Here is a 288,358-nt window from a genome sequence, read left to right on the forward strand (position 1 = left end):
TGTCCTGTGCCTAAGTGGATACCAGTGGTCACCCATTGATGCTGAGGTTTCCACCGCTGTGTTGTGCACATCTCCAATGGCTCGGTTTCATGACACTACTACCAGCTCTGTTCAGCCGACCTAGAGAGGTTCAACTTCGCAGCCTGGACAGACAGTGCAGCAAGTGCTGTGCCTTGTGCACAACAGCCCAATATAAGCCTGGCATGCTGGGACCTTGGCCTCATTCATTTTTACTCACTTATTGCACGCTCACAATGAAACTGTAAATTGATATGTTCTATTATCATGAGAGTTTGTCCTATTTTATACTTCTTTCATTGTTATCATGAATCTCTTCATGCAGAAACAGAATAAAACTTGGTTTGTATTACTTCTGATATTATGTCTGTACAATTTTACAACAGATTATAATACTATTTGTGATCTCCCCCTCCTTCCTTCTTCCATCTGTTGTCCACATTAAAAAATGCCCAGTCCAAGTAATTAATAAGCAAAGTTTTTTTATGAAGATTTGAGAGGAGCAAAGATTACAGTAAACTTTCAAGTTTTCTTAGCTTGTCATGTTGAGATGACTATAGTTCTTCTTGTCTATGGGTCTGATTCTTGAAGCTGAAAATCTAACATCAGGTCCCTGTGGTTGGTTTGAACTAAATAAATTTGAAGATTGTAGTTGCAACATTTTCTATGTAAATATATTTTTCACTGATTTTCTCACATTTTAGAATATTGTATAGTATTTTGATTTTTCAAATTAACAAAGCCAAAATTACATTTTTAGCACCTATTATACAAAAATACTTCTGATCACATCAGGGGCAAGCTTACAACTCTTACACTCTGAGGAAATAATGATATTCCAAAGGGTTTACAATTTTTCTTAACAAATGAATTCCTAATACTTTTCATTACATTATTAATTTCGATTATTATTTCATAAATGAATCCAGAAATAAACATAGTAAACAGTACAGGATTGCATGATTAATAATAAAAATTTTAAGTGTGCAAATAATTTGTAATTTCAAATGTTTCTAAACAACATAATTTTAACTGTACATTCAGAGCTAGAACTTATCAATTATAACATTGAAACTAAAATATTTTATAAAGTAATTCCTTTTCATAAATCTGAGCTGGAGATATAACATACTGTGTATAAAATTATATTAAAGTTTTCAGAAAAGCAACTGAGATAATACGGACTTGCCCAAAATTTGAATAATAATACTGGTATCGACAACTACTGTTGAGGAAAAGTAATGCTAAAGGATGATGTCCCCTTATATACTACATAATTTGAATTTGCAGCATTAATAAACAACACTCGAGGTCAGAGAGAGAGGGGACAGGAGTTGGCCACGGGATGGGAGGAAACTGACAGAGAACAAGTGGAAAGGAGGAGGTGGACACAGAGAGGGGGGAAGGTGGAGGAGAGGGACAAAGAGAGGGGAAGGTGGAGGAAATTGGACCAAGCAAAATTTTCAGTTTCGAGAAGAGATGGAAGTCTGACGGAGCCATATCAGGTGAAGAAGACGGGTGTGACAACAATTCATACCTTAGTTCGTGTAATTTTGTCACGCTGACAACACGTTTTTGATCCAGCATCAAGAGTTGCGGCACCCATCTTGCAGGTAATTTTTTTCATTTCTAATTCTTCAGTTAAAATGTGATATACCCTTTCAGATGATATCTGACAAGTGTGAGCAATTTCAAGCACTATCAATCGACAATCCTCCATGACCATTCTGTGCAGTTTTGCAATGGTTTCTGGAGTAGTGACACATCTTGGCTGACCACTGTGTGGCTCATCATCTAAGCTCTCTTGACCAAATTTAAATTCATTTGTCCACTTGGCAACAACTGAATATAAAGGAGCAGAGTCCCACAGTACATTCTGGAAATCAGCATGAATGTCCTTTGCCGTCATACTTTTCTTTACAAAGCACTTAATCACTGCTTGAATCTCGATTTTTCTCATCTTCGCAAATCACTACACAGGAACAACAACAGAGCCACATCACTGCCACAGCTCTCTTCCAAGAGCACTGACATGACACATGTTTACAGGCAACAGTCCAATGAAATACCACGTGAACAACTCATTGTGCTAACACTGACCTCTCATCGTGATTCCGAGAATTTTTCCAACCACCCTCATACCGAACTAAGCTAAACTAAACTAAACTAAACTCCATCCAAACAGGCCTTGGAAAGTCCAATGGTAGCAACTGGCCGCTGTGCCATCCTCAGCCCACAGGCATCACTGGATGCGGATATGGAGGGGCATGTGGTCAGCACACCGCTCTCCTGGCCGTATGTCAGTTTACGAGACCAAAGCCACTACTTCTAAATCAAGCACTTCTAAATCAAGTAGATCCTCAGTTTGCGTCACAAGGGATGAGTGCACCCCGCTTGAAAACAGTGCTCGGCAGACCAGCACTGAACTTTGGTAATCTGACTGGAACCAGTGTTACCACTGCAGCAAGGCCATTGGCAAACCACCCTCATACATATTTGAGATGTCCTCTCTCTCTTGTCTTACTTTTCCATTTAATCTGAGCCATAGCAACACATAGCCTGCTTCCAGCTAGTATATAACAAATTAACAAGCAAAAACACATCTAATATGAAGCCACAGATTCTAAAGGTAAGGCTATAGCAGATTTTATGGGAAAATGCTAGTATTCCGTAGAAGTATTCATAGAGAACGAAATGACAATTTGAGCAAGGGCTAACTTAAGCATTCATTTTTTTTATTATATACATAGATACAATGAAACTGTACTGTTATTAGGATCAGTTGTCTATGTTTATAGTGAAATGTTACCACAATTCTGACTTGTCTCATATGCCTCAATAAAATGATTTAGATTATACATGTCACGAGACTAATAAACCACAATCCACAAAAGGAGAAAAAAAAGGGCCTTCCACATGTAACTTATTTAGAATAGTGTCTCTACTGAAGATTTTCATGCCCATGCACCTTTTCTGTTTGTCTTACCAAGAATTTCTGTGAATGTATAAGGGAATTAGTTTAGTAGTTTAACCTCATGGTAAATAATTATCAAGCTTACTTCAGTACTATAAAAAACATGAGTTCTTAATGCGGTGCTCTGTATGTTTTATTTCATAGTGATTGTTGTTGTTGTTGTTGTTGTTGTTGTTGTTGTGGTCTTCAGTCCTGAGACTGGTTTGATGCAGCTCTTCATGTTACTCTATCCTGTGCAAGCTTCTTCATCTCCCAGTACGTACTGCAGCCTACATCCTTCTGAATCTGCTTAGCGTATTCATCTCTTGGTCTCCCTCTACGATTTTTACCCTCCACGCTGCCTTCCAATACTAAACTGGTGAACCTTAGATGCCTCAGAACATGTCCTACCAACCGATCCCTTCTTCTAGTCAAGTTGTGCCACAAACTCCTCTTCTCCCCAATCCTATTCAATACCTCCTCATTAGTTACGTGATCTACCCATCTAATCTTCAGCATTCTTCTGTAGCACCACATTTCGAAAGCTTCTATTCTCTTCTTGTCTAAACTATTTATCATCCATGTTTCACTTCCATACATGGTTACACTCCACACAAATACCTTCAGAAACGACTTCCTGACACTTAAATCTATACTCGATGTTAACAAATTTCTTTTCTTCAGAAACGCTTTCCTTGCCATTGCCAGTCTACATTTTATATCCTCTCTACTTCAACCATCATCAGTTATTTTGCTCCCCAAATAGCAAAACTCCTTTACTACTTTAAGTGTCTCATTTCCTAATCTAATTCCCTCAGCATCACCCGACTTAATTCGACTACATTCCATTATCCTCGTTTTGCTTTTGTTGATGTTCATCTTATATCCTCCCTTCAAGACACTGTCCATTCCGTTCAGCTGCTCTTCCAAGTCCTTTGCTGTCTCTGACAGAGTTACAATGTCATCGGCGAATCTCCAAGTTTTTATTTCTTCTCCATGGATTTTAATACCTACCCCGAACTTTTCTTTTGCTTCCCTTACCGCTTGCATCAATATACAGATTGAATAACATCGTGGAGAGACTACAACCCTGTATCACTCCTTTCCCAACCACTGCTTCCCTTTCATGTCCCTCGACTCATATAACTGCCATCTGGTTTCTGTACAAATTGTAAACAGCCTTTCGCTCCCTGTATTTTACCCCTGCCACCTTCAGAATCTGAAAGAGAGTATTCCAGTCAACATTGTCAAAAGCTTTCTCCAAGTCTACAAATGCTAGAAACATAGGTTTGCCTTTTCTTAATCTAGCTTCCAAGATAAGTCGTAGGGTCAGTATTGCCTCACGTGTTCCCATATTTCTACGGAATCCAAACTGATCTTCCCTGAGGTCGGCTTCTACCAGTTTTTCCATTCATCTGTAAAGAATTCGTGTTAGTATTTTGCAGGGTATTTCGCCTGTCTCATACAGTTTGCTCACCAGATGGTAGAGTTCTGTCAGGACTGGCTCTCCCAAGGCTGTCAGTAGTTCTAATGGAATGTTGTCTACTCCCGGGGCCTTGTTTCGACTTAGGTCTTTCAGTGCTCTATCAAACTCTTCACACAGTATCATATCTCCCATTTAATCTTCATCTACATCCTCTTCCCTTTCTATAACATTGCCCTCAAGTACATCACCCTTGTATAGTCCCTCCATACAGGGTGTTACAAAAAGGTACGGCCAAACTTTCGGGAAACATTCCTCACACACAAAGAAAGAAAATATGTTATGTGGACATGTGTCTGGAAACGCTTACTTTCCATGTTAGAGCTCATTTTATTACTTCTCTTCAAGTCACATTTATCATGGAATGGAAACACCCAGCAACAGAACGTACCAGCACGACTTCAAACACTTTGTCAGAGGAAATGTTCAAAATGTCCTCCGTTAGCGAGGACACATGCATCCACCCTCCATCGCATGGAATCCCTGATGCGCTGATGCAGCCCTAGAGAATGGCGTATTGTATCACAGCCGTCCACAATACGAGCACGAAGAGTCTCTACATTTGGTACCAGGGTTGCGTAGACAAGAGCTTTCAAATGCCCCCATAAATGAAAGTCAAGAGGGTTGAGTTCAGGAGAGCGTGGAGGCCATGGAATTGGTCCGCCTCTACCAATACATCGGTCACCGAATCTGTTGTTGAGAAGTGTACCAACACTTTGACTGAAATGTGCAGGAGCTCCATCGTGCATGAACCACATGTTGTGTCGTACTTGTAAAGGCACATGTTCTAGCAGCACAGTTAGAGTCTCCTGTATGAAATCATGATAATGTGCTCCATCGAGTGTAGGTGGACGACGAAACTAAAATGAGCTCTAACATGGAAATTAAGCGTTTCCAGACACAGGTCCACAGAACATATTTTCTTTCTTTGTGTGTGAGGAATGTTTCCTGAAAGTTTGGCCGTACCTTTTTGTAACACCCTGTATACTCCTTCCATCTTTCTGCTTTCCCTTCATTGCTTAGAACTGGGTTTCCATCTGAGCTCTTGATATTCATGCAAGTGGTTCTCTTTTCTCCAAAGGTCTCTTTAATTTTCCTGTAGGCAGTATCTATCTTACCCCTAGTGAGATAAGCCTCTCCATCCTTACATTTGTCCTCTAGCCATGCCTGCTTAGCCATTTTGCACTTCCTGTTGATTTCATTTTTGAGATTCTGTATTCCTTTTTGCCGGCTTCATTTACGGAATTTTTATATTTTCTCCTTTCATCAATTAAACTCGATATTTCTTCTGTCACCCAAGGATTTCTACTAGCCCTCATCTTTTTACCTACTTGATCCTCTGCTGCCTTCACTACTTCATCCCTCAAAGCTATCCATTCTTCTTCTACTGTATTTCTTTCCCCCATTCTTGTCAATTGTTCCCTTATGCTCTCCCTGAAACTCTGTACAACCTCTGGTTTAGTCACTTTATCCAGGTCCCATCTCCTTAAATTCCCACCTTTTTCCAGTTTCTTCAGTTTTAATCTACAGTTCATAACCAATAGATTGTGGTCAGAGTCCACATCTGCGCTGCTGGAAATGTCTTACAATTTAAAACCTGGTTCCTAAATCTCTGTTTTACCATTATATAATCTAATTTAAAACCAAGTCTTACCATTATATAATCTACCTGAAACCTGTCAGTATCTCCAGGCTTCTTCCATGTATACAACCTTCTTTTATGATTCTTGAACCAAGTGTTAGCCATGATTAAGTTATGCTCTGTGCAAAATTCTACTAGGCGGCTTCCTCTTTCATTTCTTACACCCAATCCATATTCACCTACTACATTTCCTTCTCTTCCTTTTCCTACTATCGAATTCCAGTCACCAATGACTATTAAATTTTCATCTCCCTTCACTATCTGAATAATTTCTTTTATCTCGTCATACATTTCTTCAGTTTCTTCATCATCCTCAGAGCTAGTTGGCATATATACTTCTACTACTGCTGTAGGCGTGGGCTTCGTGTCTATCTTGGCCACAATAATGCGTTCACTATGCTGTTTGTAGTAGCTTACCTGCATTCCTATTGTTTTATTCATTATTAAACCTACTCCTGCATTACCCCTATTTGATTTTGTATTTAAAACCCTGTATTCACCTGACCAAAAGTCTTGTTCCTCCTACCACTGAACTTCATGAATTCCCACTATATCTAACTTTAACCTATCCATTTCACTTTTTAAATGTTCTAACCTACCTGCCTGATTAAGGGATCTGACATTCCACACTCCGATCCGTAGTACGCAAGTTTTCTTTCTCCTCTTGAGTAGTCCCCGCCCGGAGATCCGAATGGGGGACTATTTTACCTCCAGAATATTTTACCCAAGAGGATGCCATCATCATTTATCCGTACAGTAAAGCTGCATGCCCTCAGGAAAAATTATGGCTGTAGTTTCCCCTTGCTTTCAGCTGTTCACAGTACCAGCACAGCAAGGTCGTTTTGGTTAGTGTTACAAGGCCAGATCAGTCAATCATCCAGACTTGCCCCTGCAACTACTGAAAAGGCTGCTGCCCCTCTTCAGGAACCATTCGTTTGTCTGTCCTCTCAACAGATACCCCACCGTCGTGGTTGCACCTACAGTACAGCTATCTGTATCGCTGAGGCACGCAAGCCTCCCCACCAACGGCAAGGTCTATGGTTCATAGTGATTATGTAACTTCAATCCTTCACTGTTAAGTGACTTAAGTTACTTTTGCAAAATACCTGGATATGATGATGAATCATTTTGCTTACATATCAATGACTTGTAATTTGTCGACACCTAATGCCTACTGGTACTATAGTGGAATATAATTTTATACTAACCTGCCTTCAGAAGTGCTGTAACAAGTCCTACAGTAAAGTTAATAGATTTGAAGGGCTTATTTCAATATTGGTACAAGTCCATTACCTCCACATTTGTGTCTATAATGCTTCTGAAATTAATGAGCCAAACAAGCAGAAAGAAAGGTTCATCTCTAGCAAGAAGCCATATACTTGAATATTTCTGGTATCTCAACTGCAGATTTGTCAGCGCTCATTTAACTTTCGGACTCTGTATCTCAATATAAACAAAAATGGACTTGTACCACTATTGAAATAAGCCCTTCATTTGGTTTTTTTGTATTCTAATATGTAATTCAGTTATACAGATCAAAGGCACCAATGTAAACATTGTCATATTCCTCCACCCCAATTTCGCAATATTCCCTGGCAATTTCACTTCAAACAGTAACCCACTCATTTCTCTCACAATTTTTTTGGAAATACTTCAAATATAATTCTGCTCTGAACAAGTTAATGCCCTTCTGTCTAAACTTATATTTTAAATTTTTAATCAATATTTTCAATGACTGGTGAAGAAGAACCCTTAAAATGATCAAATGAGGGAGTGTTGCAGTTTTACATCATTGATTCTCAAGCCATGTGCTACCAGGCAGGCAATGCTTCCCTCCATCGTCAGTGCAGTCGCCTCTCGCCAATGCAGTCACCTCAGCACTACATCCCATCACACTAATGGTCATCGAAGCTCGGTCTACAGAGACAAGCAACATTGAGTTTTTCCAGCCCACTTTTAAAAATTGTACTCCTTTAGTCCACTTATGTATTTTTTTGCAATTATTCCCCTTCCTCTGAAAATTTTAGCTTATTTAACACTTGCACTCCCCTAGTCTGCAAGTCCCCTATCAGGGCAATCTGTCTTTCCAAAGACGCATCAGATGTAAACTTTGTGCAGCTCTTATCCTGTGTAGGGGGAAGGATTGTGCAGGTGATCACCTGCTTGGAGGAATTTGGGAGCATTTAATTAATGATCTAGGATTACTAAATTTTCTTTCTCTCACACTCAGAATTGGCCTATCATCGTGTGCACCAGAACTAGCCTATATTGTGTGCCAAGAGCATTCTGCACCAGTTAGAAACTGCCAGCTAGGGACATTTTAGATGTTCCGTATATGGTGACCAGTTAGGATTGAAGGAAGGTAGTAATGTGAGGTTTTAGTGGGTGGAAGTGCAGTGTGGGTTCCAGATGGAACTCTTTCTCTGCCCATAGTTTCCAGCTTGATAACATTCAACTATCCTGCACTCCAGATTTTGGTCTGTTGTATCTTGGCTGTGATGACTCTTCCTAGTTGTTTTCCTCACATGCATCCCTTATATCCCGAGTACTGAATTTCCGTATGCTTTTTCACCTATATCATTCTCCTGTTATCATTCGAAGCTATCCTTACTAGATGCCCATACCCTCAACCTACCTTATGACCAGCACATGAATGTGTGGTGGTTTTGTAAAAGACCAAGCAGAGCCAGATGAAAAGAATTCAGCTGCACTAACTTTTGCTGCAGCTGTTCGAAACTACTTTTTCCTTATTCACAGCAGACAAGTTGGTTCTACCCAGTATTCAGATAAAGTGACAATTCTTGCCCATAAATCAATATGGAATAGATAAATTGATACTCAACATGCAGACGAGGTGTTGTCGCAGACATGCATATTGGAAAAGACTGATAAAAATATTAAAGCTTTTGGATAAAATACTTCTTCTGCAGCAGGAAACACAACAGTTCACACAAGCATAACTCACACACTGTCTCAGAGTGGCCGAGCCCTACTGCAACTGTGAGATGGCACAGCAGCTGCAGTTGCAATCGCAGTCCGGCTCCAGTGTCCTGTGTGTGTGTGTGTGTGTGTGTGTGTGTGTGTGTGTGTGTGTGTGTGTGTGAGTGTTTTCTGCTGCTGAAGGACTTTGTCTTAAAGCTTTCATATTTTAGCAGTCTTTCTCATTATGCCTGTCCGCGACAATGCCTTCCTACATGGGGAGTAGCAATCTACCCTTTCCACATTGCAGTTTTTCCATCCTGGATTTCCCATTGTTTAATTAAAGTCAATATGTTGTATTGGCAGGATAAAGCAAACTGCACTTCAGTTGGCAACTGACTGCATGCTCGAAAGAGCTCTGATATCAGTACAAGCAGTCCAAAATGCTACACATTTTTTGAATCCATTACGGTGCTTTTTTATTATTTACAGATAGTGCCTATTTAAAATTTTTGTCAAAAGTATTATGCTATTTTAGATTTCTCATTTGATGTCTTCTGTAATCTGGAACTTACACTCAGTCAATACCTATGTGGTGTTTACATTCTCGTGCCTAAGTCTGTCTGCCTGCCATGTTGAAGTTAGCTGCACAATTCATCTGAATATAAGTTCTCACTAATTCTTACTTTATTACAATTTAAGTGAATGTTAGTGTTTTTTAGTTTATCATAAAATCAGTATCACCTGTTACCATTAATCCTGCAGGAATGTCCATAAATCCATGAGAGTACCAGGGGTGGAGATCTCTTCTGAACAGCATGTGGCAAGGCATCCATAATACGCTCAATAATGTTCATGTCTGGGACATTGGTGGCCAGCAGAAGTGTTTAAACTCAGAAGAGAGTTCCTGGAGCCACTTTGTAGCAATTCTGACATGTGAGGTGTTGCACTATCCTCATGGAGTTGCCCAAGTCTGTCGGAATCCACAATGGACATGAATGGATGCAGATGATCAGGCAGGATGCTTACATACATGTCACCAATGACTATTAAATTTTCATCTCCCTTCACTATCTGAATAATTTCTTTTATCTCGTCATACATTTCTTCAGTTTCTTCATCATCTGCAGAGCTAGTTGGCATATATACTTCTACTACTGCTGTAGGCGTGGGCTTCGTGTCTATCTTGGCCACAATAATGTGTTCACTATGCTGTTTGTAGTAGCTTACCTGCATTCCTATTGTTTTATTCATTATTAAACCTACTCCTGCATTACCCCTATTTGATTTTGTATTTAAAACCCTGTATTCACCTGACCAAAAGTCTTGTTCCTCCTACCACTGAACTTCATGAATTCCCACTATATCTAACTTTAACCTATCCATTTCACTTTTTAAATGTTCTAACCTACCTGCCTGATTAAGGGATCTGACATTCCACACTCCGATCCGTAGTACGCAAGTTTTCTTTCTCCTCTTGAGTAGTCCCCGCCCGGAGATCCGAATGGGGGACTATTTTACCTCCAGAATATTTTACCCAAGAGGATGCCATCATCATTTATCCGTACAGTAAAGCTGCATGCCCTCAGTCATATCTCGACATATCAAGGGTCCCATATCATTCCAACTGCATACACACCACACCACTACAGAGCCTCCACCATTTTGAACAGTCCCCAGCTGAAATGTAGGGTTCACGGATTCATGAGGTCGATTCCACATCCGTACACATCCATCGGCTTGATACAATTTCAAACAAGATTTGTCCGACCAGTCAACATGTTTCCAGTCATCAACACTCCAATGTCGGTGTTGACATGGCCAGGCAAGGCATAAAGCTTTGTCTCTTGCAGTCATCAAGAGTACACGAACTTTGGCTCCGAAAGCCCATACTGGTAATGTTTCGTTGAATGGTTCACATGTTGACACCTGTTGATGACACACAACATTGAAATCTGCAACAATCTTGCAGAAGGGTTTCACTCTGTCATGCTGAACGAGTCTCTTCACTCATTGTTGGTCTCATTCTTGCAGGATCTCTTTCCAGCCACAGCAAAGTCAGAGATTTAATGTTTTACCCGATTCCTGATATTCGTGGTACACTCGTGAAACGGTCATATGGGAAATTACCCACTTCATCGCTACCCCAGAAATGCTGTGTTCCATCACTCGTGCACCGATTATAACACCATGTTCAAACTCACTTAAATCTTGATAACCTGCCATTTGTAGCAGCAGTAATCAATCTAACAAGACTGAACAGAAACCAAGATTTTCCAAACTGTGACATAAACTGTTCAAACAGTTGAAGTCATGCTTGAACACAGCCTTACTTGAAACAGTGAAAACTGAACTGAAATAATAGATGAATAGTTCTCCAAAAGCACAATGAGACACTTACCACAAAATGTAGTGACGGGTGCACAACTAATCATCTTTTCATGCAGATTAAGACGTGTTGATACACAGAGACAAAAATATGCCCTTTGATTTAAAGTGACTGCAGTTTCCCATACAGCTTGCACTCACAGGCGTATCAACAAAGCAAATGGTCAATCACTTTGTGTGGCAGATATTAAACATTCCAAGGAATCCCAGACACTGCAACTAGAGTACAATAAATGTGGATATTGCATAGTTTGGTTAGTGTGGGAGAAACAAGTCAGGACTGTGGGTTTGTTTTTCATTGGAGCGATTTTAGTGGAGGGGACGGGTAAAGAATCAGATGAGGCTTTCCCATAGAGTTGTAGATTGTGCAATTGAGACAAAAGAATCATGGAACAGGTATGAAAGATGTGCGTCTAGAATTAGAAATGGTGTATTTGAATCAGAAAGAATGAATGAGGCAAGAGGCATGGAAACTTGGGAAAAGGTAACAAATAATAATCAAAAGTAAAAATCTCAGAAATCACATTTCATGTTCCAGTAAGCAACCAGTTTGCCTCGTTGCCTGAAATATGGGAAAAGCCAAAATCAGTTTTGAGTAAAGTACAGCACAGAAGACTCGTAGGAACAATTTTAAGAGTAGGTTGGTAGAAAAACCAAGTAGGGGAAAGAGAAAGAGAGAGAGAGAGAGAGAGAGAGAGAGAGAGAGAGAGAGAGAGAGAGAGAGATTCAGTCCTACTGCTCCATAGCAGTCATGGGAGAAATTTAGGCAAAATGCTAAACACATAGCTAGGTGTAGAATACCAGGTCACAGTCATCATGAACCTAGCAGAAAGTTTAATCAAGTGACAGAGAATATTGGTGCTTTGTGCAATGATTTTGATGAAGAAGATAAGGTGCACATAGGAGGGGGAGTAAGAAACAGCCTGGGTATCAACTTACAGTATAGTATTAAGATGTGAGGTTTGTGAAGGTTTTGCAGTGTCTTGGTGGCTCTGGGTTCAAGCAGCTATCAGCCATGTAAACAAAGAGCTGAGTGGATTGCTACAGATTGAAATAAAATCTCATGTCTGTAATGTATCTGTTGCTGCAATTGGAAGAGGGAGATACACAAACCATGTCCTGCATTGAAATAGGAGGGTGAAGGACAAATTAGCAGAGCAGTCTGCAGCAGGTGTAAGGGAGGCCACAAGCACCCAAGACAAAATCTGTGTGACTACTGGAATCAGAGAGGCATATTTTTTTTTTTAGGTTAGAGCCAGTTTGTAGGGAGAGAGTATTGAAAGAAATTACAACAGAACAGGACCATCATATACTTCACAGTGCCCAGAAAAGTAAAATTAGTTTGTTTCATCAGACCATTAAGAAGCTGAAAAAACAAGGTAGGTGAGCTTCTGGCAGGACTAGAAGTTATGGAAATTTCTGAAGTGATAGATGTTCCGTACCTGTCTGAACACCATGGAAAAACAGGGATAGAGAAGTTATATAAAGAATTTACAGAATAGCATCACTTTCCTGTAGAGTGAATGTGGAAAAGGGAGGAGTTGCAGTATGTGTGAAATTGATTGGCAACTCCATAGAGTGCTGTGTGCACAACGACCATATGATAAATAAAATTACAATGAAGGTCAGCGTTGGCTGCAATTTTGATGATTTATTAACTGCAAAATCAATTTTCGATCACATAATGATCATCTTCAGTGCTGGAAGTTAAACATTTCATATAGCAATCAGTGAATAAGAAACAAAAGACCACAAATACACCTGGGTATAAACCAACTGTTGGTAAGAAAATACCTTTAGCATACAAATTAAAGCTTGTAGGCACTAGTGTCGGCACTAGTGTCTAGTTATTAGCAGTAACAGAAGCTATGAAATTATCACAATAACTGAAGCCACTGTTTACATTCACCTATACAGCAGACCTCAGTGTGACAGGGGCTTGGAACACCCTCTACTTGACATGTGTCATGTGAAGACTTAACATTACTTTATTTGACAAGAGATTACCACAAAATACCAAATGAGCACTTGCAAATCATTAATTGAATATTTCAAACTTAAAATTGTACATTAAAAACGCATACCAAAAAGGAAGGAGAAATGCACATCTTGCCAACATACATTGGCATGTTATTTTCAAAATAACATGCAAGAACATACATTAGCTTCTATTTTAGCCATCCCAATGCCTAGACACACATGTTCTGTTTTTTACCAATAGAGTTTATTAATTGTAGTGTTTTTAAAAAGTATTCTCCCTTTTGTTCTTCCAATTTTGGAAGTTTAGGAAGCCTATTGGAACATAGTTTTCACTGTAGTCGACATCTCTTAGGCACTGACACGAAGTGAATAGGAACCATTTTCACTTATATGTAATTATTTTTCATGTAACTTAGCAATTCCTTTGCCGTTTGAATGAGTTTTCATTAACGTGTTGTAATAAGGGTTCTGACACAGCCCATGGGTATGGCTTGTACTTTTAGCACCAGTTTTGTAATAACGTCTGTCAACTGGTGGTCAGGTTACATAACTGACTGTCATAATGGGCCTTTAACAAAATCCATGCACACTACACATTAGGCGTTTGGTTATGAAAATTTATATGTTTTCCCAGTAGACAAGAAACTTAAATACTCATCACTTACATGTGATTATTTCATGTTGTTAGTTTGTCACTACATTTTCATTGTTTTAGTAAGTAATTTCAGAAAAAAGTGTATAATCTGGTTCCAATTTGTCTACAGTATGATGTATATTTTGGGAATAATTTTTACTGTTACCTTTCGTAAGTTATGACATTTTTTCCGGATGTATGATGTATATTACTACTTATCCACACCTTGCATTTTAGATTAATTTTTATGGCCTGCTTTTGATATATGGGTATTTTCAAAGTCAGCTTTTATGTTATAAGGGGGCCCACTGCTGCTATAAGATGTGTAATAAAGTTATCTCCTTCATATGAGTATTCAAAACCATTTGCTTGACAGTTTTAATTTCTGTTGTATCAACTGTAAATGTATGTATGATGGGTTCTGACCCAGTGATTGTGCAAAGTGTATAACCAGAGTGCGATGTATTTTTTGGGAGGAGGAGGAGGAGGAGGAGATTAGTGTTTAACGTCCCGTCGACAACGAGGTCATTAGAGACGGAGCGCAAGCTCGGGCGAGGAAAGGATGGGGAAGGAAATCGGCCATGTCCTTTTAAAGGAACCATCCCGGCATTTGCCTGTAGCGATTTAGGGAAATCACGGAAAACCTAAATCAGGATGGCCGGAGACGGGATTGAACTGTCATCCTCCCGAATGCGAGTCCAGTTGTATTTTTTGGGACAAAGCTTTTATACTTTAAAGAGAATACTGTTTCCTTATACCCAAGTTCTGTTTGCATCATACGAGGAAATTTTTTCCATAAATAATAGGTGTAGTAGTGGAGGTTTCTACAAGGCTAGCATATTTCATACACTTGTGTCTCTAGCCAACATATCACTAATTCTTTGCAACAACTAATGTTACAAATTAGTTGTTATTGATGTGTGCACTAAACTGTCTCTGCATCCACAATGTGCTTTTATATCATTCTGCTTTTTAAATTACGCTGATTTTTTGTAATTAAGCCTCAGAAACAGTTATAATGTGTTAACATGTTCAAACAGGACGAATGAGATGTGTGTATCATCAAGTCATTAAATACAATAAAAAACTTTTAGTCTGCACCCTAAAAACTTTTTTTATAAAGAATACTGTGTGTCATGACATTTTGACCTGTTAAATCGTGGCATATTCTACAATCGCCACTATTTATGTATTTGATTTCTTAGTTTCAACGTAATATTTTACGTAAATTAAGAACTTTGCACCTCTGACTTCCCACGCCAGATGATGGTTACTTTGCCATAACATATTCTGTTATATTTTATGTCTGTTATTTGTATATTTTTCTTTTTTACTAGTCCTGTAATCTTACACCTTATAATTTACCTGTTGTTTTGCAAGTGCACATTTGCTATTTTGTGGTAATCCCTTGCCAAATAAAGTAATGTTAAGTCTTCATATGACATGTCACATAGAGGGCATACCAAGCCCCTGTCACACTGAGGTCTGCTGTATAGATGAATGTAAACAGTGGCTTCAGTTATTGTGATCATTTCATAGCTTCTGTTAGTGCTATTAATTAGACACCAGTGCCTATGAGCTTTAATTTGTATGCTACAGGTATGGTCTTACCAACAGTTGGTTTACACTCAGGTGTATTTGTGGTCTTTTGTTTCTTATTCACTGATCGCTACGCGAAAATGCCAATGCTCACCTTCCTTCTAATTTAGTATATGTGAAAGTTGGACACAGACTCAAAAACACTGAAACAATCACTTTGTGTGTACATCAGCATGTGCTTGTGAGTTATTATTGAAGAATACTTCCATTATGATTGTTACAGATTCCCTCTAGGGAACTTTCACCTATTTATTAGTAATCGGAATGCATTATTGAGCTACATGTCAGACAAGTAAAAGAAACAGTTTTGTTAATGGACTATCTGATCATAATGCACAATTAACGGAAATAAAGAATTTACAACTTTACAGTTCTGAAACATGTTCACACAAAGCAGTGAGGCTTATTAATGTGAACACGTCATAACATTTTAAGAATTAGTTAAAAGATATGATATGGTTATGGGTAAATAGAAAGAGATACTAAAGTAAAATTCAGTGAACTCCACAGTAAAAAAGTCATACAGTGAGTCCATAAAAAAACAGTAGGCAACAGATAAACAAAGGGATTAAAATATCATATAAGAGGAAAAGGGAAACTTATATAAAAGCCAGAGTAACTCATAACCTGATGCTACTTGTGATCTACAAAAAATACTGTATTATTTTACGGAAAGTCAATAATATGTTTAGTAATATGCACATCCTCACCGCAATACATAAAGCAGATAAGAAGATTGAAAGTATATGGAATATTGCGAAATGGGAGACAGAACTATCAGTCAGTGTACAATACACCACAACAATTAAACTAAATGACAATGTTGTAACAGATAACATGTTGCATGTATTTTTAACAATCATTTTCTAAATGTAGCAGCTTTCTAAACGTAGCAGCACTACTACTCTTAGTGCCAAGAAATGAGGAATGTCCTACCCACATCCCTCCCACAGTGTTATTCCGCGACCCACCAAACCTAAACAATATCATCGTCCATCCCTACACAACACCTGCTCCCAAAACTAGTCTCATATTCCTGTAATAGACTTAGATGCATGACTTGTCCCATACATCTTTCCACCACTATGTACTCCAGTCCAGTCACAAGCATCACCTATCCAATCAAAGGCAGAGATACCTGTGAAACCACTCACGTCATTTACAAGCTAAGCTGCAACCACTGTGCTGCATTCTACATGTGCATGACAACCATCAAGCTGTCTGTTCGCATGGATGGCCACTGACAAACTGTGGCTGAGAAACAGCTGGGCCACCCAGTAGCTCAGCACACTGCCCAACACAACATTCTTCATTTCAATTACTGCTTCACAGCCTGTGCCATCTGGATCTTTCCCACCAACATTGGCTTTTCTGAATTGTGCAGATGGGAACTCTCCTTACGATATATCCTTTATTTCCGTAACTCTCCTGCCCTCAACCTTTGTTAGCCATTGTCCTTTATCCACGCATCCCCTTCCCTGGTCCCATTCCAGCACTACGCTGCCCTCTATTCCACCTATGCACCCACAGTCTTTTTACTTCTCTCCTTTTCCACTGGCCACCCCCCTCCATCTAACCTCGTAGCTGCACCTAGCTGCCCTAACCTCTCCCTCACTCATCCCTGTGTGCTCCCATAAGGAGTACTTTACCATTCCCCAGCCCTACTCTGCTATCGCCGCCCCCCCCCCCCCTCTCCAGCCTCCTCCATCCACCTCCCCACTCCAGCCTCCTCCATCCGTCCCCCCCCCCCTCCCCCCAAAGTTTGCTTCTCTCATCACGCACTGCTGCTCGCTGTCTGGCTTTGGCAACCAGAGACTGTGGTTTTGTGTGTGTGTGTGTGTGTGTGTGTGTGTGTGTGTGTGTGTGGTCTAATTCTGATGAAGGCCTGTTTAGTCGAAAGCTTTGATCAACTGTCTTTTTATTGTGCCTTTGGGACTCAGCATCTCTGCTATATGGTAATGGTCATTGTCCTTTGCATAATATTGTCATTATTCCATCCTGTATTTTCTTTCATTGGGTCAAATGATTGAGTTGATGAAAAAAGAGAATAAATTACAAATGTCATTCCACAAAATTTTGAGGAACTACAAGTAACGCCAACACCTTTCACTGAAAATAACACAATGATAAAAATTCTAAAAAACAAAGTTCGTATGGTATTGATGAAATTTCAAACATAATTCTGAGAAGTTGATCTAACTTAGAAAGTAATCCCTTACTGTAAATGTAATGTGCCCCTGGCACAGGGAATTTTTCCAGTCAGATTAAAATATTGAATTGTTAAATCTCTTTATAGAAAATGTGACATGAAAGATTTAAATTATTATTGCACTATTTTCTTACTAACACCTTATCTGAAAAAATAATGTACTCAAGAGTAGTCTCACATTTAAATATAAACAACTTACTTACCACATCACAGTTTGGATTCTAGGAGAATTGCTCGACTGAGAATGCTATTTATACACTCACTCACAAAAATTACAAGCGTTTCTGTGATCTTCTCAAAGAATTTGATTGCATAAATCATGATACTCTCTACAAGAACTTAAGTTTTATGGAACTGATGTCTTTACTCACTACTGGTTTCTATCATACTTAAGAAACACAATGCAAAAACTTGGGTGGAATAATACAAACTATGTTGAAAGGAGAGAACATTTTGTGTGCACCCACAGTCATCATGTAGGCACCTCTTCAAGAAGTTAGGCATTTTAACTGCTCTGTCACAATACATATTCACTAATGATATTCACCATAAATAATCCATCACAATTTGAGAAGAATGGTCATGCCATATCTACATGACTCACAAAAGAATGGCCTCTATTGCCATTACTGAAACTGTCTGTGGCTCAGACAGGAGTTCAATATACGGCAACAAAAATTGTTGATAATTTTCCCAATATCAGAAAATGTCTGCTGGAAAATAAACCAATTTTTAAATCTATCCTGAAATCATCCCTCCTTGTCAACTACTTCTATTCCACAGACAAATTTTTATTTAATAACCAGTAGTAAATAAAAATATTCGAAAGTGTAATTTCGTGATTACAACGAAAACAATGTTCATTTATGTTAATGCTAATCTGGTATACATACCCTGTAAACTAATTCATTCCACAACATTTAGATAAAAGAATTAGTTGAATAAAACCACTTGATGATTTTATGAGGGTCTTAGAATAAATCATTTTCGCGTAATTGTATTTATCTATTCCATTAGCTGAATAAAACTACCAGATGGTGATTTTGTGTGTGTCTTTAAAATAAATGGCTACTGAGTTAATGAAAATGTAGGGCACTGATAGAGACTTTGGGATCTGCTAGGGCCAAGTTTTGCGCGCACGCGCGTGCGTGTGCGTGTGCGTGTGTGTGTGTGTGTGTGTGTGTGTGTGTGTGTGTGTGTGTGTGAAGACCTATATGTCCAGAGATTCGTAAGAAATATGTTTCACTGTATCAAACAATGGAAACTCCAGATAGGAACATCAACAACATAAAAAAAAACAGATTGACACTTACTGTAACGAAGACACGTCAAGTTGTAGGCATGCACAATTTACACTTATGTAAAGTTTTCAGCCACAGCCTACATCAGTAAAAGAGGGATACACACACACACACACACACACACACACACACACACACACACAAGCGCGCGCGCGAGCGAGCGACTGCCAACTCCAGCATCTCAGGCCAGAATGTGTATGTAATCCACACAAAATGTGTCTTCCCTTTGGAAAAGATATGCTGAAACATGTTTTGAGCCTCTGATGACGCAACATGGTTAGTCAAGGAAGAGGGTGACATGAATTTGAGATTGCACAGGGCAATAAGTAGGCTGTGTGGATTACACAACACTCTTACTAGGCAATAAATAATGAACAACACTATTGGAAAAGTAAGGGTTTGTATCACTGTGATGTGATGTGGATGGTCAAGAAGAGCAGAAGGGTTTTCAAAGCTGCTATGTGATAAGTAACTTAATATTAAATAATTCTACCAGAAATCATCTTATGTCATCTGTAGATGAATGGCCACCTTGATAATGGCACGCAGGATGATTTGAAACAGGCTGTGGACCAATAATAATAATAATAATAATAATAACAATGTCATGTGTGTATGTAAATTTGCACCTAGTTCTGTTAAGTTATTGCATGTCATAGGCAAGCAATCATGCAAACTAATACATAAACTATTATGAATGTTACACATGCCAACCAGTGTTTCTGAAATTACGTGTCTTCCCCTGCAATGATGACATTCAGGGTTTTCATTAACTTGTTCACTACAGGACCCAAGACTTTCATGGTTGGAGAACAAAGCACAGCACCCTAATTTATTACTTAAATCACAGAAATGTGACTGACAGTGAAAGAATACCTTCAACTTATACAGACTGCAACTTTAATACTGCTCACTTCATTATGTTTTAAGCCTATTTACCTCTATTTCACTACAACAACTGTGTTTCAGTTTCATGTATGTATTAATTTAATTTTCATATGTTGCCAACTATGTATAAATACTCTAGCTCGACAACGGATTTATTCTGCAAGGTGGCAAGTTTTCTTTCTCTTTTGTGTGTGCCTGTCAGTGACTCAACACGTGCTATTCAGTGAGTGGTCTCCTTTACACCTGGTAGGAAAAAAAAAAAAAAAAAAGTGTAGCTACGCGAGTAGGGCTAAAAATAATAATGTGCTCATTACTATTAACACTAATCATGTATACATATCCTGTAAACTGAGTCATTCCACATCATTTCGATAAAAGAATTGTTCAAATATCAATGGAACTAACAACAACCTAATTAACTAACTAAATTATTTACAACTATGAATAAAGTTATATGTTGCTCCAAAAGGTGAAATATGGTAATTTCGTGTTACTGGATTGAATTAAGAGAGCTCACTTGTTAGTAGCCATTGCTATCCATAGTTAATAACATGTTATGCATCAGTCATCATCTCATCTGAAACAAACATGGCATGACTGTTACTCTATGGGTTTTCAAAAGCAAAATTTGTAAAGTGAGTGTGTTGTATTTTGATAACTTGGGCACACCCATCAGGTGAATTACTCCTTGTTCTCACAGAGTTTCATCACTACTCCAGACTTTATTTTCTGAATAAGGTATCACCTGGGCAAGTCAAGAATTACTTGCTGCAACTTCGTTGTATTTCAATAGTGTTCTTTTACACTTGAAGACAGGATATTTGGCAAATACATATGCTGAAATCTGTGAATATAAGCTTGTTTTTAATAAGGCAAAAAGTTCTGAAGATGTAACAATGTATATGCATGCTGTCTGTATATTTGATTCACAACATAAACTGGTTATGCTCTTTGGCTTTCAAGACACTGTATTTCTATAGCTGTATGGTATATGGATTTTTTTTTCCATCTTTGCATACTATTCACAGCGTTTTTCTGCTGAAACAAATCATAAGCATCTGTGTTATGATGTTGTTCATAATGTGCAACTTCAGTGACATGTTAGAACAAGTGATGCATAAAATCCTTCATTCCATTGAAAATAGGATAGGAGAGATAAATGGCCACATCAACAAAAAGAAGTTCTAATGCAATTCACCAAAACACATCTTGGAAGTCAATAAAAGTGACTGACACAAATAATTCTTTTAATTTACATAATATATCATGATGTGTTTGTGCTTTAGGAAAAAAATACTGTTACTAAAGAATATGTTTTTGGAAATAAAGATCTGATGTCTGCTACAAAATTTTTAATACAACAGGACTAAATACAATCTATTGAGTGACTAACAGTTATGAATATTGTAAGAAAACCATGACAGATGTTTTAACAACATATACGTGTACCACAGCCAATTTCAAAATTGAGTATAAAAAGCCCAACCACTACTTTAAGTAACAATACATAAAATACAATACATAAAATTTACAGAACATGTAACACATAGACTTGAAACATCTTCAACACTCGTATAATTAAACGAACATGAACATTAGATTTTGTATAATGTTGACTGCATTTTAAATGTCATAAAATTATCATCACACTTTCATTAATAATCATCGGAGCTTGTGACTCTTCAGTCTTTAAATGTTAATGGAATGTGCTGTTAACTGCCTTGGTGAAGCATAGACAAGTAATAATATTTTAACTGCTAAACAAATTTGCATGTACTCTACTCATATGAACTAAGGTTATTTGTCTACTACATATCAAATTCTTAAATATACTGCTACATGTGACAAGGAGGGAATTATGAAAGCTGTAGTGGTAGCAACAGCAGTAGCAGTAGCAGTACTAGTTTCCCCTCAAAAATGAAAGTGGCCCAGTAATGTAAAATAAAAACATTAAAAGATATGTTATATCACAGCATACGAATTAATGATACCTTCATTGCCTACATAGCTACTATTAAGATATTAATGTCCAAGTAATTTTAAACAACTGAATCTCTCAGTCATTGCTTTGGATACTATTGCAGTACAGTACCTTCAAATTCAAGAGCCTCCACAACATACCTTACATCTGGAAGGCCTCAAACCTTGCAACTAAATGGAAAATATTTCTGTAAGTTGACATTAAATGCTGCTTAATATCTTAGTTTTTGCAATTACACATTGCAGGGACAACCTGATGGATTGATATTGGTAGTAAGTACCAAGTTGTTAACTATTTACACACGTACCTCTCAACTGAGGAGCATTTTATTCAAAACCAGATAACTGCGAAAAAGTAAATTTTTCAGGAAACATATTTTTGTAATACCATAACAAAATACTAATTTTACATTTACATAGCTTTTATAGGCACTTCTGATTGTGTGTTTGACCTTTCAAAAATTTTCTAATTTTATTTGAGAATAGAGAGACGAAGTTTCCAAGTTTTCTCGAAAGTAGATAAATGCAGAAATGGACATTAAAAGTTTTGTTAATGTACTGATTTAAATTGATTTTCTTCCATTACTTTTTTATCTTTAACATTAATTACAAAGAAAGGTATTCATTTTCCATTGAAACAGAATAATGTGCTACAATATATCACTTTAGCACCATACATTTCCATAAAGTTTTGACACGCAGAAGTGCAAAATAGCTGCAAACCTGTTGAAATACAACAAAAAATACAGATTATGATGATACTAAAATGGAAATCTATTGATCCTTTTCAACAATGTCCTTATAAAACTCATCTGCCCCTCCTGGTATGTTAAAATGCCTCGTAAGTTTTAAGACATACTTTTTCTTTTCCTTGCTGAACATGATCTTCTTTTCCAAGGTGGCTGCTTTCCTCACTTCGTGGCAGTAGTCCAGATTTCCGTACCTAACCACTACAAGAGTTCTTTTATAAGTGTCTGATATTGACAATACCTTCTTCTTAGGCTCTTCATAAGCCATCATTCACTAAGAAGTTATTTTGAAAGACTTATTAGATCATGTGGCTTTTAGTGCACTGAACTTGAGATCCCTTGCTTCCCCATCTTTATTTAATATATTGATGATGCCATGTTGTTCCAGCACCTTATAGTATACAGTCAGTGAAAGACTATCTTCCTTTTTTGTGGTAGTCTTTGTCCACTCTACCAAACACACTGTCAGCATTATAAGCTGTGACTATGAATAATGAAATGATGTACCAGCTAATTAAATTTTCTGCTTTCTTTCAGGATGGCTATTAGTGGGCACATCATTACCGTACTGTTTATTTTGACTGGTGCAGTAGCCAGAAATTAAATAAATTTAATATCAATCATTCTTTAGCTGGGACCCCTCAGGATTTCTAAGAAAATACAATAGAGCAGAGGCTATTTGGTAGCATCCTTTCGGTCGTTCTGTTTCAAGCCAAGTATAAACAGCAATCCTTTGTCTGTTCTTAGTAATTAATCATAATGCACAAAATGAATAACAAAACCCGTCTTGAATAATAACTTCACAATCGGATAGCTTCGGTATTGGCTTATTCTTCTGTATATCAAAATAGGCTTTAACCACATTTGGATTTCCCCCCTTCATTATTGCATATTAAAACAGACTTTAACCACATTTGGATTTTTCTCCTCCACTACTGCATAGAACATTTTTTGCACAGTCTGTGCATACAGTCATTTGTTATTAATTGATTCTTTTTTCCTTCTTCAAATCTTGTTGCTTTTTAGAGTGTTTTTGGATATCTCTGACATTGCCTGAAATGTTGTGTCACATCCAGGCTCAGTCTGGCCATTTTTTCCTTGTGCCATATTTTATCGAAAGAGTACTCTTCCTTTTTGCTTCTTTCTTGATGTTCCTGCTCCCTGGCAACACTGGCTTGGACTGAGCAATAATCAGGAGTATATCATTAATTTATTTCTGTTGATAGTTCTGGCAGCAAGTGCTTGCCAATAGTTTTTTTTTCCCCCCCGGAAAACTCTCTCCCACATTGTTATTCTCTCTTCAGGTCCCTCAGAAGTGAAGCATAGAGTGCGTTTATTGACTTTTGCTTTAATCAGCTGAGAGCAAATATTGAGTTTTGTAAAAATTCCTAGTTGTCAATGTCCTACAACAGCAGTGGATATCATCTTTTGACAAGATTGTTTCAACAGGTTATGCAAGCAACAAGCACCAACTGAGCTTTACGAGCTTTCAAAAAAATGCTCCTCAATTATGAAGTTTACAATATGAGTGGAAAACATAAACAATTACTTGACAGACATCTATACATACTTTTAAAAAGAGTGTTTGGCACACTACATAGTCACTTTTCTTCTGAATTTACTAGTTACTTATCTACTGTTGGAACAATGAGAAAACATCTGTATTGGATACACGTTTTATTACACTGTCTGGGACAGTCGAGCTGAAGGGCTGAAATATTGCGACCTAGCATATATAAGTAAGAAAAGGAGACAATAAAACCATAGGGAAAAAGGGGATGGGCACGGCAACAAATTGGGAACTATTTCTCAGGAATGTTGTGTGCTCAAAGTTACATACCTTGTGTCTACTCTGATGCATGACACATGATGCTCACTCTTTCAGAAGCATGGCAAAAGCGCTGTATAATTTCTCCGATCACATTATTTGTCATTTGTCCTGCAGAATACAATATACACCTGTCAAGTGTGCCATAACTGCTGAAGCAGTGTTTTGTGTTTAGATATTGCACTGATGTGTTTAGAATCTTACCTAAAAATCTAGACAGTGTGCACTTCATATCACAAATAGCTTAACTGTAATTAATGATGAAACCTGACTTGTTACTTCCAACAGAAAACTTAACTACTTGTACTACTCAACAAGAAAGTACATTTTTCCTGCCTACAACAGATGAAAGAATAGCAAGTCCAGCACAGAAACAAATAAAATGTGAACTCTAGATGTTTTCCCTTTGCAACTTAAGAATTAGGACTAAGAATTCTGTCATTCAGAAAGCCTGAGATTTATATTCAAATACGTTCATGACAGTTGGTCATTGTGCAGTACCTGTGAAATGGCCTAATCTGTTTTGTTTTTGTTAGCAGTTTCTGTATTTAATTCTATAGAGCAACATTTCTATAAACCAAAGTGCCCTGTCTAGAGCTTTCTCATCCAAGTAAGACTTTAAGCTTTGAATTACAATAAACAGTGTCATGACAATATAAATTTCTGTCAGTTTATGTACTCTAGGGCTGTTATATATGAATATTATTCAATGTGGAAGTTTGACATTTGCTAAACATGAAATACAAGTATATGATTAACGTCAAAAGATATGTGCTATTACGTTGACATATTATGTTGATAAACATTGAAGCAATTACAAGAAACATGCATAATTTCAAATTTAAACCAATCCTTTTTGGAGTGTGCCATTTTATCACAATTTTCAAGGTGTGCAGAAAATCAGTTGCAGGACATGATATACATTTTCAAAGATACATTCAGGAAATACATTAAAATGTTACAGGTGTCATGCACACTGTGCAAATGTTTTATTACCTATTGATAGTTCTGGTATTACTGCACCTGTTGCCCCTTACTAAGTAAGGCATCATACAGGGATATTACTTCATCAATATCGACATAACATCCTACCAAGTGCCTGAAAACACACACAGCAATTTCATTGAGTTAAAAATGTAAAACGAACACTGAAAATTTATAGTAACTAAATCATGAGTTTACTCATTTGTCAATAGCTAAAATATCACAGGGTAGAGTAATAAAAGTTATGTTTACGTAAACATATACTTCTCTCTCTCTCTCTCTCTCTCTCTCTCTCTCTCTCTCCCCCCCCCCTTACACACACACACACACACACACACACACACACACACACACACACACACACACACTAAAGAAAAACTCTGTGCTCCACTTAACAACAGGTTTGAACACTGAAGAGTCAGCCTGCAAACTGAAGAGTGGACAGCCCTCATGATTTGGCGATAACGTTTCTCAGAACAAATGCTAAAACTTATCAAAAGTATATGAAAACCTATTAATGGACGTTAATATAGGGTGTGCCCACACTTTGCCTTTATGACCGCTTGACCTCTGCTGGGGACATTTTCAATAGTGTCTATGTCAGTGGAGAAATGCCAGCCCATTCTTCCTCGAGATCCAAAACCAGAAGAGGTAGTGATTTTGAACACATGGATCTCAAGTGAAGGCAGTCAGTCGTCTAACTCATCCCAGAGTTCCACTATGTTCAGATCAGTGCTCTGATCAGGTCAATTCATTTCAGGAATGTTACTGTTCACAAACCATTGTCTTACAGATGCTACTTTAGGGCAGGGTAAATTGTTATGCTGATACAAACTATCATCATCTCTGAACTGTTCCTCTAGTTTATGAGTATTAAATGGCATAAAATGTGCTCGTATCATCCTGTTTTTAGCATTCTCTTAAGCACAGCACAGATTTCCAAGGACTTAATGTGATTAATCACTCAAAATCACTTGTTTCCAGTCATATACTGCCTAGCAGCATCAGTCTTTACACCAGCACAGACATTGTGCTAACTGGATTCCTGATGGCACTTATAAGTCATGAATGATTACTTCTGCTGATTTTGTGTGATTTTTTACAACCACTCAGGTTGACAGTATCTGTAGGTCACTACATTAGGTCCACCTAGCGTGTGGCTGTGATTGTTCTTTCACGTTTACACTTCACAATCACATCACCAACAGTTGATTCGGGCAGCTCTAGAAAGGTTGAAATCTACCTAATGGATTTGTTAGTCTAATGACATACAATGATTAGTCCACATTCCAAGATGCTCCATTCTTCTGATTGAATCATTCCGCTATTATATTTTCTCTTCTGACAACACAATACTCCTCACCTTCTTTTATGCAGGTGGGTAAGCCTCTCATAACATCTAGTAGTCAGTTATCCATTACACAGAGGTGTCTGGAACCTTTTTATCAGGTAGGCGAGAGTTTCTCATGTTAATTACATTAAATACTAATTTCTGTATTGATGATAGTGTTAATGCATTTAGTAAAAAATATACACTTCTTGGATGCTGCACACTGAGTTACCACTGATTTAAAACATGCTGTGAAAAGTTCTGCATAACCTCAGGAAACAATTTTTAGTTGCTTCTTGTGATATAGTGGATCAGAGTGGGGACTGGCCTGCTCACTCTTCAGTTTACAGAGAGACTGGAAACAGTATACCTTCCCCTGACCTGTGAATTGACTGACAAAGTGAGATACAGCTCATGGGCCCTTAAATTTAAGTAGAATCTGAACCAGGGGGCAACTTAAAATTTTTGACATATGTTGGTTTCAAATCCTGAACTTTTAGACTTTTCATTTCAACCTTGCACTCTGAATCACCTAGCAACCCACAATGGAATACTAAATGATATGAAAAGAGGTAGAAAAAAATCTATTTGGCTACTGAACTTCTATACTTTAGGCACTGAGCTACCAAATCTCAAACATAGAGCAGCTGTTTGCTTCTGAACAGTGACAGTAAGACACTAACACAGAACATTAAACCGAAATTTAATAGAGCCTGTTTGCACCATATTTATAAATTATCTGACTGTTATGATATTTACCCAAAAAAGTATGAAGAGAAAGAAATGTTCCTCCCTTAGCCTGATGGGAGGAAAAGCTTAGTGTTACTTATCTTGGATCATGGTATTGATGGGATTGTATTATTATCTAGTTTTACAATTAGGCTTTAAGGAATCCAGCTGCCTACACCTGCAATGGCGTCATTACTCACTTTCCTTATGAATTTGTGTAACAGAACTATAACTAATGCATCTCAATGCATGTTTATGATGCACTCTAAATTTTTCCTGTTTTTCTAAATATCTTAAAGATAAATGTAGATTTTTTTTCTATAACCCCCCCAAGAAAGCTAGAAATGCTGTTCAGTATTTAGCTTCTGGAAGCGAAGTTATTAGGACTGCGAACACAGACATAAAAGTATAAGATACTATCCTAGCCTTTGAAACTATTAGTACCTTCTACAGGAAGAAAAAGAGGGATAGTACACTGTAGTTTAAAAAGGAAAAGCAGGTCACTCAGATCCCAGGGCCAGAGAGGACCCACCTGTTAGAGACAAGTATCTCTCTTGCACACCTCTATGCAGCTACACTGCGCTGGCTGAACACACAATGCCGGGATTGCAGTTCAGCAGTTGGACTGGGGTGAGGTGTTGGTTGGGTGGGGTGGGGTAGGGTAGGGTGGCTACAGGAAGAAAGTGGCAAGAACTGAGAGGACTGGTATATGGAGGTTCATAGGGAGACAGTCAGTGTGCAGGAAAGGAATGTTGGAGGGAGTGGTGGCAAGCGTGTAGGACATGAATGAGACACATGGGCACTGGATCTGGTGAGTCATTCAGCGACGGTGATGGTGATGTGAAGGTGCCTGGAACTTTCTTTACCATACTTACATTAATATTATGAAAATCATCATATGACGGAGATGCTGACTCCCAGGCAGCAGCAGCAGTAGTAGTGCATGACGGGAGAGGCAACTGGTTGGGGGAGAGGAGAAGGCTGCGGTGGGGAGGGGGAGGAATAGCAGGAAATGGATGGGGGATGGTGAAGTGCTGCTGGGGAGCATGCAGGGACAAGGTGGAGAGAGGGTACGGCAGCTAAGTGCAGTCAGGAGGTTAGATGGTGGGCGGGGGAGAGATGGGGGAGAGCTATGTAGGGCTGGAATGGGAACAGGGAGGGCTAGATGGTTGAGGCCAGGATACATAGGATACATTGCAGTGAGAATTCCTGCCTGCATAATTCAGAAAAGCTGGTGTTGGTGGGAAGGACCATATGGCACAGGCTGAGAAGCAGTCATTGAAATGAAGAATGTCATGTTAGACGGCGTGCTCAGCAACAGGGTGGTCCAGTTGTTTGTTGGCCACAGTTTGTCGGTGGCCTTTATAATATTGTGTATCCTTTCATAAAATTGTTACATTCCATCCTGGATTTTACATTGTTACATTCTATTAGTTACCTCTAATGAAAGATTTTCTCCTCTCATGCTGTAGATCGTGTTTGACTTTCCAACCTAATATCTGAATATACCTACTTCCCCATTCTTTGATCAGTGAAGGCATGGTCGAAAAAGTAGACTGCTTCCACATGGTAATTAAGATATTTTCCTAGCTTTAAATGGACATTTTTTCCTAAGACATGTAGAACAGTGTATGTCACTTAAATCACCTACTTCCATTTCTCATAGAAACATATTTTATTATTTGCTCTATCAGCATTACTAATATGATAAAAGTGAAAAATTACCTTGAAACTTTTGTCGGATCAAAACTCGTTCGCCCGTGCAAAACTCTACGATTGTTAAAGGCAACAACATCTCCGGGCAGTAAATGAAATCGCAGTTCTGATGATTCTTGACGCATTCGATCGGAGAAAAGCTGTTGACATTTTGGGGGAAAAAATCAATAAATACACCAAAACGGAGTAGCTTTACCAAAGTTGATGGAAAACAGAAAAATTATCACTAAAAACTGACAGTGTAATCATAAGCTGAAAAATTACACCAGTCATAAAATAATAAAAATGAAACTTCCACCAATAATTTCATGAGTTTATATGATGGAACACAGAAAATAACTGAAATAGACTGAACAAGCTAACTCCATGTAACATCCAAAACTTTTCTATATTCTTATAGACTCAAAACTGAACCCAAAATACAGGAATAATACCTGCACGATGAATTAACACATTTGTAGCGTACCGGCACTGTTAGCAGAAAAAGCTGTTAATGCCTCTCACATTGTTATCACTTTCAATAAAAAGCAGGACACAAAATCAGTCGTCGCAAGAGGAACAGTAGCGATAACAGTCATAAAGCAATGGAAATGAAACTTCCTCAAAGCATACAATGAGTTTCTGTTATTATGATGATGGAGGAGAAATTGTTTTCTACAGTTCTGGAGGAAATCTTTTTTTGTCTATGATATGGAAAGCTCAGGCAGCATGGAAACAATTTGTGAGTAAAGGAAGCAATTCACCAAACAGTGGAAGTGTTGAATCATCAATAGGCACACAAGAAACAATGAAACTTTGCAAAAAAAAAAAAAAAAAAAAAAAAAAAAAAAAAAGAGTCCTGAGGTTTTACAGACGTGTTTATACTCTGGCTTGAAAAAGGATTCATCCAAAAGCTAGTGAAGTTTCGTTCTTTTATTGCGCATGACGATTATTTGGCGAGTTCTTTCCTTTACTTACAAATTATTAACTTTTATGACTGCTCTGGAACACATTGAAAACACTTCCCATTACAACATTTTGAGTTGAAAGAGCTGCATGTCTTTGAAGAAATTTAAAGCAATCATTAATTTCAAGAATACTACAGTGTTGTAAAAACCAAAATTGCTTTATCATGAAGGGCAAAAACATTTTCCAACCACTATGAAAGACATGTTTGAAAGATAAGGATCTCCAGTTTAAGCACGCAAAGAATCACAAGATTTTGATGTCCATGATATACAACTTTTTTTTTTTTGTATAAGCTGCTGTTATGGCTGCTGAAAAAAATTTAGTTACTTGCCATTCAGAAACCCAAATTTACTGACATGTTTCCTCTTCAAAATATATGCAGAAAGGTTACAAAAGTCATGCTGAACACAGCTTTTATTTAATTACCATTTAACAAAATTAACAACAGTTTAAAAGAATGTACATTAAAATTGAAGCTTCATACACAAGGTATAGCATCATATAAAAGTAATGTCATCAGAGTACAACTGAGTGAGACAATGTGATGTTACATAGAAAGAGCAGAACACTGTCACCAGGTGGCATGAATAGTACCACAAGGTAGCACTGAACATGTTCAACTGTCAAATACAGATGCAAAATTATTTAAACACAAAGCGTATCAAATAGGATGTTATACAACAAAGACCATAAAACACATTGTTACAATATATCAAAAGCAGGAAAATTATAATGAAAATGAAACCCAAATCTAAATTAAAGCATAAGGATGGGGGAGAAACCAGGAAAGCTAGATGGCACAGTATAAAATGTATCGTATTACATAACACGTACATTATGTTTTACAAAATACAGAATCTTCTTAAGCTGCATTGCTAAAACAAAGTTCAAATGGCTAAAATTAAGAATGGAAAGATGTGGGGAAAAAGAGGTGCCAATTGAAGAGTTCTTTTGTTTTTTTTTTTTTTTTTTTTTTTTTTTTTTTTTTTTTTTTTTTTTTTGTTAGACGTATTCACGAACAGTGAATAACATGACATAATAATTAATTAAAATAAATATAATTTTAGTAATAGATAACATTGATAAAAAGCATAAAGAAATGTGTGCAGCTACATTGCAGAGGTTAAAGAGTAAAATCAGTTTACATGACTAATTATATGATGCTAAAATTTGTATGAAGTTAAATTATTGTCAAAACTCTGGTTGAAATATACCATTGCAAAATGAGTGAACATTAACAAAATGACAAACAACAGAATGTGGTCCATATTGGATTTACATAGGCTGTGTATGTAATTTGTGACTGCCAATAAAGAGTGAAGATAAAAAAAGTGGGGAGGGGGAGAGGGGGAAATAAATAAGAGTGGGAGGGTTGGGGTTAGTTAAAATAAAGAAGAAGAAAAGAAAAAAGAAACAGAAAAAGCTCAAAAGGAATGTTGGTTGGTTGATTTGGGGGAGGGGACAAACTATGAGGTCATCAGTCCCATCAGGTTAGGGAAGGATGGTAAAGGATATCGGCCACGTCCAAGAGGAAGGGACAACATGGATGGGAGATAAAGAGAATGGTGGCACAAGAAAACAATTTAGTATCACACAAAAGCAGAAATTGGTCAACAAACTGTAACAAAAAGTACAGTTACATTGAACATCATATAAAAAGTGGGGGGACGGGGGAGTAACAAAGGTACAAGACTCCCATATAAAAAGGATGAAAGTATGCAGGAAAAATAAAAAGAAGGATATACAGTAGAACCTGGAAATAATCTACACGTGCAACAGGCCATCAATAACAATCAACAATCAACTGTGAGCTGACCCTGTTTAATTGTCTGTTTTAATGTCTGAAGAGAACTATTAGAATGATGAATATAAATTTCAGACTCCTCAGGAATGTCCAAATCCCATCCTTTTGAAGCAATATGCAAGAGTTCCAAGCAGCCATTAATTGAGGACAGAATGCGTCCTTCATTTTTTAAACGTGGACCAAGGGCGCTGTTGTTTTTACAAGTTGTTGTTGTGGTCTTCAGTCCAGAGACTGGTTTGATGCAGCTCTCCATGCTACTCTATCCTGTGCAAGCTCCTTCATCTCCAAGTAACTACTGCACCCTACATCCTTCTGAATCTGCTTATGTATTTATCTCTTGGTCTCCCTCTAACATTTTTACCCTCCACATTGTCCTCCAATACTAACTTGGTGATCCCTTGATGCCTCAGAACATGTCCTAACAACGGATCCCTTCTTCTAGTCAAGTTGTGCCACAGATTCCTCCTCTCCTCAATTCTATTCAGTAATCTATTCATTAGTTACGTGATGTACCCATCTAATCTTCAGCATTCTTCTGTTGCACCACATTTCAAAAGCTTCTATTCTCTTCTTGTCTAAACTATTTATCCTCCATGTTTCACATCCATACATGGCTACACTCCATACAGGTACTTTTTTTACAAGTATGTCACATAAACCACAATCAATTTTGTATATTCCAGAGTTTTTAAGTTTGTGTGTCCTGCTACCAAGGCAAAAGCATAAAAGTAACCCAATACTTTTTTTTTACACTATTTTTTACATTGGCTTAATTGAAGCTCTAGCCTATTTTTTCACAAACTGAGCAAAAGTAAGATAAGGAACTAAATTTGGTTTTCTCAATAGATGTGGTTTTCGCCTGTTAAAAAAATTTTATTTCTCATTGCACGAATAAAGTTTTCAGTATATATAATTTGGTATTGGTACTTGTTCCTGGCACAAAAAAGGAAGCAGTACCAATAATGAGATAACAAGAATCAATGCATTTTCTCAACACTAGTTCAATGTTATTTTAAGGGGAAAAATACATTTGATAAATACATAAATGCTGATGATCTTCACTGACATGAAGTGTATTTTAACTTACCTTATAGGCATGGTAAAAGGGAACAACTATGTGAGATGGTGTTTGGAGAGGTCCCATGGTTCGATTATTGTAATGTATCTCTGTAATATCGCCATCTTGATTCAAGCAAATTACTGGCCACAACTGCGAGTAACGTTTCTGAAAGAAAGATTTACAGTCTAAGCCAAATTATAAGAAATAATTTTATTTATCTGCCTTACAGTGGATGGAAAAATGTGAGTCTAAGTTGTCTGGTTACAATGTTGATGGCTGCAAAGCTTTACTCTGAGTAACAGTGCAATTGGTAAACACATAACATGAGGAATTATTAATGAGGAAAGAGCTGCAGCAACCCGCCACAGTTCAGCATTCAAATTTATTTTATTACAGTTTATTAGTGTTGGATGACTATCTACATAAGATGCACATTTATATCTACAATTCACAAGGCAAATAGAAGCCCAAATGTTGTGTAACATGGGATTCTACAAGATAACATATTGCACTTTTATTGTCTTAGGCCGATGAAAGATGTTCATGCATGTTGAGAATGTAGTCTCAGGTCGTTGTTAAATCTGTGACATCCCACAGTGCATTCTCATTTTGAATGTACAGGTGAAGTGTAAGTCACATCTGCTCCAGACATTGCCAAGATGCAACAGTGAGTAAACCCCTCCACCTACTGTGGCGGAGCATTTTCTCATTAGCTGCAGCAGCTTGATGGTGCCTTGGGGGCCAAGGAACAAAAGGGTGTGTGTGCAAGAAAGTAAATGATTTTAAAACAGTTGAAAGTTGGTTACATAAAAATAACATTGATTGAATGAATGGATTTAATAGCTGATGTCAAAGCAAGCCACATATATTTTGGAATCTGTCGCTGAGCTACGAAGTTAGATAGATCTGTTCATCAGCTACTGTAACTGAAAACTGTACATAAAATGCAGAAGAGGTGACGCTAAATGATTAATGTCAATATGGTAGCTTGGGCAGATTACAGCTCTCTTCCAGCACCGACATGTCACGACAGGGTTACAAAGTCCAACACAGCCCTGTTACGCTGCATGGTAGGCTCACAAAAGTGATTAACTACAACAGCCACCCAACTTTCTTTACAATGTAAAGTGAACATACGAGGTGGAATCCAAAATTTTCGAGACTGATGCTGCCATCTGGAAAGTAGGAGTAGTAGATCTTTGCACCGCTAGGTGGCATTAGCTGCATATCTGATGAGTAAGTGAGCGGAGTGGCATTCAGCTGGGAGAATGTGTTGCATGTCCACAGTAATTACCGTGATACTCTGTGTTTGGTGTGTAGCAATTTTACGATGGATCCGCAAACAGAACAGCGCATGTTTATCAAATTCTGCGTGAATCTTAGGAAAAGTGCTATGGAGACCCTTGCAATGACTTGATTATGACCCAGAGACAACGCAACAATCATCCCAGTGGAAGAGCCCGGACTCTCTAAGATGCAAAAGAGGGAGACAGGTGAAGACCAAAGTGAAGAGCATGATCATCATTTTCTTTGATACCAAGGGAATTTTGTATAAAGAATTCATCCCACCCAACCAAACAGTGAATTCCGCATACTACTGGGACATTTTGTGACAGTTCCACGAAAGCATGCAGCGATGATGGCCCGAATGTTGGCATCAAGGGAACTGGCTGCTGCATCATGACAACACACCCTGTCACACGTCCTTGCTCACCAGGACCTTTTTGGCAAAAAGCAACATGACAGTTGTACCCCCACCCACCATACTCACCTGATTTGGCACTTTGCGACTAGGCACTATTCCAAAACTGAAACTCAAGTTGAAAGGCCGTCAGTTTGACACTCTAGAGAGGAATCAAGAAGCATCACTGGCGGTAATAAACACCCTCAAAGAACAGGACTTCCAGTCGCAGAAGTGCTGGGACCGGTATGTACGTGTGGATGGGAACTACTTCGAGGGTGATGGTAACCATTAGTCCAAAGGTAAGGTTTCAACAGATGGCAGCACCATTCCCAACACACTGTTCACAAGGTACAACATTCATTAACCCAACACTATGGAACATCACTTGGCTCCCCGGTGCAGGAAACAAATTGAAAGAGAGTAAAGGAGATAGTAATTGCGATTTTCCAAGAAATTTTATTGAAAAAAAGAGAAGAAGGTATGACATAGCTGCGAGCAACACAATTCAATAACTAAGAAGATATGGATGGGCTCACGTATTGCTATTGGCTAAAGTGATTTGAATAATCAAGACGAGAGAAGTTTATTCAGTGCTGAAACTGAAGAAGCACCCTTTCAAACTATGAAAGAGGTCACAGTGTTCCCACACAGGCTGTACTTCGATTGGTGAAACTTACTGAAAACACACGGAGAAATATTACAGGTGACAATTGGTACTCATCAGTAGAACTTGTCAATGAATTCTTTAAAAAAAGGGCCTCACATATGTCAGCACACTGAAAAGAAATAAAAAGGAAATACCACATCAGTTTCCACCTAATAAGAAACTATGTTTGAAGACAACTGTTTATGATTTTACAGATAACATGAAACATGTTCCCTTTGTGCTCAAGAAGCCAAAAGCTGCAATTCTGATCTCTTCTATGCACCATGTAGTAAACAAAGATCCTCAATATAATATTATAAAAGGTGGTGTATACTGCCCATTCCTCAAGTTGTCGGACGAGAAGACACCTTTGGCCATTTTCTTCAGATTAGTGAATGATGCTTATGATGTGAATTCTTATGTGGTACATAAAGCTTATCAAAAGGAGAAATAAAGGTGAGATTGATCTTCATGAAGACTCTAGCAAGACATCTTGCTGAGACTCGTATGAAGCATAAACCTTCTATAGGATGCTCCCCGCAACAGTTGAGTGACACCATCACAAGAATATTTCACATACAAGATGAGCCGCAGACGCTGAAAGAACAATTTGAGGAAAAAAAAAAGAACGTGCCCTTTGCCTTCCTCGTCTGAAGAGGAAAACAACATTTCCTTGTCAAAAGTGTGGTGTCCCAATTTGTTTGGAGTGTTCAAGGAAGGTCTGTGTGAAATGCATGCAAGCTGAAAGTGACTAAAATATGATTCAGGATCTCGTAAGACTATGTAATTAGTCTGTACTTGTTCTTTCAAAAGTAAAAAGTGGCAAGATTTTGCCCTTTATTGAATTACAGAGTGGAATAGATGCTTCCAGAATGAGATTTTCACTCTGCAGCGAAGTGTGCGCTGATATGAGCTAGATATGAGCTAGATATGAGCTGATATGAGCTAGATGCTCTATTTTGAAATGATGAGCAGTAAACTCAAAGCTGAATTTGCATCCAATTTCTAATAAATGAGGTGTATTTTTCCAACTAGTTACTTTGCAAATCTGTAATATTATGTCTCTGACAATAATCACTGAGTGAGTAGAGAGCTGACTATCTACTGTTATTTTTGTAACACACAAATTAAAAACACACCACATATTTTGATTGAGTGATTAACTGAGAGAGTATGGGACCATACAGCGAGGTCATCAGAAATGCGAGTCCAAAGGGGGTTACTAAGAAAGAGTATGCTAAAAGTGAACTGATAGAGGAGTCAAATTATAAAAGAATGAACATTAAACACACACAGTATATGCATAAAAGGTGGGACCAAATCTAAAAACTGGAAAAAGGTGTGTGTGTGTGTGTGTGTGTGTGTGTGTGTGTGTGTGTGTGTGGGGAGGGGGGGGGGGGGGGAGATCACATGAAGACTGCAAAAGCAGTTCCAATCACAACCAACCCGCCCCCTGTCCCAAGACGAAAGGAGAACCTTATACTTGGAAATAAAAACCACTTGCACAGAGGAAACCGAGGACCAGGTCTACCATCCACGGATCATCTGCTAATATTAAATTTAAAGAAGCAGGAAGACTATACTTAGTACGAAGGGTCGAAAGAAGGGGACATGCCACCAATATGTGAGATATCGCCAGTCTGGTGCCATAACCACATTATGGGGTGGATCATTACGTAGGAGGAAACAATGGGTGAGCCGGGTATGGCAAATCTGTGGTCTAGGCACCATCCAAATGCGGGGGTGGGGGTTACAGGAGGAAAGACACGGAGCGCAGTCCAGTGAGTGCAGATGGAGATCCTGGCAGAGGGTAGTGAGAAGCATGCCAGCCGGCAATCTCACCCGTGGGTGGGTGTTAAGAGGGAGACATCCCTCATTGGCGAAGAGCACAGGGTATACAGGATGGTCAGAGAATTGGCTCCGTTGGACGTGTAGAGGGAAATCCCTGCTTCTGTGAGGAGACTATCATCAGGTCATCAGGATTAGAGGGAATGGCACCAGTAGCCAGAGGCACCCCACAATGATGATCAAGGAGTTTCAAAGTGGAAGGAGCTGCTGAGGCACAAACCTGACTACCATAATCGATTCTGGACAAAACCAGGGCACGGTAAAGATGTGTGGGCCAGGAGGCGGAGGGCATTAAGCTTCTGCATGCATGTAGTCTTTAGGTGACGAATGTGGGGCAGCCATGTTAGCTTGTTATCAAAAATAAGGCCCAAGAAAGGGGGACTGTGTTACAACATCAAGGAGCTCATTGCCTAAATAAAGTTCTGGATCAGGGTTGTACTGTGGGTCAATGACAAAAAATGCATAACCCACATTTTGGAGGAGGAAAACTGGAAGCCATGGGCGGTGGCCCACGTAGAGGTCCATCGGATGGCGCCTTGGAGCTGGTGCTCAGCAGACACCAAGTGGGAGCTGCACCAAAAGTAAAAATTTTCAATGTACAACACCGGGGTAACCAGAGGTCCAACAGAGGTTACAAGCCCATTTATGGCAATGAGGAAGAGCGTGACACTTAGCATAGAACCCTGTGAAATACCATTCTCCTGAATCTGAGGGGTGCTGAGTGAAATGCCAACTCCAACCCAGAAGAGCCGGTAAGATAAAAACTCATGCATAAAAATCGGAAGGGGACCACGGAAGCCCCAGTCATGGAGGGTAACTAAAATGTGATGGCAACAAGCCATGTCATTCGCCTTATGTAGGTCAAAGAACACTGCGACAAGGTGCAAACGGTGAGTAAAAGCTTGTCAGATGGTTGAGTCCAATCGGAGTAAATGGTCAGTTGGAGACGGCCCTGCCTGGAAGCCACACTGATTTGAGTACCCAACATAATCTGGAGTAGACCATCCTTTCAAGCAGTTTACAAAGCACATCTGTAAGTCTAATGGGGGGCGGTAGTTATCGAAAGACGTTGGGATTTTCCCGGGCTTAAGGACAGGAATAACTATACTGTCTCGCCTTTGTGATGGAAAAGCACCCGTGAGCCAGATGTGATTGAAGACCCTGAGGAGCTGTTGCCTCTGGGGAACGTCCAAGTGTTGAATCGTCTGACTGTGAATGGAGTCTGGCTCTGTGGCTGTGTCTCGTGAAGAGCTAAGAACCTGCACCAATTCCCATTCATTGAAAGGAGCATTGTAGGGCTCAACGTGGTGTGGGATGAATGGAGGGGGGGTCTATTCAACTCTGCGTTTCTGCTGGAGAAAGGCAGGAGGATAGGAAGCGGAAGATGATGCCATCACAAAGTGTGTCGCAAGGTGTTCTGTGAGGACCAATGGATCAGTGCACAGAGCTCCTTGGATGTCCAGAGCCTGGACAGTTGACTGTTGCTGGCGGCCCAGAATGCTACAGACCTTCAACCAAACCTGCAATACAGAGTCATATGTCCTCAGGGAGGAAACACAGCACTCCCAGCAATCCTTTTTATTCTGCTTAACAATGTAATGAGCCTTAGCACAAAGATGCTTAAAAGTGAGGATGTTTGTCTGGGAGGGGTGTCGCTTAAATAGCTGCAGCACCCATCAGTGGTCCTGGACAGTGACTGCAATGTCTTTGGTCCACCATGGTACCAGCAGATGACGAGGGGGTCCTATGGATAGCGGGACAGCAGTGCCAGCAGCATGGAAAAGAGCGGCAGAGATGCCTTGCGCGACTACATCAACAGAATTCGAGAGGGAGGTGTCAAAGTGGACAGTAGACATGTATAAAGGCCAATTGGTCCTGCAGAATGCCCAACATGGAGACCTGTCTGCCTGGCGGCAGCAGGGGAACGATAGTGTCACTGGGAAGTGGTCACTGTCACAAAGGTCATCATGGGATGACCAATGTAGGGAAGCCACGAGTGCAGGGGAGGAGATTGCGAGATCGATAGCAGAGAAGGTGCCATGAGCGGCACTGAAGTGGGTAGGGGAACCATCGTTGAGGAGACACAAATCGAAGTCCATGATAAGTTGGTCGATTAGAATACCCCGAGCCATTGATGTAACACTCCCCCACAGTGGATGGTGGGCACTGAAATCCCCAAGGAGGAGAAATGGGGGCGTTTCTTGGAGGACAAGACAGAACGCAGAATAAGAGGAGACAAGACATTGCATTTCTGGTAGGTGACAATAGCAGCCGTTGCAGTTCCACTGGATGAGCGTGTGGCGTGAGTCCAAGGCAGATATGAAGGAGCCAAGGAGGAGGTCAGCTCACTTGGTCAGTAGTTGTCACCGACAAGGATGGAATGACATCCATAAATAAAATATCAGGTTGCAGGAGGGGAGTTTGCACCTCTGGGGGCATCGGGGACGCATTTGGTTGGGATTTATGTTTCTTCTTCTTCTCTTTCTGAGGTGGAGGCGGACAGGACACAGGGGGAGTAAAGGCATCTGCAACATCAAGAACCGAAAGAGAGCGGGCGACCTTGCGGCCCACAGATGGTACGCCTCATGGTCGAGTGGTGGTAACAGTCTTCTGGCCTGAGAGAGAGGGAGACAGTTCCTGGGAGGGAGCCCAATCACTGGCAAATGCCGAAAGGGGGGCACTTCTTCAGCAAGGGTGGGGCGGGAGGGGGGGTGACTCCCTGACGGGAGGTCACACAAATGGCAGGACAGGTGGAGGGGAGAGTGTGGCGGGGCTGGGGTAAGGACGGGGGAGGAGGGGGGAGGAGGAGGAGGAGGAGGAGGAGGAGGAGGAGGAGGAGGGGGGGGAGGGGGAGGAGGGGGGAAGGGGTGGAGGGGGGAAGAGGGGGAGGGGGAGGGGGGAGGGGAGGAGGGGGAAGGGGTGGAGGGGGGAAGAGGGGGAGGGGGAGGAGGAGGGGGGAGGGGGAGGAGGGGGGAGGGGGGAAGAGGGGGAGGGGGGAAGAGGGGGAGGAGGAGGGGGGAGGAGGAGGGGGGAGGAGGAGGAGGGGGAGGGGGAGGGGGGAAGGGGCGGAGGGGGAAGGGGAGGAGGGGGGAAGGGGAGGAGGGGGGAAGGGGAGGAGGGGGGAAGGGGAGGAGGGGGAAGGGGAGGAGGGGGGAAGGGGAGGAGGGGGAAGGGGAGGAGGGGGGAAGGGGTGGAGGGGGGAAGGGGTGGAGGGGGGAAGGGGAGGAGGGGGGAAGGGGTGGAGGGGGGAAGGGGAGGAGGGGGGAAGGGGAGGAGGGGGGAAGGGGAGGAGGGGGGAAGGGGAGGAGGGGGGAAGGGGAGGAGGGGGGAATGTGAGGAGGGGGGAAGGGGAGGAGGGGGGAATGTGAGGAGGGGGGAATGTGAGGAGGGTGGAAGGTGATGAGGGGGAGGTGATGAGGGGATGGGATGAGGGGATGGGATGAGGGGGGGATGGGATGAGGGGATGAGGGGGATGGGATGAGGGGGAGGGGATGATGGGGATTGGGATGAGAGGGAGGGGATGAGGGGGAGGGGATGAGGGGGAGGGGATGAGGGGGAGGGGATGAGGGGGGACGGGATAAGGGGTGAGGGGATGAGGAAGAGGGGGAGGGGATTGAGGGGGAGGGGATGAGGGGGAGGGGATGAGGGGGAGGGGGAGGGGGATGAGTGGGTGTGTGTGTGAGGGGGAGGGGAAGAGGGGGAGGGGAAGAGGGGGAGGGGAAGAGGGGGAGGGGAAGAGGGGGAGGGGAAGAGGGGGAGGGGAAGAGGGGAAGAGGGGGAGGGGAAGAGGGGGAGGGGAAGGGGGGAAGTGGGGGAGGGGAAGAGGGGGAGGGGAAGAGGGGGAGGGGAAGAGGGTGAGGGGAAGAGGGGGAGGGGAAGAGGGGGAGGGGAAGAGGGGGAGGGGAAGAGGGGGAGGGGACGAGGCGGGGACGAGGGGGAGGGGAAGAGGGGGAGGGGAAGAGGGGGAGGGGAAGAGGGGGTGGGAGGTGAAGAAGGGGGTGGGGAGGGGAATAGGGGGACGGGAAGAGGGGGAGGTGAAGAGGGGGAGGTGAAGAGGGGGAGGGGTGGGGAAGAGGGAGAAGGGGAAGAGGGGGAGGTGGGGAAGGGGGAGGGGAAGAGAGGAAGAGGGGAAGGGGGAGGGGAGGGGGAGGAGGTGTGGGGGAGGAGGTGTGGGGGAGGAGGGCAGGGGAGAGGGGAAGGGGGGAGGGGAAGGGGGGAGGGGAGGGGGAAGAAGGGTTTGGGGGAGGGGGAGGGGAGGAGTGGAGGGGAGGAGGGGAGGGGGAGGAGGGGTGGGGGAGGAGGGGTGGGGGAGGAGGGGTGGGGGAGGAGGGGTGGGGGAGGAGGGGTGGGGAGGAGGGGTGGGGGAGGAGGGGTGGGGAGGAGGGGTGGGGGAGGCGGGGAGGGGGAGGAGGGGTGGGGGAGGAGGGGTGGGGGAGGATGGGTGGGGGAGGAGGGGAGGGGGAGGAGGGGTGGGGGAGGAGGGGTGGAGGAGGAGGGGTGGGGGAGGAGGGGTGGGGGAGGAGGGGTGGGGGAGGAGGGGTGGGGGAGGAGGGGTGCGGGAGGAGGGGAGGGGGAGGAGGGGTGGGGGAGTAGGGGAGGGGGAGGAGGGGAGGGGGGAGGGGAAGCGGAGGAGGGGAGGAGGGGATGGGGAGGCGAAGGGGAGGAGGGGAAGGGTGGAGGGGAAGGGGGTGGAGGGGAAGCGGGTGGAGGGGAAGGGGGGGTGGAGGGGAAGGGGGGGTGGAGGGGAAGGTGGAGGAGGGGAAGGGGGAGGCGGAGCAGGGGAGGCGGAGGAGGGGAGGGGAGGAGGGGAAGGGGGTGGAGGGGAAGGGGGTGTAGGGGCAGGAGGGGCAAGAGGGGGAGGAGGAGGGGGGAAGTAACAGAGGCAAAAGTTGAAGATAGTGACACCGGATGGAGTCTCTCATACTTTTGTTGAGCCTCAGTGTAAGACTGGTGATCCAGGAATTTATATTCTTGTATCTTCTTTTCTCTCTTGTAAGCTGGGCACTCGGTGAGCGGGGGAGTGGTGGTCAGCACAATTAACACACAGGCAGCAGAACACAACGGGTTCCCTCATGGACGGGTTGGCCACAGTCACCACACAAAGGGTCCACCGTACAGCAGGAAGACATATGCCCAAAATGCAAGCACCGAAAGCACCACATAGGTGGAGGGATGGATAGCTTCACATCACATGTGTAGCACATAACCTTGACCTTCTCTCGGAGGGTATCCCCCTCAAAAGCCAGGATGAAGGGGCCAGTATCGGTGCGGTTGTCTTTGTGACCCTTCTGCACACGTTGAACAAAATAAATGCCACGCCGCTCCAGATTAGCCCAGAGTTCCTCATCAGTTTGCAGGATGAGGTCCCTATGAAAACTCACTCCCTGGACCATATTCAGAGATTTGTGAGGAGTGATAGACACTGTGACGTTAGCAATACAGATCACAGGCACGAAGAGCTGCGGACTGGGTGGCAGAAGCAACTTTGATCAACAGGGAGCCCTACCGCATCTTACTAATAGACTCCACTTCACCAAACTTGTCCTTAATATTTTCCACGAAAAACACTGACTTTGTGGCGGTGAATGTGTCTCCATCCATCCTAGTACAGACGAGGTAACGGGGAAAAGGTTTCAGCCCAAAACGGCGAGCCTGGCCTTCCTCCCATGGAGTAGCCAGGGAAGGGGAGGCTGCCAAGTCATTCAAGACAGCATTTAAGGATCCTTCATCATTCGAAGAGATGGCTGTGTGTGAGAACGGCCAGATTTTTGCAGCTTAATACGATTGATGTGCCAAGCATCCGCCTGATACCACCCACTCCAACCAGAGGCTCTCCCCATTGGCGACACCCAGCCACAGCAAGGGCCGTCTGGCACAGCGGCCGTTGCTGGGAGTTCTGATGACCAAAGAACACAAGCAACCACTCCTTGGTATACAAGGGGAGGGAACAGATCAGGTATCAGTAGTACAATCCCTGTGTTGTCAGGGGGCTCAGCCATATGGGTACATAACAGCCCCACCACATGGACTGGTTACACATGCTAGTGACCTAGTAGGGTGGAAGGGAACTACAGTGGGGAAGAGAGAGGGGAACGTAGGGGGGAGAGGAATCCCCACCGTAGATTCTAGGCCCATATGGCTCACACTAAAAACTGGAAATTTTGAAGTGGAGGTCAAACATCAAGTGGGGACCAAAACACTAAGAGGGTGAAAGAACAGGCAAAAGGAAAAAAAAATTGCAACTGATACAGGACATCAGGGGAATAGCCAGGTCGACACAAAGCAGAACACTGAGAGAGGGGAAGGAGGTGGCAATGGGGAAGGAGGTGGCAATGGGGAAGGAGGTGGCAATGGGGAAGGAGCAGGGATAGGGAGGGAGGGGGCAGGGAGAAGGAAAAGCAGCTAGACAATGAAGAATGAACTGCAATAGCTCGGATCCCCGTGTGCGCCACGCATGAACTCATGAAAGAACCAGGAGCCCCTTGGGGGTGGGGGCACATATTTTGCTTTGTTTTATTTGTCTAAATGTTTAAAATTCTGCATTGTTGAAAAAATCCAAATTTGCACAAAGTAAACTTCTAAGAAGTTTAATGAATGACAAGAAGTTGTGAAAATATGTATTCATCAAAACATTGGGTTTATATAAAATAAAATAAATAAAAAGGTGGTATGAGAGATCCCACCACAGTAACTGTGTTCCTGTCAATGTCCATAGTAGTTAATGGTTAATGATATTGGTCTGTAGTTTTTTTTTACATCCATTTTTATGTCCTCCTTACACACGAGTAGAATGTCTGTGATTTTTGCAAGTTCAGGGAATACTCCATGGGAGAGGGAGGTATTCATTAGGTATGTCAGAGGCTTCATTAATCCTCTTCTGCATTCTTTTGGTACCTTACATGAAATGTCAGGAAACAGTGTGTTAAGCTAGTGTATAAAAGAAATGAGCAGTTGCTAACAACTAAATCAGTCAAAAGGATATTTCACGAAAGTACATACGGACTTTTCCCATGCCCCATGTACTTTAATGATTTAACTGAACCCCAACATCACAAGGTTGTAAGGAATGCAGATGATGCATCCTTTGTCAATTATTACCATTATTTTCTATTTTATTTATCTATTTATTCATCCTTACAATGGGACTGCGGCTTCTAGTCATCACCAGTTTCATCCAGATGCAGGGGTTGGCCAGATATGAAAGTGACAGAAGCAGGACTTCCACAAGGCCAAGCATTTAGCAGAAAAAACAGCATTTCTGGCATGGTTCAAGTGAGGCACGAGTCATTTATGTTAGCGTGGTTTTCATGCAGTGGTTGGCACGGTGGAAAGAGTGAAGAATTATAATCTGAGAGTCAAGTTGAATCCCTATTTGGGAACTTTTTTTGATTTTCAATTTTTATGTTACTTACACTGGACATAATCAAAATCTGGGAAATTTAGCAACAGCCTAACACAAAAAAAATTTTATGTGATGAAGTCCTATGTGAAGGAGGACAAATGTCTTCTCTTAACTAACTCATGGGTAGGACAAAGCAGCCCACAATCATACAATGAGATTTTACAAGATGAAGAAGGATTGCCACCATGCACTATTAAAGCGAGCCCCTACCTGCTCCTCCCACCCCCACCCCCCCCCCTTGCCCCCCACTCCTCTGCCAAATGCCCTCCACTAGTGAAACCCTGTAATGTCTGTTTTTAACATCAGATAAAGAATATGATCAAAAAGCTTCTGCTTTTATCTCATTGGGAGAGAGAAAAAAGGAGTCAAATCCCAAGGAGGCTGAATCAAAACAGATTCCATTGCACACCATCAGCTATCTTTGCCAATATTTGGCGAGATGATGCATTACGTGTGGTTTGGTGCCAAACTATCAGATGAGAAAACTTTTTATGAATGTACACCAAATTTGTTTTTCTAAATAAACTTTAAAACAATCGCATAACTGTAAAAATGTGGCATTTATAAAAGATTGTGAGAAAATTAGTGCTTCCCCTGTACAATGAACATCAACCCTGCACGTGTAAATCATCAACTGTAAAATAATAAAAGTACCTAATTTATCCTTGTGTATGCCTTACAAGCCCGCCCTCAAAATTTTTTGCAATCACAATAATGTGCTGTAGGTCACCAACTCTAGCTTTTGTCACCAACACACAGGGTGGGAGGGGGAGGGGGGGGGAAGGGTATAGTTAGTGAACACAGTTACTCAAGTAGGGGCTTGTAGTGAGCTCTAGCTGCACTATGTGACAAGATTCAAGTAGTCCTTTTCTGTAACATGAGTCTTTCATTTAATTGATTCCATCCAATCCAGATAATGATACCTGTAGGAAACCCCGAAGAATCAGGTTAAGATCAAAAGAAATGCCTCCCACAGGTGAGAGTATTAAAATCCTAATGGTAAACTGCCGAAACATTCGCAACAAAGTGTCAGAATTTGAAGTACTCCTGAAAAGCAGTGAAGCTCACATAATGCTAGGTACAGATAGCTGGTTGAAACCTGAAATTAATGGCACTGAGATTTTTGGGGAAATTTAAATGTATATTGACAAGACAGGCAAATGGGAAATGGAGGTGGTGTATTTGTTTCAGTAGACAATACACTCAAATCCACCGAGATAGAAATTGAAACGGCATGCAAGATTGTTTGGGCAAGACTCAGTTATAAAATTATAACTGGATCCTTCTATCGCTCACCAGACTCATCTCTTAATGTAACTGAAAACTTTAGAGAAAACCTCAGTTAACTTGTACATAAGTTCCCCTATCACACTGTAAACACTGGAGGAGACTTTAATCATCCAACAATTAACTGGGAAAATTACAGTTTTGTTAGTGGTGGGCATGATAGTACATTCTGTGAAACTTTACTAAATGCCTTCTCTGAAACTACGTAAAACAGATAGTTGGGAACCCCACTCATGACGGAAATACAGTATACTGGATCCAATGGTGACAAATAGAGCTGACCTCTTTGGGGATGTCCACATCAAAACTGGTATCAGTGACCATGATTCGGTTACGGTAACAATGATTACCAAAGTACAAAGGACTAAAACTGGAAGAAAGATATACATGTTTGTTCAGTTAGCTAGATAAAAAATCAGTAATGTCATATCTCAATCAGGAACTTTAAGCTTTCAGCACAGGTCAGGAGCATGTAGAGAAACTCCAGCTCAAGTTTAAAAGGATAGTTGACCATGCACTGGACAGATATGTACCCAGTAGAACAGTTCATAATGGCAGGGAACCTCCATGCTATACAGTCACTGTAAAGACATTGCTAAAGAAACAAAGATTACTGCACAATAGGTGTAAAACAAAGCATAGGGTTATACATAGAGAGATGCCGAATTATATGTGTTCGGCTGGCAAAAGAGCAATGCCTGATGCCTTCAATGACTAACATAGCACAATATTATCAAACGACATTTCACAAAAGTCCACAGAAATTGTGGTTGTATGCTGTTAGTGGCACCAAAGTTAGTTTCTAGTCATCAGTGAATGAGACATGAACTGAAATAGAGGGTAGCAACACAAAAGTCAAATGCTTAACTCCACTTTCAAATGTTCCTTTACAATGGAAAACCCAGGAGAGTGGCCCAATTTAATCCTCCTAGCACTGAAAAGATGAATGAAATAAGTATTAGTGTCAGTAGTGCTGAGAAACAGCTGAAGTCATTAAAATTGAACAAAGCTCCAAGCCCCAATGGAATCCTTGTCAGGTTCTATACTGAATTTGCATCTGAGTTAGCTCCTCTTTGAACAATAATCTATCGTAGATCCCTCGAACAAAAAACCGTGCCCAGTTCTTGGAAAAAGGTACAAGTCACATCCATTTACAAGAAGGGTAGTAGAAGTGATCCACAAAACTACTGTCCAATATCCTTAACATCAATTTGTGGCAGAATCTTAGAGCATATTCTGAGCTTAAACATAATGAGATATCTTGAACAGAATGACTTCTTCAATGTCAACCAGCACGGTTTTCTAAAGCATCGATAATGCGAAACCCAACTTGCAATTTTCTCATATGACATACTGAAAGTTTTGGATCAAGACAGTCAGTTAGATGCAATATTTCTTGATTTCCAAAAAGCATTTGACTCATTACTGCACCTACGCTTATTGCCAAAAGAACGATGATATCAGGTATCAAGTGAAACTTGTGACTGGATTGAGGACCTTTTGGTAGGGAGGACACAGCATGTTATCTTGGATGGAGGGTCATCATCAGATGTGAAAATCAATTCAGATGTGCCCCAGGGTAGTGTGTTGGAACCCTTGCTGTTCCTGTTGCATATTAATGAACTTGCATGTAATATAAATAGTAAAATTAGGTTTTTTTATTTTTTATTTTTTATTTTTATTTTTAATTTTTTTAATTTTTTAAATTTTTTTATTTTTTATTTATTTATTTATTTTAATATAATAGAGGGAAACATTCCACCAAGAGTGTCTTTCCGCCGTCCACCTAACCTTCGTAACCTGTTAGTTCATCCCTATGAAATCCCCAAACCACCTTCCCTACCCTCTGGCTCCTATCCTTGTAACCGCCCCCGGTGTAAAACCTGTCCCATGCACCCTCCCACCACCACCTACTCCAGTCCTGTAACCCGGAAGGTGTACACGATCAAAGGCAGAGCCACGTGTGAAAGCACCCACGTGATTTACCAACTGACCTGCCTACACTGTGATGCATTCTATATGGGAATGACCAGCAACAAACTGTCCATTCGCATGAATGGACACAGGCAGACAGTGTTTGTTGGTAATGAGGATCACCCTGTGGCTAAACATGCCTTGGTGCACGGCCAGCACATCTTGGCACAGTGTTACACCGTCCGGGTTATCTGGATACTTCCCACCAACACCAACCTATCCGAACTCCGGAGATGGGAACTTGCTCTTCAATATATCCTCTCTTCCCGTTACCCACCAGGCCTCAATCTCCGCTAATTTCAAGTTGCCACCACTCATACCTCACCTGTCATTCAACAACATCTTTGCCTCTGCACTTCCGCCTCGACTGACATCTCTGCCCAAACTCTTTGTCTTTAAATACGTCTGCTTGTGTCTGTATATGTGTGTGTGTGTGTGCGCGAGTGTATACCCATCCTTTTTTCCCCCCTAAGGTAAGTCTTTCCGCTCCCGGGATTGGAATGACTCCTTACCCTCTCCCTTAAAACCCACATCCTTTCGACTTTCCCTCTCCTTCCCTCTTTCCTGATGAGGCAACAGTTTGTTGCGAAAGCTTGAATTTTGTGTGTATGTTTGTGTTTGTTTGTGTGTCTATCGACCTGCCAGCCCTTTCGTTTGGTAAGTATTTATTTATTTATTTATTTATTTATTTATTTATTTATTTTTTACAGGTGATGCAGTTATCTTTAATGAAGTACTATCTTAAAGAAGCTGCATAAATATTCAGTCAGATCTTAATGAGATTTCAACATGGTGCAGACATTGGCTACTTGCTCTAAATGTTCAGAAATGTAAAACTGTGTACGTCACAAAATGAGAAAATGTAGTATCCTTTAACGATAATGTCAATGGGCTACTGTTGGAATATGCCAACTCATACAAATATGTGGGTGTAACACTTTGCAGGGATATGAAATGGAATGATCACATAAGTTCAGTTGGGGGTAAAGCAGACTGTAGACTTTGGTTTATTGGTAGAATACCGGGGAAGTGCAATCAGTCTACAAAAGAGATTGCTTACAAATCACTCGTGCAGCCTATCCTAGAATATTGTGCAAGTGTGTGGAACCTGTACCAGATAGGGCCAACAGGGGATATTGAATGTATACAGAGAAGGACAGCACCGATGCTCACAGGTTAGTGGAATCCATGAAAGGGTGTCACAGAGATACTGAAGGAACTGAAATGGCAGACTCTTAAAGACGGACATAAACTATTCCAAGAAAGTATATTAACAAAGTTTCAAGAAATGCTTTAAATGATTACTCTAGGGATATGAAGATAAGATTACAATATTTAATGCATGCATGGAGGCATCTATGCTCCATACGTGAATGGAACAGGACGAAACCCTAATTACTGGTACAATGGGACATACCCCCTACCATGCACCTCACGGTGGTTTGCTGAGTATAGATGTAGATATTTTAATTTTATCCCAAAAAATTATTCCATGAGCTACAAGGGGCAGAAAGTAATCAAAATAAGCCATTCTAGCACTATCTGAGGAGCAAACTTTAGAAACAATTCTCAGAGAAAAACATGCAGGACTGAGTCTCTAATAGAGTTTAGCTACCTGGTCTTTCCAGCTGAAGTCTTGATCAACATACATTCCTAAAAGTTATGTGCATCGTACTCTTTATAACTCATTTCTGACCAGTACCAGCTGGAGACTGTGGCTCTGATTCATTTTTCCAAACTGAATATGATTGGTTTTCTTCACATTAAGGGCCAACCTTCTGGCACTGAACCAAGAATGAAATGACTTAAGGACTTGACCAGTTGTGAATACAGATTCCTCAACATTGATCACTATTACACTAGTGTCATCTGCAACCAACAAGCTCTTAGCTGCAGATTATGAGATGTGTATGTAATATATATAAATATGGAACAGAAAGGAATCTGACACTCTACCCTATGGTACACCTATTTCGACTTCCTTTGCATCAGATACTAATCTGATTTTATGAGTAGATTGAGCTGATGCGAGTTCCACAACCTGCAATCTATTTTGCAAATATCATCAAAAGCACTTGTTTTCTATGCCTTTTATCCTCATTGGTTCCAACTTATCTAAAAAAAAATTCATGACTAACAGTACTGAAGCTTTAGAAAGATCTAAATTAACTCCTGGAACACTACTGTTGTTATCAAATTTTCTATTTCATCTGAGTAATACTCCCTGTTGCAAATCAGCTACTTGTAGATCAAGAAAAAATGACAATGCAATTCCTGATTCGCTATAATCTACGAGTAAATATAAATACTAGTCCACTTACACCTCCGTTGCATTTAGCTATACAAATAAACACAAATTTTTGGGTATCACAGTGGATGAACACCTGTCACGGAAACAGCATTTACATCATATTTGTTTTGGATTGATAAATCCACATCTTTGGTATGGTACTGAGGTCCAAGAAGGGGCCGGGAGCAGTCTTCACTGGGAAACTTTTTAAACTACAGAAAAGGGCAGTTAGAGTGGTAGCTAAGGTAAACAACACCCAGCCTTGTAGAAATTTTTCAGAAAATATAAAATAATTACCATCCACTCTTCATAAATATTGTAGGTAATCATGATTGTGAAACTAAAGGCAGAACATGGAGTTATGAACAGTGAAGTACATTACAGGAAAACTTTCAGAGAATTACAAGTAATAAAAAGGCTGCAGATCGCAGCCCACATACAATAGGGATAATTTCTTCTTCTTTTTCTTCTTCCTTTTACAGCAGACTACCACATGATTATGAAGACAGCTAATTTAAATACCTTAAAGAATAAACTGATGAACTTAATAGAGAAGTGCTGTTATTCAACAGAAGAGTTCAAAGTGTAATGTTTCCTTTTAAAACTGTTAATGTATATAAACATGAGATTGTTTCTGAAACAGGAAACTGATAATTTATCATCTCCACTATTTATATCAACGTATGTATTTATCTTTTAATAGTAAGAGAAGAAAATTAGTACAACTATACATATATGTGGACTAAAGCTTTGACAAGGCAGCAAGTTTGCCAGTTAGTAATGTGTGAGGGAGGGCTGGCAGGTACATGGTTGTCAGAGGCAGTGGGGAGCGGCCCTTGCTGAAGGTGGTGAGGAGATGTGTCTTCTTCTGTATACAAATAGGGTATAGAAAAATTATCATTAGAATTATTGAATGCTATAGAAATAACACTGAAAAAAATCACAGTCTACTGATAAATACTTTGCAGATTGATATAAAATTAGCCTGCAGTTATCAGTTCTGCTAACGCTTCTGTACACACAATTATTGGATGAAAGAAAACAATACCAGTATTGAAAGCAACCTTCAAGGCTCTTAACTCATTTTTTGTAGCGTCACTCTTCATGTGCACCTGCTGTACCTGGGCTAAAAAAAAGTAAGAGAAATAAAATTAATTTGTAAAGTAAAATTATGGCTGGTTGCTACAAATTCTTTCTCACTAGCATTCATTGCAATCACAGTATGCCAAGTGGCAAACTAAGGAGAGAGCCCTGAGATTTGGAGACTCCCAGGACCAGACCATTTTTAATTAAATCCCAAACAAGACTAAATATGTGCAGTAAATAAGAGGCAGTTTGGAATAAAAGACTCCATACATTTGGAAAACAGAAATATAGGTACTTACTTACCTATTATCAGCGATGGCAATTGCCCCTGGGTGTGGTCAGAACTGTTATAACTTTTGTAAAATGTTGCATGTAACTTAAAGACTGTAAAAATTGTAGCTGCAATACTCTACCTGAAACGTTTTCTAATACTTAACACATAGATGCACTATAAATACAGTTTAAAAATGTGTGTGTATGTGCTGCTTACCAGTGATTTATTGGCTGTGAGCACTATGGGACTTAACCGCTGAGGTCATCAGTCCCCTAGAACTTAGAACTACTTAAACCTAACTAACCAAAGGACAGCATACACATCTATGCCCAAGGCAGGATTCGAACCTGTGACCATAGCGGTCGCGCGGTTCCAGACTGTAGCGCCTAGAACCGCTCGGCCACTCCGGCCGGCCCTAGTAATTTATTAATTTTTTAACTAAAGTATTACAGTCTACAAATTACTTTTTCAAAAGCTATACGTAAGTATTATAAAGATCATTTTATTAATATGAGAATCCAACTAGATGAACAGAGAGCAGTCATCTATATTTAAGCAATGGTTTTTACCAACTGTAGACACCAATATCAACATCAGAATCACCTACACTTTATACAATGAAATGTTTTGCATCATCATTTTTTGTTTCCTCAAAGGGGTGCAGCTCACTCACTCTATGGGGGTCTTTAGCATAAAAAGTACATAACAGATCCAATCAATATATAAATTATATGATACTGGATTTCGTAAAAGGAACAATATGCCTAGTAACAGTATTATGGAAAGGATAGATTGCTACTCACCATGTCACAGATAGGCATAACAAAAAGAGAGCTATACTGTACATCAACTTTTGGCAAAAATGCCTTCTTCCAAAATAGAAAACACACAGACATTCACACAAGCACAACTCACAAGCACACAACCACTCTCTCTGGTTACTGTAACTGAACTACAGACTGCAACCAGTAAAGAACCTAGTAAAGAATAGTAACAATGGCAATCAATTTGATCCTGGGGTGACTACTTCCATCGCCTACACCTGTAGCAGCAGACAACTGGCTGTACAGACAGGAAACCAGCCCCCCCCCCCCCCACCCAATACCTTCACTGGTCACTTCCATCGGAGGCTGAACCGTCACTTGAGCAGTCTCTTGTTCTGCTCCAACAAGGCAACACTTTCCCGCCTTGCTCTCGCCAGCTCGCCTGCACATCGCCACATGGCTCACATTATCGTATCCTGTATTTTGCTGGGGTATGCGCACGCAGCAGAATTCTTAGCCCACATTCAGTGTCAGTGTTCTGACACGGTTCATTTACTAAGAGTAGTGTTACCACAATTTTTCCACACCATCTTCCTGAGTTGCGCACTCTCAAGGTTCTTCTATTGACTACGGGTGTACAACGCCTGATGCTGGACGCCTCGTTTGTTCTCCCGATATAAGTAATTGGACTAATGCGTGCATTGTAGTGTAAATAGTGCAGTGAAATGCAGTGTGCACCAGGAGCATCAGGTGAGTTTACTACTATTCCATTCCTGGCCATCTTGGCAACTCCTTTGCCGCCAAGTGCAACACTGAAGCGAGTTTTCCCACTCCACCAGATAATGCCAGACAAAAGCTATAAGCCATTCATGGTCCACTTTGTCCAGAGACACCACCCCCAAGTGTGATCCCTCCTTGATTACAAGGTATTAACTCGTGAACTTTACTGTAGTTGTTAGCTTTTAGGAATAATATCTCAGAACCAGCCCACATGGCTCTTCCAGCATGTCCCGTTTTTTTTGGTCATCTTTCATAATTAACATACTGTTTAGGCATGTATGCCGCTTAGAAGTACAGAAGGAAGTCTAAATTGTTTCATCACTGGTAACCCCCAGTAAACCAAAGCACTGGGGCTCATTACCGAAACACACTGCATTTCCTTTTTTAACATTCTTACTGGCACACCCCTACGTGGTCACAAAATCAGCTCCGTTAGGTCAGCTGGACGCATCCTGCTCACACCCATACCTACCCCTTGCCTTCGCCATCCCTGCATAAACACACTCCCTTCATGCGCACCACTGCTCCCCTCCGCACCCTTCCCTGCACCCATCCACACTCCTCCTGCAGCCAACAGCTGCACGCCTAGTCAAGCCAGTGTTACTGTGAGATGTAATAAACACTCCTTCCCACGACAACACATGGCTCACATTGTATTGCACAGTCCACAGTGTGTGTATCCTGCTTCCCCGGTCCTGCCACCTCTTTCCCCACAATACCGCTTGGCAGCACCACCCTGCATACCACGACACGCTCCCTGCACTGTTAAGTCACATTGTTGCTGCCACATGTTCCCATCCCTACAGTTGCCATGCCTAATGAGCTCTCTAGCCAGTAGCTCCCTCATTACTCCTCTCACTCCAGCACCTACGAGTACTTCGAAGGTGTCAGAACTCTGCACACACAACTGTCAGCATTACAGAACTGCTTGACTCAGCTTACCAACTGAGCAGCGCACCCAGCACAAGCTGACTCTGCAGACCCTCCCTCCAGTTGTGCTGCTGCTCACTTACCACCTTTCAACCTGCGAGACCCTTGCCTGTGGTTTGCTTCTATCGAGGCAGCTTTCACAGGTTGCTCTATTATGAGCAACTCAACAAAATTCAGGATGGTTATTGGCCACCTCAACCCGGTCACTAATGCCCAAGTCTGGGATGTTGTTTCACACCCGTCCCCCTCTGTCAGCTACACTGAACTAAAAAAATGTATCATATCCAGCTTCATGCCATTGGAGCTGCAACAGGCACATAATTTGTTATCATTTGAGCAGTGTACCAACATGTGACTGTCCCTGTTGCTGGATCACATCCAAGCATTAGCCAAACCACACATCCTTCCCTGATGGCTTGCTCCTAAACTGCTGGCTCTTGCACCTTCCTGCCCCCGTATAAGCTGCCCTGGCCTCACACGCCCACTTACCATTAGGTGACATAACGGTCTTGGCCAATTAACTGCTCAAACCCCTGAACTCCTTCCCCGCTATGGCTGTAGACAGAATGCCGGCTACCACTTTGTGGCTCTGGTCAGCTATTCACCAACCAACCCCTCCTCACCTCAAGTAACCGAGAGCACGACATCATTCGGGCCCACCTGCTGTTAACGACTCTCCACCTGGCACGCAGGGCCCCAACCTCTACAAGATTCTGACACACCTGAGCTCTGAGATGGCAGCACTTACCTCCAGCATCGTCCAACTACACCTCATGCAGCCACCACCAGGTGCTGACCGCCTTCTACACACAATTCCGACCCGGCGAAAACAGCTGTTCCTGTCGGCACAGTTCTACCTATCCCCTAACAACCACAATTAGGCACAGCTTGCTAGTACCACCAGAGGATTGAGGATTGGTGAGAAACGCAGCTCTCCATGCTCCTGGTCCCCAAACCGCGGCAAACACTGGGAGTACATGCGCTCAGCTGCTGTGCCACTTCACAGCGCCTATTCATATGGGGCTTCAATGACACTAGTTTCCTGTTGACTAAATTGTCGACACTGGCTCTCACTTATCCATATTCCAACACAGGAATCACACAGTCAATCAGTTGCAAATAACTGTTCGATACATTGCCATAGGTTTTGAAACCTCTAAGTATGTCTTCATCAGAATGAAATTTTAAGAAACCCTGTGAAATAATAAACAGAGTTAAGTTTGAGAAAATTACTAACCAAGATGACAACTGCCATGATATAGATTACTCGCAAAAGTTTTTTATTTCAGTCTTTGATCACAATATGAATTCTTTAGAAGATGACTCGTTTCAGTCTGTAATGACCATCCTCAGATCTTTTTTACACCATGTCCTAAAGTGATAAGGCCATAATGGCATCGTCAAAACATATAAATATAATCAGCATAGCACTGTCATATAGATTTAAAATAAGGTGTAGAATAGGCCGCATTGTCCACACAGTTGCAATAATGACTGTGTGGACGATGCGGCTGGAAATTAACAGATTATCAGCAAAAGTGGAATTACACAGATTAGTGCCTCTTTTTCCCAATTAACGTTCCTTGTACCTGACACTGAAAGATCTTCCAGTTTGTCCTACACAACAAACAGGACAAGTATCACAAGTGATTTTGTAAAACTCCTAAACTGTGTATAAGAACAACTGTGGACTTGAGATTGTGGATAAGATTTTTTTTTTACAAGTTACTGTTAGTGGAAAAGGTAACTTTGCATCCATATTTTTTAACTAGAAGACAATGAATTCTATAGAAAATAAGGACTAAAACTGGAATAGAAGACACATTTTTGTACTCGTTATCGTTAGAAACAGCACTGATGCCTAAAGTAATCACTTTAGCACCAGTTTTAACTTTGACGATCTTTACAACTAATGAGGGACCATAGCCATTATCAGCTGCAATAGTTTTTATTAAATTCATCTTGTCAGGTGACAATGGTACAGAAGCTGTACAATGAATGGCTGAATGAAAAAATGCTTTTTTATGGGAATGAGGATGCAGTGAACTAGAGCGCACAATCAAAGTATTAGTGGCTTTCTGAATAATGCAAAAGGAAAGTCTGTCATCAATAGCAATGCTCAGATCCAAGTAATGAAGGTGAAAGTTATAATTTTTTAATTCTTAAGTGAAGCTAATTTTTTCATGAAGACTACTAATAATTTAAAATGACTGTTCAATTCCTTCCAGGGAACTGCTGTATATGATCAGAGTGTCATCTATATACCAAGAATACACCAAAATACCCCGATCAGCAGATGAAAAATTGTTGAAGAATTTTTCTTCCAGTGAGTAAATGAAAATAATCGCGAAGATGCCGTCCGGCTGATGGTGAAAACAATATAGTTGTATTTTATTACCATTCTTAGCAAACAAATTATGTCAGTGATTTGCTCATCAAAAACACCTTTTTTAAAAGTACATAGTTTTCTTCAACAATGCCAACAGTTGTTTAAACAGGTATGTTAGTATATTTGGTATGTAATATCTGGTGAAAATAATTTATTATCTTGATCACACTGCAAATCTTTGATTTTACTGACTAGGTTTTGGCTAGTGATGACAGAATAATTAAGTACAAAAAAGACTATTTTATTTTTTTGTGAAGAAACCTTGCTAACTCATGATATGCACTATTCATACTGTTTATAATCGGACATATTTTATGGTGAATTTTATGTACTTTAAGCTGGGAGTGCAATTTTGGAGTCTGTGGATTCATATAAATAAGCTGTTTTTTATTAAACAGTATAAGCAATTATGTAGCACTATTAATGGCAAGTCTAATTTCTTTTTTTATTGTGTGGCTTGGATCCTCATCTACCTCAGACACATTATTCTCTACAAAAAATTGTAAAGTTATAGGCAAATTCATTCTGAGTAGCATGATTACAACATTACCGTTGTCAGACTTCATTATAAGGGCATTGTTTTCTTTTAGCTTGACATTAATATTTTAATCAGTTTTTTTATCAAAATCATAATGACAGGAGTTTTTAACTGCATGTTTCTCAAAAATCTGCATACATCATGAGCTAGGCATTACATTGTATTTAAGCCCTTTTTCCAAAAGGGCAGTTTCTTCTGGTGTAAAATATATTTCAGTCTTGTTCAGAATTCTGTTGAAAAATTTATGCTCAGACCTTTGGAAACTGCTAACAACAGGCTCTTTTACAGGTAAAATGCTCTTAAGATTAGCTAGTTTCTCTTGTGTCTTTTTGTAACACAATTCTTATAGATATCCATTCTGTCATTGATAAAATCCGAAAAAGCAACAATTTGAAGATTAAAATCTATGCAAAAACATTTTGGTGAGCTCAAGATACAAAACATAGGCCACTTCATTAATCTGTCCTTTTTCTTGTATTAAGCACTAATTTTGTCGGAAATAATTTTTTGAACTTAGCACTGGAAAGTTTTTTGTTCCTTCACACACAGTCTGATGTTCAGATACGATTTAACATAACTTGGCAAAAGTCCATTTTCTTTGCACTGCTTATTAAAATCAAAAGCTATGCGTGTGTTTAAAAATTATCTTCTGATGTTTTTGTGTTTTGATACAGACTTAGACACCTAGGCTGGTAGAAATCAAAGTTTTAAACTCTCAGCAACTGTATATAAGTTTCAGCAAAGATATCACACAGTCAAACGGTAGCAAGTAACCGTTTCATACATTGACCTAGGTTTTGACACCTCTAAGAATGTCTTCATCAGAATGAAATGTTAAGAAACCCTATCAAAAATACTTAGCAAATTAAGTTTGACAAAATCATTAACCAAAATGACAACTGTCATGGAATACAAAGGTTACTTACATAAAATTACATTGTGAGAAAACAATGGTCAAAGTTTTGAGCAGATATGCTCAAGTCAAAAATTAAAAACATTCAACCTTTGGCACACATTCCTTATTAGTAACAGAGCTATCAGCTCAGTGGCTTACAATGCTGCCACAAAAACAATACAAGTTGCACCGCCTATAGGAAGTGGACAGTAACATGCCGATTCGATACATAACAGAAATAATTGAATTAAACAACAGTTATAAAAACAAAATACAAAGGAAGTGAACTTAATGTACTTTTGAAAATACAAAAAAGTTGAGCAAATGAAGTATACCAGAGACATCTATTAAGCTATATAGAAATTACCATTATGTAAGACACATGATGAATATTAAAGAACATCTATACAACAGTTGCACAATTCAAAAAGTATCTGCATGAAGGTACCTTTAGTAGTAATCCTTGGTCATTACAGCCTACTGGCCGATATAGCAAATCTCTGTTTAGTTGATGCCACCCTCAAAAGTAGGACCGTCCACTGCAGTTTCCGCACTGCCACATGCTCTAATGTTTTGGACGACTTGAAGTGGTGAAGTATGTGCGCAAACTTCAACTTCTTTAACGATACAACTTACTTGAGATAGTCAGCCGACCTTCCTAGCTGGTTAGCCTGCTGTGGCAAACTCCCTTTCTCTTCTCCTCCGCAGTATATTGCTGGGAACAGGAATTTCTCAAGACTCTTTCTACTTATAAAAATAAGTAGATGTACACAGTTTCTTTTGCTTCACTTAACAACATATATTTAAACATCAAACTTTTGCAAATCTCACTCACCACATGAATAAATACTGTTAAGTAAGTCTCCTCGGGTGTCCAAATGTTAGAAACACAGATACATTTACAACAGAGTTGGCTCGCTGACCACAACTCTATTATACAGAAATCATACACCTCTCTTGCCTCTAGCGAGTTCAAATTAAAAGTTACTAAAAATCTTTTTTCAACTCAACTGTGCTTTTGTGACTAACAATAGTCACAGTTATAAAATAGCACAGAATAACACAGAAGTTCCTTGGCACTGCTGTGCACTTTCATAATGACTTCCCTGGACTGACCGACAAGTACTTGTCGGTGCCATTCGATTGCCGTGTCTACAGTCTTCTCACGATAAACTTCAGTCCTGCACATACAGACAGGTGACACACAGTAGGTAGGATTCCTTTCTCCCCACTCACATCTAAAATATTGTGTGTTTGAGATGGTGGAAGGCTGAGTGGTTCTAGGATTTATGCCGAAATTCTCAAAGCACTACATATCCCCCCACCCTCAGATTGAACACGCGTTATTTTATACAGTCATTATGTACATTAATATCACACAGAATAACAATCCACATTTCAAAAGTATACATTTTGTTTATTTTAATAATCGTGAATAACCTTTTGTTTACTATTTAGCTATTCTTTTCTCATTTTAGTTTGATAATAAAATGTGAGCATTTCACTCAAGGTTTTAGTCAGCTCTTAATATCTAGGAATCATGAAGACTATCTTTATTTTTCAATTGCAAATTTCAGGTGTTTATGACACATGAGTAATTTACTTTCTGTTCTCACCTTTTGTACTACCTTTCCTAAGTATGTACTAATTTATTATCTGTTGTAGTTTGGAGGAACCCTGGGAAACATGAAAGTGTTCCTTTTGCCACTCGTACCCTTGCATGAAACGTAATAATGCTAGTTGTGCATAGAATTCAAACTTACCAGAATAATCCCTATAAAATGTATGACTTCTGTCATGATACTGTCCCCATCTCCTAGGATCAGTACCTATACCTTGATTGTGGGTTCACCTTTGAGAGCACTTCCTCTTTCCGTTCTGGTAGGCACGCCCCTTTATGCCTGCCGGTTTTACTTAGCAAATGCCAGGTACGCCCCCCCTTAACCTTTCTAAGGAGGCCTCATGGTTCATTACCCTAGTATACATTTATATGTATACTATAATTAAGTGTTTTCTGGTAAAGCTACGAATCAATTTTACACTTCACATTCACTTTTATAATACATCATTTAATCCCTGGAGTCATCCTCTACTTCTCAACCCCTATATCCTTAGCATATGCTATGTCTACCTGTAATTCAAGTCTCACTGTCCTACTATTCATCAATTTATCAGAGTATTTGTTACACTGATTTTTCTTAAATAAGCATCACAATTAACTCCAATCTTGCTTGTGTTCTCTTTCATTACTCATGCCTCCTCCTTATAGTTTTTATATAAATAGGCGATGTAGAACCGTCATAGTGTTTGTGTACCTATTTGTCTATGTTTCCTAACGTACACATATTCTTTCCCCTACAATACCTGGCAGTTCTCACATTATGACAGGTTTCTAGTGTGTAATTTTAATGTTCGTGTATAAGTGTAATTTTGTGTGTATGCAGATGTGTGCTCGTGTAGTCTGATTCTTTGGCCTTCTTATCTGAAAATAAGATGTAGGTTATTGGAAAACACGGAAACCAAGAAGGATGTCTGCAATAGAAGTAGATGAATATGGGAAGAGGGAAAAAATAGATAGGTCCTCAAATGAGAAGTAAGAAAGGAAATAAATAGAAATTGTTGCTAAGATCGAAGAAGAGAAAGAAGATAACCCCAAAGACAGGAAACCCTTCCCACTCCCCTTCCCTAGGATCCCTACCTCGGAGGTACTTGAGTGAGATTGCAGAGGAGGTTTGGTGTTGTCTCCTACAGAACAGGCATTCGCACCTTCACCTTTGAGGTCCCCGAAGGAATTAGCAACCCTATGGAAATGGCTAATGGTGAAGAATCAGTCACACTTGTTGGTGAGGGTTGTTTGAAAGGTGTGGTGTTTGTTTTGTGTTAGTCATGACTTGCGTGTTCTCGTAAACCATGCTTTTATCCACAATACCCACTCCTTTCAAAACTGATACAAACCCTCCCATCTACATCACATCTCATAAAAGGTATAAAATATTCTATACAAAATAGAAAATTATACACTATAGTCTAACAGTCATTCAGTTTGTCACATTATATTATATTTTCCACAGACATAATATTCTTATTCCATTTATTTCATGTTTAGAGATCACTTACTTTCTTATTCTGTGATTCTCCTAAGTTGTAGTCATATCCAGTTTTCTAGGTAATAAGATTATAGGGTAGTTTAAGATTGTGGGAATAGATGACAGAATAGTTTAAGATTTGAAGGGATTTTGGTATGGAAAAACTAGTTTGGAAGAAACACTGAAAACAACTCGGGATCCGACGGTAGTCACTCTGCCCGTTAACTCAGAATGTTAATGTCCTTAGGGGATAGATGACTCCGCCTGGATCCCATGGATCTGATATTAACTTCACTTGAGCAAATGTAGACCAGTACTTTTCGTTAAATTTTGTTTGAAAGTCTCCCCACTGCAAAACAATCACCACTTCACTAGGTAACACAACATTAGGCGACAATACATTTTTTCTTACTTTGTTTTGGATAAGCTTGAATTCTTGCCACATGTCACCTATATTCTTTTGGGTACCTGAAACTTCAGAAGAAACAATAGGCGACACGCTCTGGAGGTTACTCTCGCGGCGACTTTTCAATCTATCATTTCCTCTACTTGTTCCTCGAAACTACTTACATTTATGATATCAGAGCTTGCCATCTTCTCTTTGAAGTTTCTTTCTACACTATCTACTCGTACTTGGACCCGCAAATTGCGACTGAATGACAGGCATTAATTCGCTACGCTTATCAATGCTCTCGTTCAATGTATGCCATCCCTGCTTTACAGCATTAAACTTAGCATTATATATATCCTCCAATGATCCTAACTTTTCATTAATCTCAAATTCTACACTATCACGTTTCTCCTCAATATTCAGTTTTAATCTTTTTGTCAGATCCTGAAAATGATCCTTCTGTTTTTGATTGACGTCAGTAAACATTTGATTTACGAGAACGTTTAAAGAATCAGTCAATCCCTTCTTTAAATCTAATTTCAAATTTTCTACTTTACTATTTGGGGTGTCAAATTCAGTCTTTAAAACATCCAGGCCTTCGCATCAACTTTGGCATTTAACAAACCTAGATTTGTTGTTTGACTATTCAAGGCTTCATTCTGGTTATTTAGAACTTCAATCTGAGCATTTAAACTAGAATGTATCAAACGTATTTCTTTCCTTAGAGTTTCATTCTTCGCTTTTGACTGCTGACTCTGGTTATCTAACTTAGCATTTAAAGTTTTACTTTGATCATCTAATCGAGAATTCATTACACCTAATTCTTCGCTTAGAGTTGCTTTTAATTGAGGTTTAATTAGATTTACTCACTCAGACCAGTCAGGTCCTTCGTTTGTAACTCTCCTAGCCATGACTGGTTCTGAAGTTCCCCAAACTTGTTGTTCATTATTCATATTTTTACCAGCTTTGGACCTTGTGAGTATTTAAAAATTAACTTTAAGTATAATAATTACATTAATAAAGTTCATTCAACAGTTTATACCACGTTGCATTAAAACAATAAAGTTCTGTTTTACGCTCACCCGGCGTAGAATTTGGGCTGTGTTGGTGAGCGGATGTGGAATCAGCACTGGTGAGCAGCAACTGGTACCAATGGCGTCAGTTGTTGGTTTCCACATAGGCGTTGGTGAGCAGATGTGGAAGTAGGTCACCACCGGTGAACAGCAATTGGTGCCAGCAGCGTCGGATGTTGGTTTCCACCAGATCTTCTTAGTCAACGTGATCTCGGCATATTTCTTCTTAGAGAAACACACTGGAATCTTCTTCACTATTTCTCAATCCAAATTTTTGGTCTTTTGAATACTCGAGCATGTTCCGAAGTTTCGGAGAAAATTCTTTATCGCGTTTTGTTTAGTTGCTATGGCAACATACAACATCCACTTTTCTCATTTTTGATCTTAGAATTCCTGTTTATCGAGTCTTTTTCCACTGGTCGCCAAGTTCTAACGTTTTGGCCGACTTGAAGTGGTGAAGTATGTGTGCAAACTTCACGTTCTTTAACAATACGACTTGCTTGAGATGGTCAGCTGACTTTCCTAGCTGGCTAGCCTGCTGTGACAAACTCCCTTCCTCTTTTTCTCCGAAGTATATTGCTGGGAACAGGAATTTCTCGAGACTGTTTCTACTTATAAAAATATGTAGACGTACACAATTTCTTTTGCTTCACTTAACGATGTATATTTAAACATCAAACTTTTGCAAATCTCACTCTCCACATGAATAAATACTGTTAAGAAAGTCTCCTCAGGCGTCCAAATGTTAGAAACACAGATACATTTACAACAGAGTTGGCTCGCTGACCACAACTCTATTATACAGAAATCATACACCTCTCTTGCCTCTAGCAAGTTCAAATTAAAAGTTACTAAAAATCTTTTTTCAGTTCAACTGTTCTTTCATCACTAATAATAGTCAGAGTTACAAAACAGCACTGGATAACACAGAATTTTTTTTGGTTCTGCCGTGCACTTCCATTATGACTTCCATGGACTGACCAACAAGTACTTGTCAGTGCTGTTCAGTCGCCATGTCTACAGTCTTCTCACGATAAACTTCGAACCTGCACACACAGACAGGTGACGCGCAGTAGATAGGTATTCCCCACTCACATCTAAAATATCGTGTGTTCGAGACGGTGGAAGGCTGAGTGGTTCTAGAATTTATGCCAAAATTCTCGAAGCACTACAATGCTCCAGCAGGAAACAGCTGGCAGTTTCAGGCTCCCTAAAATGTTCAGCATTACACTATGCATTACCTTGCCATTACCCCTGGCCCCTTGGTTTTCTGGGATGTCTGCCCTCCCCCTGCACAAGTGCAAAACCGCACAAAAGGAGTTTGAAGAGCTGCTCACTGCCAGCGTACTTTTCCCTTCAGAAAGTCCCTGGGCTTCAGCTCTTCACTTCCAATGAGGACGGTTCCTGGTGCCCTTACAGTGATTACCACAAACTCAATGCTCGCACCATCCCTGATTGCTATCTAGGCAACACTCCTCTGCACCTACAACGGTGCCATCCTGGGAGCTACTACCTTGAGTAAGATTGCGCTGAAGTCTACCCAAGTACCAGTCACCCTGGAGGACACTGAGAAAACTGCCATAATCACACCTTTCAGCCTGTCTGAGAGTGCATTCATGATGTTCGTCCTCTGCCATGTCGCACCAACATGGCAGCAGATTTTGGACAATATCCCATGGCACGCACTGGGTGTTTTGCCTGCCTAGATGATATACTCATCTACTCAAGACCTTACTGAACATCACTGACACCTATGCGAAATTTTTTCCTGCTTGTAAAAAGCTGGAGTGATCCTCAACAAGGCAAAATGCATTTTTGGGGCGGGCGAGGTCAAATTCCTTGACCAATTAGTCTCTGCTGCCAGCTCCCACCCCCTCCCCGTCACAGTATAGGAAGTAGTGGACTTTCCATGCCCTACTATCTTCGAAGGCCTCCAGCATTTCATTGGCACAGTCAACCTTTCTTGTCACCATCTTAAGGACACCGCCGCCAACCAAAAACCCCTTACTACAGCACGCCATGGCGATAAAAACAAAGGCAACAAGCTGGTCCCTTGGACCCAGGCCACGATCAAGAGCTTCAAAAAAACAAAATGGGACCTCACCAAAGTGGCCCTTTTGGCCCACCCCCATCCTAATGTTCCCCTCACAATTGTGGAAGACATGGGCCAGACGGGTAATGGGGCCATCCATACAACAATACATGGACAATGTCTGGAAACCACTCACTTGTTGGTAACTCCTTCCATTGCTTCTACCTCTAGCAGCAGACAGTGGGCTGCACAGACCAGAAACCAGCCCCCCCCCCCCCCCCCCCCAACACCCTCACTAGTCACTTCCACCAGAGGGAGGGCTTAGACGGCCATACTTTGTGGACACCACTCACGCCAAACCATAGCTCGAGCAGTCTCTCGTGCTGTTCCAATGCAGCAACACTGCTCTGTCATGCTATATGCAGTTTGGCTGCACAACACCACGTGGCTCCCATTGTCGTCTGCCACATTTTCCCAGGGTGTGCACGAACAGCAGAATTCTTACCCCATGTTCCGTGTCTGTGTTCTGTCGCAGTTTGTTTATTAAATGTAGTGCAACCTTCTTTTTCCGCGCCGCCTTCCCGAGCTGCATCCCCTCAAGGTGTTTCTATTAACTACAAGTGTACAAAGTCTGATGCCAGGTTTCTAGTTTATCCTCCCAGTAGAAGCAATTGGAATACTGTGTGCAGTGCAGTGTAAATAGTGCAGTGAAGTGCAGTGCATGCCAGGAGTACTACGCAAGTTTATTACTATTCCATCCCTGGCCATCTTAGCAACCCTTTTGCCACCAAGTGTGCCACTGAAGAGGGTTTTGTCACACCCACACCACCAGATGATGTCGGGCAAAAGCTGTAAGCCATTCTTGGTCCGCCCTGTCCAAATACTCAACCCACAGCAAGACCTTCCTTGATTAAGAGGTATTTTACTGTAGTTGTTAGCCTTTAGGAATAATATCTCGGAACCAGCCTGCGCGGCTCCTGCAGCATGTCCCATTATTTGTGGTCATCTTCCGTAATTAGTGCAATGCTTAGGCATGTATGCCCTGTAAGAGTACAGAAAGGAACCTACATCTTTCCTTCAGGCCTTATTGTCATAAAATTGGACTGTAACTTTTAACTTGTTAGGAGACCAACTGATAATAGAAGCCACTGTGGGACTTCCCCTTCAACTTCCACTTGAAACTCACTAGGAATACCTGTCAGAAAATGGAAAATCTAAACAGTTGGCTTGGGCATGTGCTTTAGAATACCTTGAATTTCTTTGTAACTTCGTTTCATTTTATTCTTCATAAAGCTCAATAATTACAAATACTATGTAATTAATGTAACGATTATTTCTTTGATTTTTGTAATGGAATGTTAAGAGGGTTTAAACAGTGATTGTATTATCATATATTAAGAAAAGGTCTAAAAATAAATAATGAGGTTATCATCATCTTGAAATTTTCTAATACATACTATCAGGATCTGAAATGTAAGGACTGTTTAATGTCTATAATCCTTTGCAAACTTCAATTCTTTCTTTATACTGTTTTTACAGCAAATAACACTTTGTTGTGTCACAGACTGTAGAACCATAAAGTTTAACAAACATACAATGATTTATCAAGTACAGCAGTAAAATAAAACTCTACTACGAGCCTACAGGCTACACTGAGAGGAAAAATTACCGTTAATGGATGTCTAGGTTATGATCTATTATCAATATAATATTGTGACCTTTTTTTTTGTGAAAAGAAAGCTAAGAAAAGCACGGATTAAAGAGACATCAGTCACTGGATTTTTATTGAAATATATTTCCACTCAGGAAGAACATAAGGACGGTGAAGGAGCAGCACTGTTGTTGCTGCCGATACCAACAAAAATAAATTTATTTCTGGCTTCTGTCAGTAGTGAAAATTGAATCCAAAGATATAAAAGCCTGAATCATCACCTGAACAAAATTAGAAAACTGTAAAGAGCTCTCTATGGGCTTGAAACTTAATAAAACCATTGTCAAAGATAATCAGAAGCTTGTCAATGACACTACAAAATAGAGAAACATCACCTTTAAGATACTGCACTATTTTTAACCCAGCAGAACCTTGCTTTCCTTGGACGTTACATCAGAAAGCAGATTAAATTTCCTATAACTGGTGCAATTCATGGCAAAATACAATCCAATATTGAAAGAGAACTCTTTAAAACTTGAAGAGTCTGTTAAAAGGTCAAAGGAGTGCCTCCTCATTTTTCAAAAGGGATAAAAAATGAATTTGTTTTTATTTTGGGTGAACATGTTAAGGAAAAAATTACTGCAAACATAAAAAAGGTTAAATATTATGGAATAACGTTTCACAGCACTCCCGATGAAAACAAAACTGACCAAATGAGTCAAATAATTAGATATGTCCACACAGAAGACAAGACTGTAAAAGTTAAAGAATCTTTCCTAGGATTTTCTTTTTCTTTTTTCCTTTTTCTTTTACATTGGGGAAGAGTGCACAGGATATGCCAAAAGATATTCAACAGCAGCTGGAAAAATATTGGTGGGATATTGTGTTGTGCAGAACTCAAATGTGTGGCAATGCTGCATCAATGTTGGGTTTACATGGAAGAGTACAATAAAAAATTCGAGAAGTCAATCCAAAAGCTCTGTTCGATCCCTGTGCTAAGCATTCCTTGTGGACTTCACACATTCTCATGTGTTCCCTCTAGCATCATCTGGAACTGCAGAGAAGTAATATTCGTTTTTCTTGTTTTCTGCCTATACATGGGAATCACTTTTAGATAAAAAAAGAATAAGTTTAAAACTAGTTCAGACACTCGCTGGAGTGCTTAATAGAATTCAGTTTAACATTGGTGAGCATTTTGGAAGACATGCAAGATTCATCACAGCAGACTTTATACTAGATCTGCAGCAAGCTTGACCCTTCCAGCTATATGTGATTTTAACCTTTTGACTTACATCAACTTTTGATACACAATACTGCAGGAAGTAAATTTAGTCCAACAATATCCACAGTCTCCAAAAATGACTTTGGATACACGACTTTTTAGTGATGGAACAAATTACAATTATGAGCAATGCTGTTAATTTTGGCACTAAAAAATGCAATGATATGGGCATTAACAATGTCCATTGCCTATGGAGGAAGGTAAACAAAATAATGCTGGTGAAGTAACTCATGGCACTGAGTTACTGATACAGGAAGAAATTCATCATTCTATGTCTGAATGCTTAGACCAACTTATATAAGAACTGTCACAATGATACAATATCATGAAGGAAATCACCAAAATTTCCCACATTGTTCAAATAACATTTATGCTTTAAACTTCTGATGACACACTGGCTGTAGCACTGGAGAATCCAGTAGAAATTTATGATGAGTTTGATAAGGAGCGGATGCTGCAAGATATAAAAAGGTCTTGTAAGCATCTATGTGGAACTGACACGAGTGTGGATGTTGCTGCTTGATGGAAAGCTCAAAAAATCCTTAAATTTATAATTAAATGCGACTTCAGTGAATCATTGCACTGTACATCACTTATAATCGAGTACTTCTTGACCATCTGTCTCTTAGTCACATCATGTGAGAGAAGTTTTTCTAAACTGAAACTAAAAAAAAAATTGTCTTTGGTCGAGGATGAATCATGAACAACTAGCCAATCTGTCCACTTTACCTACCAAAAGAAAAGTTACAAGTGAAATAGATTTCAATGATATTATCAATAATTTTGGTAAAATAAAGACACAAAAACATACTAAGTTTACAAATCTAACTGATATTATAATTGCACAAACTTTGTTTCCTGACATATAAAATGAAAGGTAATTTTCTTGGTCTATTCTTTATTATTTCTTTGCATTCTACCTGATGGTTGGTGTTCTAAATGCTGATTCATATTCTGAGTTTCCCACCTACAACTTACAAGTATGTATATTACATTTACTACAGAATAGAATACACACATAATAAATGCTTGAATTTTTTTGTCAGCCATTACATATATGTTTTTCATTTTTTTTACAATGTGTACATTACAAATACATCAATTTCTAAGCAGACCATGGGCCTCAGTTTTGCAGTCCTGGGCCGCCAACGAGCTTAGTCTATCACTGAGTGTGCCATAGTGCATAAGTAAACTGAGGGCACATTTGCTCTGGTAGGAACTCTGATGAATCAAGAACTTACCCCCTTGTTTTTTATTTGAAATCTGATTGGCGTTGATGTTAAAATATGAAACGCTGCAGGCTCATTGTCTTCCAGCCATTTAGCAACACGGAACCCATCAACAAAAAATGACATACCACCAGGATCACAGCCTAGTTCTTTTGGATCTGTAGCCTGAAAGTGAGACAATGGCTTGAGTAAGCTTTGATGACTCCAAAAACAGTATTCTATAATAGATAAGGCTAATGTTCAATTCATAACTATGACAAAGACAGTGAGTAACAAAAATGTGTAACTATTATTGGGGAGTCAGTGACAGCATGTTATATTTCCTTGCCACCGAATCGTTTTATGTAAATCTCACAATATTTCATCAATACAACTGCTCGACGTCTTCAGGCAATGGTAATTGCTGCTGTTACTGCTGCAAGACACAACCTATTATAATTGTGAGGTGGCTTCAAAATTTATCAGGCCAGGAGCAGGTAATACATGTGCATGGGAAGATCCACACAGTTGGAGAAAAGTGCGATCCTAGTGCCCCCTACTGGGAGCCGCAGAAAGGCCTTCTGTGCATGCACTGTGGGCAAGGACTGTGCTACTGGACATTCCTGAAGTTAAAAGCTGAATTAAATCTCAGCACTGCATTGCATCAAGTCATGAATTGGAAGTTCTAATTTTTCCTGTCTTGATTTAATGGCAGCCAGTGCTGGATTCCAGGCAGTGCTTAATTGAAAACCTACATCCCTGCTGATAAGAGTGTCCACTATATGGATATGTACAGTCTCCTTAACAACACAGTCCCAGCAAGATGACACTGGGGATAAAGTTTCTGTCTTTTCATAAAGTGTGTGATGCCCCATGTCCTGGCAATGCTCCGCTGCCACTGATTTATCAGGTTGCCCTGGGTGTCTGATACAATATTCTTGCACTGTTTGGCACGTCTACCCAATATAAGATTTTCCACATTGGAATGAGATCTTATAAATACCATGTTTCCTAAGGCCAAGGTTATCTTTGACCAAGGCCAATAAATTCCTGTTTTGCTGGTGGCCAAAAAGCACACTTGATGTCGTTCCTTTGGCAGATTCTTTCTATTCTTGAGGACATACTGCCAAAATAGGGTAAGAACACCACTGAAATGGGTGCCTCCACATCTTCATTTACATCCATGGTTTGAAGTTGCTTAGAACGGAATGCACGGCGTATCTGTCTATTGGAATAGCCGTTCTGTTGAAATACCATTCTTAAGTGTTGTAGCTCAGCAGGTAGACTGTTGGCATTTGAGACCACATGTTCTGTATGCACCAAGGAGCATAAGACACTACCCCATTGTACAGGATGATGACAACTTGTGGCCTCCAACTACAGCTTCGTAGGAGTTGGTTTGCGACAGACACTAAGTCCCACTCTACCATTAGCTTTCCTTCTGATCATGACATCCAGGAATGGTAAAATATTATCTATTTCCTCTTCTATTGTGAACTGCATGTTCAGATGAGGGAGTTCAGATGCCAGAGAAACACATGTAATGTCATTATTCTGTGAGGCCACATCACGAATGTATCGTCTACATACCACCAGAAGCAGGAAAGTTTGAGACTTGCTGATTGCAGTGCTTTTTCCTCAACATCTTCCATAAAACAGTTGGCCACCGTGGGAGACACTATCCACTTGTTCAAAATACTGGTTACTGGATAAGAAAAAAGACGAGGAAAGCGCATGTTTAAATAATTCCACTATGTCTTCCTCAAACTAGTTTCTGATAAGCTCTAACATGTCCTGATGAGGTACTTTCATAAATAAAGATACAACGTCAAAGCTAACCAAAAAATCCAACAGTTATGGCTTTTCAGGTGACCTATGAAGTCCTCTGAATTTTGGATATGGTGGTCACACTTGCCTATGAGCAGTCTCAACAGTGTAGTAAGATGTTTGGCACAGAAAATGGGTAGAAGCTCCAATGCTGCTCACTACTTGGCAAAGAGGAGTCCCATCCTTACGTATCTCTGAAAGGCCGTATAGTCTTGGGAGGGGGGGGGGGGGGAGACTGCATCATGTTGGCGTACGCTCTTAAGGACTTAGAAAGAAAATAAAACTCTTCTTAAGAAGGTCTAGTGTTTTTCTCTAGATCTTGCCCGTCAGATCCTTTCTTAGCTTACGGCACGCATGAACATCGAGCATCTACTCCATCTTGCTGTTGTATTCAGCTCATGAGAGGACGACAGTGATGTTACCCTTGTCAGCAGGTAAAATGATGAGGTCTCAAGCCTCACAGAGCCTTCCTTTCTTCTGAGCTGATGTTAAACTTTCCTGGTGGGGCTTGTGTTGAAATGTGTTGGTTGCTGCTGCTGCAAGATGTGGCTGAATGACCAGTATTTTGGACAAGGGGACGGTGTCGTCATGGGAAATCCTCTGCCTCCAATGGTGGTCAACTATTTTATGGAAGACTTTGAGGAAATAGCACTGCAGTTGGCAACTCTCAAACTTTCCTGCTTCTGGCAGTATGTACATGACACATTTGTGGTGTGCCCCCACAGAATAAATACATTACCTGTGTTTCTCCAGAATCTAACTCACTCCAGCCGAATATACAGTTCAGAATGGATGTGGAAAAAGATGGTATTTTACCATTCCTGGATGTCATAATCGAAAGAAAGTTGATGTTACAGTGGGACATAGTGTCTATTGCAGACCAACTCACATGGAGTTATATTTGGAGGCCACCAAGTTGGCATCACCATCCACAATGCAGTAGTGTCTTACGCTCTTTTGTGCATACGGAGCATGTAGTCTCAGATGCCAACAGTCTACCTCCTGAGCTACAACACCTAAGAACAGTATTCCAACAGAATGGCCATTCCGATAGATGTGCTGTGCATTCCGTTCTAAGCAAATTCAAAGCACGGATGTAAATTAAAAAGTGGAGGGCCCCATTTCAATGGCATTCTTGTCCTATTTTGGCAGTATGTCTTCAAGAATAGAAAGAATCCGCCAACGGAATGACATCAGGTGTGCTTTTTGGCCTTTGGAAACACGGTGTGTATAAGATCCCATGCCAATGTGGAAAATCTTATATTGGGTATGTGTCAAACTATGCAAGAACGTTGTGTCGAACATCATCATACACATCTAGGGCAACCTGATAAATTGGTGGTAGCTGAGCATTGCCTTGACATGGGGCATCGCATATTTTACAAAAAGACAAAAATTTTATCCCCAGCAGGTGGGGGGAATGCTCCATTTTTGGCTGTACATACTGATGACAATCTTAACTGAAAAACCATATTACTGAGCCTCTCAAACCATTAAGTTCAGCTACTTTTGCTCTTCATATAACTGCTAATCTTGGAGACAAATAAATCAAGCACCTGACGTATTCTACATATTTCCACTCAACAATGTCATACAGAATAACTTTGTGGGGTAACTCATCACTTAGAAAGAAAGTACTGATTGCACAAAAGTGAGTACTAAGAACAACATGGGGTGTCTGCCTACAGATGTCATGTAGGCACCTGTTCAAGAAGTTACACATTTTAACTGCACCATTACAATACATATTTTCATTAACAAAATTGGTCATAAATAACCAATCACGATTTGAGAAGAACAATGGCGCACATACCTACAACACTAGAGGGGACGAATGACCTTTATTAACCACTGTTAAAACCGTCATTCTCTCAGAGGGGAGTTCAATATGCAGCAATAAAAATTTTTGATCATTTGCCCAATAATACTGTATGGAAAATTTAACTAAGAAACATCACATTATCAAAGAAGTCTTTTATAGTCTACAACGAATTGTCAGCTAACGTGAAATTGTTTAAACATGTAGCTAGAGTAGAAAGTGGAAATTTGTTAAAGTATTAAAGAACTTCAAGCAGTTCATTTTTGATGAATTTTCTGTCTTTGACAGTCTGTGCCTTGGAATATCAAAACTCATTCTGCCTCTGGTGTCATTGTAGTACAGTCTCTCTAGTGTCAAAATCTGTTACATTGTTCTGAACATAGATCAGGGAGGCATAAGGATTGACAGCTGCCAATGTTTTTTACTTTAGGGAACAAATGATGATAATGTTCTTTCAGGCCAACCTTACGCATTATTTGTAGTACTTTTTTTGGTCAAATACTTGCGTGTACTGAAAACTTAGTTACACAATGAGATTTTGTCCGAATTTTCATAGCCAAACATAGGCTGGGGAATGGAAAAATGGGGTATCAAATAGAAACACTTAATCACCGGTTTGAGCGGAAATCTGAAATATTTCACATAAACAGGGTGTCAAAAAGTTCATCTCTTCAAGGCCTAGCTATTTTGGACATAAGTTGCTTTGGTGTGATATCTTTCCCAAAATGGCTTTATTTGAAACCAAGCACTAATTTCAGAACATGATGAGACCAAAAGACACCAGGAAACTGATTCTGAAAACATCTCTAGAGTAACAGCTCAGTGCAGTCACAGCTCTAGAGATGACTACTGTTTCTCCTGAAGCTCAAAAGTGCTGCTAACTGTCAGGGATCTTCTTATGCTGACTTGACTACAGAATGTCTCAAACATCACCTGTCGTGCATAATTGTAGCCAACCCCAAAGACACCTGGTAAATGTGGCAGGTCTTCCAGAAACATTGAAGGCAGAGAAGCAAGTGAGAGAAAATAAGACTGGAAAAGATCATCCAGGAGTGTGGATTACCTGAAAAGAGTAATGAGAAAACTCTTAGCACACACTGACATGTTCCCAATCGAATCTTGCTGTGCTTGCAATCACCAAACGTTTCTTCATCTTTTGGTATGACATGCAGATAACAATAGGATTCATAAGCTGTTATCAGACAAAAATATGTCTGTCAATGGTGGAAAATTATCCACAGAATGCTATCAATTATTGATCGGTTATTGCATTCCTTCCCAAGCAAAGTGCAGCAAAATGAAATCTGAAGAAGTGCCAACTGTCTTCACTTACTTGTCATTTCCAGAAAAGTGTCTTCTTGCATTATTACACATATCTATTAATATCCGAAAGTACCATACAGTAATTCAAACAAAGCAAAAAGGGTCATCTGTCAGTTCCCACAAATTGTGAAGGAAGTATTCGAGCAGCTTTCAACAATCTTATACAGATGCTAGTGTCATTGTGTTACAGAACAGTTGCCATCGAGTAACATGAAGTGGGAATTTGACAGCTGACTGCAAATAGTGCAATCTGCTTTCTGTTAACTCAAGAAGCACAATCATCTGTAGGTCAGTGTCAATCACAGCATAAATTGAAACTTCTCTGTTTTCTTATGATTTATATACTCTTAATAATAATAATAATAATAGAATACTGATTGATAATTACATATATTGTATTTCACAGTTTCTGAACAAAACCTGAAAATTAAAAAAAACTGGAAACAGTCAAACAAGATCTACTGATCCCAGTTACATTTGTTTCAATACTTTGTGTCTTGATGGGTAGTAATTATTGTTGTGTCATCTGCTGATGTAGCAAAATTTTTCCCATCCAAAAACTTGTGTAGCCCAGATAAAACACACTATCTTCTGCTAGGACTGTCAATTCATAACTCAGTTAAATTTTATAAAATTTCATGCTAACAAGTTAACATGGAGACGACACATCCACCATGTTTGCAAAAGAATGTCAAAGTGCAATGTACCTAATGTGGAAATTGAGAGATGTAGTTACTTCTGAACAACCTGTAAATATATGTCTCGTTGCTAAATGTTAAACTGATACAATAAATAAATAAATAAATAATAAATTCATGTAAGATGAACTATTCACAGTTCAATGAGGAATCCAAGCCATATAGCATTTCTGGTACGTCTCCGTACTATTGAGAGGTGTATCCCAGATTAAAGGAAAAACTGAAAATCTGTGGTCTGACCTGGATTCAGTAACATGGCCTTTTGGTTTCCAGGCATGTGCTTTACCACCAGACCACCAGGCCAGACTAAGTAAATGGGTATAGCTGTTTCATCACTGTGGTGAACTGTAGAGGGGAAACTTTGATAATGCCAATTCTTGTTGGCGAAGAATTAGGAATATTTCCAGAATGAGATTTTCACTCTGCAGCGGAGTGTGTGCTGATATGAAACTTCCAAGTTTCATTAGGAATATCATTAAACATTGGTTGAGGATTCTGAGACAAAAGCTGACGTGCAATATGTCAACAAGGGCCCACAAAAGCCTCAATAATTTTAAATGTAAGTAGGACCCCACTATTTTTCTCTGTGCAAACATGACTTGAATAGACAAACTGCCTCTTCTTGTCACAGGGAAATCAAAATGCTCAAGCTGGTTCAATGGTAAGTTTGCCACAATAGCGTTCACATCAGTTTAATATACTGTATCGAGTGTCCTATTTAGTACGAGAGTGAGAATATAACAGTGCAGCAGCAAACTGCCAACTCAGACCACCTGTGCCTAGCGCCAAACTGTTATCTGCAGTCTCTGACTAAAGTACAGTAATACTAAAACAAACAAAACATACCTTATTGTTTCTTGCACCTTAGCAAGATCCACATATCTCAAAAAAAAATTGCAGACACTTTAGTGTTCATTCACAAAACCTGCCATAATGAATCTAACAATATAGTACATCTTTCAGTGAAACACCCATGAATGACAATTTAGCGACAAACCTAACTGCATACTTAGTCCTCTGTTAAAATATGTTGTTCACTTTTTAACTGTAACATAAATTTTCATTATTTATTTAATTGTGTTTTGTTTATCAACAATGGGAGAAAGCTAAGTTTAATGTAATTGTACCTTAACTGGACAGACGACACTCATCTATGACCACACACAACAATGTTCACACAGAGACCAAACAAAGTACCAATGGAACAATTACAGTGCCAACTGTTGGAGGTCACATGCTCATATGAAAACGTAAAAGTGTCAGCCATGCTGGCTGATGGCGATTTCTGCCAATGTTGCTCTCATGCTGAACAGGACACCTTCATTTCTGCTTGAGTAATTATAATTTTCTAATGGGGTTAATTTTTAGTAGCTTTAAAGAAGACTGGGGGAAACTACAATCTAAATTTACAGTACAGTAATTTAATTTAATTATCCACATGTATAAAGGCCCCACACACTGACTATGAGAGACACACAAAGGCTTGGAGGATAAGAGAGACATTTAAGATGTACTTGAAGGAGGCTGATAATAAAATAGAGAAAAACTGTTCCCTTTATTGACAACTCCTCTGCTCACACGAAAGTGGTTCTTTTTTATCACACAAGAAAACTGGTCACTGTGATACAAGCTGATGATGCATGTGAGATTGTTTGGGCACAACTCAGTACGGAAGGCTGCACCCAAGTTGTAACTGGTGCTTTCTATTGTCCACCACACTCATCCCCAGATGCAAGTAAAAACTTTAGAGAAAAGCTCAGTTTGCTAGTACATATGCTACCCAAATGTACCATATTCACCACAGAAAACTGTAATCAGCCCACAATTAATTATTTCATTCACTATTTAGTAGGTGGTGAGTATGACAGACATTCTAGGAAACTACATGCCTTCTCTGAAAACTACCTAGAACAGATAGTTTGGAAGCCGACTCGTGATGGAAGCATATTGAATCTAATGGCAATAAATAGACCTTACCTGTCCAAGGATTTCTTAATTGAAACTGGTTTCAGTGATAATAAGGCAGTAGTAGTAATGTAGTAACAATGATTACTGAAGTACGAAGGGCAACTAAAAAAAAAGTTCAAAAGTTCTGTGTTCAGCAAACTACACAAAGAGGCAGAAGTGTCAGATCTCAATGAGGAGTTGTGCACAAGAGAATGTAGAACAACTATGCTTTAAGTTTCAAACGAATAGTTGACCATGCACTGGATAAATACATTCGTAACAGAACAGTTCATGATGGGAGGAAGCATCCATGGTATACAATCACAATAAAGACACTTCTAAAGAAACAGACTATATTGCATAATAAGTTTACAACATATAGGGCAACTGGTAGAGAGACATGTAGAATATAACACATCTGTCTGGTGACAGGGCAGTGCAGAAGCCTTCAGTGACTACTGTAAGAGGATCTTACTTGTACTCTATGTGGTTGATGAAGAAGAGTGCAACAGTTCACACAAAAAACTGAATACATTCCATGGGAAAATTAGCTTTTCAGTTCAACATCAGATTAAGGGGACCTGACCATACTTAGATTTGAAGATCTTGATATTCATGCAAGTGGTTCTCTTTTCTCCAAAGGTCTCTTTAATTTTCCTGTAGGCAGTACCTATCTTACCCCTAGTGAGATAAGCCTCTACATCCTTACATTTGTCCTCTAGCCATACCTGCTTAGCCATTTTGCACTTCCTGTCGATCTCATTTTTGAGACGTTTGTATTCCTTTTTGCCTGCTTCACTTACTGCATTTTTGTATTTTCTCCTTTCATCAATTAAATTCAGTATCTCTTCTGTTACCCAAGGATTTCTACTAGCCCTCATCTTTGTACCTACTTGATCCTCTGCTGCCTTCACTATTTCATTCCTCAAAGCTCCCATTCTTCTTCTACTGTATTTCTTTCCCCCATTCCTGTCAATTGTTTCCTTACGCTCTCCCTGAAACTCTGTACAACCTCTGGTTCTTTCAGTTTATCCAGGTCCCATCTCCTTAAATTCCCACCTTTTTGCAGTTTCTTCAGTTTTAATCTACAGTTCATAACCAATAGATTGTGGTCAGAGTCCACATCTGCACCTGGAAATGTCTTACAATTTAAAATCTGGTTCCTAAATCTCTGTCTTACCATTATATAATCTATCTGAAACCTTCTAGTATCTCCAGGGTTCTTCCGTGTATACAACCTTCTTTCATGATTCTTGAACCAAGTGTTAGCTATGATTAAGTTATGCTCTGTGCAAAATTCTACCAGGCGGCTTCCTCTTTCATTTCTTAGCCCCAATCCATATTCACCTCAATGAGATTTTCACTCTGCAGCGGAGTGTGCGCTGATATGAAACTTCCTGGCAGATTAAAACTGTGTGCCCGACCGAGACTCGAACTTGGGACCTTTGCCTTTCACGGGCAAGTGCTCTACCATCTGAGCTACCCAAGCATGACTCACGCCCGGTCTCACAGCTTTACTTCTGCCAGTATCTCAGCTCCCACCTTCCAAACTTTACAGAAGCTCTCCTGCGAACCTTGCAGAACTAGCACTCCTGAAAGAAAGGATACTGCGGAGACATGGCTTAGCCACAGCCTGGGGGATGTTTCCAGAATGAGATTTTCACTCTGCAGCGGAGTGTGCGCTGACATGAAACTTCCTGGCAGATTAAAACTGTGTGCCCAACCGAGACTCGAACTCGGGACCTTTGCCTTTCGCGGGCAAGTGCTCTACCATCTGAGCTACCGAAGCATGACTCACGCCCGGTCTCACAGCTTTACTTCTGCCAGTATCTCAGCTCCCACCTTCCAAACTTTACAGAAGCTCTCCTGCGAACCTTGCAGAACTAGCACTCCTGAAAGTAAGGATACTGCGGAGACATGGCTTAGCCGCAGCCTGGGGAGTCTCGGTTGGGCACACAGTTTTAATCTGCCAGGAAGTTTCATATCAGCGCACACTCCGCTGCAGAGTGAAAATCTCATTCTGGAAACATCCCCCAGGCTGTGGCTAAGCCATGTCTCCGCAGTATCCTTTCTTTCAGGAGTGCTAGTTCTGCAAGGTTCGCAGGAGAGCTTCTGTAAAGTTTGGAAGGTGGGAGACGAGATACTGGCAGAAGTAAAGCTGTGAGACCGGGCATGAGTCGTGCTTCGGTAGCTCAGATGGTAGAGCACTTGCCCGCGAAAGGCAAAGGTCCCGAGTTCGAGTCTCGGTTGGGCACACAGTTTTAATCTGCCAGGAAGTTTCATGTTCACCTACTATGTTTCCTTCTCTTCCTTTTCCTACTATCGAATTCCAGTCACCCATGACTATTAAATTTTCGTCTTAACCTTACAATTATTAGCACAGCATTGGTACAATGTGAATTCATGACACTCAGCATTAAGGGGTTAACAGTAACCTTTTCACAGCTGATGGGGTTATTCTAATAAAGTACTGTCTTACAAATGCACGCGTATGTGCGCTTGCACACGCATGCACAGGAGGATGCACAAGAACGCCTCTGCACTTTGTGTCCTACAACTACAATATCAATCGTTCACAATTACAATTCATCAACTCATACAAATAATTGTGTGGAACAATTAATACTGATATCAAGTAGGATGACCACACAGACTAAGATGTATATAAGACCAGTGGCAGAAGTCAGTTCACTCATGAGATGCTGAGAAAATAGAGTCACTCCAAAAAAGATTGGTTGGTTTAAAGGAGGGGGGAAGGAACCAAGCTGCGAGGTCATCGGTCCCTCGTTCCCAGTAAAATAATTACAAAAGGGAAATAAGAAAAGAAAGGAGATGCACAGCACAATAACAGGAGAATGGAAGAACCAGAAGAACAACAGGAGGACAACCAACACTACTATGGACAAAACAGGAAAAGAAAACCACAGAGAGAAGCAAAAAACAGGTAGAAGGGATAAAAACAAAAGGGCAAATGACCATGACTGGCCAACCATGAGAATAAAAAGGAAAAGCCAGCCACTCTGTGACACATTAAAAAAAATGGTTCAAATGGCTCTGAGCACTATGGGACTCAACATCTTAGGTCATAAGTCCCCTAGAACTTAGAACTACTTAAACCTAACTAACCTAAGGACACCACACACACCCATGCCCGAGGCAGGATTCGAACCTGCGACCGTAGCAGTCCCGCGGTTCCGGACTGCAGCGCCAGAACCGCTAGACCACCGCGGCCGGCGACACATTAAAACATCTACCCTAAAAGCATTAGAGTGGAGAACACAAAGGGACAAAGGACATGCGCGAAAACTTATATAGAATGATAAAACACACTGTCACGTATAAAATGTAAAACTTATTAGCCGATGAGGTGTTGTCAGCTAAAATTAATGGCAACGAGTCCGGTAATTGAAGAGTCTGTCATAGGGCAGCCAAAGAAGGATAGCTCACCAACATATGGGCCATTATCAGCTGGGTGCCACACCAACAGTGAGGTGGGACATCACGGCGCAACAGGTAGCCGTGCGTCACCCAAGTGTGACCAATGTGGAGCCGACAGAGAACCACAGAGTCCCTGCGAGAGGCCCACGGGGAGGTCTTCCACACATTCATAGTCTCCTTAATGTCATGCAGTTTGTTGTGCATACTGAAGTTACACCATTCCATCTCCCAAAGCCTTAGAACCTTGCGGCGTAGTACTCAACACAGGTTAGTTGCAGAGAAGCCAATCTACATAACCAGTTTCTTCTTAGCCAGTTGGCAAGTTCGTTGCCTGGGATGCCGACGTAACCAGGGGTCCAGACAAACACCACTGAATGACTGGACCATTCCAGGGCATAGGAGGACTCATGGATGGTCGCTACCAAAAGATGACGAGGGTAGCACTGGTTGATAGCTTGTAGGCTTCTCAAGGAGTCAGTACTCAGAAAAAACGACTCCCCATGGTATGAACGGATGTGCTCAAGAGCACCAGCTCAGCAGTGAAAACACTGCATCCATCGGGCAAGGAATGCTGTTCAATACGTCCTCCATGGACATACGTGAAGCCGACGTGATCATCTGCCATCAAGCCGTCGGAGTAAACCACTTCACGGCCTCGGTACATGTCAAGAATTGAGAAGAAGTGGCAGCGGAGAGCCGTGGGGTTACCTGAGTCCTTAGGGCCATATGAAAGGTTGGGGTGGAGCCGTGGCCTAGGTATACACCATGGAGGTGTACGTGAATGGACCTCAAGTGTAGATGCTAAAGGCAAGGAATCCAGTTCGGAAAGAAGGGATTGGACATGAACTGCAATTGGAAGCCCTGACCTGGGTCGCCAATGCCGGAGATGAACAACCATGGGTGGGAAAAGGTAATTCGGATACACAGGAGAATTACGAACGTGTGCAATGTAACTGGCGAGCAGTTGTGCATGACTAACCTTCAATGGGAGAACTCCAGTCTCCAGCAGGACGCTGGTCACCAGACTCGTCCTAATAGTTCCCTTCACTTGGTGAATGCCACAGTGGTGCATTGGGTTGAGTAAACGCAATGCTGAGGGTGCCGCCAAACCATAAACCAGGCACCCATAGTCAAGGCAGGATTGAACAAGGGCTCTGTACAGCTGCAGCAGCGTAGAGCGATCTGCACCCCAGTTGGTGTTGCTCAGGCAGTGGAGGGCATTGAGGTGCTGCTAGCACTTCTGGTTAAGCTGACGAAGGTTAGGAAGCCAGGTCAATCAGGTGCTGAAAACCAGTCCTAAGAATTGATATGTCTCCACTACAGTGAGTGGATCGTCATTGAACAGTATGATGCTGACAGAAATGCATAACACACGACTTTGCGGCCGAAAACTGGAAACCATGGGCCAGAGCCCATGACTGCGCCCTGTGGATGGCTCACTGTAGGCGCCGCTCAGCAACACCAGTACTGGTGGAGCAGTACGAGATGCAGAAGTTGTCTGCATACAGGGAAGGAAAGATGGATGGCCCTACAGCTGCTGCTACACCATTAATGGCCACTAAAAATAGAGATACACTCAATACAGAGCCCTGCAGGACCCCATTCTCCTGGATATAGGGTAACTATGGGAGGCACCTACTTGGATATGGAAAGTATGAATCAACATGAAATTTTGGATAAAAATCGGGAGCGGGCCTCAGAGACCCTGCTCATATAATGTGGCCAGGATATGATGTCGCAAGGTCATGTTATATGATTTTTGTAAATCAGAAAAGATGAAAAGATGATAACCAGGTGTTGGCGTCTGGAAAAGGCTGTTCGGATGGCAGACTCGAGAGACACAAGATTATCAATAGCAGAGTGACCCTGGCGGAAGCCGCCCTGACATGGAGCCAGTATGCCGTGTGACTCCCGGACCCAATCCAACTGCTGGCACACCATACGTTCTAGCAGCTAACAAAGAACGTTGGTGAGGCTGATGGGCCAATAGCTATCCACATCAAGCAGGTTTTTACTGGGTTTGAGCACCGGAATAATTGTGCTCTCCCACCATTGCGATCGAAAGATGCTATCGCATCAGATCCGGTTGAAGAGAATGAGGAGATGTCACTTTTAGTCAGATGAGAGATGTTTAATCATCTGACTGTGGATCTGGTCTGGCCCAAGAGCAGTGTCAGGGCAATGTGCAAGGGCACTGAGGAGCTGGCACTCTGCAAATGGGGCGTTATAGGATTCACTGTGGAGTGTACTGAACGAGAGGACTTTCCCTTCCAGCCGCCGTTTGAGAGTGCTAAAGGCTGGGGGTAAATCTCTGATGCAGAGTGTTCAGCAATCACAATTGCATCGGTAGATAACATGCCATTTATGTTAACACCGGGAACACCTGTTGGGGTCTGGTACCCGAAAACATGTTTGATCCTTGCCCAGACTCAGGAAGGTGATGTACATCTCCCAATGGTTGAGATGTATCTCTCCCAACACTCCTGCTTCCATCGTTGGATAAGTTGGCGAACACGGGCACGGAGCTGTTTAAAGGCTGTGAGGTGCTCCAGGGAAGGATGCCGCTTATGCCGCTGTAGAGCTTGCCGATGCTCCTTAATTGCTTCAGTGACTTCCGGCGACCACCAAGGGACTGCCTTACGCCTCGGGCAACCTAAAGTGCGAGGGATTGCGTTTTCTGCCGCAGAAACAATTGTTGTAGTCACTTGCTCAACCATCACATCAATGTTTCTGTGTGGGGGAGATTCAACAGTGACAGCAGAGGTGAAAGTTTCCCAGTCTGCCTTGTTTCAAGCCCATCTGGGAGGACATCCATGTGCCTGACGCCGGGGCAGTCACCTGAGCTGCAAATTGATAAATCAATGGCCGAGTAACTACCATGAACCACACTGAAATGTGTGGCGGCCCCAGTATTTAAGAGGCAGACATCGAATTGAGACAGTAAAGTTTCAACATCTCTGCCTCGGCCAGTAAGCATGGTGCCACCCCACAAGGCGTTATGGGCGTTAAAATCTCCCACAAGTAGGAAAGGTTTAGGGAGTTGATCAATCAGTGCAGCTAATACATTCAGGGTTACAGCACCATCTGGAGGAAGATATGCATTGCAGACAGCTATTTCCTGTGTCGTCCTTATTCTGACAGTACAGTTTCACTACAAACTGAGTTTAGGACATAAACACAAACTTCACCTGACACTCTATTAAAGTCGCTATGGTTCCTGTAATATCCCTTATAGCCACGGTGGGCAGCGGTCCGCATTGCCGGGAACCACGTTTCCTGGAGGACAATGCAGAAAGAAGGTGTAAAGCTTAACAGTTGCCGGACCTCAGCCAGGCGGTGAAAAAAACCTCCACAAGTCCACTGGAGGATGACGTCATCGTGAGACTGGGAAGGCCTGGAACATTCAATGAGGCAGTTTACACCTCAGGGTAAACTGCTGCCACCGACTTATTGCCTGAGCAGTCTATATCCATTGCATCTGAGGGTCCAGCGACATCTAGGTCCTCAGTGGACGCCAGAATCTCCACCTCATCCACAGGCGCAGAGCTTGTAGGAAGCAGTGATGTGGGTGCCACCACAATTCCCTTGGTTTGGGGATCTTCTGTTTGGAGTTCTCTAGCTGCTCCTTGGGTTTCCCTGGCTGGGAGGACTTCACTGATTCAGCCTCCGGGACTGAGGATGAGTGTGAAGCCCTACAACCAGCTGCTTTTGTGCTCTTGGCGGGTGTCATCTTTCCCACTAGCAGAAACCTGGGAAGCGAGTGACCTGAGAAGGGACCCCTTTCTAGCGAGAGGAGCCAAAGAAGACTTAAACTTCTCTGGCGCAGAAGTGGGGACTGATATCCCTGATGGTTGTGGGGTGTTGCTCCCGAAGTAGCTGGTGCAGGAGCAACAGGGAGGGAAGTGCACCCCACCATCAAGGGGGCAGGTGTAGACTTATGGCTCTGAGAGGTGGCTGGGGTTGGCGGAGCTGATGGTACAAGAACTGCTGCAGTGGCGGCGTACGATGATGTCATACGTACAGGATGTAAGAGTTCAAATTTCCTCTTAGTCTCAATGTAAGGTCAGTTGGTCCAGGATCTTGTACTCCATGATTTTCATTTCTTTCTGGAAAATCCTGCAGTCAGGCGAGCAAGGTGAATGGTGCTCTCCGCAGTTGACAAAGAGGGGAGGCGGGGCACATTGAGTATTGGGATGTGATTGGCATCCACAATCTCGACATATGACACTGGAAGTACAGCAGGAAGACATATGGCCAAACTTCCAGCATTTAAAGCACCACATATTGGGAGGGATATAGGGCTTTACATCACAGCGGTAGACCATCAACTTGACCTTCTCGGGCAATGCATCACCCTCGAAAGCCAAGATGAAGGCAGCAGTGGCAACCTGATTATCCCTTGGACCCCGGTGGACACGCCACACGAAATGTACACATAGCCGGTCAAAATTGGCGTGCAGCTCATCGTCAGACTGCAAAAAAAGGTCCCTGTGAAATATGATACCCTGGACCATATTTAAGCTCTTATGGGGCGTGATGGTTACAGAAACATCCCCCAGCATGTCACAAGCGATTAACACCCGTGACTGGGCAGAGGATGCGGTTTGGATCAACACTGACCCAGATCTCACTTTGAACAAGCCCTCCACCTCCCCAAACTTGTCCTCTAAATGCTCAACAAAAAGCTGAGGCTTCGTTGTCATGAAATATTCCCCATCAGCTCTTGAACATACAAGGTACGGGAGCTAATAAGAGCCGCTGCCATCCTTAGCCTGACATTCCTGCCATGGTGTGGCCAGGGAGGGGAACGATTTTGGATCATACTTCTGGGCATTGAACTGAGCCCGTGAATGCTTAGAGACTGCTGATGTTTGACCACCAGCAAGAGATGATGTACTACACTTCATCATTTGTCATCTGCCCTGATGCCACCCACTCCTATCAGGGGCCCTCCCCACGGGCGCCACCAAGCCGCAGCAAAGGCCACCTGGCAGGATGGCCATTGCCGGGAGTCCTGATGCCCCAAGGTGATGGGCATCTACTCCTTAGCATACATGGCGAGTTAACGGCACAGGCATCAGCAGAGTGATCCCTGTGTGGTCAGGGGGCTACATCCAACAGGGTACATGGCGACCCCACCAAAACAGACTGGCTACCATGCTGGATATTAGGTGCAAACAAGTCCATTATCATTGTCAGCGTAGAAAACGATACTGCACAGTTGATGAAAAAATACACACCGAGGGGGGTGACCTTGTCCAACAGTTGGAGAATGAGCAGAAGTGCAGATCCACGTCAACGAAGGATGTGATAGGTCTCAGCGCACGATGGACACAATGCACCATGTAAGGTGCCCTTCCTAAATTGGTTCACTTTTTGGGAAAAATTTTGAAAAATGGAGCTCAAACCCTACAGGGGACCATCACATAAAGGCCGAAATGCGTAAGACTCCTTTTAATCGCCTCTTACAACAGGCAGGAATACCTCGGGCCTGCAGAGGGGTCACTCCACAAAAGATATTGTTTACAAAACACTAGCACATCCCATGTTAGAATATTTTTCAAATGTGACCAACCACACCAAATAGGACTAACGAGGGATATGAAATGTATATATACAGGGTGTTACAAAAAGGTACGGCCAAACTTTCAGGAAACATTCCTCACACACAATGTCCGGAAACGCTTACTTTCCATGTTAGAGCTCATTTTATTACTTCTCTTCAAATCACATTAATCATGGAATGGAAACACACAGCAACAGAACGTACCAGCGTGACTTCAAACACTTTGTTACAGGAAATGTTCAAAATGTCCTCCGTTAGCGAGGATACATGCATCCACCGTCCGTCGCATGGAATCCCTGATGCACTGATGCAGCCCTGGAGAATGGCGTATTGTATCACAGCCATCCACAATACGAGCACGAAGAGTCTTTACATTTGGTACCGGGGTTGCGTAGACAAGAGCTTTCAAATGCCCCCATAAATGAAAGTCAAGAGGGTTGAGTTCAGGAGAGCGTGGAGGCCGTGGAATTGGTCCGCCTCTACCAATACATTGGTCACCGAATCTGTTGTTGAGAAGTGTACCAACACTTTGACTGAAATGTGCAGGAGCTCCATCGTGCATGAACCACGTGTTGTGTCGTACTTGTAAAGGCACATGTTCTAGCAGCACAGGTAGAGTATCCCGTATGAAATCGTGATAACGTGCTCCATTGAGCGTAGGTGGAAGAACATGGGGCCCAATCAAGACATCACCAACAATGCCTGCCCAAACGTTCACAGAAAATCTGTGTTGATGACGTCATTGCACAATTGCATGCGGATTCTCGTCAGCCCACACATGTTGATTGTGAAAATTTACAATTTGATCATGTTGGAATGAAGCCTCATCCGTAAAGAGAACATTTGCACTGAAATGAGGATTGACACATTGTTGGATGAACCATTCACAGAAGTGACCTGTGGAGGCCAATCAGCTGCTGATAGTGCCTGCACACACTGTACATGGTACGGAAACAACTGGTTCTCCCATAGCACTCTCCATACAGTGACGTGGTCAACGTTACCTTGTACAGCAACAACTTCTCTGACGCTGACATTAGGGTTATCGTCAACTGCACGAAGATTTGCCTCATCCATTGCAGGTGTCCTCGTCGTTCTAGGTCTTCCCCAGTTGCGAGTCATAGGCTGGAATGTTCCGTGCTCCCTAAGACGCCGATCAATTGCTTCGAACGTCTTCCTGTTGGGACACCTTTGTTCTGGAAATCTGTCTCGAAACAAACGTACCGCGCCACGGCTATTGCCCCGTGCTAATCCATACATCAAATGGGCATCTGCCAACTCCACATTTGTAAACATTGCACTGACTGCAAAACCACGTTCGTGATGAACACTAACCTGTTGATGCTACGTACTGATGTGCTTGATGCTAGTACTGTAGAGCAATGAGTAGCATGTCAACACAAGCACCAAAGTCAACATTACCTTCCTTCAATTGGGCCAACTGGCAGTGAATCGAGGAAGTACAGTACATACCGACGAAACTAAAATGAGCTCTAACATGGAAATTAAGCGTTTCCGGACACATGTCCACATAACATCTTTTCTTTATTTGTGTGTGAGGAATGTTTCCTGAAAGTTTGGCCGTACCTTTTTGTAACACCCTGTAGAGTTGTAGCATGAATGATGACAGGTTTGTTTAAATCACAGGAGGCGGTCAGGAAATGTTGAAAAACTGGGACTGGGCACCTCTCAAAGATAGACATAAATTATTATGTTGAAAGCTACTTGTAAAACTTTGATATCAAGTATGACGCAAAAATGCTGGAGGTATTCTTCATCCCCCTAAATATCATTGGCATAGACAGCAGGCTAATTACAGCACCTGGTCTTCATGTGCTCTGTACACCACTGGAAGGAGAAGAAATCCTAACATGCTGTACAGGACTAAGCACTCTCTGCCATGTGTGCATCTACCACTGGCTTGCTGCAGAATTCTTGAACATATTCTCAGCTCAAATATAATAAATTTCTTTGAGAAAGCACAACTTTTACCAATGACTTGGCACAGTATCAGAAAGCATTGCTCGTGCAAACCTCAGCTTGTCCTTTTCTCACATGACATCCTATGACCTACGAATGAAGGTCAAGAGGAAGGTTCAATATTCCTAGATTTCCAAAAAGCATTTGGCATCCAGCCACATTGTAGACTGTTAATGAAGAACTAGGTTCCCAGGCATTTCCAGGCATCTGAGTGGCTCAAAGATTTCTTAAGTAACCGACTCCAGTATGTTATCCTCGATGGCGAGTTTTCAACTGGGCTGAGGGTATTTTCTAGAGTGCCCAAGGGAAATGTGATGAGACTCAGTCATTTTCTCTGTACATAAATGATCTGGTGGACAGGGTGAGCAGCAATCTGTGGCTGTTTGCTGGTGATGCTGTAGTGTATGGAAAGTTGTCATCGCTGAGGGAATGTAGGGATGATACAAGATGACTTGGACAAAATTTTTAATTGATGTAATGAATGACATATCTCAAGATGTATGAAAATCTAAGTTATTGTAGACTAGCAGGAAAAACAAACCAGTAATGTCAAATGCAGCATCAGTAGTGTAGTGCCTGACATGATCATGTCAATCAAATATCTAAGTGTAACTTTGTAAAGCAATATGAAATAGAAGGAACAGGTAAGGACACCCTCCCTCGAGCTGCGTGCGTGACTGCTTTGCAATTTTGGATGTATTCCATATGACCAACAGCAAAACTGGTGAAAATGTGCAATATAATTCAATGATACTTAAGGTTATATCCAAAGGAATCAGCATATGAGAACCACATAACATGGTAGGAGGATTGTGTGAAGTGTATTTCCATACTGGATATATTTTTAAATGATGGCAACTGATTTCAAAATGAGATGTACTTTGAAATACAGTTACCATTCTTAAAGAGTCTGCAGCATGCAGTCTAGTGGTTAATGTCACTGCCCCAAGGTCACTCCTGGTCAAGTTGGACATTTCTTCTCTCAGGGACAGGGTGTTAATCGTTTCATCTCATCTTTCATCAACATGGCAAGTCGTTGCATCAAACACAAAGACATACAGCCAATTATGCAACACAATCATTTCCTCTCACTCTTAAAGGAGGAACTCTGCCACTGCTGCAACTCAGAAAGAAGACTCTTCAGTAACGTTTTTGATACTAGCAGAAGTTTGGATGTTTTTAGCTGATGTCAGCCACACACTGCTCACAGTGAAAATCTTAAGAGATATCCCTACTTGTGGTATACTCCTCTCTGTTGGCACTAATGTATCGTTGCTTAATTACAGATTCAAGTCATCTATGTTAATGTGCCACTGTCAATATTTGTTAAGATATAGTCAACCTGCAGTCTCTCAGCTTTTCTTATTGTTGTTGACTAACGATGCATTTCCATGTGTTCTACAGAGTTGTTGTTTCCATTTTATGCACAGTATTTTGACAACCAACCCACCCATCTTTGTCAGGTGCTACAAGCTTTGCTGTTTCGTGTACTCACTGTCTACAATTCGACCAGTCCCAGGCAGTGAGTATACATAAAAGCAAAACTCGTAGCACCTGAAGATATCGGCTGAGTCAGTCATCGAAATATTGTGTATGAAATGGAAATTATACATTGGCAGAACACTCAAAAACATACTATTAATAATCTGTCTGCTTCAAATCCCCAGAAGAGTTTGTCGAATTGTTAGGACAGACATAAGTAGTCCTCTGGGTTATTTGGAAAGCAAGCTGTCCTACTGTATAATGTTGATTGGTCCCCACACTTTCCTTTGGACCTATTCATAGTGGTGCTATTAATCTAATTATGACAGCTGTCGCTGCTTTGAAACTGCCTGTGAGGCCCATTACAGGCCTCCTTCACCAATGCACATCACTAGACTATGTCCTCAGCCATACACAACTGACATCACAACGGTGACTTTATTACAAGTTGAATGTCTTCATATATATATACGTTACTGGACTGAATTTTACAAAGGGCCTCCCACATGTTATACTTTCCACAATTTTGTCAAAGTGTCAAGTTGGGTCATCCAATGTGAGGGCAGTTCAAATGTTCAAATGTGTGTGAATTCCTAAGGGACCAAACTGCTGAGGTCATCGGTCCCTAGACTTACAGACTACTTAAACTACCTTAAACTAACTTATGATAAGAACAACACACACACCCATGCCCATGGGAGGACTCAAACCACCGGCGGGAGAGGCCTCACAATCCGTGGCATGGCGCGAGGACAGTATGAGGCTGCAAATAATAAGGTTTTAACCAGACGATACCTACATACCGGAAAGTACACTATGTTATTTCACTCAGTGTGAACTGTTTGCACACTGGCTGTTGCTGCTTTACAGTGCCAACTCTTTTTTCCGCAACTGAAAATGCATTACATTTTCACTACGTCACTACCTACTGTGTTCAACAGTTGCTCTGCCATGTAAACCACTCACGACTGTTCACAATAACTGCCACCCACAAATAATTAGGGATGGGTTCGTCAACAATGTTCAGTCAAATTTTACCAAAAAATGTACTGTATCTTCTTCAAATGACAATAGAAAAATATAATTATCTTGTGTAGTATGCTTACTTTCAGACAGTGTAATAATTGCATTCCAGGGCTCTTCTCTCTATAGTTCATGTCAGTGTGATGGTGCAGGTACAAGCCACTGAATGCAGGATGAGCATGAGGGTCAGGCTCGTTGACTACATCAAAGGTCAGGCCATACTGTGTCTCTTTCACATATGCAAATCGTTTCACAAGTTCAACTAGCTGGCCCTGGAAAGAGAATTTTTGTTTACTTAAGCAACAAAACTTTAATCAGATTTGAGTTTCTGTTTCAAGTGGTCCAAACTGCTTCAATATAATTTCAAGTTTATTGAGAATAACAACAAATTGTACCTGCACTGGTGGTACATTTCTCATTAAAGCTATTCCATATTTGTAAAACATTTCAAGCCACGAACGCAGTCCTCCTTCACTGCTGACTACTTCATTGTATGAAATTTCAGGCAAATTTTTCCATATTTCTGTTCTGTCCCACAAGACTAATGAAGGCCTTGAAATGTGATGACCATCAGATTCAGATTCAAAGGTTTCATGTATGAAACTCTGCCCATAACGGTATAACCTATAAAACAGAGTTACATAGTAACTACGTAAATCATTACAGAAGCCATAAAATTAAGGCCAGTACTCTCTAAACTTACTGCTCATGGAATCATTTCCTGAAAACAAGTCACAGATTGAAACAACAGAACACAGCAGTACCATGAAAGCTAGCAAACATTTCTTTTTCCATCAAAATTTTTGTCTGTAATGTAACATTACCTGTAATAACACTTTACAAATGACAAGTTGGTAAAGAAAATAATAATTCCCTTGATTCAATGTAAAATAAAACCAAGGGATATTGTCAACATGGAGCAATGCATACCAACTATAATCATATGTTGAAATGTGGTCTTGCCCTTTTTCCTGCCAGGATATGACCAGGTTTCCAGAGTCTGTGACTGTCAAAGACTTGGGCTTAATACCCACATCCAACGAGGGAGTGTCTAAAAGTTTCTGACGAGTCTCCTCGTGAACACAGAGAGGACACTTGCAGTTGTCTCTTAACTGAAACAAGAATTCACTCAATACCAATGTTTACAGCATTTCTCAAACTACTATTCTGAAATTGTAAAGAAGTTACACGACAATTGTCGGACTTCTCACATTCTAGCACACATTTGAGAAATGCTGATTTTGACACTTTCTCCTGCTTACATTTTAAACAAAACACACCTTTTACAGAAAAATCTTGATGTTATTAATGATAATTATAGCCTATCTGAGAAAAAAAGTTTAAGGTGATGAGCGTAACAACCAGTAGAATCTCACTCACACTTGACTTCATGAACAGCAGATGACGAAGGAGGGGAACATTAAAAACGAACTTACCCATATAGTTTTGAAGTCAGCTGTTTTGTGGTTGTCAAACAATACTTTTATTGTCTGGTGACCTGATGGGAAAGCAGTTTTTACAACTGGATTTCCCTGCTGGTAATTTTCTGCACTTGGAAGGACTCCCCTCACTATTTTAAAAGATCCCACATTAGTTCAAATTATTAAAAAGGAGAACACTCAGTAAAGAATTAGTCTTCTTGCTTACATCTAAATGTCCCACTGCTGATGAAACGAGTGTGAAAGCTGGTAACATAGCAGGATTGTCTCAGAACACTAAACAGACTTCTACCAGCCATATCTTACAGAAGACAGAGGATCAGCTGAAACAGAAAAGGTCTTACATAACATTTGATTAATGCTCTGAAAATTTATTATTATTATTATTTCTTTCTTTTCTCAGACGTTATGTCTGATCAAAAATGGAAAGTGACGCGGACCTTGATCAAGGGTGACTTCCTTTTAACTGTACGGTATATGTTATGTTGCATTTAGGAACTTTCAGGTAATTGAACATGTATCAATAATTACGGATTTCTGTAGTTGTATATATAAGTTTGGATGTAACTGTATTGCATTGATGTACTGGTACATATTGTGTGGTATGACTCCTGTAGTTGATAGTATGATTGGTATGATGTCAACTTTATCCTGATGCCACATGTCCTTGACTTCCTCAGCCAGTTGCATGTATTTTTCATTTTTATCTCCTATTTTCTTTTCTATATTTGTTGTATTGGGTATGGATATTTCGATTAGTTGTGTTAATTTCTTCTTTTTATTGGTGAGTATGATGTCAGGTTTGTTATGTGGTGTTGTTTTATCTGTGATAATGGTTCTGTTCCAGTATAATTTGTATTCATCATTCTCCAGTACATTTCGTGGTGCATACTTGTATGTGGGAATGTATTGTTTTATAAGTTTATGTTGTAAGGCAAGCTGTTGATGTATTATTTTTGCTACATTGTCATGTCTTCTGGGGTATTCTGTATTTGCTAGTATTGTACACCCGCTTGTGATGTGATCTACTGTTTCTATTTGTGGTTTGCAAAGTCTGCATTTATCTGTTGTGGTATTGGGATCTTTAATAATATGCTTGCTGTAATATCTGGTGTTTATTGTTTGATCCTGTATTGCAATCATGAATCCTTCCGTCTCACTGTATATGTTGCCTTTTCTTAGCCATGCGTTGGATGCGTCTTGATCGATGTGTGGCTGTGTTAGATGATACGGGTGCTTGCCATGTAGTGTTTTCTTTTTCCAGTTTACTTTCTTCGTATCTGTTGATGTTATGTGATCTAAAGGGTTGTAGAACTGGTTATGAAATTGCAGTGGTGTAGCCGATGTATTTATATGAGTGATTGCTTTGTGTATTTTGCTAGTTTCTGCTCATTCTAGAAAGAATTTTCTTAAATTGTCTACCTGTCCATAATGTAGGTTTTTTATATCGATAAATCCCCTTCCTCCTTCCTTTCTGCTTAATGTGAATCTTTCTGTTGCTGAATGTATGTGATGTATTCTATATTTGTGGCATTGTGATCGTGTAAGTGTATTGAGTGCTTCTAGGTCTGTGTTACTCCATTTCACTACTCCAAATGAGTAGGTCAATATTGGTATAGCATAAGTATTTATAGCTTTTGTCTTGTTTCTTGCTGTCAATTCTGTTTTTAGTATTTTTGTTAGTCTTTGTCTATATTTTTCTTTTAGTTCTTCTTTAATATTTGTATTATGTATTCCTATTTTTTGTCTGTATCCTAGATATTTATAGGCATCTGTTTTTTCCATCGCTTCTATGCATTCGCTGTGGTTATCTAATATACAATCTTCTTGTTTAGTGTGTTTTCCCTTGACTATGCTATTTTTCTTACATTTGTCTGTTCCAAAAGCCATATTTATATCATTGCTGAATACTTCTGTTATCTTTAGTAATTGGTTGAGTTGTTGATTTGTTGCTGCCAGTAGTTTTAGATCATCCATGTATAGCAAATGTGTGATTTTGTGTGGGTATGTTCCAGTAATATTGTATCCATAATTTGTATTATTTAGCATGTTGGATAGTGGGTTCAGAGCAAGGCAGAATCAGAAAGGACTTAATGAGTCTCCTTAGTATATTCCACGCTTAATCTGTATTGGCTGTGATGTGATATTATTTGAATTTGTTTGGATATTATGTGTGGTTTTCCAATTTTTCATTACTATGTTTAGGAACTGTATCAATTTAGGATCTACTTTGTATATTTCCAATATTTGTAGTAACCATGAGTGGGGTACACTATCAAAAGCTTTTTGGTAATCAATGTATGCATAGTGTAGTGACCTTTGTTTAGTTTTAGATTAGTATGTCACCTCTGCATCTATTATGAGTTGCTCTTTACATCCTCGTGCTACTTTGCAACAGTCTTTTTGTTCTTCATTTATAATTTTGTTCTGTGTTGTATGTGTCAATAATTTCTGTGTAATGACTGAAGTTAATATTTTGTATATTGTTGGTAGGCATGTTATGGGGCGATACTTAGCTGGGTTTGCTGTGTCTGCATGATCTTTAGGTTTCAGATAAGTTATTCCATGTGTAAGTGTATCAGGGAATGTGTATGGGTCTGCAATCTAACTGTTAAATAATTTATATCTAAAAACAAAGATGATGTGACTTACCAAACGAAAGCGCTGGCACGTCGATAGACACACAAACAAACACAAACATACACAAAAAATTCTAGCTTTCGCAACCAACGGTTGACTCGTCAGGAAAGAGGGAAGGAGAGGGAAAGACGAAAGGATTTGGGTTTTAAGGGAGAGGGTGCGCGAGTGTATACCCGTCCTTTTTTCCCCCTAAGGTAAGTCTTTCCGCTCCCGGGATTGGAATGACTCCTTACCCTCTCCCTTAAAACCCAAATCCTTTCGTCTTTCCCTCTCCTTCCCTCTTTCCTGACGAGGCAATCGTTGGTTGCGAAAGCTAGAATTTTGTGTGTATGTTTGTGTTTGTTTGTGTGTCTATCGGCGTGCCAGTGCTTTCGTTTGGTAAGTCACATCATCTTTGTTTTTAGATATATTTTTTCCCACGTGGAATGTTTCCTTCTATTATATTCATATTGTTAAATAATTTATATATCTAAAAATAAAGATGATGTGACTTACCGAACGAAAGCGCTGGCAGGTCGATATGTGTGGATGGAAATGTGTGTGTGTGTGTGTGCGAGTGTATACCTCCCCTTTTTTCCCCCTAAGGTAAGTCTTTCCGTTCCCGGGATTGGAATGACTCCTTACCCTCTCCCTTAAAACCCACATCCTTTCGTCTTTCCCTCTCCTTCCCCTCCTTCCTGATGAGGCAACAGTTTGTTGCGAAAGCTTGGATTTTGTGTGTGTGTTTGTGTTTGTTTGTGTGTCTATCGACCTGCCAGCACTTTCGTTTGGTAAGTCACATCATCTTTATTTTTAGATATATATTTTTCCCACGTGGAATGTTTCCCTCTATTATATTGTTAAATAATTTAGTTAGATGTGAATGTGTTGAGGTGAACTTCTTTAGCCAGAAATTTGCTATTTTATCTTTTCCAGGGGCTTTCCAATTGTGAGTAGAATTAATTGCTTGGGTGACTTCATGTTGCAAAATTAACACATCAGTCATTTGTGGTATCAACTTGTATGTGTCTGTTTCTGCTTGTATCCACCGTGCATGCCTGTTATGTTGTACCGGGTTTGACCATATGTTGCTCCAGAAGTGTTCCGTTTCTGTTATGTTTGGTGGATTGTCTATTTTAATGTGTGTGTTATCTATTGTCTGGTAAAATTTCTTTTGGTTTGTGTTGAATGTTTGGTTTTGTTTCCTTCTATTTTCATTTTTTTTGTATCTTCTAAGTCGTTTGGCCAATGCTTGTAATTTCTGCTTCTTTTCATCTAATTGCTCTATCGCTTCTTGTTGTGAGATTTTACCTAACCTTTTTCGTTTTTTTTCTGACATTTCATTTCTTATAAATTGTGTTAGCTGTCCGATGTCTTTTCTCAGTTTTTCTATTCTGATCTGTAGCCTGTGTTGCCATGCTGGTTTTGTGGGTTTCTTCTGTGTGTTGGTTGGTTCTGATCTCTGCCTCGTGTGTATATTTAGTGTAGTGAGTGCTCCTATATAAACCAGTAGTTGTAACTCTTCCATAGTTGTGTTTTCATTTATTTTGTTGTGTATGATTGTGTTGATAGTCTTTATGGTTGTTTCGACTTGTGGGTTATTTGGCGGTCTATGCAAGAATGGTCTAATGTCTGTATTTGTGTCTTTGTATTCTATATATGTCAGCTGAAATTTTTCTTCTATATCTAACATGTGTGTCACTTCGTGTTCTATTATTATTATTATTATTATTATTATTAAAAACAATTAAATTTTTAGTAACTGTATGCTTTCCATAAGTCACATAGAAGCAGAAGCAGGAGCAATGTTGCTGGTAGTAGTAATGCTGTATTTATTTGTCCTCTCATTATGTACAGAGTCAGTGGACACCCAAAACTATACAGGAGGATACAAGCTGATATAAACTACAGAAACACATGATATCGAAAATACGGAACACTAGCTGCATAAATGTTCTATAATTGGAATATATTGATTCCTCATATTACAGTAGTGCATTCTTTTGTAGTTAACTATCCAATGTAAAGTTTGATGCAGGCCAGACTTTATATCCACCAGTTGTGGCATGAGCAAGTACTACAGTAGGGAAAATTAGCACAATCACTATGATTGCTACTGGATGTGGTGACTGACTGGCAAGAATGCTCCTGAAACTTTTCATGATATTAGCACACATTTAATGGTAATGAATGGGTTTACTTCAAAGTAGCACTAATGAGAATGTTTGTAATGAAGCATTATACCAATCAATTTGTAATGAGAGCGCTGATTGAATGACTGCAGAACAATTTTCAGAAGCAGTTCTCAACTTCATAAACTTGTTCTGGAGTTCTGCAGAGTGAAGCAGACACATCACAGAGTGAAATATATGCTGGAAGTTACAAATTGAGAGGATGAGAAACTATAATACGGAATAACAGAATTGAAAGTAGCAAATACAGTAGACCTAAATGGGACAAATCCTACATTCAGATTGGAATATTTTGCATGTGGGTAGGTTATTCACCATTGGTGGTGGCATATTTATTGCAGTAAACAATTCAATAATATCTAGCAAAGTTATCGCAGATTCTAAATGTGAATTAATTTGGGTGAAGTTTAGCATCAAAGGCCGATCAAAAATGGTAACTGAATGCTTTTACAGACCATCAGAGTCAGGAGCTAAAGTGGTGGAGTGCTTCAGAGAGAACTTGCAGAATATCATTACTAATTTATCCGTTCATGCTATTGTAATTGAGGGTGACATCAACTTGCCAAATACACACTGGAAGAGTTATGCTATCAAAAACTGGTGCCAGAGACTAGGATTCGTGTGACATTATTCTGAATCTCTTGTCCAAAAATTACTTTAAACAGATCATTAGAGAACCAACTCATGAAGGTAACTCCATAGACCACCTAGCAACTAACAGACCTTAAATTATCAAATCAGTTAATGTAGAGGAAGGTATCAGTGATCATAAGGCTGTGCTAGCAACTATGACCAGGAGTTTTGCAGAATATCTGAGTTGTCAGCATCAAATATTCAAGGCTGAGGACAAATGGAACAAAATTCAAAAGCATCATTCAATATGCCTTAGAAAAGTATGTTTCAAGCAAAGTCAAAAGATATGGGAAACACCCGCCATGGTATAATGGCCATGTTAGAAAACACGTATATAAACAAAGAGAGCTTCATTGCAGATTGAACAGAAGCCAAATCTAGCTGATGAACAAAAGCTGAATGAAGGAAAAATGAGTGTAAGGAGAGCAATGAGAGAAGATTTCAATGACTGAAAGTAAAATTTTGTCAACTGACCTGAGTAAAAACCCTACGATGTTTTGGTCTTAAGTGAAAACAGTATGTGGTTCAAAATCCTCTATTCATTCATTCATACTGCCGCCAAAATTGAAGATAACACAGAGAAGACTGAAATGCTGAATTTGGTCTCCTGAAATTGTTTCTCCGTGGAAAACCATAACAACCTCTCCTTCCAATCACCATAATCACCTTACAAATGCCAAAATGTTGAGATAACTGATTGTGGCATAGAAGAGCAACTACAATATCTTTAGCACAAAAATAGGTGCACAATGCTGGAACTAACACTTCTGATTACTTACCCAGTGATATAAAATGTCTAACACCAAAGCAAAATTTGAAAGAGAGAGAGAGAGAGAGAGAGAGAGAGAGAGAGAGAGAGAGAGAGAGAGAGAGAGAGGTGGGGGGGGGGGGGGGTGCATTAGCTTGACAATGACATGGAAAAGTGAAATGGAAGGGGATGAGCAGTGGGTTAGTGGAGACTCAGGCCAGGAGAATCACAGGAGCCAAGGATGTGTTGCAAGGATAACTCCCACTTGTCTAGTTCCAAAACCCGATGCTAGGGGAAAGGATCCAGATGGCACGATCATTCCCACCTTTCCTAAAGTGGTTTTCTGTTACCCATCCAAACCACACAACATATTGGTCCATCCCTAAGCCATTAGTGCTCCCAAACCCCTGCAAATCCCTTTGAAAGAAACAGGTGGAAGATTTGCCCTATTCACCCACCTGGCACATCCTACTCTAGTCCTGTTAGATGCAAGACTACCTATGAAAACAGCTATGCCACATACAAACTACACTGCATCTTCTGCACAGCATTTTACGTGGGCTTCACCCACAATCTGTTCTTCACCAGAATGAATGGGTAATGCCAAACTGTGATCAAGAGCAGAGATGACCACCCAGTGGTGGCACACTCTTTTGAACACAACATGCTTGAGTTCAATGGCACCTTCACAACCTGTCCTATCTGGATACTTCCCTCCCCCCCCTCCCCCCCCCCCCTCCCATTTTCTGTTAAAACAGAATCAGAGAAAAAAAAAAAGAAAACGCCACACTGTTATGTACTGTGTAAAACTTTTCTTTAAAATTATGTATAAGGAAAAAGAGTATATAAGGGAGACACAATCTGTTTAGTGGTTTAAATGCCCCCTATCATAGTTAAAACTGAGAGTGAGAAAGAAAATTAAACTGACTATTTTGCCAGCACAGTAGAGTACAGGTTTACATTTTCTTTCTTACAGCCTGTTTTAACACAAAACCTGTAAATTGTTGCTTAAAAAAGTATATAGCCTATGACTGTCTGAATATTTATTAGTGTATCGAGTAAAAATCTGAACTAAATCATTGCATTATTTTTACTAACAACTTTTCTCATATATATTAAAAATGTATAGTCTATACCCATACAAATGTTTATTAGAGTATTGTGTACAAATCTGAAGTAAATGGGTCATGAAATTTTCAATTTTTTGGTAACAAAGTTTTTCCTTCAAGTATACTATCTGTATTACATACATTTATATATTAAAAATATGTAGTCTATTCTGTATAAATGTTTAATAAGGCAAGGGGTAAAAATCTGAAGTAGATTGGTCAAGCACTTTCAGAGATTTTTTTAGTAATAACATCAAACAATGTCCTGTCTTTATCTCTACATCAACAGTGGAAAATCCAAGATGGATGCAACAATATTATGAAAAGGATAGTTGCTACATCTACATCTATAATCTGCAAACCACCCTGAGGTGCATGGCAGAATGTATGTCCCATTATACTAGTTATTAAGGTTTCTTCCTGTTGCATGCATGTATGGAGCATGGAAAGAATGAATGTTTGAATGCATCTGTACACACAGTAATTATTCTAATCTTATCCTCATAATGTGTATGTGAGTGATACATAGGGGGTTGTAGTACATTCCTAGAGTAATCATTTAAAGCCAGTGCTTGAAACTTATAAACAGACTTAGTTTACGTCTGTCTTCAAGAGTCTTCCACATCAGTTCCTTCAGTATGTCTGTCTCTCTCTCCCACAGATTAAACAAACCTGTGACCATTCATGCTGCCCTTCTCTATATACATTCAACATCTCTGTTAGTCCTATCTGATATGAGTCCCACACTCTTGAGCAATGTCCTAGAACCAGTTGCACGAGTGATTTGTAAGCAATCTCCTTTGTAGACTGATTGCACTCCACCAGTATTCTACCAATAAATCAAAGTCTACCAACTGTTTAACATGACTGAACCTATGTGATCATTCCGTTTCATATCCCTACAAAGTGTTACACACATGTATTTGTAAGAGTCAGTTGATTCCGACAGTGATACTACATTTTTCTGTTTTCTGAAGTGCAAAATTTTACATTTCTGAACATTTAACAACTGCAATAATAGAAGTAGAAATAATTTTTGTGTAGACTATGTATTCCTCCCTTGGATTCAGAATGGTGATTTATATTCTGGTGCAAAAGTCTCTAACAGGTTGCCAGTGGACATCAGGCTGAAAAATGGAAATCTCAACACAAAGTAAAAGACTCTCTCTCCAGCCACTCCTTCCCCAATACTTTTCAATACTTGGCCTCAAGAAGGTAAACTCTGCCTAACTCTAAATATCAGTATCAGGTAGATCTTGATTTTGCCAGCTTACAGACAGCTAATACCATTTTATGTAAAGTGTAGGAAAGGTTCTCATAGGAAATGTGGCAGTAATATATTTTATGGAGAAAGACAGGAAGGAATGTACAGAAACAAATTTTGTCATCAATATCTTCTATCGTCAGAATGCTGAAATAATGGAAAAACTCTTAAAATATACTGACTGGTCATTACGTAGAATGATACTGATGCTGCTTTCTCTCTCTTTTTTTAAAAAAAAAAAAAAAAAAAAAAGCGCCTAGGATAGACATGGTCCTACAAAGTGAGGCTGACAGTGTAACATAAAGAAGACTAGTGAGTGCAGGGTGTACATTGCAAAAGTGAAATGGTTAAAGATTAAAATTGTGAAGATGAGTAATTTCACTTGGACACAAAAGTATGATTATTCATGCCTTTTATCTCATCCAGCTTATGTTAGGGACAGCTTGGATTTGATGTTGAGTACTCATCTATGAGTGATTAAGTTTTGACTGCATTAGATATGATTTACATTACATGTACAAATGTAACTGAAATTTTGAATGTCCTGGCTACATCTATTGAGGAATAACACATAAAGATAAAATATTTTATTTGAAATATTCGACAATAACAGCACGAGTGGTTCGGTGCAGCTTTAATGGCTTTTTTGAAAGTGTTGGTTTTTCCCCTAACATACAAGTATAATGTAATATAAGGGGAGAGAATATCTGTTTGAGTCGATTAGCACTAGTCATAATTTGCTGTCAGTTTACTTTACAAAAGTAGCCACATCCCTGAAGGTTCTTCTTTATGATGAGATGGACGGTACACAAAGTGGGAATGATGAATAAAAGGCAAGATCTACACGATCTCGCATCGTAAACCGCAACAATTCCAGAGAGGTAATAAAAAATTAACTACACGTCAATTTATGGTTTTTTGCTTACTATAAGAACTTTAAGCTCTTAAATTATAGTGGCCTGCATCCACATTAAACCCAATAATTCAGTAATTATTTATCAACATCACAGAAAAAAAATGCTCTTCTGAGAGCCTTTCAGGAATAATATTTCTCGAGCGAACAGCTGTTTTGTGGCACAGACAGTTACCGGTATCCGAATTACATTCACACAATTCTAAATTTTATGCTCGTAATAAGTAATGAATTCCTGTAGACATTACCCGAAAAACAATTTTCAGATCGTGTAGCTCAGTGTTAACGTAAGCGCATAGCTCAACTTCTGTAACAGTTATCATTCACCGTCAGCCGGTAAACAACGATTAGACAGTTCGGCAAGATCCCAACCTACGCTGGGTCACTGCTAGCTGCTACCCAATTGCATAACACAACAAAAATTAACGTTTCCGGCACGAAAATTATCGAAGAGGCAGATTTAGCTGTTGTTATTAATAATAAATCTATTTAAAGTCAAAAATAATTTAATTGTGAAAGTCTAAATGATAAGAAAGCGTTTTAATCAACAGTTAACGATTTGTTTTGAATCGTGAGTGGTTGGCATCGTTTGTCGCGAAAATTCTGGAAACAGAAACAGTGTAGCAGAGCTCAGTATCGCAAGACGCAGAAAGTTCGAAGCACGTGAGGCGATATTACGCCTTGGCTGGCTCATTTATTAATTCATCGGGACTGTTTCGCTTTGTTATTACGCAAGTTTGAGAAGTTAAAGTACCTGAAGTAAGGATTTGTTTTGATTTCGTTGTAACAAGCATTTGTTTTGGAATAGTGCTCGGTGTGTGTACCTTACAGTTGATTATTATTTTGCCGGTGAAGAAAAATAATTTGTTTTGTTGTTCATCAGAACGAGTGTGTGGCCGATCATTGTGCAGTTAGTTTTTTCTGTGTAATATATATTCTCTTGCAGAAATGACGGTTGAGGCAATGGAAACATCGGAGTGTAAACCGCATGTGCCAGGGCCGAACGCGGTTGATATATCACCAAAAAAAGACAATGGAATTCTTAAGGAAATTATTAAAGAAGGAACTGGTTCTGAAACACCAGCTCCTGGAAGTAAAGTTTTTGTTCACTATATTGGCACTTTAACCGATGGAACTAAGTTCGATTCAAGCAGGGACAGAGGAGAACCTTTTGACTTCCAGTTGGGGAAAGGTAGGATGGCTTGTGAGTAGCAGTCACAATAGCGTACATTAACTTTGAGTAACCCAGTAATAGTTATTGCTTTGCAAAACTAGAGAAATTTTGCAGGAAATTTCACTTTTCATGCCTTACATACAGTAGTTCATTATTTGCAGATTAACAATAGTTACTTAAGCACTGAACAATATTTTGTGTGGGGCAGTTGGTGCTCCCCAATCTTCCCAAAACGATACTTCATGGCATTAGTAGGCTCGTGACTAAAATTTCTTCCCTGTAATTCTGTGTACCGATATTTGCATAATTTTGGAATGGCCATTACTCTAGTAGACATAGACATAGCCTCATCTGTCTAATAGTAATCTTAGATACTATTTCGCAAAAATACTTTTCAACCTAATATAGATTTTGGACTAGGTCAGTATGATACCACAATTAGGATTTTATGATTATTCTTTACCAAGTCACAACCAAACTGTCACATTTCAACCCATCATAGACCTTGGGCTATCCTTACCATAACCGGGGTTTTTTAAAAAAAATCAAATTTTCGCTGTTCTGTGGCTTTGTGCATCTGTGACCCCATGCACCATATCACCATTATCTCATAGAATGGTTTCATTATTTACTATTTCATCATTACAGCTCCAACTATAAAAACTTTTCCATTACAATTGACATTCAAAGGCTAGAAAATTCTTCATTTTAATGCTATTTATCTGAGTGTTAACAAACCAGAACCATTTGGTATTACCATTCTCAATGGGGGGGGGGGTTACCTCTGGTACCACTCAACGCTTCTCTTTTTGTGAGTGGTCTCCTTTACTCCTAAATTATTTGCATTCTTTCAGAACTTTCTTTGCTGTATTTATACTGTCTGGTCTTGATGTGAATTGCACAACAGCATTGTAACTACATTTGGAGATGTTGCCAAGATAATGTGGTGGTGGTCCATCAGGTGAGTTACATGCTTTTAGCGAATTTGAACTCTATCTCATTATAATTATGTTGAATACTATTCCTATTAAGATTCCTCAATCAGATACACCATCATTGAAAAATATGTTTGTGTATGAACAGTAATAGGTTAGTTTTCTTTTTGTTGGGAGATATGTGGCGAATTTATTAAATGTAGGAGTCCAACAGGAGCATGGGGTGATAGGTAGTGTAAGTTGATGAATCTCTCTCTGGTACGCTAAGAGAAATGGTGCACCTGGGCATCATGTTGTGCACCTTTTCGTTTTTGGGACTGTTACTTCGAGTGGGGATTCTGCTAATGCATTTCAGGTGTTGACAACTGTAGAGTGCATGTTTTAACTTCAATCAATTAAGAATATATAGCAGAAGTGTCTGAATGAGCTTATCTGGGTTCGTTTCTTAAATGTGGCTGGGCTGTAATACTACAATCACTTTGTTGTGAACCACACCCTGAAGTTTAGTGACTGTGAGACTGGGGCATGTATGAAATCTCTTGATGGTTTTTGCAGGGCTGAAAAATCTGTTGTTTCTCCTGGGGGATGCAGCATTATCATAGACACCTTCAGTGTTTGGCAGGACAGTTTGCATGCATCTAAGACACTGAGGGTTTTGCCAGTGGTAGCATAGCAACCCAAGCCATACATGCCTCAGCAGGGGGGGGGGGGTTGGCTTACATACAGTGTCCCACAACTGAGGGAACAGAGAGGATGTTTTTTCGCAGAACAAACCACCAGCAGTGATTGCGTATGGGCATGATGACCATGGCTTTCATGAACTGGCACTGCAAGACTTCTTTTATCGTAAACTCTTGGGCATATTTCAGAGAACTTCATTGGGCACAGTAGTGGACATAGTGTGTTTCAGAGAACAGGGGCCTGTATCAAGGTGTGCTGTGTGTTGATGGGGTGAGTGGCTGTTGAGATCATAGTATCTGCTGGGAAATGCCTGGGGCGCCCAGCACAGCCACCTCCCCCCATCCCACCCCTCTCTGCCCCCCCCCCCCAATTGTATAAGGCTTGCTCAGACACACAAGGCTCTTCTTGGATCAACATTAGTTTCCCTAGCGGCTCATGGGATACCTGTGTAGCGACCTAAGGTGGGTATACTGTCCTCTAGTACCTATACCCATCCAACAAAGAGAACTCTGTTGTCTGCCTGAGAAGGTCTCGGAATTATAACAGGATCTAATCTACCATAATGCTTCTTTGTAATGAAGAGGGCAGTGGGAACCTTTGAGCAGGACTCCCCTTTCTGTATACACGAGACATTGGGGGGTATTTCTTGGTGCTTAAAAAGTGTTAAATCAATTTGGTGTTAAACTACGTCAGAGATGTAGATAAAGTAGATATAATTGAACAGTTCTAGTTGAAACAGCCACATCAGGGTATGCAAGACCTTAGGTGACTATCCTGTTCAGGGTGAATTGCAATGCACTCATAATTTTTGTAAAAGCATGGTTTCCTGCTACAATGGAGATGGACCCGAGGCAATTATGTGAAGAATGGGAAAATATGGCTGTCATGGAACTGCAGAATTATATTAAGTGTCAGTGGCACATTGGAAAAAATGTAAAATTTATTCTAATGTTCAAGTCTCTATAATTACCTGAACACACTTTTGCAAACTGCATCCATCTTAAGGTTCAACCATTTGTTACCAACACTTACCAACACAAATTTGATTTTCAAAGATCACAGATTTGGTCATATCAGCATGGCGTGCAACTGGAGGGCTACATGTGGAAATTGTGGAGGCTCAGCTCACGAGTTGGGCAACTCTTGTACACTTTATTCGAAATGTTTAAACTGCACGGGCAGGAAAACCTTCAGATTGGTGATCATCTCCCTTTCTGATGGTAATTTTACTGTCAAGGATATTGAGATCCACATGCAGGTACTGGAGAACGAGGCACTGTCTAATATTCCCTCTGACCTAACGGGTAAATCACCACCGACAAGTGAGGAGGAGGAGGAGGAGGAGGAAGGCAACTGTCATTAATCAGTGGCTCTCAGAGAGAGATCTCTGTTCCAGTGGAATGGGTACTGATCCCAAGAATTACAGCTCGTGAGAGACTATTCTGCATGTACTTCGTCACTGACACACTTGCATCACCCCTACAGGAAGGGAGATTTTACTGGAGACAGAGCTAATGGTGGAGTGGCTGTTTTTGTTGACAGCAGCTACAACGCCTCTCTTGCCCCTCTTACCACAGCCGTACAAGCACCTTCAGTGCAAGTTCTCATAAAAAATCACATTTTCTTCATATCTTCTATCTCATGGCCCATTGGATGCAGAGGCACTCAAGAACTCTTTCCCACAGTCTCATGCCAGTTGTCTGTCAAGGATGACTTCAGTGTACATAATGTGATGTGGGTCTTGGCTACCACATGCTTCAGGTGACAAATTATCGAGCAACCCACCCATTTAAAGTGTATCAGCCTGTTGAACTCCAGTTAGGTGACACCCTTTGCTATAACTACAGCATTAGCATCAGCCATTGACTTGTGTTTCTGCTCCCCACCTATTGCAGACTCAGTTCATTGGGAAGTGGCCACAGGTTTGCACTTCAGTGACACACTTACCATTGCATATCTGCCTGGTTACTCGGACAGCGGTCAACAGGAGACTGCAAAGATAGATGCTTCAAAGATCAAATTGATTGTGTTATAGTCAGTAGGTCATCTTTGAACAGCAGGAATGTGCCCAGGAGAAGGGGAATCGTGTTACATGCATGGTCCAACAACCTTCCACTGATTCCATTCTCCATTCTAGCAACCACCTCAGACAACGGCATGTCCCTTGGTGGAATGACAAATGTCTGTCAGCAATCGGAGCCTGATAAGCAGCTTTGCAGCAGTTTAAACACTATACAACTACAGAAAATCACTGTGGCTTCATGTCTGTGAGAACACAAATGAGGCGATTGGTAAAAGAACAGAAAAAGAGCTCCTGGGAGAAATATCAGAATTCTGTTAATCGGTCAACTTCCACTGCACAAGTTTGGGACTCAAGAAGACAGATTGCAGGCAAGAGCAGTACACCTTGCCTTACAGTATTGTTGAGAAATTGAGTCTGGCAGTGTTGAGAAATAGAGCCTTTTTGGATGCTCCTAAAGACATGGTTCAGGATACAGCTGAAACTTTTTATACTGTCACTGCATGTTCTGGGTAAACTCATGAGTTTCAGAGGTTGTTTAGGACTATGGACATAGGAGGCTCTGCCCCTTCTCATGTAATGAGGTGGTCTGCAATCTTCCATTTTCAATGTGGAAACTGGAATTAACTCTGTCTACAGCCAGAGCCGCTATTCCACAACCTGATCAGATTCATTATACTGTACTGTCATATGTGCCCTGGAGCCAAAGACAAGCTCATATCTTGTTTCAGTCAGATCTGGTTTGATCACAGTACCCCATCACTTGGAAGGAAGCAATATTAATATCTTTACGGAAACCAGGCAAAGCTAATAGCTTAACAGCTACCAGTGTGTAGCCCTTATGAGTTGTATGGGTAGGCCTCCTGAGCATATGTTCAACGCCACCTCATGTGGCATCTAGATTCTTGGGGCCACCTGTGCTGCCCACATTGTGGTTTCAGACACTCCCAGTCTCCATTCTTGACAGCTTAATTATACTGGTGATGGCAATAGAGGAGTCTTCTTACCCCACAACCATTTAGTCAATGTGTTTTTTACACTTGAAAATACATATGACATGACTTGGAGATACAACGTCCTTCGCCAGTGTCTGGTGTGGGGACTAGGTGGACATCTGCCACTTCTTATTCGCTCCTTCCTTGATGGTGGACGCTTTCTATTTCTCAGTGGTGATTTCCTTCCTGAGTGCTTTGTGTAGAAAGCAGAGTCCCTCAAGGCGGTGTACTGTGTGTCACACTCTATGCAATCGCTATTAGTGGCATTTTCTCTGTAGTCAGAAGCCCAGTTAAAAGTTCTTCATTTGTGAATCACTTTACGATCTTCAAATCTTCTTCCAATCTGGTGATGATGACAAGGTGACTTCACCTAACCATAATTATGCTGTAAAGTTGGACCAGTAAAACTGGTTTTAGTTTCTCACATTAGAAGATTGTTTTGGTGAACTTTAACTGTGCTTGTTGTAGTTTTCACCCACTAGAGCTCACAATGTCGCAACCTATTTTAAATTTTAAGTTCAGTGTGCTGGTTTTGGGCCTATTATTTGACTACTACCGGGAAGTGGTCTTTTGCTGGCCACTTGGACACATTGGGATACAGAGAGATGGCTTAGCCAACAAAGCAGCCAAAGAAGCATGTCAAGATAGTGTTGTATATCGATGTGCCATCCCCTTGTCCCCACACTCCCTCAAGGTAGTGTGTTATGTGTCACACTGCGCAGAAGATGTAGCCTTTCGACACGTGGTTTCCTCCTCTGGCAGGAGGATCCACCACTCTGTAAAGTTTGTGGTACTACTTTAGGTTCCACGTATTTTGGCAACATGTGTTTTATACACTAGTATCAGGTCAGTCCTCAATTTGGGAAGATATCTGTGCACCATCCTCACTGACACTTACACCAGTATCACATGGGTTTTGAAATTTAGTGAACTTTGAGGCCTCATCTCTAAACTGGTGGGGAGGGAAGGTGGACTTGAGTTATAAACAACTCCGTTTGTGGAGATAGCCATCGTGTACATCTGCCCCTCCTACCCCTCCCCACCCAACTCTCTGCCAAGTTTGTTAGGGTGCTGATGACCATACTGTTGAGTATCCCACATCCAACATCATCATCAAATCTTGTTGAGAAGGGCATAAGGTGCTCTAATGTCTTGCATCTGGATGTGCACTGCTGGCAAAAGTGTGTTCCTCAGGGTTCTACACCTACATCCATACTCTGCAAGCCACCTGACGGTGTGTGGCGGAGGTTACCTTGAGTACCTCTGTCAGTTTTTCCTTCTGTTCCAGTCTCGTATTGTTCGTGGGAAGAAAGAATGTCGGTATGCCTCTGTGTGGGCTCTAATCTCTCTGGTCCCCAGGGGCTCTGCATTCATTTGCTGAGTATGGGCTTGGCGACCCCGGGGTCCTGAGCTGGGGACTGGTCAGCGCCGCCAGTCTCCTGTCACCGTAACCCCCGGACATGCTTCAGCGACCACCGTATGGTGCGGCGGTGGAATGTTGTGTGCTGCGGGGAATGGTGATCTTGGCTTGACCGCCTTTATTGCGAAGAAGGTAAACCTCTGTAAAAAAAAAACCTCAATCTTACAGTGTGCTGCACGCCTATAAGATGCATGGCTGTTGGGGTGGAACAGTCGCAAGCGGGCAACCTCTGGGGCACCTGCTGCACTCCAGTTGTATAAGGCTTACCTAGGCATGCGGGGCTCTGTCTAGGTGGACTTCTAGTTGCCTAGCTGCTCGTGGGACCAAGATGGATCCTTCGAAATCCTCTTTTCCTTCTCCCAGCGGAAAGGGTGGGCCGATGGAAGGATGGAAGGTTCTAACACCCAGTCTCTGAAGAGGGCTTGTGCAGTCAGTCCCCCTGACTGCAGCACATCTTTGACAAGTCAAGTCTTTAGTAACAGAATGTGTTCTGGTAATCAGAACGTGTTTCTCATTGTAAAATGGAAGGAGGTTAGTTTTGAGAAGGTTTCACCCTTCTATATACAAAAGCGTTTGAAGAGCATCTGTGGCTCCTTAAAATCAGTGAAGCGTTTGCGTAATGGGACCTTGCTCGTGGAAACTTCCACTTCCCAGCAAGCAACTAACCTCCAAGCTGCTAAATGCCTTGGGGAGTATGCCATAGACACTGAACTGCACAGCACCTTGAATTAGAGCAAAGGTGTTGTGACATGCCGGGATCTAGTCGACAGTCCCAAAGACGAACTGCAACGTGAGTGGGCTCCGAAAGGTATCGTTGATGTCCAACATATCATGAAGAGGGTTGATGGCAATCTTGTGAAATCAGACTCCTTTATTCTGATCTTCAATAGCACGAAACTTCCAGAACATATTAAAGCTGGCTTCCTTCGCCTTAGTGAGCGGCCTTATTTCCCGTCCCCAATGCGCTGTTTTAAATGCCAGCGTTTTGGGCATACCACCTTAGGGTGTAAAGGCAAAGCGACTTGTAGCAACTGTGGTAAGGCTGCTCATGAAGGAGTTGGTTGCTCGTCTCCAGCCAGATGTATCAATTGCTCTGGAAACCACCCTGTTTGGAGTAGGGACTGCCGAATATTTCTAGAGGAACGCAAAGTTGAGGAAATAAAAACATCCCAGCGTATCCCATATGGTGAGGCCAAGAAGATCTATAAGTCGATGCAACCTCCCACATTTGCTACATCTTTTGCATCCCTGGTTCAAAAGCCTTCTCTAAAAGCCGATACCTCAACGCAGACAGAGGTGGTGAGTATTGGCACTAATACCTGCAGCTGCCAGTGCAATGCAGCCAGTGTTTCAGAGCCAGTAGCCCCTACTCGAACGGCAGACAAGGGCACAGTGGCGAACTTGGGCCAGCCCCTGGCGCCTCCAACAGCTGAGGTGGTTCCGAGGCCCAGTACGGCCATTACCACTGCTACATCGGCTCCCCCAAAGCCCACCAAACCGCAGAAAGCTCCCGTACAGCAGCAACAGCGGGTCAAATCCCATGGTAACCCGTCTGACCATGCGGTTGTTGTTTTACGTGAGGCTTCATCTGACTCTTCCCCATAGTTGATGGAATACGACGTATGTGTGGGGCAATCATCTCGCCCCATGCCTGCCCCTCCACCTGCTGCGGTCTCCCCGCCCCGTCGGAGAGACAGGATGAAGGTGCTACCCCCATCATAGATGGCTCCCATACTTCAGTGGAACTTGCAAGGGTTCAGGACGCATGTGGAAGAACTTCGTCTACTCTCTCAGGGTAGACCACTGTGTCTCTATCTCCAGGAGACTTATTTCCATCCCTCATACTCCCCTGAGCTACGAGGCTATACACTCCACAAAAAGGATGACCTGCATGGAGAGAGAGCTAGATGAGGCGTAGGTATTTTTGTCAGGACGGACTACCACTCCTCGCTTCTCTCGCTTACGACGACTTTACAGACTGTCGCTGTGTCCGTGCATGTGCGTCATCCATTGACTGTCTGTCCATTGTGTGGGAGACCATCAGGAGAATTTCTGGCAGAGGAGGGAGGTGCCCCATGGCTGCTGTAATGAATAACGGCACTCTCCACACGGATCCGCGAGACATTGCCCAGACTATGGCAGCGTATTTTGCCACAGTTACTGCAACAACCAGTCAGGATCTAGGTTTCCAGCGCCATAGAGCCGTTGCTGAGAGATGTAGTCTGGACTTCCAGTCCATCTCTCATGAAGTTTACAACTGCCAATTTTCTATGTGGGAGCTGGATTCTGCATTGTCTGGAGCTCGTGACATATCCCGTGGTCACAACAGGATCCATTACAGTATGCTACGGCACCTCACAATGCGCAACAAAGAAATCCTCCTCGCACTTTTTAATGCCATTTGGGCGTCGGGTCACTTTCCTGACGCGTGGCGTGGGGCAGTTTTAATTCCTTTTTTAAAACCTGGGAAAGACCGCACGAGCCCGAGTAGTTACCGTAGTGTTGCCCTCACTAGTTGCATGGGGAAGACCTTGGAGCGGATGGTCAACCGCTGCCATGTCTGGATGTTAGATTCCAGGCAACTCCTTAGTCGCTTTCTGTGTGAGTTCAGGAGGTTTCATTCCACCTTCGATAACCTTGCCCTCCTGGAGGCGGCTATACAACAAGCTTTCCTACGTAGTCATCATCTTCTAGGTGTTTTTTTCGACATTGAGAAGGTGTACAATACCACTTGGAGGCGTCTCATCCTGGAGCAGCTTCACGAATGGGGTTTTCGTGGTTGTCTTCCTCTTTTTATTCAGTCTCTCCTCTCGCCACGATATTTTAGATACCGAAAGGTGACGTCCTGTCTGATCGCTTTGAGCAGGAGAACGGTGTCCCTCAGGGTAGCGTTTTAAGTGTGACTCTCTTTGCCATCGCTATTAATAGCATTACATCCATAGTGAAAAGTCCTGTCCAGTGTTCCTTGTTTGTGGATGATTTCTCTTTGTTTTGCTCGTCTTCAAGCCTTGCAACGACAGCGCGTCAGTTGCAACTTACTATTGACATTTGGATGACTGGCCGCAGAAGAGTGGTTTTAAGTTTTCTGCCGAGAAGCCTGTATGTGTTCTTTTTAATTGTTCTCGTTCGATTTTAACCTTTCCTTAGTTGAGGATGAGGGACACTATTCTTGCTTTTAAAGACACGGTGAGATTTCTGGGGCTCATTTTTGACTCGAAGCTTACGTGGTTACCTCATCTTAAAGACCTGAAATGGCGGTCGCTTCAGGCTTTAAGTATTTTAAAATGTCTTAGCCACAGTACATGGGGAGCTGACAGGACTTGTCTGCTCCATTTTTTACAGGGCGTTTGTGCGATCTCAGCTTGATTATGGGTGCACGGTGTATGGGTCTGGGAGGCCTTCTTACTTAAAGATGTTGGACGTTGTGCACCATGAAGGGCTTCGGTTGGCCACTGGGGCATTCCGAACTAGCCCCATACCAAGCCTCTGTGCAGAGGCTGGTGAACTGCCACTTCATATGTGGCGACGGCTACTTACAGTACGCCAGGCGTATAAAACTTTGTCCACACCTGCATACCATACCGTTGCTCATCCTCCTCTGGCACGGTTATTTCATAACCGGCAACGTGCGACGCAGCCCTATGGGATTCGCGCACAGGATTGCCTCGCTGCGATGTATATGGCTGGTCTTCGTGTTTTACGTCGCAGTTGGGGCAGATCTCCATCTTGGCTCCTCCGGATACCCAAACTTATTTTAGATTTGACTAATTTTAAGAAAGATGGCACACCAGATTTTACATTCCAATCTCTGTTTTTTAACATTTTAGATGTGCATCACAGTTTCACTGTCGTTTACACTGATGGCTCCAAACAGGTGAATTTCCTCGGCTGTTCTGTGGTGTTCCCTGATCATGTTACCCGGATTCGCCTCCCTGCTGAATATACCGTTTTTGCAGCGGAGCTCCACGCGATCCTGAAGGCACTGGAGCAGATGAATCGTGTTCGGGGCGATCGATTTCTTCTCTGCTCCGATTCTCTTAGTGCCTTACAATCACTGCGGAACCTGTACCCGACTGAGGAGATGGTCCAGCTGATATATGACCAACTGTACTTGCTCCAACGGTGGGGTAAAGAGGTATCCTTCTGCTGGATGCCTGGTCATGTCGGAATATGGGGCAATGAACAGGCCGATCGGGCTGCCAAGGAGACCTGCAGAGAGCAGGATGTGGTCCAGTGTCCTATCCCCTTGCAGTCAGTCATCTCTGCACTCCACAGGAAGTGCATGGAGTTGTGGGAGGACGAATGGCTGGTGGTGATGGCCAATAAACTGCGGTTGGTAAAGTCAACCACTCGGCCGTGGCGTTCCTCTTGCCAGTTGCTCAGGCGGGAAGAGGTGGCCCTCACACGTCTTCAGATCGGGCACTATCCTCTCACACATAGCTTTTTATTACGGCGGTAGGATCCTCTGTTTTGTGATGATTGTGGTGTGCACATCTCTGTCCGGCACATTTAACATACTGCATTTTATACCGTGATGCAAGGGCAGAAGCAGAAGTTGATGGGGATCTGCTTTCTGTTTTAGCTAATGATGAGACGTGTGTGTCTAGGGTTTTTAAGTTTTGTAATGTGTCTGGACTCTGGTCTAAACTTTTAGGCTGGAGGTTTTAGTGTATTGCAGAGTGGCTGACTCCTCCCCTTTTTTCCTTGCGGTCAGCCAGCCACTTCCATCTGCTACATTGTTTTAGCTCCCTCTACCATTTTCTTCCTGTGTTGTCCATGTTTTACTGCTGACACCCTGCTTCATCCCACGCTTTGGTGTGGGTGAGCACATATTTTTCAATGATTGTTCCCCGTGTTTTATGTTCCGTTTTATATTCCTGTTCTGGGATTTTTATTGACACCCATCTCACTATGTTACTGAACGGGCACTGAAGACCTTGCTGTCGTGCGCCTCTACTACTACTACTACTACTACTACTACTACTACTACTACTACTAATCTCTCTGACTTTATCCTCATGGTCTCTTCGTGAGATATACGTAGGAGGGAGCAATATACTGCTTGACTCCTCGGTGAAGGTATGTTCTCGAAACTTAAACAAAAGCCCATACCGAGCTACTGAGCGTCTCTCTTGCAGAGTCTTCCACTGGAGTTTATCTATCATAACTGTAATGCTTTACAGATTACTAAATGATCCTGTAATTAAGCACGCTACTCTCCGTTGGATCTTCTCGATCTCTTCTATCAACCCTGTTTGGTGCGGATCCCACACCGGTGAGCAGTAATCAAGCAGTGGGTGAACAAGTGTTCTGTAACCTACTTCCTTTGTCTTCGGACTGCATTTCCTTAGGATTCTTCCAATGAATCTCAGTCTGGCATCTGATTTACCGATGATTAATTTTATATGGTCATTCAATTTTAAATCTCTCCTAATGCCTACTCCCAGATAACTTATGGAATTAACTGCTTCCAGTTGCTGACCTGCTATATTGTAGCTAAATGATAAAGGATCTTTCTTTCTATGTATTTGCAGCGCATTACACTTGCCTACATTGAGATTCAGTTGCCATTCCCTACACCATGCACCAATTCGTGTCAGATCCTCCTGCATTTCAGTACAATTTTCCATTGTTACAACCTCTCGATATATTACAGCATCATCCGCAAAAAGCCTCAGCGAATTTCCAATGTTATCCATAAGGTCATTTATATATATTGTGAATAGCAACCGTCCTACGACACTCCGCTGCGGAACACCTGAAATCACTCTTACGTCAGAAGACTTCTCTCCATTGAGAATGACATGCTGCGTTCCGTTATCTAGGAACTGTTCAATCTAATCACACGTGGTCTGATAGTCCATCTGCTCTTACTTTGTTCATTAAACGACTGTAGGGAACTGTATCAAATGCCTTGCGGAAGTCAAGAAACACGGCATCTAGTGGGGAACCCGTGTCTATGACCCTCTTAGTCTCGTGGACGAATAGCGTGAGCTTGGTTTTACATGATCATCTGTTTCGGAACCCATGCTGATTCCTACAGAGTAGATTTCTAGTCTCCAGAAAAGTCATTATACTCAAACATAATATGTGTTCCAAAATTCTACAACAATGACGTTAGAGATATAGGTCTGTAGGTCTGCACATCTGTTTGACGTCCCTTCTTGAAAACGGGGATGACCTGTGCTCTTTTCCAATCTTTTGGAATTCTATGCTCTTCTAGAGACCTACGGTACACCGCTGCAAGAAAGGGGGGGGGGGGGGGGCTAGTTCCTTTGCGTACTCTGTGTAAAATTGGACTGGTATTGGTATCCCATCAGGTCCAGCATCCTTTCCTCTTTTAAGCGATTTTAACTGTTTTTCTATCCCTCTGTCATCTATTTCGATATCTACCATTTTGTCATTGGTGCGACAATGTACAGGAGGAACTACAGTGCTGTCTTCCTCTGTGAAACAGCTTTGGAAAAAGACATTTAGTATTTCAGCCTTTAGTCTGTCATCCTCTGTTTCAGTACCATTTTGGTCACGGTGTGTCTGGACATTTTGTTTTGATCCACCTACCACTTTGACACAAGACCAAAATTTCTTCAGATTTTCTGTCAAGTCAGTACATAGAACCTTATTTTGGAATTCGCTGAATGCTTCTCGCATAGCCCTCCTCACACTACATTTCACTTTGTGTAATTTTTGTTTGTCTGCAAGGCTTTGGCTGTGTTTATGTTTGCTGTGAATTTCCCTTTGCTTCCGTAGCAGTTATTGTGCTTTCTGGTGGTTCATGAAGGTAATAGGGAAAATGTATATGCCCTAGCTGATAGGTAAAATGTTTGCCTGATATTTCTGTATCCCTTGATGTTATTTCTGCTCATGAATCTATATTTCTCTTCCATGGCAAAGTTTTGTGTCTGTTAAGTGTGATTCTTAGTTTTGACAAAGTCGTTTTTGTTGTGTAAGCTTTTGGTTTCTCTGTTGGTATTGGTCTTTTAACTTGAACTCCATTAGTCAACTGATGTTATGGATACTGCCTGTCATTAGTTTTCACGATTTTTAGATCTGTGTATTGGTATCGCCTTTTGGCTGATGTCCTTTGGATTTTGTATCAGTATCTGTTATTTGATCTGTAGAGGCCATGACAATCACAGTTTGTGTCTCTAATTGTGTGTTTTTTGCTTTTTGGAACTAATGTTCTACCATGTCTGTATTATTGTTTCATTTTGCATATTTTACTGTCGTCATGATCATGCTGCTCTTATTTCAGGTTTTAATTTGTCCCTGCCCAGAACTGCTATTTACCCACAGAAGTCCCATTAGCTCCAATATTTATTATTAAGAATTTGTTTGATTCTATGATGCTTACACTTTTGTGCCATGGGAACTTATAATGCTGTTAGATACACAACTTGGCTTGTGCTGTTTTGCAGTAGATGACGGTAGCAGTAAGGATTGTTGCAGATAGTAGATTGTGTCACACGATAAACTTAGTCTTTTGTAAACATAGTACCATAAAATATCACTCGATTTGTGATTGCATCTCAATTGAATATTTCAGCTTTCAGGCCAGTTCTTTTCATTTGTGGGAAGTTTTAATTTTCTGCTTTAATGTGAAGAAATCTGTGGCTGAGGCTCATAAAATGCTGGGTAGGACCTAGTGTGACACACCCTGTTTGTGAAAGAACTTGCAGAGAATATTTTAAACACACAAAGAATGGTGAATTTTACTTTTAAGACCAGCATGGTGTTGGAAGAGGCTTTTGATGCTACGGAAACTAATGGAAACAGTCGAAGGAGATTGTTATCGCAAGCAGTTGATGCATGACCCTGTGTCACAAAACCCGTCGAAACATACCTGGAACGTAGAAATGCAGGGTGGCGATTCTTCGGCAAAATCTGGAATTGTCAGGGAATTAAAATTTTATCTGGAAAATTCGGGGAATTTCAGGGATTTCAAACAATTTAATTTGAAATGCAAACAGATAATGCTGGAGAGTTAAAAATATCAGTTGAATATAAATTCCTGTAACCAATCAAACAGTTGAAAGTCGAGGTTCGAATATCAACTATTATTAAAAGCATAGATTGCTACCCACCGTAGAGATGACACCGAGTTGTGAACAGTCACAGCAAAAATACTGTTACAGACTAAGCTTTTGGCCAAAGTGTTCTTCAGAAAAGAAAGGAAAACACACATTCACACAAGCAGGCACACCTCGTGCACATATGACTGCGGTCTTTAGCCACTTTAGCCGTGTAGGAACTGGTATCTTACACGACCAGGAGACACTGATCGACCAGCCGAGGGCAGAATGACAAGTCTGGAGTGTAAACCAAACTAGAGATCTGAGATGTAGCACTATCTGGAACGAAGCAATGATGCTTACAAGGTACGATACTAGAGCAGTCAGAAGATGACAGGTGTGGGCCCCTGCACTGCTAGTTTTATAGCACAGCTGGATAGGATGGCGCAAGGGCATGGCCCACGCCTACAACTGAGGGGCATCAACAGCACTCTCAAGTATTAGGAGTACTGTCTAGCGGTTTTTGTGTAGATCTACATGTTCTGACAGGATTTCGAACTCAACAGGCCAGGATAACTTCTCTCTGGGTGCTGCTTCTCCTCCCCAGCTGAAGAAAGCCCCCGTTGTGTGGTACACACTGGTGATTGCTTCCCCCACCCCCTCCCCCACCATCCGTGGGACCTCCTCATGGCATCTCACAGGCTGGAAGCCTGCTACCACCGTAACTCTGCCATGAGATGCACTGTTTCTGTGCGCTCAAGGACATTTGCTCTCTTTTGATCCCAGATCTTGCAGAAGCATGCTCTCCCACTGTGCCGTGCCCTCCTTGTCCTCTGAAAGAGGAGGAGAAGAAAGTCCCAGGACAAGGCCGCCCCCCCCCCCCCACCCACCCACACACACACACACACACACACACACACACACTCAGTGCCTCCAGAGGTGCCATCTCCCCTTTCACAACCTGAGTCTGATCTCTTATTGATGGATGTCACCCCATTCATGTCGGTGACAATCACTGACAGAGTAGCATGACCTCTGCTCGGCTTCTTTACATCTAACCAGTGGAATTGCAACAGATATTATCGTCACTTACTGCAAATACAATGCCTTGTTTCCTCTTATTCTGCATTCTGTCTTGCTCTTCAAGAAACACATTTCCATAATATACCAACCTGGAAGAAATAGCAGCACGAATGTGAATGACCCCAGCAATCACTACGTGCAATGTCTTATCTCCTTGCAGGTAGACCACTTTCTTATGTTGAACTGCCTACCTTAATACAGCAACTTCTGCCCTCATATCTCCTCCTCAAGGACTTCAGTGCATACCACCCCCTGTATGGGAGTGCCATTTCAACAGGTAGGGGTCTTATATTAACTGACTTTTACAGACTTTGATTTGTGTCACCCCAATAATGGTTCCCCTAACCACATCACTGCCTTTCATGGCATCTTTTCTGCTATTGATCTCACGATTTCCTCCCCTGCTCTTGTGGCTTTCCTGCGTTGGTCACTGCATGACTGTCTTTGTGTCAGTGACCACTTTCCAGTGATTCTATTGTTCCCCTGTGTCTGCCAGGCACATAGGCCTCACGTTGGACATTCTGCAGAGCCAACTGGCCTTTATGCATGTCTGCTGTGCACTTTGACATCTCTCTCTCGGAATGTATTGATGTGGTCGTGTAAGACATCTCTTACACTATCCTTCATGCCACTGTCATTGCTATCCCCCTACTCACAGGTCTCCCCCTTGTCTGCATGCTAACAACTGCTACCTTATTAAGGAGAGTAAAAAGGAATGCTGAGAGCACTGTGTTTCCTCCCTGGGGATGTACGCCTCTTCATCACAGGTTTGATCCAAACTCCTTATCCTTCTGGACCACCAGCGACAATCAGCTGTCCAGGGTCTTATCCTACAGTGTGCTCTGTGTACTGATCCATCGGTCCTTGCAGAACACGTCACAACACGCTTTGCGACAGCATTGGCATTGTGCTACCTTTCTCCGGCAGGAATGACGGATTGAAGAAATCCCCTTCTATTTCAACTCCCACCAGCCCGAAGCTGATAATGAACACATCACTGAGTGAGAATTCCTGCAGTCTCTTACCGTTTCTCATGACATAACTGTAGGCCAGATTCCATCCACAACCAGGTGATCGAACACTTTGGACATTGCCCAGAGGCAACCTCTACTTGGAGTCTTCCCCCGCATTTTGCTCACAGGTGCCTCCCCATTGCTGTGGCAAGACAACATAGTTATCCCTGTCCTTAAGCTTGGGAAGAACATTTCGTCTCTCAACAGCTAACAACCGATCAGATTGACCAACGTACTTTGTAAACTGTTCAAGAGGGTGGTTAGCCTCCAGGTACTCTAATTTTGGGGCCTTTTATCCCCCTATCAGTGTGGCTTCCAAGAAGGATGATCTACAACTGATCATTTACTCAGATTGAAAACAGCAGTCTGATAGCCTTTTCCTAACCGCTGACACATTGTTGTGGTCTTCTTTGACCTACATACGGCATATGACACAGCTTGGCGCTGTCACATTTTAGTTACCCTCCGTGACTGGGGTTTTTGTGGCCCTCTTCCAATTTTTGTTTTTATCCAACCAGCTCTTCTGTGTTAGTTGGCACTTTGCTTGGCACCCCTCAGACCCAGGGGAATTGTATCCCAGTGTTGTATGTCAAAGATTTCTACATGTGGTGCAGCTCCCACTCAGTAGCATCTGCTGAACACCAGTTCCAAGGCACCACCCGATGGGCCTCTGCACAGATCCTTTCCCATGGCTTCCTCTTTTTTCCTGCAAAATGCAGGTTAAGCATTTTTGCTGTAGACCAACAGTACACTCGGATCCAAAACTTTATTTAGGCGACCAGCACTTTGCTGTTGTAGCTCAGTTCCGTTTCTTGGGCTTTCTTTTCGATAAAAAGCTGACGTGTTTGCCCCGTATTCCCTACCTGAAAACTACATGCGAGCAGAAGCTTAATTGTCCCTGCCTTCTGGCCCGCACATCTTGGGGTGCAGAATGTGATAGTCTTCTCAACTAGATTATTGTTGTTAGGTTTACGGCTCAGCAGCTCCTTCCACTCTACATGTACTTGCTGTGTCCATCACTACGGTGTGTGGCTGGCTATTTGTGCCTTTCACACTGCTACCGTCCACAGCCTCCTCGCAGAACCGAGGATTCCCCCTCTACAAATATAAAGGAGACATCTCCTGGTTTCTTACACATTCACTGATTTTCTGCCCATCCCGTGTTCCCTGCCCTCTTTGCAAATGAGGGATGTCTCCCACCTGATACCTTCCCTTGGTTGAGATTGGCAGTTTGCATTCATCTCACTTCCCTCTGTCGGGATCCAGAACCTGGAAAGTGCCCCGTGTATTTCTTCCTGTGCCGCCCCTTGGATGGTGCCTCGACCACAGATTAGGACCAACCTATTCCAGGGCGTAAGGTCTATGTCCCTATGGTATTCTGTCATCTTGTGCATCCCATCCTTGAGGAGTTCCAGGGTGCTACCATCTTCTAAACTGCTGGTTCTAAAACAATAGATAAGAAGGGATATGCTTTTATGACTCCTACTGGCTTGGAACATCATTTATTGCCGGGACCATGGAGTGTGTTAACAGCAGAGCTGTTAGCCATTAACAGTGCTACATTGTTTTAATATGTACCAAATCAGTGATCAGCCTGCAGGCTATAGATTGATGCTATTCTCATCACCCTTTGATCTCTGCTATCCATGACCTCTCTGCCTTTGGCTATGCCGCTTGCTCAGTTGTCTTTCTCTGGGTCGCAAGTCATGTGGGTGTCCCAGGAAATGAACTGGCTGACCAGTTGGCTAAAAAGGCAGATATTTACCACCACCAACCTACCTGCCTCTCCAATTCCATTTCATGATTCGAGGTGCAGATATGCATATTCACATCAAATCTCTTTTTGTCTAAAAGTGGAATGACATCTGGTGTGCTGCTGCTCTCATTTATAAACTCTGCACAATCAAGGGGACTACTGCAGTTTGGTGCTCTTCTTTCTGTTCCTCTCAAGAGGAGTCCACTGTCTTATGCTTCTAAGCATCAGTAATGTTAGGCTAACAATTGTTTTCTCTTGCATAACAAGCCTCCCCCACAATGTGATTGTGGAGCCAGTCTGACGGTATCCCATATATTGATGGAATGTCCCCTTCTTTTGGCCCTTTGTACTAATTATAGCCTTCCAAATTCCTTGTCTTTAATATTGGTAGACAATTCATGAATGGTTGCAATGGACCTCGGGTTTGTTTATGGAAAGTGGTTTGCTTTCGTCCTGGAGCAGGGGCAGGGTGGTTGTGGTTGGGGCCTCCCTTCGTGTTTTCTGGGTCTGAGGCCCATGATCACTCTTTTATCCTTCTTTTGTCCAGAAGATTAGACCTATTTTTTTATGCTTTTTAGTGTGTGTCTTTGTAGCTTCATCACTTTATAGTTTGAACCCTCTGACTTGATCCGTCCACTTTCCATGGACACACAGCTTTTGAATTGTGGAACTGATGACCTTGTGGAGTACTGCCATAACCCCCTCAATCAGTCAATCAACAGTTTGCTGGTCATAGGGTTTTACAATCTTCTTTCGTCCCTGAAACTAATTCAGGGAAGTCCCCCCTCCTCCCACAATCTTCCACCGAAAGGAAAGAAGTATTCAAAGACAAAGGAAATTGTGGTGGCCCCCACTCCACCAGATCCCACATGTTACGCTTTCGTGGCCATGTCAGTGATCCCGGTGGCCTCTGAGACTGCAGATCGTACAACACAAGGTGCGTCAGAACCTATGTCTTTATACCATACCCTCTCAACCAGTGGCAGCAGGTGACCCTGGGACATAACTTGTCTGCTTGGTCTCTTCACATCTTCACAGTACACCAACAGCATGATTCTCCAATGGAATTGCAGTGGATTTTTCCACCACCTGGCTGAACTATGACATTGCTGTGGCCCAGGGTTCCCATGGCAGGCCGTGCTCAGCAGTCTGGCCTGGCCCCTACCCTTCTCATCTTTTTATTTTCCTTGTTCTTTTATGTTTCCTGTTTTTAATATTTTATCTTTCCTAAACTTTTATCATCTTGTCTGTGTTGCTCATTTCCTTGGCGTAACAGAAGCTGAGGTGGTGCCGGTGCAATGCAGAGGGTGGGTCTCCCACTGCATACCATCCTCTGGGAATCTCTTGACTGCTTTCTGGGCAAAGTGACCCACCCACCTTTCTCCCTCTCGCTTCCCTCATACTTTCTTTGATTTTAGCTCTGTCTCATTGTATCTTGGTTAAAATCAGGCTTCCCAGGAATTGCCTTTTATACCTTTCTTCTGAGGGCTGTTGTTGGTTTGATACCTATAGGATGAAGGAGCTGATGACCTCGCAGTTTGGTCTTATTAACTCCAACAGCCAGCCAACCAACCAACTCCACTCTGCTTTGCTATTGGAGGATGGGTGAAAAGGTGGGTTAAACAGGTGTTTAATGCCATAGGCATTGCAGAACTTTTCAAAGGCCGTTGCCAGGGCATGGGAGTCATTGCCACACAAGAGGGTAAGGGGCAGCTCTTCAGTGGTGGGAAACTAGGTAAGTGCATCGAGTGTGGCATTCATATGGTTGAATGCCGTGCTAACCATGTGTGGTAGTTGGAATAAGCATCCATTACAATGAATCACCTAGAGCCCAGATAGGGACCATCAAAGTCCAAATGAATGCAGTCCCAGGGGTGGCGGGTAGTGGGCCAGGAGATGAAGTATTGAGGAGCAACAGCCTGATGTTGGGCCATGTAGAACAGCTACACACCATGGCCTCCAGGTCTTTGTTCAGTCCTGGCCAGTAGGCATGCTGCCTAGAAAGAGCTTTCATCAGCAACATAATCAAATGCCCATGATAGAGTAGTTCAAATATACGAGGGCGCAAAGTAGTCTGATGGTGGCATAGTGGGTATCTGCAGCCAGGAGAAGAGCATTGGAGACAACAGACAAACAATGAGAATGGGAAACCCAGGCCCAGAGCTCTGGACCAGATTTGGGAAAATGAGCGGGCCAACCATATAGCACGTAATGCATGACAGGCCATAAGGTAGGTTTCACAGTGTGTGTCTGCAGCGATGTGGGTAGCAGTAATGGAAAAACTATCCAAGGTGCGTTGATATATGTCAATGTGGAAACGAGATCTAATGTTGGTCAAATACAGAGTCTAGTCCTGAGGTTAGATGAGAGAGTGCATCCATTTTTGCTTGTTATTTGGTAGGGTGTTGTTAATGGTATGACTGTAAGAACTAAGGAAAAGAACCTAACACTGAAGCTGTTGAGCCATTTGCTGTTTAAGCTGAGAATGTGGCCCAAAGAGTGCTACTAATAGTTTGTGGTCAGTAATGAGGATAAACGTAGTCCCAAATAGGTATACGTGGAATTTCTTAATGGCAGAAATAACCGCTAAATCCTCTTTCTCAGTATGCGAGGTGTTTCTTTGAGCAAGCATCATTATCTTCGGTGCATAGACAATGGGTTGCTCAATATCATCATCATTACAGAGGGCCATCACTGCACCAGTGCCATAGGTGGAAGTGCCAGCAGCGAAAACAAGGAGATGCAGTGGAGGAAAGAGCGCAAGGCAGGGCACAGAGTGTAACATGTGCTTCAGTTGGGTGAAAGCATGCTCACAGGCAGCCAACCAACGGAACTGAATGCTCTTCTTCCACAGCTGGTTGAGTTGGTGCATAATGTGTGCTGCATGTTGAAGGAACTTTGAGTAATAATTTGTTTTACACACACACACACACACACACACTCACACACACACACACCAAAAAAAAATGTAACTAGTGTAGGTTTTGGAGATACGGGAGTCAGCGGCCAAAATGTTATGATCATTGGGCTGAATCCCGTCTGTGGTGAGCCAGTGTCCAAGGTACTCCACTGGCTCCTGAAAAAATTGGTATTTGTGTAGGCAGCACCTGAGCCCTCCATCATGCAACATAGTAAAGTGGGTGCAGAGGTTGTGCAGGTGGTCTTGGTGCGTAGCACCCTTAACTACTAACTCATCTAAGTAGCTGCTACCAGTGGGAATGGATGTGGTTAACTGTTCCAAGTAACTCTAGAAAATTGCCAGAGCAGAAGAGATTTCAAAGGTCAAACATTTGTATTTGTACAAGCCTAATGCTGTACTGATGATAACGTGTTGCAATTCTTCATCCCGTGGGATCTGTAAATAAGCATTGGCAAGGTCTTTTGGAAAAATATGCACTGCTGACAAGGTTTGTGAGGAAGTCCTCCGGACGAGATATGGGATAGCCCTTCTGCTGCTACCTTTATAGTGTAGCCACTGGTGCCGATAGGCTGGCTTGTGGGGCTTGGCCCACTTCTAGCACTGAGGTGGTGACAGCAGTGCTGACAAATATGAGGAGTGCTGCCTAGCGGCTGTCTTGTAGGTTATGGTGGCCTTTTGAACTCATCGGGCCGTGATACCAGATTCAGACATTATAATCATTATGCATTTTGGAGAAGTATATCACCGTTATCATGCAAATTTTACACTAATTAATAAGGCTTGATAAATTGTAGGTGTGACCTTGTGGGTTACCTGTGGCCCTTTTTTTCAGTGGACAGTCCCTTTTTGCAGTTGTAATTATAGTATGTTTTATAGGCTGAACTGAGCAATGATGACCTATTCGGAGCTAAGTCATTCAATTGTTGGAGGTTTTTCTCACTGCTGGAATAAATGTTATTCTCCATAGTTTGGTCACTTATAGCACTAATTATCATCATGCAGGATCCATAGTTCCAAAGCCAAGGGGTGTATGTAATGGTTTTCAAATTACAATATGTGCACATAGAAAATGCCATGCTTAGATGCAGTAACATGCTATTAAAGACGTGCTTTTTTGTATGGTGTGATGTATTAAAATAGAAATATGATGCCAGTGTATAAACATGTTTAACTTTTAAGATTCACATTATAAACATGTTATCTGCCTTTCTTTTCAGTCAGAATTAAGCTATTTTTAATGCTAAGTAGCATGAAACTCATAGTTGAACACATTGAATAATACATACGGAAATCAGAACAAAAACATTGTTCATTACAGGCATGCAAATGGTGCTCGCGGATATTTGCATCACAAGCCACACCATTTTCCATTCCTATTGAACATTTTACTATAACATATTCGGGCCATGCCAATCAATATGTACATGAATCAGATTTGTAAGAAATTACATGAAAACAAGTAGTGCAACAGATATTTAGATTTGTAGGTTCATGCTTTTTCCAGGTGCAAGTGAATTTAAAACTGTGCTGCTGTTGGCTACTTGGTACTATTGCACCACAATTAATAAGAGGGCAAAGACTCTACCTATATTACCAAATTACTGAAATGGTTCACAATCCCAGTTGCAGATAGTCCTATATAACAGCTTCCAGGGCAACTGAAATTGGATTTCCAATATTTCATATAGTTATTGGCCAATTTAAAATGTAGTAATGTACTCCTTAAAAGGTATAATCTAGCGTTACACATCTAACATGGTACAACAGGTGTTAAAAGTTAGAAAATATATATTTATCTTGAGACAATGTAACTCATGCTGCACAAATTACCCAGATTATACTTCTTCAGTGTTTGAAAATGAGAGCACTTTCTGTCTTCAAATTCCTACAGTTTTTTTAAATATAATTTTGAACCTTTCCTAAACATTTTCATTAGTCTGTGGGTTAGTAATCCAAAGCTAATACAACCAATGCATTGTGTGTTTCGCATGGTTGTCAAATATTGAACAAATTAACTCATTTGTAAAGTATCAAACATTTGAAACTACTCATATAGAATGGAGTTTGATTTTTTTAATGAACTGGGAGTAGGGTGTAGGTGGATGGGGTTACTGGTATAATGTGATTACAGATGCTTTGTGAATCTTTTAAGAGAAAACGTGGGAATGTAGAAAGAAGGCACTCTTCAAAAATGTATCTTATTGTTTCATTCAAACCATATTTATGGAGAGTCTTCAAGGCACATCATATAATTTTTTTTTCCGTATATGTGCCTTCCTGGAAGGTGGGTTGATGACAGTTATTCTGCAGTATATGTGAAATGGGTGGTGGTGGTAGTGGTGATGTTGTTGTAGGTGTAGGTGATGTATCTCTATTGGTTGCCATAGAATTAAACATTTAGACTGTAAAGCTGTCTGTTCACTATTATATAGATACTTTACATTAGGATACAGCTAATAGTTCTGATGGTTGTGCAAACAGGAATTTTAGTAATTGTGCTTTTTGCAGTGATTAATTAGAAAATAGAAGAACTGTATAGCTATTCATTTTTGTATGTTTCTAAAGTAAACTGGTAGCTGAATAATACTATAACAGTGTGCTTTCTACCTACTTCATTTAATTGTAGAGTAAATGCTGTCACTTTAGGAAAGAGCTGTCATGGTAAGTTCTCACAACTGTCCAGATAGTGATAGCGTCATAGCAGTCTCACACAAATTTGAAAGTTAAAGCTCAGAGGTAAGCTGATTGCCTTCCCATTCAAAATAGTGGTTGGTTAGGAAATTGTCTTATGAGGTGGTCGGGTAGGAAACATGGTGTTATGCAAAGGTTATATGTAAGACCATGGTATTTATATCTTTTCGCTGCTCACTGTAGACTACTCACTACCTGAAACAAATCATGGAGCTCAATTTTGTATACGAGGTGTGTGAGAAAAGTAATGATACTGACAACACTGTGAGTGATCTGGCAATGCTGGGCTTCTACTTGGATAGACCAATGTGTTCATTTCTTCCAGTTGTTCAATCAGAGTTTCAGCTCCATACAGCCGTCATGTGACTTTTGAGTGCCATTAGTGAAGTTACATTTTTGTTGTGTGTTATGAAAATAGACCAGCAGTATTTAGAGCATCGTTATAAAGTTTAACACACAACTTGTGGAATCCGTGAGTGTGAAATTCAAAAAGTTGAAACTAGCATATGGGGGACATTATTTATCAAGAGCACAAGTTTTTTGCTGGCGCAAATCATTTTTTGGAAGGCCAAGAGAAATTGAAGATGAAGCTTGCTCTAGGAGACCTCCAACTTCAGAAACTGATGAGAACGTCAGATGTGTGCCTGCTCTTGTGAGATCATATCAACATTTAACAGTAAGGATGATGGGTGACATGTTAAACTTAAACACCCTCACAGTACATCAAATTTTGACTTAAGATTTGCACATGCAAAAGGTTTATGCCAAAATGAAGCCGAAAAACCTTACAACTGCTGAACAGAAGGGCAGTTGAAGAAATTTGTGTGTTGGTCTTTCTGAGAGGATTGCCACTGACCACAAATGTTTGAGTTGTGTGATCACAAGTTAGGAATCCTGTATTTTTGTGGATGATCCTGAAACAAAGCAGCGCAGTGAGGAGTGGCTTACCAAGACATCTCCTCGACAGAAAAAGTTTGAATGAACAAATCAAAGAGCAAAACAGTGCTGATTTGCTTTTTTGACAGTAGAGGGTATCATTCATAAAGAATTTGTAATTTCACGACAAACTGTCAACCAAATGTTCTGCAAAGATATCCTTCAGAAGTTCAGGAAAAGAGTGAATGAATGAGACCAGACATTACAGACAAGTGGATGCCGCATCATAGCACCCCATGTCACATGGCCACTTCCATCACAGGATTTTTGACCTCACTCCTGTTGTTCCACGAAACCTCCTATTCACCTAGGCTGAGTCCTTTTGACGTTTTCTTTTCTTGAAATTGAAAAATGTCTTAAAAGTACCTCACTTTCAGAGGAATGTGACAGACATGCTAAAGGCCCTACCAGTTGAAACCATTCAGGGTCATTCCATGTCAAGTCACCCAGGCCTTAACACCAACCATGTCAGATTTTGATGAAACTTGGTACAATTACTTCTTTTATCATCCTGAAAGCACTTGTAAAATTTTTTTGCTCTATCTCTTATAGTTTTTTTTTATAAATTTTTAAAGTTTTTAGATTTGGCGTTGTTTCAGCAGTCGGAAATTGTAACTTAACGTGTCCTCACAACTAAAAAAATTTGTATATTAAAGAATACTCAAGATATCAGTATGAAATTTTGGAATAAGTTTGTGTATTATATCTAAATGTTAAAAAAAATTACCATAAAGATATATTAAAATCTTCCAAATGATTTTTTTTTATTATTTTTTTTTTTTTTTTTTTAGCTAACGGATGTTTAGTTTTACAAAAACTGCAATATCTAGAGTCTCAGACCTGATAGAAAGCTCAAATTTGTTTTAAAATACTCTTAATTGTATAGGCTATTAGATAAAAGAAAAATTATGTTGACTTTTTAACCTGTTTAATAGTTATCTAATTTTTAAAATAATATTAATTATATTTTAAAAACAAAAAATACCAAGTGACTTAGACACCGAAAATAAGTTTTTGTCTTCTTGGAGTAGCAATGTACACTTGGATTTTGTTTTGTTACTCCTGTGTTTTGAAGTAAAAAATTATTACAGTGTTAAATAGTGCTTGGATAGTATTTTATTAAGTTTATTCGAACTCTCAGTAAGTACTGTTACTTAGTTTACAGAGATTCTTTTCCAATATCCTATAAAAGTAACCAGAACAGTAATCAGACCAAAAGTGAAATCAGTATGTCAGATATTCAAACCTGTAGTGTAGGGTTATTTAAAAAATCTGACTGTTTCCAAACAACCTACACACCTTCAAAAAAGTTACAACCGGTATCAGAATTGAGTGAGGAAGAAAAAGATTTGATCCACTTACGATCTGGAATTAATCTGTGTGAATTGAAGAATATATGTTCACACCACAGCTACTACTTTTTAAATGTTTTTGAAAAGTATCAAACAACATGTGTAGACCCACTAAAAAAAACACAAAAAGCCCATCAAAAAATCGTTGAGAAGTGTAGGCTTGGACCTTTCTAAACAATTACTGACAAAAAATATTAGCATAAAACCCGGACAAAAGCTTTGCTCAACATGCCGTAACTTTTGTGAGGAAAAATTAAGAGTTGAAGTCAATGAAAGTGAAACAGATGAAGAAGTCATGGTTGAATTAGAATCATTGGAATCCAGAAATGAATCCCTCGTACAAACAAACATTGCTCTTGATTATTTAGGTTTAACACCGATAAAGCTTCATGGCTTGTCAGAACAAAGTAAAGGGTCTTATTTTAAAATGAAGGTTAGCAGTATTGAAAAGACTGCAAAAAAGGCGGTTTCAAAAGCATTAAAATATGATGCACCAAGTTCTGATGATGACGAAGAAGATAAAAGTGTGGTTGAGAAAGCAAAGGATTTTGATGTAATGATTTCTCTTATGAAAGAGAAGATTTCATCTGTTGGGAGGTCTAGAAAAATCCAGATTCTGACCTTGGCTCCAGATTCTTGGAGTCGAAATAAAGTGATAAAAGAATTTAATGTAAGTGAGTACATTTAATGTAAGTGAGTACATGGTGCGACAATCTAGAAAGCTAAAATCTGAAAAGGGTATTTTGGAAACTCCTGGTCCAAAAAAAGGTAAAACTCATTCTGAAAATACAGTAAGACTTGTAACAGATTTTTATGAAAAGGATGAAAGTTCCAGAGTGCTACCTGGAACGAAAGACAAAGTAAGTGTTCAAGAAAATGTGTACATGCAAAAAAGACTCATTTTTGTGTAACTTGAGAGAACTCTATTATTATTTCAAATAGGAGAATCCCGAGGTAGAAGTAGGATTTTCAAAATTTTGTTTCTTGAGACCTAAAAGGTGTATCCTTGCTGGTGCTGCAGGCACACACACTGTATGTGTATGCAGTATCCACCAGAATGTTAAACTATTACTGGATGCTGTGAAAATTGAAGAATCTTATAAAGACCTAATTAAGATGCTTGTGTGCAACACAGAAAACCAAAACTGCATGCAACAGCTGTCCTGCAAATACTGCACTAACAGAGTGCTTAACTGAAAAACTAAGTGAATATTATGATTTAGAAGAAGAAATTGTAATCAGTCAGTGGGTTAACACAGACAGGGCAGAAATGATCAAACAGTCTATCAGTGTTGAAGACTACATTTCTTTATTGGTTAGGTCATTGGAAAAGCTCACCCCGAACTCGTTTATAGCAAAATCCCAATCAGCAGCCTTTAAAAGATTGAAAGAAGACCCACCACCCAAAACAGCAATTATTGTGATGGATTTCAGTGAAAATTATTCCTTTGTTATACAAAATGAGATCCAAAGTTACCACTGGAATAGAGGTGGTTGTACTCTACACCCAGTTGGAGTTTTTCTAAGAAATGAGGAAAACAATGTTTTTGTTTCCAACCACTGTTTTATTAGTGATGACGAAGAACATGACACTGGTTTTGTTAACTTTGTACAGAAAGAAATTACAAAGTCGCTGTCATTACATCATACTGACATTGACTCAGTTCACTACTTTACAGATGGTTGTGCTGGGCAGTACAAAAATAGAAACAGTTTTAAAAATTTGACTGAACACTTGAGAGACTAATTTGAAGGCCCAACACTCTTTTTTTGCAACAAGTCATGGGAAGTCAATTAGTGACGGCCTAGGAGGAACTATTAAAAGGATTTTAAGGAAAGCCAGTCTACAGCTTTCAGACAAAGAACAAATAATGACAGGAATCGATGTGTACAAGTTTTGTGAAAAAAATATTGAAAACATTCATTTTCACTTTATTGACAAAAATGAAGCTGATTTGCTACGGTTAAAACTAGAAAAACGTTTTTCAGCAACCCGAACCATTCCTGGAACAAGAAGTTTTAATAACTTCAAACCACTTCCAACAAACAACCTTGAAATTAGAAGGACTACAGATAGTGTAAAACCCTCCTTAGTCTTTTCTTTCCATTCTTCTTCTGATTGGGTTCGTGTTGAACCATCCATAAATAGCTATGTGGCTGCAAATTATGATGGTAACTGGTACTTTGGACTGGTAACAACAATATTCAATCATGAAGAAGATGCAGAAATTCTATTTCTACATCCTTCAGGACCTGCTGCATCATTTTATTGGCCTGAAAGAGAAGATTCCTGCATAGTGCCTTTGGAGCACATAGTCTGTGTAGTAGACGCACCTCAATCAAGCGGCACTGGGAGAATGTATTACTTCAAAAAAGACTGTATCAAAAGAACTGAAAACTCTTGGATGAAGTGGAAAAACAGTTTGAATCAGCATTAATGTTTATTAAAAAAGACAAAATTACTCAAAAAATTCAATGTTTCAAGCAATCAGTTGGGTTATACGTAAGTGTCGTAAGTATCTTTGTACATAATTCTAATGTAATCTACTATAATTAATAAACATGTTAAAAAGCCATCATTATTTTTGTTTTAACAAGTAGCCTATATGTTTAAGAGTAAATTAAAACAAATTTGAGCATTCTATCAGGTCTGAGACTCTAGATATTGCAATTCTTATAAAACAAAACATCCGTTAAAAAAAAAGAAAAAGAAAAAAATACATATATATTTTTTTTCCATGGAAAATATTAATATATTTTAATAGTATCATTTTTATCTTCAAATATGTATAATAAATAAACTTGCTGCAAAAATTCATGATGTTATCTAAAAGAGTTTTTAAGATAAGCAAATTTAAAGTTTTGAATACAAATTAAATTGACCATTTCCGAAGGTTCAGAAAACGCAAAACATAAAAACTTTAAAAATTTATAAAAAAAAACTGTAAGAGATACAGCAAAAAAAATTGCAGGTGTTGTCAGGATGGTATTAGAACCATTTGAGCCAAATTTCATGAAAATCTCAGGAGGTGGGTGTAAAATTTATTTTTTATTGGGTGATTTGATATGGAATGACCCCTCAGTTCTGCTACCAGGACTGGAACAATTAATCTGCTGATGTGTAGCTGCCGAAGGGAACTACTTTGAAGAAGACAGTATCGTTGTTTGAAAAAAATAAAAGCTTTATTACATAAAAAATGTGTGACATTACTTTTTTCACGAATCTCGTATACTTCTTCCTCCCATACTGTTGATTTTCTTTTGCTAGTAATTTCAGAATGTAAAGTTAAGTCTTGTATTTTTAAGTTGAGACTAATCTCATTGTATTTTCTGAAACACTATAACAAGTCATCAACATAAAAAGAAGAGTTGTCATTGACTAATGTTTCTTATTGCATGATAAGTTGGTTGTAAGTCGCACAACAAAAAGCAACTCATAAAAAATATACTTACAGGAACTGTCATACAAGCATGGGACATTGGTGTTGCAACTATGAAGAAAGGAGAAGTAGCTGTTCTGACATGTAAGTCTGAATACGCCTATGGAAAATCAGGAAGCCCACCAAAAATCCCACCAGATGCAACACTTGTGTTTGAGGTATGTTTCTTGTTATTTGCCCATACAGTGCACACTTTCACAGCTGGTATTTGCATATAGTGACTTTCTGTTGCGTGGTGATTAGTCAGTGCTCCAAGGTATAAGTGCTTGCCTGGCATGTAGTCTTCCAGTGTTGGAGACATAATCAGTGGCTGTCAGGTTTCTGAAAGTAATCCGAGGCTGTTTGGATTCTTGAAGTAGTTAAAAGCTCAGTAAGCCAAACTGTTTATTGTGTCCATGCAATGGGTGATATATAATGTTATCAGATTATGGAGCCACCCCAGCATGTTTTATGGAGATTATAGAAGGGAAGAGTTGATGATAATTTGCTTTATTTAGCACTAGCACCGACAACTGGTCTGGCAATCCCCTCCCTTTTCTATTGAAGTTGTTTTTGAGCTTCTGAATTTCTGTGGCCTCTGTACATCATGCCATAGTAATGGTTGAATTTTAATGAAAGCGTAGGAACGAGGAAATGAATTTGGTCCCAGTGCACAATCTGTTACTGTCATTATATGCTTGTAGCTCAGATGACAAATTCTCTTGTATTTTTAAGGCAGGTTTACCTACTCCTAAACCTAAAGGATTTTCATTTTACGATAAAATCACCATAATGTTTAAGATTGTCAGTTTTTATTCCTAAATGGCTGTATGAGTGTGGCCAAATGTCGGCAGTTCCGTAGGCCAGTCAGTCAATAAGCTCTAACATTAGATCTTAATGGAACGCAGGTTCATGAATTTTTGATAAACCAAAAAATATTGGTGGCAACGCTTCTGATTTGATGAAACTCTTCTTCACAATTGGAGAAATCAAAAGAGGCTTTTAGTAGATTATTCGTTACCCTAAGAACAGGAGTTATGGGATGTCTCTGAAGCCCTCTGTATCTTCCTAGTTCTAGTACATCCAGACCTTTACTGAGTAGTTGCCTTTGTTAATTATCCCTGTAGCATTCCCTGTGTATGCTCGAAGAATTAGAAAGTCTTTATCAGAATTTAAATCTTGGAGAGCTTTCACCTCATCTTTCATTAAGTTACTACTAGGTGGTTTGGTCCTAAGAAATATCCTCGTTGATCCGTGTGTGTTTTATTGAATTAAAGTGATGTGGGCAGCTTCAGTATTGTATCACTGTTTACTATTGCTATGCCTGATGACGTCACATCACAGTTGGAAAGTATTTTCACAAAGGATATGGCGAATCTCGTTAAGCATTGTCTCACATCAACATACTTGCAAGGGGAGAACAAATTCTATGAGCAAACTGATGATGTGGCTATAGAGAACCCACTCATTACAGTTGTGGCGAATATTTGTACGGAAAAATTTGAAGAAGCAGCGCTTGGAAGGGTGAAGAAGAAATCCTTATTTTCGTTTCAGTACATTGATGATACTTTCATTATATACCATAAATCCAAAAAGATTAGAGAGTAAATTAGTAAGAAATAAGCAAAAGTTTGAATTGGTGGTTTTAATGCTTCAGGTGTTCTACGTAGTCTCTTCGCACTTCAGTACAACACAATGTTGATACAACCATGTAGAGCTATCAGAAAAGTCCTTTGGGATGTTGTTGAATTTGCACATCGCATTTGCACCTCCTTCGGACATGGCAAACCAGCAGGGACCTGTTCTCCACTTTGTTGTAGGTTTGTGTTGATTGCACAATCTCGTCACTTGTGATGATTTTTCCATAAATGAATTGTCTGCATTTTTAATTTCAGTCAAGTCTTTTCATTGCTTTTGAATGGGTTGTCAAAGGGTTTGCTAGGCAGCAAATATGACAAAAGTTTAAGTCCTGTTGGTAGTATAATGATGGATGAGTCCACCAGAGGCCAAGTCAGAAGTTCCCTGGATGATAGCTGCCTGCTCTTGGTGACTGCGGTGCAGTATCCTCCATATAGGGCTCCTGCTGGAAGCATGTTTTGTAGATTCTGGTAATTTCTCTGCTTCGGAATTAACTTGTAGTGGCTCAGCAGACTTAGCTGCCAGAGTGTGGCCTGGCACCGTCCTAAATACAAGCCCGATGGAGTGATATCTGCTAGATGCTTGGATGGTACGTTATTCGCAGAGGCAAAGTAGTGCTTCTGCTTGTGGTCCGGGATGTACAAGTCACCGGTATCAAGGCTGACACACCTTGTGGTGAAGCTAGTGCTGCACATTCCCATATGCTGGCTGGAGCTCCTCTTCAAAACAGACTGGCATATTTTGGACACTGTACTACTTGGTTTGGTTGATACTTCATGCTTGCTGTACTGTCGCTGTTTCTGTATGCCAAGACAGTGTCTCCTGCAGAGCCAAAACAGGGCAATGTATAAACTGTGCCTGATTGCTGTGGTTCCAGGCGAAGGCCTTGGATATGTCGCCCTTGATTTGGAGATGACATCTCATTTGATTTGTGACTCAACAGTGTCCACACATAACAGTCCCACGTCCACTACGTAACACTGTATGCTCACAACTGACTGGTCGAATGACACCTGTTGTTAAAGATGTTAGTTCAAGCTGCCACAGTAGTTACTGCGCTATTATTATTTATATGCCAAGAACATAGTACTATTTGGACAGAGAGGGTATAGCCTCATGGAGAAAAAGAACATGGAGAATTTCTAAATATATAATTCACTGTGGAAAAGAGAAAGGAGATCAAATTTAATTATAGCTGTACAGATACTTAGAGAACCTGATGGAACTTAAGAACACTGAAAGCCCTCTCACCCAGAGAGAAACCTTCACAAAAATATCAGTCGCCATCTAAAACATAAAGTTATCAAAACAACAAGCTAAAAGAATCTGAACCGCAGTGCTTGGGGGACAAGGTCATTCATTGAAGAACTGCCTTCAAAACAAAAGGCTATTCTCACAAAGAAATAAATACGGCATTAACCCCTGAAAGATCAGGAGCTTAAAGTGAAAAAGAACCACTTGAACGCAAAGTCCTTTTGCAGCATCCTGAAGCAGACAGGTATAGTTCTCTGCAAAATCCACTATGATGATGCATGTAGTATCAGGGAGAGTTTCTTTGCTTGATTTGAAGTAGTGACTCTAAGATTTTGATACATAATGATGTTAAGTTTTGAAGTTTTTGCATGAGATACTCAACAAATTCGTCGGTTGTCTTCATTAATGTCACCTGTGTAGGTCAATCAGTTTGCATCCATTCTTTGAATACAACATTTTTACAATCTTGTGAGTACTCTAGCTCCATTAAAAAATTGCACAGTTCATATTTGTCAGGACACCGAGAACAGTGATGCAGCGTGCAGTCCTCATTTTCCAGATTGCACACAAGTTTCTGTAGAAGTTCAGTGTATGGTTCTTTCACATGTGCAGCATGCATTAACAGTTTTATTTTGGTGACACTTGCATACACATACATTATGCATTCTACAACTGTTTACAGTAACACATTCTTTTGGCCTAAGTTCGCAAAATTTAGTAAAACCAATTTTATCTTCAGGGTATTTTCCTCTGAAAGATAAGTATACATCTTTCAGATTATGTAAAATTAGTCTTTTTGTCTTATACACTATTTTGCCTTTTCTGAAGGGACAGACAGGCACAGATAGACAGTGTCTTTTATTAGCAGAAATGCGACTTATATCATCTTCACAGTAATAATTCTGGACATGTTTTTCCACATCCTCATCTATTCTGTTTCCCACTTTATAACTCCCTTTTGACACAATACCATCTTCTTTTAGCAATACCCTCGATTTCTTTACCATGTATTCGGTAGTGACAAAAAAAATGGATTTTTTTCTTTGCTCCATGAAGCTGGTGCTAAGGTAAGTATTTGTAGTTTTTCTTTAACAGAACTTCTGCTGTATTTCTCTTTAAGTTTTTGGATTAAAATATTACAGACTGTACATTCAGCACTGCCAGTTTCTTCAGACACATTTTTCACTTGAACATGTAGCACTTCAGATGCTGTTTGCTGGAATGTTAAAGCTAAGCGACGAGATTTGGATCAAATGTATTTCAGACACCTGTCTGGTGCTCTCTTGGTAAACTTAAATGGTGAAATTTCAAGTAATTCACAACTTTCATTAAGTTTTTGAATAGCTGTAGATGGATCTTGTGTATATTCTTGATCTTCAACCTCACATTCATCCATCTCTGGAAGGTTATCCCCCATAGGAGATAAAATGTCCCTACAGCATGTTATGCACAGCTTGGTACCTGGGATAAGTCCAAGGGTTTTATATTCCCTTGCCATGGTTAAAGAATTAGGTTTCAAAGATTACTTAGCAGTCCTTTTACTGTGCTTCTTAAAAGGGTCAGAGCAAATTCTTTGTCTGTATTCAAATTATCATAAATAGAGCCTTTTGTGAGAAGAACAAACACACACAATATTTTCACAGGTGCTTCTTAGCTTCAATAATTCAATATCAGCATGATTCAGGCTTGACATATCTATTAAATCAAGCTCTTCACTGCCTCTACTTTCTTCTGACACACAACTGCTGACACAAAACCTAAAGAACATTTGTTTTCCATTGTGATTTTTAATCAACTGTATATGTTCCAGAAAAGAACTGGATGCAGAATGAGATTTTCACTCTGCAGCGGAGTGTGCGCTGATATGAAACTTCCTGGCAGATTAAAACTGTGTTCCGGACCGAGACTTGAACTCGGGACCTTTGCCTTTCGCGGGCAAGTGCTCTACCAACTGAGCTACCCAAGCACGACTCGCCCCGTCCTCACAACTTTACTTCTGCCAGTACCTTATCTCCTACCTTGAAGGGAGGAGACGAAGTACTGGCAGAAGTAAAGTTGTGAGGACGGGGCAAGAGTCGTGCTTGGGTAGCTCAGTTGGTAGAGCACTTGCCCGCGAAAGGCAAAGGTCCCGAGTTCAAGTCTCGGTCCGGCACACAGTTTTAATCTGCCAGGAAGTTTCGAGAACTGGATGGTTTGAAACTTTTTCTTGTTTTCTAATTATTCAAGACTGTACTATGAAGAATCTGTAAGGAGGAAATGAGGGTCATTCCATGTCAAATCAACCAATTGTACTACATGATTTGAACCATGACCTCTCAGATTTGGATGAATTTTTTCAGGTAGTGTACCCACTAACACCAGTTTAAATTTGAAATTTTTCTGATCTTTGGTTTTTGAGTTTCAAGGGTTTAAAAATAAAAAAAACTCCGTTTGTGATCAATCGATGATTGTTTTAAAATGCTGTAGCTCAAAAACTATACAACCTAAAGAGCTCAAACTTGCACCATTGTTTTCCTCTATAAATACCCTTCAATTTGATATGTAACATGACTATGCTACCTAAATCTGAAAATTTTAAACTATTCCAAAAAAACATTTTTTGAAATTTCCAAAATACGTACCCTCGGATTTCTTTATAAAAATTGTATGTTTTGTCCAGTCTGACTGATTACATGCATGCAAAATTTCAAGATGGGATCTCAATGGGTTCTTGTATAAAATAATATTTTAGTATAAAATAATATTTTACTACCGCAATACACACTAGTGAGGTGAAAAGCAGACTATTTATACACTATGAATACTGAGGCAGGCCTATGTAATTCTAACAAACTTAAATTATTATGTCAGCCTTTTTATGCAACATTACCCTCTTATTGTTTGTTAATTCATTAAATGATATAGTGTTGTTTTAATTTAATGTTCATGATTCTTTTAACTATGCATCAGAAGGAAGTGAACACATTTTAATTGGTAATATATGTGCTACAAGTTAAAATTTTGAATAAAGCCACTCGCCTTCATCCTTAGTTGTAAATGGCAGAGGTTATCTTTTTCTTGGTTTTCCAGTGTTATTTGTAATCATTTACAAGAAGTTCCTTATATCAGAAATTGGCATGTAAGTAATTTCACTTGGGAAAAAGATTAACTTGTTGATATCTGCATGGATAGAACTGTATTTCTAATACCAATTGGTATTTACAAAGTTAATACACATGGTATTTATACAACTTAGTGTTTAGTGAGGGTAGGTGTAACAAAATTTAAACGTGCTTCTTTTAATGATCTTTTAAGATATTTTTCCAAAGCAATAGAAGACAACTTCATTTCTTTAGCACTTAAAGTGTAGGTTCTTCCCGTAGCTGTTGTTGGATTTGCTGTTTGTAAAAGAGTATTTCCTGGGACATCTAATATATCTCTTGGTTGTGGATAGTAAAAAGACTGGGCTGGACCCTTTGGGTGTAAAAAATTTATTCGGTACATGTCATTGTATTTTTCTTCAATGCATCCTAGCCACCAAGAGTCGTCATATGCTGCTGTCACAAAACCAGCAGTAATATTTTCCATATGTGACGGTGTTATTTTGTTCAGTGTTGTCACATATTCAAGAGACTCATCCAGACTAAAATGATAAGGCTTGACAGTAATTTGACACTCTGTGCATGGTTTATAGGAGTGAAACTTTTGTGTTCCCACAATCGCTTTTGAGTCACTAAACTGAGGAAGTAAGTATTCTTTGGTCAGTTCATAGTCTTCTGTTGTGCAATATTCAAAGTCAATGTTTTTTTATGTTTTCCGTGGCAAATACATGAAGTGATTTGGGTGTTAAGATTTGTTGGTCATATGGCCTTTGTAAACTGGCTTTAGCAGCTAGCCGCTTAACAGTTCTGCCAAGGCCATCGCATGCGTTCTTGCCATGGGATGTTTCAAAGGACTCCCACTCTGCCTCAACTTCAAAATCAGTTTTATGCAAACACAAATTAAGGAAGCTTTTCTTATTTTTATATTGTGCAGCGCTGCCATCAGAAAAGTAAGTAATTTTTTAAAGTGCAAAAGGCAAGTTTTGCTTTATGATTGCTAGCAGTTTTTTCTGGAATACATAGAAAGTGACTGCATTATGTTTCAGGCAATCTGTTATGAAGACATACTGCAGATGTTTTAGTATTCCCTCCCATTTATAATATGTAATGAAAGGATGCAGTGTAGCTTCCCCGTTACATAAGTTGGGTAGCGGCCAAAACTAGAGCCTTGACCCTATATGAAAATCTCATTTTTTTTTTTTAATAATAAAAAGTGAATGTCATACAAAAGCGTAAGTTTCTAAGTTGTTATTTTTTTATATATTTTATTCTCGCATTAAAATATCATTTAGAGATTAACAAACAATAAGAGGGTAATGTTACATAAGAAGGCTAACATACCAATTCAAGTTTGTTAGAATTACATAGGCCTACCTTAGTGTTCATAGCTTAGAAATAGTCCGCTTTTCACCTCACAAGTGTGTATTGTGGTAGTAAAATATTATTTTATACAAGAACCCAGTGAGATCCCATCTTGAAATTTTGCATGCATGTAGTCAGTTAGACTGAACAACACATAAAATTTTTATAAAAAAAATCCAAGGGTACATATTTTGGAAATTTCAAAAAATGTTTATTTGGAATAGTTTAAAATTTTCAGGTTTAGGAAGCATAGTCATGTTACATATCAAATTGAAGGGAATTTATAGAGGAAAACAATGGCGCAAGTTTGAGCTCTCTAGGTTGTATAGTTTTTGAGCTACAGTATTTTAAAATAATCATCGATTGATCAAAAACGGAGGTTTTTTTTATTTTTAAACCCTCGAAACTCAAAAACCAAAGGTCAGAAAAATTTGAAATTTCAAATTTAAACTAGTGTTAGTGGGTACATTACCTGAAAAAAAAAAAATTCATCCAAATCTGAGATATCAAGGTTCTGACTGTTAGTTGATTTGAGATGGAATGACCCATGAGAAAGAGTTTATGGACCACTTTATTAAGTGATCTCTAATATTCACGTTAAGGAACAACTTTGTATTACAGTCGGACCCCTCTATATATAAAACCCCCAATATGATAATCTAAAACCCCTCAACTTGATAGTGTGACGTATTTTATGACAGTCAATCAGATGCTGCTATAGGAGCATAGTAAGATTCATAATACATAAAACCTCAAATTTTGGAATTGAATTATCATATTAACAGAATCTTCCATCAGTTCTTGGTAGAACAACATTATAATAAATGAAAAGCACCAGTTTGCTTTTGTTCTACAATATTGTAGAACAAAAGCAAACTGGTGAATTGAATTATGTTTATTATAATTTGTTTTATTTACTTTATTTGAATTATTGTATATAAGTAATAAATTTTACATAAATAAAGAAAACATTTTTTTGTTTAAATTCTGCGAAAATATGTAAGACACTTATAACCTTAAAAATGTAGTATTGATAATGTCTTATCGGCCTTTAAAATGAAATACCAAATAATTAACTTTCAACTGTCAGTAACAAAATCGATGACAAAATAATTAATAATTATTTATTGATTACTTGGTTATATATTGTTAAAATTGAGTGGATTAATAATTGGTTTGAAGGTACTATATACACTCCTGGAAATGGAAAAAAGAACACATTGACACCGGTGTGTCAGACCCACCATACTTGCTCCGGACACTGCGAGAGGGCTGTACAAGCAATGATCACACGCACGGCACAGCGGACACACCAGGAACCGCGGTGTTGGCCGTCGAATGGCGCTAGCTGCGCAGCATTTGTGCACCGCCGCCGTCAGTGTCAGCCAGTTTGCCGCGGCATACGGAGCTCCATCGCAGTCTTTAACACTGGTAGCATGCCGCGACAGCGTGGACGTGAACCGTATGTGCAGTTGACGGACTTTGAGCGAGGGCGTATAGTGGGCATGCGGGAGGCCAGGTGGACGTACCGCCGAATTGCTCAACACGTGGGGCGTGAGGTCTCCACAGTACATCGATGTTGTCGCCGGTGGTCGGCGGAAGGTGCACGTGCCCGTCGACCTGGGACCGGACCGCAGCGACGCACGGATGCACGCCAAGACCGTAGGATCCTACGCAGTGCCGTAGGGGACCGCACCGCCACTTCCCAGCAAATTAGGGACACTGTTGCTCCTGGGCTATCGGCGAGGACCATTCGCAACCGTCTCCATGAAGCTGGGCTACGGTCCCGCACACTGTTAGGCCGTCTTCCGCTCACGCCCCAACATCGTGCAGCCCGCCTCCAGTGGTGTCGCGACAGGCGTGAATGGAGGGACGAATGGAGACGTGTCGTCTTCAGCGATGAGAGTCGCTTCTGCCTTGGTGCCAATGATGGTCGTATGCGTGTTTGGCGCCGTGCAGGTGAGCGCCACAATCAGGACTGCATACGACCGAGGCACACAGGGCCAACACCCGGCATCATGGTGTGGGGAGCGATCTCCTACACTGGCCGTACACCACTGGTGATTGTCGAGGGGACACTGAATAGTGCACGGTACATCCAAACCGTCATCGAACCCATCGTTCTACCATTCCTAGACCGGCAAGGGAACTTGCTGTTCCAACAGGACAATCCACGTCCGCATGTATCCCGTGCCACCCAACGTGCTCTAGAAGGTGTAAGTCAACTACCCTGGCCATCAAGATCTCCGGATCTGTCCCCCATTGAGCATGTTTGGGACTGGATGAAGCGTCGTCTCACGCGGTCTGCACGTCCAGCACGAACGCTGGTCCAACTGAGGCGCCAGGTGGAAATGGCATGGCAAGCCGTTCCACAGGACTACATCCAGCATCTCTACGATCGTCTCCATGGGAGAATAGCAGCCTGCATTGCTGCGAAAGGTGGATATACACTGTACTAGTGCCGACATTGTGCATGCTCTGTTGCCTGTGTCTATGTGCCTGTGGTTCTGTCAGTGTGATCATGTGATGTATCTGACCCCAGGAATGTGTCAATAAAGTTTCCCCTTCCTGGGACAATGAATCACGGTGTTCCTATTTCAATTTCCAGGAGTGTATGAATTATGTTTAATTAATAAATTAATATACAAATCTCGATTGTTTAATTTATAATTAAGTTGATGATATCATATAGTGAATAAATAATAAAATAAAGAGTAATAGCTGATAAAAAAACCTTCATTATGGACTTATAAATATCACTAAATTTTAATGTAATGTATTTTTAAATGAATTATCATTGATCATAATATAATGTTGTGTGAAACAAAATTATTTATTATTAATAAATAATAATAATAATAATAATAACACTTACATGAATATATCATTATTTCTAATGATAATTGATATAAAAAACACGTGGAAAAAAATGACATTAAATAAAATACCTAATCTTTTTTCACTCATTATAATATTTGATAAATAAAATTCACTAAAACATCTGATAACAGGCCACAATTAAACAAAGCATCTACTGCAACAACTGTTTGTAGGTTATAATATGATTGGGTGGTCTAGCGTCGCTTCATAAAAGTTATACATCAGAGGGCACTGTAATACGTTGAAAAAATGCAACCCCTTGCGTTTATGGAAGTTACATTAAGTCTCCCTGGTTATACGTTACTGCGCAACTATGCATGGATTGGATGGATTCTTTCTCTTTTTAATTTCAATCGTTCCTTTTCACTATCTCTTATTGAGGGGCTCTATTTCCCGAACGTTGTCATATTGAGGGGTTCAACTTTACTTTCAAATAACTTATCAGACAGAATGGCTGCTTATGTAAGAAGCACAAAATCAAGACAAAAAAGTCCTCCAGATATATAAAGTGCACAGAGACAAAAAAAAAACACCCACAGCCTGTGTTGCATGTGTGCGTTGCTGCTGAACTGAATTTTTCATTGTTGTTTCATGTATTGTTGATTAGCTATTTGAAGCAATTAATTATTACAGCATTATTGAAAAAGTATAAGATAGTAATAGTAAGTAATAGAGGACAAATACCCTTCTGATCTTTTTTTATGTTGAAAAGTATGGCTGTAGGAATTATTTGAAACAAAAATTCTGATGGTGAAACTTGTGATTTGGCTGAAGAAGAAAAAAAAAAAAAGAAAAAATAATAAATAAATAATCCTGGGGAATTACATTAATTAAAAATTTTCAAATATTTGTTGCTTAGACACAGCACTTTAATAATTTTTGTATTATAGCTCTATTCTTTTACTTTTGAATGTCACCAAATTGTATAAAATTGATTCATAAACAAAAAAGTTATAGTGGTTACAAACTTACAATGCACTTCGTTTCTCAATTCCAGTTGGTAGAAGGGGCCCACATTTCAAAATGGTCTCGTAATTACAATTTTGTTCAAAAAATTCCAGAAAAAAATATTTTAACCGTAACTATTTATGTTCATTCTTACGCCGAATTTTCAGAAAAATCTGTGACAAGGGCAATGGCCACTGGGTGATTTTACATGAAATTAACTGCATGTGTTCACATCCGGAGAATATGTCGGCCAATCGAGGCCTATGCCAGTGGCCTCTGCGCATCCCAGGGGCAGAATGAGGTCTCCAAAGTGCTCCCCCAGGACATCAAACACCATCCTGCTTCGATGAGGTCGAGCTTTGTCTTGCATGAACTACATCTTGTCGAAGTCAGGGTCACCTTCGATAACGAGGATGAAATCATCTTCCAAAACCTCCACATACCGTGGGTAGTCACTGTGCTATTGAGGAGTAGTGCATTCATTGTTCTGTGTCTGGACATTGTGCACCACACAGCCACTCATTGAGGGTGAAGAAACTTCTCAATCGCTAAATGCGGATTCTCAGTCCGCGAAATGTGCAAATTTTGATTACTGATGAACCCATTCAAATGAAAGTGGGCTTCATCGCTAAAACAAACCGTATTCACATCAAATCCCTGTTCATCAACTCTGTTTACAATAGTGTTGGCGAAACACAACTGCTGTTCTGTGGCTCTGGGGCTTAATGGGTGATTGGTTTGAATTTTGTATGGGAAGCGATGCACGTCATAAACAGACATTTGTCGCAGTGTCTTCAGGTTGATCCCCACCTGTTGTGCAGCTCGTCTGAGCGATTTCGTGGGATTGGTTTGAAACACAGCGCATGCCTGCTTGATGTTTTCAGGCATTTTCACCCTTTTTGGGCGACTGACATTGTCAACACTGTCATCACGAACACTGCACGTTCTCTCAAACTTGTGAATCAAATTCTTGATTGTTAACACACTTGGACTGGTTGTCTTCAGCTTCAACTCAGTCACAAACTTCCTTAGTGCTGCAGGTTGGCTGTTGTTGCTCGCATGGTAGCCTTCACAAGTGCTATACGCTCAGGCACGCTGTACTGACATTTTCATGTGCAAATGCCTGACAACAAGGCGCAGGCACATGCGCATACTAATCTCATCATGCCCTGCTGCCAACCGTGCAGTTTGAAGGTCGTGACGTAAACTATTCAGAAGTTTTGACGATTTTATTTCATGTTCAATAATTATGACCCTGTAGGACCTACAGAGGGGTTAACACCTGCCTGAAGGAACATGGGGCGTTGTCATCTGAGCAAAATAGATAAATCATCAGCTCGTGCACCGGGACCAGGGAACCACAAAGTTTATTTCATTATAAACATGGTTTATTAAGATCCAGTCATTACTGTGGTAGAATGTGCAGAGAGGAGGAGGACTGAAACAAGAAAGAGTTGTAGACCTTAGTGCTAAATATAGCAAACAGTTCACTTTGCTGAGCTTGTTTGAGATTGTAACTGCTTTCTGAATCATAGGCTCTGATGATGTCTCTAGCATTGGAAGATTAAACGTTCAGCAGAGAAATATGTCTTGGACCTGGCACCTACGTACCTCTGGAGGAGGATTCTGTCGAGTAATTTATAATATGTAACATTCTTCCTTCAGTGTGCCTGTCTGCTGCTCAACCCCTCTTCTATATGGTGAATAGCAGTGTATCCTTTTTCTTATTGTTGTTATTTCATACCCAGTTTTCCATTGTTGAAAGGAACAAATTTTTGACTACCTACCCACTGATGCGAAGAAATTGAACATAGCTAAGTATAAATCTCTTTGTAAATGGTCAGCATGTTGCCATATTTTCTACTGAGCAGATAGACTATAATAATAAAATTGACTCATTCCATGTCATACTGAGATATTACAATTATGATCTACAGAAAGTGAAAATGAAGAAGAAAATCAGCACCTAATATAACTAACTTTTGCCTTGACTGCAACAGTAAATGGCCATTGAAAACTAAGGTTTTATTGTAGATCACCTTTTAGTAATTTTAAACCATAAGTTTGAACCTGAGAACCATTCACAGCAAGAAGTTCACCTTCAGTTTCTTTGGTTTCTGCCCCCCCCCCCCCTCCCCCCTTTAATAACAGGTTTGTTCCACTGACTATCAAACATAGTTGTCTTGTGTTGTAATCATTGACAAACAAGCAGTGTTGGTGTTATTTATCATCTGTGGCAAAACATTTGATCATTATTCCGTCTGCCTCTTTTGTTCCCCTAAGTCTGCCATTCATGAGAGGAACACATTTTTCTTGTTTAGTGTACACCAAAAGAAATGTTAGAAGCAATATTTCTGTTTTTTTTATTATAGCTTGGTTGGCTTATGCTGCTACTATGAGAATGTTGTCTTCTTTGATTTTTCTCTTTTGATTTTCTAGTTTGTGGGCATGATTCAGATAACTCTAATAAATAATCTAAACCCAATAACAGTTCCTTTGTTGGAGTTCACCGAACATTGGGAATTGATTGTATTTGCACAGTTCAATCTGCCATCATGAATAGAATGACCCCCTCAATGCCAGCCAACATGGATTCCAAATATGGCGACTATTGAAACCCAACTTCCAGTTTTCTCAAGTGACACTGTGAAACCCATGGTTGGAAGTAGTTGAACAGATGCAATGTTTCTCAACTTCCAAAAAGCAGCTAAGTACCATGCATATGCTTATAGGAAATACCAGGTGTGGCTAGAAAAAAACCGGACTAGTACTGGTGAAACAATAAAACGAATGCAATAAGGCTGAAAGTCGCGTGGCCTGTCACGTGACTGTCGCTCCGCCTACTGCTCGAGTTTCATCTGCCTCCTGCACTCAGTCTGCCCGTGGTGTCTGTTTTAAGTAGTTGACGTTTTGTCTGTGCGTCGGAAAATGTTGAGTGTACAGAAAGAACAGCGTGTTAACATCAAATTTTGTTTCAAACTAGGAAAATCTGCAAGTGAAACGTTTGTAATGTTACAACAAGTGTACGGCGATGATTGTTTATCGCGAACACAAGTGTTTGAGTGGTTTAAACGATTTAAAGATGGCTGCGAAGACACCAGTGATGACACTCGCACTGGCAGACCATTGTCAGCAAAAACTGATGCAAACATTGAAAAAATCGGTAAACTTGTTCGACACTTTCCTTGTCAACTCCTGTTAACTCGGACACTGCTCTGATTGTTAAACGGCGATCTTGTCGAACAAGTTTACCGATTTTTTTCGATGTTTGCATCAGTTTTTGCTGACAATGGTCTGCCAGTGCGAGTGTCATCACTGGTGTCTTCGCGGCCATCTTTAAATCGTTTAAACCACTCGAACACTTGTGTTCGCGATAAACAATCATCGCCGTACACTTGTTGTAACATTACAAACGTTTCACTTGCAGATTTTCCTAGTTTGAAACAAAATTTGATGTTAACACGCTGTTCTTTCTGTACACTCAACATTTTCCGACGCACAGACAAAACGTCAACTACTTAAAACAGACACCACGGGCAGACTGAGTGCAGGAGGCAGATGAAACTCGAGCAGTAGGCGGAGCGACAGTCACGTGACAGGCCACGCGACTTTCAGCCTTATTGCATTCGTTTTATTGTTTCACCAGTACTAGTCCGGTTTTTTTCTAGCCACACCTCGTATAGTCATATGAGGTATAGAGCAAAATTTATGACTGGATTGAGAACTTCCCAGGTAAGGGTGTTGGCACCCTTGCCATTAATGTTGTCTATTGAGGGCTTTGCAGACAATATTAATAATATAATGAAGTACAGTCTTTAAAAAGTAAAACAAATGTGCAATCAGGTCTAGATAAGATTTCAAAGTGGTGCGGAGATTGGCAGCCTTCATTAAATCATCAGAAATATAAAATTTTGAACTTATCAAAATTACAGAACATAATATTGTATAACTAAATATCAATCAGTCACGATTGAAACCAGTCATCTCATAAAAATACCTGGGTGTAACCATCTGTAGGGATGTGAAATGGAATGATCGTTTAGTATCAGTCATAGGTAAACCAGGTGACGCCCTTTTTTTTAGGGAGAGTACTAGGGGGATACAATCAGTCTACAATGGAGATCATGTATACAAAATACTTGCGCAACTTGTAGAGTATTGCTCTGTTTGGATCTTCCTTCCAGGCAGGAATAATGAGCATATTGAAATAACACAGAGGGGCATCTCAAATGGTTACAGATTTGTTTGGCCCATGGGACAACCTCATGGAGATGTAGAAAAAATTGAACTGGCATACATTTGAAGATAGATACAAATTATACTGCGGAAACCTATTTACAAAGTTTCAAGAACCAGCTTCTGCAGGGATTGCAAAGACTGTAACAGACTTCCCTGGCAATCTCTTCACATCTTGAGGTGTTTGGTGTCCAGCTGGGTATCAGTGTTATTCTTGCATAGTATATTAACTATGTAACCCTTTTTCATCAGATACTACCTGAGACTGCTAGTTGAGTGGAATGAGCCCATTATTTATACCTATGCTCTTCGCCTTCCATCATCGGTTACAGTCATTCTGTCTGTGGTCTTCTCCCGCTAGCAGTGCCCTTAGGCGTTTCCTCTTCAGTCCAGAGTGTATGTGTGTGGGCTGAATTGGTACAATAGGAAATATCCTCTGTCAAGTACTTCACAGTGATTTGCAGAGGATGAATGAAGGTGTAGGAGCCATATTTTTTTTATCCACTCCTTGTGTATAAATAATGAAAATACTTTGAATATGGGCAAGATGTTTATCTAACTAAAACATGTTTTTTTAAGAATCTTCCTGCTCACATTTTTTTTCCTGCATAAACTTTAAGTTTTACCAACAGTTGACTTTGTTTTAGATAGTCAACTCCAGTTCATTGACAAATGTTTTTATTTGGTATTCTTCGCTCTCCAGAACCACTGTTATGAGCCTCTTTGTAGCTATAGTGTGTTCATTTGGGTGGCCGCAGTGGGACGTGAAATCATTGCCCTGATAACACCAATGGTGAGCTAGCCTTCCCTACCACACCGCCAGCGGTTCGGCTGATAAAGTGCCGCTGTTGCCACACCATAAATTAACAGTAACATGATGCCGTGCATTAGATGCATCAAAAGCTCATCAGCTCTCATTGTAAAGTCTTATTTTATGTCGTTGAAGTGTTCTGTAGTCATCAGGTATTGTAAACAGGTGTTTTGTGTTGGCATTGCATTAATAACGACAGTGCAGTACATATGAATAGGAGAATTACAATAAAAGTGTGATCCAAGAACAGGTTCACTGGCTGGGAAGATAATGTTCTGCTGGAAAAAAATCCTCATAATTTGACAGTAGTAAGAGAAAAAAAACTCTATTGTTATGCATACAGCTCCAGCAATGCAGTGGTGGAAAGCAGATACTTTGCTCTGGGTACAAAGGAATGTTCCATGAGATAAAGTTGTACCTATCATATGTAAGGCGAATTTAATGGAACTTGTAGTGCTGTACAAGCCAAAAACGTCAAGCTACGAAGTTGCTGAACTGGCTAATGGTAAAGGGAAAAGGTTAATAGGCTTCCTCAGTGTCATGCTCATTTAAATCCAACAAAGGATATGGGTCTAGGTGAAATGTAATGTGGGGAGGGGGGGGGGGGGGGAGACAAGAAGTTTGTGCTCACTGAGGTTGAAACGCTGGCGAAAGAAGCCACTGCAAATGTTACACGACAGGAATGATCTTGAATTGTCGGCCGTACCAAGAAGGTAATTGAGGAGATATTGATTCATGAAGGACCATGACTAGTTTTGAGGAATACATAACTTCTCTTGTTGCCATTTTGAAAGCACCATCTTTGTCAAGTATAGAAATATTTGTGTCACTAACATTCTAATGCAGTCAAAATTGTGACGGAATGCCGATATAGTGTATTATGACTAACAACTTGGTGCAAGACAGGTCGACAGTTTATGAAACAGCCCTTTTTCAGGATAAAAGTAAACTTATAACTTCTTCACTTATACTGTTACAAAACCTACAGCAGTTGTCATTTCACCAGCTTTTGATGGCCATCAACAATTACATTATTTTATTGGAAAAATCTGTAGTAGCTTGATTATCATGGTGGAAGTTTCACATTAATTGTATGGCAAAACGCACTCGTCTTTGTCTGCTGTCCCTTGCCAAAATCTTGTTTCTATATCTACCATTTATGAGATACGAGGAATTTATGAATATTTCATTCTAGTTTTTTCACTGATGGGCAAGTTCAACAGAGAACTTTACATACATTCCATTTTCTCAAGTTTGGGAACAGGCTGTGATATCCTTCCAAGCTTAAAGAATAATTCAATATATTATCTACATCTAATACACAGCAACATGTAACCTAACACACAACAAACACGAATTCATAGCGATACTTATTTTTCTTGCAGTAGTTTACCTACTATTGAAATGTCACAACAACTATGACCATTGTCGAAATGATAAAAGTCATCATGAAGCTAATGAATTAAACGGTAAGATGTGTGAGAATGAATGTTTATTACCAAATAGTGTCTGTAAAATTGTTTGAGATGGATCTCAGACTGGCCAGCTTGCACAGCTTTCTGTTAACGCAGTCAAGTAAGCCTTCCAGGTTCGGTTCTGCGCTGAATAGATCTGGTATTATCGTGAACTCCTCGCACTCTCAACAGTATGCTTCTCTCCACTTGCACTGTACTGAAATGTGAAAATCCGCAACTTATTTTAAATGTACCACCAAATCCCAGAATTTTCAACAAACCATGGCTATATTTGTGCTAATAAATAATTACATCTCAACATTGCAATTTTTATGCCAGTTATTGTGCTTCAGTTCGGCAGAATCAAAATAAATTTTTTCTACTCAATGTGCTGGTTCATTGGTTGTGTCCTTGATCTTTTATTTTGTTTCTTACTGACCACACTGGAGTGTTCACTTAAGGGAGCTATTCCTTTCATTTAGCAATATTTTTGAGCAAAGTTTAATAAGTGAATCACTGTTTGCTTGTAACACTTCATATTTCACAATGATATATATATATATATATATATATATATATATATATATATATATATATATATATATATATATATATATATATATATATATATATATATATATATATATATTGTCATGAACTGCTTGAAAACAATCTACTTTTCAGTGCTGCTTTAAATGGGTAGATATTTCAGTCACAATAGTATTCATATTGTCTGAAAAGTATTGATTGGACAGCAGTAGATAAAGAGACTTCCAGTGTCATCAACTTTAGCTTAAAAATAAGCGAATTATATTCCGTTGACAATTTTTTACCCCTTCCCAATGATTTAAAATGCTTGTTAGCTAGAAAAGTTAACTTTAAAAAGAAACTGTGAATATTTATTCTTAAAAACTCCTTTTATTCCTTAAGCACAATTTCATATAGAAACTTGTTGAATACGTAATGTAAAAGAATAACCTACTTATTGCTATGGTTCACTATTTTGTGTACTCATTTTTAAATGTGTAACCACGTAAAGAATTGTGTAACAGTGAATCATGTTCAAAATATCCTGGTCAAGTGACACTTTTGCTTGGCCTTGAAGACAACACAATGCAGTGTTGTGATTCAGAGGGAAACCATTTTTTATGGTACTTGTAGCAAATGAAGAACATTAATGTAAGCCTTTGTAACTTGTGTTAATCTTTCCCAAGGATGATTTGAGAAAATTAAGAGTGGAAAAGCTACAGACATTCTGTACCTCAAATAGCTCCGGTATGCACTGCCTTAAATACTCAGTCGAAGTTGTGTGTTTATATATAAAGATGTTTATATAAGATATATTGATTGGTGATATAAACATTAATAGTTGATCATTGGTGCACGGTTGTTTCAGATTGAGGTTATTGACTGGCAAGGAGAAGACATATCGCCAAAAAAGGATGGCAGTATAACACGATACCAAATTATTCAAGGTGAAGGCTTTAGTAGTCCAAGTGATGGGGCAACAGTTGAAGGTAATTACTCATAAAGGATGGTTCTTCAGCAACTGCTGGCATTTTTTATTTGCTGACAGTATTGTGATATAGTTTCATTAACTTATTTTCTCAACAGTTAATTTGGTCGGTAAACACAGCGGGAATATTTTCGAAGAAAGAAGCGTTACTTTTCCACTTGGTGAAGGAAGTGAATACGGAATCTGTGAAGGTGTAGAAAAAGCCCTGGAAAAATTTAAAAAAGGAGAAAAGTCAAGAATCATTATAAAACCAAAATATGCATTTAAAAAGGAAGGCAAGCCTGACTTAAACATACCAGGAAATGCTGAAATTGAGTATGAAGTGGAACTAAAAAATTTTGAAAAGGTAACATAATTTTACTTAATTACTTGTTATGTGATAAATACGATTTACTTGGGAATTGACAATCGGGCATTCAACACAAAGATCTCAAGAAGATTCTGGGTTTAATTTTATGTTAATTTATTCACGTTGTTTCTATCATGCATGTCATTAATTGAGCGATTAATTAGTTCATCATAAATAGTTTTAAAATATCCATGTAATTTTATGAAAGTAAATGTATAGTTTGAAAATGCAGTTGTAAAAGTGGTACAGATGTTTTTGGTAAAAGTGGCTTTATATTGTTACTTGCACACCTTTTTCAAAATGAGAGGAAGAGAGAGGTTTTCTAAATGTAACAAAAATGTCTGGAAAACAGTGGGAAGGGCCCATTACGCAAGGAGGATAATATTATGCAGAAACCTTACGTAGTAGTGAGAAGCTGAATGTAGTGGGTGACATCTCCAGCACTTCCACTTTTCCCATGTATTTTTACAGAGTAATGTACATGCTGGTTGTTATTTAGATGGCTATGTGGCAGGTTGACTGTTTCTTGTTTACATACCAACATATTGATATTGTTTGCATACCAACATATTGACAGGTGTGTGTTGTTTGTTTGCAAAAACATGATTTTTATGTGAAAAATACATAGCTATGTCTTCCAAAGATACACGTGTGTGAAGTGATACAGGGCTATTGCTATAAAAATGATAATGAAAAAGTTTGGCTATAAAGAGGCTGTGCTCAAACCGTTCAACTAGCATAGTCTTATAGAAAGACCTCTTGTAAAAAAAGAAATTCTGGTCATATGTAAAGCCTGTCAGTGGCACCGAAGTTAATGCCCAAACACTAATGGATGACAAGAGTTGAAATTGAGGGCAGCAAATGAAAAGCAGAAATGCTGAACTCTGCTTCCAAATACTGTTTTGAAATGTTCCTTTGTAAAGTAAATTGCAGTAGCACCATGCAAGTTTAATTCATGCCACTGGAAAAAAAAATTGTAGGCATAATCTGTACCACATCAGGCAGGGGGGTTACCTTCATAGTCTCGGATGTTATGAATTTAGCATATGTTGTTGTTGTTGTTGTTGTTGTCGTTGTTGTTGTGGTCTTCAGTCCTGGGACTGGTTTGATGCAGCTCTCCATGTTACTCTATCCTGTGCAAGCTTCTTCATCTCCCAGTACCTACTGCAACCTACATCCTTCTGAATCTGCTTGGTGTATTCATCTCTTGGTCTCCCTCTATTCAGGAATAAGTAAGAAACAAGTGTCTTTTTGTTTTCTCCAAAAAAATTTCTGCCCCGAGATACAGGCCTCAAAAGGTGAGACTGCGGACACCATTTTGAAGGTGCGAATTTCGGAAAAAATTTTAAAGTGCTGTATCTCTGTAACAGTTCTAGTTATTTTGTTAGAGTTTGTTTTAAAGATAATTGCTTTATGATTCAATGGTATCCTCCATTTGGATATATCTGTCAAAGTTCTTTTACTGTCACCTTTTGATTTTTTATAATTTGCAGATTTTTATTTGTTTATTTCAAAAATGCCAATCTAGGAAAGATAATTTTTTTCTGTTGATTAGTACAATGTAGTACTATATTCTCTGTAAAGGAGAGCTTCCACTTTTAAGTTGGGCAGGTTTTATTTTAAAAAATCATTTTTTTAACCTTCGAGGATGGTGTATGTCCTCCTGAAGTAGCTTCTTACTTATTTCATTGTTACAGTGTTTATTTCTATTGTCTGTGTTGCAGTTATTTCTTATCAATTTCTGTGTTGCAGTTACTTCTTACACTTCATTGTACTCTCTTGTCAGTTTCTTTGTCATGGTTGTTCATTGAAGTTTTCTGTATTGTAGTTGTTCAGTGTTAATTTGTTTACTGAAGAAGCTTCTAAGAAATACGAGACCATCCAGTGAGCTCTGTGTTTTTGTGAGGAATTTGCCAGTTGACACAGTTGCAGTTTGAAATGTCTGCTGACTGGGGCCACAGGAGAGTGAAGTATGCTGACTACTTGCATATCCATAAAAGAATATTAGAGAAGGAAAGTTGCTACTCACCATATAGCAGAGATGCTGAGTCGCGATAGCCACAACAAAAAGATTCGCACAATTATAGCTTTCGGCCATTAAGGCCTTCGTCAGCAACACACACACACACACACACACACACACACACACACACGTGCGCCCGCAAATGCAAACGCAACTTGCACACACGTCTGGAGTCTCAGACGACTGAAACCACACTGCGAGCAGCAGCACCAGTGTATGATGGGAGAGGCGACTGGGTAGGGTAAGGAGGATTCTGGGGCAGGGAGGGAGAGATATAGTATGGTTGGGGTGGCGGGCAGTGAAGTGTTGCAGTTTAGACGGAGGGCGGGAGAGAAAGTGGGGGAGGGGGGTGTAAGTGCAGAAAGGAGAGACATAAAAAGAAATTAAAAGACAGGGTGTGGCGGTGCAATGACGGCTGTGTAGTACTGGAGTGGGAGCAGAGAGGGGGATGGATGGGTGAGGACAGTGACTAACGAAGGTTGAGGCCAGGAGGCTTAAGGGAAAGTAGGATGTATTGGAGGGAAGTTCCCACCTGCGCAATTCAGAAAAGCTGTTGTTGATGGGAAGGATCCGTATGGCACAGGCTGTGAAGCAGTCATTGAGATAAGGGATATCATGTTTGGCAGTGTGTTCAGCAACAGGGTGGTCCACTTGTTTTTTGCCACAATTTGTTGGTGGCCATTCATATGGACAGACAGCTTGTTGGTTTTCATGTGTACATAAAATGCATCACAGTGGTTGCAGCTTAGCTTGTAAATCACATAACTGGTTTCACAGGTAGCCCTGCCTTTGGAGAGATAGGTGATGTTAGTGACCGGACTGGAGTAGATGGTGGTAGGATGATGTATGGGACAGGTCTTGCATCTAGGTCTTATTACAAGGGTATGACCATGAGGTAAGGGATTGGGACTAGGGGTTGTGTAAGTATATTGTGTTGGTTTCGTAGATGGCGGAATACCACTGTAGGAGGGGTGCAAAGGATAGTGTGCAGGACATTTGCCATTTCAGGGCACGATGAGAGGTAATTGAAACCCTGGCGAAGAGTGTAATTCAGCTGCTCCAGTCCTGGATGGTAATGAGTTACTAGTGGAACACTCCTCTGTGGCCGGACTGTGGGACTTAGGGAGGTGGTGGGAGACAGGAAAGATAAGGCATTGGAGATTTGTTTTTGTACAAGGTTGGGAGGATAATTAAAGTCATTGAAGGCTTCAGTGAGACCCTCAGTATATTTTGAGAGCGACTGCTCGTGATTGCAGATGCGATGACTACTGGGTGGCTAGGCTGTACGGAAGGGACTTTTTGGTATGGAATTGGTGGCAGCTGTCGAAGTGGAGGTATTGCTGGGGGTTAGTAGGTTTGATATGGATGGAGGTACTGATGTAGCCATCTTAGAGGTGGAGGTCAACAGCTAGAAAAGTTGCTCGTTGGATTGAGTAGGATTGGGTGAAGAAAATGGAGGAGAAGTTGTTGAGGTTCTGGAGGAATGTGGGTAGGGTGTCCTCACCTTCGATCCAGATAGCAAAGATGTCATCAGTGAATCTGAGCCAGGTGAGGGGTTTAGGATTCTGGGTTTTTAGGAAGGGTTCCTGTAGATGGTACATGAATAGGTTGGCATAGATGGCGCCAGTAGGATGCTCATAGCTGTACTCCGGATTTGTTTGTAGGTAAGGCCTTCAAAGGAGAAGTAATTGTGGGTGAGGATATAATTGATCGTGGTGACTAGGAAGGAGGTTGTTGGTTTTGAATCCATAGGGCATGTGGAAAGGTAGTGTTTGATAGCAGTAGGGCTATGGGCATTATGAATGTTAGTGCACAGGGAGGTAGCATAAGTAGTGACGAGCAGGGCACCATGTGGTAAAGGGACAGGAACTGTGGAGAGGCGGTGGAGGAAATGGTTCGTATCTTTTATGTAGGAGGATAGGTTCCTGCTAATAGGTTGAAGGTGCTGGTCTCAGTGGGGGCACGGTAACAGCCCACAATGGGGTGTCGTGGGTGGTTGAGTTTATGGACTCAGGAAGCACTTACCCTCTCCTCACCTTCTCTGCCCATGGTCTAAACTGTAGAACTTCATTGTCCGCCACCCCCACCTCGCCACCCCGACCTCTTCTCCTTACCCCACCTGGTCGCCACTCCCATCACGCACACTTCTCACAGTGTGATTTCAGTTGTCTGAGAATGCAGACGTGTGTGCAAGTTTGTTTGTGTGTGTGTGTGTGTGTGTGTGTGTGTGTGTGTGTGTGTGTGTGTGTGTGTTGCTGACAAAGGCCTTAATGGCTGAAAGCTATAATTGTCTGAATCTTTCTGTTGTGCCTATCGTGACTCAGCATCTCCACTGAGTAGCAACTTTCCTTTGCTAATATTGTTACATTACATTCCCCCTGTGGGTCCAGGGATTAGAACAGGCCCGAGGTATTCCTGCCTGTCGTAAGAGGCGACTAAAAGGAGTCTCACACGTTTTGGCCTTATATGATGGTCCCCTGTAGGGTTTGACTTCCATTCTTCAAAATTTTCCCGAACAGCGAGCCAATTGGGGAAGGGCGCCTTACGTGGTGCATTGTGTCCATTGTGCATTGAGATCTTTGGCCCACTTTCTCGTCGTCACAAAAGTCCCACCCATTCTCCATCTCTTGGGCGAGAACACCTTCCTGGTCTGTTTTCCACCAAGCACTATGGAGGGTCGCTTTCTGCGTCGACGATGACAATGGACTTGTTTGCACCTGATATCCTGCACGGTAATCAGTCTGTTGTCTTGGGGCCGTTATGTACCCTGTTGTCAGGGTTGTAGCCACCTGACCTCACAGGGATCGCTCTGCTGATGCCTGCGCCGTTAACTCCCCACGTATGCCAAGGGGTAGATGCCCATTCCCTGGGGCATCGGGACTCCAGACAATGGCCATCCTGCCAGGTAGCCTTTGCTGCAGCTGGGTGGTGCCCATGTGGAGGGCCCCTGGTGGGAGTGGGTGGCATCAGGGCAGATGACACGCGATGAAGCTTAGTCCATCATGTCTTGCTGGTGGTGAAACACCAACATTCTCCAAGCATTCACGAGCTCAATTCTGTGCACAGAAGTACGATCTCAAATCGTTCCCCTCCCTGGCCACACCATGGGAGGATTGACAGGCTAAGGATGGCAGCGGATCTTATTCGTCCAGGTACCTTGTATGTTAAAGAGCTGATGGGGAATCTTCCATGACAACGAAGCCTCACTTTTTTGTTGAGCATTTAGAGGACAAGTTGAGGGGAAGGTGGAAGGCTTGTCCAAAATGAGGTCAGGTTCAGTCTTGATCAAAACAGCATCCCCTGCCCAGTCACAGGCATTACTTGCTTGTAACAAGCTGGGGGGTGTTTCTGTAACCATCATGCTCCATAAGAGCTTAAATATGGTCCAGGGTATCATATTTCACATGGACCTTTTTTTGCAGTCGGACGATGAGCTGCGCACCAATTTAGAGCGGCGATGTGTACATCTCGTTCGGCATGTCTACCACAGTCCTAGGGATAATCACATTCCTACCGGTGCCTTCATCTTGGCCTTTGAGGGTGATGCATTGCCCGAGAAGGTCAAGTGGATGGTCTACCGCTGTGATGTAAAGCCCTGTATCACTCTCCCCATTGCAGTGCTTTAAGTGCTGGAATTTCGGCCATACGCCTTCCAGTACTTCCAGCATCACATGTCGAGATTGCGGATGCCCATCACATCCCATTGCTTCATGTATCCCGCATTCCATCTGTGTCAAGTACGGAGAGCACCATATGCTTTGCTCACCAGGTTGCAGGATTCTCCAGAAAGAGGAAAATCATGGAGTACAAGACCCTGGACCGACTGACCAACACTGAGGCTAAGAGAAAATTTAAACGCCTGCATCCTGTACGTATGACATCGTCTTATACCACCGCTACAACAGTTCTGGCACAATCAGCTCCACCAACCCCAGTCACCTCTCAGAGCTGGAAGACTACACCTGCCCCCTTGATGGTGGGGGGCATTTCCCTCCCTGTTGCTCCTGCCCCACTGTTTAACACTCACCCCCACGCCCCCACCCCAAAAAAAAAAAAAAAAAAAAAAAATCATCAGGGATGTCTGTCCCCACGTCTAAGCTGGAGAAGCATAAGCCTTCTTCGGCTTCTCTTGCTAGGAAGGGGTCCCTTGGGTCACTCCCTTCCAGGTTTCTGCTAGTGGGAAAGATTGACACCCGCCAGTGGCTGAAGAGACCAAAAGCAGCTGGTCCTATGGCGTCACTCTCATCCTCAGTCCCAGAGCCAGTGAAGTCGTCCCAGCTCGGGAAACCCAAGGAGCAGCAAGAGAAATTCAAAAAGAAAACCACTAAGACCAAGAAAATTGTGGTGGCACCCACACCACTGCTACCTACAAACTCTGTGTCTGAGGATGGGGTGGAGATTTTGGCGTCTGCCGAGGACCTAGATCTCACCAGACCCTCAGACACAATGGACATACACTGCTCAGGCAATAAGTCGGGGGCAGCATGTGACTCTGAGGCATAAACTACCTCATTGTATGTTCCATGCCTTCCCAGTCTCATGATGATGTCATCCTCCTATGGAATTGCGGCGGTTTTTTCCACAGCCCGGCTGAGCTAAGGCAACTGTTAAGCTTTACACCTGCTATCTGCATTGCCCTCCAAGAAACATGGTTCCTGGCCTTGCGGATCCTGCCCTCCGCGGCTATAAGTGATGTTACAGGAACTGTAGTGACTATAATAGCGTCGGGTGGAGTTTGAGTTTATGTCCTAAACTCGGTCTGTAATGACACTGTGTGCCCCTTCAAACCTCTCTTGAAGCTGTGACTGTCAGAATACGGACAACACAGGAAATAACTGTCTGCAATGTATATCTTCCTCCAGATGATGCAGTAACCCTGAATGTATTAGTCGCACTGATTGATCAACTTCCTAAACCTTTCCTACTTTTGGGAGATTTTAATGCCCATAACCCCTTGTGGGGTGGCACTGTGTTCACTGGCCGAGGCAGAGAACTTTACTGTCTCGGTTCGACCTCTGCCTCTTAAATACTGGGGCCGCCACACATTTCAGTGTGGCTCATGGTAGTTACTTGGCCATTGATTTATCAATTTGCAGCCCAAGACTTCTCCCATCTATCCCGTGGAGAGCACATGATGACCTGTGTGGTAGTGACCTCTTCCCCATCTTCTTATCACTGCCCCAGCCTCAGGCCAATTGACACCTACCCATATGGGCTTTAAACAAGGAGGACTGGGGAACTTTCACCTCTGATGTTACTGTTGAATCTCCCCTACCTGGTAACATCAATGTGATGTTTGAGCAGGTGACTACAACAATTGTTGCTGTGGCAGAAAACGCGATCCCTCACACTTTAGGGTGTCAGAGGCATAAGGCAGTCCCTTGGTGGTCGCCGGAAGTCGCTGGAGCAGTTAAGGAATGTCGGCGAGCTCTACAGCGGCATAAGCGGCAGCTTTCCCTGGAGCACCTCATAGCCTTTAAACAGCTACGTGCCCACATCCACAAACGTATCAAATGACAGGAGCAGGAGTGTTAGGAAAGATATTTCTCGAACATTGGGTGCCACACATCACCTTCCCAAGTCTTGGCAAAGGTCAAACATCTTTCCAGGTACCAGACCCAAATAGGTGTTCCTGGTGTTAACAATAAATGGTGTGTTATCTACCGACGCAAATGCGATTGCCGAGCACTTTGCTGAGCACTTTGCTCAAGCCTCTACCCCAGCTTTTCGCACTCTCAAATGGGGCTGGAAGATAACGTCCTCTCGTTCACTGCACACCACAGTGAATCCTACAACGCCCCGTTTACAGAGTGGGAGCTCCTCAGTGCCCTTGCGCATTGCCCCGACACAGCTCTTGTGCCTGATCGGATCCGCAGCCAGATAATAAACATCTCTCCTCTGACTACGAGCGACATCTGCTCGTTGTCTTCAACCGGATTGTGGTACGATGGCGTCTTTCCATCGCAATGGCTAGAGAGCACCGTCATTCCGGTACTGAAACTCGTAAAAACCCGCTTGATGTGGATAGCTATCAGCCCACCAGCCTCAACAACGTTCTTTGTAAGGTGCTGGCACGTATGGTATGTTGGCAGTTGGGTTGGGTCGGGTTCTGGAGTCACACAGCCTACTGGCTCCATGTCAGGGCGGCTTCCGCCAGTGTCGCTCTACCACTGATAATCTTGCGCCCCTCGAGTCTGCCATCCGAACAGCATTTTCCAGAGGGCAACACCTGGTTGCCATCTTTTTTGACGTACATAAAGCATACGACACGACCTGGCGATATCATATCCTTGCCACATTGTATTGAGGGGGAGGGAAGTGTCTCTATGTCCCGCTCCCAATTTTTATTGAAAACTTTCTGTCACTCCGTACTTCCCGTGTCCAAGTTGGTGCCTCCCACAGTTCCATCCATATCCAGGAGAATGGAGAACGGCAGGGCTCTGTATTGAGTGTCTCTCCATTTTTAACGGCCATTAATGGTCTAGCAGCAGCTGTAGCGCCACCCGTCTCACATTCTCTGTATTTAGACGACTTCTACATTTCGCACTGCTGCTCCAGTACCGGTGTTGCTGAGCGTCGCCTACAGGGAGCCATCCACAAGGCGCAGTTATGGCCTGTAGCCCAAGGCTTCCAGTTCTCAGCCGCAAAGTCATGTGTCATGCACTTCTGTCGGCGTCGTACCATTCATCCGGGCCATAACTTCACCTTCATGACGATCCACTCACTGTAGTGGAGACATATCGATTCTTAGGACTGGTTTTCGACACTCGATTGACTTGGCTTCCTCATCTTCGTCAGCTTAAGCAGAAGTGCTGGCACCGCTCTACGCTGCTGCGGCTCTACAGAGCCCTTGTCCAATCCAAAATTGACTATGGGAGTGTGGTTTATGGTTCGGCAGCACCTTCAGCGTTGGATTTACTCTCGGCCCTGTGCACCACTGCAGGGTTCGACTGGCGACAGGAGCTTTTTAGGATGAGTCCAGTGACCAGCGTACTGTTGGAGGCTGGGGTCCCTCCATTGCAAATCAGACATGCATAATTGCTTGCCAGTTACATTGCACACATTCGTAGTTCTCCTGAGTATCCGAATTACCGTCTCCTTTTCCCCACCCGTGGCAGTCCATGTCCCGCATTGGCGGCCCAGGTCGGGACTAACGATTGCATTTCGTGTGCAGTCCCTTCTCTCCGAACTGGAGTTCTTCCCTTTACCACCTCTACTTGCATCCTATCATGTACGCCTCCATGGTGTATGCCTCAGCCGCAGCTTTGTCTGGACCTTTCACACGGCCCTAAGGACTCCGATAACCATGCGGCTCTCCCTGCTGTCACTTTCTCTCGGTTCTTGACGTGTTCCAAGGCTCTGTAGTGCTTTACACCGACAGCTCAATGGCTTATGGTCAGTAGGTTTTGCATACGTTCATGGAAGACATATTGAACAGCACTCCTTGCCATATGGGTGTAGTGTTTTCACTATAGAGCTGGCGGCCATATCTCGTGTTCTTGAGCACATCCGCTCGTGCCCTGGTGCGTCATTTCTTCTGTGTACTGACTCATTGAGCAGCCTGCAAGCTGTCGGCCAGTGCTACCCTCGCCATACTCTGGTAGCGTCCATCCAGCAGTCCATCTATGCCTTGGAACGGTCCCGTCGTTCAGTGGTGTTTGTCTGGACCCCTGGACATGTCGGAATCCCAGGCAACAAACTTGCCAACGGGCTGGCCAAACAGGCGACGCAGAAATCACTTTTGGAGATGGGTATCTCCAAAGCTGACCGCAGGGTTTTCAGGCTTTGAGAGACGGAATGGCATAACAGTACGCACAACAAGCGACGTATCATTAAGGAGACGACGGATGTGTGGAATCTTCCATGCGGTCCTCTCACAGGGAATCAGTTGTCGTATGCCAGCTCCACATTGGCCATACATGGCTAACACATGGTCACCTTCTCTGTCGCAAGGACCCACCTCTGTGTCACTGTGACTCCCAAGACAGTCGTCCAGCTCTTGATGGACTGCCCACTTTTAACAACTCTTCGGCGGACTTTTAACTTTCCTAGCTCCCTACCTGCGATGTTGAGCGACGATGCCTCAGCAGCAGCTTTAGTTTTAAGTTTTATCCGTGAGAGTGGGTTTTATACTTCTATGTAGGTTTTAGCGCATGTCCTTTGTCCTTCTGTGTTTTGCACCCTAGTGCTTTAGGCTGGAAGTTTTAATGTGTTGCAGAGTGGCTGGCTTCTCCTTTTTATTCTCGTGGTCGGCCAGCCACTGTAGTCTGCTTTCTTGTTTTACTCACTTCTGTTTCTAGTGTCTCTGTTGTTTTCTTGTCCTCTTTTGATCCTTTTAGGATTCATTGCCTTTCATTCGTTCTTGTGGTTTTTCTTTTCTTTCCGTTTTGCGTTGTATGCCTCATCCGTTTTATTCTCACACTTGTGGCATTGTTTTAGTAGGAAAAATGGACCGATGATCTCATAGTTTGGTCCCTTCCCCCCCTCTTTTTAAACCAACCAACCATCTATACATTCCATCCTGGATTTCCATTGTTTGATATCCATAAAAGAGTGATATATAATAACAAACAAAGTAACAGACTTTGTTCAGGTTGGGAATAAGTGTTCTCATTTGAAGACTCTGTTTCAAAGTGAAGATCTTTCCAGTGACGACTTTTTGTGTTCTAAATGTTTTAACAACAGTAATCGTATTTAGAACAAGGTGAAGCCTCCCATGGTGCAGATTTTGCATCAATAGACAAAAAAATAAATACCCTGAATCAGTCAACTACAGAGAAACCGTGGTCAGTGAAGTGATTCATAAGCTCTGTGCATCAAGAAAGCCCAGAGAAATTAATAAAGCTATAGATGAATACAGTATAGCAAAACTGACCACACTCTTCAAAGTAGAAATTCCATCTTCAGAACAAAATGAACCAAAGTACCCTTGCACCTCTTGCCAGGAATTTTTCACAAGTATAAATTCAGCTGTTGAATATTGTGCATTCTACAGTGAAAAGGTGAAGTTTCAACTATTATTCGAGAAATATTTTCAAAGAAAACAATTTTGGACCACATTCCATCAGTATCAAAGTACATAGTAGACAAATCAAGAAGTGTGAGGTCTGTAAAGGAGTCTTTGGAAGACCAGATATCTATTATGGTCATCCTGTAGAAGCAGCTAAAGTTCAAATAGTGCAGTCATTTTATCTGGAAGATAAATGGGACTGTTCTCACCAGAGTACCAACAAAAGACACTATAACTGTAACAGCTGAAGGTCAAAAAGCTGTGAAAGTGAAGAGGTACATGACTCGCAGTATTAAAGAAACTTTAGCAATCTATATGAGCAACTATACAGCTTCCCATATTGGAAGATAAAAAGCTTATGCACTACGACCTAAGTGGGTAGTTCCAAACCCACCTAGATATGTCTGTTTACGTGTGTACTGCACGAATTTTGAATTTTGTGAGGTAACTTTGAAGAACTTACTGGAGCATGTGACATATGACACCTTGGTAGGACATGTGACGTAAAGTGAGAGACTTGTTTGTTTCAAGAATGTGGTGACTGCCCTGGAAACGGAGGATAGTCTTTACAGGCACTTGGCCTGGAAGATGTAGCAGATAACTCCACAGAAATTACATATGCGACATGGGAGGAAAATAAACTAACGAAGAAAATGTTGCCATTGACAGTTTTATTGATGAACTTGGTAAATGGTCAGTGAAAGCAGTAACACACCAGCATCTGAAGAAATTGCAACAACACATTCTGAAGAACTATGTTTATTGCTTCACTGTGATTTTACTGAGAACTGGTGAGCAATTCTCCCACAAGAAGTACAAGGATAACATTACAGTAATGACCAGGTTTCAATTTTTACAGGAGTGACATATGTTCAGAATAAGACCACAAGTGTTGCAGCTGTGATGACACAGGACATGGCTCAGCACATGCTTTGCTATCAATATGCAAAATTCTTTAACTGAAAACAGGGGCAGAGAAGACCATCATTATTTGTGATGGTGCTCGTAGTCATTTTAAAAAATCGTTACCAACTTTTTGAATCGAGTAAGTCGCTTGTGCCAACTGGCTGGTTATACAGTGCTACTGGTCACTGGAAGAATCCTTGTGATGGTGTAGGCGGCCTGCTGAAGCACCAAGCTACAAAACATAATCTTTCAAGACCAAATACAGCTGCGATTCAGAATGCTGAAGATTTTATGAGGGTCATGAAATCTTACACATCCATGGCCGTCATTCTTTTGTCCAAAGAGGAAATTGAAGAATTTTGTGAGCAGAAAAAAGAATGTTCCAAACAAACTACTTGTGTGAAAGGAATTCAGAAGACCCATTTTTGGACTCAGTGATAGGCGAACTCGTATTGCACGCACTTTAAGGAGCAAGAAAGAAGAAATTTCGTTCGTTCGGCCAACACCTCAGCAACACGAGGATAATATTCAGATTCACAACCTGAGAAGTGGGATATTTGTGTGTGTGTGTGACTGCTGGTGAATTGCAGAGATTATAGACACCAGTTATGAGTTAAATGAAATTGTAGTGAACTTCATGCTACCACATGGCCCAGCTGCTGGATATAGGTTTCCAGCTGAAGGACAGAAACGCCGCCATCAGTGCTAACTTCCTAGATTGTAAGTGCTCCAGCTCCTATTGGTTCAACAGGAAGGCATCACTCTATATCAAAGGAAGATACTGAAACAGTGGAACACATTTTTAGTTCATTGACTGGCTAATTCCAGAACAAAACTGAGTGCACGGATGTTGCTTAAATTGAAACATTCTTTCACATACATTTTGGAATCATTTAAAATGCTTGAAAAATGAGTCTCTTTCATCTTGCAGAACTAAAATTATGTTAAATAAGGCTAGGTTTTGATTTTTGTGAGCCTGTTATGTGATAATGTAATAAAACAGGTTTTATGTATGGCAAAAATTTCAATTGTTTATAAAACCTGTTCAGCCTAAAAGTGGAAGCTCTCCTTTTCAGGGATTGTAGAACTATATGGTATTAATCAACAGGGGAAAAAATCAGAACTTTATGGATTGGCATTTTTGAAAAAAAAAAATCCATAAATTATAAAAAAAGTTCAGAGCGCTATAGTAAAAGAACTTTAACAGTTAAGTCCAAATGGAGGATTTCTTTGTAATCATAAAGCAATTATCTTTCAAATTAAAAAAGAGCTAACAAAATATTTAGAGCTGTTCTAGAGATACAGAATTTTAAAACTTTTTCCAAAATTCGCATCTTCAAAATGGTATGCGCAGTGTTATCTTTGGAGGGCTGTATCTCAGAGGAGAAATTTTTTGGAGAAAACAAAAAAAATACATGTTCCTTACTTAGTCCTTCATTTTAACATATGCTAAATTCAATAACATCAGAGACTATGAAGGTAAGATTTTTTCCTAGCCTGCCTGAATTGATATGGACTATGCCTTTATTGATAATAAACAATGGAAAACCCATACTGAAATAATAATGTAAATTAGGTTTGGTTGCTACTCGCAGCACAGAGCATGCAGTGAATGCCGACATGCACTTTCCATAATAGATAGGATTCTAATGAAGGACTTGGTCTGATAGCTAAAGTATAACAGTCTAATATTAGGTGTGCCAGTCTGCTGTTAAATACATCCTCTGTATGATGATGAATGGTCTATTCTAATTCATATTGGATGCATTGAGGAGGAACTGAAATCACTAAAATTAAGCAGAAACTCAGAGATCATCCTATGCTGTAGATCCCTAACATTCTATACAGAAATTGTGGGTTATATTCCTGTAACATACATTCTTTTCCCTGTTAAATGATACAAGAACCATATTCCTATTAACATTTATTTTGCACAAGAACCATATTCCTATTACATTTCTTTTGCAGTGTCATAAAAAGCAACCCAAAGTTGTGCCAATTCACAGCCAAGATCTGAGTGTGAAGACGCCAGTGATGAAAGTGTACACTTTATTGCCTCTCTTGTCATTATGAAGAAAAATGAGCTAAATTTGTTTTTAATGGTTGTGTTTATTTTACTCCTAGGCAAAAGAAGCATGGTCTCTAGATGCTGATGAGAAAATTGAACAAGCAAAATTTTTCAAAGAGAAGGGAACGAATTATTTTAAAGCTGGCAAATACGCATTGGCTGTTAAAATGTATAAAAAAATAGTGAACTTCTTAGAGCATGAGACAGGTAAGTATTTGTTAGTGCTCCATCAGGAGAGTTTTAGTTATTACATTATACAAAGCAGTCGCATAAGTATTACAAAATGTTGAATCAGTTATCGGCATTGCGCAGTGTACATGTGATTGTGTGTCATATATGGTGTGTGTGTGTGTGTGTGTGTGTGTGTGTGTGTGTGTGTGTGTGTGTGTGTCCTCCCAAACCCCTGAATAGATTTCAGCCAAATTTGATATGCAAAGAGTAAACTTCAGAAGTATCAGCACTGTGAGGTTTTGTAGCCATCTACCTGCAAAAGAAGTGTTAGATACAGACCAACACGTGTGTTTTCAGCCCCTGCCATACACTTTTCCCTGCATGACAGATGTGTTGTGTGGGAATCGACCTGCCAAAATGGTTTTCCAGCCCTCAGTGTGTAGGCATATTAAATGTAGTAGTATTGGCCACTCATATCGACCTACTTTGTGTGGCACCCACACTTGAGGGATAAAAATATTATATAGTAGTAGTACAAGATTGCCCCGCAGTTGACGTACATGTTGACGTACTGTGGGGAGAAGGGGGGTGAGGGAAGGTTGAGAGTTTGAGAGTGATAGACGAAGGGAGGACATAGAGGCGGGGACGGGGGGCTGCAGGAGGGGCTGGATAGGTTTAAGGGGGCAGGAGGAGAGTCACACTGAGAAAGAGAGAGCTGGTGGAGATGAATGATCAACAGGAGGGGGGGGGGGGGGGCAGGGGCAGGGGCAACTGATGAATATGAAGTGATGGGAGCAGGAGATCGATAATGTGAGGGGACAGAGGAGGTGGATAGCAATAGAGGGGGAGGTTGACAAATGGAGGGAGGGGGTGGTGATGGGCAGAGAGATAGGGTTGCAAGGAGAGTGTTGGGGGGGGGGGGGGGATAGATGGGCAGAGCTGGAGATTGCGGAGGAAGAGTATGACATAGGGAGGGGAAGGAAGTATGATTGGAGAGAGGGGCTGGAAGAGATCGACAGAAGGAGAGAGATGAAGCAGACAGTTGGATGGAAGAGATGGACAGGTTGATGTGGTGGGCGGAGGGATGAGGCAGACAGAGAGATGGGTCAGGAGGAGGTGGAACAAAGAGGGGATGTGTGCAGTATGTGTGTCGAACACGAGAATAATATCAACAGTGAGAGAGGGGAGGAGCTGATGATGATGATGAGGAGGAGGAGGAGGAGGAGGAGGAGGAGGAGGAGGAAGGGATGGCTGGAGATGAGTTGGGAAGGAAGTCAGGAGAAAATGGCAAGAGTGGGGCAAGAAGTGGGTGGACAAAGAAAGGGAGGGAGAATGATGAGGGAGTGTGTGTGTGTGTGTGTGTGTGTGTGTGTGTGTGTGTGTGTGAGAGAAGAAAGAGATTGACCGACCTTATGGCAGAACAGGTAACTGCATAAATAATTTTTCCATTGGACAACGGATGTTACACTTGACGCTATGATGCTCATTGACCTAGGTGTCATGGCATTGGCAACTCTGGCGCATGTTAGCTCCAGTAATTCTACAAATGAAGTTTATTTCTACTGCAGGGATACTTCTTACAGTTATATGCCAAATAAATAAATAAGTGAAAAGTAATGGTGATAAACATGTCTTACGATGTAATGTTTGAATGCAGGGTGTATTGCTATACAAGCTTTTGGATAAATTCAGATTTTGTAAACTCATCACCTTCATGCTCTCTGTTCTGCAGCTCACTTGATATGGATTATGGGGGAAAAAAATCTGCACATGCAGATTTAACACTAAAAAGCTTTCTATTTTTTCTTGAGTTTTTTGTGTTTAATCAGTTAATGTAGTGCAAATATTGAACACACATTGCACATCTACATCTACATGATTACTCTGCAATTCACATTTAAATGCTTGGCAGAGGGTTAATCGAACCACAATCATACTATCTCTCTACCATTCTACTCCTGAACAGCGTGCAGGAAATACGAACACCTAAATCTTTCTGTTTGAGCTCTGATTTCTCTTATTTTATTTTGATGCAACTATAAACAAACTATAGTTAATCGTCAGAATCTGACAGGTTTTGAGTTCAAAGTACTGCTTATCAGACATTAGCAACAATATTAATAAAATTATGCTAGCAACTGTGTGAATAAATTTCCAGTTTCTGAATACAAGCTATCACCCATGAGTTTCAGTGCTACACAATTGTGGATGACCCAAGTATACAGGCACCCACCACTGGTCCATTCACTGTGTTTTTTGCATCCAACAGCTCCTGCCTGATACTAAAATGAACATGTGCAATAAAATGCACACTTTTCAGTACATCAAATAAAAATTGAAGTGATGAATAACAGATGTAGAAGACTCAATGAAGCAAATGATTTGGGCAAAGTTCCTATGGTGAATGAAATTTGGGTATCGTAGGGTATCAATGCCCTGACACTCTACACATAATCCTCTGTTTTGCACAATGGATGTAAGAGATTACCGGAAGTTTAAACGGCATGTCATGCACAATGAGGCAGTAAAGAAGCTTAAGAAACAGTTTTGGTTTCCTTAGTAAGAATTTTAGCATGCATTCGTAATGACAGCCATATTTTGCTTCTGATTATAGTTAGTTGTAAATGAATGTCATTTCTTCTATACACTGAATAACTATATCTTAAAGAACGCTATTAACCTTAAGAGAGTCAGTAAACATCTCCAACATATGGCCAACACATATACTACTCTCGCAAACAATGCTGTTTTGCTCACATTTAACATGTCACCTCCTTCAATTTAAATAGGGCAGAGTGATTAAGAAAAGACAAGGTAATCGAATAGTGAAGTGTAATAGATTTTTTTATTTGTCGCTTCAACACAATATAAGTAATTTTAAGTAAGTTTTGAGAGTTTTACAAAACTTGTCTTTGAGCATAGTTTCACAGCTGCAAAATAATTTGCATTTAGCAACATGATTTAAGATAAAAAGTCTGTGTTTATCATTATCCAGCTGGTCCCAGATTTCATGTAGTTAAGATCCTACACTTCATATTTCTCTTTAAAGTAAACTGTACAAAATAAGACTCATGTGCCTGCAAAGATGTCTCAGTAACACTGCTTGACGATTGCCAGTTACATAACTGTAGTGGAGAATAAATAATTCTCTCTTCTCTTAAACCTCTTTGCTACAAGTAAGTGTCTCCTTACATCTTAAACAGCAACACTTATGCATGTATTTATGTGCTAAATAGCCAGCAAAATATGCTACTGAACACTGTTCAGAAGAGAGAGCTTTCTGAGTGGAAGACAGATATTCTTCACCCTTGATGGTACTGACATGTTCATCCACAGAGGAACAGGGAGTGTTACGGATCTCCACATTTCCAGAGCTGTTTAAGTGCTGAAGTCCATCATCTTCCTTTTCCAAATCCCATGTGTTCAGTAATAGCATCTTATCAGTGTCATTCACACAGTTTGAAATGTCTGTTAGCGAATTAATAGTGCTGGTTCGGAACAAACACCTTGGTGTTCTTGTTGTTGTGTTCCAGTTGTAACCATATTTCTGACGGGACTCTGAAAATAAATTCTATAGGTCATCTTGATTCAACCTGCTGGTCAGTAAAAACTTAATGTGAACAGTTTGTTCTTCTAAAAAAAAAACTGAGTCTGTCAGTCCTGTAATGCATGGCGGTGTTGTGATTTTACCTGTCATTTTGTCACTTCTGCAATTTGCGTTGTCTGGCCTATTGTAGCCATTACCAGTGGGCATTGTTGTAGTAATGAAGCTCTACGTGGATTAGAGGAAAATGCCGTGCTGGGCATTGTTGTAGTAATGAATCCCTATATGGATTAGAGGAAAATGCTGTCCTGCTATTCAAAACATCAAACAAATTGCTCATAAATTCGATAAAACCATGTGTGTTTTCAGCTATATCGCTCTGCAAATCTTGGTTCCTGTATGTCTTGTGACAGCTGCAGCAACAGTGAATGACGATGTAAACTGCCATTTTCATGTTCATTCTTCAATGAATCAGGTTGTAAGTGACTGTCAGTGGGTTTTAACAACTTCCTGCATTTTTTTGTTCATCTGGTCAGTATCGTGTGCCAGTGTAATGTCTTCAAATGAAACAACAGCATTGTTGAAAATTGTGTATATATATACTGTGACTTATCAAATGAAAAAGCGCTGGTAGATAGACACAATAAAAAACACACACACAAATTTCAAGCTTTCGCAACCCAAGGTTGCTTCTCAGTAAAGAGGGAGGGAGAGGGAAAGACGAAAGGATGTGGGTTTTAAGGGAGAGGGTAAGGGGTCATTCCAATCCTGGGAGAGGAAAGACTTACCTTAGGGGGGAAAAGGACAGGTATACACACTCTTGCGTGCGCGCGCACGCACACATATCCATCCGCACATATACAGACACAGGCAGACATATTATCCCCATGTGGAATGTTTCTTTCTAAAAAAAATCTGGAGCATCATAAGTAGCAAATACTCGCTATCCATTTACATTGGTGTAACCTTTAAATGCTTGGGCAGCCTTTGATTGCTGGCTTTCTGATCACAAACGACCAATTTTGGTTCCAGATTTGCATTTTGCTGTAAAATAATTAGCTCCTGTAGGAGTCCCAATAAGTGCACATGTTTAGCCCTGAATTAGGAAAAAAAAAATATGAAATGAGCAATTTCCAGTTACTGTGGATACTCTTAATCATAAAGAAGTGCATAATCTGCAGGAAGTGGTTTCCTTCCCCTATTGCCCAAATCCTCTAGACCTACTAAATCTGAATCTTGGTGTATTCCAAATGCTACATTATCAACATCTCATCATACACACGTCCTCATTCACATGTTTTGTGCCTCATATTTCTTACCAAGTTGCCTAAAAAGATTTTGTTAAAGCATGGTAGAAATTTTGTAGCACCAATCAATCATCCAATTGCAGATTTTGGTAAATGATGCTCTGTGTTTAAATTTCCTTCTCAGGTATAATGAGCAATCAGTGAAAAGCCTCAACCAATGTAAGTGTAAAGTTTTGGAGTAATCCTAAAGAAGCCTGGAGCTGCAGTTCAGGTTTATGTGCACTATCTCAACACATTTCACAATTAAACATAAAAATTTAGTCACCGACATCCTTATTTTCCTACCCCTTTTTGCTTTCTTTGTCAAAACCAGCCGGAAAAATAATCCTGTCTCAGTATCAAAGATTTACATTCACATTACCAGTGCTGTTAAACCCATACGAGAAAATTTTTTCAACAAAAAGCTACTTAGTAGAGTTGGTACACGAAGCCCATTCTCTCATGTCCTCTCTTTTGTAACCACTTGTTCATGAAAGGTAATGAATGTTGGTCATTTGTCTTTGAATGCCCAATTGCTTGTGTTCACTTCCATTCACTGTGGTGTAACTGATGCTTCATACTGGTTCACTCATGTTCAGTGTTGTACACATCAGGCTTTACAACATGGAAATCGTGTATGATGATTTTTTCCTTGGCTGGGGATCACGGTCATAATATACTTTTTAAATGAAATCACTGCCACCATTAGACTGTAAGTTTTTATTATTGATTTATTTCACTATGGCGATTTCAGCTGTAAAGCCAATTTCAAGTGCGAGGTTGCAACTGTGTACTGCTGCTTGCATTGTATTGTTTACCGAATGGTTTCACATTATGCCTTGCAACTTTTGTTTTATACCTTGCACTTTAAAATGGCTCTACAGCTGAAACTGCGGTTGTGAAATAAAAAATGTCAAATTGTGGCAATGATTTCATTTCATTTAGGATGAGGTAAGCAGTTTGTGCAGGAGGAAATCGACAGGGAGATGGGGAAGGAGCAGACAGACAGAGGGAGGAGGAAATCTGCATAATATGTGTCAAACTCGTACATGGACGAAGCCGCAGAGAACAATATAATCAATCACTTAATGTCCTTGAAGAGTTTGTCCCCTCCTCCCAACCCCCCCCCCCCCCCAAATCCCACCCCAAATAGTTGTACTAGTACTTAAATGCAATGTACAAATGAATTCCAGCTATACAGAGCTGCAATAAGTGATTCATTCATTTTCAAGGATCTATATTTTCCAAAGTGTGACTTGTACAAATATGGTGCATGAATAGAACTGTAAACCGACCAAGTGTACATTTCACACTCTACAAATGTTCTACGAGTGGTGCTCTGCTCTCGTGGCATATGTCCAAGCAGCAGTCTAGTTTGTTCCATATCTGTGGTCATCACAGCAGCATTCAAGCACTCTGAGCGTTTCCACAGTCATTAACGTACACACAAAGAAAAATTCATAAGGTGTTAGAGCAGGCAACTTGGAGGGCCAAGGCTGTAGTGCCACATCAGCTTCACCACTACACCCAACAGTGATGTGGAAGTTCATTGTTTAGGTAATGATGATCATTGATGCTCCAATGAGGGTGGTGCTCCATTTTGTTGGAAGATGAAATTCTTGGAATCGGCAGTCAGTTGTGGAAACAGCCTCAGTTGCAAGTCCAGCTCCGTCTGTGACAATGCACAGAAAACATTAAACTTCGGTTAACCTCATTCATGTGCCACAATTTTCGTGAGGGTGTTCAGTGTCTCACACTGTCACATTTGGGCAATTAACATTTCCATATAAATGGGAGGTTGCTTTGTTGCTAAATATCATCTTGGAGGCGAAATGATCATCCTTGAGTTCCTCCTGCATTGTGATGCAAAATTGAAGGTACCCCCCATAATATTCCAGTTGTAATTGTTGCAAGAGTTGCAGACGGTATAGTTTGAAATATAACCGCCATCGTAAAATATTTCTACAGAGTTTTCTGCGTTGTTTAAAGTTGTCGCTTGTGTGGATCGTTGATTTGTTTCGGACTGCATACGAAATTCTCCCTCGCCCTCTCCACAGTTGCATCTGATACACCTGCCTGCTTGATTGCTACTTTTCTGTTTACATGGCAGTTTTTTTCCATAATTCCTTCTGAATGTGTATGCTTCACTGTTTTAAAAGATAAACATCTTGCAGATTCCAGCACACACAAACTCTTTCTTGCTTTGTTGCCATTTTGTCAAGACGGTCTACTCATAACACCAGCTGGTGGGCACAATGCAAACTTGGTGAGTTTATAGTTTCCATTCACACGTCAGTCACATTTGTACATATAATACTTTGAAAAGCATAGAACTTGGAAATGAATCATTTATAGCAGCCCTGTACTATCTTACTCTAGATGATCACAGTTGTTGTTCATTGTTAACAGTAATAGTACTAATAACACAGATACACTAATTTTATCAATTTCTGCTTATATTTATTTTTCGGTGGTTTGTAATTAATCTGTGTGTGTGTGCTGATTATGGATATCGCATCTGCTTTGCTGCAGTTTCAATGGTTTAGCGTATGAGATTTCTTTACACTGCAGTAGCAAAGAGTATATAAAATAATGAAATAATTGAGTGTCATTACTTCTGTGATTTCCCAATGAAAGCTCTAAAAGTGTCGTCGTAAGCACAGCACACACATGTATAAGAATGTTAACTGTTGGTGTACCCAGCATAATCACAACTAAACTGAAAATTCAATCAGAAGTGAAGATTTGTTGTTTTTACGTAATTAAGAGATTAAAAAATCATTGAATTTCAAACGGTCGGCTCTGCTTACGTATATCACATGAGTGTTAGCAGAAGTTACTAGTGACTTGGCATACTTTTTTCCGCAAATGATGTACTTATTAATTATCGAAATGGGTTTAAAACTTTTAAGTAACAATGCAAAGGAATTTTGTGAAACGTGTTAGAGAACATTCCAAAATTTCGTGCATTTATGGCTTATGCTCGCATTATTCCACAACAAAGTCAGCCTGCGTCCCTCTCGACTGGAAGTATGTGGAATCAAGCGCTGTAAGCACATTAGTTGTAGTAGCGAATTTGGTAAGGCAACAAACTACCGTGTTGAAGTTCATCTGTTCGCACACTGATGGGTACAAAATTTTTTCCCCCCTTCTTCGTGTTTGTAACACATTCCCAGACTTTGTAGATTAACAAAGTTAAGCATTTTTATGAAATATTCGTTCTTATTTACAAGTAAGAGTGCAATTTCTCAGAAATGATTATCTTAGATTTCATGACTTCCATGTGTTTAAGAAATAAAAGATAAAATTGATGTGACATGTATACTTTTTCCTTGTCACAAATAATTCACTATTTTTTTCTGAATACATAGCAATTTCCAAGAGTGTGGTCAGACAGGAATCTAAGAGCACAACTTAAATTACTGAGAATGAAACTAGCAGCAATCGTCTTTATACTCTAACTTGTCACAAGTATTTATCTGTGATCAAATCCTTTAAAACAGTAGACAGAGATGAAAGATTCGTGCCCCAATATTTTCAGACTGTACCACCATATATGAAACATTTTGATTCATCAGATGCATGTTATAAACTACAACGAACGTCTATAGCTGCACTCACCACCTGCTCTTGAAAATGCATTTTTTAAATTTTGTTTTTCTGAACCAAATCGGTGATGTATCATATAGGGAAGTAGGCTACTTCATCATTTGGATCCCTAGGAACAAGTTACAACCACATTCTGTGCATCTTATTCTTTGACAATCTCTTAAACAGTTTTTCGGGTTTGTGGAGACGTGTCCCGTGTATGCAACTGATTGAAGGCAGTTTATTCACATACTTCTTTTTCTTCATTTATTTGTGAAGCATCATCATGATTGAAAGAGGCAAAATGCGTATTGCAATAAAGATACTGCCTTCAATTAGTTGCATAGACTGAACATACTTCCATGAATTTTGAAGCAACTAAGGAACAACGGAAAACAGAAAAAAATTATTAATTTTTCAGGTGTTTCTATAGATGAATTCCCCCCCCCTCCCTCCCCCAGTGCGGTAGTGCACTCCGTTCCTAACTCATCTTCCAAAGCGTAAAATCCAAAACGAGACGTTGATATGAAAGACAATAAAATGATAAATGTGACATTTATTACAGTTTCTCGAACACAGTCAATATTCTATTCGTTATCATGCATTCGTGGAAGCATGTGGTCAGCGAAATTTGAACAATATTACATCCTCTAAACCACACTTCTTGGTACTGCGAAGAATAGCGTTCTTGTATCGGCTGCTAGCTGCTTCAAGTTCGTGGCACTGCAGTGCGCATGCGCGGATCATAGGCAGATTGCTTTTGGTTGGTTGGCGCGAGGAGAACTGACAACAGTGTTTCGGTTCGCTAGAACCTTTTGGCATCGCTTCCGAAATGCTTACAGAATAATGTTGGGGCTCTCCTTTGAAAACAAGACCGTTCAGTATGCTTGCGTACCAAACCAATTGACAGAATAGCGGAAAGATACAGAATGGGGCTCCTGTTCTTAATTTATTTTAATTTTTTCCGTCTCAACATTTCTTCACTGTGACTTACAGTTTTCTATATCTTTCATTGTCTTTCCCGTCTATTTTTCACTGCCTCCTTCCCACCTCTGTTACATACAATGCACTTAGCTTTTCACTCATATTAACTCTTGCATGAGATTTAAGCAGTAATCTCTTGTCTGCATATTACCTTGTCTTCCACCTTTAAGCTCTCAGGTTTTCAAATTTCGTCCAATGCAGTCCCCAACAATCAGTCTTTCCTTCTCATCCTGTACGGTAAGTCTCCCATGAGCTGCGGTTCTGGGTGACTTTGCCCAAATCCACCCCTTTTCCTAGACCTCTTCATTCCTTTTCCTTCACCCCTCTTCCTTCCCCTTCAACCTTTCTGCCTGAAGAAGAAGCCACTGGCTCTGAAAGCTTGCCAATTACAACCATCTTTAATGTGTGTGTGTGTGTGTGTGTGTGTGTTCTGTTGGCACTTAGTGAGTTTATTTTTTTTAATCCATCCAGTTAAATAATTTTGTCAATAACTGATTGTTTTCATCTTGTTGAGAGGAAACTTGCTAGAAATTTGGAGAAAAAAAGTCTCCCTAACACTTCTGTCATTGTCAATGTGTTGTGTTGCTGGTCATCTTGGTGTTGTGCTCAGTAGCTGTATAACAGTGACATTGGATTGGATCACAAACTGACATCTTACATTTCCCTTTCAGTTTTAGTTCAGATGATGTCATTATACTATCAATAACGTGACTCTGCTGCAGACAAACATGTAACAATGTTTCTAATGCAGACAGTACCCCATTGGCAACTATGCAGTAAGGCCTACAGTATGTAAAGACTAGTTGGAGTTGCACAGTAGTTCCCCTCGAGGGATCCTCGATGCTTCTATCTTTGCTATTGCTGTTAGTCATATTATGTCCATTGTCAAAGGCCAGCGCAATATACATTACAAAAAATGAGTTTCTTGACTGTTACCTTTCACCCACTACTGCAATAGCAGCATATTGATTAGAGACAAAATTGCATCAGAGTACAAGCTTTCAGTGCTCACAGAGAAATGATTGCATGTTGATTTAAAGTTTTTTTTCCTACACATTCTTAATTCACCCATTTTGCAGCGTTGAGTATGATAGTTAGGTAGGATCTGTGGCCTTTCTTTTAGTTATGATGTGGTATGTTGCCACTTGGAAGGGAATTTAAGAAATTGAGGCTTTTAAGCCTCTAAAAATCTTGAATTGTCATAGCCACAGGTCCTAGGAGACCTATGCAGGTGAAGATCACAAACACTGTCTGCTGTAGGGGACTACCGGTAACACTGCTTGAGGTGCCTGTAGTACCTGACTGAGCTCTGTGCTGGGGTTTGTGAACTGCCTGTCTGAAAGTAACTGCTCCTGGTGTGTCAGGCAAATAGGACCTTGTTTCATCCGCTGTTACCAGTACTTTACCTAGTTGAGTACATACCCAAGGAAAATCAGTCATATCAGACATAAGAATCTGAGCTCTATGAGAAATCGGTCCTGCTGCCTATTGGTGTAAAGGGATTTCAGTCTGTCACTGAGGATAGGGCCAGTTACTGACACAAACTCTCTGGAGGCATCATGTTATTTTCAACCTCTGGAATATTAGTATAAGAGGGTGCAAATGTGAGATTTCTTTACAGACATGAGTTTTGCATCAGTATTGCATTTATTTGACAATTTACTATTAGCCCTAAATCTGAAAAGGCAACCTCATTTATTCAGTGCTTTGGCCGCATTATGTCCTTGAGTGTCTGTTATCAAACAAGTGAGTAGTTTACGACACAGAGGACCTTGGAGTAGATGAAAATTGTCAGAGCTAGCAAACTCGTCTACTCAAACTTCTTTAGTACACTTTGGTCTGTCTGGTGCAGTTCCCAGAAATTGGTTCATTTGATGCAGAGTACTCTCCTTTTCTTGTAACATCTGAGGACAAGGTGAAATTATGCCAGGTTCCTGGCCATACAGGAATTTGGAGAAATGGACTGGCGAATGTGGGTACTGAGTACGGTCTCACATTGCTTACTGCGGCACAGTATACAGTTCCCCCATGTGTGGTAGCCTTACTTACTGCATGAGGCCGCACATAATTTGAAGGATGAGTAATTGGAAATGATGGACGATGAGCTGTGGTCGGCGAAGTCTGTGTGTGGCTTACTTTTCTCTAGCCACCAAAGTAAAACAGAGATGTTTCAAGTAGCCTCTGAATTTGACACCGGTCTCAGGCACCTGCAGTTTCTTAGATTTGTGTAACCTGTAAGTGTAAATGACACTTTTCATAGAAGTTTTTGGGGTGTGCCTGTATAACTGTACCTATCTGTACCATTTTAGATCGTGTAATTAATCACCTCTCCATTGAAACAATATTGGCACTAACAATTCAGATATTGTGCACTCTAAATTTAAAATTATTATTATTAAACCCCTAAATGCTTTAATAAGTTAGTGCTACACGTTTGTAAGACTTAAATTTTTCACTTAAAGAATTATCACAAAAGGAAGATGAAAACATAATAAAATTCCCGGTTGGAGACAGCTTAGAATGAGATTTCTTCAAGAATGAGTCTTTCACTCTGCAGCAGTGTGTGTACTGTTTTGAAACTTGCTGATAGATTAGAACTGCATGCCAGGCAGGAATTGGAATCTGGACACACAGATTTTGTAGACTGTGTCTTTACCGAGCTGTGACCCATTGCTTGTGCTCGTAGTCTCTCTACTGCTGGCACCTCCCTCCTGCTCCCTCACTTCACAGCAGCTCTGCTGTGTATCTTGCTAGACTGGCCATAGTGAAGAGGATTATTTTCAGGGTGACTCAATTTGCAGGGGTGTGCACTGTTTAGGGTCACCAGTCCTAACCAGATAGCTCAGTCGGTAGGAGTGGTGCCCTTGAAAGACCAGGTTCTAGACTTTGGTCCTGGTCTGCCACACAGTTTTAATGTGCTGCGAAGTTTAAAGGTTTCTTCTGCTTTGGAACTCAGAAAATATTATTTCACTACGATGTGAAAAAATTTCATTTGTGATAAGTCTGGTCCAGATGTAACCCCTATTCAGTTTTACAGAGAATACAGTACGTCATTTGTCACAAATTTCTCACCCAGTGCAAAATCCCAAACAACTCGAAGAAAAAGCAGCTGTCTCCAAAGAACGGACCTGCAAAATTGCAGATCAATAACCTTAACATTGATTTTGTGCAGAATTTATTAACATATTCGCAGTTCAAATATAATAAATTTGCTTGAGATGGAAAAGCTTCTGTCCACAGGTAAGGATGGATTTAGAAAGCATCACTTGGACGAAACTCACTGTGCCATTTTCTCACATGATTTCCTGGGAACCGTGGATTTATGGGATGCAGGCAAATTCCATATTTATAGATTTCTGAAAAGTGTTTGGTACAGTGCTCCTCTGTTAAAGAAGACCTGAGCATATGGAATAGGTTCCCAGTTATTTGAGTGGCTCAAAGACTTTTGAAGTTAATAGAATCCATTACATTGTCGTCAATGGCGAGTGTTCATCAGAGATGATGGTATCATTAGCGGTGCCCCACCGAAGTGTGACAGGCATCTTGTTCTCAATATACATAAGTGTTCTAACGGTTATGCTGTTTGCTGATGAAACTGTGTTGTATGGGAAGGTGTCACTGTCGACTGATTGTAGAGGGGCACAAGATGACTTTGACAAAATTTCTAATTGATGTGATGAATGGCAACTTGCTCTAAATATATGAAGATGTAAGTTGATGTCGATAAGAAAGAAAAACAATGTTTGAATAGAGCATTGAGTGTGCTTCTGGACACAGTTATGTAGATTACATATCTAGGCATAACATAGCAAAACGATATGAAACAGAACAATCACCTAAGGCCAGTAGTAGGGAAGGCAAATGGTTGATTTCGGTTTATTGGGAAAATTGTAGGGAAGGAGATCACATTGTAGAACACTAGTACAACTGGTTTTTCAGTATTGCTAGAGTGTTTTGGATCCCCACCAGGTCAGATTAAAGGAAGACATTGAAGCAGTTCAGAGGTAGGCTGCTGGGTTTGTTACTGGTAGGGCATTTGAAGTTGACTGCAGAAAGATTCTGCTGCCGCTAGCGTATATTTCACATAAGAACCATGAAGGTAGGAGAAATTAGGGATCATACAGAGACACTAGTTTTTCCTTTGCTCTGTCTGCAAGTAGAACAGGAAAGGAAATGACTAGTAGTGGTACTGGGTACCCTCTGCCATGCACAATACTGTGACTTACAGAGTAAGTAAGTAAGTAAGTATGTATGTATGTATGTAGATTCAGATGTAGATGTAGAAATGTGACTTCACGTAGATGCGAATTGAGCCTGAAAATCGAAGATGAGGATTTACCTAGTAAATGCTGTTTTATAGTGGATTGTACCTGGATGAACTATTTTATTAAGAGATTGCGTGAAATGCTTTATCCTCTGTGCACACATACCAAAACAGTAAGAAATTTTTCAGTTACCAGTACTGCTCATTTGGCACAACCCATTATCTAAAGAGAACAAACGAAAGAAGACATTTACAAAATAAAGAACAGACCTATTCAAGAACATGACAACTTATTGGTGCAATTGTAAGTTACACTCTTGTGCCACATCAAAAGTGGGCCATTGGACGCTCTGTAGGATACGTGTTGTGTAAGGCTGTGTAGGACTTGACTGTGGGATGTAGCATTTTAGAACAGAGAAACGTGCATTTATTTACTAGTATGTGGAAAAATGTGACAGTTTTACATTGGGAGGGGTATTTTGAACTGAGTTTGCATAAATTACTGGTAGAGGTCGGAACAAAATACCTTGTTTATGACACTGCAGGCCTCTATGAGGAATTGTGTGGTAGCCATTACTGAGTGCTTTGTACACTACAATATGCCCTGGATTGTATGTCGCTGTTTTCTTTCCTTATTTTGAGTACAGCCCGCACAACACCAAAAGGGATTGACGATTCTGGGTGGAGGAGAAAATGCTGCTTCTCAACAGAAACATCCAATTGTTGATAGCTTAAATAGAGCAAAAAGAAGAAGGAAAGTGAAAACTCTTTTTTTTGGGGGGGGGTGGAGGGGGGGTGTAACTGTTGAAATTTCCAGTAAAGGAAGCATTCCACTTTTATGGAGAATAAAATCTATTTATTCTCTATTATTGTTTTGTCTTCAATCACTGTGATTTTGCTATCGGTTTTGTCTTCAGGCATATAGCATGCCAACTTTTTGAAACTGTATGTTTGATCATTCACAGATGCTAATTTTGCCCAAAAATAAGTAGGCCAGCTAAATTTCCAGGTCCCTAAATGTTGCAAAGTAAATTAATAATATTTTAATTTGTTAAATTTGAAAGAATACCTTTATCTAAAGTTTTGTAATTTACTTTTCTGCTTGTTTGACCAAAATTCTTGTTTTTCTAAATGGAAAGCAAAATTTCATGTAAGAGAAGGTTGGTGCTTTTTAAATTTGAAAGAATACCTTTATCTAAAGTTTTGTAATTTACTTTTCTGCTTGTTTGACAAAAATTCTTGTTTTTCTAAATGGAAAGCAAAATTTCATGTAAGAGAAGGTTGGTGCTTTTTGTTTATTAAGCTTCAAAGCAGTTGTCCAGCACACAGTTACTCAAGATAAAAATGCGTGCGTAACAATTTCATAAACTAATTCTTTTTGTTGTTGTTGTCGAGTGCATGAAGGTTTGTGGTCTCGTAAATAATTTTCCCCACAGTATTGATCTGTGCTTGATATCTTTTAGCACTGTAAAAACATTTGTGGTTCCACTATGCCCATATTATCTCTATTTTATTTCAGGCTTTGAAGAAGAGAAGGAACCAGAACGAAAATCGCTTCTACTGGCTGGGCACTTAAATCTTGCCATGTGTTACCTCAAGCTTGAGGAACACTTTGAAGCACGTGAACAGTGTAACAAAGCTCTCGAGGTACAACCATCCAGTGAGAAGGGATTATTTCGGCGTGGGCAGGTTAGTGCAGATTGAGCATACATTATTAAACCCAGCAACTCAGTTTTTATGCTGTCTGGTAAGATAGACGGGCTCACACAAATGAAAATATCTGAAAAGTCTCACCAAATAGTAAGTTTGGCCTAAGGAAGACTTACATAAAATGAACACTTGGAACTTAAATACTCAGATTTGGAAGCTCTGATTCAGTATCTGAAAGTGATAAAACAAAAATTATGGTAGAAAATATGTACGAATTTGGAAGAAGTAGCAGTAAGAAACATGTCATTCTATATGGTGGGTTTTCTGAATAAAAGGGAAATACCAGTAAGAATATGTTAAACTTACGAAGAGAAATGTGTTCACCATCGCTTACCTTCAAGAAGTGTGACTATCATTGCAGTTGATGATGACAAACACAATTTCACTACAGACTACACTGCAGAAGAATTTCATCAGTAAGGCTACAAGAATTCATTATGTCATGACAATTGAGACCTGTTTGTGCAAAATTAAAACTTTGGAGTCAGACATTAAAGAAGTTTAAAGGCAGAATGTGGATGCTGCACAGGCATAAGCCTACTGACTACATAAACTGCCTGACAAAAAATTGAAGCACCCAGAAAGGAAGAAGAAAGCAAAATGAAACTTCGCAGGTTGAGAGTTTGTGATATTTTTTAAGTGCTTACAAAATTGAGTCAAATTTATAAAGAATTTGACACTGAGTCCACTTATCAGTATGCCGTTGCATCCCTTCTAGCGCGGATGAATTCACTGGTTTGGTTGGGAAGCCATCGTGTCTTCTCCAGAGGCAGGCTGACCCACAGCTGACATAACTCATGCTCGATATCCTCTCTGTGGTGCTGGGATGGAGTAGACGGTTGAGCTGGTCCCACGTGTTTTGTCAGTGACATATCAAGGGATCTTGCTGGTCACAAGAATATCTCAGCATCCCTCACACAGTTCACAGAGACATAAACCGTGTGTGGATGAGCCTTGTCCTATTGAAAAATCCCACCGTAATGTTGCATTATAGGTTACACGTGAGAATGCAAGACGTCCATGTTGTACTGTTCTGCTATCGGAGCTAACTCGGTCACTACCAACCGTGACCTGAAGTAATGGCCCCCCACGTTGTGACACTAGAGGTAACACTGCTGTGCCTCTTTAAAACATTGGAAGAATGGAAACTCCCCCCAGGTTGCTGCCATACTCACTGATGAAGATCATCCAGGGTAATACAAAACCATGATTAATCGCTAATTACAATGTGGTACCATTAATCAGCAGTCCGTGCTTCCTAGTCAGGTGAACTAAATGCAGCATTTTATGTTGTTGTTGTTTGTGTTGTTGTAACAGCAACAAATACATGGAACTGTAATTCTGTAGTCCACCTGCTGCTAGTATCCACATAACTGTGCGGGATGACACACAATGTTGCAGGGATTCCATTATTTGGTCTCAAATGGCAGGCACACATGTGAATGTGTTATGGTGCGTTTGGTCCACATCAAAGCAATCATTCATTGTGGCCATTAGATGTGGATGACTGGAAACTTGATGATAATGCTGCCCTCACATTCCCGCACAGTTCGACATTGAGCCACTGTTGCATGTGAATACGCCACAGAATGCACGATTCGACCAGCTGGCCACAATGAGAACCCTTTCAAACTGCCAGTTCCTGATAATGTTAATGTGAGTATGTGGCAGCCCGTGTTGTTTACAGTAATCGCCCAATATCTGACTCTTCTTTGTGCCCTTTATATATTGGTCATAGGACTAGATTTCACTAACTGTATTTTATATTATTAGCAGTAGTTTTAAAAAAATTATTTACTTATGACATATTGGTAGTATACTGTGTTCGTAATAAGAATAAACTGCATATAAACATTACAACCTGTATTCCTACGCGTTTGCTTGAATCTCATTGGATTTTATTCCACATTAAGTGGAAGCCAAGCTATGCCCAGTAGTCAAGTAAAATTGTAATGATAAATTTTATGCTGTTTCACACACACATGAACTGAATGGTAATGCGAGCATTTACCAGTGCATTTAACATGTACGGCACTGGCCAGTCAGCTGGTCCAGCTAACCTGCAGTGATGTGACCAGTTGCAGAGAAACAACATAGCTTAGATGGTCATTTAATTTTTAAAGAGCATAAAATAATAATCTGCAAAACTCCAACTCTACTGCATGCTTTTTAGGTGACTGGAAGAAAGGATAAGATGTTATCATTCTCACCTAACATAGTATTCTAATGACAAACAAGAGTGATGAAAATTCCTAACTTAAAAACAGGGTAATTTTTGTGAGTGAGTTGTGTGTGATGCAAAAGCAGCTGCAAGGATTTCACCATGTTGTTTAATACTGAAGCAACTGAAGGTATTAAAGTCAGTCATCTGGTAATCTCTTAGCTCCTTCCTTATCCGAAACCGATAAATCCATTTCATTTCTGAAACTGTTATCTGCTATGTTGATAATGAGTCAGTGAACAATCCACGAAGTCACTCAGGCGCTGCATTTTCTCCTCTTTCCTGGTGTGCCATTCTGTATCCCACCAGCGTTCGACAGTGACATGTGCAAAAGCTGCATGCATTAGTTCCAGTATGCCTGATTGCTTAACAGTCTTGTTATTTCTCATGACAAATCCCTTAACTGGGCTCCATATCAGCTCTGTTGCGTTCATATTGTAATGGCACAGTAGCAAATGTAAAAATACAGCATTTATATGGTGTGCTCAATGCTGTGGAAAGGATTGTTTTTCATGTTAGACACTTATCACTCTGGTTCGTGTGTGACTACGTCTGTGGTATAAAACAATGGACATAGTGCAGATTAAGAATATTTGGTTTTTCATTTTTGTCATAATTTTTTTTTTTTTTTTTTTTTTTTTTTTTTTTTTTTTTTTTTTAAGTGAGCAACCCTTTTTCATAAAACATTGATAATTAAGAATTTATGAAAACAGGAAAGTGGCATGCAATGTGTAACTAGAAACAAGAAGACGTCCATTATTCATTAAAAAAAAGATGAATTTTATTTATGAGATGTAGGTATTTCAAATTTAACAAAAAAAAAAGTTTGACCAAGGTTGAAACTCAAAATCAGCATTCCATGAACTGCACAACATTATCAATCTATGACACTTCAGATTCCACTACATGTCCTATGTGTATTGAAACTCAACTGTATCAAATATAGTCCCCTGGAAAACTTCAAAACTGACTTCTTTTCTCTAAATTTATGAAAAACCTTAAGAATAACCTATTTGTTGTCCTTTTTAACAGTGTTCACATGTGGGTTTCACTACGGAGCAGGATACAGCCTCAGTCATTTTCATACTGCTGTATTAAGAGGTTGACAATCTGAGCACAATACAGAGACTGTGACTGTCTACAATTTTTTAAATAAAAATTACATAGCTGAAGCATGATTAAGAAAAACGTTGATGGCTGTTAATACTTTATAATATCTTTATGTTTCATTTAATGTAACTTAGTAATGAAAGATCTAATACATAAGTATGAACTAATTCCAAGAGCGTACCAACAGCAGTGCACATGTGCTATGACTTCTGCCCAATCATCGTATGTGGTTTTTTTACATCACGTTTATTCGTATGATGAACAGAGTACAGAAATAATTCAGCTATTGATTTGAAATAGTTCAGTTGTTTACTGCTATGATAAATACTATTGCCTCATTTGGCTTAGGAGGGAGGAAAAAAGAAGACTAAGATAATGTTAAAATTGATCATAAAATATTTAACAAAGTACTTGTTATCAACATAATCCCTGTCATTGTCATTATCAATCATCATCTGAATGATAATTACTTTTCAGAATATCCTTCTCTCTCTCTCTCTCTCTCTCTCTCTCTCTCTCTCTCTCTCTCTCTCTCTCTCTAGAAAATAAGAAAGAAAAACAAATGCTCTGAGTGTGTTTGTAACTGACTGCCTGACAGAGAATAATGTTATTGAAGCAGCTTCATTTCCAAAGCCGTTTTCCAACTATAATGTTATGCTGACTAAGACTTAAGAACGACCTACACACACACACACACACACACACACACACCTATAAGAGTTTAACTAAGTCCAGGGATGGAACAATCTACCTTCAAAAGCAAAGAAAATCTATTCTTTAAACTGTGCCTATCTGTGACTCAGCATCTCTGCTATATGGTGAGTAGCGCTACCCTAATATTGTCATTATTATTTAAAGTTATAGAGATTAAACTGTTAGTATGTAATTGAAACGAATAATTCCACAAGGTTTTTAAAGAAGGCAAATGATCAAGTTCAAGTTGATTTTCATAAATACTACCTCAGTCTTCAATGCATTTCAAATCCTCATGACAACACCATTTGTAGCTCTTCTGTCATCATCTTGGTGTTCTTTAATGAGGGCAACATAATTCATCATCTGAACAATGAGTTTATCTCTTGTGTTTCCTTTTTCTTTATAGTCTTTAGATTTTAAAACATCCCCATCAGTAGCTTTTCAACCTTCCCAACCAATTGTAATCTAAAGTGGTAAAATACAGGGAACTTGTCAGTCAAGAAACATGACCATTTCCACTGATCAGCCATCCATGGAATTTTGACTTCTTCTAATTTCTAATGATGCTGGTTGCTCATTTCAAGAAAGTCTAGATACAGAATACTGAAAAATCAGGCTTAATCAACAGATTGTCTATCACACTGCATCACACATTTACAGAGAAGTGTTCTTAAAAATGTCTCCACAAAGGCATGTGGGTTTTCCATAGACTACAGATTTGAATTATTAGTGTTATTGGTGCTATCATATGGGAAAGTGGTTTCATTAATAAGCCGTATTAATGTGACTACTCAGTGTTTTGCAGTTAGCCAATGACAAAATTTCAGTCTTGTACCATATCCATCTGTAAGGTGTTGAATCCACTGTCAATGATACAGATAGAGGCTGTGCATACATGATATTCACTATATTGTCATATGTGGAACACCAATATGTGCAGAAGTTTATGTGAGCTTGTTGAAGAACTATGTTCAGTCAACTGCGTAATATCTACTTTGCACACAATTTATTTGCATGCTCGAATGAAATATGGCTGCTTTGCTGCACACCAGTCCCAGGCAGTTTAGGGAAAACGCGAGTAAACATTCTTAAATGTACCACCATGAGCATAGGAAGTCTCCACCGTATTATCTACATTGCATTATTAAACAATATAGTACATTTGGCTAACAAACCATAGTCACAGTTGAGAAACTCAGTTTTGTAAACTCTATCACAACTTGAACGTCAAAACAAAAATGATAATAGATAAATGCATAGGAACAAGAGTACCAACGTAAGGAATGAAAACTCATCTCTGTAACAAACAAAAATTGACAAGTAAAAGTTGGACATATGTTGTATGTTCCGGGCTGTGTCTTAAAATATTTACCTTCCTCCTGAAACAGCGTGCATATACTTATGTGTGAATAGTAGTGGTCACTAAGCAAAGCTCTCTATTTATCTTAGTTATCGTTTTGGTACACAAACAAAAGTTAAAGCCTCAAACCTTATTGGTTATGGCATTCTAAGTAACTATCAAAACTGATCCGCCATCCACCTTCTAATTCCAAATAAATTGTGTGTATTGGACACATGTAATTGGATAACTTGCAAATGGCCATTCCTTGTAGCTGCATGTAAAATTGAACATCATCATTGGGCTAAATGACACAGGAACTGGGCAGCAGCTGGCTGGAGATTGTAGTGCATTCTGATAAGTCATTATTTTGCTCATTTTCAAATGACACGAGGTGCCGACTGTACTGTCATTTCGACTAGACATTTAACACAATGTATGGTGGAGTGTAGTTCAGCTGCAGGTAGGTCTTGGGTATTTTGTGTTGTGACCTGTGCCCACTAATTCTGGTTATTTCAACAGGCTCATATGTCTTCAGGATAACTACTAAGTGAACTTCCCCTTCTTCTGAGCTGGCAGTAGTTGGATCAAAGGGGCTGCATGTGTAAATGTCTCAATTGACTGATGGTTCAGTCATCATTTGTATCTCGATTGGCTCTCTAAATCACCTGATGGTAAACCTACAGAAAATGTCAGAGATTATTTGGAACAGCAGCTGGAACGTAGAAATTGACATTGCCGCAACTTCGTAGCTCTATGGGATCTAATGATCACAGAGCAGCTTCAGCTGGGATATGGCACACCTGAAGAAACTTGTGAACCCTTTTCGTTTTAAAGTTACAGCCATTACTGAGGCTACAGATTCTGTTAACAGAGGATTTGTGTGGTGCCTCCTAGTGTCTTCTTCATTTTAATTGTATCCAAAGCATCAAAATATTGCATATAACAATAAAACTGCAAACTGTGTACAAACATTATAAATACACAAAACTGCAACCAGTCACTTTTTGAAATACTTCTTTATTCCGTAAACAGGTTTTCAAACCTTTTCAGGCTCATCTTCAGATGGTGCATGTGGAAGTTACCTGACTATTTCATAATTTGATGCTGAAGATTGATTTACAACAGGATATGTGGCTTTGTAATTAGTCTCCACCTAGCAGCTTCCTATGTGATAGGCATCTCAGTGGAAGCAGCTTAGTGGATACTAATTACAAAGCCAACCACAGCATCAAGAGCCAGTACCCATCATCATCATCGTCGTCGTCGTCATCTTTGTATTCTGCCAGCAAGCTGGGTAGGCTGTTTATGAACAATTGGCCTCCTTTTTGCTCTACTTGTTTTATTTCTTGTCTTGATATTGTCCCCAGTTTTCTCCTATAGTGTCCATATCTTCCTTTATCTGATCCAGGCATCTTTTTCTGGGTCGTCGTATTGGTATTTTCTACTGCACATTTCCATCAAGTATTGTTTTGTCAGGCAGTTGCCCATCATCATCTTCACATGTCCAAACCATGACTTGAACCATGCTGTACTCAATCTCTCCGTCATTGACTTCTACATGCATATCTCTCCTGATATCTCTGTTACCAATTTTCTCTCTTCTAGTCTTCTGCAAGGCTGATCATAGAAAATTCATTTTACTTGCCTGAACGTGCACAAATCTGCCTTGTTAATTACGCAGTACTTCACACTGTGTTTCATAATCGACAAGAGATACGTTTTACACATGGTCTGTTTAGCTCTCACAGGAACTCCCTTGTCCCACACAATGTTCTGCACTTCATGAGGCAATGTAGATACTGCTATTACTCTGTTATGTACATTTAGTTCAGCAATTCCTTTCTTTAATATACCAGGTAATTGAAAGCTTCCACACATTCAATTTTCTTTCTGTCTAAAATCAGGTTGCCCTAACAGGTGTCCTGCTCATAATCATTGCTACTGTTTTGCTCCTCTACGCTGTCAGCAGATACTCTTTAAACTTGGAGTTCTATTCACCTAATCTTCCCTGTTGGTTTCTCTGTAAATACACATGGCATCAGCCAAAGACTGAAGCATTGAGATCACCATTTCCTGTCTCTTTGATTTCCTTTATAATCACTTCCATAAATGCAATAAAAAACACTAGGGAAAGTGCAGCAAATTATAAATAGCCTGAAAAGGCTAGAAAACTGGTTTATGGAATAAACAAGTATTTCAAAAAAAGTTACTGTATTTGTTTGTTTAATATAGTCACCGGTTCTTAAACATCCATAATGGATAATTTTCATGTACATATAAACAAACATGTAACCTGTGTGGTTAGGAAACTTCTTTAAAAATGAAGAGTTTTGCTTGAAACATAAACTTAAGTTGTCAACAAGCACAAACCAAAAAGGAATGAAAACTTCACTAGCTTTCAGGAAACGCTTTGGCTAGCTAGGCATACAAGTGGACGAAGAAGGGGGAAACCGCGTGCGTGCGCCCACACACACACACACACACACACACACACACACACACACACACACAAACCTGAGCACCTACATTGTATCAGTTGATCAACGTATTTCTTTCTAAAGTAATGTAATGTGTGTAAGTCATCAAACTTACAGTTTGGTGTCAGAGGAGAGCATCATCATAAAAAAAAGAATCTTTTGTGTGTGTGTGTGTGTGTGTGTGTGTGTGTGTGTGTGTGTGTTCACCAACACCATGTCGTGATGATAGATGCAAAATGTAATTTAAATAATTGAGCCAATTGGGTAGTGAATAACTTTAGGTCTTGTTTCACATGACGTAGGTTGACTGAAACAAAACACAGTGCATACTGTCTCTATCACAGTGATATTCTAAAAGGGAAATTTTAATGTCAAAAAGTGATCAAATAAACATTGAGATATATCATTTTAACTTTTGAATACTAAAGACAGATTAAAAACCCTGTTAGCATTATCACAATCAGGATCTTCTGCAGAAACTAAATGCTGCTATCTTTACTGCAAGAATAATCCGTAAAGCAAAAATTTGCTTACTTTGCATACTTTTTCATGACTGTATCGTACGGTATTGTATTTTGGAACAATTCATGACATTCATGCAGTATGTTCTTAGCCCATAAAAACACAATTGGAACGCTCCATTGTGCTAGTTAATGAAATTCATGAAGGGCATTGTTCAGGCATCTCAGAATTGTATCTCAGGCATCCCTGTAGTCTCACTACCTCTAGAGATTTGTGGTTAGTAATATGGACTCATTGAAACAAAAGGAACTGCCCTATTCAGTAAGTGAACACCAGACAAAAAAGGAATTTGGATGAAACTTTTTTAACCATCATCATCACCTTGTTGTACAGGTCGCAGCCCTCTTTTCGGTGGCAACCCACCATGGTTCCGTCTCCACTCTGGCCCAGTTTTGTCCTCTTTTCATCACACAGTCCATGTGTGTGTCTGTCTTCCTCTAGATCTATTGCCTCATATAGCCACTTTGAGTGTCCCCCGATAGCAATCTTTTAACATGACCATACTCTCTTACTCTTGTTTCTCGTGCAATCTCTTACATGGGCTTCTCTTCCAATGTTTCTCTCATCAACTCACTTCTTTCTCTAACCTTTCTAGTAAATCCTATTCTGTTACTTTGATATTTGATCACTTTTTTTTAATGGATATGAGAGTATTGAAGCATAGTACATTCATTTATAACTTTTTTGGTGGCACATCTTTGCTCCAGGCTAGCCTTGTTACACCCTGCAGAAAACCATGAGCTTGCGTTTCTCTTTCACCTATTATGCCTTCCAGGTACTTGAAACTTTTCATTGTCTTTAGTACTTGCCCTCTACCACTTACATCCACTGCTACTCTCCTCTTCTTCCTGATTGTCACAGTAACTTCACACTTTTTCAACCACTGTAGTAAAAGTTGTTCTATTCTAGATGTTTCATCCTCAAAAGCTTTCCAGCACAGTGGAATACTTCTAGTGATTTAAAATCTAAATTGGTATTTTTCTTATAGTGCCCTCATTTTCTCCTGTACAGCAGTTTCTTGCAATAATTCAGAGCTTTTCACTGTTATATTGTTGGATAACATTGTTTGAGAAAATGAATACATAATATGTTAATGTTTTATACTGTAGAGAAAACTATACCGCAAAATAAAAGCCATTAACTGACCTCAAAAACGCATCCAAATTAATACCAACCCATTATGTACACGGAGTGAAAATAATCAGTTACAAGCTAAAGGTAACTGGTTATTTACAGGGTGATACAGATTGTATATACTGCTGCAAATCTTTTGTATTATAGTCTTTGATTTTTATTTTTACATATGTTTATCAGCTTTCTGTGAATTAAGTAGTGAATCATTTCATGATCAAACAATTGAGTTATTCCTTGATAAAGTTTCTGTAGCTTACATGATCTCGGGGAACCTGATGAATTGAAGTAAATTACAGATAACACAGGTAATCTTCTTACTGGGGAAATTGTAAAAAGGGGGAAGGAGGTCACATAGAATCCACTTCCATTAAGTGTCGGGATAAATGGAGGTATTGTTTGCTTTTTGCTACTCAGCAGTCTGTTTTTGTGTGTGGTGAACAATAGCTGTTAATGTTCATTGGTGGCTAAGGTAATCATACTGTTTTCAGAGACTCGTGTGGCCACACAAAAATGAAGGATAATTAGTAATATGTTTAGATGATAATACTTGTTCGGTGGCACAAGCATTATTCACAGGTGGACTTACATCTTTAAAAATGGCTAACCTCACACAGTTTAGAAACATTCAAGGTTGGTTTGTTGTGCACAATGATACAATAATATGTACTCCATGGCTCTTAAGATCTATGGGCCACTAGACAAAGAGCCTTATCATCCATAACTATGTAACATCTTCTATTGTGATACTAGTGAGTGGTAAGAACTGGTGTTGGACACCCTCATATGGAGAAATACAGTTCTTATTTTTCTCTTATGTACAGAAGACTAGTTATAAATACATTACTGCAGTAATAAGGGCATTGGCGTTCACATTGGATTCCAAAAATGGTTGTTCGGTAGTTGGGTTGATAAGATTCCTAGTCCTGTATGTGACTTGAATTTGTTATTTGTATGTAAAATATGTATACACACAGAGTAATGTTCTCGGAACTTAGAAGTTGTACTGTAAGTTGTATTAATATATCAGCCATCAAAACATGCATTTCCTGTCTTGATGACTAGCAAGTTTATGTGCCTTGCCTGTCATAGATATTGCTCTTTTTACTTATCTCAGAATCATATGAATCAACTCTTTTTATTAAAAGAAAGTGCTTTGTTTAAGTTTGGGGATAAATGTACAGAGACAACTCTCAACTTCTTTTGATACTCTTAGTGAAATGCATGAAGATGTATGCAATAGAGTTTCAAACAGTGTGCTGAATAATTACACAAAATTTATAGTATAGAATCCAGAAGAACCACAAATAAAACTAAGCTGCAGTAAAACTAAGAGTGTAAACAAAACTGCACTCACACATACCGCTTTAATGTGCATTGTGTAGCAGTGCTAAATATTGATTATACATTAGGATATGTTAATAGTTTTTTATTGTTGTCTACAGGCATACTTGGGAATGGGTGAACCAGAATTGGCAAAAACAGATTTTGAAGCAGTTCTAAAACTGGAACCAGAAAACAAAGCTGCAGCAAATAATATTGTTATTTGTAATGTAAAGATAAAGGAGCAGAGGAGTCGAGAGAAGAAGATCTATGCCAACATGTTTGAGAAGTTTGCTCAGAGAGATAAAGAGGTAAGTGTATGTAAAAGTTTTGTTGTCATTCTTTTGTTGTTAAGAGTATGAATGTACTATTTGCTAGTTATTTGCTTCTATCTGTAACTCATAAATTGTGCATGAATCTTCAACGTTGTTATATTTCTGAAACACATGGGCTTTATTATTTCTAGTGGAGATCATCAGAAAATGTGGAATTCTCAGGAAATGATTTTGCCTATAAAAGTCAGGAAATTTTGAAAGAATTGGTGGGAATTTAACAGTTCACCGACTGAAACAAGCATGTTGAATCGTTCTGTTACAAACAACTCTGCAAGATTCTTGTTTGGAAAATGATTGGTTGTAGAGTAGTGTAAGTGAAGGCAAAGCGATGCATTTGGTAAATAGGATTTGTTGTTCACTGAGAAGTGTCTTTGACACACTCATTGACAAAAGGAATTTTTTGTCATTGCCATTAGTTCTCAGCTTGACAGGTCCACTTTTCATTGCTTGATTGAAAGCAATGAGCATTTCATTATTTGCCATGTTAGTGTGATTTTTCTTGTTCGCACAAGATGGTTTTTAACTTCTATACCTATCTAAAAATTACAAAAAGTGCCAGAAGCAGCTCTCCTTGTCTCACTTTATCTCCCTGCCCTAAATGTGTCGACAGATTACCCTGTCTGGAGTAACACTTCCTGTAGTCACATCTGAAATATCTTTCCATGATATTCTCGCCAAACCACCCAGTATTCCCTTTCATCTCCATTTTGACTTTGACAAAATCCTTGGCTGACCATATCAAATTCAGAGGCCACACAATCTTTACCCCTAGATTCCTGATGCTAAAATTGTTCTCGCTGTAAAACTTGCGTCCCAGGCACCCTACCATTACCAGTTAATCGATCTCCACCATTGATAATTTCTACAATGTCGAAGGTAGACAGATGTGCAGTGAACATGTCAGTCAGCATATAACGTCAGTGGTTTCATAGATTTTTAAGACGATCATCAACTTGTGATTTTTGAGGTTTCCCATGTGTAATGAGTATTCAGTGAGGTTTCAGGATAGCAGCTGGGTGATGTTGTCATGTGCCAGAATATTTAGACTAACAACATTCAGTCAATAGTCATGTGTGTGCTTTATATTGGAGTTGCTGGTTCATGTCACTAGGTTTATACTGAAACATAAGTTACTGTTGCTTGGGCACCCTCTGTTGAGTTCAGCACTTCCTTCGAATATGGCTCCATCTGTGGCACACAGGCGCATCTGTGCGTGCACACCCTCTGTTGGATTGAGAGCCACATAGCAAAAATTCAGGTTTTGACATAATAAAACTAATTGTCACAAGCCATAGAATGTATTCTTTTGGAAGGTATTGAAAAAATCACCAGATTCCATATCCAGTTGAATTCTGCCATTGCAGTTAATAAGATATTCTGAAAACCATATTTTTTAATGACTGAATCCCAGAGGGATCTCGTTGTGGCCAAGATTCTCATGGCAGAATAATCTATTGAATGTCCTGTGGAGATAAAATGCTCGGCTGTGGTTGACTTATTGGGTTGTGAAAGACAAGTTGTTGGCTGACCGTGCTGGTCATGTTATTGCCACGGGAGGTATGGAATCCAGTTACTTTTGGCCCACTGCATACGATTCTGTTCATTGCACATAAAATTGTTAAGGCTTGAAGATAAATGGTGTCGAAACTAGTATCAGTGTTCAAAAAATAAATTACATAGATTCAAATACAACCACTGGTTTTGTTATCATTATTCCAGTACTTTGTCTGGCTGCAGTGCCATCTTCCTTGACGGATTACCAGAAACCGAGATTGCAGATGTTCCAACTCTTTTGCAAAGCTTTGTTTTACCTGGCACAACATGCTGTGCTGATTCACCTCTGTACCTATTTTTTCCGTAACCTTAGTGATGTGGACCACCAGTCTATGGTATAAATCCCTCAGCCAAAATATCACAGCAAGATGTAGACATCCTCTGGCCATAATCCCAAAACCTCATGGAATAAATAATCAATTTGCCGAACCAGTGAATGGACACGGAGCTGTCCCCCTCCAAACATCTAGTCAGTGCCTAGTTGCTGAGCATGTTCTCCAGCATGATTCAAGGCACTTGAATCCCTGCTATATCGCACAGGCCAAGGCCACTTGGTTCCTCCCAACCAGCATGTATATATTATTATTATTTTTTTTTTTTTTTTTTTTTTTCCCCCTCCTCTCTAATTCAAAGGTGGGAACTTTATCTCCAGTGTAGCCTCTCATTCCATCACACTCCTGAACTAAACCTCTATTAGCATAAACTTCCTATTCCTATCTGGTAAAATTTCATTCTGTAATTGTATCGAAAAGAAATTTCACTTAAGAAAACCATAAATTTACAAACAGTCAAAATAATTGGCCAAGATTTGTCTTACAGAGGCAAAATTCTACTGCTGCCTATGTTGTCATCCACACTAGTCTACCCTCTGCAAGCCTCTTCATCTCTGAATAAGTACTGCAACTTACCTGCATTTGAACCTACTTACTGTATTCATCTCTTGATCTTCCTCTACAGTTTTTGTCCCCCATACTTCCCTTGAGTACTAAATTGATGATTCCTTGATATTTAAGGATGTATCCAGAGTTGGGCAAAATTTATTCGAATGACTGATAATGAGGAAGATACAAATTATTGTTCATGAATAACAAATAAAGATATTTATTGAAATGTATCTAAAAACAAAGATGATGAGACTTGCCAAACAAAAGTGCTGGCAGGTCGATAGACGTACAAACAAACATACACACAAAATTAAAGCTTCTGCAACAAACGGTTGCTTCATCAGGAAAGAGGCAACCGTTTGTTGCGAAAGCTTGAATTTTGTGTGTATGTTTGTTTGTTTGTATGTCTATCGACCTGCCAGCGCTTTTGTTTGGTAAGTCTCATCATCTTTGTTTTTAGATATATTTTTCCCGCGTGGAATGTTTCGCTCTATTATATTTATTGAAATGGTTATTCACTTAACATGAATTACAAATATTTACTTACCATTTAGAAGAAAATGGTTTCACAAACAAAAAGATAATTTTCAAATCCAAAAACATTTATTGCACCACTTCTGTGTCATTTATAACACAGATGTGCATTTTGTTGCTTTTGATGTACTTTTCTTTTTTAAATATTTCATCAGATAGTTCATTTTATTTTGGAAGATTTTACAGATGCATAAGAGGGTAGCAGCCTGTTACATCCTCTGAAGAGTGTTTTCATTTCAGGATAACAGTCACAGAACGTTAAATTGTGATCTTCTTGAGCAAAAATTTAAATTTGCGTTCGGTCTAACATAATGAATCTGATTCAAAATCATAAAGCCAATTTTCTTTTTCTGTCAGAACATCATTTTCTGTCTGACACCACCCGATTTCTGCAACAATTCAGTGGGTACTATAAGCGTGAAGTTTCTTGTAAGCCTTTCTTGATTGTGGACAGTGATGAAGGTGAACCATTTATTTTTAAATCGTGGTTAAGATGTTGCTGCAGTACCTGCATGGTCTCTTTTCTTTGGTGTAGAAGGGCAAAGAAAATCTGCAAATTGTCTCTCAACACTTTCTCGATAGCAAGTTGCCAGCGTGCTCCAATATTTAACTCCAGTTTTTGCATCCTTTTACATAGAGCCATCAAAGAGGAACTAAAAGTTTGTAATTCCTTATTTTGTGCCCTACAGTATATCCAGAACTTCAACAGCAGGACGTGAAGATGTTATAAATTCTTTTATGTACTCAAATTCAGTGTCTCTCATAACATTTTTCAAACTCAAAGCACTATGTAACTGGATCTACAGTTACTGTAATTGTTTGGTTGTACTGTACAAACTATTCCACCTTGTAATGCCAGCCTTACACAGAGTTTATCCTAAAAAACACACACACACACACACACACACACACACACACACACACACACACACACAAACAAACAAACAAAGGGGTGAATAAGTAAGCATATTCAGAAAGATGTCAGTTGCAGTGGTTATTCGGAGATGAAGAGGCTCAGGCAAGATAGAGTAGTGTGGAGAGCTGCATCAAACCATTCTTCGGACTGAAGATCACATCATCATCATCAACAACAACATAAACGCAGTATTCTTAAGCAGCTCGATCACTGTGTTTCACTTTAAGTGGTTCCAGTTGTTTGATGATGAATTAGCCCTTCTCTTAATCTGAACAATCCTAGCAGAGCAACTAAAACGTATAGCCGCAATACTTCTCTGCTTGATCTTTCAATTAGAAGTTTGAAAAACTTTTAATTTGGTAGGGTTGGTGGTGACATTCAGTTTTCGTATGAGCCTCTTGATGTTGCTGTTTTAGGGTGTGGCAGGTTTAAAGTGTGCCAATGTTTACTATTACCAATCAGAGTTCTTTATGCACTTATTTTGTAGAGCACCAAATAAGAGAGAATTGTACCATCTCATAAAGTGGATCCACAACCATTAGTTTTAGAAACATTGATACAACTGAGGAAAGTATTCCAAATTAATGCTTCCACATGTCATCTAGGGGAGAAAGTACTGCCGAGTGCAAGGGCTGTGTTGTTAGTGTAACTGCTTCGGCCATTTACCTATTTTATATTTATTGAGCTTTAAAGAAAATAAAATTGTCTACAACCCAAAGGTTCATTTGAAAACCACAGTACTTTACTAGCCACATAATAAGGAAATGTGTAGTGTAACATATGTTCAGAATTGTAGTGAAAATTGCATGTTTCACATTTATGAATCATTGACAGAGGAGAAGTAATTGAAAAGTGTCAGAATAACTCATAGGATGTGCTTGGGACTGAACTCAAAACCTTTAGATATGTAACAATTTGTCAATTTTATTTTGACTGTTGAGCTCCGTGGCCGTGGATAATGATATTTCACTATAAAAATAGTCACCAGCCACTTTTTAATGCGTTTTATTTATGTCAGCTAATATGGGCATAAATAAAACGCATTAAAAAGTGGCTGGTGGCTGTATTTTTATAGTGAAATATTTAGATATGTAGTCTGGTACTCATTTGCTGAGCTGCCAAATCACACTGCATTAATCCTTGATTTTAAGATGGATTAACAGCTATAATAAAAAAGGTACATGGTTATCCACCACATAGAGGAGGCATTGAGTGGCAGACAGGCACAGTGAAGAGAACTGTTAAGTCCTTCATCTGTTTGTAAAAAAAAGTAATAATAATAAATAAAAAAGCCTAATTAATTAATTAATTAAAATAAAACTGGCTCACTGCCCATGAGTATGACTTGCACACACATATGGCCACTGTCATCTCCAGGCACTAAGGTCCAGCTAATATTGTGTCTGAGGTGAGCAGCAAACTTGCTAAGGTGGGTAGTGGGGGTGCAGACGAGGTGTGGGAAGGGGAGGAATAGTAGGATAGGTGTGGAGGAAGATGCTGGTGCTGCCTGTGTCGTTGTGCAGGGGCATGGTGGGAACAGGATGGGGGGGGGGGGGGGCTAGGTCCAGCATATGGATTCTGTGCAAGGGAGTCGGGGGGGGGGGGGGGGGTTGCAGATGGGACAGGAGAGTAGGAGAGAAGGTGAAAAGGCTATTCAGGTTCATAGGTTGGGTAGAGGATGAATGTCGGGCTGGAAAGAGGGTAGACAGATGGACAGGGAAGCAAAGGTTGAGGCCATAGGGATTACTTGAACCGAAGAATGTGTTGTAGGGAAAGTTCCCACATGCGCAAATCAAAACAGCTGGTGTTGGTGGGAAAAATCATATCGCAAAGGCTGCAAAGCAGTTGTTGAAGTCAAGCACATAGTGTTGGGCATCATGTTCAGCAACTGAGTTATGCAGCTATCTCCTGAACACAGTTTGGCAGTTGCCGGACTTTCCTGTGAATAGATATGATGTTAGTTGCCATGTCCAAGTAAAATGTGGCACAATGATTGCAGCTACGTTGGTAGATTACGTGGCTGATTTTACAGATGGTCATACTTTTGATGATGTAGGGGATGGCTTGATATAGGACTGGAGCAGGTGGTAGAGGATGGATGTATTTAGGTCTCTCATCTAGGTCTGTTTTTGAGATACTAACCATGAGGAAGTGAGTTGGGAGCAGGGGTGGAATAGGGGCAGACAAGGATATTGTGTAGGTTGAGTGGACAGTGGAGCACCATTGCGGGAGAATAGTGGTGAAGATTTATCTTGTTTCAGGGCATGCCTAGAGTTAGTTGAAATCCTGGCAGAAAATGTGGTTCAGTTGCTCCAGTCCTGGGTAGTACTAGACAGTTGTGGTGGTGAGAGAATATATGCAAATCTTGCATCTACATGCCACTGGCATCTCCTGCGCTGTCAAAGGCAAGGCCACTGATGAAGGCAGCCATGTGATCTACCAATGTACCTGCAACCGCTGTGTTGCATTCTGCATGGACACGACAACTAATGGTCAGTCTGCACCAGTCGCCACTGCTAAAGTGTGGCTGAGAGACAGCTAGACCACGCAGTTGCTGAATGTGACACCCAAAGTGATATTCTTGACGTAAATAACTGCTAATAGCATCTTACCCCATCCCTATCCTCCCTCTCTCCTCCCAGCACCTCAACTATACTCACTACCCACCTCAGCAAAGTTTGCTACTCCAATACCAAATCCAACACAGTGTATCACACCAAATATGAATCGGGTAATCAAGACATTTTCTCTGCCGACGGACATACAGACACAGAAGCCCTGCCAACTCAGCTGTATGGATTACCTAAGATCCATAAGAATAACATTCCACTAAGACTGATTGTTAGCACTCCTGGCTCACAGACATAAAAATTTGCAAAACACTTGGCGTCTCTGCTCCAGCAAAACTTGGGGAAGACTGACACATACATTAAGGACTCAGGACGTTTCATTGAGAAGCTGAAGAAACTAAAACTTGCATCAAACGACATCCTGGTCAGCTTTTGATATTGTTTCTTTGTTTACAAAAGTGCCACTCATTGACTCTCTGGAGCACATCGATTCCATCTTCCCACAAGGCTGCTCAAAGCTCTTCCATGCATGTTTCACCACAAGCTATTTCATGTGGAATGACAACTTCTATGAACAGCTGGAAGGCATCACCATGAGTAGTCCTCTTAGTCCAATGGTGGCCAACTTCTTCATGGAACATTTCGAAGCACAGGCACTGGTCTTGGCACCTTGTGAACCTCAAGTGTGATACAGATACGTAAATGATACCTTCGTTGTGTGCAGCCATAGTGAGAAACAGCTTGGTGACTTCCTAAGACACTTGAACAGTCTCCATGGCAACATAAAATGTATTATGGAAGTAGAGAAGGATAAAAAACTTCCATTGGTAGATGTGTAGGTCACAAGGGCTGGTGAAAACCTGGGTCACAGCGTGTATCGAAAACCGACACACACGGACCAATACCTGCACAAACTATCAAATCGTCACCCAAGCCAGAAAAGAGGCACGATTAAGACACTCACAACACGGAAAAGACAAATAAGCCAGCCATAGCACCTTGGATGTGAAATACAACACTTGGCAAGTGTTCTGAGGAGCAGTGAGTACTCCACAAGTAATATTAGAAGCATAAAAAAGAGCCAAACACTCAACGAAGTGAGAAAGTAGAAAAAGAAATGGCGGGTAAGGCCTTTCTGCCATACATTCCCAGAGTGACAGACAGAATCGGCCGTATATTGTGCAAAAACAGTGTAAACATTATTTACAAACCAACAAAGAAAATCAGTGTCTCAGATCGGCAAAGGAGAAAAGGGACCCACTTGCAATGCTAGGAATATACTGCATACCATGCACATGTGGAAAAGTTCATTTTAAAATAACTGGATGATCCATCAACCCCTAGGATTACAGAATATAAACAGGTGGAGAAATCTGCTGTGGCAGAGCATGCGCTGTGCGAGACCGGCCATGTAGTAAAGTTCGCCGACATGGAAGTTCTGTCTGTAGAGAAGAACTACAACACCTGCTTGTTCAGAGAAGCTGTAGAAATACACAAACACAGGAACAGCTTCAAGAAGAAAGAGGAAAGCCTCAAGGTAAATGGATTCTGGCTTCCCGTGCTGCAGCGAACACATGTGACAGGTGGCACGAGGAGAACCGCCCCAGAAATGACCATGGAAAAGCACTCGGATGTTGGCGCGCCAGGTACATACAGTCTGCGGCTGTGAGCTCGGCTTCAGACCACCACCAGCAATGGAGAGTGAAGCTTTGACAATGCCAGCCACTCATGCTGGCAAATCATCAGACGAACGTCGGCTGAAGAACCCAAGACAGAAGCCAACAGCCAGTTTGTTTGCTACTCACCTCAGATGCAGCTGTAGTCAGGCTGCAGCACACAGAGAGCTGACTGGCCGGCCGGCCGTCAGTTCGTCCATGTGTGTGTGTGTGTGTGTGTGTGTGTGTGTGTGTGTGTGTGTGAGAGAGAGAGAGAGAGAGAGAGAGAGAGAGAGAGAGAGAGAGAGTTTTCTATGTTCCATGAAGAACTTCGATAAGCTGAATATATTGATCACTCTTCTTCTTTATGCCTGTCTGTCACTGAACTTCTCCTTTACGTGGCTAGCAGTATTTTATATCCGTATGATAATGTTGTTTTTCCTAGATTGTGGAGCTAAGAGTTCCTTCCTCACAGAGGAAAGCATTATAGGTCGAGGAATTTCAGAGAGGAGGAGTAGGTCACTCAGGCTTCAAGATGAGAGGGGGCACCTGCTGTGAGGATGAGGCGAGACAAAGGGATCAGTAAGGCCAGACACTGTTTACAGTAAATGAAACCAATCCATTTCATACACAGAGGAAAATGTGAAAAATCGATGAGTTCTCAGGTGTCCCACTGAAAAGATAGGAGGAAATGTCAGTCACTCTGACCTGAGGACTAGGACACTCCTGTTATGAGGATGAATAGAGACAAAGATGAGGCATGTATAATGTTGTCTGTCCTTTCCCTCACTGCAAGTGTATCCCTGTGTGTTCATTGGTCAACAATTGAGCTGTGTGACAAGAGAGACTGTACATGTGGCAGAGATGAGAAACAATGACAGGGAGACCAGTTAAGATAAAAATCAGAGAACTGAAATTTTTGTGATTAAAACAGGACATTTGGCATCCCTGTGTGCTGTTGCTCAGTCTGTTCAGTGTGTAGGTGTGCAAAATAATATAGAAATGTTCTGAGCCTGCGCATTTTTTTTTTTTTTTTTTTTTTTTTTTTTTTTTTTTTTTTTTTTTTTTTCCCCCCTCATATACTACACGGGGTTGCAACAGGTTGAAATGTGTCAGTAGTAGACTTCATAGACTTCATTCCTCTCTGGTTAGAGAACTTTCGAAAACCAAACAGAGGAAAGCTGACAGAGGAAGATGTTTTGATGCTGTGATGTCTTTCTATTTAGTGGGAAACATTTTTCAAACATTTGCTGAAGACTGTGCTCAGTAGGTGACACAAGCACACATTACTCGAGTCACACCACGAGCAGTCTGTGTCAGCAGTTCTCAAAGACGACCAGGATTCTTGCAGTGGAAGTCAACTCTACCAATGGTGACAGTGGCTCTGCGGTTGCTGGTGTGTGGTGCAATGTCATCCACAAAGTGAGGACAGGATGTGGCGTCCATGCCTGGGATGTGACCTGCACTACCCCCCTTCCACCTGCCCCCTCCCCTGCCTTTGGGCAGGAGTTCTGCTTGCTTATGGTATGAGCCTTGCCCTGACTCTGGAAAGTGGCTGTAATGGTGGAACCATGTATCGTGACGGGAGACCCGAACTCATGACTGCTGCTGGTGGCTCCATGTTGCACCTTGCCTGATGTGGCCCTATGTCCTGGTAGAACTGCTAGGTCATTAATGAATTTGCTACCAAAATGATTATTTTGCAGCACACCTGTTCCAATGCACTGCTTCTAGTTATGGTTTCAACAACACTGCTGAAATCCATCAGCAGAGAAATCTCCTTGTCTGTGCTGCAAGAAGAGTGTTTAATGCTATGCTGGCCCAGCCAAGGTGGGCCTGTCTTGCACTACATCAAAAGCTCTTACCATAATCGGAATGCCAACACCTAGGGCCTGCTGGCGGCCTTCGACTGCTGCGATACTGCACTATCGTATTCAAATTTGCCCCTCAGGTCCCCAGTTGAGACTGATTTGCACCTAAGATTCCCAAGTTTTCATAACAAGTTTCCATCACAAGACTATCTGGCAGCTTAACCCACGAGCTTCAAAGACAGCAATTAAACTACAAAGCTTCTTCACTAAATGTCCTCAAAGGCTAATAATTTTCTTATTACTACTCCACTTAATAGTCCATTAGTTGACTTCGAACACACGTCACACCTTGCCTTTATACTTTTTCATCCTGCTGTAATGTATTCTTGGCATTTATCTCCCCCCTACTCTAATGGCTTGTTCTGTGACCTCTTTAAGGAATACATGTCTCACCAACATTCACACTACAATATTCCATGTATAGTCATTATCATGTTCTAGGGATCCAATCTACCGGAATTTGCACTTTAGGTGGATTGGGTTGACTGGCGGCTCTCTGCCTAAGACAGATTAAGGGTACACACAACAGAGTTACTGCCATTACAGCACTACATGTGATGACTTTCAAGGCCAGTCATTCGTCATTGTCTTCCCAATACCACTGCACATGCTTCATCAACTGCTTTGCTGAAATCTATCTGTTGTGCGGAGCTGTCAGTTGGTTCAGGGAATGGATTAGGTTCAGTTTCAGTGTATTATTTAGGAAGGTTAAATTCTGCATTGGGAGTACCTCTTAGTGGTCCATCCGGCGAGAACAACTGTGGCTTTGTCACGTTCAACTTGGTAGTTCCTGCAACTATGGTTGGTAGATGAGAGGTTGACCCTGTTAAGTCACATGCTATCCCACTGATTAATGACCCACTGCCCCCCCAGCTCCACTTACTTTATCTATGACAGCCTTCTATGGTCATAGCAGCTTGCCACTGCTGCCATGTTTTCTATATGTAATAAATCCAGGGTACCCAGCTTACTGGAAATACGGTTTAGGTTCCACAGTATACCTTGGACAATCATATCCTTTCATTTTGCCCAAGAACAGCTGCACTATACATGCATCTGCACCAGTTTGAATCACTCTGGCCAGACACACAGTAACCTCCTGTCACCACTACATGTCTATACATCCTTCTGAGATAAGTAAGTAACTAGTCCTTACCTGTACAAATTTCCCTAAGGTCCCCACTCTCACCGATTAGGGTGAATAGTGTTCAAAACTACCTGCTACAAGGAATCAAACCAGTACTTACAACTTTGCCGGTCAGTCCTCACCTGTATCAACTCGACATGGTAACGGAGGTAAACTGTACTTACTGGGCTCTGTAATCAGCCCCAACTTTGATGGTAATTCCCTCGCATCCTTTGTGATCCCAGCAAGTATTGCTCTGGTAATAACAGGACTGGAGTCAGCTGCCCTTGTGAATGGTGAATAGCTTCCTGCATGCTCATCGTTGCCATCTGTGTGTCCCACATGCTGTCTGTTAATGATTGTAACAGCTGTGTTGTAGTGAGTCTTACATCCAACACATGCAGCTGCCAAATTGTCGTCCTCCGATGTCTTTGCACATTCCATCACCTTGCTAGTCAGCTTCCGTAGCATATGCATATTGTTCTAAACTTCGTTTGCCAAGCTTGTTATCTATGTGGTATGCCATTCCGTAGAAATGTTGGAACACATGAGGCAATACTGACCTTACGACTTATCTTAAAAGAAAGATTAAGGAAAGGCAAACCTACATTTCTGACATTTGTAGACTTAGAGAAAGCTTTTGACAATGTTGACTGGAATACTCTCTTTCAAATTCTAAGGGTGGCAGGGGTAAAATACAGGGAGCGAAGGGCTATTTACAATTTGTACGGAAAGCAGATGGCAGTTATAAGAGTCGAGGGGTATGAAAGGGAAGCAGTGGTTGGGAAGGGAGTGAGACAGGGTTGTAGCCTCTCCCCGATGTTATTCAGTCTGTATATTGAGCAAGCAGTAAAGGAAACAAAGGAAAAGTTCGGAGTAGGTATTAAAATCCATGGAGAAGAAATATAAACTTTGAGGTTCGCCAATGACATTGTAATTCTGTCAGAGACAGCAAAGGACTTGGAACAGCAGTTGAACGGAATGGACAGTGTCTTGAAAAGAGGGTATAAGATGAACATCAACAAAAGCAAAACGAGGATAATGGAATGTAGTCAAATTAAGTCGGGTGATGCTGAGGGAATTAGATTAGGAAATGAGACACTTAAAGTAGTAAAGGAGTTTTGTTATTTTGGGACCAAAATAACTGATGATGGTCGAAGTAGAGAGGATATAAAATGTAGACTGGCAATGGCAAGGAAAGCGTTTCTAAAGAAGAGAAATTTGTTAACATTAAGTATAGATTTAAGTGTCAGGAAGTCGTTTCTGAAAGTATTTGTATGGAGTGCAGCCATGTATGGAAGTGAAACATGGACAATAAATACAGGGTGTTTCAAAAATGACCGGTATATTTGAAACGGCGATAGAAATACACCGTTTGTTGCAATATGCTTGGGACAACAGTACATTTTCAGGCGGACAAACTTTCGAAATTACAGTAGTTACAATTTTCAACAACAGATGGCGCTGCAAGTGATGTGAAAGATATAGAAGACAACGCAGTCTGTGGGTGCGCCATTCTGTACGTCGTCTTTCTGCTGTAAGCGTGTGCTGTTCACAACGTGCAAGTGTGCTGTAGACAACATGGTTTATTCCTTAGAACAGAGGATTTTTCTGGTGTTGGAATTCCACCGCCTAGAACACAGTGTTGTTGCAACAAGACGAAGTTTTCAACGGAGGTTTAATGTAACCAAAGGACCGAAACGCGATATAATAAAGGATCTGTTTGAAAAATTTCAACGGACAGGGAACGTGACGGATGCTGGAAAGGTAGGGCGACCGCGTACGGCAACCACAGAGGGCAACGCGCAGCTAGTGCAGCAGGTGATCCAACAGCGGCCTCGGGTTTCCGTTCGCCGTGTTGCAGCTGCGGTCCAAATGACGCCAACGTCCACGTATCGTCTCATGCGCCAGAGTTTACACCTCTATCCATACAAAATTCAAACGCGGCAACCCCTCAGCGCCGCTACCATTGCTGCACGAGAGACATTCGCTAACGATATAGTGCACAGGATTGATGACAGTGATATGCATGTGGGCAGCATTTGGTTTACTGACGAAGCTTATTTTTACCTGGACGGCTTCGTCAATAAACAGAACTGGCGCATATGGGGAACCGAAAAGCCCCATGTTGCAGTCCCATCGTCCCTGCATCCTCAAAAAGTACTGGTCTGGGCCGCCATTTCTTCCAAAGGAATCATTGGCCCATTTTTCAGATCCGAAACGATTACTGCATCACGCTATCAGGACATTCTTCGTGAATTTGTGGCGGTACAAACTGCCTTAGACGACACTGCGAACACCTCGTGGTTTATGCAAGATGGTGCCCGGCCACATCGCACGGCCGACGTCTTTAATTTCCTGAATGAATATTTCGATGATCGTGTGATTGCTTTGGGCTATCCGAAACATACAGGAGGCGGCGTGGATTGGCCTCCCTATTCGCCAGACATGAACCCCTGTGACTTCTTTCTGTGGGGACACTTGAAAGACCAGGTGTACCGCCAGAATCCAGAAACAATTGAACAGCTGAAGCAGTACATCTCATCTGCATGTGAAGCCATTCCGCCAGACACATTGTCAAAGGTTTCGGGTAATTTCATTCAGAGACTACGCCATATTATTGCTACGCATGGTGGATATGTGGAAAATATCGTACTATAGAGTTTCCCAGACCGCAGCGCCATCTGTTGTTGACAATTGTAACTACTGTCATTTCAAAAGTTTGTCTGCCTGAAAATGTACTGTTGTCCCAAGCATATTGCAACAAACGTGTATTTCTATCGCTGCTCGTTTAGTTTTTATTGCCGTTTCAAATATACCGGTCATTTTTTAAACGCCCTGTAGTTTGGACAAGAAGAGAATAGAAGCTTTCGAAATGTGGTGCTACAGAAGAATGTCGAAGATTAGGTGGGTAGATCACGTGACTAATGGGGAGGTATTGAATAGGATTGGGGAGAAGAGAAGTTTGTGGCACAACTTGACTAGAAGAAGGGATCGGTTGGTAGGACATGTCCTGAGGCATCAAGGGATCACAAATTTAGCATTGGAGGGCAGCGTGGAGGGTGAAAATCGTAGAGGGAGACCAAGAGATGAATACACTAAGCAGATTCAGAAGGATGTAGGTTGCAGTAGGTACTGGGAGATGAAGAAGCTTGCACAGGATAGATTAGCATGGAGAGCTGCATCAAACCAGTCTCAGGACTGAAGACAACAACAACAACAACAACAACAACAACAACAATGCCACTCCACTGTAGATTTGCTACCCTGTGCCAGCTTACTCACCACTGCTACAGTCCTATTTCACTCTATGATGTCAGTGGCTGGAATACAGTCTTCAAAATTTTCCCCTCAGCATCTATTCAACTCTCTTCAGTCGACATTGCGAATGCGGCACAACTTCCAGTGCTTGCTACTCCTGTTACCATAATGTTCATAAGATTTGCACAACTTCTCACTTTCCCCAGAAACTTCTCTAAGCACACTCCTGTGCATGGCTCCCCATTGAAGCCCAGAAAACACGTCCATCCTCCTCACTTCATTCCTTAACTCCCATGCATTAACTTAGTGACTTGATGACTGGTGACCACCATATTATCTTGTTTGGTGACAAGAACTGCTCTCTCCAGTTGCTGATTCCACAGTGTCCAGAGCTCTGCTCCAAGTGAAGAGTTACAGCAATGGCACAATTAGGATCCCATCCTTACCTTCAGTGTACAGCAACTTCAGGACACGGGCTAGCATCATCCTCCCTTCAACCTGAGCACTGCTGCCAGCAGCCAGTACTGTGCTATTGCTAGCAGCCAGTACTCTGACAAAATGAGCATTAAAAGAACACTTACTCTGAGACAACTTACTCCTTACCCTCAGTGTATTACAACCCTTACCCTAAACAACTACCAATAAACACAACTTAATACCTCTTGTCATTTACTCGAGCTCAGTGCATAGGACACCTACCACATGTGTCCATTGACAGTTTGTTATTCACTCGTCTGCTTCTGCCTCTGTCTAAAAATTGAGAGGAAGTGAAAATTGGGGAAGCAGGCATGGTTAGAGGAGAAAAGCAAAGCTGTAGAAACATGCATTACTGTGAATAAGATAGGTGCCTCCCATAGGAGGAAAGAGAAGCGTGTGTATGAATATCGAGAGCTCAGATGACAAGCCAGTAACGAGCAAAGAATGGAACGGTGAAAGGGGGTAGGAATATATAAAAGTGCCATGACAAAAAAAGTAATTTCTGGACTGTTGTGTAGAAAGGAAAGAGGAAGAAGTAGGTATGATATAAAATGTAGACTGGCAATAGCAAAAGTAGTGTTTTGATAAAGAGGTAGTTATTAAGATGAAATACTAATTTAAGTGTTAAAAAATCTTCAATGAAGTTATTTTTCTGGAATGTAGCCTTGTACAGAAGAGATTTTGAAAAGCATAAGAAAGATGAGTAGGCTGGATAACTAATGAAGTAGTATTGAATCAAATTAGTGAGAATAAATTTACGGTCAGGCTGAAGACAACTACTATGACAACATGTTTTGAGACTGCAAATCAAACAGATTGCTTACAGATGGATGGGTTAAAATTGCTATGTTCACTCCCCGGAGCCGATTTCGCTCCCCGGGGCCGATTTTGCTAACAGTGCATGCTTGGGTTGTGAACCGATCACATGTGACTTCATAAACCCATGCATCTATCCATTACACTGTGGTAAACTTGTACAACATACATCTTTTATGTTACAAGCTCGTTAAGGCTCTAAGCACAAGTGTATTATTAACTGACATTTAGTTACAATGAATATCATACTGAGAACAGTGCTATTTTCATAAATCTTCAGTGGACTGTTCCCTCAAGACGGCATGTCTTCATAACACCCAAATTATAACACAAAAACAACCAAATAGCAAGATTCTTAAAACCACCTGTTTGACATTTCCATTCATTTTATTACTTCAAATTGTACCAATAGTAAGGTATGTTTTGAGATACCATCAATATACAGGTGCTTTGGAACAGCATATATTCATAGAACATTTAGTTATCACATCGTAAAACCTACCAAATATGGGTTTTAACTGAAAATTACAAAATCTTATAAGGTTTCTCCTGAGTTCTGCTTACGATGTAAGACACGATCTTGCATCTTGTCGGCCACAGTCCTTTCCGCCATACAAAATTCTGACTCCTCTTATGTAGTTATTCCCTCTGCAGAATACTGTAGAATGTGAAATTCCATGTCATGACATCACGAAACTATACAGGCTTCTCATCGACGAACACTTTCTCGTCTTGTATAAAGCCATTTCAAAGAATGAATTATATTAGACACCATGAAACTGGTTTCATTCAACAGAAATGATGTGGTAAAAGTTATTCTTGTGGATACCGATGGAAGCTCATCTGATAGAGCAGTATCACAAGAAGTCTGTATATCTTACATTTAACATAATTTTTAGGAGGAAAGAGTGATGGGGATGGTTAAAAAGGGGCCACAGATCCCAGTCCTCACGTAAGTGCCTATCAGAGGATTCATCGAACCGCCTTCAGACTATTTCTGTACAGCTCCTCTCTCAACTAGTGCATGAGAATACAAACACCTAAATTTTGCTGTGTGAGCTCTGCTTTTTCATATTTTATTACTATGGTCGTTTCTCCCTATGTGGGTGAGAGTCAACAAAATATTCTTGCATTCGGGAGAGAGAGTTGATGATCAAAATTTTGTCAAAAGATCTTGCATTAATTTATTTTGATTGCAACCCCAACTTGCCTATTGTATCTGTGAAACACTCTGTCCCCTGTTTTTTATTAACAGTAATAAGCCTCTTTTTGGCTTCAATTAATAAGAATAAGGGTATTTTATTTACCAATCTTATACAAAATGAGCTTCCCTTCTTTGAACTTTCTCGATTTCATCAGTCGTATCTAGTGAGAATCTCATTCCGCACAGCAATACTATGGAAGAGGATGGACAAACGTAGTGTAGGCAGACTCTATAGTATCTCTGTTGCATCTTGTAAATTTCCTGCCACTAAAATACCATCTTTGATATACCTCCCCCACAAGGTTTTTTTCTGTGGTTGTTCCAGTTTAAACTGTTGTAATTGTAATCCTTAAGTATTTAGTTTAATTGACAGCCTTTACATTTGTGTGATTTTATCATTTCACTGAAATTTAACAGTTTTTCTTCTATTACTTTCTGGATGACCTTACACTTTTCATTATTTAGGATCAGTTGCCATTTTTTGCACTGTACAGAGGATAACTTGTCTAAATGACTTTGCACCTGGTTTAGATCTTCATGACATCACTAGATAATAATTGACATAATCATCTGCAGACAGTTACGAGGACTGCTCAGGTTGTCTCCTAAATCATTTATATAGATCAGTAACAACAGATACTCTACAACACTTCCTTGGTCCACGCCAGATATCAGTTCTCTTTTACTTAGGGTCTTTCCATCAAGTACTATGAACTGTGAGCTTTCTGACAAGAAATCTCAAATCCATTTGCACAAATTAGACTCCATAGGAACACTATTTGTTTTCAGGCTACTTGTGAGTATGGTCTCAAAAGCATTCTGGAAATTTAGAAATACAAAATCCATTTGAGATTCCCTGTCAGTATAATTCATGTGAATAAACAACTGAGCCTGTTTCACAAGAAAGATATTTTCGGAATCCATGCAGCCAAGGATCTGAGTGAACTGCTTTTTCCTTTCAGCCTTCTCTTCCCAAGGGAAGGAGCTAGTGTGACACATCTGCCATATTATTGGCGTAGAGCATCATTAGGCACACTAAATGGACTATAGAGGTCAACAGGTGATGCTCACATATGTTGTTTGTCAGTAGGCAGGTTTTGAGATGTATGTCATCCTCAGTTCCCTGTATACATCTGAGATGACTGCCTCATCAGTATGTAGTTCGGATCGTTTCTATTGGTGGATCAACCATCAGCTCGGGTGATACAGGTTATAGAGAATGGTGTAAGTGTGGAAACCTGCTTAATCGACTGGCAATATACGTGGGCATTGCCTGTTAACTTCTGTGGTCATAGGAACTAATACTCCTGAAAGCCAGGATAATATCATGTTCAACTATATGTGTATCAGACGTACAAATGATTTGCTCCTGAATGCAAGTACTGAACAAAATGCAAGTACTGAACAAAAATTCGGTTGCATATTTGTTACATTTCTGGACTGAATTGTCCTCTGACTCAAAAAAATTTCGACTCTGTTGAAGAGTATCCTCTGAGGGGGCACAAGAAATATTCATGTAATTATGAACACATTATTCATTTCTCGATTTTGTATAATAAGGAACAGTGAAAAACTAACGTGCTGGAAGTGACACGTTAAATTACTAATAGAAAAATAACATACAAACCTGCTGGTAAATCAGGAGAACAAAATCATGTTGGAAACTGCCGATAAAGGAACAGTACTACCTGCCATTTTTGCACTTGGCAGTTGAACGGGGGGGGGGGGGGGGGGGGGCAGCTGGTGGATTGTTGCATACATAGGAAGCTGATGTGTTTGTCTTAACTCAAAACCTTAAACCTATTAGACCATCATGCGAACATTGTCTGATGCCACTGCCTCCATTCTGTGGTGCGACCTGAAGCAAAATTGAAGACCTGCTAAATAAAGTGGTATCAGAGCCGCATGACTGCGGAAAAGTGAAGTATGCTGTGCTTGTCAAAGGACTTCCTTGGATTTAGAGTACCTGGTGTTTATAATGGGTCTTATGAATATGTCAAAATTTATAGGTTGGACAATCCACACCCTCTCTGTATACTGTGATAAATGTAAATGTCGTATCAGCTTCAAAAATTGGGAAGAGTCAATGGTAACAAAATGTAGCCTATGAAATAACGTACCTCTCTTGATGTTATGAGGCGTGATCAAAAAGTAATGGGAATTTTTGTTTTTCTTAAAGAAGCTTTATTCATTTATCGTCAGTGATTTTGTCCCCTTCAAAATAATCCCCCTCAGATATAATACGCTCATGCCAGCAGTTTTTGCCATCTCGTAAGCACTACTGGAACTCACTTTCAGTTATGATGTTCAGCTCTTTCAGCGATTCTGCTTTTATCTTGTCAGTGGTGCAAAATGACCTCCTTGCATGGTTCTCTTCAGCCTCAGAAATAAAAAGAAGTTGCAGGGGGCCATGTCCAGCAAGTATGATGGCCGAGGCAACATAAAAGTTTTGTTTTTTGCCAAAAAATTGCGGGCAAGTGTTGAGGTATTAGTGGGAGCATTATCACGATGCAATTTCCACAGTTGCTTTTGCCACAGTTCTGGTAGTTTCCTTCGGATTGCTTCAAAGGAACAGCATGTAACTTCAGGTAGCATTCGTTATTGATCGTATGACCATGAGATTGGAACTCTTGGTGCACTGTCACATGGTAATCAAAGAAAAGAGTCAGAAGAACCTTCACATGTGATCGAATTTGTCTTCAGGCTGTTTCCATGGGTTGATTGCGCCTTGGTTGCGACGTCATACCCATATACCCGCGTTTCATCACTTTTTCTAACATTCTTTAGAAATTATGGATTATTGTCGACTTCATTCAACAATTGCTGAGCGACTTCGCTTTTTGTTGAAATTCGATGATTTGAGAAAAAACTTCGCTGCTACACGTCATGCCCAAAACATCTGAAAGAAATTGCTTGTCGTGAGCCAAAGGATATACCAACATCATCAGCAAAATGATATGGTGACATTATCAGAACCATTTTCTTTACTTCTTCCTCATCATTGTCAGTAATTTATGCACTAAGGCGTCCAGAGCAATTGTCGTCTTTAATGTCTTCTCAACTCTCTTTGAAAAATTTATACCTCTCCTAAACTGTTGTCCTACTCATAGTAAATTCACCAAAAGCTAGAGTCAACATTTTGAATGTGATGCTGCACTATATTCCATTTTTCTAGCAAAATTTAATGCAAATTCCTTGATCCATATTTTTCTAATGTAAAAATTTGCCAAACTTTTGAAAACATGTGCAGCCTTTACACTGTCAGCAATAAAATACATGAATTTAACAGCTGAAAATTCAGACATAGATCAGGAGCAAGTGTACCAACAAGACAACGATAATAAAAAGTTGAAAATCGGATTATAAAGCCCCTGAAATAAAAAATATCCTTTACTTTTTCATCAGATGTTGTACAAAGATCTTACCTCATTCTTCACCTTACTGGGGCTTTGTAATAGTGATTGTGGTAGAAATTTAGCTATGCACCATTAAATTTGACTGGGGCATTGGCTATCATCGTGTTGTACTCTGGGGTTGTACTTCAAAAATAAAGTGTTCCCAGATTGAAATTTGATTTCCATCACATAACTTTGAGTTGGCAAGGGGCTGCAGTCTTTCCATTTTTCCACATTTGCATAAAAATCACACCTCATGTGAAATCACTCCATCAGCATTAAGCTATACGAGCACAATATAAGAGAATAACATTAGCCCTGACTGTTACCTCCATATAAGGAAAATGGTGAATGCGTATCGTAAGAACTCAAGTTTTAACTGAAATATGACTTGGCTTGAGCACAGAAAATTGTATACTTGGTAGCCACTGTGAAAACCCTGAAATTGTGGATATCACTTTCTGCTTGACAAATTTACTATGTGTAACTGATGCTTTAAAATGAGTGGTATTTCACTCACCCCTCCTCCCTTCAGCCCCTGTTCAAAAACTTTCACAGTTATTTAGCTGAATTTTATGCTTACCCACTTACACAACTTTATAACTAATTATGCTTCACTTCTGCACTTGGCCCATTGTTGGGGCACATGATGAGGCACTGACAAATTTTGCTGCCAATGTAAGATGACACCTAACACACCATTATGGGCAGAGAGGAATAGTTTGTACAGGGCATGGACCTTGCTCTCAGAAAATGTCAGACATCAATTCTGCGGATTTTGGGTGTGGGGTCATCTCAAAAGATAAGTGTACAACACACCCATTGATATGATTGTAGAACAGAAACCCCGAATTGTACAGACTTTTCAAGATATATAAGACAATTAGGGAGTGGTTGAAAGAATTAGTAAGTCTGCAGAGTTGAATGCGTTATTGCATCCAAATGTGAGGATGACACGTGGAGCATCACTTACAGGTACAAATGTGCAGTAAATTTCTTGTTAAGGTAAAACACGGGTGAAATTTGAGCCCAACTAGATGGGGACTTCATCATAATTTTTATATTCGGATACATTTATACTTACTAGGGCAACATGTAACTCTGAAATCAGTGGCAGCACAGTCACAATTATATGGCAAATGGGTCATTTGGGGACCCAAGTTTTCTGGAATATTATAGCATCTGTTGTCATTTATTTACACTTACATCAGCTTTTTCCTATAAATGATGATTTCCTATGTATAATATTAGTTGTTAGTTGCCAGTTGCCAATAAATTACACGGCCTTTGTTATGCATTTCTCACATAACATTTCATTACTAGTGACAAGTCATCAGAATTTAATACTAACTCCAAAGGGAATCTGACAAATGTGCAATTCATATAGATGCTGTCATTGTGTTAGGAAAAAGGAAATCTGGCTGTGGTCCTTATACAGTTTCAGCATTACATCTCAATGTTCCTTGCTTTGTGTTAATAAACTCAATCTTGAATTAAAAAGGGAAAAAGTTAAATTATAAAATGTTAAGCCATAGCAGTTATGTAATATTTTTAAATAGTTCAAAGAATCTTAATTAATTTCACTCAGTTCTTGTTGTGCTTGGTCATTTTATTCAAATTTTGTTCAGTGTTAAACATATGAAGGATCAGGGGAGAAAACCAGGTAAATAAATTGTTATTAAGCTCCAGAAAAAGCGATCTTTTAATGTTTGAATTGTGGTAACATCAGTATATGAGTACATATACATGTCACAATTAAAACTTCTTGGTTGGGTGCATGTGAAAATTGTGTTATTGGCATCCATTGTGTTCCCAGAATGAGATAATTTCCAAAAATGCAATCAAACTTCACTCTGTAAAGGGAAAGAAACAGGTAACTCAAGCAAAAAAGACAGTAATTCCATAGTAAACATGGCTAAAGGAATTTCTGGTCATGATAGATCAGCAATAGTTCTCACATAACATATTTAGCAATGAGGTAGTTGAAGTTTTGCCATCTTGCTGCTGTGAAGGTTGCCAGAGTTTGCAAATGTTACATTCTAGCCTGGAAATCTAGCATAAAAAATGCAATTGTTATATTACAGTGAACAGAAGGTAACTGCAAAGCTATTGTACATTAGACAAGAAAGGAATTCTGAAATCAAGCACACCATTATAAACAGGTGTGCGCAGTTAAAATACCCCGGATTTGGTTGTCATAATGGTGTTCTTATGATGCCAGTTTGCATTCCACCATGATAAGTCCTTTGATATTTCATCACACAGTAATGGCTGGATTCAGACAATATTATCTTAATAGGCTGCATTTTGAAATGGAATTTTGCAGTGTTTTCCAGTCTAACACAGTTTCTTGATTTACACTGACCGGAATCCGAGAGGATGGCTTATATCTGCATACTTCGATCATTTCCTTGAAATCTTCGGGCATTTGAAAATCAGCGCCTGTGTGTTCCATAGTCCAACATTTTTGTCACATTCCAAGTATGGATGGGCACACACAGGGAATGTAATTTTGATCTTCTTCAGATTGCTAATTTGAGAGTTTCCTAGTGAATGAAGCAGAAGACTAAGTATTTATTTTGATCACCAGCAGATTATACAGAGCTCTTTAGAGACCTCATTCAAGTCATGAGTGATGAAGTGAAAAAGGAATGACATCACTTCACATACCCTCTTTTTCACAGTGTGTTCAGGATAAAGATAAAAAAGGATTCTCCTGTTGCAAGAAAATGGGTTTTGAATGAGCACATCAAAATTTGCCATGTAAAATGAATGTCATCACATGCTATATTTTGAAGGGACATATTTTTTTGCAGTATGTGCAGATAGCCATCTTCTTGTTGATTTTCTTCGCCTCCAATTTGGACCTCATTTTCAAATCATCAAACACTTCAGCTTTTTTTCGTGTGAGGAATGTTTGTTGTTGTTAACTGAAGAGTTTGTGCCTTACCATTTCTCCATTGTTAAAGTTTTCATTTTTGTTGTGAATACCTCACACTCAGCACAAGGATATCCAAACAAAGCATTGGATTTTGTGTTGGGAAAGCATTTTGAAATGTCATATAATACAAACGTGCCAGGATGAATTTGATTAAAAGTATTGTACATGTTCTTTATATTTAGATTTTCAGGCAAGTTGGTTTTCTCGGAATCTGAGGCTGCACTGGCTCTTCGAGCTATGATGATTCTCAGTTGAAGAATGTAGGATGCTTTCCTCTTTCTTCCAAGTGCATACATCCACTTGTTTCTAGACTTTTCTGGGCATATCTGCATATTTTTGGTGACCTTACGTTTACTTTGGCCTCTCGTGTCACCACTGATTTGCCTCCTTCCTTCCCCTGAAAAATTGGCTTACCTGGTTCTTTCCCTTTATGGTAAAACTTCGTATGCTGGACTCACCTGAGGCTCTCCACCTTCAATTTTAGCCTCTCAACAGGTGCGTATGATCAGTCTGAATAGAGCTTTAACAACAACTCTTAAAGTGGGGGGGGGGGGGTGCCTGCTCTTTTTTTCCCTGGCCCTTCATGTAATGTTGATAAGGTTTCTACTAATAAATACTGGTATTGGCTCTTCTATTTTTCATTTCTGGTTAAATGATAAAAGCATGTTGAGAATTTAATCAATACAGATTAATCTGTCCTGTTCTTTTCACATGTTGGACCTAGCCACTACTTCAGCCTGATGTTTGAATCTCACCAGTTACTAAATATTACTTTTACATTAACAGTTCAGACCTAACTGACAAAATCTGTTGGTTAATTCCCTCACATAGAGCATGCATAATTGTGATAGGAAAGTAAAAGATCTTGGTAAATATTTTCAGACTGCATCTGGATAAGGAAAAAAAGATCATTCACATTTTTCCTAGGCATGTCTATTAAATTTGTCAGTTTGCAGGGGGTTTGTTATGTCAAGCATGTGCCTTAATATACACATTGATTCCATCTCTAGAATTTGTGAAAATCACAATTAGAAACACATACCATACATAGCTTATTAGTAACAAAAAAGTGCAACCAAATACCCAACAGACAGCACAACCTGTAGCCTATTGCCTCATTTCTGGTAGGAGACTATTTTTGAATGCCAGTCTTGTGAGAGTTTCCACAACTTTAAATTATAATACTGTGAAGATGTCAACTTCTATTGAATGACCTACAATCCAGATTTTAGTGATATGACAAATGATCGTTTGTACTCTGCTAATTGCTGAACAAATCATACCGTACCTTGATGTATGGTATAACGATTATCAGAATACTTTCTGACAGAAAACTTGGGTCTTGTCAGACAACAAGATGTAATAGAGATGTCCATGAATACTTACAAAGAGATGCAAATGTTTTGGAAAAAGGTTGAATAGCTGCCGGAGACAGGACAAGCTTCTGCCCAGGCTTGCAATGATAAAACAGGAAACCTGTTGAGATTGGCCATGTGTTATTCCATCTTTGTTAAAAAATCATATGGCCAAATGGCAAGAATTTTTAATAAAGCTAAACTGCATGGTAATGAATGAGGGGATCTGAGGTGACAAATACATTACTTACTGGGAAATGAGCACAATGGTAAATGTACAAGGCCCTTCTGTCCAGTAGATAAGTCTACAATATGGAAACAAAGTGAGAAATAAATAAAAATTAAGAAAATAATAATTTACCTGTAACTTAACTGATTCTTGGTAGTCCTTTCTTGGATTTGCTGCAGGATTCTAAAAGCAACATAACTCCATATTTCAGTGATCCATCACTCTGCCATCTTCAAGGGAGACGCTGATGCTGCTGAGTCCCACTGAAGCATATGACGTAATCTTGATTTTAGGGTCCTGCAGTAAATTCAAGAAGACATCAACTTGGATGATTGACATGTAATACACACAGGCAAGAAACAGCACATACCCTAATGGCTTTCAAGCTAGTACTGTTTATCTACTTTTAAGTCTTCACTCCAGGAGTTTCCATTGTTGTAACAAGAAGCAATGTGAAATAGAAATAGTTTCAGAAATAAGTTGGCAGAGGGTCTAGAGGTCATGAAGAGACTGGAATAAATATGAAGCTGCCTCAGACAAATGGACATGTTCTGCATAAAGACTCTCCAGAGTTACTTGTTGGTCATATGAAAGTGCATCTTCAGTATATTTTTGGGTATGGCTAACAGTTGCTCTCAGCATGGCTGTGTGTGATACGCACATCTAAATAAATAATTAGTTATATGAGAATATCAAATAATAAGATAGTTCTAATGTTTGTTGATTTAAAAAAATGATTCAGTAGACAGGCTCCCACCCTAAAACTGTCAAGGAATTTGCAGTAGATAGGAAAACTCTGGAAATAACTAAACATACTCTTACAAAAACAAAATGTAAAATTAAACTTTTTTGGAAGAAGTTCTAATCCTTTTCAAATTGTATCAGGAATCAGACAAGGAGAAGATTTGTCGCCATTATTATTCAACTATGTGTTGGAGAAAGTTATAAGAAGAATGGAAAATATAAGAAGAAAAACGAAAGGTTAATAACAAAATAAAGTTGGGTTGATCAAAAGAAGCAATAAATTGCTTGGCTTTTGCAGACAATCTTGTTATGATTAGATGGAGCCTCATAGAATACAAAGAATAGACCAGAACTCCTGAAGGAAAAAGCTGAGGAGGCGTGTTAACAAATATCATTTGTGAAGACAGAATACATGACTAATGAAAGTAACTCACCAAGAATTTTAAAAACCAAGTATGGCAACATCTAGAAAACAGAAATATCTGGGTGAAAATATAAATGTAAAAAGTGAAAAGAGGAAAAGAAAGAGCTACAATCAGGACTGAAAAAATTAAAAGAGCACACATGAATTTGAGAAAGCTTTACAATAATGTTTTTCTAAAGATGTTAAATTAAGGCATTGTAATCATTATCATCTTCAGCAGTTCCCAGCTTCAGGCTGGATCTATTTGGAACATAAGCCTCGCCATCTAATCCTGTTTTCCTACCATCTTTCTGGATTCACTCGGTTCTTATGTATCTTCTTGGGAATCCTCATGATTTCCATTCTCTTTAAGTGCCTTTACCATCCTAGCCTAGATGTTTCTATCCTGCTCTGCAATGATTCCATTTTCACTATTTCCCTTACCCTTTCATTCCTAATCTTGTTTCCCCTTGTTACTTCTCTCCTACTTCCGGGGAAACTTTGTTTCACATGCCTGTAATCTGCTTACCCATATTTCAGGTACATAGGTCAAAATTAGGATGTAGTAGCTTATGTATATCACTTCTTTGCTTTTTTGTGGGATGTCTTTGTTCCAAACCAGGCTCCTAAAACTTCGTAGGAATGCTTTTGCCTGTCTGCCAGCACATTCTTTCTCATTCTTCGCCGGCCGAAGTGGCTGTGCGGTTAAAGGCGCTGCAGTCTGGAACCGCAAGACCGCTACGGTCGCAGGTTCGAATCCTGCCTCGGGCATGGATGTTTGTGATGTCCTTAGGTTAGTTAGGTTTAACTAGTTCTAAGTTCTAGGGGACTAATGACCTCAGCAGTTGAGTCCCATAGTGCTCAGAGCCATTTGAACCATTTGAATCTCATTCTTCTGTTTTCCTCTATCACACTTCCCAAGTGTATATAAAATTTTCCCCCTTAGAAGTAACAAGAATCTCGCATAATTTCATCCCATACTGTCACACAGTTTCTTCACAAGCATGTGTTGTTCCCCCACGTCAAGTTGTCCACGAACACCATTGGTTTCATCTTGTCTTCCCCTGTTTTTTCTGCAACCTTCTTTGACATACTTGTGTACCAAGATACTTGTTATTATGTATGACAGTTATTGTACAGAGGTAACAGACTATCATACCTGGTTAATTCCACTTAAGTTAGGGTGTCATAAAATGAAGCTGTCAGTTTAGTCCTCTGCACTTCTGAACCCAAAGTGATCAGTAGCTGAAGCATGTCTTGGAAAATTATATTCAGTACACAGTGTATCAAATAATAGAATGAAGCTGTATTCATATTGAGTATGTGGGTGGAGAGCATTCAGTTAGATTGCTGAAAAAATGTTAGTAAATCATCAATTTTGTATCATTTGCCACATTGTGAAATAAAAATCTATTTTAGTAACTGTTAACAGAAATTGCATTTCAATTGCATTGTGCATGTGGTTTCTGTTTCCTCATCAGACATTAATGTAAATTTTGGGATTAATAGAGAGTAACTGTTTGGAAGCCAGTTATACTAAAATTAATAATTCCCAGAAGTACCACCCCTTCCCCGTTCTTAACAGTTTAAATGTAGCATGATGAAGAAACAATACAATTCCTGAGTTCCACACCTACAGTTGCTGTGTTTTTCTTGTGTATTGTTTCTCATGTTCTTCTGCTATTAGGTTCCAAGTGACTTGCCATATGGCTGGTGGGATGGGGGAAAAGTTATAGTGGAAAAGGATGATGAACTCGCTCCTCCACCGCCTCCTAAGAAATCGTTAACGCCTGTTAAGAAAGTGGTCGCCAAAGAAGGTGGTAATGATTCAAAAGATCCATCATCAGATATAAAAAAGGATAAATCTGAAGAAATAGATGCTAAAGATTCTGTTTCTAAGGACACATTCTCTCAAGCCTCATATATCAAAGAAGATCATGGGCTAGAGCCAGACATTAGTAGAGAGCCAGGTGTGAAATGTTGACACCTGTTACAGTGTATGTTGTGGCTGTTTGTCATGTGTACAGCTGTTCTATAATTATTCTTTTAGTTAGTATCTTCTAACTTACTCATTACAAAATTGTATGTATAGAGATTGAGTTTTACTTTTAACAAAATGTTTTTGTCTGTGTTATGATAATTTATTATTTACAGTACGCTTAGAATAATGTGCCTGGTCTGTGGAGAACTATATTCTTTAGTGAGTTTGTGAAGTAATCTGTTGATTGCAGAAAGAGGAAGAGTGGCGGAGGAACCAGCCAGACGTGATGAAGACATTGGGAGAATGGGGTCAGGATGAAAGAGAGCGAGAAATGACAGACTTTGAACGTGAAAATCCAAATATTTTAATGTTAAATAAAACTGGTGAATTCAAGAATATGTAAATGCATAATTTAATATTACACAAAATTTCTGATCTCATCCCAATTTCCACTCATTTAATGAACCTAGTAATTATTTGATTGTGTAATAAGTGTATGTGTGTGTGTGTGTGTGTGTGTGTGTGTGTGTTTTGCTGATTTATATTAAATGTATTGTAGACTTTGCCTGTTTCCATTCATCCATCCATTCATTTAATTGTTACATATAGTGTTCATCTAGACAGAAGAGTAATAAAGCATTTAGCTTATGTAGTAAAAGTGCATATGCCTTTCGCTGTTGTTGGTAATTTTGTTGAGAATAATTGTTATGAAATCACAGACATTTCTGATTAAGAAGATAATAGATTTGTACAACAATATTTGTTGGTCATTTGTTTTTCAAACGAGTCGTGTATATCCAGGGTTATGGAGTGCCCTTAAATTTAATAAGCCGAATACTTGATTGTTTTGTGCTTCCAAGATACCTCCTCTCTCACGCCCCCCCCCCCTCCCTTGTGACCATAAATAAAGAAAAATTTTGCAGATCGCCTTCAGAAGAATTATCAGGTTTCCGCTTTGTTTTTCAGTTTGGGGACGGAGGCCAAAAGATATTAGGCTCTAGACTTCATCCATTGTATATGGACTGAAATGTCAAGAGAACCCAACAACTTTTTTGATTTGGAGTAGTTCTTTTTCTCACGGTGTTTCCTCAGAATTGTTTGAGGCTTAACATGCTCATGAAAACATGGACCAAATTAGGTTTATTATAGTAGCCTTTGGTGATGTACTGTATCTCCATAATGAATTAAATTAACAATTGGCTATATACTGCCTGACCTACCTAACATTGCTACAACCTATGAACTTACCTACTGTTAAGTTTTTACCATCTGCAGGTTCCAGCAGGATTCATATCTAGTTACTTTTCCGTGTTTTCCATTATGTTAGTGTTGCCATTGGATATGTAGAGGTAATTTTGATGTGCTGTGATGTGACATCCTATACATGTTTTCAGGGGACAAACTTTAATGGAATAAAAGTCCATTGAAACACCGCTTATTTACTAATGATTCCTCCTGGAGTACTTTCACTTTTATACAAACATGCATGATGATAACTTGAATTTATCAATAAATGAGGGATTCCATTCCTATAAAAATCCATCAGGTAATAGTGCAACTTGAAAACATTTTGTCTAATTTAAAGTTGTCATTTACTTATTTCACATGTTGTGCTATCATTAGGGTAGGTAATTATTTGTGTGTTTATAGAAAATGTTACAGTCAAATAAAAATGGCAACAGTGCATAAACATTATACTAAATAAAACAAAGCATTTTGGTTGACATCACCTGAGTTTTAAGTCAATTGTAAGTGTAAAATATATCAGTATCACAGGGTGTAAACAGTCCTCATATGCATGAGCACTCAAGGCTCTACTAACTCTACTAATGTGTAAGTTTTGTGTTTTAAACAAGTATCTGTCTTGATTTATCCTACCATCCAGATAATTCTCTTCCACAATATGATTAAGACGTGAGTATGGATGTCTCGTAAGTGAATAAAGCAAGGCAGAACTTCCACAGACTAACTTTGTAACATTGGCATTGCTATTGTATACTTGTGTCTAAACATTATTACAAATACAACTCCCAAAGAAATGAAAAATTGCACTGCATAGCAGGAACCCTGTGGCTGCAAACACAGTTTACGAAGCGTGTAAACCTCCGTGAAGGCTTGTGTCACACCTTGTGGTCAGTATTCTTCCAATTTTTTATTCCTTTGCTTTGCTCAAAATCATCAAAACTATGATTATGTCTATCCACCTTTTCATAATTGTCTAGTGTGTGAAGATATCTCAAAAACTGATCAGGGGTGTCATCAAGACCATAAACTACATCTCATTGCATCTCTACAAGTAACGTTTACAGTGCATCATCTGTGAAAGCTCATCAAAAAGTCATCCAAATGGGCTAATTTGTGTATCTGATTTTTGCTAAATTCTTTCATACTACCATGTCTTTCCCTATAATTTGGACAACTTAAAATGTCACTAATAATCCTGGCTTTCTTTCAATTTCTGAGCAAAATTTGCCCAAGAAATTTTTCTCAAAATCTAAGTATGACTGTACACATAACAAAATTGGTTTCTCAAAGATAAATGAAGGGAACAAAATGAGAAATATAAATAAAGTGTGTAAAGCACTGAGAAATTGCATACATATGACTTTAGTGCAAATTACAAAGTTATGTCAACCACTAGAAATTTATCACAAACTAAATTTTTACATTTAAATAAAAATAGCACGATGACCAGTTCCATAGTGATGTGTTACATGGTTATGCAATTTCAAGAATGAAGATTCCTATCACCAGAATGCCAAGTAACAATGCTGATTTTCTTATGATATTCAGGTAACTATTATGCTTTGTTAAATATTGATGTGCTCATTTGATTTATAAATTGGTAACATGATACACAGTAGCCATTTACTATAACTGAGTAATCAGCAGTTACTTTTTTAGTGAACATAATCAGTTTGCAGTAGTTGATACGTAGTTAGCCCTTTTATTTGTGGCAAGTGAGACATGGCTTCAGAACAAGAGTAGCGTGTTGGAAGTGAGTTGTAGTAAAGCCTACTTGTACAATTGTAAGGTATGAATGATAGGTGAGAGACAGTTTTGCTACTCATAAACGTACTTGGCTTGTTGACTGTACATTTCCACTAAGAAAATGTAAATTTGGTGTGACAGTGCTGAGGTGTCTACAGAATATATTGTGGTGGTATACATCACTCGAGTAGAGTGATGTGTAACCTGTGTCTACCTGGCCGATGCATGACACTCGTGAACTACAAGCAATATAGTAACAGTGCAAGGTGCTCTTTCCACCACCACCACCACCACCACCACCACCACCACCCCTCATAAAGCAGGTGTGCTGAGGGACACAACGTGTCTTCAAGGTGGGCTTGTGTTCTCAGTAATTCCATGAGATGAAGTAGCTACTTTGGTATTTTTATATGCGCTGTCGGAGGAGTGTAGCAAGCCCAAAGTAAATATCCTCAATGTAACAATACTATGAGTGTTCCAGGGAGTTTTCAATATTATGTTGAAGACTCTTAATTGTAATATTACTCTTGACAGCTGGTGCAAAAATTTATAACCAGGAAAAGTCAACACATTCGAACCAGTGAAAAAATAAGCAACATATCACAAGATCACTACCACTATGAGATAGAACAGTATTTCCTGCTACAGATGTAATGTGGAATGTTATCTCTACTACATAAAAAAGTATTAATGCTTTGGAGACCTGCCACTTAGCAGAATATTGGGGCCAGGAAACTTTCCATTTATGCTATTATTTAAAGCATTACTGAGATACGTGTAGTAGACATCTCTCCAAGAGTAATATACTCAATAATTCATTTGGGCATTAACAGCATTGACAAACTGCCTATTGGCTTCTGTCTCGGGTTCTTCGGCCGACGTGCATCTAATAATTTTTCCGACGTTTCGCCAGCACGAGTGGGTGGCATTGTCAAAGCTTCACCCTCCATTGCCGGTGGTAAACTGGAGCAGAGCTCGCGGCCGCAGACTATATGTACCTGGCGCGCCAACGTCCGAGGGCTTCTCCGCGGTCATTTCCGGTGCGGTTCTCCTCTTGCTACCTGCGACGGTCGTTCGCTGCAGTACGGGAAGCCAGGATCCGTTTACCTTAAGGCTTTCCTCTTTCTTGTTGAAACTGTTCGCGTGTTTTTGTATTTCTACAGCTTCTCTAAACAAGCGCGTGTGATAGTGCTTCTCTACAGCCAGAACTTCCGTGTCGGCGAATTTTATTACGTGGTCGGTCTCATTCAGTGCGTGCTCTGCCACGACTGATTTCTCCACCTGCCCCAACCTGCAATGTCGCTTATGCTCTTTGATCCTGGTGTTAATGGATCGTCCAGTCATTCCAACATAAACTTTTCCGCATGTGCATGGTATACGGTATATTCCCGACATTGCAAGTGGGTCTCTTTTCTCCTTTCCCGATCTAAGACACTCTTTGATCTTCCTTGTCGGTTTGAAAATCGTTTTTACGCCATGTTTGCGCAATCGGCCGTGGCAGAGCACAACTAATATTTGTATCCCGTCCTTCACTTCGCCTTTACACTGACACTATGTATGTCAATTGGCGAGCAAGATACAAATGTTGCGTATAGCTATATAGCTCAGGTAAAGAATGGGATACTATTAGCGTCCAAGGCAGCAAGAAAACTGTACCCCATAGTGAAGTACGGGATGCAAATTGTACATGTGTCGTCTTCTTGTCTCCGTGTAGTTCAATTGAGGTACGGGTTGCAAATGTAACTACGTCTATTTCCACCTTTTCGTTACCAGCGTACATATATCGAGGTCAACGGAAGTCTGGTATACATATATTACATACGTAGGTCCTTCTGTCATGAGTAGTACTGATATGTACGTAAGAAAACACTGTTACTAATAGCGTAGACGAAATAAACAACACATTTACAATTTGTATCCCGTGTTCCACTTAGGGTTTACTGACGCGGAGGATACATCGTTCAAGTGAAGAACAGGACAGTAATGCTAGTGAAAACGAAGAAATCGACTTACGACAAACTCGTATTCCGTACTGTACTTAAGCAACACACTTCGAATGAGCTTTTTATTTGTATCTGGTTGTTTCATTTATGGTTTAGTGAAGCAGGGGGTACATAGTTCAAGTGAACAACAGGACAGCAATGCTAGTTGAAACTAAGAAATAGACATACGCTGATCTTGTATCCCGTACTGCACTTGAGCAATACAGTTCGAAAGTGTTTCGAGATACAACTGACGTACATATAACGTGATGTATTCTTTGCTAGTAATATATTTCTTTCCATTGTATTTTGCGGAGAAATACTATGATACAAACACGCGATAACCGAGCGAGGTGGCGCAGTGGTTAGACACTGGACTCGCATTCGGGAGGACGACGGTTCAATCCCGCGTCCGGCCATCCAGATTTAGGTTTTCCGTGATTTCCCTAAATCACTCCAGGTAAATGCCGGGATGTTTCCTCTGAAAGGGCACGGCCGACTTCCTTCCCCATCCTTCCCTAATCCGATGAGACCGATGACCACGCTGTCTGGTCTCCTTCCCCAAACCAACCAACCAAACACGCGATATAGTTAACGTGAAAATACTACTGGCGTGAAGTACAGTTTTTCTGTCTTCCATTCCTTTGTTTCTGAACATTCTTCTCAGCTCTTTCATCTTTGTAATACATGCTGTTTGGCGAATTCTGACGTCATTGGTCAAAGCCGACGGGTTGTATCCCTTGCTAAACTAGACCCCAGTTTTGGAACTTATATTGTGAAAAAAAGCTACAAATGATGTGTAGTGCCAAGTTGTAGAAATGAATTTTTAACAACTCTGGAAAATTTTCTGATTGTTACAAAAAGTGAGTAGATGCTTAAAATGTGTTTGCTGCTGTCTCGTAGAGATCTGAAAGATAGGGTATATAATTGTGACTTCAGATACCTTCTTCTGTGAGCACCACTTCCTTAGAAGTTAACACAACATACCATTCTGTTCGTTCCCAGTGAAGAAATGTGCTAGGCTACTACAGTTATTTAATATTTGGTTATGGTACGGATGTTAGTGGTTAGATTTACATTGGCAAAGTAAGTTCTTGATTTTATACAACCATAATTTAAAAAAAAAAAAGGCATTATCTAGAGCACTTGGTGAATATACTATGTATTAATATAATGTAACATCGCCGGAAGTATTAGTTTACACTGCGACAAACTTGCGTAGTTTGTCCAAGTATAGTTTTTTTATATATACTTCAACGATGTAACACTTCCCGGTATGCCACGCCAATGATTAATGCCTCGTAAGTGCAGTTTCAAAAGCCGTGGTGGCCGAGCGGTTCTAGGCGCTTCAGTCCGGAACCGCGCTGCTGCTACAGTCACAGGTTCGAATCCTGCCTCGGGCATGGATGTGTGTGATGTCCTTAGGTTAGTTAGGTTTAAGTAGTTCTAAGTTCAAGGGACTGATGACCTCAGATGTTAAGTCCCATAGTGCTCAGAGTCAAGAGCCCTCAGAGTACCGGTATGCAACAACTAATATCCAGGGAAGCTTATAAAATGCTTCAAAGGAAGCAAAATGTGAGTTTGAGAATGTTTACAACAAGCTGTGGCGTTTGCAAGTGCTGCCAACATGCAGATTGACGCTGCAGTAGCGATTTCGCAATGAAGTACTTAAGATGTGCCTCTTTCATCGCGCGCAGTCTCAGACACACGGAAATAAAAGGGCATGCACAAAAATCTGTGGAAGAACGCATCTATGCAATGACGTCCTTGTGTCCAGACGTTGCCTCATTGCGCAAGCACTCTGCTATGGCTCCTCTTTGTTTGGGAACTTGTGCTAGGTTTATTGTCATAAAAAGGGGAGAGAAAATGAAAACGCAAAAGTATCTGTAGGTAAAGAAGCATATAAATAACTGAGGTACAAAGGAATGTCCTTAGTCGTTGTATGAAGATTAATTAACTTTCAATGCTTCATTTGTATTTTATTAAAAAAATGTTGTTTATATAACTGTAATCAGGAAAGATTATACATAGATACTCGACAGTTTGGAAATTTCATAGACGCCAGAATACACTAGAACGGAGATTGTTTTCTAGTTTGTTTTTTTTTCCCCAGAATAATTTTCCTTGTTTTCAATTTTTAGTAGTTCATTGAGGAGTTGCACATACCGCGTCATTTTGACGACACCGATTGCGTGTAAATATGCTCAAGGTAAAATGAAACATTTGTTTCTTTTGTTCGGATATCAGGTCCCAGAGATGGTGCGCTGTTAGTCACCATAGCAATAATATTCTTCCCCGGTTTTCACGTGCACTTTTCGTAAATTTCTGGCTCATTTTCCCCCGTTTTTATACTTCAAAACTTAAGGTATCCTATTCTTTACAGTAATATGATGGACTGCTTTTACCTAATACTTGCCATTCAGAGCATCACATCTCAAATTTTTATTCAAATTATCTTTAGAGGCAAGTTGCAATCATCTATATATTTTAAGTGTGCTTTCTTTGGCATCAACAAACATTACACACAAGTCGCTTCACATCTTAACCTCAACACATGACACAATCTAGACACTCATGGGCCCCAGCTCCCAATCGTCTGCTAAAAAGCGCATAGATTCCCTCCGAAGACGGGAAGCAGTGCGCTATGGGCACGGCCGCCATTGCCAGGAAATTGCGCATGCACAAATGCAAATGCGTAGTTGAGCTGTTGGAAATGTCTGTGCATGCGCAAAGTTGAACACAAGAAAAGAACCATGTCGTGTCTCTCCCCCTCCCTCCCTCGACTAGTTAATTAGGGATGGGCTAAACTGTGATTTTCCGGTTTCAGTGATTTCTGTGAATGCTACTTTTCGGTAACTGTGTCAAATGCAACCGAGAAATAAGTTCTCCCTGTATAAGCGATTATTTATGTGGGCGTATTGTAACATTCCAGTAACCCAAGTGACAAAACGTTTATTAATATTTCCAACTATTTTTCCTCGGTTGTTACGTGATATACGAAAGATAGGTGTGCCCACAGACAAAACTACATCTCAACAAAATAGTCAGTACTAAGTATGTTTTACTTATGTTCTTCCTTTGGCTTTAGGTTTATAGTAATGGAGCAAGTGTGAAAATATTGATAGTGTGATGTTGAGAATAACACCACCCAATACAATGTTTAGAATACAGATTATAACAGCTTCACAAGTATCTGAACCACATTGTCCAGTCACTCGATATAGCAATAATTGAAAATATGAGAACTGGGAAATATGCCACAATGTCTTTATACTGTCAGTTCCAAGTTTGTGAATGAACGCAAGGGCATCGTTTACGCAAAGTGGGAAACCTCTTCCCATTCCAGTGCATTCATTACCAGAAGTATTAGGACTTGTATAGTGTGAATTGTATTGCTAGTAATTAGCAACAGTATAAAAGTTTAATAAACCTCATGGTTTTCAAATGCAGTTCCCATTTCGATTACTGGCTGCTCTATGTATACATCCACATCTAGAAGAAAGAATCATGAAGATTCAAAACGACCCTAGAAGAATTAGCAGTGTAAAAGAGCCGTAATTGATACCATAAGTGTGCAAAATGAGTATTGGTACTGTATGTCATTGAAATCATTATGTGATTTGAAAGGGGTGATAAATTAATATGAACTGCATTGTGAGTGAATTATAATAATTCCATTTTGACCAAAATGTTCTGCCTTGTAGTGATAAAGACTTGCTAACCTGTGATACTGATCTGTTCACACACCTCGGCTTGAATGTTGGTTATGGTGACAGACTTACCTGTAGCGTACCTAAAGGTTAGGTTTTAAGGTTGATGATGTGCAATTGAAAACAGTGGAAAGAAGTGATCTTATTGTTACAAGTTGACATTGGGAATAGTACTAATGCAATATTTGAAAATACAGACAAGTTTAACTGTGTATTGTACTGTTGGAGGAAAATATCAGACCTGTGAATACAGTTGTTAAATATTTGGTAAAAGTGACATGGTAGACAGCAGATTGCATTTTTACTAGTTTATGTACGATATGTATGTGTAATAAGCATAACAATACCCATCTGAACCTTATCCATAATCTGTTTTTGAAATTACCCTGCAGTTTTAGCTTTTATGATGAGTGTGTTTAAACTCTCACGAAAATTTCAAGCTCTGCTATAGGTATGTCGATTAGCACAACCTTTATTCGACATTCACATCCTCGGCTGCACCAATTCTCAACTGAGTATAAAATTTTTCTCAGAGAAAATTAGCTTCTTGGTCCGTTTCTTTGACCACAAGCATATAATACATCCACATCGTGAGACACACTCCGTACAAGGGAACCTCCCCATCGCACTCCCCTCAGATTTAGTAATAAGTTGGCACAGTGGATAGGCCTTGAAAAACTGAACACAGATCAATCGAGAAAACAGGAAGAAGTTGTGTGGAACCATGTAAAATATAAGCAAAATATACAAACTGAGTAGTCCATGCGGAAAATACGCAACATCAAGGATAAGTACGTTCAGTGAGCAGCTGCAGAGCGAGAGGTCCTTGGTTCAAGTCTTCCCTCGAGTGAAAAGTTAACTTTCTCTATTTTCGCAAAGTTATGATCTGTCCGTTCGTTCATTGACGTCTCTGCTCACTGTAATAATTTTAGTGTCTGTGTTTTGCGACAGCACCGCGAAACCGTGGGATTAGTAGACGAAAGGGCGTGCCTTGTTATTGAAGTAGCGAGCTGTATTTGCTGGATTCATATAGCCCACAGAATACATCTCACGTATTTAATGCACTCTCGTCCAAAGTAGCGAACAGTCAACCGCCAGCCAGGGAGCCTCGTTAGCAGGAATACTCTCTCTTCCGTGCGCTGTAGTCGACTGACGTGTGTTTCGATGTTTGTTTAGGTGTAGCGTCCCCATACTACGGCCTGCGCAGATCAGCGAATATTTTGCCGTGCTGCGCATGACGTCACCATAAGAGCACGTTGTGTCGAGGCGCAAAAAGAGCTTCTTTATCGGTGTTGTTGTTTTGCTTTAGTTTGTGGTGTTGTCGCGGTGCTTCGTAAAAGTTCTGCCTTAAAATACCTTTTACGATGTTATTGCGGTAGTGTGCTTCCTTGGAACAAAAAATCGATCTGTGTGGAAAGATTTTAATGTGACAAACAAATTCGTGCTTTTCCAATCCGCAGTATGAAAAGAATCGAATCTGGGTGTTTTCAGATTTTCCACATTTGTTTAAATTAATGAGGAACCACTTTCTGGATGACGGACTAAAGCTTCCAAGTGGGAAAATTGTTCACAAATCTATTTCAGAAAGACTGCTCGCATTAGATAGGAGTGAAATGAAGTTGTGTCCTAAACTGTCATAGCTTCATCTCAGTGTCAAGGGGAGGGAGCGTCAAAGGTTTTATTTGGCAATGCAACTTTTTTCGAGTACCACAGCTACAGCTGTAAAGTACCTAATGCCTGAAGAAGAGGAAGCAGCAAATTTTTTCCAGTTAGCAAACGACGCATTTGACATTCTGAATGCTCAGAGGTACAATAAGAATGCGTTATCGTGTGGTTATGGGATACATAAGGATGTTCAAAAAAGAATATTGAGAGGACTTTATACGTGTGCCAAAAAAAATGCGTGTAGGCAATGCAAATCACCTGCTCCCATTCCAGAAAGGCATAATGACAACTGTTCGGTCATTATTTGGACTTATTCAGACCTTCAGCCACCACAAGTGACATATATTTTAACTGTAAGATTGAACCAGGATGCACTGGAAAATTTTTTCTCACAGATCAGAGGAATTGTTTTCCATTTGAACCCTTCTCCAACAGAAGTAAAATATCGATTACGGATGTTACTGCTGGGACACAATGCTCATGACATTCCTCTGTCAAGTGACACATCAGTAGAGGCAGATGAGTGGGACGGATTTTTGACGTCACATTTGTTCACAGGAATTTTGCCTGACATGATCGAAGCATTGCAAATGATAGATGGTGAAAAAGAGCCACAAGATATTAACTTTCCTCTTCAACCTGCACCAGAAGAATCTGCTGTCGAAGAGGGATGTGACTGCTCTGCGGAAGGATTCCATTACCTGGCTGGCTACATTGCATATCATGCAAAGAACCGTGACAAGACACTGGGAACGCCGTCTGCTGACATTTTAAGTCCTCCACCAAATGAAAATTATGGTTGGATTGAAGCCCTACTCACGGTGGGCTTACAGTTCCAACAGATGAGTGGCTACATAAGGTGTCTCAGTTTGAACTAATTTTTAATGAATTGGATAGTATTTCCAAGGAAAAAAATACAGTGAAAACAATATGCACTGCTGTCCAAACTAAATATCCGAAATTTTCTTCACAAGTTATAAAACTGTATGTCAGAACACGACTTTTCATTTGTATGCGGTTCCTCAATATGAAGCATAAAATGCAGAAAGCAGCACAGATGCGGAAATCAAGACAGTGGCACTCTTCTTCCACTGCAAACATCTAAACAGGTAAATCAACTGTTTTAAATAATTTCATGAGAACTTATTGCTGTTTTTTGTCCTTAGTAAGAGTCGCTTGCTGCCTCGCTTTGCTCCTACAGTGACGTCACTGCGCCAGCAAATCACAGCCGATTTAGCTTCGGGCCCAACCTCCCTATTAAATAACCTTAGTCCTAGCGAACCGAAACGCTGTTGTCAGTTCTCCTCGCGCCAACCAATGAAAATAGAGCTGCCTCAGATCCGCGCATGCACACTGCAGCGGCACGAACTTGAAGCAGCTAGCAGCCGACAAAGGCATGCCATTCTTCACACTACCGAAAAGTGTGTTTAGCGTACGTAATACTATTCAAATTTTGCTGACCACGGGCTTCCATGAATGCATGATAACGATAAAATATTGACTGTGTGCTGGAAAATGTCGTAAATGTCACATTATGTCATTTTATTCTCATTCACATTGACCTCTTGTTTTGGATTTTACGTTTCAGAATATGAGTTAGGGATGGAGTGTAGTACCACATTGTACAAATACATCTATAGAAATACCCGAAAAATTAGTGATGTTTGCTGTTTTCTGTCGTACCTTAGTTCCTTCAAAATTCATGGAGGTACATTGCGACTATGCAACTAATTGGAGGCAGTTTCGTTTTTAAACTTCCTGGCAGATTAAAACTGTGTGCCAGACCGATACTCGAACTTGGGACCTTTGCCTTTCGCGGGCAAGTTCTCTACCAACTGAGCTACCCAAGCACGACTCACGCCCCGTCCTCACAGCTTTACTTCTGCCAGTACCTCGTCTCCTACCTTCAAAACTTTACAGAAGCTCTCCTGCGAACCTTGCAGAACTAGCACTCCTGAAAGAAAGGATATTGTGTATACATGGCTTTGCCGCAGCCTGGGGGATGTTTCCAGAATGAGATTTTCACTCCGCAGCGGAGTGTGCGCTGATATGAAACTTCCTGCCAGGTGAAAACTGTGTGCCAGACCGAGACTCGAACTCGGGACCTTTCCTCCACAATATCCTTTCTTTCAGGAGTGCTAGTTCTGCAAGGTTCGCAGGAGAGCTTCTGTAAAGTTTTGAAGGTAGGAGACGAGGTACTTCCAGAAGAAAAGCTGTGAGGACCGGGCGTGAGTCATGCTTTGGTATCTCAGTTGGTAGAGAACTTGCCTGCGTAAGGCAAAGGTCCTGAGTTCGAGTCTCGGTCTGACACACAGTTTTAATCTGCCAGGAAGTTTCATATCAGCGCACACTCCACTGCGGAGTAAAAATCTCATTCTGGAAAGTTTCGTTATTGTCATACGCACTTCGCTTCCTTTATTCGTGATGATGCTTCGCAAATAAAAGAAGTGAAACACGTATGAGAATAAACTGCCTTCAATTAGTTGCATAGCCATAACACATCTCCACGAACCTGATGCATTGTTAGAGTGTCAAAGAATAAGATGATGTGTAGAATGTTGTTGTAACTAACTCTTAGAGATCCAAATGATGAAGTAGCCTACTTCCCTATATGATACAACAACGATTTGGTTCATAAAAACAAAATTTGAAAAATCACCTTTCCAAGAGTGTGTGGCAAGTGCAGCTATAGAAGTTCGCTGTAGTTTATAACATGCACCTGATGAATCAAAATGTTTCATATATGGTGGTATAGTCTAAAAATATTGTGGCAGGAATCTTTTGTCTCTGTCTACTGCTGTTAAGGATTCGATTGCAGATAAATACTTGGGACAAGCTAAAGTATAAAAACGGCTGCTGCTAGTTTCATTCACATCAATTTTAAATTGCCCTCTTAGATTTCTGTCTGACCACACCCTTGAAAATCGTTACGTATTCAGAAAAAAATGGTGAATTATTTGTGACAGGAGAAAATATAAATGTCTGTGTCAGTTGTTACACACATAGAAAATTACTGAGAAAGCGCTCTCTTATATGTAAGTAACAATAAATATTTCAGAAAAATACTTTACTTTGACGATTAACAAAGTCTCACCATGTTTTACAAACACGAAGAGGGAAGAAAAACATATTTGTCCCAGCAGTATGTGGCCACACCACAGTTCGTTGCCTTATGAGCTTCGCTACTACAACTCGCATGCTGTCGGCACTTTATTTCATGTAATTCCATTCTAGAGAGACGCAGGCTGACTTCGTTGCCAAATGATGCGGTCGTAAGCCATAAATACATGAATTTTTGGAAGGTTTCCTCTATCAGACTTCACAAAATTCCTTTGCATTGTTACATAACAGTTTTAAACGCATTTTGATAATTAATTAGTAAACCATTTGGGGAAAAGAGTATGTGAAGTCACTAGTAATTTCAGCAAACACTCGTGTAATATATGTAAGCAGAGCCAATGTCTTGATATTTAATGACCTTTGAACTCTTTATTGCATAAAAATAGCAGGTATTTTGCGAGAATACTGACTGAAAACATTTTTTTATGTTGTTGTAGCGGCACCACAGTTTAAGTTAGGAAAGTTAGATTTGGTGCAACATTTTGGAGCACACAAGTTACAGCCAGGTGCCGGCTGGTTTGCAGTAAGTTACATTGACCAGTGGTTGCGAAGTGGAATTGAGGCCACAGGGCTGCCGAACCGCTGAAAATAGTAAACACAGTGGTATGCATGTTGCAAGTTACAGGAAGAAGGGGCCCACTGGCGCAACTGGGGTGTGGTGTGTACATGACTCGGAGCGGCGCATTAGCAAAACAGAGGCACACAGCCAAATATAAATAGGGGCCGTTTTCTAACAAGATTCATTCATGTGTGGCAGCTCTCCTGGATGGTGGGGTAAGTCACACCACCGGGCTACACGCAGCAACAGATGGGTTGCCAGCATCCCAGTCCACGGAGGGTCGTTGGTTTGACCCTCTGAGCCCGACACGGGGTCTGCAGCCAGCCAGCGGTGGGTCACTCTTCAGCTTGCTACCGTGGGCAATTGTCTCGGCTCCCGACACACGCCAGAGACTTTCTGAGGCGAGGGCCACAGATTTTGATGCTGGATCACGGGCAGTTGTTGCCAGCGCGATCTCAGCTATGCCAGCGAGGAAGGAAGCAGCGGGCCGCTCGGTAGCTTCCAGCATAGCTGCGCTGAGTCAATGGGGCAGAAGACCGCTGAGCCGGCAGTGGCGCAGCCCTGACGATGTGGTCATACAAGGCTGACACACAGCAGTACATTGTACTGAGTCACTGGGGCGGTGGCCTCAGCATTGTGGGACCCTGCAACGTGGACTGAGGTGAACGGAGCGCTGTAGTGGAAACAATGAATCATTTGGAAAGTTAGCGCCAAGTTTTAATACGGCACCTCTTGGCATCCTCCCATTACATTTGGTGTCAGAATGGCGGACGTTGTCTGTACAGTATGATGTTCGAGCCCATCGCCTGCATTACAGTCACAAGATGTGGTGAGCGCTGACAAAATTGTTCTTATTGAGTATTGGACGTTTTCTTTCTTTTTTATGTTTTATGTGTATGGCTCCTGGCAAGCCACATTGTAGATGTTTTGCGTAGGCATAGTATTTTTTGTTGTCAGAGTAAGTCTTAGTGTATTTGAGGCAGTAAGATTTATTTTATTTTTATGTGTTTTCGTGGCATTTAATTACTTTTGTATTGGTTTGAGTATGATGTTCCTGAATGTGGTGATATGGAGCTGTAGGAAGTCAGGTTCTTCTTGTACTTAAATGTTTTGTTTCGCGACTAACTGGGAATGAAAGCAACACAATGGTAGAGTCAAGGACGCAAGGTGTGTTGGAACCAGAAACGGTGCGGATCTTGCTGGAAAAGATTTCGCAATTGACAGCAGACAATACGTAGCTGAGAAATGAATTAACATCTGGGAGTGAGCAGGAAACTGCATTTGACCAGTCGTTGTTGCCTAGGGTGCAGGAGATCGATCCAGCTGCCACGAGTCTGATTATTCTATTTTCTTGCATGGCATCTGAGGATGTGCGTTCGTTTGTGGAGGACATGGAAATTTCAGCTGTGATGAATGGTTGGCCTGATGAACAGTTGTTACATGTAGCCAAGATTGGATTGGCGGGTGAAGTGAAGACATATGAAGGTGTTCTGAGGCCTTAAGGAAGGCAGGACAGTTTAAGCAGTTAAGGGAAGGGCTTTTACAAAGGTACAAAAAGCAGAATAGCGCTCGGTACTTTAGAGAGAGGCTAAGTACAATGTCAAAGAGACAGGGGGAGACGATGGAGAAATTTGTGGACAGGATAAGGGAAATTAATGAGTACACTTACGAGTTGTGTCAGAGCGATGAAGCGAATGGTGTTCTGTTGCAGGAGGCCGAGAAAAGGGCACTTGACGTATTTTTGAGAGGGTTACCGGCACATATGTCACAGAAAGTGCGTGAAGGGACTCCGAAAGATTTGTATTCGGCCATTCAGCTGAAAATTCAATGTGAGGAAATAGGTGTGGCAACAGGGGTATGCGAGAGAAAAACAGTGTTTATAGCAGGCATAAAATGTTATAAGTGTGGTCATATGGGACATATGCAGAGGCGATGTACCCAGTCACCAAGGAATAAAGGAAGGGGAGGAACTCAGTAGCGTGGAGGATGGAGAAGTGGAGATGTGAACAATCGTTAATCGACAGAGGGGCCCCAAGGCGCACCTAAAGGAGATCCAATTTAATTTAAATGCTACGAATACATATGCAGATGTGTAATGTTCAGTGGCAAGCTCCATAGGAACTAAAAAATTTAAGCTTTTGTTGGACACAGGGGTGCAAGTGTCAGTGGCTACTAAGAATATAATGGGATGAAGGAAGTGGTGGTTCTAACTTCCTTCGTCCCATTATATTCTTAGTAGCCACTGACACTTGCGCCCCTGTGTCCAACAAAATAGGTTGCGTGGAGTGGGGGATAAGGAGGTCACGCCTTTGGGGTCGGTGACAGTTGACTTTCGAATAGAGAAAGTCCGTTTTAATGCATGCATGGAGGTAGTACCATGGGTAAGCGAGGGCTACGAAATGATCCTAGAGGTAGACTTCTTGCATCAGCATCATGCCAAAATTGACCTTGGACAACGAACTGTAGAACTTGGTGGAATGTTATTTCATCCAGGGGAAACTGTTGTCAACGCAGAGCTGTCGTGAGGGGCGTTCGACATAATGAACAAACCAATTGAACCACGTACAAAAACATTAAGGCTTAATTCGCATGAGTGTGTGTCTAGTGGCATCGGGAAGTCGCTTTGGGTAAGAATGGAGTCGAATCTACCTGTGGGTACGGTATGTGTTACTGAAGCATTGGAGGATAATGAAGTTTTGGGTCCATTGGGTTGTTTTGTGAAATGTAATGTTGTACCCTACGGGAGGGAAACGATGGGCCAGTAGTTCCCGTGAAAGTGGATAATTTTAGCGCTACAGAGGCGAATTTGAGGAAAGGAGTTTTAGTAGCAAATTTGGATGTGCCAGATGATGAAGACTGGTGTTCGAGAGGTAGGCGAAGCGATCAACCACTAACTGCCGATAGAACTGCATTGCGTTACAAAATTAACCATTTGAAAGGAGGAGAAAGAGAGCATAGGGAAGAATTATTGCGGTAATTTAAGGATTTGTTTTTTCCACAAGGGCCGTTACCAGCAACTCCATTAGTTCAACATACGATATCGGCAGGGAATGAAACTCCTGTTTACCGTAAACCATACAGAATATCGAGGTATTTGCAGCTGATTGTGGAGGATTTCATTCATCAGCAGCTTGTGGACGTATTATAGCGCACAGTAATAGTTGCTGGGGAGCGGGCATTGCCTTTGTGCCTAAAAATCTGCGGATGGAACTAAGAAATACTGGTTCTGTTGTGTCTACCGATACCTCAAGATAAGACAGTAACTGATGCATACCCCAATCCAAACATATCGGAGACTTTGGATCAATTAGGACAGTGCCAGTACTTTTCTAAGATGGATTTGACAAGTTGGTATCATCAGTTAGAGGTGGCTCCAGAGGATCGTCCAAAAACTCCTTTCTCCACACCTGGAGGCCATTCCCAGTACATTAGAATGCCATTCGGTTTGAAAAACGCTCCGGCAACGTTTCAGGGGTTTGAAACCACAGCAGTGTCTGGTCTATTTGGATGACATTATAGTGTTTTCAGGTAGTATGGAGCAACATAGACAGAGGTTAAGGGGAGTCTTTATGAGGTTAAGAGCAGCTCGTTTGATGTTGAGCCTGAAGTGTCATTTTGCATTAGAGGAAGTAAAATATTTGGGTCATATTATCAGTAAGGATGGAGTGCAGACAGATCCGAGGTTGGTACAGGCTGTACGGGATATTCGGGAACCGAAAACAGTTAAGGAAGTGCAATCATTCATCGGAATTTGCAATTTCTATCGAAAGTTCGTGGAGGGTTTCGCAGATTTAGCACAGCTGTTGAAGCGATTGTTACAGAAGGGTGTGAAATTTGAGTGGACAGAAGAGTCTCAGAAAGCATTTGACAAACTGAAGGAAGTGTTAACATCAAATCCAGGTCTAGTGTTTCCAGATTTTGAAAAGGAGTATACTAGCATGCGATGTGTCGAATCAAGCATTGGGGTGTGTTCTTTGTCAGGAAGTTAATGGGAAAGAACATCCTGTAGCCTATGCGTCTAGGCAGTTGAATGCATCAGAGAGGAATTACTCAACAACTGAGAGGGAGATGCTTAGCGTAATCTATGGAACCACATATTTTAAAGTTTATTTATATGGGAGAAGATTTCGGGTAGCGACAGTTGAAGCGGTTGTTGGGGTTGAAGCATCTGTCCACTAGACTTGCTCGATGGGCTGTGAGGCTTAGTGAATTCGACTACAAGGTGGTACACAAGCCTGGGAAGAAGCACGGTAATGCGGATGCACTGAGTAGGAAGGTTGTAAAAGTAGAAGTCATAGGTTATGACGTAGCAGTATGGCAAGAATTACAGGACACGGACAACGATTTTAAATTATATCAGACACAGCCACAATTTAATATGTGCGACGGTCTTCTGTGTAGGGAAACGAAGTTAGGGCCAAGGGTAGTAGTGCCAGCGAAGTTGAGGAATGAGGTTTTCAAGGAAGCACATGATCATGTATTATCTGGTGATGGACGGTGTAGAGCGACGAATAGGGGAGTGGCGGAGAGGTATTGGTGGAGAGGTAGGAAAGGAGCTGTGGATCAGTATGTCAGGAATTGTATACCATGTGCACAGAGAGCAGATTTGAGTCGGAAACAGATACAGCTGCAACGATTACTGGAAGCAACATGTCCATTCTCTCTGATTGGGATTGATGTCTTAGTATCTTTTAGGTGAACACCATCGGGGAACAAATTCGTTCTGACAATAATAGACCATTTTTCGTGGTACGTGGAGATGGTGGCTATGCCAAATCAACAGACAGCAATGGTCGCGCAGGCGTTAGTAAACAACTGGATTTTGAAGTTTGATGTACCAGAGACAATAATTACTGACCAAGGGACCAACTTCATGTGGGATTTAATGAAGGAACTGTGTAAGTTGTTGAACGTAAAGAAGTTGAGGACGAGCGCGTTGCATCCACAGGCCAACGGAAGGACAGAACGGGTACACAGAACAATCGGGAAGGTGCTGAGCTTTCTGTGGATTCTCATCACCATCAGTGGGACGAGTTGTTGAAACCACATCCCCCGTTAATGTTAAGCTTCAGCTGTCAACTAGAACAACGATAGTACACATTGGGCGGCTATGGCCATTTAAGGGTTGCCCGGATGTGATTCCAGGCCTGTCACAAGAAGGAAAGAGGAAGAAAGAGAGAGTGAAGAGAGGTGCTAAGCACAGAGAAAACCAGGAAGATACAGTACAGCATGAAGTACCATATGCTTTGAGATCTAGAAAGTAGAGGAGTATTTGTAGAGTTTTTTGTTTTCTTGTTATGTATCATTGCGTTTGCATAGATTAATTAGGCATTGTATTTTATGTGTGTTTTGGATTATTGTGGGCCTGCTAGGGGCAGCAGCCCTTTTCGAGAGGGAGGAAGGGTAATGGTGATCCATGTACTCAGGTCATTGAAAAGAGAAGTGTAGCGTCTGACGTACGTGGAGTGTTCTTGGAGGTGAAATCAAACACAGTTCTGGAGAAATAAATGCGTCAGAGTAAAATTAGAGGCAAAGCCGTAATAAATAAGTGTTGAAAGATGTTAGAGTCGTACGATTTCTTGTTTAAACTTTTAGCTATCGACAGTGATGGGTCAGGGAAGTCGTGTTTATTGCACCAGTTCATAGAATCCAAATTTAAGGGTGAAAGTGGTCACACAATCGGTGTTTGGTTTGGATCAAAAATAGTGAATGTAGGAGGAAAATCTGTGTAGCAACAAATATGGAACACGTGCACGGTGCAGTTATCTTTAACCAGTAGGAAAGGAATAGACTATCCAAGGGACATCATGGATCCAAAACTGTAGTAGTAGCAAGTTATTTTGAGCAGGGAGTATTTACAGAAGCGAAACATATAGAGCTCGAGGGGAGCGGAATTTTGATCAATGGAACTAAGTGTAACATAACAGGACCAACCTTCCATCTGCCAGCGTCAACTTCAGGAGTCACGCAATTGAATATTACGCAGCCACAGCTGTACTGGCCAAAAGCCACTTTAGAGTGTTTGCCAAGGCAGAATCTGACCTTGTTAAATCAAACTGTGCAGCCAGGTCATCGTAGCCTTAACTTTGTTAAGTAATGTTTTCTTTCTGGTCAGGCGGAGAGCTAATTCCAAAAGCGAACCGAGGGTAGTCCAAGTCCCAGTTGATTGGATACTGAGGGTGTGTGATGAGTAGGTAAGGGGTTGATCGAGCAGTGGTCGTCCAGTAAGGAATTTTTACGTTTAGGTTCATGTCATGGTTTTAAGAGGGCACTAGACCACATTTAAGTTGGCAGGTTGTAAGGAAATATGCCATAGGTGCCGACCCAAACAAGTTAAGAGCTAGTTAAGCGTCGACCCTGGTACTGCGTCTTTCTGAAGAGGGGGATAATGAATAATGTAGCGGCACCACAGTTTAAGATAGGGAAGTTAGATTTGGTGCAATATTTCGTAGCATACAAGTTACTGCCAGGTGCGGGCCGGATTGCAGTAAGTTACGTTGACCGGCGATTGCGAAGTGGAATGGAGACCACAGGGCCGTCGAACTGCTGAAAAGAGTAAACGCAGCAGTATGCATGTCGCAAGTTACAGGAACAAGGGGCCCACTGGCACAACCGGGGTGTGGTGTGTACATGACTCGGAGTGGCGCATTAGCAAAACAGAGATGCACAACAGAGTATGAATAGGTGCCGTTTTCTAACGAGATTCATTCAAGTATGGCAGCTCTCCTGGACGGCGGGATGTGTTACACCACTGGGCTACACGCAGCAACAGTTGGGGCGCCAGCATTCCAGTGTATGGCGAGTCATTGGTTCGACCCTCTGAGGCAAACGTGGGGTCCGCAGTCAGCCAGGGCAGGCCACTCTTCAGCTCGCTACCGCGAGTAGGCTTCTCGCCTCCCGACACACGCCGGAGACTTCCCAAGGCGAGGGCCGCAGATTCGGACTCCGGATCGCGGGCGGTCGTTGCCGGCGCGATCTCAGCTTGTAAGGTGTACGCTTCGCCGGCGATGGGCGAGGCGTGGCAGAATCTCTGACCAGAGAGTAGTTTATTGTTAGTTGTTGCTTGTCGCAAGTCTGCGCTAGTCTGCGCGAGTCGACAGTAGAAGTCAGTCTGCGCTTGTCTGCGCGAGTCTGCAGTAGTAGTCAGTCGACAGTAGTAGTCGGTCGGCTTTAGTAGCGAGTGGACGGTAGTAGTCTGCGGGAGTCTGCATGCGTCGGCTGTGTGCTCTGGTCGCGACTCTGGTCAGGATTCTGGACGATGAGTATTGTTGTAGAAGGTAAAGAAGCAGCATTGCGCATATTTAATAATGTATGTTAATTGTAATCTAATTTGTTAAAAAAAATGCCCCAATAATAATTTTTATAATATGAAGTAACTCTTTTAAAGAAAAACATTGATTTCAATTTAAAGAACATTTCCAATGGATCGTCACTCCTTTCAAGAAACCAAAATATATATAGGCCAGCTCTTTTAAAGAAAAGTATTCATTTCAATTTAAAGAATTTTTCCAATGCATTATCATTGCTTCCAAGAATCAAAAAAATATATACGCCAGCATTGCACGAAGCTGTGTCGATAAATAAGAGCAGAAATAGTTGCAGTTTTTATTGAGGTAAGAATTTTTGCTTTTTTTATTCAGAATACAGGGCCGAAGGTCAGCGCTGCTGTCCTTATAAAATTTACCAGATGTTATTATTTCTGTTAGGAGGTTACACTTCGTTCATGGTTCATTATTTAATTAATATTATTGTGTGGTTTATGGTCAATTTCCATTTATCAATTTTGTGGGGAGTTTACGGATGGTTCCATTTCCATTATTTTCATTTATCATTTTCTGTGGGGAGGTTGCACTTCGCGACATCCTGCCAGCGTCATATTTCTTTGGGAATATTCTGAGAAATAGTCATATATCTGCTCTTATTTACTTAAATGTAATTAGCATTTGGCGCAACGCATTTACTAATTTGTCACTCTTTCTTCCACAGATCATCGGCAATTTGTTGCTCTCAGTTGTATTTGTGTTTGTTGCATTTTGCATTGTCTGTGTTTCATTTGTGAATAATTTTGATTAGTGAAAAATGCCGCGAAAAACTGTTAACAGTACATCGCGATGTGTAATGAGTGAAATAGCCGACTCAAATAATTTGACCGATAGTACTTGCAACACGCAGTGTAATGATGACAATCCTCCATTTACAGACAATCAGTGCATACCGACCACTTGTAATGATTTTTATCCTAATGATGAACAAATGAATTCAATTGTGTCCTCTCTGAATTTAACGACAATTGATGAAGCGGGACGTTCTGTTACAATGAACGCTGCCCAGCTTGACACACCCGGTTTGCAAAATTTACGTAACGAACAGACAAATTTTTCTCATGAAAATGAACAGTGTAATCAGAGTACGACAGATTCATTTGATTCTGGTGTAGGGACTAACAGTGCACATCCGATTAGTAAACATTTTCAAGAATCACAAAATGACCGAATGATTACACAAAACGTGACAATTGCATATACACCATCACACAGCACAGAGAATAGAATTGCTAATTTTAGCTTGGATCAAATTATGGCATTGTTGCAAATGAACAAACAACTTAATGAAAAACTAGACAACAATTCCAAACAACAGAATGAAAGACAAGAGGAAAACCACAAAGAACTTAGTGAACAGAACAAACAACTTAATGAATAATTAGACAACAATTCCAAACAACTTAGTGAACAGATCAAACAGCTTAATGAAAAACAAGACAACCTTAATGAAAATTTCAAACAACTTAATGAAAAACATGACAACCTTAATGACAAATTAGACAACAATTCCAGACAGCTTAGTGAACAGATTACAGCCGTTGCCGCGCAGTGTCATGATACTAAAGAACAATTACGTGAGACGAGACGAAATTAGTGCAGTCGGTAAACAATGCTCTGAAAAAGCAACACAGTTACGCGACGAGTTTAAATTAATGACAGCAGAACTTTCGCGCACACTGGAAGCAAAAGTAGACGCGAAATTCGACCAACAGAACAGTCAAATTGACGAACGTTTTAATCACCACCTGCAAAACAGTGAAACGCGTTTCCGTAAATTTATACAGGAACAAAATAAAGTAAAACGACAAGTCATGGAAACAATTACTGCACAGAGACAGGAAGATAAACGTAAATTGTTTGCGAAAGCAAAAACATACGTAGACAACAATATTGCTACAGTATCGGACGAAATTAATACCATCAAACAGTTGAACACCAAATTGCGTGATGAAATTTCCGATCTAAAATCAAAAACAGATACACACACAGTAGACTTTCAGACAGTGACAGACAGACTCGAACAATTAGAACTAACGCAGGATTCCGATGTCATCAAAGCTGACGTTAAATTAAACGAAACCACACGTAAAATACAAAAACAAATTAATGCTTCTGACACTAAAAACGATGATCAGGTAAAAATTCTGACTAAAAAATATGATGAATTGGCCAGTCGTATTGACGTTATTGAAAGTAATAATGACAGCAAATCAGACGATACTTCACCGATTTCTTTTAATCAAACACCTGAATTCCAAAATTTACAGCAGACAATCAGTGAGATAGATTCGTCTAATAATACATTGCGTAGAAAATTGTCAACTTTACAACAAGAAGTGACAGAGATAAAAAATATTTCAGTTAATAACACGTCACAGCATACGGCGAATTCCGAACATTTCTCACCATCACACAGCCAGTATAATTTGGGTAATTTACAGAGAGTACATGACTTAGATTCCGAAGTCCCAGACAAATAGATTCTCGTACAATCCTGAACCGGTTCAGACGTACAGAGACGATAATTTTGATTACAAACATTTTCTATCAGTGAGAAAATTTAAAGTATTTAAAAATGACAGAACACAGATTCACCTGTTGGATTGGATACAACAATTTAGCTTTGCTTTTCCACCAACTTGGCCTGTAATGCACAAACTTGAATTTATTTGCAGTTTTTTGGAAGGCGAACCGGCAACTCGTATGAGACCGATCGCGAGACAATGCTACTCGGTAGAAGAATTTCAGAATGCTTTTCTGCCAGCGTACTGGTCGAAGACGACACAGCGCGGAATAAAGGATTAACTAATTAGTTTACCAAATTATGAGAATTCAAATTTTCCCAGTGTCACGCAATTTTTTGAACACATGGTCCAACAAAACCAGTACTTAAGTGAACCATACAGTGAATCTGCACTTATTCAATTACGTATTTCTAAATTACCATGATCATTAAGAGTGTCACTTTTAACAGGTCAGCAGAAAGAAAATATTTCGGCATTCAGAGATCTGTTACAGCTTTTGGAAGTTCAGCAATCGGATTATTCTTTTATAAACAAAAACTTTTCATATAATAACCAAGGTCAACAAACATACAGCAATTACGATCAGCCACGCAATTTCAATAGCAAAGCTAATAGACGCTTCAGGAACGAAAACCACCAGAATTTTAATAACAGGCAAAATTTTAATTATCAGTATCGTCAAAATTATCAGCAACAGGAACCACATTTTGGTAACAATAGAGGTTTTTCTCGGCAACAGCAACAAAATCAACCGGTTAGCATACTTAACAACAATGTAATGCACAAGGTCAAACAAGCCTTAATGTTTCGCCGTGTACGCGTATAGCGTCGGCCCCAACAAATAGTAACGCACAGCAACAAGGGAATCAGTATGTACAGAAAACACACTATTTCAATTCCTATCGCAGTGCACCGTATAGAAATGACTATCACGACAGACGTAAAAATAATGAGCACAATTTTCAGCGTACATTTAGTAACAGTCGGTCTTATCAGCAGCAAGAACATCCGCCACATCATATAATCATGAATGAACCAGACAGTAGGTATCATCCAGAACGTAATACGTCTGGAAGAAATAACAGAACAGTTCAAATAGTCGAAATGCCACAGCATCCTCTTGAAAATAACACCACGTCAGATAGAATTTGACTAGATACTGTACATGTCGCATCTTCCAGCAACACAAGCACTACTTTTGACACGCAGAATGTTGTTTATGAAAATGTTATTACTTTTGACGACATCCGACACACTCTTTTGCAGGAAAGACCAGTTGTTCAAAAAACCATTTCACACCCTGCCATCGAAGTTAAAATTAGATCATCGAAACTTTCAGCAGTAATCGATTCTGGATCACCTATGTCAGTTATAAATGAAGAAACTTTCAACGAGTGTAACAAAGAGAATACCTATCATACGTTACCATTAGGTAAAACGAAAGTAAAAGGAGCAGTATCTAGTAAAGGAGTAGATGTTAAATTACAGACACATTTATCATTTTGTATTGCAGGTCATACATTTCACTCAAATTTTTGGATTGTTCCCTTATTGACGACAGACATTATTTTAGGTACGAATTTTCTGGTACAACACGATGTCATTATTGACTTTCAAAACTCATATTTAATGTTAAAGGATGAAAATGTACAACTGGCTTTAGAATTTCAGCACTCTTTATCTGCAGAAGAAAAACAATTACTCGTACAGAGAGACGAAGCCGACTATGACGTTATACAGATGATTTCTGATAAAGTTAAACAGAGCAGTGTAAATACAGACGACGAACGCATGCAACTACGCAAAATTCTTTTACAGCAAGCTCCAGTTTTTGACAACGTTCCTGGTACTATGTCCGGTTTTATGTATGAATTTCAAGTTAAGCAGCACGACACATTTAAAGCCAAACATTATCCCATTCCGTATATTCATAGAGAACAAGTTAAGAAAGAATTGCAAGCTATGCTTGACCAAGGAATTATTGAATCGGCAGTTAGTCCGTACATAAACCCGCTCCATTTTGTTAAGAAAAAAGATGGTTCACTTCGTCTAGTACTTGATTCGCGTCACATCAACGACATTATTATTAATGAAACGGATCGCCCTCAGACACTAGAAGAACTTCTACAGAAATTTCATGGTACTGCTATTTATTCCACATTAGATTTGAAATCGGGATTTTGGCAAATTCAGCTCCATCCGAACTGCAGAAAGTACACAGCATTTCTCTGTTTTGGTGACTGTTATCAATTTTGTAAATTACCGTTCGGTTTAACAATTTCTTCAGCAGCTGTTATTCGCGGTTTGAATACAATACCTCCGACAGAACTTAAAGACAGAATCACAACGTACGTAGACGACATTCTTATTGCAGAAGCTAACTGGTCTGAACACAATCTGATTCTTGAACGCCTGTTGCAAACTTTTCGTGCATAAGGACTCACAGTTACCCTCAGTAAATCGCACTTTGGTAACACTTCTATAAAATTTCTTGGACATGTAATTTCAGCAGAAGGCATTACGCCTGACCCGGAAAAACTTCAAGCTCTACGTGACATTACTGTTCCTACGACGAAGAAACAACTACGCAGTTTTTTGGGTTTAATTAACTTTTTTCGTAAATTTATTCATTACTCTGCTTTAGACACCCCTAGATTATGTCAATTGACAGGTAAAAACACTATTTGGTCCTGGGATAGGCAAGCACATTCTGAATTTGTGAACCTAAAACAAGCCTTGTTGAATGCACCACTTTTATCGCACCCAGATATTACTAGAAATTTTTCCATTGCCACCGACAGTTCTAACACCGCTTTAGGCGTACATATTTTTCAGGAAATTGAAGAAGATGGTTCTACAGTAATTAAAAACATCGCTTTTGCAAATCGCATTCTGTCACCTGCTGAACGAAATTCTTCTGTTACAGAACTTGAAACATTATGTGTTGTATGGGCTTTTACCAGATTTAGGCATTTTGTTTATGGAAGACACACTACAGTTTACACAGACCACAGAGCGATACAGTTTTTACTTTCGGCTAAATTTACACACGACAGATTAAGTAGATGGAAACTTTATTTGCAGGAATTTAATTTTACGATTGTTCACATTCCCGGCACATAAAATATTGTAGCAGACGCACTATCCCGTTCTCTTAACAACAATCAGCAAGACATCGCAACCAACTTCTGCGAAGCAAATTTCAGCGTCATGTACATTCAAAAATTTGCATTTGAAAATTTCATTTCGTCGTCATTACAAGGCATAGCACAAGAGCAAAATAAAGACAACGTATGGAAAGAAAACAAACACCTTTCGCAAGATAGGAATAATGTTACCATTAGAAACCATTACACTGTACGCAATGACATTCTGTTTCGCCACTCTCATCCTGACAGCAACAATTGGTTATTATGCATTCCTGACGAACTTGTTAACAAATTAATCTGGTATACTCATTTAAGTTATGCACATTACGGAGCCAGAAAATGTTTTCTTATACTGAGACAGAACTGATATTTTGCCAACATGGAGAAACGTATACGACAAGTTTTAGCGTCATGTAACATCTGCCAGAAAGCTAAATCAGACACGACTCCACATATTCCTCCATTACATCCCATTGTACCTGTTAAATTAAGACATATGGCCGCTGTAGACATTTTTGGTCCGATTCCCAGAACTAATAGAGGTTTTTGCTACATCTTTGTCGCTGTTGAGCTCACATCAAAATTTGTTACCTTCACTCCGTTACGCAAAGCTACTGCTAAAACTGTTTCGAAAGCATTAGTAAAACATTTTCTATTTCATGTAGGGCATGTGTTGAAAGTAATTTCCGACAATGGATCACAGTTTCGATCTGCTATATGGACACGTATGTTACGAGCTAGAAACATTTCTCCGGTCTATACATCCAGGTACCATGCTTCTTCGAACCCTTGTGAACGATTAATGAAAGAAATTGGTAAACTGTGTAGAATATACTGCCATAAAAAGCATATTGATTGGGACACACACATACTCTCATTCCAAGATGTAATTAATTCCATACCGAATGAATCTACTATGCTATCTCCGTCTGTTATACTGAAAAATGTTGAACCACGTAACAAAATTAAAGAATTAGTAACATTTCCTACATCTCGTCGACTACGACACCATGAAATAATCGACATTGCGCTGAACAACATCAAACGTACCGCAGAGCGCCGGAGAAGACAGCAAAAACAGGTTTGTATACGCCGTGACTTTCACATTAGACAGAAGATATTAGTATGTACACACTATTTATCCAACAAAGGAAAGAGTAGATGCAGTAAATTTGAGCTTCTATACGCAGGTCCATATCGAATTCGCAGCATTCCTCACCCCATTGTAGTACACGTCGAAATTTTGAGAACCAGAAAAAACAAAGGGAACCACCACATGTCCAACATCAAACCTTTTATTGAATGAACATACTTTATGATTTATCACACTGTAATGCCATTTGCTAATTTTTATGACCACTTATGCAATTATATTTCTGTGACTACTTACTGATGATTGTCGTATTTTTTCTTGGCAAGGTAAGGTTAGCAGGTCGCTTTTCTTGTCGTTACACATCAGACCGTGCATGTTTTTTCAGATGAACTTACACATTTTATGACCACTTATGCAATTATATCCACATGAACACTTACTGATGATTATCGCATTTTTTCTTGGCAAGTGCCCGGCAAGGTAAGGTTGGCAGGTCGGTTTTCTTGTCGTTACACATCAGACCGTGCATATTTCCCATTTTTATGTATGTATGATTGTTTTCCTGTTTGTTTGTATGCTCTATTAAACATTTAAGATATAACGAACACCAGTTGACTTTGACATTTTTGCCTTATGATATCTCAACATCGTGACTACTTTACTTTTTTTTTTTTTTTTTTTTTTTTTTTTTTTTTTTTTTTTTTTTTTGCTGCTACATTGTGATACACTGTGTACATTTTGCTTCTGAACACTGTCAATGTTTTTGACATATTACGTTTTCTGTCATGCTATGCTGTATGCTCAATTATGTTACTGTAAACCAGTTTTTATCTAATGGGTATATGAATTAAATGCAAGACATTAATCTTTGTTCATCATTTTCAGAAAGAAATAATGTGTAAACGAAATAAATTAGACAGAAATGGGAATTTCACCTTCGGAATGAACGAAAGAGGATGCAATACCTCGTGATGAAGAGTAAATGGATCAGAATTAACAAGCATTAACAAGAATACACTATACACATCGTAGAATAGCAGTCTTAACTAATTTTTTCTTTTAGAATACGAGGCGATTGATGCAGGCTGTCAGGCAGAACTACACATCTTAGTTTTAGTGATGAAATATGATAAAAATAAGGAATAGTTGTATAATGAATAATGAAGTGACTGTTTTGCAGATGATAATGAATGATGATGAATAATGATGAAGAATATGCTACTATGGATAATGAAGTTTTTCTTTACAGGTGATGACGTTACACATCTTCATTTGCAGCAATAACTCAAAAGCAAACAAAGTAATTACCAGTCCCAAATAATGCTACTAGTTTAAGAGAGTTCTGAATAATACTGATCAGCTCTGAATAGTATGTCACATCAATAATGACTTCTGAATAATACAAAAAAAAGCTTTGTAACTGGCCAACGAATGCCACTGTTTATTGTAATAAGATTACCTATGATGCCAATGATTACTATAATTAGATTAATTATGTATAAATGCTATGCCAATAATTAACTCATTTTGAGTAATGACTTCTGAATAATACAAAAAAAATGCTTTGTAGCTGGCCAATGAATGCCACTGTTTATTGTAATAAGATTACCCATGATGCCAATGATTACTATAATTAAGGGGCTCCGGAACGCCCTATACTTGCAATGTTAAAATAACGCTTATAAATTACATCTTTCCTCACAAAGTATTTGAGGTAGGAAGTTGAACTTTTTTACAGATCATTTATTGGAATATGGGGTACAACTTAACACAGGGATTTTACAAAATTTTAGTTCAGCTATTAAAGATGATTTTTTTAAAATTGTAATGAAAATTCACAACATTTTTTTGCAATTTTTTATTTATATATTCAAAAATATACAGTTTTTTTTTTGGAAAAAGGCTGTGTTAAATTATGCAGAAGGTACTGTGTAACATTTACTGAAAGTTTGAAACAAATATGTTTGGAAGATCCTTAGAAAACATGTAATTAGTATGAGAAAATAAAAGCTTTGGGAATCGAGCGACAAAGATTGGATTAACTTTTTAGTGCATTCCAGGTCCATAGGATGGATTATCTTCATCCTCTGCAAACTCCTCCTCCAACTTCCTCTTGTTCCTCCTCCTGTTTACTCTTGCTTGTATTTCTAGACTCTTTACAGCCCTGTCTGCAGCCCGAAGGCGATCCTTGTCTAAAGCAAGCATCGCTCGTACCATGTTAGAACCTATCTTCATTCCCATATTTCTAAATACCTTGCACCTTACAATGTTGCCATCATTGAAAGTCGCAACAGCATCATACACACCAAAGTGAAGTGTTTCTATTCCAACAAATACAGTCTTGGGGATTCTCGACCATATAACACTATTTACACTTTCATTGGGGTTTTGAGTTTTTCCGTGAATACACTTTTTCAACAGTTCAGGTGCTGCTAAGTCTCTGAAAATAGGTTTTATCACCTCCATTATTGCATGAGGCAGACTATGCTTATGAGTGTACACTTCACCAGTTAGCAATCCTTTGTTATATTTACACCAACTGTCTTCTTCTTTGGGACACAAGCTATGTTGGGGATTTTCATCGTCTTTATTGTTTACAGTAATAACACATACCTTTGGCTTTCCAACATTTCTCCTTCTCTTAAAAGCCTTCTGAGGATTTCTAATAACTTTACTTTTACTCATTATTATACTTCAACAAAACAGACTCAAGAAACAGAATTAATTACGAATATTTTCGAGATAACGACAGAGTAAATAAACATGAAACAATCGACAATCACACCAGCGATATATATTGAACCATCACAGGTTAGCCACAACACATACTTTATCTCACATCACTAAACTGTACCTGATGAACACGGACGTTAATAATAACACCATTTGACAGCAGTTTAACAGCGCCACAGTGGGTCACGCCCATGTAGAACACATTTCAAAAAAAATTTAAAAATAGTTGTAGTCTTCGGAATTGAATAAATTATATATCTATTAAAAGGTAATAGTCTGCAGATTCAGAAAACGCAAAAAAGTAAAAATTGAACTTTTCATGATTTTGAGCCTTTCCGGAGCCCCTTAAGGGAATTATGTTAATACTATGCCATTCATTAACTTCTGTTTTGAATGATGACTTCTGATGGTTTGTAACTGGGCAATGAGTGCCAATAATTACTATATTCAGATAATTTTATGAACATTATTCTGTAATACTACATACATGGTACAGAAATGTTCAGTAACTGGGCGATGAGTGCCACCAATTACTCAAATCAGTTGTTAGACTAGTGTAATTCTCAATGAGGACTACTATGTGACTTAATGTCCCTCACCTTCTGACCTAATTACCAGAAATTAATGCAATATCCATTTGTCCTGTCTATCCTCATGATCATGGAGCACTATATTTGGTTTTTGCACTAATTCTACGTTGGTCTACTTCACAAGAACATGGTGTTGACACGACATGCTGTCCACCACCTTGAGCGATGGAGATGTTATTATGGTCCCACTGTTTGGTGTACCTAGTGTACTACCAAAATGATAGCATGGAATATTATTATGACATTTCAGTGTCTTGGCTACACTGATTAATACTTCAAGGAAAAGAGCTTCAGATTGTCTCACTTGGTGTTGTGCTTCTGTAGAAAGATATGGACTTTCAGTGCAGCTGCGTGCAACCTAAAGTGCTACAGCCATGACGCAATCCTTCCCATTCCTTTCCTAATTCCTGTAAAATGATAAAGACATATACTGTGCATGTGCACTTCCTTTCATTTGTTAATAAGATCAGTTGTCCTGAAAATACTAAAGACTTCTATAGTGCATGTGCACTTTATTTCACTCCTTGATATGTTTATTTGTTGTAAAAAAAATACTAGAGAGTTTTACAGTGCGTGTGCACTCTATGCCATTTGTTAATATGATTTGTACTCATTTTGTGATTTCCGGATATGTTCTGTACTACAGTATGTGTGCACTTTTGCCATTTGTTAATATGTTTTGTACTCATTGTGTATACATTTTGTCTTTACTTAATATGTTCTGAACTTCAGTGCGTGTGTACTTTTGTCATTTGTCAATATGATTTGTACTCATTATGTTTATTTGTTGTAAAAATATTAGAGAGTTTTACAGTGCGTGTGCACTTTATGCCATTTGTACTCATTACGTATACATTTTTTTTTGTGATTCCCAGATATGTTCTGTATTACAGTGCATGTGAACTTTCGTCATTTTGTTAACATGATTTGTATTCATTGTATATACATTTTGTGATTTGCTGATATATTCTGAATTACAGTGTGTGTGCACTTATGTCATTTGTTAATATGAATTGTATCCATTGAGTATACATTTTGTGATTTCCGGATATGTTCTGTACTACAGTACATGTGTACTTTATGCCATTTGTTAATGTGATTTCTACTCATTCCGTATACATTTTGTGATTTGCTGATATGTTCTGCACTCAGTGCATGTGCACTATATTTTATTTCATGTTCTGCACCTATATCTATGTATATATTCTGTGATTGTAAAGTTAATTAATTAAGAAAAACTTTTTGCTCATGGCAAGTCCAATTGACTCACCATCACTGCCAAATTTTTGCCCCCCAAGTGGAGGATTATGTAAGGTGTATGCTTCGCCGGCGATAGGCGAGGCATGACAGAATCTCTGACCAGAGAGTAGTTTATTGTTAGTTGTTGCTTGTCGCGAGTCTGCGCGAGTCGACAGTAGAAGTCACTCTGCGCGAGTCTGCAGTAGTAGTCAGTCGACAGTAGTAGTCAGTCGACAGTAGTAGTCGGTCGGCTTTAGTAGCGAGTGGATGGTAGTAGTCTGCGGGAGTCGGCTGTGTGCTCTGGTCGTGACTCTGGTCAGGATTCTGGACGATGAGTATTGTTGTAGAAGGTAAAGAAGCAGCATTGTGCATATTTAATAATGTATGTTAATTTTAATCTAATTTGTTAAAAAAAATGCCCCAATAATAATTTTTATAATATGAAGTAACTCTTTTAAAGAAAAACATTGATTTCAATTTAAAGAACATTTCCAATGGATCGTCACTCCTTTCAAGAAACCAAATATATATATATATATATATATATATATATATATATAGGCCAGCTCTTTTAAAGAAAAGTATTCATTTCAATTTAAAGAATTTTTCCAATGCATTATCATTGCTTCCAAGAATAAAAAAAAATATACGCAAGCATTGCACGAAGCTGTGTCGATAAATAAGAGCAGAAATAGTTGCAGTTTTTATTGAGGTAAGAATTTTTGCTTTTGTTATTCAGAATACAGGGCCGAAGGTCAGCGCTGCTGTCCTTATAAAATTTACCAGATATTATTATTTCTGTTAGGAGGTTACATTTCGTTCATGGTTCATTATTTAATTAATATTATTGTGTGGTTTATGGTCAATTTCTATTTATCAATTTTGTGGGGAGTTTACGGATGGTTCCATTTCCATTTTTCATTTAACATTTTCTGTGGGGAGGTTACACGCTATGCCAGCAAAGAAGGAAGCAGCGGGCTGCTCGGCGGCTCCCAGTGGAGTAGCGCTGAGTCAATGGGGAAGAAGACCGCTGAGCCAGTGGCGGCATAGCCCTGTCAACGTGGTCCTACAAGGCCGACACACAGCAGCGTGTTGTACTGGGTCACTGGGGCAGTGGCCTCAGCATTGTGGGACCCTGTGACACGGACCGAGGTGAATGGAGCACTGTAGTGGAAACAAAGGATCATTTGGAAAGTTCTCACTGAATTTTAATACAGCACCTCCTGGCATCCACCCACTACATTCGATGTCTTCCCACTACATTTGGTCATCCTGATATATTCGGTGGCAGAAGTCGTCACTTCATTGTAATCATTTGCAGTAACAACCTAACCTAACCATATTTCTAACAAAGGAAAATAGTCTATTATGAACGCACTTTCCGACCAGACGTGTCTTGTGTTGATTGTTTAGTAACAATCACTAAATCCAAAGCTAAAACCTCTCAGTATGTTTAAAATAATAAATTGTAGGTGTAAATAAACCTCAGGTCACCGAATGACAGGGCTATACCGAAGTCCAAAACCTCTTGTCACAGTTGTCAAAAAGTCGGCGGGAACACCATTCGGTAACAGGTTTCAGAAGCGTCTCTTGCGATTTACGGTATAGTCCACGGGATACCATCATCCTCCTACAGTACAGGTGATGGGACTTTAAACTGGTCTCTGCAGTGGATCAATACCTGTATATTTAAAAGGATTGTTCCACACTGACAGCAGCAGCAGCAGCAGTTTGATGGGTGAATTCATTGATGGACAGGATGCCCTGTTAGAATTGCTAGGAGGAATGCACCCTGTGCTATTCTGGGAAGCACTGCAACATCTCTCACTCCGCATAGGACCCCTGCCGCAGCTATGCATCATCATCCCAGCATTGGTGCCTAGGTGAGTTCTATATTGGATGAAGTTAGAGGAGCTTTTTTAGTTCGTAATTTTTCTCTATTGGATGGTAGAGAATAACGATGATAGCATGTTGGGCTGATAGATGTGAATGGTCACGAATGTGCTTCGGACTGTAGTATCTGTATCTGATTTGGAGACCCACCACAATACGCACATTTCCACCGAATGGTCAAAACATGGTCCTGTTGCACTAACTCACATCATTCTGTTTCTATACAGGATGTAGAAGGTGGTGAATATGGCGTTCTCCGACTTCTGCCCAGTTGCTACTTAAATTGAAATGATCACATGTGCAAAGCTGTAAAAATGGGCGCAGTTGTAAGATGCATAGGGGCTGACTAAAACCACATAGCAATTTTATTCAAGCAGATGGGTTCGAGAAAGGTGACTCGTTTCGAGATATGAGAGTGTCAGAAATATGATTCACTTGTGGCTGTGATCCAACGGAGGTATGTGGTTGAATGGAAGGACTTGATTCCAAATCATAGATATTATTTCTAGCGGATTGCGTAACACTAGAAATCTGAAGAGCTAGTGTACATTTCTTATGACCTCAGTCAGCACACCGTCTACTACTGTTTGTGATCCTTCTCAGTCAGTCGTCGCTTATAATGCAGTTGAAATATTGCAGAACCTATGACATGGTATCAAGATAGGATATGTTACAAATACTATAGAAATATCTAGCCGCGGCGGCATGTGGGAGTTGCAGATAGCAGTTTCATAACACTTTCCTTAGCAGAATAATTTTCAAAATTCAGCGAATTTATCACAATGTTGCATTGTGGATTACATGTAACAGAAGTGCCAGTCTGATAACATACACTCCTACGATCACCGTCTCGGTATTTGTCTAGAAAAAAAAACACAATTCATTCGGAGGTAATGCCATACCTCGAATTATAAGCCCAGTATAGCTTTTAACATGGATACTTGTGTGCACATGTAGAACCAAGACTGCTTGTGACAGTAACATACAGTAGTTGTTGGGATCGGGTTTCTTAACATCTGGCAGTTTGTAAGACGATTAAACCTCTTTTTCTAAGACACAGCGGTAGCATTTGCAAGAAAAACGTATGAGACATGTGCACCCATCGTTGATTTTCGGACTGTATTATTTTGTATCGTAGGTAATCAGTTATTGACGAAGTATTATACTTAGTAGTAGTAGGGGATGCATGACAGGTTCATCTTGAGCATCAGGCTTATAAAGTATGTGTTTATGTTCTGGCATGTGCAGAGGAAATGACAGTGGAATACTGTGAAAGTAGAGGGAACAGTATCTCAATTCATAAGAATGGTAGAGACATTTATATTTCCAAAGCCACGGCCATCAGCAGGATGTATTTCCGATACTTCGCTCATTGTCAAATGTCATTCAACTGCAACTGCAATTGTAACATTTAATTGTAAGTACAATGATAAAACATATACGTGCCCAGTTTTCTAGGATGATTCCGTCTAAGCGTGGCCTGAGGTGGGAATGATTCACGTTCCAGCTGATGGCAGGAGCTGTCAGAATGCGATGGTCTGTTGGAATGCAGGAATGTAGCTGAGTTAACTGTGTCGTCCTCTAGATGGCAGAATAGCGGACTAATACTTAGTATGTGTTGGACAGCTTTCGCGATAACGTGGAAAATTGAGAAGATTGAAAATGAAGGTGTGTTTGTGCTGAACTGTATTCTGTGACATCAGTATAACACACAGAGAACTCTAACTGTATACCCAAAAATAGAATCAACGAATACTGAGCCTCCATTTATCTCATGTGAAGCTGTTCAAGGAGGGGATGGATCTTAACGACTACTAGAAAATTGTAAACCATATACCAAAGAGTTAAGTCTAACAAGGTGTTGTGATTTTAATTGTATTTTATTTTTGTGAATGAGTTATTATCTCTATCTGTTAATCAAGCATAGTTAGAACCCTTTCTGCCAAAAGGACATTAAAACTGGGAAATGATGGTTGTGACTGTTCTCTTGATTGTCTTAAATGAATGTCTTTCTTTCCCTGTGGGTAGTTAAGAAGCAAAATTGTAACTGTATGGATGAGACCATTCGCTACAGAGGAGACCAATCGTTATGGACCAGAGGCTCCTACGCCTCTTTCCCCTCCTGACGATCAGTTTAAGGGGGGGCGGGGAGGGTGTGACGTACTGCATCACACCAAGTGTCAGTGTCTGAACTGCCTGCCATGGACAACAGCTTAGAAAAGCACACAGGCGGAGTATGGTAGTTGTCTACCAGAGGTGAAAGAAGGTGCTGTGGTGGATGACACAAGGCAGCTTGATGCTTATCAAGGATGAGTCGATTGAGATTTCGGTCGTCGTCCAGGAAGGAATAAACAGTCCCAGCACACTGATGTGTGCAGTCATTGGCGGAGGTCTGTGTCTTGGACATATAATGGCAAATGGTTGGTACAGAGAATAGGGCAGAATGACATTGGAGTTAGTTGGAGTGAAGAGTATCATTTACTGCAACAGTGTTATGCTTGCTTTGGATGAAATATTATGCCTTCTGTAAGCACTCTGCTTTGGGTACTAAATTTCTAACTGTGACTAAACATCTTGTCCTAGGTGCTGAGGGTTTTTGAAATTGGTATGCATTGACGAACTTGTCTGCTGTGCGAGTTCTACTGTTCTGAGCTTTTAGGGCTTTCTTTCCGCTGGTGTTGTGCATTAAATCTGTTTCTACATGTGTGGAAAATAGAACCTTGCACTGCATTGAAAATAAAAGTTCAGCCTTTACGATACTTGTCAAGTACGCCGAAAAAAAATGAAATGATCATATGGAATTTATTGGCTAGGATATCCCCTTTAGGGTTCAGCCACCATATTGCAAGTGTTTTTAGTTGACACCACTTCGGTGACTTATGTGTCAATGATGATGAAAATAATGATGAAGGACACACAACACCCAGTCTCCTGCTGGGAATCGAACCTGGGGCCCCTTGTGTGGTAGGTGGTAACACTATCGCTGCACTACCGAGGTGGACAGGTATGCTGCAGCAGTTACTTGATGGACGGAAATTGTCCAAAAATGTGTTAACTGGTTAGGTTGTTATTCTAATTGAGCTTTGTAGTTGAGTTATTGAGCTATTGTGGACTTTTCATGTGACAAACTTATAGTTGTATATCGCTTGGCATATGGTACATCAGAAGTTATGCTTGCATATGTCTTTTTGACCTTGGTATTTGGGTGGAGTTGACGACGTTAACCTGAGATACTAAGATTGCAGAATTTGCCTGATGGAGGTGTCTGATCAAAGTAAATTGTGATTTTGCATGCTTCTAGCACATGATTTGGCTCGGACAGATAGGGCTTGTCTGATGTGTTTGTAGTTCATCCGAGCAGCGCTTATGGTGTAATTAAAAACATTGGCTCAGGTCACTGTGTTGGCGATGAATGAAATTCAGACCAAATCACTATCGTTAGCTTGTCATTTGGAGCCTTTTTTCCTGCTCGTTTTGGTGACTGGGCAAGAATTGAAAATCTGAACTGTGTAATGTGTATTTGTAACGAAATTTTTGTTTTGGCGTTATTAGCCATTTGTAACAGGCTTCATAAAAATCTGTGGAGTTGAGCTCTCAAGGTATATTGAAGCTGTTGGATACCAAATATTATGGTATAGGCATTGATCTGTGGTGGTGTGACATGTTATAATATTATGGCAACTGATGCCTGATGTTACAAAATTCTAGTGCCTATTGGTTTCTGAGAAGTTAACAGGTAACTAATATTTTATTGATATCTTGGATATTTATTGATATTAAGTATTTTCAAATTCGATGTTATAAGAAAGAAAACAAGTGACTGGTATTTAATTGCTATCCTGTGTGTTCACTGACATTACGTTTTTTTCTTTCTTATTTTTGAATTACTCAGCTATTTCACATTTGATGCGTAGTAGTGTATTCTGTGTCTCACGCCTTCCTGGAAGGCAAGGTTGTCAAAAGAAAATAAATGAAAGTGGTTTGAGCATGTCTTCTCCTCTTAATCCAGCACCACCCACTCCATCTGCAATCCTGTTCTTGTTACACTGTATTTTAATCTCTGTTTATCATGCTTTAAGTAATCCAGCTGGAAGATACACGAGAGAAGCTTTGGTGACTTTGCTGAATTTATTGTTATTTGGACACAGAATGTGAATGATTTACAGCTCACACCAACAGGATTTTCACCACTTGAAATTATGTGCAATAAAAGGCCTATTAATTTTATCTCAGAAAATGTAGAATACACTTCCTATAAAATTAAGTAATCACATGAAAGGGAAGACATTTTCAGAGGAACCATGAAAAAAATAAAGTGAAATGAGAAAAAAGGCATAACGTAAATGTAGGTTATCATGGTCAATATGGGAGACCTAGTGTTAGTTAAACTCAAGAAAAATAGAAAATCTTGGTTTCTGAAGTAAAAAAAGGAAATTGTTTCTGAACTATTAGAGAATTCTCATCCAAATCCATACACACTGATTTATCCTAATTCTAAAAAAGATTTATCTTATATAATGTCGCCAAATTAATGATTTATCAACATAATATCTGCCGGCCGAAGTGGCCGTGCGGTTAAAGGCGCTGCAGTCTGGAACCGCAAGACCGCTACGGTCGCAGGTTCGAATCCTGCCTCGGGCATGGTTGTTTGTGATGTCCTTAGGTTAGTTAGGTTTAACTAGTTCTAAGTTCTAGGGGACTAATGACCTCGGCAGTTGAGTCCCATAGTGCTCAGAGCCATTTGAACCATTTTTGAACATAATATCTGAAATCACATTTTGTATAAATTCCTTATCACATTAAAAAAAACAAAATATCACTACTACATTTTTGGTCATGTCAGATATACCATACCTAAATTCCATACATTGATACTCTTATCTGTCAACTGTTGAAAAGTCAATTAATAAAGCAAAACTTGGAAAATAAATTAAAAATCAGTAGTTATAGAATCTTACTTTCTGGTGCTCATTGAACTCTGTACAAGGTCATATTTGAAGTCATAGTAATCTGGACAATTATATTTATGGCTACACCTCAGCTGTTACAGTAAATTGTGGTCGCAATATTATGTTAATGCCATAGAAAAGAATTTAATTCTCATGTAATGCCTTCATAAAATTTTCTCACATTTTTCAGAACTATAACATTTTACAGTAAATATAAATATTTTTTAGGTTTTCGCAAATGACTTGTTTATTTTATTTTGTCTCAAAAATCGAAAACATATATTTGTAATATACGTTAGAATGGAAAAGAAAAAAAATAAGTTTTTATTAGAACATACTTGCTCCATATTCGAAGAAACAAGATGTTCAGAAAATGAAAGAACTGTTATAACACGACCCACATAACATTAATGTAGGTAGGGGAACCACTATTCTATTGCAATTATGCTATCTGGCGAATAATACCTACCCCGGCTGCGTGATTTTATTTTTCCTTTTCCTAGGTGACTTTTTTATTTTTAATTGTCCTGTCTTTGGCTTACAAGAAAATTAACAAAATAGTCTCCTACTAAGATTATTTTCAAATATCTTGTCAAATGCTTCCTTCAGTATTATTGCTTGTATTTTTGATTGAAATATTATTTGTAGGTTATATCTTCAAAAGTTTTCTTTGAATCTTTGCTTGTTGGTATTTTAGTAAAATCAACATCATCAACTCTTTTGCCGTATGGCACCATTACCATGGCTCCAACAGTAGCCTTCTTAAATTCTTATTAGAAATTTATTGTTATTACATCTTTCTGTAAAACTTGATATTATATTGTCATATCTTCAACTTTGAACTTTTCTCTTAAAGCTGTGAAAAAGAACAATCTACATAGTGATGTTTTCTAAAAATTCAAAATGTATACATCGTTTGTTCATAAAGAAAAACATTGCTAGTAGGAAAAGATGCAGCACTAAAGATAGTGAGAAAGTATTACTGTTAAAGAGAAATATTTTATTGTTCTATTCCAAGTGATAATAAGGATATTTTGTGACAATACCTTTAACATTGCTGTGCCTATAGTATTTTCATTCTGTATGGACTGGAGTATCCAGTAAATATTTCATGACTCTTGTTCATATGACTGTTTATGTTCCTAACTGAAAGAAATTAGATGCTGGACTCAATATGTAATGAAAATTATTTTTGAATCTCTCAAAAATAAGAGACCTAGAAAATAGAGAGAAACCGATAATGATTTTTATGTTTTTATGAAATGTGCTTGTGTCATTTGTCGATGAACAAGTGATTGAAAGATACATATGTCCCTATAATTTACTGTATAACTTTTTATTAGTGTTTCATTATCTGAGTATGCAAATCTCCTTTGTAACCTAATTACACATATTATGATTCAACTTTGTTGATTTTACTATGACTTAGTGCACTTTTAAGTTGTTACCTGAAATTTAAAATTTATGACTTTGACTGAAAATAAGAAGTGATTATTTATATGTTGATCGTCATGCTTGAAATTGTAGATGTAGCCATATGCTTAGCTAATTATTAATAGACATACTAATTAACATTTTCTGTTCTAGCTGATAAGAACACGCACACACAGATAGACAGTAGGAAGCATTTTGTATATTTTACGTAAAGTTGTGCCTCCTCCCCCAAACAAACAAAAATTTCACATTCCTTCAGATTTAAAAGATGAAAAGATGAAAACTGTAGCAGAACTCGATGGCGACCTAAATATAAAAGACGTTCCTTGAGAAAGAAAAAGAAGTTAGTACTTATGATGAATACAAAGTTATTTGTCTGCTGGTTCACAGTACCTTGTATGGACTGTCACGCTGTATGGACAATTAACAGATGTCAACAGACATTCAATATTTCTTACAGAAGGATTTTCATGTGAAAAAGTAGACTGTTTAACTGAACGATTGTTACAAAATGGCGCGTCTGCTACGGTCGCAGGTTCGAATCCTGCCTCGGGCATGGATGTGTGTGATGTCCTTAGGTTAGTTAGGTTTAAGTAGTTCTAAGTTCTAGGAGACTGATGACCACAGATGTTAAGTCCCATAGTGCTCAGAGCCATTTGAACCATTTTTTGTAACAAAATGGAATCCCTTTTTATGTGATATGTGCCTTTTTGCGTTTGAAGTTGTTTTTATTTTGCAGTTATCTCTCTGGTAGAAGACAAGAATTTCATGTAACCTCATATGTTAGTTAATGAAAAATCTTACTATCCTTAGGCATTCAAAATTTTGATTACAATATCATTTCTTACAGTTGTGACCATTAATCAAGAATGAGAAGAAGATTATATTTACTTAAAACACTTTTTATTCAGATCCTTTTAATGTTTTCGTGTAGAAATTGGTATTTCAGTATCAAATATTTCCATTTTCATAACAATATCAGGATAAAAGGATCATCAAAATTCGAATGGTACCCAGAATGTTCACAAATATATTATAGGACTATTTATTTTCGATATACTGCATAAAGCCACATTGTCTTGTACAAATTCTATGTACGATGTTGTGTGAGGCAGATACTGTAATAAATCAAGACCTGACAGAAATTCTCTGAGGTACACGTAGGTATGAACCACTTGGTTTTTTGCTGTGTTCGAACTTATTTTCATTTGTAAAGTATTTAATTAATAATTTTGGATTTTTATAAAGTTTTCTACTACACAGACAAAACTTTGACACATATATATTTTTTTGCTTATATGTTATTAGTTGCATATGCTAGTGGTATAAGCACTAAAATTAGTTTTCGAATAAATGACACTAAAAGTGTAAAGAACAGGACATCATCACTTATTCTTATCTTGTGAAGTCTTTTTACAGTTATTTAAGTCAAATGTCAGTATATATTTCTTGATTTACAATCGATATCTGATTAAGGTATCAAAATAACACACAGTCAATAACTTTAGAAATATTTACACTATTTTTACAATACTGCCGTTACCCACCATTTTCATAACATAAGAATTTACACATGTAAAATATATGCATTACATTGAAATATTGGTAAAACTGAAAAATGGAAATCACCTTTATACTAATATGACCTATAGTCCCTTCTGGAAGCTCCAGGAATAATACACAAGGCATATGCTATCCCTTTTTGGAGTGAAATCCGTCATTTGTGCTGTAGCTGTGATAACAAACAATTCATGAACATCTTCAACGTGTTGTGGTTATGAAGACATTGCACAATTTCAGAACACATTTATTCTGTACCAATTTGTGATTCCATGTGGAAATTAACAGTGTTTGTACTGTGTGGTTAATTAATACTGATAGGAAACAAAACATAAAAATCTGGAAACAATTTATTATGCTCCAGCCATGTCATTTCCCCCATGCATGACCTAATTTGGTGCATTAAGACTTTGTAGCTATCGCTGTCCCTGTATGCTGATGCCATCTGCAAGTGAAGTAAGTAATTAATAATATGTGTGAACATTCCTGTCTTGGACGTTCTCAATGTACACTGGATATAAAGTGATTTACATGTGGAAGTGATCTACCTTAAAATTCATATTAGTAACATTGATACTTAAAGGAACATCTTTAAAATGTATTAAAATGTGTCTAAAGTAAGAAAATAAACTTGTGAAACAAAGTGAAATCGACGCAGAGCGTCAGAATTCAGAAAATACATGCCAAGCATCAACTTAAACACATGTCGTAATTGATTTCCCAGCTTAAACGATTTTCAGTGATACATTTATGACTCTGCTAATATGAACCATATATATTACACTACACTGAAATTGCATTATTATATGTTGACACTAATAGGAGATGGGATACTACCTTTATTACATTTTCCTTTTCATTCTGGAAAAGTCATCGCCATGTTTAGTGATTGGGAAATTTGGAGATGACACTATTAAAAACAGCAAGTTCTCTATTTAAATCATTCCATTCTTCTGTTACTACACACTAGCTGCTTCGAGTGCCACATTGACAGCTGAAGCGATGTAAGCAAACCAAGTGGTTGGCATGTAGTAACTTGACTCAAAAGGCTGCTTTATTTCTCTATAAAGTGATTAAACTGTGATTGACATGCTCGAAACTTTTACATCAAACATATTTGTTGCCTGTTGTTTATTCATAAATCATTGCAAATTACTGTTGTTGCTACTATATGCAAAGAGATATATCTGAACAGAGAAATTGAGTGTGTTTTATGACTACTGTTACGCTGTTTTGCTTGCATTTTGAATAAATGTTTTAATCCTATTATTAAATGTGCAAGGTATATAGTATTTTTGACGAAACTCATCCCTAATAATGAATTCCATACTGTGTTTCACATACATAAAAGGCAATGAAAATCCACATCTTGAAAAATGCCCCTTTCTTTTGACAGTGGCGAAACTTCAAACAAGAGTGTCTAAGAGTTAAACATTTTCCTCTTTATACTTTTCAGTTCACACATATCTGCATTATTTATGGACAGTTTTGTTACTTCAAAGTGGAATGTGCTTACCATATGGTATTTTGTAATGTGAGGAAATTGTTTGGTGTTTTGTGGAAAAGCTAGATTTTTGCAAAATATTTCACTCTTTTCTGAAAGGATGTTTCAGGCTACAGAGAAGAAAAATTGTATGTGTGTTGGTGGGCAGCTCAGTGGAGCAGAAGGTGGCACTTAATTAGAGCTCTTTACATTACAGAAAACAGAAAGTAAATAAGAAGATAAATCTGTGAAATAAATACCTTTGAAGTCGGTGGAAGGTGGAAAATATGAAATATTGTACTAGGTAACATTTCCGCACGTATCTTTAAAACATTTTCTGCACAATCCTGGTACAGAACACTTCATTTGTTTGTTTTTATAACAACATTTGCTTTCTCAGGCCTAGGCTATATGTTCTGCTTTGGAAATAAGTCAATAAGAAATCAAAATACTGAATTTGTATCATAATAATGGGCAAGAGAAATCAGACAAATAAACCAAGAGCAACACCAACACAGAGTAGTAAACTTTGTATAAAATCAGCTCTTTTGTTGGAATTTGCCTTCATTATGTCTTTATAATTTGATTAACAGGCATAAAATATTAGTATCGAAGATTTCAGCTCACTCTTTCATGTGCATCATACTGTCCACTTCCATGGCTGCTGTCACATTCGTCTGCGGCGCAAGAGATGACGTTGAAGGGCAAAAATAAATTTTACAAAGGATAATTGCGCTAGAGTATTATAGTGGACCACCTAAATCTTGGTTGTGGTTGAAATGTGCCTGTCTTCCTATGAGCACACTTAAATACTTAACTTGAAATCCATAGTTCGCTGTGTGTGTGGTGCGATTTGGCACGATGGGATCTTTTCCCATGAAACTTGCGTGTGATTCAGTGTTAGCAACATCAGGTTTATTTTTGCGGCTTACTGACTACTGAAGTACGTAGTAAACGCTCGAAAGTTTGGCTTCATGAGCTACTAGGTGACCATGTCGACTAGCGAAATTATTTGCGAAGGAACTTGGAGACTTAAATATATTAATTGATATTAATAACCCTGTGTATTCAATTTTCTCTGACACTACCTCTCCAATTTTGTCCTCGGTCGTGTTCCTGTCGGGTCCGATACTTTCTGATTAATCAGAAAGCTCAGGAGGACGAAATGCCACAAACTTATATTGGGTTGTTCTCAGAACGAGGTCGAATAGATCGCCTTATTTTGCATATATAAAAGGGTTATTTTGTGTTGTTGCCCTGGATGATGATTACTCGAATATTTTGTCAGGATTTGTAAGCGGTGGATCCGTGAGGTACGGCAATACGCGAACATGAGAAGTAAGTGTAAACAGTTTATTAACGAAGGCGGGTTATAAAACACGCACGCTACGTGCACCCATCATCATTGTGTCTGACATCCTAACACCGGCTAATTACGGTCGTACCGAAAGGCTCCATGGTGAGCTAAGAAAAGAGACATATTCGCAAGCGAGGCCGCACTAGTTAATACTGCGCGCTGCGGACGGCGGCCCGTCGCGTACTACTCGTCGCAGTGCGGCCAGACGCGCGTTTACTGACCAAGCAAATTGTCAGCATTCCAGACAGGTCAGCTGGTGAGCACGTGTTAACGTACCGTATGGCTGCACGCAACCCCTAGACCCTTACACATAAATGGTGGCGATAAGCAGCACGCAATTAATCTTGTTTGTCTCCACTTTGCTGTTTACCGCTGGGTAAACCTCTCTTATGTCCTTTGTTAAGGAATTTTAAGCAGCTGCCTTCTTATCCTGATCACTGTATATCTTACTCTTAACTTTCTGCAAACTTGTGTATATGTTACTTATTCTGTTGTAAATTCAACTATGAAATCTCTACATACTTAATACATATCAACCAGTTTAGTATTCAGTGTGAACACAAAGACGAGTAGCATTACACAGAACAAACAGCTGGTTCAACTCGTTTCAGTATTTGGGCTAGATCTATGGTCATCTTCAGTCTAGATGCTACTGTTTGTTTGTGGGGATGTGATTTGCACTCACAAGTTTAAGCAGTTTTGCTCAGGCCTCCAACTCCAACTTATCGGTATATCCATATGTCATAACTACACAAATTTTCTGCCCACATGCTACAAATTCTCTGTGCAAATGTGATATTCGCAGAACATTGGTCTCTGTACTATGTGGACACAGAACCATGATCTCTGCATCACTATGAATCCTTAACTAGCCTGCAGACTCCTATCACCCACACTGACCATCATATTGTAGTCAAACAAAACACTTCAGTCGATTTGTACATAAGGATTATTTACTATTTCTATCATAAACCTCTTGTCAAGGACTATAACAGATACTGTAATTTGAAATAATTTTGGCACGTTACTGCCATACTACATCTAAAGTCACCTAGAATGGATCCATCATGAGAGCTAAGAATTATACTGTCTCTACTGTTGCTTTGCTGCTGCAAATGCTATCAGAAAATATGCTCCAGTAATGTTTTGTGCATTTGTAACTTTACTATGTGCATCCTGCAGAAAATTGACAAGTATTTGCAACACTAATCCGGAAATCCATGATCTGTTGCCTTGTACATGCGTCTCTGTTGCAAAAATAGACCAGATAAAGCACCCATAAGTCCTGGTAATTTTTCTGTTAACTCAGTATTTAATGCTCTACTGAAGGAAATGTGTTGTCAAATTTGCACTACATGTCTGTCTGACATGAAGTGGCAACATATGAGAGGGGTTCAATAAGTAATGCCACACATTTTTTTCTGAAATCAGATTCTTCTTATTCAGGACTCGTTTACATCATATCATTCCCCAATTTTCTGGCTACAAAACCCTGTTTTTCAACACAATCTCCTTTCAATGCCACGGCCTTACGCCATCTTACTGTGAGGGCCTGTATGCCAACATGGTACCACTCTAATCATCGACACTAGGTCCAATGTCTAGCTGCATGAATAATCTCCCTATCGTCCAAAAACTGTGTTTCCCATGGAATACATCCCTGGTTGGGCCAAATAGATGGAAGATAGAAGGTGCGAGATCCAGGCTGTAGGGTGGATGAGGAAGAACAGTCCAATGAAATTTTGTGAGCTCCTCTTGGGTGCGCAGATTTGTGTAAGACCTTGCATCGTCACAGAGGAGGAGATATTTTTGTAGCGTCAGACACACTGAAGTCGTTTCTTCAATTCCATGAGGGTAACAAAGTACGCTTTGTAGTTGCATCATGGGAGAGAACATGAAACATAACAACCCCTTCCGAATCCCAGAAGACCATCACCATGACTTTATGTGCTGATCATGCGGATTTGTTGTAATTCAGAGGAAAATTGGTGTGGCACCATTCCATAAATTGCCGTTTTGTTTCCAGTTCGAAGTGATGAACTCATGTTTCAACACCTATGACAATTTTCCACAAAAATTGTCATAATCAGCTTCATAATGTGCAAGAATTACACACAGATGGTCGTTCATTATTCTTTATGGTCTTCTATCCGGCAGTGTGGAACCCAGCAGGCACACACTTTTGAGTGCCCCAATGGGTGGGAAAGTGTGTCAGCACTACCAACAGAGGCATTCAGTTGAGCACTGAGGCACTTAATTAAAATCTGTTGGTCACCTCGAATGTCCACATGTACGAACATTGCAAGCATCACAGCTGGGTGCAGCTGGTCAGTACATGGGAAATTGGTCACGTTTGCAAAACCTTGTTGAAAAGATGACAGACACCATGCCCAGCTACTCTCTGTTCTTTTGTTGGCTTCCAGATCTCTGTAGATTTTTTGCAAGCACTTATGAATATCTGCGATGCTCTCGTTTTCCGCCAAAAGAAACTCAATGACCGCTGTCTTGCTTGGAAAGCACCTCCATTACAAGCGTTATTTTGTAGACTATGTACATAGTAGAGCAACAGGGTTTCTGGCGCACTTCTGATATAAAATTGATATCAGATTAATTATGCAAATTAATTAACTGAATTATCTCTGCCCCCTGACACCATTGGTTTTCCCTAGCTGGAATGTACATCCCTTCCACTTTCCCTTTTCTTGTCACCTTAAATTTTTGTCTCATGAGGGAGTGCTAAGAACGTGCTCTGCCTGTATCACAGAGTACCTGCTCACTTTCGAACACTCTTAAAGTGAAGAAATGCCTTGTCACATGTGAAGTCTCTCGAGGTAATGCCACAGAAAAGTTGTAAATATCAGATTTGTTCTATGTATCACTTTACAAATTCGGTATTATAGCTGATTATGTTATGATGGTCATCTCTCCCTGTGTAGGTGGGAGATCGAAATTCCGTTAAAATATCTCACCATGACGAAAAAACACACGATTACTGCTCCAACTCTTGAATAATACCTGTGGTACTCTTTTCATTTCTTCCATCCACCTGGCGGCATGTTAGTGATACAAAATTGATAGGCTAATTAATTAAACTGATCATGAGAGTCCCTTTGTATGTTGAGAAACTTTTTTCCTGCAGTCGGATAAGACTCGCCAGATAACTGTTAGAGACTCTTCCATGACGTCTCTGGAGGTTTCCCACAGGCTAGGCAGTCACTTACTCTGATGCCAAAATGAGTGGAAACGTCGTCAGATAGCTGAAGACATTCAACTCTAAATGTGTTCTGTCTCTTGGTTACATTGTCATGCTGCTAGAAGTAAGTTACTTAGAATTCTGATACAGTCCTCCTGAACTAATCCTGCCGAGACCTGTCAGTCTGTGGGGGGTGTAGGATGTTTCAATCTCTTCTCCATCCCCACAACGTCTCCATTACAGGGTCGCCTGTGAACACCTGCCACCACCTTTGCGTAAGGGCTGTATTGCTCCCAGCCAACAGCCCATTGCTCACCATGCCAGACAGATGTTAATGAGCCAGACTCGCAAAAGTTGTCCTATTCTTCTCAGAAGGACTGTAGGCTTAAATGTCACCAGGCTCTTTAACAATATGTGTCTCCTCTTCTCTCCTGCAAACCGAAATGTTCTGAGATGTGTTTTCGAAATATCCTGCAAAGGCTGACAAAGTGAAGAATAACAAAATACTAGTCTACTGACTGCCACGTCCCAAATGCGTACGAGTTTGCAGACCTACCTTTCCCTCAGAATACGGACTTATAGAAATGTTCTTATTGCCTCCCACCAAATCAGTGGGCAGATGGTATGAGAACTCAAATGGGAATCCTTGGAGGAAAGACAAAGTTCTTTTCGAGGAACACTACTGAGAACCAGCACTTGCAGCTGACCATAGAAGGATTCTACTGCTACCAACATGCATTCTGCATAAGAACCACGAAGATAAGATATGAAAAATCAGTGCTCATAGGGAGGCATATAGGTAGTTTCTTCCCCTGGCTCTATTTGAGAGTGGAATAGGAAAAGTAATGACTGTTAGTGGTGAAGGGTACCCTATGCCACATACCGCACGGTGGCTTGCGAAGTATGCATGTAGAAGTAAATTTAAATTTAGTCTACTAATTAAATTGTCAGTCCATCCATTTATAGGCACACAAAACTCACCGAAGAATGTTGTCTCTTATTTATCGAGAAAACAAAAGACAGGACTTCTGCTGCTGAATGTTTCTCTATAAAAACCTTCGCATTAGCCCATAATTTTCTAATTGCAGTCACTTTGCAAGACATATGTGGGAGGTTATAATATGTCTGCTTCCCAAAATTAAAAGAAGAAACGGTATAGAGCTCACCTCTCAACTCCCCTTTCGTAAAAGTATCGCTTAGCTGCTGTATTCTCCCGTCTTCGATATATAGCATTTGAATCCATCTGATTTCGATGAGTAAGAGATGCCCCCCGACTAGTTTCAGAGACGTGCTAATTATTTCAAATCCCATCACGTTCCAGCAGCACTGTTCCATCACAACCATGTAGAGTATACATACCATAAAGAAATTCAGAACCATAACACCTACAATTCATCGATATTGAATGACTGTCTACAAATATCACCCTGTACATGACCTCATCTCCTTTACTGTATTCATATGATTGGTACTCTAGTATCTCTCTCTCACTCCTTGTTATTTTTGAAAAATCCAACGGATTAAAACAACGAGCTATTAAAATTTCACAAAATGACACCTCGTAGAGAACTTAATAAGAATTTATCACTTCTGTCTCTTCCAATATATCAGGAAACAAATACCGTCTGCATATTGACGTCAACCATATTACATATACACGAGTTGGTTCGTTGGAGCAGGTGACCAGTGACTGAAGTCGCTTGCACAGACCTTTGTGAAGTTTTAAAGTTTTGTCGCCTGTACTGGAGGAAGACAGTATTTCACATGCTGACAGTCACAAGAGAGTGTTGTGTTCCTGTGTTGTTCCATCATAAGCAGTTTGATACATTATTATTCTGCTGTAACACATCCAAGCAGCATATGGCTACAGCTTTGTATACCGCCACACATTTTGTATTTCTACCATGACTTCGAGGTCTGTGTCAGGTGCTAACCAGACAGTAGCAGGTTTCAATTCATTGGCTCTCACAGAAAGCTGGACATCGTGTTGTGTAAACTATGCTGCTCCCACAATGCACGGTATGGTTGATATAAAAGCCAGAAGTGGTGTTTCTTATTGACAGAAATACAGAAGACATAGCAACATGTGGAAACTCGTAGAGTTTGGGCAATGTGGAGCGTTTCCAAACAGCATTTAATCTCATATTCCTCAGTGATGGGGTACATGTCTCAATGTCCATTTTGAAGAGATCAAGTGCATTGATTCCTCATATTGCGACCACATGCTTTATCACTGTTTTGGTGCTGCCTAGCCCCAGAAGATGTTGCCCGCACCAAGACTCTCCCCATCTCAACCAAGTGGTGTCACTCAATCATTATGTAGTAATCAACAGCATACCAGTGGATGGATGGGATGGAAAAGACGATGGTGATATGGGAAATGTACTGTAATAAGCACCACATTTGATAGTGCGACCATTTTTAGCAGTTTTACCAGGTTTTCTGTACTTTCAGCGCCAGCCAATGACAAAGCAACATCTTTCACAATTTCTGTATCACCGCTAAAGCATCCCTCAACTACTCTCTGAGCAGCACATGCTACATTGCAAATGTAGTACCCCAGCGACATTTAAGCACCCAGTCCTTCTGAGAAGGATGGGACAACTTTTGTGAGTTTGGAATCATTAGCAGCTGTCTTACTTGGCAAGCGGTAGGTTGTTGGCTGGGAGCCTTGACATACGGGTGGAGTTTCACGACTCAGTGGTGGTGATGGCTGCTGTTCACAAGCGACCCAGTGGCAGCGACATCGTGTGTGTGGAGAAGAGAATGAAACATCCTACACCCCCCATAGACAGACTCATCTCAGCAGGATTAGATTGGGAGTAGTGTTCCAGCATTCTAAGTGACTTACTTCCACCAAGCAGTTCTAGATGCTTCATCCTGGAACCACGTGGCTGCTATGGTCGCACGTTCGAATCCTGCCTCGGGCATGGATGTGTATGACGTCCTTAGGTTAGTTAGGTTTATGTAGTTCTAAGTCTAGTGGACTGATGACCTCAGATGTTAAGTCCCATAGTGGTTAGAGCCATTTGAACCATTTTTACTTCTACCAACATGACAATGCAACCGAGAGACAGTATTCAATTAGAGTTGGATGCCTTCAGTTGTTTGATGTTGGTTACCACCCATTTTGGTATCAGTGGAAGAGACTACCTAGCCTGGGAGAAGCCTCCAGAGACGCCACAGAAGTGTCTGTAACAGTTACCTGGCGAATGTAATCTGACTGTGGGAAAAAAATTACTTCCCATGTAAATGGACTCTCATGATCAATTTAATTAACTAGCCTACCAATTTGATAGCAATGATGAGCCACCAGGTGAGTGGAAGCAATGACAGGAGTACCACAGATATGATTCAAAGGGTTGGAGTAGCAATCAAGTGTTTTTTCATTGTGGCAAGACCTTTTAACAGAATTTCAATCTCCCACTTACACAGGTAGAGGTGATCATAGTAATAAAATCAGCTATATTACTGAATTTATAAAATGATACATATTATAAACCTGATATTTACGACTTTTCTGTGCTCTTACCTTGAGAGACTTCATATGTGATGAGACATTTGTTTACTTTAAGAGAGTTCGAAAGTGAGGAGGTATCCTGTGACAGAAGTAGAGCATGCTCTTAGCGTTCCATCATGAGCCAAAAATGAGTTTAATATTCTAGTCCTGTGATGCTGGAAATAGCAGATGTTACGGTGATAAGAAAATATACTTTTTACCTGATGTGAAAAATACTTAGCGGAAATATAGCCTACACCATACTGCTGTACAGGATTTCACATCAGTGCCGGCTGCGGTGGTCTAGCGGTTCTAGGCGCTCAGTCCAGAACCGCGCGACTGCTACGGTCGCAGGTTCGAATCCTACCTTGGGCATGGATGTATGTGATGTCCTTAGGTTAGTTAGGTTTAAGTAGTTCTAAGTTCTAGGGGACTGATGACCACAGATGTTAAGTCCCATAGTGCTCAGAGCCATTTCAACCATTTTTGATTTCACAACAAGTGACGATACTGTTTTACGATATATTTCACATGTGTCTGTTGGCTAGGATGCAACTTGCGACTCATAAATAAGTATAAGTGTGTTTCATTCCCAAATGATGTTGCTACATGCGCCATGTATATCAGGGCAGGAAGCTATACACTTGTAGACTGGCAGGAGACTACTCCCCTGTACTTCAGTGACAAACTGCTGTCCTATCATTGCTACCTATCCTTCCCATATAGGGCTATTGGCTAGACTGGCTGGAACAACTCTCTAGTGACAGACTAAAAGCGAAAATATACCCTCCACATGTGGCAGTTATTGGCAAAACCAGATGCAGCTACTGTATAATGCTCAATCAATGGCAACTACATCTGCCAACTCAAATTCTTTAAATAAATAATACTCCACAATTTGTACAAAATGAAGACTTATGTCCATCTTATCTGGTAACTCAGCACAGACTGGCACTCTCTCACAAGTGGATGAGGAGGGGGAAGAGGGGGGCCAATAGCGCTCTGTGGTGGTGGTGTTGTGAACTAGGTCAGTTGGTCTGTCAACTTCAAGGTGACCATACAAAATTTGATTTTCCCACCAATAAATTTGAATTTCACATCATTTCTGAATCTCCCACCAAAATTTCAATTTAATACCATTTCCAGAGGGATGGGAGGGACGTGATAGTGAGGGGAAGGGGAAGGGCAATAGGAAGGGAAGAGGAAGGGCAATGGGAAGAGAAAGGGGAACGGACCCACGTGCTGGCTGGGGAAAACCCGTGATGTCATCAGTGAGTGGGATGTAATTAATTGATCAATTAATTAATTTGCATTATTAATTTTATATCGATTTGCTATCAAAAGTGCGCCAGAAACCCTATTATCCTACTATTTATCTACAGGGTGGTCCATTGATCGTGACCGGGCCAAATATCTCACGAAATACACGTCAAATGAAAAAACTACAAAGCACGAAACTTGTCTACCTTGAAGGGGTAAACCAGATGGCGCTATTGTTGGCGCGCTAGATGGTGCTGCCATAGGTCAAACGAATATCAACTGCGTTTTTTAAATAGGAACCCACATTTTTATTACATATTTGTGTAGTACGTAAAGAAATGTGAATGTTTTAGTTGGACCACTTTTTTCGCTTTGTGATAGATGGCCCTGTAATAGTAACAAACACATGGCACACAATTTTAGACTAAAAGTTGGTAACAGGTAGGTTTTTTAAATTAAAATACAGAACATCGGTACGTTTGAACATTTTATTTCGGTTGTTCTAATGTGATACATGTACCTTTGTGAATTTATCATTTCTGAGAACGCATGCTGTTACAGCGTGAGTACCTGTAAATACCACATTAATGCAATAAATGCTCAGAATGATGTCCGTCAACCTCACTGCATTTGGCAATACGTATAACGACATTCCTCTCAACAGCGAGTAGTTCGCCTTCCGAAATGTTCGTACATGCATTGACAATGCACTGACGCATGTTGTCAGGCTTTGTCAGTGGATCACCAGAGCAAATATCCTTCAACTTTCCCCACAGAAAGAAATCCGGGGACGTCAGATCCGGCGAACGTGCGGGCCATAGTATGGTGCTTCGACGACCAATCCACCTGTCATGAAATATGCTAGTCAATACCGCTTCAACCGCACGCGAGCTATGTACCGGACATCCATCATGTTGGAAGTACATCGCCATTCTGTCATGCAGTGAAACATCTTATAGTAACATCAGTAGAACATTAAGTAGGAAATCAGCATACATTGCACCAATCAGATTGCCATCGATAAAATGGGGGCCAATTATCCTTCCTCCCATAACGCCGCACCATACATTAACCCGCCAAGGTCGCGGATGTTCCACTTGTCGCAGCCATCGTGGATTTCCCATTGCCCAATAGTGCATATTATGTCGGTTTGCCCGCATCTCGTGGTCGTGCGGTAGCGTTCTCGCTTCCCACGCCCGGGTTCCCGGGTTCGATTCCCGGCGGGGTCAGGGATTTTCTCTGCCTCGTGATGGCTGGGTGTTGTGTGCTGTCCTTAGGTTAGTTAGGTTTAAGTAGTTCTAACTTCTACGGGTCTTATGACCACAGCAGTTGAGTCCCATAGTGCTCAGAGCCATTTGAACCATTTTTTTATGCCGGTTTACGTTACCGTTGTTGGTGAATGACGCTTCGTAGCTAAATAGAACGCGTGCAAAAAATCTGTCATCGTCCCGTAATTTTTCTTGTGCCCAGTGGCAGAACTGTACATGACGTTCAAAGTCGTCGCCATGCAATTCCTGTTGCATAGATATATAGTACAGGTGCAATCGATGTCATGTCGATGTAGCATTCTCAACACCGACGTTTTTGAGATTCCCGATTCTCGCGCAATTTGTCTGCTATTGATGTGCGGATTAGCCGCGACAGCAGCTAAAACACCTACTTGAGCAGCGCCATTTGTTGCAGGTCGTGACTGACGTTTCACGTGTGGCTGAACACTTCATGTTTCCTTAAATAATGTAACTATACGGCGATCGGTCCGGAAATTTGGATGATGTCGTCCAGGATACGGAACAGCATACATAGCACACGCCTGTTGGGCATTTTGATCACAATAGCCATACACCAACACGATATCGACCTTTTCCGCAATTGGTAAACGGTCCATTTTAACACGGGTAATGTATCACGAAGCAAATACCATCCGCACTGGCGGAATGTTACGTGATACCACGTACTTATGCGTTTGTGGCTATTACAACGGCATCTATCACAAAGCGAAAAAAGTGGTCCAACTAAAACATTCACATTTCTTTACATACTACACGAATATGTAATAAAAAAATGGAGGTTCTTATTTAAAAAAAACGTAGTTGATACCCGTTTGACCTACGGCAGCGCCATCTTAGCGGGCCAACCATAGCGCAATCTGGTTTCCCCCTTCAAGCTAGATGAGTTTCGTTCTTTGTAGTTTGATGCTTATTTCGTGAGATATTTGGCCCAGTCACCATCAATGGACCACCCTGTATAGCACTGTCACCACTCAAGACTTCATGAAACTATATGGACAAAAGTGGGAATATTCTACGATGTCCCATAACAAATTCCGTATTTATGTAACCTAAATTGGCCAAGGAATTTCATTATTTAGTGAATGACCCTTGTAGATGCTAGTAGATAATGTGTCACTTCAGATTTCAAGTTTGTGAAAATGCGTTTCACTTTAGATTGAGATGTAGTTTAGCCCTTGGACGTTCTAATATTAGGTCAGATCAGGTCTAATAAGGTCAGCTTTGTTTTTGTCTAATACAGAGTGCACTACAAAGGGGTATACACTGTTTGAAAATAACGCAAACAAAAATAACAAAAGCTATGAATTTTTAAGTCACCTGGATGGTCACGACAGTTCCAATGACTTTTGAATGTTGGGCTCCATAAGGTTCCCTTTCTGTGCAGCGACCACTGAATATAAAATTGCAACAAGATAAATAAATTATGTTTTCGTGACTGGTTGCTACATTCTTTATAATTTTAATTACCAATGACGTTTTGAAGATGCTCCAAATGTCCTCCATCGGCGGAAATGTAGCGTCTGCAGTGCTATGGAACAAATCGACACCCATGCATTATGGTTGCCACTGGAATGGATTCACACACAGTCCCGAGCGCCTGTCCTATGGCGGTGAACATTTCATTTGCTTGCGCCTGATTGATGTGCAGCATCCCAAGTAGACTTGTTTTGGGATACTGTGAAAGCTCGTACCACTGTGTCCATCCCTCTTTCGCCCCTGCTACTTATTTCTTCCTGCCAAACTGTCCCTTCTTCAGATCATGCATACATCCCTCTCAAATTTGTAGCGTAATTTCGTTATTGCTGCATGTGACAGCGGCACAGAGTCAAACACTGTCCACCATTGTGTCTGCTCTTCTTTCATGTTTTCACATTTCTAATAACATTTTAAAATCAGTTTTTTTGCATCAAGTACAAGTTTGCAGCCATCTTGTTAGTTATGTGTAGTTACTTGGAACTGAAATTAAACAAATGAATGGCTACACGCACCAATCATAAGAACACCATATAATCAAATCTGGACCGGGTTATCATTAATACCTCCAGAGTTACTAAATTTCAAACAGTGTACGCCCCTTTGTGGGACCCCTGTATTTATCACGTGAAATATATTTGAGCAAAGACTGTCAACTTCAGTCAAGAAGCGTCTGAATTATTTACAGCTCTCGATTTTACAAATGACACAAAAATAAATGTTTGGTTAAGGTAATACCTAATGTATTGGCTGCATCTCACTTCGTTATTTTGCATGACAACGGAATGTGTCTGTAAAGGATAAGTGAAATAATATAGTTTGTTAACGGCAAAGCAAACCTCAAAACGTATGTTCATGATAAAGTTTGCATGGTAAATTGCTGAAAAATGGAAAACAGGAAAAGTGTCGTCCAAACCTTTTATAGGATATGTATCTTAGTCTCCATTAACACAATGTACAAGAGTAATCCCAAAAGTAGGGACTCCTATTTTTTTATAAGTACATAGACCTACAATGGTTTACATCAGTTTACGGCTTGAACATTTAGCTATTTTTCGACATAATCACCATTTCTGTCGATGCATTTTTGTAGACACTGTGACAGTTTTTGTATTCCCATGTCATACCAGCTCGCCGCCACCTCCGTGGCTTTGGCGAAGAAGGATGCCACCATTGGTGTGATTGTTGCTTGGTCTCAGGTGTAAAGTGGTATGCCCACGTTTCATCACCCGTGACAATTGAGTCAAGAAAGGTGTCCTGCTCGGCTGCAAGGCGGTGAAGAAATGCGTGGGAAGCATCAACTCGTTGCCGCATGTGGTCCTCAGTCGGCATGGTTAGCACCCATCTTGCGCACACCTTCCGATAGTTCAATGTTTCCGTTAAAACTCTGTGAACGGTGCTTCGGGAAACCTCAGGAACCAACGTGCAGAGATCATCCAGGATGATACGCCGATCTTCACGCATGCTTTGCTCAACCTTCAACACTGCCTCCTCAGAAACTGATGGTCTCCTGCTCATCTGTTCGTCGTGAATTTCGGTCTGACCAATTGCAAACTCTCTACACCACTTACGAACATTTTTGACATCCATGCGCGACTCACCATACACTTCCGTCAATTGGCGATAGATTTCAATCGGCGCAGTGGCCTTTGCCTTCAAAAACCGAATAACCGCACGCATGTTGAGCCCTGCGACTGCTATACGGACGTCTGAGTCACAGCTCTCGTACAAGATAAGTAATTTAAGTAGTAATAAAATGTTTTTAACACTTTAAACTAATTTATTACGTTAATTATAGTGCTCTTCAAGAGTACCATTAAAGGTTTTTGTCTTACTCGCGTATTTTCACAGTAATCACGTAAAGTACGTTTTGTTTACATATCGCGGACAGGCCGAACTTTTGAGCTTTCAGATTAAACTTCATACCGCAATTTTAAGTGTATTTACTGATAGTTTTGTGTGATAAATACGTTTGCTGCCCCTTTATATCTGTAGAATATCTTCATCTCTTAAGTAATTTGCAGTAAAAAAACTTCTGAACCACTGTTTACATAGTCACGAGTAGACCTAATTTTTCGTACACGTATTTTCATTGTTTTCCGGTAACTTAATTGTCTCTCTGTCACTAAAATCGATTTGTACCATGAGTGTAAAGTGCCTGACGTGCCGGAGAATCGTTAGCTCCGGGGTCTGGTGTGATGGATGTAGTAACTTTTTTCATTGGGGCGATTGTAGTCGCGTGGGAACTGGGAAAATGAGCGAGACTCATCAGTGGTTCTGTAGGCTATGCAGTAGAGATAGAAAGATTGTGGAACAGGAGGGGAAAATTGCTGCCCTTCAGGCTGAGTTAGATGAGGGTAGGCGAGAACTGGGCAGGTTAAGGGGGGAGAAGGGTACACAGGGGTGGGGAGTGGCAACAGGCATAAGGAACAGGCCAAGAAATACTTCTGACAGCTTTGTTATCAATGTACAAAATAGGCTTGACCTGTTGCCTCAGTCAGAAACTGATGAGCCTCTCACAGAAGTAGATGAAGACAGGGCTCAACAAGCTTTCAGCAGCAAATTGACTAAGAATGTAGGGAATTCTGCAAAGAGAAAGAAAGTCTTGTTGCTAGGTAGTTCGCATACTAGGGGTGTGGGCCAACTTCCGCAGGATGAATTAGGGTCAGAATACCAGGTCACAAGTTTTTTCAAACCTAGTGCTGGACTGGGGCAGGTTACAGAGGATTTAGGTTCACTATGTAGAGGCTTTACTAAGGAAGATACCATGGTTATTGTGGGTGGGCCGGGCAACAGTATGGACAGAGATACGGGGTACAGCATAGAGTGTGGCCTGGCAAAGATTGCATCAACATCGAGTCATACCAGTGTTGGGTTTGTGTCGGTTCTGGAGCGCCACGACCGACCCCATTTGAGCTCTTCTGTCAGGAGAGTTAATTTGGAGTTGAAACGGCTACTTGGATCTGGTGCAGGGTCACACATTGGTGTGGTTCCTGTTGATTCACTCTGTAGGTGGGACAATACTAGACATGGCCTACACCGCAACAAGAAAGGGAAGGGTAAACTGGCTGGGCTGATAGCAGGAAATTTAAAAGATGGATGGATATGGTGTTATGGGTGCTCAACAGTGTAGTCTTTAGCGCCCGAAATTTAAAGGGGGGAGGAACTATATCTCATGGTGGAAACTCTTTTTTAGTGTAAGATCAGTGTCCAGTGAGAAACTCATCCAGGCAAGTACTAAAGATGTTAAAAAAGTTCAAGATACTCACAAAAGTAAAGTGAAAAATAATGTTAGTATATTTCATCAAAATATTGGGGGATTGAAGATTAAAATTGATGAACTTCTGCTTTGTTTAGAAGATATAGAAACTGAGAATGTAATAGATGTACTATGCCAGTCTGAGCATCACATTGTCACTGATATGCAAAAGGTTAGCATCAATGGGTAAAAATTAGCTGCACATTTAAGTAGAGATAATATGATGAGAGGAGGAGTTTCCATATATGTCAAAAGCTTCCATAGTGTAAAAAATTTAGAAACAAAAATATTTTGTGTAGAGCAACATATGGAATCATGTGCCACTGAACGTAAACTAAATGGTGGCACTTTCATAATTGTAACAGTGTATAGGTCCCCCTCAGGGAATTTCCAGCTATTTCTAGAAAACTTGGATGCTTTGTTGTGCTAACTGTCAGACAGGGGGAAGCAAATTAACATTTGTGGGGATTTCAATGTTGATTCCCTGAAAGAGTGTAATAGGAAGAATGACCTTGTAGTATTACTCAGTTCTTTCAATCTGAGCTCCGTCATTGATTTTCCTACTCAGATAACAAAGAGCAGCAGTACATTGATAGATAACTTTTTTATAGACCAAGATAAGTTTAAGGACATAAATGCTTATCCTGTTGAGAATGGTCTTTCAGATCATGGTGCACAGCTAGTTACAGTACATGACATAGATCCATGCAGTATATCAAATCAGACTTTCAAAGCAGTACGTTCAATTAACAATATAAATATTGCAAACTTTAGGGAACGCCTACAGCAGCTAGACTGGGATGAAGTGTATAATGAACTCGATGCAAACTTGAAATATAACTTATTTCACGATACATTTTTAATGGTATTTGAAAATTGTTTTCCCAAGAAAATAGCTAAACATAATTCCAAGAAAACATATAATAAACCTTGGCTAACTAAAGGAATAAGAATATCTTGCAACCGTAAAAGAGAACTGTATCTGACAGCAAGAGGGAGTAACGACCGCAAAATTGTTCAATATTATAAAAACTACTGTGCGGTACTAAGAAAAGTTATTAAAAAATCCAGAAGCATGTGTATCATGTCTGAGATCAGTAATTCTGATAATAAAATTAAAGCAATTTGGAATATTATTGAAAGGGAAACAGGGCAACCAAGAGCACAGGAAGACTTTAGTGCCATAAAACTGAATGACAAGTGTACTAAAAAACAATCAGAAATTGAAAATAATTTCAATAATCATTTCTTAAATGTTGTGAAGAAAATAGGATCTAGATCATCACTAGAAGAGGCAAGGCTACTAATAGAAGAAGCCATACCTGTGCAGTTTGAAACAACTATAATTCCACCAACATCTCCCTCTGAAATCAGTAAAATAATAAACCCACTGACAAGTAAAAGCTCTTACAGAATTGATGGCATTTCCAGCAAGGTACTTAAAGCTTGTTCCCCACAGATAAGTAGGATTCTCAGCTACGTATGTAATAGCTCTTTGGAGCAGGGTGTTTTCCCTGATAGACTGAAATATGCCATTGTAAAACCATTGTATAAAAAGGGGAATACGTTGGATGTCAACAACTACCGCCCAATCTCACTTCTGACAGCTCTATCAAAAAGTTTTGAGAAAGTAATGTATTCAAGAGTAGCCTCCCATATTTGTAAAAATAAAGTACTAACAAAATGTCAGTTTGGTTTTCAGAAAGGCTTTTCAACAGAAAATGCTATATACACGTTCACTGATCAAATATTAAATGCTCTGAATAACCGGACATCACCCATTGGTATTTTTTGTGGTCTCTCAAAGTCCTTTGATTGTGTAAATCATGGAATTCTTTTATATAAGCTAAATCATTATGGTTTGAGGGGGGCAGTGCACAAATGGTTTAATTCATACTTAACTGGTAGAATGCAGAAAGTTGAAATAAGTGGTTCATGCAATGTTAAAACAACAGCTGATTCCTCAACCTGGGGGGGGGGCTACCAAGTACGGGGTCCCACAAAGTTCGGTCTTAGGTCCTTTACTGCTCTTGATATACATTAATGACTTACCATTCCACATTGATGAAGATGCAAAGTTAGTTCTTTTGGCTGATGATACAACTATAGTAATAACATCCAAAAACCAAGAACTAAGTGATGTAATTGTAAATGATGTTTTTCACAAAATTATTAAGTGGTTCTCAGCAAACGGACTCTCTTTAAATTTTGATAAAACACAGTGTATATTTCAAAATTTTTAGGTGTGTCCATTGATGAGAGGTTAAACTGGAAGCAACACATTGATGGTCTGCTGAAATGTCTGAGTTTAGCTACGTATGCTATTAGGGTTATTTCAAATTTTGGTGATAAGAATCTCAGTAAATTAGCTTACTATGCCTACTTTCATTCACTGCTTTCGTATGGGGTAATTCATCGTTGAGTAGAAAAGTATTCATTGCTCAAAAACGTGTTATCAGAATAATTGCCGGAGCCCACCCACAGTCATCCTGCAGACATCTATTTAAGGATCTAGGGATCCTCACAGGAACCTCGTTGTTGTTGTTGTTGTCTTCAGTCCTGAGACTGGTTTGGTGCTGCTCTCCATGCTACTCTATCCTGTGCAAGCTTCTTCATCTCCCAGTACTTACTGCAACCTACATCCTTCTGAATATGCTTAGTGTATTCATCTCTTGGTCTCCCTCTACGATTTTTACCCTCCACACTGCCCTCCAATGCTAAATTTGTGATCCCTTGATGCCTCAGAACATGTCCTACCAACCGGTCCCTTCCTCTTGTCAAGTTGTGCCACAAATTCCTCTTCTCCCCGATTCTATTCAATACCTCCTCATTAGTTATGTGATCTACCCTTCTAATCTTCAACATTCTTCTGTAGCACCACATTTCGAAAGCTTCTATTCTCTTCTTGTCCAAACTATTTATCGTCCATATTTCACTTCCATACATGGCTACACTCCATACAAATACTTTCAGAAACGACTTCCAGACACTTAAATCTATACTCGATGTTAACAAATTTCTCTTCTTCAGAAACGCTTTCCTTGCCATTGCCAGTCTACATTTTATATCCTCTCTACTTCGACCACTATCGGTTATTTTGCTCCCCAAATATCAAAACTCCTTTACTACTTTAAGTGTCTCATTTCCTAATCCAATTCCCTCAGCATCACCCGACTTAATTCGACTACATTCCATTATCCTCGTTTTGCTTTTGTCGATGTTCATCTTACATCCTCCTTTCAAGACACTGTCCATTCCGTTCAACTGCTCTTCCAAGTCCTTTGCTGTCTCTGACAGAATTACAATGTCATCGGCGAAACTCAACGTTTTTATTTCTTCTCCATGCACTTTAATACCTACTCCGAATCTTTCTTTTGTTTCCTTTACTGATTGCTCGATATACAGATTGAATAACATCGGAGAGAGGCTACAACCCTGCCTCACTCCCTTCCCAACCGCTGCTTCCCTTTCATGCCCCTCGACTCTTATAACTGCCATCTGGTTTCTGTACAAATTGTAAATAGCCTTTCACTCCCTGTATTTTACCCCTGCCTTCTTTAGAATTTGAAAGAGAGTATTTCAGTCAACATTGTCAAAAGCTTTCTCTAAGTCTACAAATGCTAGAAACGTAGGTTTACCTTTCCTTAATCTATTTTCTAAGATAAGTCGTAGGGTCAGTATTGCGTCATGTGTTTCAACATTTCTGCGGAATCAAACTGATCTTCGCCGAGGTCGGCTTCTATCAATTTTTCCATTCGTCTGTAAAGAATACGCGTTAGTATTTTGCAGCTGTGACTTATTAAACTGATAGTTCGGTAATTTTCACATCTGTCAACACCTGCTTTCTTTGGGATTGGAATAATTATAGTCTTCTCGAAGTCTGAGGGTATTTCGCCTGTCTCATACATCTTGCTCACCAGATGGTAGAATTTTGTCATGACTGGCTCTCCCAAGGCCATCAGTAGTTCCAATGGAATGTTGTCTACTCCCGGAGCCTTGTTTCGACTCAGGTCTTTCAGTGCTCTGTCAAACTCTTCACGCAGTATCGTATCTCCCATTTCATCTTCATCTACGTCCTCTTCCATTTCCATAATATTGTCCTCAAGTACATCGCCCTTGTATAGATCCTCTATATACTCCTTCCACCTTTCTGCCTTCCCTTCTTTGCTTAGAACTGGGTTTCCATCTGAGCTCTTGATATTCATACAAGTGGTTCTCTTTTCTCCAAAGGTCTCTTTAATTTCCCTGTAGGCAGTATCTGTCGTACCCCTAGTGAGATAAGCCTCTACATCCTTACATTTGTCCTCTAGCCATCCCTACTTAGTCATTTTGCACTTCATGGCGTCCTCTTGGGTAAAATATTCCGGAGGTAAAATAGTCCCCCATTCGGATCTCCGGGCGGGGACTACTCAATAGGACGTCGTTATCAGGAGAAAGAAAACTGGCGTTCTTTGGATCGGAGCGTGGAATGACAGATCCCTTAATTGGGCAGGTAGGTTAGAAAATTTAAAAAGGGAAATGGATAGGTTGAAGTTAGATATAGTGGAATTAGTGAAGTTCGGTGGCAGGAGGAACAAGACTTTTGGTCAGGTGAATACAGGGTTATAAATACAAAATCAAATAGGGGTAATGCAGGAGTAGGTTTAATAATGAATAAAAAATAGGAGTGCGGGTAAGCTACTACCAACAGCATAGTGAGCGCATTATTGTGGCCAAGATAGACACGAAGCCCATGCCTACTACAGTAGTACAAGTTTATATGCCAACTAGCTCTGCAGATGATGAAGAAATTGATGAAATGTATGATGAGATAAAAGAAATTACTCAGGTAGTGAAGGGAAACGAAAATTTAATAGTCATAGGTGACTGGAATTCGAGAGTAGGAAAAGGGAGAGAAGGAAACATAGCGGGTGAATATGGATTGGGGGAGAGAAATGAAAGAGGAAGCCGTCTGGTAGAATTTTGCACAGAGCATAACTTAATCATAGCTAACACTTGGTTCAAGAATCATAAAAGAAGGTTGTATACATGGAAGAATCCTGGAGATACTAGAAGGTATCAAATAGATTAAATAATGGTAAGACAGAGATTTAGGAATCAGGTTTTAAATTGTAAGACATTTCCAGGGGCAGATGTGGACTATGACCACAATCTATTGGTTATGAACTGTAGATTAAAACTGAAGAAACTGCAAAAAGGTGGGAATTTAAGGAGATGGGACCTGGATAAACTGACTAAACCAGAGGTTGTACAGAGTTTCAGAGAGTGCATAAGGGAACAATTGACAGGAATGGGGGAAAGAAATACAGTAGAAGAAGAATGGGTAGCTCTGAGGGATGAAGTAGTGAAGGCAGCAGAGGATCAAGTAGGTAAAAAGACGAGGGCCAGTCGAAATGCTTTGGTAACAGAAGAAATATTGAATTTAATTGATGAAATGAGAAAATATAAAAACGCAGGAAATGAAGCAGGCAAAAGGGAATACAAAAGTCTCAAAAATGAGATCGACAGTAACTTCACAGTATATATATTCACTTATGAAATTTGTTGTTAATAATCCAACCCAGTTCAAAAGTAATAGCAGTGTGCATAGCTATAACACCAGGCGAAAGGATGATCTTCACTATGTAGGGTTAAATCTGACTTTGGCACAGAAAGGGGTAAATTACGCTGCCACAAAAGTCTTTGGTCATCTACCAAACAGCATCAAAAGCCTGACAGATAGCCAACTAACATTTAAAAATAAATTAAAGGAATTTCTATATGACAACTCTTTCTACTCATTGGCTGAATTTATAGTTATAAATTAAGGGAAAAAAACAACTTAAACATTAGTGTCATGCAATATTTGGTGTCATGTAATATCTTGTACAGACATCTTTTATTAACCTGACACGTTCCACATCATTACGAAGTGTTGTATTCATGATCTATGGAACAAGTATTAATTTAATCTAATCTAATCTAATCTCAACTCGCACTTGGTGGTAACATCCAACGGGAGTTCCATTCTCAATGACTGCCAAGCCAAGACTGAGCGCCTCAGTGCGGCGTGCACATGTTTACACACCAAGCGTGAAGCTCTCTTCATAAAAGTGTGACCAACTGCCACACAAACAGAGTTCTGTACTTATAAAGAAATCGGAGACCTTACTTTTGGGATTACCCTTGTAGCACAGGAGAGCATACTCATTGTGGTCTACATATATGGAGGGAGAAGAGGGTGGCATAGTTTCAAAACATTGGCATTTATTTAACAGGGAAACATATACATACAAACTCTTCAAACACTGCCAAATTGCCTATTGTCTTCCACCTCAGATTCTTTGGCCAATTTTTTTTTGGTCATCAGTCTACTGACTGGTTTGATGCGACCCACCACAAATTCCTTTCCCGTGCTAACCTCTTCATCTCAGAGTAGCACTTGCAACCTACATCCTCAATTATTTGCTTGACGTATTCCAATCTCTGTCTTCTCTACAGTTTTTGCCCTCTACAGCTCCCTCTAGTACCATGGAAGTCATTCCCTCATGTCTTAGCAGATGTCCTATCATCCTGTCCCTTCTCCTTATCAGTTTTCCACATATTCCTTTCCTCTCCGATTCTGCGTAGAACCTCCTCATTCCTTACCTTATCAGTCCACCTAATTTTCAACATTCGCCTATAGCACCACATCTCAAATGCTTCGATTCTCTTCTGCTCCGGTTTTCCCACAGTCCATGTTTCACTACCATACAATGCTGTACTCCAGACGTACATCCTCAGAAATTTCTTCCTCAAATTAAAGCCGGTATTTGATATTAGTAGACTTCTCTTGGCCAGAAATGCCTTTTTTGCCATAGCGAGTCTGCTTTTGATGTCCTCCTTGCTCCGTCCGTCATTGGTTATTTTACTGCCTAGGTAGCAGAATTACTTAACTTTGTTGACTTCGTGACCATCAATCCTGAAGTTAAGTTTCTCGCTGTTCTCATTTCTACTACTTCTCATTACCTTCCTCTTTCTCCGATTTACTCTCAAACCATACTGTGTACTCATTAGACTGTTCATTCCGTTTAGGAGATCGTTTAATTCTTCTTCACTTTCATTCAGGATAGCAATCTCATCAGCGAATCGTATCATTGATATTCTTTCACCTTGTATTTTAATTCCACTCCTGAACCTTTCTTTTATTTCCATCATTGCTTCCTCGATGTACAGATTGAAGAGTAGGGGCGAAAGGCTTCAGTCTTGTCTTACACCATTCTTAATACGAGCACTTCGTTCTTGATCGTCCACTCTTATCCTCTTGGTTGTTGTACATATTGTATATGACCTGTCTCTCCCTATAGCTTACCCCTACTTTTTTCAGAATCTCGAACAGCTTGCACCATTTTATTGTCGAACGCTCTTTCCAGGTCGACAAATCCTATGAAAGTGTCTTGATTTTTCTTTAGCCTTGCTTCCATTATTAACCGTAACGTCAGAATTGCCTCTCTCGTCCCTTTACTTTTCCTAAAGCCAAACTGATCGTCACCTAGCGGATTCTCAATTTTCTTTTCCATTCTTCTGTATATTATTCTTGTAAGCAGCTGCGATGGATGAGCTGTTAAGCTGATTGTGCGATGATTCTCGCACTTGTCAGCTCTTGCCGTCTTCGGAATTGTGTGGATGATGCTTTTCCGAAAGTCAGATGGTATGTCGCCAGACTCATATATTCTACAAACCAACGTGAATAGTCGTTTTGTTGCCACTTCCCCCAATGGTTTTAGAAATTCTGATGGAATGTTATCTATCCCTTCTGCCTTATTTGACGGTAAGTCCTCCAAAGCTCTTTTAAATTCCGATTCTAATACTGGATCCCCTATCTCTTCTAAATCGACTCCTGTTTCTTCTTCTATCACATCAGACAAATCTTCGCCCTCATAGAGGCTTTCAATGTATTCTTTCCACCTATCTGCTCTCTCCTCTGCATTTAACAGTGGAATTCCCGTTGCACTCTTAATGTTACCACCGTTGCTTTTAATGTCGCCATAGGTTGTTTTGACTTTCCTGTATGCTGAGTCTGTCCTTCCGATAATCATATCTTTTTCGATGTCTTCACATTTTTCCTGCAGTCATTTCGTTTTTGCTTCCCTGCACTTCCTATTTATTTCATTCCTCAGCGACTTGTATTTCTGTATTCCTGATTTTCCCGGAACATGTTTGTACTTCCTCCTTTCATCAATCAACTGAAGTATTTCTTCTGTTACCCATGGTTTCTTCGTAGCTACCTTCTTTGTACCTATGTTTTCCTTCCCAACTTCTGTGATGGCCCTTTTTAGAGATGTCCATTCCTCTTCAACTGTACAGCCTACTGCGCTATTCCTTATTGCTGCATCTATAGCGTTAGAGAACTTCAAACGTATCTCGTCATTCGTTAGTACTTCCGTATCCCACTTCTTTGCGTATCGATTCTTCCTGACTAATGTCTTGAACTTCAGCCTACTCTTCATCACTACTACATTGTAATCTGAGTCTATATCTGCTCCTGGGTACGCCTTACAATCCAGTATCTGATTTCGGAATCTCTGTCTGACCATGATGTAATCTAATTGAAATCTTCCCGTATCTCTCGGCCTTTTCCAAGTATACCTCCTCCTCTTGTGATTCTTGAACAGGGTATTCGCTATTACTAGCTGAAACTTGTTACAGAACTCAATTAGTCTTTCTCCTCTTTCATTCCTTGTCCCAAGCCAATTTTCTCCTGTAACCTTTTCTTCTACTCCTTCCCCTACAACTGCATTCCAGTCGCCCATGACTATTAGATTTTCGTCCCCCTTTACATACTGCATTACCCTTTCAAAATCCTCATACACTTTCTCTATCTGTTCATCTTCAGCTTGCGACGTCGGCATGTATACCTGAACTATCGTTGTCGGTGTTGTTCTGCTGTCGATTCTGATTTGAACAACCCAGTCACTGAACTGTTCACAGTAACACACCCTCTGCCCTACCTTGCTATTCATAACGAATCCTACACCTGTTATACCATTTTCTGCTGCTGTTGATATTACCCGATACTCATCTGACCAGAAATCCTTGTCTTCCTTCCACTTCACTTCAGTGACCCCTACTATATCTAGATTGAGCCTTTGCATTTCCCTTTTCAGATTTTCTAGTTTCCCTACCACGTTCAAGCTTCTGACATTCCACACCCCGACTCGTAGAACGTTATCCTTTCGTTGATTATTCAATCTTTTTCTCATGGAAACCTCCCCCTTGGCAGTCCCCTCCCAGAGATTCGAATGGGGGACTATTCCGGAATCTTTTGCCAATGGAGAGATCATCATGATACTTCTTCAATTACAGGCCACATGTAATGTGGATACACGTTACGTGGATACACGTTACGTGTGGCTAATATTCGTTGATTTTTCTGACAAATCCCCAGCATGAGTGGCTAGCATTGTCAAAGCTTTACCCTCCATCGCTGGTGGTGGACTGGAGTTGAGCTCACAGCCGCGTATTGTATGTACCTGGCGTCCCAACGTCTGAGGGCTTTTCCATGGTCAGTCCAAACATGGCTGATTTCTCCACCCATCCCAGCTTGCAATTCCTGTTATGTTCGGTGATCATGGTATTGACTGATTGTTCAGGCACCCTGGTATAGACCAACAAAATAATAAAATTTGCTGATAGGGAATTTGGTAAAGAGCTACCACATCTGCATGTTCAGAGCAGCTACAAAAATTCATAAAAGGGTTAATAGCTTCAACAAAAAAGAGGGAAGCCTCATGATGAACAGATTCTGTATACCTGTGCAGCAGCGACCGTTGCAG

The 288,358-nt window shown here is 40.2% G+C and overlaps 2 protein-coding genes across 7 annotated transcripts; one reads left to right on the forward strand and one right to left on the reverse strand.

Annotated features, from left to right (window-relative positions):
• Positions 1-20,238: 20,238 nt before the first annotated feature.
• Positions 20,239-101,067, reverse strand: LOC126199185 (gamma-butyrobetaine dioxygenase-like). 3 transcript variants are annotated; one of them, XM_049935964.1, is made up of 11 exons: positions 100,921-101,067; positions 91,403-91,517; positions 91,192-91,325; positions 90,686-90,867; positions 90,151-90,379; positions 89,839-90,027; positions 68,686-68,838; positions 33,170-33,307; positions 29,340-29,470; positions 25,568-25,670; positions 20,239-20,257 (listed from the first exon to the last, which is right to left on the reverse strand). In XM_049935964.1, exons 2-10 carry the CDS (start codon positions 91,491-91,493, stop codon positions 25,586-25,588), a joined length of 1,332 nt encoding a protein of 443 aa, XP_049791921.1. In that variant the 5' UTR covers positions 91,494-91,517; positions 100,921-101,067; the 3' UTR covers positions 20,239-20,257; positions 25,568-25,585. The 3 variants fall into 3 exon arrangements, with proteins under 3 accessions (XP_049791921.1, XP_049791920.1, XP_049791919.1); XM_049935963.1 differs by lacking the exon at positions 20,239-20,257 and adding an exon at positions 21,352-24,682; XM_049935962.1 differs by lacking the exon at positions 20,239-20,257 and having other exon boundaries at positions 21,352-25,670.
• Positions 101,068-101,204: 137 nt separating this feature from the next.
• On the forward strand, positions 101,205-219,674 carry LOC126199184 (peptidyl-prolyl cis-trans isomerase FKBP4-like). Of its 4 annotated transcripts, none has more exons than XM_049935961.1 (9): positions 101,205-101,431; positions 101,619-101,864; positions 131,116-131,258; positions 150,139-150,259; positions 150,357-150,604; positions 164,671-164,821; positions 179,971-180,140; positions 191,106-191,294; positions 219,468-219,674. In XM_049935961.1, the coding sequence occupies exons 2-9, from the start codon at positions 101,621-101,623 to the stop codon at positions 219,468-219,470; spliced, it is 1,269 nt and encodes a 422-aa protein (XP_049791918.1). In that variant the 5' UTR covers positions 101,205-101,431; positions 101,619-101,620; the 3' UTR covers positions 219,471-219,674. The 4 variants fall into 4 exon arrangements, with proteins under 4 accessions (XP_049791918.1, XP_049791917.1, XP_049791916.1 ...); XM_049935960.1 differs by having other exon boundaries at positions 219,485-219,674; XM_049935959.1 differs by lacking the exon at positions 219,468-219,674 and adding an exon at positions 218,941-219,419 and having other exon boundaries at positions 101,205-101,486.
• The last annotated feature ends 68,684 nt before the right edge of the window (positions 219,675-288,358 follow it).

Source organism: Schistocerca nitens, chromosome 8 (genome assembly GCF_023898315.1).
Source record: "Schistocerca nitens isolate TAMUIC-IGC-003100 chromosome 8, iqSchNite1.1, whole genome shotgun sequence".
Lineage (NCBI taxonomy): Eukaryota > Metazoa > Arthropoda > Insecta > Orthoptera > Acrididae > Schistocerca > Schistocerca nitens.

Coding starts and splice junctions, on each gene's coding strand:
- LOC126199185 (XM_049935964.1), bottom strand. CDS start 91,493: ATGGCTGGTAGAAGTCTGTTTAGTGTTCTGAGACAATCCTGCTATGTT. Junction 91,326..91,402: donor CAGCAGTGGGACATTTAGAT/GTAAGCAAGAAG, acceptor CTTTTAAAATAG/TGAGGGGAGTCCTTCCAAGT. Junction 68,839..89,838: donor AATTATTACACTGTCTGAAA/GTAAGCATACTA, acceptor TCTCACTTTCAG/GCTACAGATCCAAAAGAACT.
- LOC126199184 (XM_049935959.1), top strand. CDS start 101,621: ATGACGGTTGAGGCAATGGAAACATCGGAGTGTAAACCGCATGTGCCA. Junction 101,865..131,115: donor TGACTTCCAGTTGGGGAAAG/GTAGGATGGCTT, acceptor ATATACTTACAG/GAACTGTCATACAAGCATGG. Junction 131,259..150,138: donor ATGCAACACTTGTGTTTGAG/GTATGTTTCTTG, acceptor CGGTTGTTTCAG/ATTGAGGTTATTGACTGGCA.